Source organism: Passer domesticus, chromosome 1 (assembly GCF_036417665.1).
Source record: "Passer domesticus isolate bPasDom1 chromosome 1, bPasDom1.hap1, whole genome shotgun sequence".
Taxonomy (NCBI): Eukaryota; Metazoa; Chordata; class Aves; order Passeriformes; family Passeridae; genus Passer; species Passer domesticus.
Window position 1 is genome coordinate 34,830,133 of NC_087474.1, and position 288,358 is coordinate 35,118,490.

Genomic DNA, 288,358 nt, shown 5'->3' on the forward strand with positions numbered 1-288,358 from the left:
CACTTCCTGGCATCCCATGCCTTCTGATGGCTTTGACTTTGGCAAAGATTTTTTTTTTCAGTATCCATGCCATGTCAGTCATATCTTCACCTCAAAGTTCTGTCTTCCTCCTTGATTTTTTTCCCCTGCTTTTGCAGCATCTTTGAGGTTAGTTTTAGCATGCTTTGGTCCTTTGCACTGCACTTCATGCAATCTTAGTCCATTTTCTTGTAGTCACTAAATATCCCAGTTTTCTTTTTTTTTTTTTTCTTCAATTGCATTTCCTTTGATCCTATCTCCATTCCAGAGTAAGTCCTTCTGTTCTGTTTGCAGGATTTCAATGGGGATCAATTTAGGCAAACTTTGGTCCACATCCCTGCACTTGATGGCATTACATGCCTTTTGATGGCTTTGACTTTGGCAAAGTTTGTTTGGTTTATTTTTTTCAGTATCCATGCCATGGCTCTCATATCTTCACCTCAAAGTTCTGTCTTCCTCCTTGATTTTTTCCCCTGCTTTTGCAGCGTCTGTTAGGTTACTTTTGGCATGTTTTGGTCCTTTGCACTGCACCTGATTTCCTCCCAGACCATTTTCCTGTAGTCCTTAAATGTCTCCATTTTCTGGTTTTTTGGGTTTTTTTCCAGTCACATTTCATTTGATGGCATCTCCTTTCCAGAGCGTTTCTTTCTTTTCTGGGTCACAAGATTTTGTTTCCTTTCCCGAAACAAAATCTTGCGATTTCAGTGGGGAGCAATTGGGCAATCTTTGGTCCATGTCCCTGCACGTCCCAGCATCCCACGCCTTTTGATGACCTTAACTTTGGCAAAGATTTTTTGGTTTTTTTTTAATTTTCCCAGCATCCATGCCATGTCAGTCATATCTTCCTCTCAAAGTTCTATCTTGCTCCTTGATTTTTTTCTCCTGCTTTTGCAACATCTGTGAGGTTAGTTTTAGCACGCTTTGGCCCTTCGCACTGCACCTCATGTAATCCAGGTCCATTTTCTTGTAGTCCCTAAATGTCCCAATTTTCTGGGTTATTTGGGTTTTATTCAGTTGCATTTCATTTGACTGTGTCTCCTTTCCAGAACGTTTGTACGTCTTTCTTTTCTGTTTCGCAAGATTTTGTTTTCGAAAGTTGGTCAAGGGGGGATCTTTCTTACAACAATCGGCTGAGGGAGCTGGGCCTGTTCAGCCTCAAGAAGAGGCAACTGAGAGGGGACCTCATTCATGTGTATAAAGTATCTAAAGGGTGGCTGTGAAGAGGCTGGAGCCAGGCTCTTCTTTGTGATGCCAACAACTAGGACAAGAGGCAATGGAGAGAAGCTGATGCACAGCAAGTTCCACCTGAATATGAGGAACAACTTCTTTACTGTGCAAGTGATCACACACTGGAACAGGTTGCTCAGAGAGGTTGTGGAGTCTCCCTCACTGCAGATATTCAAAAACCATCTGGATTCAATCCTGTGCCATTTGCTCTGGGATGACCCTGCTTGAACAGGGAGGTTGGACCAGAAGACCCAGTGTTGTTCCTTCCAACCAATTCCAGGTCAACTGAGTTCAGCTCCCTCACCCTCTCCTTGTAGGACACATACTCCATCCCTGGCCTTGTTGGCTGACCACTGAGCTTGTCCCAGCTTGTCAACAACTTTCTTGGCACTGGATTCTGGGACGGGAATGACAATACTGGACACAGTATGTGGTCTACAAGAGCCCTAGTGAGGGCCAATACCTACCTGTGGATCATGACTTTTTCCAAGCTGCTGCCATGCTGTTGCTATCTTTGTTGGCTGTGGTCATGCTGCCTACTAGCAAGCCTGCAGCCTTTGCAACAGAGCTGCTACCCAGACAGGCTACCCAAGTCTGAATCTCTGCAAGGTACCCTCCCTTCCCAGAGGCTGAGTGTTTGTCCTTGTTAAATTTCAAAAGTTCATGCTGGCTTGTTCTTGAGCCTGCCCAGTTCCTTTTGGACAGCTGCCCAGCCCTGAAGCTGCTTGATCACACCTTAGTATGCAGCCATGTGCAAACATGGCAACAGTGGATCCTGTCATCTGCTCCAAGTCCTTGAAAGACATGTTAAAATAAAAGAGGATCCCACTTGCTTCTGCCCTCCAGGCAAAGTGCAACCCATTAAACTGCAGCTTTCTCACCCCAGCTATGCAATGAGCTTTTTACCCACCCAGACTACAGAGTCCTAAGCACATACAAAAATAGCACAGGAGCCAGTGCCTAGCACCTTACTAAAGTTGCCATGGCATCAACTACCATCTCCATGCCTGAAAATGCCTACATTTTGTCAAAGATGGCAAACATTTGATACAGCTTGATTGCACAGAGAGCATCTGCTTTCAAGGCATCAGCCAGATCTTCTCAGCACCCTTAGACACAGCCCAGAAGCCAAGCCCAGCCCAGCCCGACTTGTCCAGGTCAAGTTCTCAGAAGAATCCTTCTGTTGATGCTCATCCACTGCTGGTAGCTCTTTGCTTGCTCCAGTCGTGCCTCCAAGCACACAGTTTGGGCAAAGGCAGCTCTGAGTACATCAGCCTTACCTGTGCTCACATTCAACAGCTCTTCATGGTCCTTGTCCAGCCCCTTACTGTTAACAGAGCTTTTTGAAAGCAACATCAGATTCCACAAGCCCTTGTGTATGTCTACACTCTTCCCTACATGCTTTGATATTTCTGTAACTCCTTCACTATAACCTGTTCCACCATGATATTTTTGCCATGAAGTTCAGTCAGGTGTTCCCCACTTAGTGTAGCTGGTATCCCAATTCATCAACATCATTTCCTTCTACTTGGATGTGCCACTCTTGCATCAGGAAAAGGCTCCATTAAAATCTGCCTGCCTTCCTAGGCTCCCTTCACTTTTCAAAACTGCCTCCCATTTACCAGTTCCTCAAATAAGCCAAAATTTGCGCTCTGAATTCCAGAGACTTGATATCCTCACTCCCTTCAGGATCTTGATCTCCATTGTATGACCATGACTACAGCCAGACTTGCCATTTTCACATTCCTAGACAATTTTTCATTGTTACTGGACATCCATTAGTGCAACACCCAGGATATGTACCAAGAAAGCTCCCTGAAGTTTGCTGGTTTGTTTCCATCCCACCATGTTACTCATCCGACTGGCAGGAAGCTTCACTCCTCCCCAAGAATCAGGATCTGTGACCCATAGATGTCACAGAGTTGCTATTTTAATTACCTTTCATTGAGAGTAGCTGGCCTGTAATCCACCACTGTCACCCTCTGATCTTTAGCGTTCTCAGCCGGTCTGATTGTCAGTCCAAGAGCTCCATACACTCCAGCTGCTTGTTTTACAGAGAGTTGTCTCTCCAGAAAAACATGTATCCATCCCAAATGTAATGCCTATGGACCAAGTCTGGGACTTCGTGCACCACCTTCACTGTACTTTCCCTTATTAGGCCAGAAACCTGTTCAGCATCTCCTAAAACACCCTTGACTAGTATGGAAACTACTTGAAGTCCTTGGGCACAGCAGGTACAAATACATTTGCTACACCTGGTCCACTTGAGAATCTCTCCCTACTGTGTAGGTGCATAAACTAAATTAAATTATGTAAAAATATATAAATAAATCACTACATTGGCACATTAAATCCTTCCTAAATGCAGAATATTTCTCTATTAAATGCTGGTATTGTGATGGATGACATCTATTTGAAAGTATTCCCCCCACTTTTCCCTCAAGTGCCATCAGGGAACAAAAAAATTTCTTCAGTGGCCTCAAGTCCTCTTAAAGCACAACCAGCACCATTAGCAAGTAGTCAGAAGCCAGAAGTGTAGCATAACACACTGGAAATGAAGAAATCAAATTAGTTTACCAGCACTAAACTATGAAACAAACACTAGCAATTCATTTTGTCTGGGAACTTTACTCATCTCCTTTTTCTATTTCCTTCTGTGTGTTTTGGTTTTATCCTCTTCATTTCTTTTAATTATACACAGAGATTTTCCTCTTTCCTTGCCCTCTATCATTTTTCCTCCACTTATTAGTTTCTCTGGCTTTCCAGCCACGTGAGAAAGCAGCATGCAGTCACATCAGGGTGCCACGTAATTGAGCTGTTTTTCTAATACTACTGTTAAAGCATATGGGGAAGGATTGCTAAGTGTGTAGGGAGAAGTGAGAGTGCAGCTTTCCCTGTATTGTAAACACATCAGGTCAGAGATGGCTCCAGAAGGAACATCCTAGGCACCAGACCATGCCAACACCATTGCAGATCGTACACCTTGGGGATTGAATTGAAAGAATGTCCAACAACACTGAAGACTTTTGCTGGTGCAGAATCTCTTGGATACATAAAGGAAACTAGAAAACCAACATTCCTGGATGTCTGTAGATTGTTATGAAGTAGCAGTCCTGTACAGATGGAAAGTGTTTCAAATTAGTGTTTATAACAGGTCACAAAGCACAAACCCAGACACTACCAATCATTTTTTCCACTGCCCACTTCATAGTCATGCATCAGACATGACTGTGAACTTACAGCCATCACATATGAGGTGTTTTGATGCACCATTTCAACCTGGAATTCCTCTACTGCAGCCTTATATACATGGCCCATTAGGGCAGTTCTGCACTTTTCAGTAGAGAAAAATTGGAATTGAAAGTTGGTTCAGAAAGTTGGATGCTAACATGCTCTGACTACAAAAGCATATTAGAGAAGCAGCAGACTGATTACCTGAACAGGATACCTCTATTATCACCTATTTAGGTGTCCCAATATTGAAATTATGTAATTCATGCAAGCTGAAACAGCATAAAATCTAAAAAGATGATGTACATCTAAACTATTCTTTTTAGATTACCACTGTGAGAATTTCAGAATTCAATTCTGACTTGCTAGTGTTTAAATATTTTTTAAAAGTATGCACTTCTGACATATTTTGGGGTTATTTGCCCCTTTACAAGCCATTTTGATTAAGACTTGTTAAGATACAATCTAGAACTTAATCTGCAATAGATATTTCATGTGGTACTCCAAAAACAGCCAATAGTCTTTCCATGAGAAATCTGATCAACTTGAAAAAATCCTGAACAAGCATCCTAGATATTTCAGAGTTGTGGTGAAAAAAATAAATAAATAAACAAACAAATATATATATATATATATGTACACACATACACACATCTCCCTGCAGAGCACTAAACTACTGCAAAACAGTAGCAATCTAATTACTTAATTAAGTATAAAATACTACTCTAACAACCATTTAACTATAAACATTTGAAGGACCTTATTGCTTTAATCAACAGTAAGACGTTGCCCCTAGACACTCCATTAGGGAATATTAGTTTGCCCTGGGAGTTAAGAAGAGCTTTAAAATGTTTTATTTCTGTGTCTAGTCAGTGTAATCTCTCTGGTAAATCCACACATTTAGCAGCGCAGAGCTCTACAACCTCCTGTACCACAAGCAGGAGTGATCACGTTTTCTATTTGCACTTTGTAGTCCTGGGTGCAGCTGAGTAAAGCAAGTTCAGCATAGGTGTAAATTGCTACTGGTGGGGTATTTAAGAATTCTGCTTGCCCAAATGTCTGTGTGTATTTTGGCCTAGGCAGAGAAGACTACATATAGTGAAAAGTGGCATGAAAACACATGCACAGCATTTCTGTCTTGTGCAAGGTGTTTCTCGTTATGCCACCACTTACTTCACTATTCCAAGCACTATTTGAGCAACTAATTGGGAAAGACCCACACTACTCTAAGTCAATTTTTTTTTACATGACACTCAATGCAATGCCAGTTGCTGTTATTTTTACTACAACCTTAGACTCCAGCATTCAAAGTAACCACATCCCATTTTTCTAGTTTTCACACTTGTATAAAAAAGACTTAAAGCTCATTTAGAATAAAATTTGTTCCCTCTGTCAAAAAGCAACAGACACCTGCATCATCACATTGAACAGGATTTGGCAAAACTTAATTACTTCTGACTGACTTCTGTTAATCAGAAAGAGATACCAAAATATCAATAAAATTAGTTTTACATCTACCACTCTGCAAAATCAAGTTTGGGATCTACTGAATTTTTTATTAACAAGACAAAATAAGAAAGAAAATGCAAAATCAGAAAAACTAGGCTCCATTTGAGGTAGACAAGACATTTAACGTATTTTCCTCATTTATTGTTACTGTTAGTTTCAGATCACCAGTGCAAGCTGCTCTGAAACATCTTAATTACTCAACGATCAGACTTTTTTCCTTATTTGATGAAAAAAACGTTTTTGATTTCTAGTTTGTATTTGGGTCCTAGTAGTAGAAAGTACCTCTGTCTTACCAATGCTAAATATATCATTCCCTTATACTCATTTGCATTTCCTCCTCAATTGGTACAAATTGGTGTGATTGCATTCCTTCAGCATTGCACAATTCCTCAGTGCCAAGCAAGCTGCCACCTGGTAGCTCCAGGAGAGGCTCTGTAACTGTCTGGCCTGTATCTGGTTCCAGTTTGTTTTTCCAAGATTCTTGCACTTGCAAGATCTTGAATGTCTTGTAGCTTTCAATGTTTGAGTCTTCCACAGACTGAAGCACTCCAGACACAGAGGTGATGATAATCAAAAACTGAAATTTTAAAATTTAAATGTAAAAGTTTAACTCTTTCCTAACAGCAGAAGAAGTAATGCCATTGGTGTTACTCAGAACTAAGCCACAACTTCTCAGAAATACCAGGAAAACTGCTTCCCGGTCTTCCCAGAAGAAGTGGGACAGATTAGAAAATTCTGGAGAAGTCATATCTATACTGCTGCTGAAGAGAGAATCAGACCAGCCCCCAGCTGCTAATGCTGATGGTGGTGTAACCCCTTCTGTCCCAGCAGCAGCACACAATCTGACCCTTGCTCAGAAGCAGCAGCTATTATTGACTTTCCAGGATTCCAGAGCAAGGAGGCAGTTTACAACTCAGACTGAATCACAATTTTAGCTCAATTAATTATCAATTAGTTATTGAAAATAGCTCACATTTTATTTCCCAAGGAGACCAACTTGAACATGAGTTCTACCACTACAGTATTTTACTGGCACAGGGCAATTTTTTTTAAATGTATTACTATTAAAGTGCTTCTATTGTTCATTTGAAAGCAACTATTAGGGAGCTGCAGAGGCTAGATTTAATTAATAATCAGTTTTCTGCTTGGAAGCTCTTTCTGAAAGCTGCTTTCCATAGTCTTGAAACCTAAAATGCATTTATGGACATAAATGCATAGTTGTATATGCATAGTTTTATATGTATAGTTGTATAACATTGTGTGGATGTAATTTTTCACATGATCATTACTGACAAGATATGCCTCTATAGGAGCAAGAGGAAAATAGTGGCTACATTTAAGAACTTCTGACAATTTATTTAATTCATCTCTATTTATTCTGCTTTTCTTGAATGTTTTAGTACACATCTGACAGATAACACAGATTTCACATTCTCATGTAATTAATAATTTTGATTAAATCCAGGCATTCAGAAAGAGGAGAGATATGCCCCCAAATGGCTGCATATAGAAGACTATTGTCCAGAGAGAGAAAAGAGATTTATTGCTCTATCAAGTTGGCACTAAAGCTGCCCCTGCTCAATGCAGTGAGAACAGTGGCCAAATCTTCCTTGTCAGAAGGGCCACTCTGAGAAGCATGAGAGAAGCTATGACCCGTTCAGATTGCAGAACACAAGCTGGTTCTCTTGCATAGGCACTCCAAAACCTGCAAGTGAAACCCTTTTATAAAAGGACAGCTAGATACAAGCCAGTGCAGAAGGCTAAAACTTGTGCTAACAAGAAGCGCTAAACTACTGAAGGAGCTGGAGTATGTGCCTTGTCCTTTCCATGGATATCCAGATTAAGCACTACTTAGTACCATCACTAAGGAGTTCGATACATACTCATACATATTTCTGTTTCTGAACATTCCAGTAGTTTAAGAGGGCACTATGAACAAATCACTGCATTTTCCCTTCTTCCATTGCATTAAGCTAAATCACATATAAAGAAAGTAATTCTTAGAATTTCCCAAGCTGCAAATTTCCACCTACCCGATACCTGGTGCCCAACTGTATTAATGAGGTCAGCTGGGATTCTCATTTGAGAGATTTCACTAATATGAAAAAGGCCTAGACAACCAGACACTTTAAATAATGCAAAAATTCATGCAATTTTTACTAAGTGTAAAATAGTCTATTACCTTTCTAGTAAATGGATAGGTAAGATATGCCCCAGAAAAGTAGTATTCCATTAATTTCATAGAATCATAGAATATCCTGAGTTGGAAGGAACCCTCTAGGGTCATCAAAGTCCAACTCCTGGCCCTGCATAGGACAGGCCCAACAATCAAACCATGTGCCTGAGGGTGTTGTCCAAACTTCTTGAACTCAGACAAGGCTTGGTGCTGTCACCACTTCTCTGGGAAGCCTGTTTCAGTGCCTGTCCTGGATTTGGGCAAATCTGGGAGAAGACCTCCAAAAGGGGTCCCCCAGAAAGCAAACCCACATGGCCCCTCCCTGTCAGAACCCCCCCACCAGTTCGGGAAGGATTCCTCAGAGAGAAGTGGAAAGAACCTGTTTATTTAACAGGCAAAATACCCCCAGCACACAAAATGAACAATACTGGATGACAACAATTTCACCGATCTGAAAAGGATGACAGATTCAGAAAGTCTTTCCTGGGAGTGGTTGCTCTGTTGTTGCTCTCTCCGGCGCTGGGGATGGCTGCTGCAGCCACAAGATGCAAACTCTCGGTGTTTCCCAGGTCCCAGTCAAGATCAGGTTTGAATGGTTCCAAAAAGGGAAAGGAAAAACAGTCCAGGGAAAAATTTTGGACTGCTTAGCTAAACTAACTAACAAGCAGAAGCAAAAAGCAAAAGCAAAGCAGGAGCACAGCAGAAGCAAGAGTAAAGCAAGCAGCAAAAATCAAAGCCAAAAAGCAAAAGCCACACTATGTAGTGCCCTGTCTCTCTGTCCCGCCAGCCGTGGGGGAGCAGGCTGATAGCAAACCAAAACAAACCTTGCTCTTCAGAGCCAGTCTCAAAGGCACAGAACATAATATCCAGCATTAACAGAACACACAACTGGGGATACAAGCATCATAACCTCACCCTAGGACAGTGCCTAATCATTCTTTTCCATCCTAAACCTCCTCTGACTCAGCCTCATGCCATTCCCTCAGGTCCTGTCACCGTCATCAGAGAAATGAGATCAGTGCCCACATCTCCACTTCCCTTCCTGAGGAAGTTGTAGATGGGAATCTGCAGCAGCCCAGCTGTTCCAGTGGCACACACAGTGACTAAACAAGGCAAAACACAAGAGTGGGTCACTATCTTATGGTTCTGAACACTTGATTCTAGCCTGATTGGTAATAACTTGTGGGAAGAGTTTGCTTCATTACCATCTGAATAAACTCTGCAGAGATACATTCATTATTACTTAATGAAACAATCTGAAAAATTAATGAAAAATTAAGTTATCATGAATTAATCCCTTCTGAAAACTTAGGATCTCACAGAAGTTGCACATGAACAGTGTATTCTGAGTGCATTGTTTTATACACCAGAAGTATCACTGTGGCCTCAACTACCTTACCTTTAAGTTCTCTTTAAACTTCTCAGACCAAAAGTTATTTGAACAGTGCTTCACCCCCCACAGTAAAATCTTTGTGTAATAAGTTATATCTAATAAGATAAAGTTTGCCAAGACAGAATATGAACAAAGACCACGATCTATCCCAGATTCCTAAGAAGCAGTGTAATAACAAGTACCCAAGAGGACTTTCTATTCTAAATCCAACTAGAAGTAACAGTGCAGACAGAAAAGCCTGCTCTAAAGAGACTAAATTATCAAGAGAAAATCATAAGCAGGGTACCTATGGATTACTTTCAGATTTTGAAAACTGTAAAATCATATCAATCTAGGCAGTTCCACTAAGAAAGTGATTTCAGCATGCAGAACTTTCTGTCACCAAAGACAGAAAGCCAGTGGTGATGAAAGGAAGTTGCTTGAGCACATGATGAATTAACAAAGTGAGTAGCACTCAAACAAGACAAATGTGGACTCTATTTATTAGCATTTACATACAGACACAAAACAAACCTGTGCACTTGTACTAATAAACAAATATTTTAGTTGACTAACTTTCCATAACTGCAAAGGTTGGTATTTCTGGCACTATTTTAATTTTCTGGAATGGTAATGTGAAAAAATTTGCTGCAAGTCTTCAGAAACCTTACTTTGCCACACAGTGGACTTGGGGAACACTGAAAAACAAACCCATTAAGTTTCATCCTCAACTTCACATTTATAAGTATATATGGTATAGGTATAACTTTGTTGTGACAGGTGAAAAATACAGGAAGAAAACACTAGTGGCATTTGTGACTGGTCACAGCAATGCACTTTCCCCACCAGCTCCACCTTCTCTTTGTCACTAGGTATGAAGTGCAGCACAAAGGTCGAAAGAGTAGTTAATAAGATTTCTTAAATGTAATATCAAAAAATCAAGTTAGGAAACTTCAATTTTCTAACAGGTCAAAGAAATGGAAGTTTAATTCTCTAGGTTACTTAATTCAGACAAAAGTAAAATAAACCTTGCTGTTGTATGAGGACAGATTCTGTCTTTTTCCCCACACAGCCTTGCCAGGGGCATTTAACTGACCAATTTCCTTAACTGGCCTTGTCCTTACCCTAAGATAGAATTCTGTTTCCAATTAAGCATGAGACATCTGCTTTGCAACTGAAAAACATTCTTTCCAGAATAACTAACAGTACTGCAACACAATTCTGTTTCATCCTTAGCTTATACATATGTGAGGGAACAAACACAGAAACATGAATTTCATAGTTTCTGAAGCTGCACATCAAAAGCCAAGCAGGCTAGTTTGAGGTAATGCATCACCTCCTACCAAAACACAGACCCCTGCCACTTGGACTGAGAACCACTCTGGTAGCTTGTAACAGGATCTGTCACCAATACTCAAAGCTTCAGGACACAATCAGAGTCATCATTAGCTACAAATGTCTCCTGTATTTGTTAAAAACCTTATTCAGGCAATACTTCATGAGATACACTAGAATTTTCCTGACTTAACTTGTCCTGGTTGTGGGTGCTTAGGCAGCATGTACACGGAATTTGAAACTACCATATTCACAACAAACAAAGAGTACTTCTGGAGACCTGCATATATAAATACATAATATTACTAGCGACTACCTTTTATTTAGGCAGTTCCATCACAGGATTGGGTTTTTCTGTACAGAATTCAATTTTCAGAACGCTGAGTATGACAAAAAATCTGTTAAAGAATACTAACAGTCTATGAAAGAACTTGGCTTCATCTTTTGAAATTTTTTTAAGTAACAGGCTTGTTACAATTTAATGGATTGTTATTTAGGTTAAAACATTACTAAGTCTTAAAGGCAAGGATGAAAGCACATTGCTCTCATGCAGCAAATATTATTATTTTTATTTATAACTACATTTTATGACATTGTGGCAAAATACTTTAGTACAACCTGCCTTGCTACTCTCTTCAATATACACCAAAAGGAAGAATAAAAGACATGACAAAAACCTCAGACACAACATACTAGAAGCTGAGCCATGTTCTCAAGGATCTATTTTTTTTTTCCTTTTTACTCTTCCATTTACAGACAGGTTTCCAATAATGACAATGACATACAATACTGAATTAGAAAAACATTGATCTGGCCACACACAGTGGTTCTTAACTAAGACTATTTAAGAGTCTCTATCAAATGTAGGAACTCAGCAAAATAATATTTTATCATTTTCTCACTTCTTTAGTGGTGTTTCTGTAATAAGGTAAGCAAATATGTTAGTAAACCTTAACTCTTTTTTTCTTACTCTGTTCACTATTGGCTTCATAATACCCTATCATAAAGTGTCATTTATATTGGAAAATGTCATCCAAGAAAGCAAACATTTCATAGAGCTCATAGTTCCCTAGGGGAAGCAGACATAGCAACTGAAAATTAAGTTACCCACAATTTCTGCCAGATAACCGCTTCCCTTTTTCCAGCCAACCTAGAGGGATCTGGTCCTAGGAAATACTGAAAACAACAGGTAACACCAAGCACTGGTAGAAAGGGATCTGAGTTCCCACCCACTGGCAGTTACTCTGTTCCATTTACAAGAACAGAGAGATTAAGAATGAGTATCCAGTGGTCTGTGTTCTTACTCATTTCAACACCACCTTTGTAAAAAAGGGAACAATGAAGGTGGGTAAATAAGTAGATTCAAAATAAATTGAGTTTGGGTATCTCTACAGGCTTTTCTTTTTGTTATGTTCTATTTATCAGGTTGTTGAGATTTTAGTATAAACTAAACTTACCTGAAAGCTGAAAGGAAAACCAAAACCTTTTCTGACTTATAATCCTTTGAAATACTGCTGAGTTCATTTAAGGATTTGATTTGCAAGCACTGTACAATAAAGAGAGGAAGTGAAAAGTTATGAATAAGCTGATGGATTTTTTCAGCTAAGAAATGCATCAGTGCTTCAAACTTCCCCATGGAATACCCAGCTCTGTCCTGATGATATACTTGGAACTAGTGTCAAACCTGCTCACAAACCCCACCTTTCTTCTAAGCTCACTATAGAACTCATAACACAGTTTTTGGCAATCTACAAAGCCTTCTCACTGCATTTCTTGGGGCTATTTTTTTTAACAAAAGATGAATTAGCCCACAATAAGAATCACTACATTCTGCAATAGACAACTTTTATTGTAAAAAGGACAAACTGCAGTGTTCCCCAAGAGAAAGGTTTTATAAATTACAGTATTTGGCAGGTTTCTGTTAGCTTAATGCCCCACCTGCTGGCTGACGACTAAATGACATGGTGACACTTCCCAAAGAAGTCACATACCTATTATTCTGCCACCAGTAGGTAGCTATATGCTGTCATGGCAACTGCTACCATTCTGCGTACAAGATGGACTGCACAGCTGGGTCCACCACAGTGTGAAGATTAACAGGCAGAAATAGAACCGAGATGGTTATAAACCAGACGTAAGCCAGACAGATCACACTGAAGTATTACAAAGCAGAATGTGAACAAGAAATAATACAAAAACAGTGAACTCCTCATGTATCTCTAGCCTGTAAGAATTCCTACACCTTCATCTGCACTCAGCTCAGTCACCATACTGATCTATATTGATGCATAGTTTCTCAAAAATGGATCAAATAGTCAAGGACCAATGGCTGAAGTAAATTCTTAAAATGTAAAAATATTTCAGTCTCATTTATTTGAGAATGCTCTTTGAAAGAGCAGCTTTAAAGCTTATTTTAAAGAATGAGTACAGTCTACTGCTCACTATTTTAACCAAAACTCACTTGCCTGGAGGAGCTCTTGCTTGCAGTTAGTGCCAGCCTGACTTTAAGGCCTGCTTATGAGTTTGAAAAAGCATGAGCCCTTTCAGAACTTGATGTGCTTCAATCCCCCACCAAGCTAAGGGAAATGGAAATGAACACGAAATGTTTCTTCAGTGGCCCTGAATTTCCACAGGAGCACAGATGTTCTTTTCCCTGGACACCGAAGGACTTGCTAAAGTGTCAGTTCCAGGATTTTTTATTTCAATCTACTGACTCACCAGGAGCTCAAGGCTCCTGAACCTCTTATGGTTATTTCTTCATGGAATCAACTGCCTAAAAGACTGTTTTTAAAAGCTGAAGAAATACAATCAAGTAACGTATAGCATGGGAGTAAAAAAAATCCCTTTCCAGGCTTCCTTCAGCCCAGCATCCACATTTAGTACTGTTGCAGCGCAAAAAACAGGCTTTGGTGTGAACTGTCACACAGCACAGCAGCTGCCCATCTTCTAGAGCCTGGCATTCTGAGGTTTGCTGCGCACTCTTCTGAGTTCAGGAAACCACAGCAGAACAAAGCCCATCGACCCAGACTGCACAATCTACTAATGGGCAACACGGCACTAAAATACTGTTTTGGAAGCTTCAGCACTATTGATCATTTTTATTTCACTTTGAAAAATCTACATTTAAAACCTGTTAACACAATTGCACTTTTAATTAATTAAACTATCACAGATTCCCTAAGAAAACAAGTAATTTCAGAGTCTGTCTTTCTCTAAGTCAGGGACTAACTAATGCAACACCGAGATAAGCAGAACTGGCAATTTCAGTTTTATGAATGCCATAACAAAGACCACACACTTACTTCACATGGAATCCAGCATTTACAGGAAGTGCCTTACCAATAAAGACCTGTGTGTAGTTACTTTTCTGCACAATGGCTAGCATGAGGATGTTTTGGTTTTGTGCTGAACAGTGTGTTGGTAATACAGGGATGTTATTGCTGAGCAGAGCTTACACTGAGCCAAGGCCTTATCTGCTTCTTGTACTGCCATGCTAGCAAAGAGACTGAGTGTACATGGGAAACTGGAAGGAGACAGTGGGGACATGTGACTCCAACTGACCAAAGGGATAGTCCAGACCACAGGACTTCATGCTGTGTTTATAAAGTGGAGTGAAGGAAAAGTGGGGGACACTTGGAGTGATGGCATTTGTATTCCCTAGTTGCTGTTACATATGATGTGCCCCTATCGGCCTGGAAATAGCTGAACACCTCCCTGCTCATGGGAAGAAGTGAATTAATTCCTTGTTCTGCTTTGCTTTTGCTTTCCCTATTACAAAGGCCTTCACCTCAACCCACGATTTTTCTAGCTACCATTCTAAAAATTATCTCCCTGATCTGACTGGAGAGCAAGCAGCAGTGTGGTACTTGGTTGCTAGCTGGGGTTAAACCACAACCCATCATTGCAACACTTTTCTCTAGCACAGATTCAGTACATAGGTCGCTTAATTATGTATAAAGATCTCTACTCTAGTGAAAGTAAGGAGTACCAAGTTTTTTCTCTAGTAAAATCAGGAGTACCAGGCTCAGTTAACATTTCTAACATTTAGTGCTATATTGGTATTTTTATCTGCACAATTGAAACATCTAACAGAAAGGAAAATACCTACTTTGGGAAAGGCCCTGTCTTTCAACACCCTCGCCCCCAAATTCTAGGCAAATCAATTCCGCACAAATGTTCAAAATAAATTTAATAAACAACATTAAAGGAAATCTTATTCACACTGTAAGCTTTTTGTCTATCTGCTGTAAGCACATATTTTGATCAGTTTTCAGTGCAATTGCTCTTTGGCATTTCATAGCTACAGCCCCAGTCTGTTACGTAGGCCTGGATGCGAGAGCCCTCTGATGGCTGTAATGAAAACAACACCTTGAAAACAGCAGACTTGAAAACCTACCTGAAAATCACATGTGAGCTGCTCAGTTCCATGAGGCACTGTAAAACAAACTGTTTTTTCCCCCAGTAAGTTAAGAGGCTACCTTCAGATTTCCACTAGTTGTTCTTGGGGTACCCAGCCCCCTGACTTTAGTAAACTTTAGCAGAGCTTTTGATAGTTCTCCCCTGTATTCTCCTGGGCAAACCAGCTGCTCCTGGGTTGGAGAAGTGGATGCTTTGCTAGGTAAAAATCTTCAAGAATACTGGCAAATAGGAGCTGAATCTAGATGGTTACTAATAGGGCTCCCAAGTACTCAGTATTCAGACCAATCCTGTTTAGTGTCTTTATCAATGATTTGGACAAGATCAAGTGTACACTCCCAGGGTTGTGGAACACATGAATTTGGGCAGGAGTGTTAATCTGCAGGAGGGCAGGAAGGAGGTCTGCACAGGGACCTGAACAGGCTGGATTGATCAGCCAATTTTATAAGATTCAACAAGACCAAGTGCCAGGTCCTGCACTTGAGTCACAACTGCATAAAACACTACAGGCTTGGTGAAGAGTGTCTGGAAAACTGTGCTGGCAGAAAAGAACCACCTGGGCAAGGCCTGGTGCTGGTCACCTCTAGCCCAAGATGGCCCTGGGGTTCAGAGCCACAGAGGCTACAGCTGCATGGACACCACACTGAACAAGACAAGCCAACAGGAACAGTGCAGTTACCTGTAAGGACATCAGGTGGGACCACAGGGAGCTGCAACCTCTGCTGCTGAGCCCCATTAGCAATCACAGTCTCTTCTTAAGAGTATCCTAAATCACTCCCACCATCTACTGCACTTCATTGAATTTCTTCACTTTGACATTTGGGGCACTATGCAGAAATCACATTGCATCAACACCCGCCACAGACCTTCTTAATGCTTTGTTTCAATTAGTCAGACTCCCCTGGTGCACAGCAGTCCCAAAACAGCTGCTAAGCCCTGAGTGAGACTGCTCACATTCAGGTCTGCCTGAACATGAGCCTGCAGTGTTCCCAGGTGGCCAGCTGCATCCTGGCTTGTATCAATATGACAGCCAGATCCAGGAAGCAATTGTCTCCCTGTAGTGGACTCTGGCAAGGCCACGTCTTGAATACAGTGTTCTTTTGGACCCCCCACTAGAAGAAAAATGAAGCATCATAGCATGTCCAGAGAAAGGCAAGGAAGCTGGTAAGGAGTCTGAAGCCCAGGTCTGATGAAGAACAGCTGAGGAAACTGGGGCTGTTTAGCCTTGAGAAAAGGAAGCTTGGAGAAAACCTTGTCACTCAGCACTCAGGAGGTTGGGGGTCTGCCTCTTCTCCCAAGTAACAAGCTACAGGACAAGAAGAAATGGGCCTCATCTCATATTTTGCCAAGGGAGGTTCACCTTTGACATTCAGTAGAAATTTCTTCACATAGAAGAACTGTCAAGTGTTGAAGCACGCTGCCCAGAAAAGCGGGGCAGTCACTATTCCTAGAGGTATTGAGGTGTGGCACTTGGGGAAACTGTTGTTGGACTCAGCAGTGTTAGGTTAACAGACTGAACTCAATGATCTCAAACATCCCCTCCAACCTAAATGATTCTCACTTAGTGTATGGCCTCTGACAAATTCATATTCTAACTGCCTGGCTCACTGTCCTCATAAAACCAAGAAATTGAAGTGTGTGTGCTCAGAACACATTTCTACATGATTACTTCACCATATGCATGTAGGATCCTCTTTACATGTTTTATAAAAGGAATCATTTATCTAGTTTGTGATATACAGGAGCCACTAATCCCATTTTAATAACTGCTTCCTTACACTCAGGAATAGTAAAATCAACTTATGCTAAGAACTGGATGGTTGCACAACTCAGCAGCACATGACCCTATTAACTGCTACAGGTCAAAACACTGGATTGTTTGTCCCCTGTCCTCCCAAGGAAGTAATTCTGCTACTCTGGTGAAACTCCACCTAGAGTACTGAGCACAGGACCTGTTGGAGCAGGTCCAGAGAAAGGCCATAAAGATGATCAGAGGGCTGGAGCAGCTCTCCTGTGAAGACAGGCAGAGCATGCTAGGATTGCTCACCCCAGAAAGCTGGAGCCTTCCACCACTAAAGGGAACGTGTAAGAAAGACTGTGACATGTTAGTTTAATACCATAACTCCTTAACTTACTAAGACAGCAGATTTATACCAGACAGAATGAAGACATCTTCTGTGAAGTCTATGAGACACCCGAATAGGTTGTCCAGGAGTGGTGATGTCCCATCCCTGGGAACATTTATGGTGAGAGTGGAGAGGGCTCTGAATTTCTTGACCTAGTTGGATATATCACTGCTCATTGCAGGGGAGTTCACTAGATGACCTTTAGAGGTCCCTTCCAACCCAAGCCATCCCATTAAATGATCCACGAATTTACAGTTCTAAGCACAAATTCTTTCCCAGGAAAAGAAGACCACCTCTATTTACATTGGTGGGTTTAATTCTAAATTGTTCTAGGAAGACTTTACAAGAAGTTTAAAAGTTCATTGAAGAGTCTTTCATAGAGGAGCACAAAATAATAGGGGAAAAGAGATTTGGTTACGTTTGTTCTAGACAAAAAGAGCACACAGCAAACCATTATTCTTTTAAGACAGCCTAAAAAGACTAAATCCAGAGTGATCCTGGATGGGCTAGGGGAAAGCAGACTCCTTAGAGAATCATAAAACATTTTGGGTTTAAAAGGATCTTTTAAGGTCATCTCATATAAACACCAAGTAGTTTAAACAATATCCTGAAATTTGGACACCTACTTACAGAAAAAGGCGAACAGAAGCTTAAAGGGCATGATACACACATCCAAAGAGGATTACTTCTAATATCCCACCACATCAGCAATATATTAACTATAGCATGCACCTTTGAGTACATGTTTAGAATTTTTGAGATAATTAAAAGCAAAAAAACTATCCATACAGTAATTGCTTCTGGACTAGCAGCATCAATATTCTACAGCAACATGTTTTTAAATATAAATCCTGCCCTCATTTCTATACTTTCTACAGTCTCACAACCTCAAGGTTTGTCTTGAGCACCCACTACACAAATTCATACAAAAACAAACCTCCACCAAATACAAAATCTCCACCAACAAACAAACCCTTTTAGTTGATGCTTGAACAGTCACTGGGACAATACAAATGTCTTTTTAAACTCAGCTGGGGCCTTTTTCTCTAAAAACTTACAATATGAATTTTTCACCCAAGCTTCAGCTCAAATTTTAGAGCAGAAACAAAGTAGGAAGTAAGAATCCATCTGGGTTGTAAAGCTACTTAAGGATTTTTGAGATGCATATTCTACCTGAAGAAACCTCAATTTTCTTAATAGCTTGGAATAATTTTTTTTAAACTTTTTCAGCAACATTAAAAGTGGCAGACATTAAAGCTCTTAAATTTTACACCTCTTTTAAAATACTGGTCTAGAAAGTAATTCCTGCAAGGAATATAGTGTAGATCTGTTAGAAGACTTGAAAAATCTCTTTCAGTAAGGCATACAAAAGAAAGCCCTGTGAAATACAGAACGGCTTTCTCTCTTGTTTCTCTGTAGCAATAAAGGATCCCATCACCTTCAGATTAAGATAGTTTAGCACACAAATACCTAGAAGGAAAAAATATTTCCATTTTGACAAGGAATTAGCATCTGTGCCAGACAATCATTCTAATGGAGATCCAAGAATACCATCTGTCTGGCTGTCTCATTCCAAGAATAATTCTGTCAGGTGGCAGTATTTAAAAAGATGTGAAAAGGCCATCAAACAGCAAACTGGGGTACTTCAGGCAAGAAGTAAAACAAACCAAGTGGCAGAGCTCTAGAACACCAATTAAATGCAAGCATTGTATTTTTCTATCTTGTCTAAGCAATTGTTTCTTTTGACAAAGAGCTGTCTTAATATTTAAGTACACCCAAAGCTTTTGAGTCTCTCACAGAATGTACTGTGTGCAAGCACATGCAGATGCAAAAGGACTGATTACTGCCTGCTAACTCACAGTTAACATGGTCCACTTGATTTGAGAATACAAGGGGTACAAATTTGCAAAACGCTCCAACCATGCACTAATTTTGGAAATGCCTTCAATCACAGCAATGTTAAACAGATGTTTCAACTTTCTGAATGCAACAGGAAAGAGATGTACTTATTGGTTTTGTGTTGTACCATACGTTATGTACTATAGGGTACTTCAACAGAACATTAAAAATGCATGGGGTGCTCTACAGGTAAGCAGCTAGCAGAACCAGCACAACATGATCTAATAGAAGAAAAAAATCAATTATATTTGTAAAGTCTTGGCTATTCCTCTGTGATAAAACCTCTCAGCATGCCTGCAAGAACCTAGTACCATTTCAAGTGCACCCTACAATCAACTTGCTCACCAGATGATCCTGTGCATAACACACAAACAGAAAACGTGTACTTTATGTAGGCATCTTCTAGCTTAAGCTCTTCTTTTGGTGGTGGGACTCTTCAATGAGACAGCTATGCATAGGGGCCTCTGTATTTTCTAAGGGCTACAGCAGAAAGCCTCAGTTAAGGTCTGGGGCAACCAAGCCAACCTAAATCAAGTCAAAAAGAAATCTGCATTTGCAAAGAAACAACCTTTTATCAATAAACTGACATCACAGCTTTGAAACAACATGCAGGCTTGTTGAGATACTGAAAGCTGGAAAGGACTCCCTAATTCATAATTCAATAGTAGAAAAACCCTTGCAAAAAAGCTGCTACCACAGAAGTTAAGCACAATCAAGCCATAACCTTTAAAACAGAGGAGTCTGAAAAAACCATGGCAAATCAGTATCATGGGAACACTCAGTATTATCTTCAGTAACATGAAACAGTGAGCAGAGAAACTGGTATGGGCTTTGCTTTTTCCAGGTTAATTTATGCTATCAGAACATCAGTACAAAGCTGCATAAAGTGGCTCAAAAAAAATTTATCATTCTTCCCCACCCTCTTTATTAAGTTTTATCCACAACACTCCTGAGAAGCAGTCCTTGGACATTTGCTCTAGCCATATTATCTTACATATCCAGTTCCCTTCTCTGTATTCACAAACATGTATTTCTGGCTAAGTCTTTGCCTAGCTATTTCTATCTCTAAGTCTTCTGGAAATTTGAAGCTGAACATGCAGTCCTAAACAGCCTCACATATATACATATCCTTAACAAGAGAGGCATAGTTTTTCTTTTATTGTCTGGAGAGACTGAGGTGTTTGAGTAGGAGGAAAAAAGCAAGCTAGGACCTGACACAAAGAGACTGTTCTCTTTTCTCAATTCTATTCTTTTGAAGCTTCAGCATCTACACAAAATGAAGGTTTATTTCTAGAGATTTATAGCAACTGGAAATTTCACATAGAGTAGTAAGTTTTTAACAGCTTTAACAAGCTGTTATTTAGATTTGTCACACCAGAAATTTAGGAAACCAATGCAAAGTAAAAATTTATTTCACTGTTTCACAATACACATCTAAAATCTACATGATTATTAAAACAGTCATACACATTCTTTGATTAACAGTTTGCATCACATAACAAAGGTTTATATAAGTGCAGTATTTTCTCAGAAGTTTAAAATACAGGTATTGCTAAGATTTTTCAAGTAAAAAACCTTGTATTGGCTGACTGAGTATCCAATACAGATAACATTCTTCCATTTTAAGTTACATACAGGAATTTTAGGATTCTCTTCATTACTTACCCAAAAATAATAGTGATGCTCAAGACTGCAGGTACATAGACTGTCATCAATGAACATAATCACATTGATTATGTTATCTAAAGGCGAGCAGGACTTACAGGGGTTCAGTTCAGTTACAACTGCTCATCTTCTTTTGCACTGATTTAAAAGCTCAGTCTTAAAACACATTCTCTTGGGCAAATAACTACTTCCATTTTTGAACTGCAGGAGTTAACTGGTCAATGCGAGTCAAATGGTAGTTAACAAAAAACCGTGTGTTAACAGAAAACAATATGCAAACTGTGTAATATGCAAACTGTACCTTAAAGCTCAGAGAAAAATCCACATAAAGGAAACATATAAACTCTCTAACATTCCAGTCAGCTATCAGGGGAAACACACAAACAGTAACACTGAAGTTTATCAACTCTTACAACTTTGAACTTCAAAATACTCAAGCAACAACAGTATCAGAACAGGTAGAACATGAGCACAAACATAACTCGAAGTAACTTTGAGAATGTAACTTTGTTACATTCTGTATTGCTAAATTGAACTGTAGTACCATTTAGTTCATTAATTTAGATACTCTGAAGTCTTTGTTGATCAAATAGCTTTGTGGACTGTCTTTCCTTTTCTGAAGTGGTATGTCTTACCCTCCTGGGATGGGACAGAAGAGAGGACAAGAAAAAAAAACTCAATCAGAATAAAGAAACCAAAGTTTCATGAAAGCTATCTCCAGACACCCTGTACTCTATTCACCCCTCTCCAAAACTGAGGAAACACAGATTCTACATTCCCATTTCAGAGTACACCTGTCTAGTTCACATGTGTTGTTTTAGAAAAAGGAAGCAGAGTCTTAGAAATTAATTACCTGAAATTACACGACTTGGAATGTAATCAGAGATTGCAAATCTACAAAGATGGAACACATACAGCAAAAAAATTACAACCAGCTACCAACCTGGACTACAATTTATTCGTTAAAGCAGAGATAAAGCATAACTAGCCACCATCCACAGTAGCTATTTCATTGTACAGACTATCAAGGTTTAAATTCAACATCCTCCGTCCAAACTAGGGAGCAATCCACTGTTTTCAGCCATGTCACTGAGAAATGACTAGCCAGACTTATGCTCTATTTGTTCATTAGTTGACTGTTCAGCAATTTTTATGCTGTCCTGATTAAACCCACTGAATCCAATTTCATCACTTCTTTCCATCATTAAGCAACAACTGAGAGCTAAACATCTCAGAGCATGTACAAGGAAGAAAAAATTCAAGTGGCATTCACAGATATTAATTGGTTCATTTTATGGAACCCTGTAGGTAAACACACTGACAGTCAGCTATGTTTCAGGGATATAATTTTACTTTCACTACATACCTTTACACTGCTGTCTTGTGATACAAACTCATTTGTCAGCTGGTTTTCAGGACTAGACAGACAGGATAGTACTGTTTGCATGCCCCTCTCCACGAACTTCTGAAATACAGTTATTGATGTATTTTGGTGTAACATTTTTCTTAGTTGGAGCATTACTAGCTAGCAATGCCAGTGTGTCACAGGGTTTACTTGGAAATCAGGATTCCTCAACTGCCTTGTGAGATACTTGTAATTTTTTTGTCCACCCCCCCAAATCTTTTAAAATTACTAACTCATCATCTCCCTTCAGTGTTACATCATAACAATTCTAATCAGTCACATGTCAGTTCTCTTGTGGATGAGGCTGGCAGCAGAGAAATGAAATTTCTCCTTTAGAAAACTGAATTCAGAGCCAACTGTTCACTAAATTAGGGCTACCTTCCACAAAACAGTGAGAAAGGGAGAAAGTTACCAACTCAGATATTTGAAGCTTAAAATAAATTTACCTAAGACAGCAGGCAGTGCTATCGAACCTTTTTTAGTACCTGCAATTTTCCCTGGAATTTCCACAGATTAGGCAAAGTCTTGTCAGTAGACTTAATCAGGTAGAACACAGACTTTTTTTCCCAGCCCTCAGCACTGCAAACAAGCACTAACAGTTTCAAGGAAATGTGAGACTTCTGAAGCTGTACAGATACATGGGACTTAACAATGGGCTGAACACAGCAACTATAACCCTGATTTGTAGGATATCTGTCCAAGGCCCTTGACAAAGCCACATAACCCTCATGTGCAAATTTCTGTGAATGTTATTTATGATAATGAATAGTAAAGTTTTGAGAAAGCACTTACCTTTTGTGGGCTACTAGGCAACTGCATGAGCTCTGGAACAGCACATTCCATCTGTATAAATACTGGATCCTCAGAGCCATGATAGTTCACTGAAGGATACACCTATAGTTTTTAAGTATTACAATGTTTCAGTAACACTGGAAAAACATGCACAGTTATGGTGCCACTGATCCTCATCTATCCGTAAACTGTGCCAACTTTACCTTCACAGTTTTGCTAAGTTTCATGAGTAAGGAAAACACTGTGTCACTACCCATTTTACTAAGACAGTTAAGAATGATACTTAAAGTAGCATAACTGAGATAGTTCTAGAACAGTTGTCTGCTCCTACAGTCAAGCCTGTAACATTTAACAATTAAACCCCATGCACACCTACTTCAAAAAAATTTTGGCCTGCTACCATTGAATTGTAAAGTGATACATTATGGCTGTATCACATTTATGGATGTTATTAAAAAACTATTTCAAGCCAATAGTGTAATCAATATTTCAATTATTTGTGACAGCTTCCAGGAGAAGAACACCATTCAAGAGAAAATTATTTATTACAGCTTTTAAACACTTAATCAAAACTGTAGTCAATAAATATACCTAAATATACAAAGACACCCAGAAGGCAAGTTTAAATTCTGACATTGTAAACAAACAGAGTATTTCTTCCCCTTTCTCAGAGGCACTACTCGCGTTAAGTCACAGAAAGCAAGGAATTTTTTCAGAGGCCAGCAGCACCATCTACAGTTTGTAGCAGCCTGGAAAAACTTCTAAAACCTATTGGAAGGGGCCAAAAAATTCATCAGTATTTGCGAAGAACATGGAGACTTTTTAAGCTTAAAAAAATGTGCATCAGGTCAACTTATCTTTCCTTCAATTTCTCCTGAAAAACCAACTCCATTTTATTTAGAATTCCAGAGTTCTGTGACTAGAACACATAGCTCTAGTGCCAAAACAGGCAAATCTGTTCCACCAGGTAACTCAAAAAAAGCACTACATCAGTAGAAATTCTGAACAATTACATACAATCTTATCAGCAATTACACATTTTTGTAGACCAGATTACACAGATCCAAACAACAAAAAGACTTTTAAAAGTATCAAGCTGTAAAAACAATGTGCTAATTAAGAAGACAGTTTCAGAAGTCTAACTTTGTAGACTTACCGGAGTTTGAGGTATTACATAATTTCTTGGCTCCCCAGCAAGCCACTGTGGTTGAGTCTTAAACAAAAATTGGACAAGAACCATCTTTTATTCATTCATTTCCACACAGACAAGTAACTGCTCTGTAGGAGCCACTGCTTATAGCATTTCATGTTTGGATTTTTCACAAAACAATTTAGTTAATACATACTCTTACATGCAGCAAGATACCTTATTTTATTCAACTATCACCTTCTGACTCCAAGTTAAAGAAAATTAGAAAATATTTCTAAATATTAGGAGAATAAGGGAAACCAAATACCTACATTGAAAACAGATCTCAAGCCTCTAGCTGCTTCCAGTTATTCCTAGCTTAGCATCAGTAACAGGACTTAGCCACCCACTATCAGCTAAGCACGTTCTCTAACATTTTATAGTGCAAGAGCCCTTATATACATCAAACAGAATCTGGTAAGATTCTGAATCCAAGTACCTAACATCCCACACTACAGCATGTACAAATGCAAAGCTCCCTCCCACAAGTACTACTAATTCACATACTTTTTTCTGATTTCAAAGTTGTTTTATCACAGTATATTTAAAAAAAAAAAATAATGAAATTATAAAAAGAAAATAATAGGCTAAGTTGTTCAATGGTTTTCATCACTATTTTATTTTTGCTTTGGTAGCTTTGAAGAACTGAAGGAAACCATTTCAAAGAATAAGAAGCACAGAGATTAGACTCCAGTTAACACTTCATTCCAGCTCAGTCAGGTATCCAACAGCCTTTCTCCTTCTACTAAAACTTTACATACCTGATAGTTGTAAGCCGGTTGATATCCTATGGGAACTTGCTGCTTTAGCACTACAGCTGGTGAGGAACTGTATGGATAGGGCTGCAAAGAAAGCTTTTTTTAAAAAAAAAAACCACAAGTTTGAAGCAAGATACAAGTATGATATTTGTACAGGTATTAGCCAGGAGCACATTTTTAGAAGCTACACTGTTATTTCAATTGCTGTGCAGACTAGACTCACTATTTAAAAGCAACTCTTAGATTTCCCACAGGGCTTGCTTCAGCACTTCAGGCACTAATAACATCTATAAAGTCAGATTCCAAGTCTTATAGATCTAAAAATCCCATCTCTCCTTGTAACTGATCCTTCAAGTAATTTCAGAAGTGCAAGTCATGCCATAAACTCTGAGAAGTAGATCTGAAGCAGACTGACTACTATGAAATAATGGAGTACAATCTGAAGGATCAGTTTCTAGAAGGCAAAGGAAGCCAAGTACTGAAATTAAGACAATTTCCAGTATTTCTTTCCTGAAAGTATTCTGACACTGTTAACATGGAATCTTCTCGGATTCTTCAGGGAACAGTTAAAGGCACATTCCAGCCTTTAAGAGAATTAATGCTCTTAAATTAATAAACTAAAGAGAATCAGCAAGAATACTATTATCAAGCTCTCTGCCTTGCAAGAAAGTATTTCTGCAAGTTTGTTCTTCCTCTTTGCTTAAGACACACAAAACAGCATCAGACTAAGTCAGTTCTGCCCCATCATACAGGCTAATGCAGTAAGAGCCTGATCTGGTTCAGGACTCATATCCAGGCCAGAAGCACTGTACTCACACCTCAGAAGGAATGCTCATCTGAAGTACCAGTACAGTGATGTCCTGCAGGCAATACTGTGCTGGGCACAGCTGTTAACAGCAGATGCTGGAACACAGTGCTCTTATAACACAACAGCAGTTGAAAACCAAGGATATGTTTGGCCAGAAGAAGAGAAAGGTACCTGAGATAACTTCTGATCCCAGTCTTAGTTTACAAAAATACATTTTAAATTTCGTAGTTTATCCTGAAGCAGGACAGCAACACATTAAATATCTAGATACATTTCATTTGTGAACTGCATCTGTGACAGCCAGTAATAACTCAATCTTCCCTCCACTTTCAACAGCTCTCATTCTTAAAGGGTATCTCCCTCTCGTTTTAAAATGAGTTAACAGCACTGAAACAGTTTTTCAAGGTTGCTGGCATTCCTTTGAAGTGGTTTGAAGTTGGCTGCTTCTTACTGGGGAAGGCAATACGAAAATAGGCAGGTAAAATCAGACTGGACTCTCAATACATACTCCAAAATTTGTACATGCTTGCACCTTCAAAAAATATTTCATTATGATTCAAAACCAGTGTCAGGAGCAGTCTTACCTGAACATATGGTGTTACTGGGTTCATGACAGGTGGAGGCTGCACATATGTCTCCATATTCTGATTACCCCATACACTCTGGAACTGTGTTGGAGGAGGACCAAGAACTATTTGCCTGGGATGCACGCAGGAATCTTCTTTTGAAAGAGATAAATAGTATTAAGACATTACATGTATTTCATTAGGAATCTGAATTCAAGCTGGAAAAACCTTAAGGGTTTTAAGTCTCAAATTTAATTCAATATTAATTATATTGTACTGTGATACCAACCTCACTCTTATTAAAACATCATAGAAGTGAGGTCACAGAAGTCAGAACCCAGGTTTAACTGAAATATACATACTGCATCAGATAAAAAGTATTTTCAAGGCTAATGATGTATAATTAAGGAAAAAACCTGTTATAGTACCTGCAATATAAACAAATTTACTTAGATATACTTACTCGAGTTTTGTTGTTTTCTGATTGCTGGCCCCAGTTTCAGCTTTTTACCATGGAAGTTGATTTGTGACTGAAAGACAAATTATTCTCTGTAAGCTGGGAATCAGCAAGGGGAGAGGTTTGCAGGATTTTAAAGAGACTGGACTCTGCTTCTACACCACAGTACATAACTCTCACAAGGGCTCAACAGCCTCCAGTCTCCTCTCTCAACACCATATGCCTTTTACCTCAGATGTCCTGCAGTGCCCTCAGGTCAGCTGCCTACTCGCCAGCTCTCCAAAATCATGTATCACTTGCCCTAATAGTAACATGCCCTACTTGAATTTGCAACTATGTATCAGTGACAGCCAGCCCTGCCGCTTTACACACACAGGTCTCAACCATTCCTGTCTCAGTGAGAGCAATATTGGCAAGCAACCACAGTCTTAGGTTTCTAGTGAAAGGTTTTTGGTTTAGCCCCATTAGCACAATTTTAGTACCAAGCATTAAAGTCAGTATTGGATGCAGACAATCTGTCTAGATTCTCTATCACATGCAACTCTACAGAAGTGCCTGCTTCAGGAGAAAATGTGGTTTTTCAGCTTTCTCCCATTTCTGCTAAAGGAAGTGCTTTGAACAGGCAACAGCAGTTGTGTTGTTGCCTGTAAAATAAGAATAAATATAATGATTTAAAACATCTTGCTCATTCTAATTTCTATCAGTATGAAAAGATGATTCAACAGATATATGGGGGTGAAAAAAGGTGCAATAACCTGACTAGTTTGACAGGTGGACTTTTTTGATTCATGGCAAAGTGTCCCGGTTGATTCTGGGCATTTTTTAATTAATTCTGGAATCCTCTTGCACCCAAAACTATGCAACTAACTTTTCCACCTCAACAATGAGAAGCCCTAGGAGACAGACCTCCCCTCTAAATGAAAGACAACTTTCCATTCTGAACTGCCAACAGATTCATGCTGGACCAGAGTGCAGTCAAAGACCTAAAGCAGAAGAAAAACACCGTCAGGCTGAATGAGGCTACAAGGCCTTGCTGAACAGGCAAATGAACACAGGCACCAAGAGCAATTTTAGTTTATCATGTAAATTTACAGAAAACACTGTGACCACTCAGTGCAGATAAGGCCTGAAGTGATTTAGCACAGTAACCTAAAATTTGAGCTCTACAACATCCATGTTAGTTCATTTCTTCCTTTCTTCAATCCCCTCCAAAAGCCAACAGGTTCTATCTGAACTTGCTTCTTCCTGAGATGGCAGGTTATATTTGTACTGCCTGCAGACCTGAAATGTGCACTGAAAAGAAAATTCACAATATGCCTCTGGGTTTTCCAAGACCTCTAGTATACAAACTCAGATCAGTAAGTACTGTATTAATAGAGGAACACTGCAGGCTCCAGTTTTGAAGAAGCTCACACAGAAAAACAGTGGCTCAAATGTCAATGCTACTCAAGAGCGCTCCACAGAAATTGTTACCTGAAAGCAAGCATTCCACACTGATGCAGAATAAATGTAATACATAGTAAAAAGGTATTCTCAGATGAAGTCTGTTGCTCAGTACAGCAGCCACTGTATTTTTTATCATACAACATGAAGTAACAGCAAGCTTTTAAAGTCTTCTGGTGAGAATCAAGGCTCTCCTGCTGGAGTTTCATTACTCTCCACTTTATTCAAACATGTTCTCTTCCCACTTACAGAACTGGATGGCCAGTAAACACACCTGCACATCACAGAACACTGCATTTGTGCCTGGCACATCTATTTGTCTTTCTGATCTACTTCCCCTATCTAAGAGATTCAGAAGCAAATGAGAGACTGTTCATCCTCCAGAGACACAGGAGTTTTCTGAGGTAAAGACTTCAAAGAGGCAAGTATTTCAATACATGTTATTTTCACAGTTACTGTATTCAGGCTGGGGAGAAAGAGGGAAAATAAAAAGCTTTGTCAGTGGCCAAGCCTATCAGAACAAAGTACCTGATCTGATTATAAGCGCTGAGATTTAAAATTTCTCTGATCTGAAACTCCCAAGATCAGACGGTCTGCAACAGTTCTACCCCTTCACGTCCTGTGTTTGCTGGAGGAAAACTATATGGTGGCAGTGTCGTGGTTTAACACAGTTTGGTTTTTAGTTAAGGAAAAAATCCACCAGTTACCTAAGTGATTCCCTGTAAAGATCTTGGCAGCTTTCTTTAGACCTGATAAAACCAATCAGCTGGCTAGTTTTCAATACTGACACCCTGTCAAACCAATTAAAAAAAGCTGAACACACCTCTGTGAAACTACATTTAAAAATGAACAAAGCCCAGGAAAAACTTTCTTGCGGCCTTTGAACGCTGGCTGGGCCAGGCCCCGCTCCACCACACAGCCAGGCTGGCAGAGATGCTGCAGCCGCAGAGTTCCAACCACAGTCTGGCCCTGCTCTGGCTGTGAGCCGCCGGCACGGCAGAAAAATCACCCGGCTAAGAAGAGAGGCAGCCCTGCAGCTGGAATTAATGCGGCAGGGGCCGAAAGCAGCCACGCAGCCAGAGTGGAGATCACACGACCATCCACAGGCCCGGTCCCCATTCCATGGCAAGAGAGGCTCCTCGCCCTAAATGAACTGAAGATTAGATTTTAAAAGTGGTAAACTGACTGAAAATATCAAATTTGTCTCTTTACGTTGTCAGTAGGAACAGAAAGAAGACTTTTTGGTAGGAAAAGTGTTCTGAAAATTTATTTTGATTTCTTATTATTTTTCTTTTAGTCCTGTTAATAGTTTTCTTTATACCCTTTAAAATTTTGAGCCTGCTTTGCTTTCCTCCTTATCTTGCAGCAGAAAATGAGTAAATTGTTCTAGTGGGTGCACTGGTGTTTGTCCAGCACTAGACACACTACACACAGGAGCAGCCACAACACAATCTAGGAAGCTTAACAAATACTTGTGCATCCAAACGCAAATACTGCTAGAGAAACACATTTCAACTACTGAGATGTAAGTAAAAAATTAATACTGTCTTCCATGATACTGTTACTCCCATGCCCTAGGTAACTCAAAATGTTATTATATTTCATCTATCTGTGCCCAAAATTGTTACTGTCTCTTAATACCCGGGAGCCAGAAAACAACTATGGGACAGAGTGGGGCAAGTGCCCCAGCCTTATAGAAGTTCGAGGCAGAGAGCACTGCCTCTTGCCTCATGGTCTTTGCTCAATGCAGAAGCTCTGCTCTGGGTTTTTTCCACCCTCTCTTTCTCTTGCATGTTGGACTGGCTCAAGGTGAATTCCACGACTGCCTGTCTGCAGCCACCATGGAGCAGCCCTGCAGAAGTGAAGGCAGAGCCACCCCAGCCCAGCTGCCTGGCCTTGCCTGGCATCTGCTGCCAAGGAAGGCAAATCCCTCCGTGAGTCCCAACCCTTGACCAAGTACCAGCTCCCGAAGAGTGCCAGCTGCATTCACCAATGAAGAGCTAAGGAAGGTGAGGGCTGTCACCATTTCCCCTTTGTCTTTGGACTACACAGTTGGTCAGCTGCACAGCCTACTACTTGGGGAAGCTGTCACCCCACCAATTCAAGTGTCTCTTTGTTTCCTGGGAGTCCAGGAGATTTCAGCAACTTTGTAACTAGTGACTATTACTGTTATTTTTTTGCCTGTTGCTATTTTCTTCATCATTAGAAAACTGTTATTTTTTTACTTATATCTATCCATATTTGTTTCTCCTTATTGGTGGAAAGGGATTGGTTAATCTAAAGGAGAGACTACTTATTTTAGAGTGTCCCGCTTTAATTATATTAAACCAAGCCATCCCAACAACAAAATGTCTACACTTTTGCCATAAGCAAAAGGGTTTTATGACAGTCATCCACTACCAAAAGCAAGCAGCCAACCGCCTCAAGGCTTTCAAGCACATAAATAAAGGAGAGCAATCAGAAACAAAATGACATGAGATGTTTGGCCACACCAGGCTAAAAACTAATCAGCTGAAAACTAATTTTACTTCTTATTTAAACAAAAATGTAAAGATTTTAACCACCAGTACACATTTTAGAGAGTTCACCTTTTGGGCAGCCCTATACTTTTTGTGTCCTAACTTACTCTACAGGGTCTGTAACTTGACTTCCACAAACTTGTCTCCAGCCTTCATACCTCTACTTCTCAGAGTAATTTGGACAAAGAACTTACCTCAACTATCTTTTGAACATCCACATTGTCCACGAAAGACACAAATCCATACCTAAAAAGGAAGAACAGACTACTCAGTAATCAGCTTCATTTGATTAGCCAAATTCTTTGAAACAAGACCAGTTAACAACGTGACAGGTACATTATATTGCACATCAAAATTATCAACTACGACATTAATTTAAGATTCAGCCTAAAAATGTATTTACTGCTAACTAGCATTATCTATAACAGGACCAGATGAAAGAAACTAAATGCCAGATTTTAGAGTAACATGAAATAGAAATAAGGGCTAATTTTCCATTTTAACTGCTCAAAATGAGTACTGCTATTAGTATTAGCAACTCAGAAAGTTAAAAATTTAAGTAAGATCTGATTTCTCTTTAAATTTTGTATTTACTACTGAGGTCTGGATGAAAGCAGGCATTATAGGAACACCAGTGAGAGGGAAGCAATTCTTGAAGAGGTTTTGCAATTTATTTCACTGCATCCCTAATTTATCTGGCCTACACGATCAAGATAATTTCAGAGCATTATAGTAACAATTGTGTCCCATTAATGGAATAAGTCAAATGATTATCAATACTTATAACATACACCAGCTAACTGCACAGCAGGGTTCACTTTGCAGACTAGCAAGGGATAAGAGAAAATATACTTTATTTCCAGCTCTTCCATTGCTACATATACTGAAGAAAAAGATGTGACACTCTAGGATCTAAGCATAGAATCTAAGAAAATCTGGGCTGGGAGGAACTTCAAGATGGTACTGTCTCCTTCTCAAAACTGGGATGGCTTCCCTAGAACTCAACAGGGTGAGGTCCTTCATCTTCTTATTTAAGGGTTTCACCACGGTAAACCAGAGCTCCTCTATATATTCAAAGGGAATTTCCCTTGTTTCAACTTTGTTCACATACTTAAGTCTTCACCCAAACAAGTTTGGGCTGTTTTACTCTAGAACTTATTCACAAGTGTCAGGAGAGGGCAGTCACTGCCCTGAATAAGCCATCTTAATTGTCTTAATCATCCTGAACTGTCTCCAGATTTTTAAATACTCTAGCCAGCAGAAGAGTCCTACAAAAGAATTGGCTGTGGAAGCATCACACAAGTTAGGCTTTGTTTCCAAAGGTAGAGTGACTGTGAGCTTCTTTTTCCTGAACAGAAAGACTGAAATCAGAAAATTAATGCTATTCTTTTTAAGATTATACAGATTTAGTTGGGAGCAGTATAGATTTACTGGTTTCACAGCCTTAACTCACCACAACAGAAAACTGCAGCTAGTATTAAGGCTTAAGTGTGTCAAGCGTGTAGCTAAGCATCTGCTCATATCACCTATTACAGAATGCTGGTCACATAAGCAGCAACTTACAACAACTACTCATATTCTACCCACCCCTTCGAAACACCACTTCTGTCAGTGATGACCTTCACCTCCTTCACAGTACCATATTGTTCAAAGACACTCCGAATTTCTGCTTCATTCATCTAAAAGGAAACAAGGTTTTCAACATCTTCAAAAACATACAACTGCTTAGAAGTGATTTAAAGCAGACAGTACCATTTTTAAAACTGATTTTCCACTACCATAAAAACAAAAGGTTAGCTCTGGAAGACATGTTCCAGAATTCTCCCATGTCTAGAAGGTCAATACCTTCTAGACTGGCAAATGCACACACAAAAAAATAAAGAACCCCACCACCACAAACAAAGTAAAAAAACCCACACTAAAACAGGAGCAAAATTTCCACTTATTCTCCCCTGATGTACCCTATATCCATTTTAAACAATTAAAAAAGTGTATACATACCCTTAAGTCAATTCCACCCACAAAGACTGTGTTGGGCATGATTTTTCCTTCTGGTAAAACATAGCCCTGACTGACTGTTGCTGGATAGGCACTGCTCTCTGTAGTGCTTGAACACTGGGTCTCCACATGTGCTGCCTAAAAAATTTATACAGAAACACTTATTTTAGTCAACTAGATTACATTTTAAGATATCAGAATGCCTGCACTTTCCTGCAGATACAGCAGTGGACAAGGAATTTCAATAGCACAGATGGACCATTCATTGGTTCTAACACTTCTCAGTTCAAATTAAACTGACTACAAAATCTGGCAGGAAGATTAGCATGAAATGAGCAGTTTTTCACCCACCTGGTATTCTGCTTTTGTTTGGCTGCATACCCAGCTAAAGGGCATTTGAACTGAAATCTGAGATGGCAACTCCTCAAGCTGACCTAACTGTTGCTTCTACTTCTTTCTTTCTTTCTGGATGTGTCAGTGAACCAAGCTAGAAGTGGTGCTCGCTTTGCTGTGCAAGTTCTCTGGCAGCCCTAAAACAGGAAGCAGCTCTCAGTAGAGGTGCCCAGCAAGAGCCAGAACCAGCTGAAGGAAACTGGTAACCACAGACACTGCTGGTAACCACAGATGCTGCTGGTACACCTGTCACACGCAGCCTTGGCCACCATGGAAGTGCAGTGTTTGTGTCTCACACTAATGATGCAGAATTTTCAAAGAAAATTAGCTTATTTAACACTCTCACACATTATGTACCTGAAAGAAAGAATAAACAGACTACTTAGGCATTCTGGCATGCTGGGCAACATCAAAAATAAAATTTATTAATACACGTATTTCCTAGAACTTGAAAAGGAGATGAAAAATGTACAGTGGTAAAATTCTCCTGGAACAAAAAGAAAGAAAATCTCCCGCCAAAGCCACTTTTCAAGTCCTCAGTTCTATGATGGAAATTGTTTGCAAATTCAAAAAAATTACTGTCTTATCTAAACCCGAATAATTTTGCCAACATAGCACTACACAAATGACTGTTCGACATACACCTCACACTGCTCCTGCATCAGTGTCCAAAGACTAAACCACCTCAAGTTTTGAAGTGGGAAATTCTGCCTATGATGGATTGTCTATACTGGAACTACAGCATCAGCTGAAGTGACTCACCCCTTTAAAATTACTCTAAAAGAAGTCTAATTTGTCTTGTCTCATGAAGTAGCTCTGAAACCAGATTTTCAGATGTCACGAATATTGGGGTTTATTCAGTTTTTCAGCTTATCAGAATTTACAGGGTTTTTTTCCTTCTCTCGTCAAAATATAAAACTAATCTGTTTGCTCTCTTTTATTCCTTCAAGCATGAAGTTGAAACTGATGGGGGGAAATTGGTATAAAGGTCCTCCTTACAGTAGTCGGGAGACTAGTTAATAGTTTTGGCAAAAGAAAAGGTGGAAAAGGACGATTGTTTGGCCACGTGGAGGAAATGCCTACCTACCCACTGACCTGTGTTACAAATATCAGTTTTATGCTTATCCAGGAGACAAAAACGTTCACTTTTTTTTTTTGGCCACACAAGCCCGTGATTTCTCAGGCTTCTCCCTTGGCCTCAGCACATTCTCTGTTTAAAATAAGCATTAGTCCTTTTTTTTTGTTTGTTTGTTTTAATTGAACCATTTAAACCCCGGACACTGAGCGCAGTCTCCATGACAGCGCCGGCGCCTGAGGGAAGAACACGGCAGCCGCCGCAGCCCTCCCGCTGGGCGCTAAGCGGAGCCCTCAGCCCAGCACGGCACGCTAAGCACAACTTCGCCTGTATATACGTAAAAAAAAAAAAAAAAAAAAAAAAAAAAAAAAAAAAAAAATTTAAAAATAAAATTTAAAAAAAAGCCCCACCACCTTACTCCTAGAGTGTCTGAAGCGTCAGCGCCACAGCCGCAAATCACGTTTCTCAAAGAGAAAGGACAAACAGCAAGCAGCATGCTGGTGCGAGCCGAGGAGCCCGCGGCACTCCGGGCGACGCCGGGCCTTTGCTCCGGCAGGGGGGGACGTAGGACCTCGGGCAGGCGAGGCGCCGCTCGTGGTGCCGCCGCCATTTTACCTCACACCTCGGCTGCCCAGCGCCGACGGGGCGTGGACAGGAAGGTTTGGCGCTCAGGACAACGAAAGCCATTCGCAAGCCCCAGACAAAGGGTTCTGCCGGACCCTACGCGCAGCGGCTACACCGCCACAGGCAGGCGGAGGGGCGCCCGCCCAGCCGTGCGGGACGGTGCTATTTTACCACCATCACAAAATGGCCGCTCGAGGGTGCGAAGTGCGTTCCGAGGCCAAGCCCCCCCTGCCCCAACACCGTAACGCCGAGAGCTACGAGCCAGAGGCTCCCCTGAACAAGCCCCCGGCCTTTCAATTGCGGTACTCCCTCCTTCACCTTAACCGCTCACCTCGTAAGGTGCTAAAACGCTCAAGGCAGTTAAAATGCTAGTAGCCCTCAGGGGTTCAGCCCCGTCACCGCGCTACACTGGGACACTGCTCCAGCTGAGGGCACTCCCGTTTCCCACCCCAAGAACAACCCGAAGAATTTACTACTCCACTCTCCGCTCCGCTGCCTGCTAGGGGTCCCCAGTGCTCAAGGCACTACATCAGCCAGCAGAAGCGAAGCCCGCCCAGCGGCTCGGCGTTCAAACTCCCCTACGCCACTGCCCCAGCGTGGCTCCCCTTCGGCGTTCACTCACCATCACTCACTGGAGCCGAGGCTGCGCTCACACACTTAAAATATAAGGATTTTCAAGCTAAACCCGTGCGAACTTTTTTAAGAAGACCAAGCGCAGACGACCGCTTTTCCTTGACGGCGAAGCTGAATTCCCGACGTCGATAAAAGCCCACCGAAGAGCATCCCGTTCTCCTTAAATAGCCCCACTGGGGGATGGGACAGAAGAGGCCACACCCTCCTCTCTTCGCACTTGGCGTGTCTTCCCACTCCTTTAGCGTGCCTTCCCACTCCTTTGGCGTATGAGTTTTGGAAGACAAAGGATCGAGAATAGTATGGCTTTTCCGGTTTTTTCGTTGGTTTTTTTGTTTGTTTGTTTGTTTGTTTGTTGGTTTGGGTTTTTTGGTTTTTTTTTTTGTTTTGGGTTTTTTTTTTTGTTTGTTTTTGAGGGAGAGAATTAGGTTGTGACTACCATTTGTGGCATTTTTTGCACAGGGAGTTGATGGTGAATGCATGTCATAGCAGCAGCAGCTCCTGCCGTTTTGATGAGAGCTTGTACTTCGCTTGTGCAAATGTTGAGAATGGCGTGTTAATGAAGAGGCTTTCACACGCTTTGAGGCGAAAGCTCCGTCTCCATCCTGTAGCCACGTGTTCTAAATTCCAGCTTTCTGTCTGATCACCAGTGGCCCAAGGCCTCTCTGGAAGGCCTCTTGATTCTACAGGAATAAGATGGGATTTGGAAATTAGTTTTAAATAGCTGTTTGCCACTGGTATCAAATGTTTAGAACAGATGATGATTTTAGAAAGTTCCAGGGAGAGTGGAATCCTATGGACATCTCATCAAAATTAACCCAACCTCTGACTGGGCTAGGTTAATATGATGTTTAATTTATAGTTTGGGTTTTTTTGGGGTTTGTTTGTTTGTTTGGGTTTTTTGTTTTGTGGTTTTTAATTTGTTTTGGTTTTGTTAGTTTGGTTGTTTTTATAGCAAAGACATACAAGGGATCCTTGTTAAGGATGAAAAAGTGAAGTAGAAAACAGAACTGATGGAGTGTATTTAACATGTAAAATGGTTTTTCCAATCAAATTTTATGTCTTCTAATAATTAGGTTATTTAAATCAATTTACCAAGTGTTTACCTTTTCCAGATGTTAATGTTAGAATCCAAAGTAGACTGCTGCACTGGATTTACATGGTACCCAGAGCTGGTTTAGGTAATAGCAATAACAAAGCCCTGATCACATAGATGTGTTTATGTTACCTATAGAAGAGATTTTGTTAAATCTGGTGGGGTTGCAATATTATCTAAAGGTAAGTGCATGCCTGGGCTTTCATGCAGCTAATACCCAATACCAATACTTAAATAAAAGCTGTACAATACTTTATAAGATCTTATTTGAAATGGCTGCGACTTTGAAAATGGACCCAACAATGAGGGGGAAATAATACATAGTATTTACTTTAGTAGAATGGATTAATAATTGACCTTAAGAGTGGCAACAAGTGAGGCTGTTCTGAGCTTTTTGTACTGGGTTTGGGTCAGGCTTCTGTCTTGTTTTCCTTAACTTGGTGTTAGCTTCTGAAATTGGAGAAGATTTGTTGATTAAAACAAAGGAGAAAGTAATTTATTTTCTGCTGCCAATATACAGATTTCAAAAGGAGTGGAGGAAGTGGAGCAGGAAATTGTTTTAGCTTGTTTCTTTCAATACAGCTGTTAGAATTGTTATTGCTCAATAGGTTTATTTGTTAAATGCACTAAGTAGCAGAAGAAGAAACAAATTTTATATTCTGCTACACCATGTAGTACTTACCACTTTAATACACAATTTTTTTTGTTTCATTTTTTGTCTTTAATTAGGACACTGGTAAATCAATTAATTTAGTAAATCAGAGTAATTCAGGGAGAGCCTCTGGCTTGGGATCTGCTAGGTTGCAGTGGGTGAGAATTCTACAAAAAATGTGATGAAAAATTATCAGTCTGATTACAGATAGTAGAGGTTGCATCTTCAAATTTAATATTATTTAATTTAATTTTAGGGAATATTATTTTCAACATTAATTAATTTCTTTAAATGTCACTAGTGGAATTTGGGAGCTTATTTTTTCTAGAAACTACAATATTTTAGAACACTTTAATTAGTCTGGTAATAAATTTAACTCATAGAGTCAATAACTAAGTGAAAACTTAAGAGCTAAACCATACATAACTTGAGTTATCTGTAACCTAAGTCAGGACATTGTTGAAATCATTGTATGAGGTTGTCAAGGCTATGTCTAGCACTATCAATAATTGTGATTTGCTTTTAGGCATTTAAATTTGGACAAGTTCTTTAAATTTAACCTGAATAACTTTAACTACTGTAGCAAAGCTGGTTCACACTTCAGTTTGTACTTTAGCATGACAAAAATTTCAGTGTATTGCACACGTATGTAATACTCTCATCCAAACATTCTACATGAATGAGTCATACAAGTACACAGGAATATGTAAAAACAGCTGTGCATGATTCAGATCAAAAGTGCCTCCAGTTCAGTGTCTTCCTTCAGAGTAGCCAGGAGTGCCTAGAGAAAGGATGTGAAGACAGGGCAGGTGTGAAGTGATTTTTCTTACTTTTAGCTTCTCCCTGTGCTTGCCAGACTCCAAAGCGTGTCCTGAGCCCCTTTCATGACTGTATTTGATGATACTCAGTGATTTTTCCTATAAAGTTCTCTGGTCTCTTTTTGAACTTGGGCTTAACCCATGCACAAGAGCACTTAACACTGGGGGGCCACAGGGCAAAAAGGTACTGTATGGAAACAAAGTACTCGGTTGCTTAAGCTTTTCTCCTTATAATTAGAGCCATGTCATTCATTCAACACTAGGACAGAATAAAAGTAAAATATGTTTATGAACAATTGCTCCTTGCTATCCAATGCTTCCAGGACTGCTCTGAATTAAAACAAATTGTACACATCTCTGGTTTCTAGAAAGAGTTTCTTCCCTGCACTGGGAGTTTGAATGTCTCTTGGCTTTAAAGTTAGTTTGTTAGAAGTTCTTCTACCTTTTCTCTAAACTTACAGACCCTGAAAACTTTTCTTCCCTCACCACGCTACAAGTTCAAATTACTTGCAATGACAGGAGCCATGTCCCTTCCTTCAGGGTGTTTCACCTGTGTCTTGTGTTTAAAGAATGGACTAGAAGCTGGAACAAATAGAACAAACACTGACTGATGTTGGTCACTTGCTTGCAGAGCATTACTGTTAAAAACGGGACCACACTCCCGGTACTAAAAGTGATTTCAGCATTTAGTATTTAAAAAAAAAAGGCCTAAAGCATGGGGGCCTGCGGGCCGAGCAGGAGCGCCGAGGATGCTGCAGCGCCGGCGCTGGGCTGTTGTGGGCAGTGTTCCAGCTGGAGAGGCACTGAGTCAGAAGCTGGCCCGGTTTTAATCCCGGTTTTTGTCCGTTTGGATTGCTTTCCTTTTGGATCCTTCATTTGCATGAAGGTTTACGGCGCTTGATTTGCCCATTACAGTTCTGTCCAGGCTGGCTCGTTTCACTAGGGGGTGGCGCATTTCACTTAGTGTGTGATCTCGTACGTTGAGTACCGTATTTCTCACAACTACCCTTTTAACCCCTTCTACCATAGCCAGACTAACAGTACATGCTTAACAATTATCAACTATTTTACAGCAGTTTCTAACCTATTTTTGACAATTACCCTTCCATATGCTATAGCTGATTTAGCCCATCTTTCACTCAGTTGTTTCCTTCTGGAAAAGTAACAACTTTTCACAGTCTTCATTTTATATTTGATTAAATAAACCCCAGCTATCTGTTTTTTCTCATTTTCCATTTTTATAAAAATTATTCTCTGAAAAGGATAGAACTGAGAGATAAAGGTATTTAAAAACTTTTTATTATCCTAAAGATAAATCCTAAATCAAAATTATATATAACAATCCTAAATCAAAATTATATTTACAGTATATATTATAAATGGTCTGATCTTTTTAAGATTATTCCTGACCACAGATAAAAAATCGCATAGGCATTTAATATGATTGAAATAGTGACCTGCAATCCTATATCCAGACTTCTAACAATACTGTATAAAACTGGGAAATCCTAAAAAGAAAACATATAGTCTGCAGATGTCTGCTTGTTTTTTGAACCTTGGACTAATCCTTGTCATTTTTTGGCTGTTTTCATATATGGCTAAAGGTCACAGGCTTCTTCTCTATTTTTTATTGCTTGATCTATACTATGTGCTGACACCATGAAGAAAGAAAACCAGCAGTGGGTATTTGCCATCTTTGTTCCTCTGAGGAGAACTACTGCTCCATAAAACTCCCCAGCCATCAGCGCCTCACATCAATGCTAAGTGCTGCATTTGCATCTCACTGCAGCAAGTGTGCTCCGACAGTTCTGGTGCAGTTCTGGAGTACGTTTTGTCCGTTGCAGCGTTTGTTCTCACTATGCTAGAAGTAACTGCCTGCTTAATGCAGGCACTTGATTTGAGAGTAATTTTCCAAATCCTTCTCAATCTTCCCTCTGCCAGGTGAAAATAATATATTTAAATAATGTAAGAAATACATAAGGAATTTACTTCATTGAGTTTATCATTCTGAGGTATTTCTCACAAAGCTAATGGGTAAGGGGTTATAAAAATAAAAGTGCAATTCCTTCCTTTTTTATCCTCCACAGAATTACAGTATCATTTGGTGGTTGGTCATTTGAAAAGGCAGCCAAAAAAACCTCAAGCATTCAAAAATGTTTGAATCAAAGGAAACAAAGAGGACGAATGCTAAACATCTGTGTCTCCTTCTCTGATAGTCTTAGCCACGCAACTGTTGTGGACTGTGAATCAGTTCTGACCCTCAAGGAGGATCAAATCGTTTATGAAGTGAGAGGAAGGATACATTTACAAGGCCTGAAACCTAAAAGCCGTTCTTCAGAAATTTAAGGCTTGTGTGTCTTTGCACAAGTATGTATTTTCTTTGGTTTTTTTTTTTTAATGTGTCTATTTTTAAAAGTACAAATATTATTATTTTTTTTATCAGATTCTTAATTTCAGCTTAAAAGGAGATCCATACAGATAGACCTCTAACTTGGGGAATTAAAGCCTACTGATTGGGGCTTTTTTTCATCCCATCTGGTCACAAGTAATTAAAACCGTGTAGGAATTATTCTTATTTATGGCATTTATGAGTGACTAATTTCTGAACAAACCAGTTTGTTTTAACCAAAATGGAATGAGGCACTTCTGTATTAGGAATGGCCTATGTGGAATTATTCAGGAACAGTTCCATGTGTATAAAAGCCTTAATTAACTTTTGAGTGAGTTTCATTTGCAGTGTCTTTGCTGGAATGTATATTTGGATCTAGATGTATATATAGGATACTAAACTACTTATAAAACCGGTCATCTTTAATTTAGAGTTTTTGCCAGAAGTCTTAATTATGATTTTTTTTTTTCTTTCAAAAATCTTATTATATATTGGTGGGAAAACAAAATTAGAACAAGGTTTTTTTTTAAAGTTTAGTTGGTATGTTGTGCTTTCTGATTTTACATTACATGAGTAGCCCTTCCCTAAGATTAGGTTCTTGATTTTATTTTAAAAATAAATAGCAGCTTAAACCTCCTACATGCTTTACTTAACAAAGTTGCTGTAGGTAATATTGAATGTTGTGAAGTAAATTTTCTCACTGTCAACTTTCATTGCTACAATGAAATTTCTTTAGTAAGGTAATTTGATAGATTAGTATGTTAATAGGTGTTTATAGATACATTGTTGGAGTTGTATGACTGTCAGAGAACAAAGCAGGTTTCCAATACTCCTGAGTGCCTTTGAATATAAAATGTGCCCACAATTTAATTATGTTTCTCTAAAGAAAGAAAGTCTATTTTATTGCCTGCTTTTGATATTTTCTTTCCTTCCTGAATAGGACTGATGTCAAGGATACTTATGTCACGCTTTGTGATTGGTGTCCCCTGTTGGTGTGGCGGTGGACTTAGCAAATGGTAAGAAATGCTTTTTGTCAGGACGGAAAAGAAACAAAGCTCTTATAATCTTGTTTCCAAAATGAATTGTTTGTGTCCTTATTTGTGGAAGCATCAGTTACCAGCTCAGAAAACTCTTATTTGTCTAAAACTTTTGAATCATCTGAATTAAAGTTTACACCATTTCTTTTGTGTTCTCCACTGCACAGGCAATCCTTGACTTCTTAATTGGAATTATGTGAGCGATCTGCTTGAAAATAGGAACTTTCTGTAAGAATCTGAGTGTTCTTAGTTTTGTTGTGCTTACAGTTTTTAGAAGCATGGATCCCCTCATAACTGCCACAGTAGACTGAACAGAACTATACAGATAAGTGGAGGTTAGGACAGCCACAGGTGCTGAGAAATAAAACCACCTTGGGCAATGCGCATAAGTACTCGGGTGGTACCAGGTTGAACTAACTCAAGTGTTTAGGCCTGACACCAACCAATCAGTATAACTAAACAGATTGTACTGTGCTTGACACCTTTTTCTTAAATAGCTCCTTGTAACATTGGAGCTGAACATAAAATGAAGATTGAGCTGCAAAAAGCATACACTGAAAACTGTCCAGGCTGGTGAAAATAGCATACTTCAACCCAAGAAGTGGTGAAAAGCCACTGAATTGTGGATTTGACATTAAATCAAGTAAGAATGTCAGAATTTTACTTAGGGCTAGCTACAAAAGGTCATGAAACGTGAGATGTCTTAGACACTTTTGATTTGTTCAAGGAAATCTTTGCTACATGTTCAAACTTACTATGAAATTATTTTAAAAAGGGGGGGATGGGAGAGGGATTTAAAGAACTTGATACAGGTGGAATTGTCATCTGTCATGTGTATTCCTTCCTCACCTTTGAAAGAAGAAAAATAATGAAAAGCAATTAAATTTTAACAGCCATTTAACTTGCCTTTTTTGCAGTAGAGCTGATAGACAGAAAAGTATGTGAATATGAGCAATATAATCATCTCATCACACTTTGGAAAACTCCAGTTCTTTGCATACCTGAATAGCAGATTTTCAGAATTGACTTAGTAGTGGCTGAAAAATGTTGTTTACATAATTAGGTATTGTAATAAATGTTGTTTATCATTCGATATTTGTTGATTTAAATATAATTACTCCAGATTCACACCTCAGCAGAGTAATGACAAAATTATCTATTCTGAGAGAAAATATGCTCTGGATTGTGTTATTGTTAACACCACTGGAATCTTCCCTTGTTTGCCCACTGTCTTAGTTTAAAACAATTTATGGCGTGGAGTCTCCAAGATAAACTACCTCCCTGGAGTTTTAACCTGTCCCCTGTACCAATAAGGAGAGACAAATATGCAGAGATGTAAGTGAAAGAATAACAGTTTATTAAGAAAACAGCAATAACCAAAAAATACAAAGGCAGGCAGTTCAACTCCCACCCACGATGCCAGAGGAGATCCTGGAGGTCCTGCTAATTGTGCCGGGGAACATGGACACAGTGTGGGACCGTCCTTGCTCTGGGCAATGAGGCTGAGAGAGTGAACAAATGAAACAACACGACAACAACCCGGTTCCAAGAAAACAAACTCCCTCCCCTGAGAACAGACAAAACAGTGGAGAGCAGCAATAAAACAAAACCTGGGAAAAACTGGTTTTGTCCAAAGGGACTCAGTGGTGCCGGGGCATTGGAGCAGCTCAGCAGGCTTTCTCTCCAGAGTGCACCCATGGAACAGCAGTGCACGCCTCCCCGGAATGGCGGGTGGCAGCAGTGAAGGGATTGGCCTGTCTGTTCTGTGTTTGAAGGGATCTGGCACGCCTGCCCTGCCATGAGCTGGGGTAAAACACTGAAGTTCTGATCCTGACTCCGTGCCTTGAAGAAACACTAAACTAACTTCCCTGCGTTGATATAGAGAAGATACGGAATACATGATTTTGGGTCATCCCTAAAGCTAAACACCTCTTACTTCTGTAACTAGGAGACATGCTGTTGTCCATCCTCACAAATTTTCTGTTTATTTCTTTGAAAACAAGGCTGACATGCTTTAATTTTCTTATTAATGAGGTAGTTTTTCAGTCTTGGTTAAAGGAAGATGGGAAGGGAAATAACGGTAAATTGTGGAGGAAATATTTTGGGAAATTTGCCTTTTCTTTCCTCTTTTCATTCACTTAGTCTCTGTGGAATCTTTTCTATCAATTTTTAATTACTCTTCTATGTCTTTTATGGAAACTCATAACAGTTCTAAAGACCCCTGTTGAATGATCCCTGAATCATGGATCTAAATTAGTTTCATTCTGCATCCCTACATAACACAGCTGTATAGAGATGGCTGAGTTAGTTTGAATCACATTATTGGCAGAAGGAGAAATGATCTAACCAAGTGGATGCAGAGTTTTAAATCATTACTGCTGCACTTGAGAGGGAAATGGTGAAGTTAAGGACTATGATTTGCAGTTCAAAGGAGACTTTTCAAAAGAGGCCAAACTCTATAAAATTCAAGGGTAAAGTTGAGTGATTTAGCAATGCTCACAGCTGTCTGGTATTTCCCACTGCTTGGTAAGGTTACACATGAGCCTGTAGACTCTGCCATTCCATCAGTCATGGCTCTGACAGCCACAGTAAACATTTCTGCATGCATATGGTTTCCATACATCTAAATAGTTATTTGTTGCTGAATCTAAATTACCTCTAGTTCCAAACCAAGCTGCTTACAGTTAGCTTGGTAACTTCTGCCCTACTATGGGATCTGCAGTAAATATCTTGAGAGATGTCACATGCATTTACTGCTGCATACTGCCTTCTTGTCATCCAGTTCTGTCACTTTGATTTTTGCATGTGACTGGGTGTTAGAAGCAATTCCTGATATCTTAGTATCTGTGTCACATTTTTCATAATATTTTCATCTCAAGCATTCCAAATCATAGTTTAGGTAAAAAAAATATAATTGTATGATTTAAAAATTGGACACTTGAGAAAGATACACATTCCTAGTTGGTGTAGTCTGCTTTATTGTCTTCCAGTGCTTCAGATTTGCATTTTTAGGCTTTTTTTAGCAACCAAAAATTAGAAAAGTTTTCTGTGAAAACCAAGTGTTCTAAATTAAGCATCCAAAAATAATTGATTTTAAAAGTATGACATTTAATAAAAATACTTTGGCATAGATTTCTGGGTGGGTGTCAAACTTTTACTGTGCATGTACTTTATATTTTGGGGACCTAAATGGCTAATAATCAAACTGGAAAGTTGAATCAATAAATTTAGCATTCACATGGCTCAACTTGAATAACAATAAATGTACCACTTGTGTTAAAACCTGCATCTGTTACTTACTTTACTGCATTGCCTTGGTGTGTCTACTTAATATCTAGATTATGCACCCTACAGTAGAGCAAGGGAATCTGCAAATATCCATATAAAAACCTAGAGAGATGAAATTAGCTTTAGAGAATAAAAATAATGTTTGCACAGTGAATTATGTCCTTTTTGTATGTTAAAATACTATTTCTGTGGCAGAAACTAGTATCTATTGACATGTACTTTCTATGATGATAAATGATGAATATTCTAGAGCTGTCTATAATAAACAGTTACACTTGATTTTAATGTCAAATGGAAAGCAAAGGAATAGCTGGCAGATGCTCAGCATTAAGTATTGTTGACCCTTGTATGGTAGGTATGTAGTCCATGGAAAAATTAATTTTCTTTGCTTTTAATTAAAGTAGAACTACAAGAATTTAACCTACCCTTAGTTCTTTAGTCAACAGCTTATCTCTGTTTGTGATTTACTGAAACACAAGAAATTTTTATTTCTGTTATCATCTAGACATATTGAGCTGATTTTAAACCGATAGACGTTTTACCACTGTTTTTAAATGATTAAGCTGAAGCACCTCATTTTTATAACAGGTGTCTACTCTGGAGATTTCTGTCATAACCTCTGTTCTTCTCATAAAAAAACCCCAAAAAAACAACAAAACAAAAAACCTGTTCTTATTATTACATTCCTTCATTCCTTATGGGAATGATATTTTTTATTGGAGTGGTACAAACCCAGCATGTCTGTGCTGGGACTACTTTGATTTCATTGACTGATATTCTAATACTGATTAACTGTAAATAGAATAGTAATTCCACTTTGAATTAATTTTCTGTCTAGAGTAGTTCATATTTAAACCATTAGGCTGAGTAAATTTCTTCATCTTTATTAAATTAAAAGTATATTTTAGCCTGCATTATCTAAGTAGAGGAAGAATGATTTTTCAGAGCTCCAGTCTAACTGGCTAACAAGTTGAAAACTGGCAGGGAATCTAATTTCTACTTTGCTCACTTTATGAGCAAAGTAATTTATTTTTAATTTCAAATTTTTCATATTTCACTTCATGAAAAAAGTGATTTTTATATTTTCAGTAGAACTTGAGCCCATCTTAATTACGATGCCAGTTCTAGATTACTAAAACTTGCTGTCACAATGTTTTGACAACCCCTAAATATGGTAGTCTGTCAGTGTTGTTTATGCAGGTGGTGTCCAGAAAGAAAGTGTTAGTGTCCTGCGTTGTCATAAGGACTGCAGCTATGCCAAATTACTGGAGTGGTGGAATTCTTATATTACAGGATAGCTCTTAGCCAAGTTAATATAAGACTGTGAGGAAAATACAAATGCCGTGTTGTATTTGGAGCAACTCTTGCAGTTCCAATGAAACCCATACTATTTCAGTTTATTTGATTCTGAAATATGCAAATCGGCAACATAGATGGTTTATCAATTTCAACACCTATTAAAACACCAGAAAAATGGTGCTAATTACAAAATTTAGACTTTTCTTTAACTAGCACTTGTAGTTTTTTTACTTTAAAAGGAGGCTTGCTAAAATATATGCGCTACTATAAGTTCTGGTACTGATATGGGCGTAGACTGAAATAGAAGTTCTATGTCAACATGAGGAAAAACGTCTTTGCTTTGAGGGTGACAGAGCACTGGAAAAGGCTGCCCAGAGAGGTTGTGGAGTCTCCTTCTCTGGAGATATTCAAAACCCACCTGGATGCTTTCCTGTAATCTCTAGGTGACTCTGCCTTGACTAAGGAGTTGGACTGATGATCCCTGAAATTCCCTTCCAACATAACAATGCCGTGATTCTGTGGTATTACCTGAATAATCACAGCTTTCCTCAAATAAGAGGAAATAGATTTTTGTCTCAATTTTATATTCATCTTTGTTGAGTATTTTCCCTGGTGGGTTCTGTGAAACTGAAACTTTACATAAAGAATCTGAGTTGGACTACAACAATTCTCTCTTGCACAGATGCCATGACTGTTTTTGTTCTTCATAATTAAGGAAGATTAAAAAAAAGTGACAGTGGTTTTCTCTTTGTGTTTTCAGACATGATTTATTTGTTAGATGTAGTTTTTGTCAGCTTTTCCAAATGTATTGAAGCTGTCTTTCCACACATTTCCAACTGACTTAAATTCACTCCTGTAACACTGTATATGAGCTAGTTTTCTAACTGTAAATTAAATCTGTGACAAATGAGTGTTCTCAAATCAGATGCTGTTTTCTGAAAGTATTCAGGAAGAAAATTGCTGGTCAAGGTCTAATTTTAAAGTAGCTGCATTTAGCACATGGAAGACAAGCTCAGGGATTATTTACAATGTAGTATCTGCTAAGAATACAGGAATAGACTGTGTGTGAGTGAAAATAATGTTAAGATCTGATTATTACAGTTACTAGAGAGATTTGGAGTAAAGGCACAAATAAGACAATATGCTGAAGTCAAGATAGTATAGATTTTTATTTCACAGTAAATGTAAGGTAGAGAAAGAGGAGAAAAGAAAGAGTGAGGGGGAGAGAAAGAGAATGACAGAGAAACAGATTTAATAGAAAAAAATATCACCACTACAGAGATTTCAGTGACATCCTATTGGTTTTCTTTTTCTGGCCTTCTCAGTGGTTGGAGTCTTCTCAAAGTGGTGGTTGCTGATGGTATCCCTCGAGTAGGGGGGGGGAAAAATCCAGGAAACACCTGGTCCACAGGATTTGTGTTATGCTGAGCTAGGTAGAAACACCTTCTGTACCTCCCCTGGCTGATGAAATAGTGGATCATGGGACATTTCATGAATCTTTGACACCTTCTAAGGTGTTGTAGCTGTCTTTCACATCAGTGTAAGAAACTAATTATGGTCCATCATGGTATTAAAGCATTTATCCTTCATATAAGGTTATTTCATAGCACAAACTTTAACATTTTCTCTGGCATCATGACTAAGTGCCTGATTTTCTACACTTTATCTAGGCTATTTCCCTTAACTTAATGGGAGAATTACCCGAGTTAGAAGTTGGGCAACTGGGTACTGGAATTACTCCTGTCAGTATTTCAACACTTAAACAATTATAATTTCACCAACTTCAGTGAAAGTACATTGCTTTGACCAGTAATAGTGTAGCTGAGAAAAGGATCTGCGTCTGTCTGGCTTTTACCATGTGATCCTACAGGAATCAAACCAAAAGAACATTGAACAAACAAGTCCCTCTTTTTGTGTTTTTTCGATTTTTTAACAAAATGCATGAGCATGAAGAGTTGCAGAGAGAAGTATTATGCAGTATAATAATAGAAACATTTATATTTTTTCTAGCTCATGTGTACCTCAAGGGTGAGATGAAGATTTTTAATACATTGTACCACTTACTCAATATTTGTGCTCTTTCAGCTGTTAGAGTGTTAAGTGGTATTTTCATTTGCAATCAAAGTGTGCTTTAGCTAATTTGTCTTCTTTGTTCTGTCTCATGAAATTCAAATAATTAGAAGTCATTGGATAGTTTTATGTGGGACTTTGCCTATATAGGAGGGTTTTATTCATATGGTTGTCAATGTCTTTACATTGTAATGACCTTTTCAACTTGGGGATTATAAAAATATTTTAAAAGTTCTGGTGATGAAATATTTCAATAATAGTATTTTTAGGCTTTTGCTAGACATCAAAGGAGTTCTGAACCATGTCATTATGCTGTGATCTCAGCCAGTGCCTTGTGACAGGTCAATAGTAAGGGTATGAAATGCTTTTACAAGAAAAAATAATAATCTAATTGTGATTCCAATTTCTTTTTAATTGAGGAGCTGCCCATATCTTTGTCATAAGCTGTCACTTTGGGTAAGCTGATGACTTGAAGATCAGTAAGGCTTTTGATACAGTAACTTGTTAAAAGCCAAGAGCTCTTCTCAAGAAAAAAAGACTATCTGGATTCGAAAGCTCAGTAAATCATGGACTTGAAATAAGCACTCAGCCTTACAATTCCTGTCTTCAGTTGACTTCCTAGTACTGAAAATCCTCAACATATTAACCTTGCAGTAGACTTCACAATTGGTAAATATTTTTTTAAATTGTATTTGACTTAATTGTGATTAATCATTTTGCATACTTACACCTACAGTTGAGTTGCTTTTGTCAGGCTCATCTTGTCTATTTTAACAGTCAAGTCATGCAACTATCTTGCATGGATGTGAGTCAATAATTCCTTTGAATATAATTCCTGCATGAGAAAAATAAGGACTGTTAGAGGCCCAGTTTTGAATTTTTCACAATATCAACAAATTAATCGTTTACCTCACTGATCCCAATTCTTGTAACAGTCTGATTCCACTTCCTGCTGTGACACTTGACACACCTGATTTTAAAAGTTCCCACAGAAAACTATTTACAAAATGCCTTGCAAGTCAAGAGCTAACCAGTACATGAAGTAAATGTCAAAGTGTCATCATAGAAAATATTAAAACATTAATCAAATACAAACCAAATTTTCCAGCTAGAAAGTAGCATATTTTCAATGCTACAATATTTAAGGTGGTATCTTTGCAAACCTGTGAAAGTGTATAAAGCAGACACAAATTTATAATCCTGAACATACTGACAAATCATTGCAAGATTTCATTTTATTTTCCTGTATTTCGCATCCCCTCAGCTCTCTAAGGGATTAAAATGTGATGTTATGTGCACAAATTATTTAAAGTCTCTCTCAGACTGTTGTAATTGTCCAAGTCAGTGATGCTTTATCATTTGTTTTCAAAAGAAATAGCTATCACATTTCAGTTATTCAGACTCTCAGGTGAGCAACTTCAAGCATGTTTCTGTATTTCTCTCAGCTTCCTTGTAAAGAACCTCCCCAACCTTTGTTCCTAGAAGTCGGCATTTTCCAGTGTAGAAGTATTTGTATGTGTTCTGAGTAACCAAAATCAAGTGTATTGTATTCCATATTTTTTTCTATGCCAACCTGCTTAAAATTATCACTTTAAGACCTGGGAACCTGGAGCAGAACCAGGATGTTTTATCTCGGGTTCATGGAGTAGCTTGGCCCTGGGTGCTGGTAAGGGACAGGCAACAGAAACATGAAGTTCTTTGTAGGGGTTCCTTTGAGGGGGCTCCCTGGGGAGTCCCTGGGGGACCCTCTAAGCTGTGTGTTCGCTGGTAGCAGCCAGCAGGCAAGGAGACTCCACACGGCTTCTGAGGGTGCTGATTAGGTGAGGGTTTATTGGGGGGTCCCACCCCTTGGAGCAGCGTGGTTTCTGACGGAGAAGGAGGGAGGGGGAGAGAGGGAGAAGTCTCCAAGAAACTGCATTCCACAATCCTAAACTGTTTTGGAGCAAATTTGGCAACAACTTTTTGGCCTCAGTTGCAAGGACCAACCCCATCTCTGGATGCAGAGCTGTGAGGCCAGGCCTGTGAGTTTCAGTGCCCAGCAAATCCATTTTTATTTCCGCTGCAACGCAGAAGCAACCCAGAACTGCAGCACTGACACCAACTGGGTCCAGCTGGCCCAAAAGAAACAACGGGACTGACTGCAGGTTCAGAGCTGCCCCAGATGGAGCTGGCACGCCTCACCTGCTACTAGAACTGCTTTGTAGCTCCTAACTTGCAGGGCAAAGGTTCAGCCATGTGGGGCTTCTCTGCCATATTGTCTCTATCTTTTGATCCATGGTCTGCTATGGAGGCCACCATACTGAGGAGGGCCTTCTCCACCTTCTTGTCTTAATTTGCTCCCGGGAGTCCATGGGATTCGGCAATATTGTGCTGATTGATATTATATTGATTGTTGATGTTTTGTTTTTAGCAAACTGGTATTTTTTCACCTGTATCATCTGGCATTCTCCTTATTGGTGAAAAGGGAGTGGTTAAAAGGGAGCTAACTAATTTTGGACTGTCCACCCCATATAATTGTCTTAAACCAAGACAGTATATTTGCAAATGTTGCTACTGTTCACAAAATTAATGACTTTATGTTTTAGTGACTTTGTGAAATATAAGCTCTGTTGCAACATCCCTGGCAAAAGATGAGAATGCAGTTATCTCTTATATCTCTAAAAGCTCCAACAATGACTACCAGGATGCACAGTAGTTGACTGAACTGCTTGTGGGCTTCCAAAGTCAGACAAGTATCCAGGAAATGGAGCAAGCAGTAGGCATAGAACTAAATGTAGTAAACCATCAATCTGCTTTGACTGTTGAAAGCTCTTGTAGAAATTAATTTCTTATCTCTGTGATAATAATAATGTCATGTGATAACAATAATGTCATGGCTATTAATGCCAAAATTTAGTGTTGTTTGCCCATAACAAAGTACTTGAAGGCAATCCACCCACTCAAATTCCACTGACACAGAATGTTTCTGAGCATCCCTGTTGTTTAAATGCTGGCAGCAAAAGATCTAAAACACACAACCTTAAGTAATTCTGAAGGGACATGAATGAAAACTGGCAGTCTGTGTGGATCACTATGCCTCAAGTAGCAAATAATCTTTGATTATGTTATGGTAGGGACAGGAAAAAATTAAAGAAGTTTTTTTAAAGTCTACTCTCTGATTCAGTTTTCTGGTGGAGCAAAGAGTTTGTCATTGAAGGAGTGAATGCAACTGTATGGTTGTCAAGAACACATGGAAGGGGTCAAAAACAGTAATAAAAATATAAGCAATGCTTTATGATTTCCTAATGATGTAATAAACTATAGCCATTATTATATAATTTTCAAGTTGGGTTAAGGATTAGGAATAATCTATCTTAGGTAGTAGCATAGAAAGAAAAAGTGGTACAGATAAAAGGTATTTAGAAAAAAAAATTGAAGATTAAACATGAAATATTTATCATATCAGTGAGATGCTGTAATAATTAATTTTATTTCCTGCTTGTTTTATTTTCCCCCCACAGTTATTATAGTTGATATTTGTATACATTATTTAGTTGCATTAGTTAACAAAATGAATAAGAAAGATCAAATTATGAAAACCAACAGGATGCCCACAGAGGTATTTAAAACCAAGAGATTGTGCTCAGGAGATGAATACTGGTCCACACCTGGAATTGCATCTTTCAAATTAGAAAAGCTGAATGATGTTATAATGGTTAATATGTGTCCAAGTACTTTCAACAGGAAAGGTCACAGAATTAGGGAACATGTTACCAGAAAGCAAAAAGGTAATGTAGAGCAGTGGAGCAAATTGGAGTGAGATCTTCATCTTGTCTATTTGAACAGTCAACAGGCTATGTCTGCTATGAGAGAATATTAAAATAGTTTTCTTTTCTAAAAAGTATCATAGAATTGATAATTTTCAAAAGCAATGTGTATCTGGCATTGTCCTGGATCCTGTCCTCTGTTGTTAAAATTTGTGTCAACATTTATTCTGAACAGAGACTCTTCTCACTCTGCACCATCTGCTACTGCAATTGTCAGTTTGGGGATAACATGAACCATTACCTGGACACAGAAAGGCATTTCTTGACCTCCTAATTACTAAATCCAGCAGAATGATGGGGGATCCTTTCCTGGGCTTAACAACAAGGGTGGGGGGAGAGAACAGTAACACAAGATGGGTCAACTTCTGTCCTGGACATCTAATTTACATCACTTTAGACAGAAGATGAGATCAGACCTTCACTGCCTCTACAGCACTGCTCATTTGAGTTTGAATGAAGTTAAAGGCATCTGATGTCTGCCAAAAGAAAGGGAAAATATTATGACCATACATTGGAACAACTTTAGTGTTTTTACCCAGCACTATAGAGGCAAACACAGTGAACATCTGTTATATTTAAAGATTTGTTTTAACCAAAATTTCACACAAACTCATACCATATACATGCATATAAGTGTAAACTTCAAGGCTTATAACTGAAAGGAATTCACAAGGGATTATAACCCATATAGCAAATTTAAACCAAGAGCTTTGGTGAATTTTGGATTTTGAATATTTCCTTCTGTATATCAGAAGGAAAAGATGGGTCAAACACATGTTCTTTATCTCCTATCTTTGAGAAGTCCTTTGGAACCTAGGAATTACACAACATACTTTTTTTCATAGGGGCCAGGAGTATGCAGAATGCTTTTTTACTTGGCCCTGAGTAAAACATTATTTAAGAAATCCCTGAAGGAAAATATTATAGACTTCTTTCTGTTCTTTTGTATTATTCTTGAGAGAGTAAGTGTTGTTTTAAAAGTAAACATTCCATTCACCCAAAAAATGTGTTTTATAATTTTGTAGTGTATGGCTTTTGGGATTTTTTTAAAAAGAAATTCTATTATTGTGTTGGTTGCAGAATCACCTTTAATGCAGTAATTCAGACATCAAAATCTTTGTTTAAAAAGTATTGTTTGCACCAATGGGCCCAAATTATTTTTAACATTCAGCTCTGAGAGTGCTAGCTGATGTCAGTGTTGATATGGCAGTTGTTATGCAAATCTCACCCCATTTAGCTCTGCTACTTCATGAAACCTCACCATTTCTTACCAGCTCCAATCCTGGAAAAAAACCTTTTTTTTTCCCCTGGAATACCTTTAAATATCAAACTTTTGTAAATACCCCAAATCTACCATATAATTTAGGAACAAGGAAGAAAAGGAGAAGGAAAGTAAACCAGGATTTTCAGTATCTTGACAAACATTTAATGTTCAAACCTGGATGCTGTAGGTTATTACTTTTTCTCATCTCTGCTACTTGAACCTCTCTTTGTGTTCATCTGAAAGAGAGAAAAATAGGCAATAGACATAATTGACTAATTTGATTTTTCTTGCTATTGAGATTGACATTAAACTATTAACATTTCCTGCAATACGTTATTGATGTATTTGTAAACAATTTATATTGCATTTTAGGGACTAAACAATGTCATTTTGATATAAGCATATGGATTTTTAAAACAAATTTTAAAAGCTGCTCTTGCTGTTTTCTTTTTTTTTTCCCTCTATTTTAAAATTTATCCCAAAGGGAGGCAGAACAGATTAAGAGAAATTTAGAGTGGGACATGTTCAAAATTGGAGAATATAACCCAATTTTCCTAGACTGGTTCCCAGCCATTATAGGCAGGTTTTGTTTGCAATGTCCCCCCATCTGCAATGCATTCTCTCTTCTCTAGACATCTTCCATGCTGAAGATCTGGGTAATGGGACAGGGAAGAGGCAGAAGTGTAGGGTTATAGAGCAGAGTTTCTCCCCCAAGCTCTCTAGGCACACTTTACTACTCTCTGGAGGAGAAAAGCAGAGCTGAGGGCCTCAGTGATGGGTAAGAAGAGTCAGAGATCCAGCACTGCCTTCGTGTCCTCAGCCTATGAACCTCCTGGATATTTTCATTAGGAGAAGAGACTAAAAGAGGCATCAAGAGCTGTGCTGTAAAGAAATAATTGACTTCATGGCCAAAGGGGTTGTTGACGATCTTACTCCTAGAAATGTGTTTGACATTGTTCTATACTGCAAGGAAACAGTGGAGTAGAGTGTAGAGACAGAGTGAAAAATGGCTCTTAAAGTTGAGTTACCAGTGTTCTTCAAACTGAGAGGGAATTTTAAGTTAGATTCCAGCAGAGAATGTCCTAAGGTCATTTCTATTTCATATTATAATTAAACACTTGTATAGTGGAGAGAAGAATGTGCTTACAAAATTTATGAGTGAGAGCAATCTGAGAGAGAGGGCAAGTACTGTGAAGGACAGGACTATCTTAACAAATTGGAATAATGGTCCACAATCAGCAGGATAAATTCACATAATAAATCTGAAAAATCAAGGCTTAAGAAATCAGAGCTCACATACACAGAAACAAAACAAGGAATAACCATATGTCAGTTATACAGCAGAGGGAATCCAGAGCTTATGCTGGATAGCAAGGTAAATTAAGACAGTGATACAGTAGTGGCACAACAAAATGAAATAATGTAGTTTAGGAAAATACTTGCAGGAAGGTCAGGAATGAGATAATGAAACAAATTATTCTGCTATGCTCAACACTGGTGAGACCTCAGCTGGAATGCTATGTTTGCACTTTGCATGACTCTAAAACACATAGACAAATATGAGGTACAAAACAAATGGACAGGTTCACTGTGGGTGCTTTCCCAAGGCCTCATCTACCCCTACATTTCTGTGAAATAATAGCTGAAAGTTTTATCTTCTGTCTGCCACATGTACTTTGCATATTGTACTTTTATAACTTTACCATTTTCACCAAGATTGCATGATTTAAGAGCCCATTTGCCCATTGCAGGCACATGAAACCAGAAGTCCTGATTTAGTAGAAGTCTGTGTTAAGTTTTAATAATGAATTCACTAGACCAGGATTTAGCCTGAAATATTTATCAAAATATAACACCTACTTTTCAGTTTTGTTTTATCTTGTATTTTTAATATTACGTTTATGGTAAATATTAGCTGTGCATAAACAATATTATTGTTATCAGCATGAATGAGTAATTGGGTCTTGGTAAATAAATGTAGGGCAGAAATTTAGACAATTCTTTGTTTATAGTTTCAGTATGATTGCCTTTTTGCCCTAGCCATATTCTCTGAGCCCTAAATTTCATCTATTTAAGAAACAATGATTCATAGTTACTTTTTGAGGATTAATCCTGGTTTGTATGTATTTGAAGGAGAATTATGCTAAGCATTTTTATGTTGCATTTTTTTATAACCATTATTTATTTTTTTCAAATGCTTTAGAAGTTGTAGTAAACTTGTGAGATTAGCTATGCACTCAGCTGTTCAACAGCATCTGGTAGATTACAGCTATCAAGGAATTCTAATGTGGTGATTTATATGACTGAAGAAATGGGCTGCTAGAAGCCTCATGAAGTTCAGTGAGGGTAACTGCAAAGTTCTGGACCTGGAGAGACACAACTCCAGGCACCTGCATGGTGGATTGATGCTGGCTGGATGTCAGGCACCACCAAAGCCTCTCATCACTCCCCTCCACAAGTGGACATGGAACAGAAAATATAATGAAAGTTCATGAGTTATGGATGGGGAGAGATCACTCAGTAAGTACCATCACAGGCGAAACAGATTCAACTTAGGGTTATTAGTTTAATTTATTACTAACAAAATCTCTAAAAAAGAACAGGAGAAGGAGGAGTAAAACAAATCTTAAAAATACCTTGTCTCCCTCTCCCTCCTTCCCAGCCCTACGTGCTCCCCATCAGCATTACAAGGAGACAGGGGATGGGGATTATGGTCAGTTCATCACATGTTACTCCTGCTGCTGCTTGGGGAGAAAAGTCTTTTCTTTCTGAATATCAGGAAGCACTTTTTACTGTGTGGGTGACTGAGTGCTGGCACAGGCTGCCCAGAGACATTGTGGAGTCTTCATTCTTGGAGATACATATTCAAAAGCTGTCTGGACATGGCCCAGGGCAACTTCTTGTAGGTGGCCCTGTTTGAGCATGGAGGACTAAGCCATCCTTTCCAACCTCAACCATTCTGTGAGTCTGTGTTTATGTGAATACATTGGAAATAGAAGTAAACTTCATCTAAACACTGGTTGAAAGAATAGGACATTGCAGAGCCAAACTGTGTAAAATAGCAAGACCCATATAACTAAAAGAAAAACAAGTTAGTTTTTGTACTTCTGTGAGCAAAGAATCCTGAGTGAAATTATTACCTCATAAGAATATTCATCTTATCAGTAATTTGTTGGGACATGTCTAGGAATGTTTTCATCTCCTGGATGACATTACTGTCCTTGCTTCTTTTACATAACATCATGTTGAATAATTTGTCTTTTTTTTCCTGAGCTTTACTCTGAAATTTATACTGTTCCTTTCCAAATATAATACCTTTCTTTTATATTTAAATTTAAAGAAAGGAACTAATTGTGTCCTTTTCATAATAAGTCTTCATGCTGTACTATATTTGGAAAGATGCAATACTTAGTTATTTCTCTCTATTTTCTTTGCCAAACCCCTTTAAAAAAGGTTTTTATTTAATTTGATAATACTCTCCTAAAAATAAGTGTGTGTGTCCACCTTTGTTGCTGGTCTAACATGGAATAACGTTGGTTATAGATTTGTTTGTCATATGTAGTGTTGACTATAAGACAGACTATTCATTCCATTAGACTGCCCTCTTGTAATGGTTCATTTAACATGTGCCATAAGATTTCTTAAAATTATTATTAATTGTGAACAATTTAACCAATATCAATTTTTTTATTAGGGAGGTGTCTAAACTACTTCATCCTCCTATGATTTGAGTTGTTTCTATGTCTTTGTAAGGTTTTCTACTTGGAAATTCAAAGGTAGACAATTCTTCAAGGCTTAAAACTGTTTTACTGTGTGTTCTTCTGAATAGAAGTCCTAGTCCATAAACACAGTTGTCCTGGAGATTTTATTTTCCCTCTTCTGCCACTTGAAGTTAACATTGTACACCAGGCTACATAGTGAGTTTGTATTTTTAGCTCAGAGTAAATTTATCCTGTTTCTTTACAGACTCTTCTTTTCAAAGTTATCCTTGAGGGATCACTTAGCAGAGCTTTAATGTTACAAGCTTTGCTCCAAGCAGAATTTACACACCTGAAAAGCAAACTGTAAATGTAAAAGTTCTGTTAAGTCTGATGGGTAACGTCAGAGGCCAGAATAAGTGGAGCATTTACAACATGAACTAAAAATTAGCCTTTTATCATTCTCACTCATGCCAACTCACAAGTTCTTCTGGGTTTTCTCGGGTACCTCCCTCAGAGACCCTTGGGTTTTTTGAAGGCATATCTAGAGATCATAGAAACTTGTGAGTACAGCAGATGTCAGCATCCTAGATTAGTTGCCCACTGCTCTCCAGTACAGAGCTGTATTTTGGATTTAGGATGATAATAATGTTGAAAACAATTGATGTTGTTATGTTAAGCAGTGCTGAGTCCAAGAAAAAAGACTTTCCAATGTCTCATGCTCTGTCAGTGTGGAGATGCACAAGAAGCTGGAAGGTAGCACAGTCAGAACAGCTGATCCAAACTGGCCAAAGGGATATTCCATAACACAGAACATCATGGCCAGTGTATAAACTGGGGGGATTTGGCTGTGAGAGGCTGACTGCTGCTTAGGGACAGGCTGGGCATCAGTCAACAGGTGGTGAGCAATTGAATTGTGTATCACTTGTCTGTCTTGGGTTTTATTCCTCTCTTTTTTTCATTTCCCTTTTAATGATTATCATCACCATCCTCATCCTCAGTATATTTAATTTCAATTATTAAACTCAACTCACAATTTTGTCTTTTTCTTCTGATTCTCCACTCTGTCACAGCAGGGGAGGGAAGCAGGAAGCGAGCAACCACTGCAATGTACTTAGGTGCAGGATAGGGTCAAACCAGGGCAATAGATGTCTTCTGCTCCGTGAGGGAGAAGCCTGTGCTGCTGCAACTGCACTGCCATGGGTAATTCAAAGCCCAGGCTGTTGGTAAACATGACAGTCACATTCCTTAGCTGCTGTGCAGACCTGTCTTTTGTGCATATGTAGTTAACCAAACTGTAAATCAAATCTCTCCATCTAAAAAAGAGGCGCTTAAAATAATTATATGTTTGGAATATCTGGCTATTTGGTATTTTCCATTTGCTAAATAACTGCCCACAGTTGGGCATGTCCATGATCTGAAGGATTTGTCTGTTAACTGGGATATCATAAAATGAGGAAGCAGTAGAATGAAGTTCGTTTATATATGATATAAAAATAGTATTAAAGTATGCATTTTAATGTGCAGCATGATAATTTTTTTCCATAGCTGAGGGAGATATATTAGTGAAATACATAGAAATTTAATGTTGAATTTGCAGTTTACTTCTTCAGATAAATGTAAAGTCTTCATATGGAGATTTCTCTTTGCTTATCCTTTATGTGTGCAATTTGCTGCATTTTGAAACTCATATTTATCATAGAACTGAATGCATACTAAAATAGACCAGAATGTATCTGCATTCATTCATCACTGCAATATTTTCTTGTGCAGCTCCACACATCCCTTTCTACCTCCAGTGCCATAGGACCTTGCTTTACTATTTGTTCACCCTTAGTATCTGGTCTTTGTCTCATAAATCATTTTGACCATGAGCTAAATCCATAAATGGTCTGTATTAATATGGAATTATGTTTTGCCTCTTGGGTGCTATTAAAAAGTTGTCCACGACAAAAGTACATAAGAAAACACAGATTTTAATTTTGTCATTTTAATTTCTTTCTTTCCTGTGACCTTTCTCACAGTGGCTCTTACTTATTTTCCTAAATAGCTTATTATCATACCATTTGATTCCCAGTTTTATTTCTCTTGACTTTATCTAGCCAGCTTCTCTTCCACATCTGTGCTTATTTTTTTTTGCTCCTTTGTTCTTTCAGCCCTTCCAATAATTTTCCTTGCTATTCATACTGACACTCATGCTTTGACTTCCTTAAATTTATGAATGTTAGCAAGTCACTTAATTTGAAGGAATTATATATATTTCTTCATTGGCTGATGTATTCAAAACTAAAATGCTTCTCTTCACTCTTGGCACCAACTCATATGTGGTTTGCTTAACAATTTGTTCCAAAGGGAAAAAAAAAAAAAAAAAAAAGCTTCACGAACCAAAGTTTTAAGCATGGTGTGTGAATAATTATAGTTCTGAACAACTGTTAATACAATGTTTTTCAAACCCTAGGAGTGAGTCCTCTTTCAAGCAATTTCCTTGACATAAATTAAAACAGAAATTTAATTCTTATTACAGTAATGATTTACTGCAAGGATTCAAACTGAGATTAAAAATGATTCTGATGTTCTGAATGAATATAGATAATATACTCCTACATAGAGCAGAACGTTCATATATATATATATATATCTCCATGCCTGCATTTTGCATATCCTTTGCAGCAGCTGAGCTTCTGATGTAGAATTTGTTTGATTGCTGGGGCAAATTGCTTGCTCTTTCTCTCTTCACTTGTAAAATATAGATATGATTTCTAATTGCAACACTATTTATGTTAGTAAACCAAGGATAAATGTTTATGTATTGGCCTGATGATCATCTAATTTATACCAATAGAATTCCATTGAAAATTACTAGTCCCAATACTTGATAATTTTTAATTCCTTGAAAAAACCCCACTTCTGTAACCCTTAGAAAATCCAACAGATTAAATTATGTTTTAGTAAGTGATTAAGAGTAATAGTGATTTACTGCATTTTACCTTTTCTGGTGGTATCTATTAGTTTACTTAATATTACTGTAGTATCAGGAAAGCACCACTGTTTCATAGTACAAATACATAGTAAAACTATGGTCTTTTGCAAAAAAGAGATCAAAATCTCAGTATCAGTTCAGAGTTCCAGCTATGGCTCTCAAAGCATAAAAATTTTAAAATGCAGTATGAGAATAAATTGGTAGCATCTGGCTTAAAGCATATGGTAATATCAGACAATATAGCCAAACTGCAGCACACCTGAAAATGTAAATAATTCTTATCAATCCCCTATAGTACTGAAAATTCCTAATGTTAGTCATACCACAAATAGATATTTTTTCACTATATCCCAACTGAGCTGTTGCTCTCTTTTGCTTGAGCAAAGATTGATCTCTGCTTTGTTCAGGGAAATGTAATTTGTATAACTATAACCCTTGCCATAACTGGATAACCTAAAACTTTATAATCTATTTCTCATCCTAATGGATATGTCCTGAAAGAGATTGAATTGTGTTGCTGTGTACTTCAGCCTAATGTTATAACACTATTTTGTGATTCTTTAATACCTTTCATTGTCTTAAGCTTATAAAGCCTGCAAGTATTGTTGAAAGAACATTACAAGTATTGCAAAGTTGAGCACAAAAAAATTACACAAAGCTTTGCTCATGTTGTAACAGAGCAATTGCCTTTAGCCATGTGTGTGCACTATGATAGAATTTGTAACATTTTGGTTGTTAATTCAGCCCTCCATTTTTACCGAGTGTACATCAATCTGTCAGTCAGTTTGCTTTTGAGGATCAGTTTGTAATCTAACTATGAGCACATCTTACCCCTTTCAGAAACCTGAGCTGGGTCACCTCGGGTTTGCAGGTAGAAACCTTCCAGATGCCAAGTGTCAAAGAACAACCAGCCATGATGTTGACTGATACACAAATTAACAGTGAAAAGGATACACACAACAAGTGGAAATAAGGCATCACAGACAGTCCTTATTCTTGTATTTTAAATATTGTACAATACCTTTTTTTTTTTTTTGTATTGAAGACATTTTAGGGTTTTTTAAATGTTCCATTGTCTGTGGTTTTATCCATTCATATTGAATGTCATTGCTGACATCTACAGAGGCCATCAGCAAAGCAGTAACTTCTATGCTAATTGTAGAAACTTCTGCCAAGTCAAGCTGGCAATCCTGAACTCAATCTCCTTGTCAGCAGAATACTGGTCATCCACTAGATTGGCCATTCTAGCCTTATTTCAAAGAGAGTTGATAACCACAGGGCAACAGAGACCTCAGCAGTTTTGACTTGCCTTAAAATCCCCCGGATTTTCCCTATGTTTTCTGCCTCAGTACCAGACCCCATTGCCTGTCCTCCTGCAAGGATGGTGCAGGATGGAAAGCTTCCCTTCTGTTCTTCAACTGTTGTGCTAAGTCAGCATCCCAGCTGCTTGCCTGAAATCCAATGAGTCATTTTCAGCATCGCCATCTACTCCTTTTCTTCTCCCAAATCTGCAGATATATTTATGCTGCACACCGCAGTGCAGTGGTTTCATAAATCACCTACTTATATGTAGGTGTATATGCACAGGTATTGCAAATATCCCAGTGGCAGCAGCATGGAGCTCAGACAGCTTAATTTTTCTTACCAAGCTGGTCTGCTTCTGCTGCCTGGTTATACATTTGGCTGCCCCTGTTTAAAGTATCCTGAAAGAATATGTGTATCCACTACTGTGATGACAACCACCCTCAATGATTCTGTAGCTCACAGAGACTCTTTGATGTAGAAAACAGTATATTTGTAGCTGGCAGCCAATACATTCTTTAAAACCAAATGCTTGTTTAATGAAGGGAAACACACTGTGTGTGTCTTTTGATATTCTGTATCTGAAGTCATCACAGTACATGGCAGGTTTTGAAAAACAAAGCTGCTATGGCTTTTCTTTCTGTGCTATTGCCTACTGGGACTGCAGATATTATAAAGTTGTCCTTGGAGCAATTAGAGCACTAAAGGAAAAACCTTTGAATCTCTGCTTTATAATTCTGCACAAATATAGTCCATAATTTTACACAGAAGGGACTATATGACTCCACTAAACCACACTGACAGTGACAAATATGAAAAGCTTTGAGGAAATATTCTGCAAATTTCTGAAGTAAAAAAAAAAAAAAAATCTGGAGGTAAAATAAGATCCCAGAGAAACACTGCCCTTTCACAGGAATACTTAAAACTGAAGATGGCATGTCTAGAAACTAAGTAAATGAAAATTTTAAAAATGCAAGACAGGATGAGAGTTAAGAAAATAGGAACTTTGATAGCTTGGAGGTAACTCAGACTTTCGGTTTGGAAGTAAATACATCACTGTGACATAGAACTGTCTTGTCCAGAGATTTCGACTAGAATTAGCAGTAGTATAATAATTAATACTTTGTGGTGATATCTGGATTTCCAAAAACGTTTCAGAGCTTTTTACAGCACTCTTGTACCAGCCACAGCTCCTGGTTTTCTGAGGATGCTGATATTGATAGGCAAGATGGGTGCTAATGTCTTTACTAATGACTAAAGGTCTTTAGGAGAAAAGGATGCTAATGCCTTAGAAATGGGTGTTAATTGTCTCTACCAACCTCAAGCCACACAAACTTGTTACAGAGCCCAGCCAGTTTGACTCCTGAACTTTAGGGTAATAGTCAGCACGTTTGCCAGCATTGCTGACAAATGGGTCAGCACAAAGTCTATTACAGGGCCCACATAGCCTGAATTCTCAAATTTTGGAGGAAAATGACATCTTCAAAGGGACAATATGTGGCAGGCTGTTCTCAGCCAATAGAGAAAGGAAAGGGCAACATGTGAGCAGGAGTTCAGGACACAATGAGGCTGCTGGGTCCTCCAGAACCTGGAGAAAGAATCCCCATGTGGGTATGCCCCAGTGGACACTTCCTTTATTCGAATAAAGTTGCAGGGCTCCCGTCTCCTTTGCAGACACTGGCTCTTCATAGAGTGATTTTCCACACTATATGTACATAGACCTCACATTGGTCTATGCCTAATGCAGGTCACACCACATATATTATCCCGTGATTTGCAGTTTTGTTATACTTATCTTAAAATTATTGAGGTTTTTTTTGTTGCCATTACTCCCAATGAAAAGCTGTTCAGAGCCTCCAAGGATTAAAAGTATTTTTCTGATTGCTATGTTAAATTTGTTCATAATCCATTTGTACCATCTTACATTTCATATGAAAACCACTGTCCTTTAGGTTTGGTCTCTTTCTCCAAAATGTCATTTACCAGCTGATCTCCATATGGAAAAAATAATTTCCCCTTATTTTTGCAGACTAAGGTAAACAGCACATTTTCACTCACATGTCAGAGAGGGGTTCTGTGCTCTCTTTTGTCATCCAAGTAGTTGTGGTCCAATGTGAATTCATCTCTTCCAAAGAGTGCACTGAGGGTATACAGCATTTGAAATGAGAATTCATCATTTTTAAAATGGAACTATTCAGGTATTTACCAGAAACATTCTCGTTTACATTCTTTGTGATACTTGCCTTTTTCACAGCCATGCACATTTTGCCTCATAGTTCGAGTGGCTGACAGTTTCCTGTGACTGTATTTTTTTTTTTTTTTGGTATTTCTAGCTCAGTTCATTGTGAAGATTCTTCTTATTGCTTCCCAGCAGCATGACAGAGCATTTGCACTGCAACATTTCATTCCATTTTTTCCATTTTATTATTCTATTCATTAACAGCATCCAATTTTTCCTAGTCTGTCTCCTGGTGTGCTTCTGGGTTCAGTACCCCGTGTATGCAGAAGCACAAACAAAGGAACATTCACCCCTCAGGTGCTAAACACACAGTTTAAGTTCATCCAAGGCTAGTTGGTGTGTATAAGCTCTGGCAGCAAGGAGACTTTATCCTTGCTACTTCTTTAGCTGTAATACACATTTTTACCAATTCCTGTCTTAAAATTTAGAAAGAACATTTCCGCATTCTGTAAATTTTCTTTATAACCATAAGGGTAGAATTACTGATTCTGAAATTACTTTAAATATTTATTTTTAACTACTAGTCTGAAGAAAACAATTCCTGTAATTGTGGAAAATATAGGGAACTTTTCTTTATTGTCCCAAGAAAACTGAATTTAACCATATGATTAGGTGTCTGTAATAAAATAAAAAATTGCAGGATCAAAAGAGATATGCCCTGTTTCATACCCCATCAAAGATGTAGGATATTTTAGACCTGATCTAAAATAACAAAGCAATGTAGCAATTTTTAAAAACGGGACCACATCCTGGTACTGAAAGTGATTTCAGCATTGATTATAATAAAAAGTCTTAAAGCACTGGGGCCTGCGGGCCGAGCAGGAGCCGTCCCGCCCAGGATGCTGCAGCGCCGGCGCTGGGCACTTTCGTGAGCAGCGATGTCCCCGATGTTCCAGGAGCAGCAGCATGGATTCACTGGGTCACATGCCCCTTTTTTCCTCGTTTTTTGTCCGTTTGGATCCTTCATTTGCATGACGGTTTAAGGGGCTTGATTGTCCCATTACAGTGCTGTCCAGGCTGGCTCGTTTCGCTTGAGGGATGGTGCACTTAGGTGTGATCTGGTACGTTGAGTACCGTATTTCTTACAACTACCCTTTTAACCCCTTCTACCATAGCCAGACTAACAGTACATGCTTAACAATTATCAACTATTTTACAGCAGTTTCTAACCTGTATTTAACAGCAATGAAGTTTGATAAAAATTCAGTCAGGTCAGTGCTTGGTTATGCATTTGCATGTCAGTGCATCTCTTTTTAATGCAGACATCTTGTTTCTTATTATCTAGAGATATGTTATGAAATCTTGAAATTAGAAATCTTGACAACAGTCTGTAAATTTTTTTTTCTATGACCATGGCTGCCATGGTGCATTATATGTGACATGAAGGTAAAGGTCACCTTGTTTTCCAAGAAAAAATTTGAAACTGGCATTACCTGATCAGTGAAAAATATTTAACTAATGCTTACTAGGTTTATTTTCTCATAAAGCTGAAAAATACCAAAGTTGATAAAACCAAAATATTTTTTTCTCCTAGCAGCTGTTATACAGCACTCAAGCAATTCATAAAACCCCTATGTTTAGAAGAGCCATCTCTTAATTCACTAAGCATTACCAAACACATCATTTTAGCTTTATTTCCCCCCTTCACATTGTCAAAGATCTGTATGCCCTGGTAGTTATTGCCATGTTTATTGACAAAAAAAATCTCTAAATAACAGCTAAACATGATATAAACAACACAGAGGGGAAGAAATTACAGTAATTGACACAACAGATGGACAGACAGCATTTTGATCTTCTAGTTACCTGCTGCCAAAGTCAATCCAAACAACATTACTCTAAACCACTATGAGGCATAAGGGAGTGAGAAAATAAGTTCATCTGTTAGCTGACCTAATGGAATCTCCTTTCCTGGTGATTTGTATTTCACATCCGTGTGGTCATGCACCTTCATGCTCCTCCACATCTCCTCTCCCCTCCATTCTCTCTCCTCTTCCTTTGCAGTCCCTGGGGACAAGGGATGACACATGGCTTGGCTGAGTGTGATCTAACCAGACTCTGGACTCATGTTCAGTTGGATCACTAATTAAAGTGCTCCTTTTTATTAGGCTCTTCTATCCAGCTGCTGATTATCAGAAAATTTGCCAGAATACTATGTCCAAGATCTCTGTCCATCTGCCAGATTGGTCTGAAATGGACCAATGGTTTCCATCACTATCAGGAGTCAGTGGAGATACAGGGTGGCCATAGAAGATTGTTTCCTTAGGATAGCCGCTTAAAATCACCTGAAAATAAAGTAACTTAAATGAAACATTTTGTTTCAATTAAATAAATACAGGAATGGGTGTGGCAGACTGGGACAGTCTGTGGGACAGACAATTCTTCTCTATAATTTTGACAAAACCAAGCAAAATAACCTGTTTTGGAAGTAGACATGGCAATTCCTACTCTTGGACTTCTCTACTGAAACCTTGGAGTATGAAACACACCCCTCCCCCTGCTCCCTGCAAAACCCAGTACACTTCTTGTATTTAGTCTACAAGGACAGTTCATTAGCAATAATATTCATTGTAGTCCTTATGATTCAGCTGTCTGTATTTCCACTGGAAAATTAGTTCTATCCATCAATCCTACCTTTTGTAATTTTTCCTGCTTTCCTTGTAATATTTTCATTTTCTTTTACACCTGTTGTCTTCATTAACATATGCAGAACAGTCTTCCATCCATAATCGAGCAGACTGGGTCATGGCATTTACTAATCTTTGCAGAAAAACCTCAGTACTGCAATTCCCCTTCGTAGAATCAAGAAACATCTGGGGAAATCACTGTGCTGCTGCAGTTTGGGTGCTGGACAGAAGAGGGTGCCCTTCAGACAGCCTGAGACAAAAAAAGACCTTGGCTGGCTGTGGGCACTGGAAACAGCCGGAGGGCGGCAAATTCCCAATGCAAGAGAAGTTTCCAGGGCAGCGAGGCTGTGGAAGCGCAGGCAGCCTGCTCTGTACGGCCTCGCTCGCACCCTCCTAAAGCTGCTTGGACACTTTAATTAAGGCTGCATGAAGAGCAGAAATGGGAAGTTAGTTACATGAACCTGGACTGAGTACAGTTTGTTGGGAACAAGTGATGCTGGTTTTACTTCTGCTGCGTTCAGAAAGTGGCTGTTTATAGAGTTTATAGACTTAATGTTGGGAGATGTGCGCCGGAGTCTGCGTTCTGTTCAAATCAATCCTTTTGGAGGTTGTCACTTTATCGACCTGAATCTTATAAACCACCAGAAGAAACAAATCCTGGGCTTGGCTGCCTGTATGCAAATGTGATTTTTGACTCATCCCTGACCTGCTACACTGAATAAGCAGAAAAGCTTCCACAATGTAAAACACTCCCATAACAGTGATTCAGGTTTAATCAATTACGTGAGGTAGTTCAGAGAGCAGTTACAGCTGTGCAAAGCATTATTCAGAGTTAGAATTTGACTTCATGTGATAACCAGGCAATAAACTCTTAGTCAGCTGTCAGTTTCTGCCGGAATGAGGCATTGTCAGCACTTAAAGATCTGTTATGAACATTTCTATCAAATAAATAATATCTTCTTAGTGGGTATTTTCACCATTTCTTACAAGGAATCAAGAAAATGTTGTCCTTGGTTAGCTCTAGAGAGGCTAAATAAAGTTGTGATGATTCCAAGACAACCATGTCTACACAGGCTTAATGCAAGTGTTCAAGGTACAAAGTTGTTTTAAAATCTTGTTTTGCACTGTTTTTCAAATTAACAGAGCCCTCACAGCTCTGAAATTATGCTCATTGGATCATTTTAGTGTTTAAAACATATGCCATATATTTGAATGTTTTAAAATTAAGTAACGATTAGTGGTTTTAGTAAGCAGTCTGATATCCAGTGTTAGCTGATGAGTCATGAAACAAGGAGAACATTTACAGGACATTGCAATATATCAGCTTAGTAGAATTGAAATTTCACTTTTTCAAATGCCACTTCAGATAAAATTGGCCTTTCAGGTGAGCATACTTTCTCCACTAGAACTGGACAAGGTTCAGCATAGACTGCTATAATTATGCAAGCCCCACCGCTAAGCCTTATGAAATACTTACATTATAAGTATTTCAATCTTCCTTAATTCTTCTATCACAATATGAAAACTTCATTCCAAACAATGTTCTATCTGTAAAGCTGTTGAAAGCATGAAATATAAAATGTCCTGAACAAACGTAGTGCAGCTTCATTTTGCATTGGTGAAAATCATGGTTTTAAGTGACCAGAGTTTAAATGATGTGCTACTTTACCTTTCCTGAATGAGGTAGAAATAGCTGGAGATAGTGTTTTGTAGTCAAATACTTGAGGTCAGCCATTATGCGTTCTTCAAGAACAATTATAGAAGCCAAAGAAAAAGTGTTCCATCCATGGAGAGGAAATACTGACTTGCACGGGAATAATGGAAGAGTGACACCCCATCTTTTGGCCATAAATTCAGATTCCATTGGATCATATTCCTTTGCTTGTTATTGTACAGTTAACATTGAAAAGACTTAGAGAAGTGTGAAGTAGTTTTATTTTCTTTATATGTATCATAGAAGACAAATAAGGTGATTAAAAATGGGATGTTTCACTTCTTGTTTTGCTAATTTTTATCTTCCCTGAATAGTCTAAACATACAGAAGTACTGTTTTCTACTATGGAAGCATTTGAACAAGTTGGGTAAGTCTTTGCTGCAGTTTCAGAAGAGTAATATAAAGGTGCTTATTTAGTCTGTGCTTTTGAGCAGAAATTACATGGCATCCTGACAGCAAAACAGACTAAAAATCATAACAAATTTAATTAATCTCTGCTATGCTTTGAGCTGGACTGAAGTTTCTCTGCAAGACAAAAAAACCCTCATAAATGTATAATTCTGGAGGAATTAGAGACAAAATCAATACACTTTGCTTATGATGCACATGAGTGAGTTGTCATAACACTGATTATAAATTCTCCATCAGTAGCGAGGTCTGGATGTTCAAGCTGCTCCAATAGTTTTTCTTGCTCGACAAAACAAGCATGAGTTGGTACCAGCTGATGCCAGCTAGATTCTTACTTGAGAGGCTGACTTTGTTGCTCATTTACCATCGACAAAAGTTATGTTAATGGATTTCTTCAGTAAATGTCCAGAGTTAAATGGCCTCTATCACAGGTCCATCTACTTTGGTCATGACTTTCCATCTACTCATTTCAGCAGAGATAGAAGCTCAGAAAACTACACACCATCAGAGATTTGGAGGCATGGTGGTGGTGGGGGAGTAATGTGTGTTGGGAGCTCAGGCTTTTACAAGTGAGCTCTTGTAGACACAAAAAGGGCAGCTCTGCTCCTTCCTGAGTGAAGGATGGACTGGGTGGAGAAGAGTAATTGTAGCATATGAGGATCCATAATAGACCAGGATTCACTGATTCCACTGCTTGTTGAATGACAAAGTACCAAATTACACAGAAGCAGTCGTGATGGGGAGACAGGTCTGAGGCCAAGCCGCAAATTCAAATCAGAAAGCAATCACAGGATTAGCAAAAAGAATAGGCAGGCACAGCCGTATTCATAATGCAACACAGGCAAGCACTGATAGCAGGGGCTTGAGCTCAAATGCAGCCTCTGAGCCAAGGGCAAAGGCCCCAGATAACATATCTTACAGGTCTTTCTCACACTACACTTTTAGAAGCAGTCTGATTCCAACTCTGCTGTATCGAAGCTGACATCAAAGAGTGGTAGCCAAACTCCTGGGTAGGGGATGAATGGGAAAGAGATTGTAGTGCGGATGTGCACTTGGAGCCTGACATTACACAGTGGAGTAGCTTTAAAGACACAGGTTTTTTTGGTTTGGGATTTTTTTTTTTTATTTTTTTTTTTAGCATTGGAGTCGCACTCCTAAATCTGATGTTTCTGAGAAAAGATTTGCAACAGGCTGAATTCTCTTATTCAAGCAACGAGTGATCCGTCTGTGATTCCTCACCTGCAGATAAAGCTGGCTCATATCCTAGTAAGACTTCCAGGATGTTCAGCAATCACCGCCACACCTAGCTTAGAGTCTGTAGCTCCCGGATTGATGGCCCGCTCTTTGCAAGACAAAGACCAGCTGGTTATCAGTCAATCTAGCTAAAGCCACACCAGAAAAAACAGAATGGGCTGCTTCACTAAAAGCAAGCTATTGTGGGGAGATTTTTGGAGTAAATGTGGTACCTGGTGAAGGTGCTTGGACAGAAGTAGGGGTGTATGAGTACCCTTGAGCAGAAAAGCTGCAAGTTCACCATTCCTGGGGAGAAGGGTCATTACTCAGAAAATGGAGTTGTAATACACGTAGGTTTCAAGCATTTTAATTTGAAAGAGAACTAGTTTACTGCCCGAATATTTTCCTCCCGAGCTTTATGCTTTATGCATTGCTGGAGGGAAGGAACATCTTGGCAACAGGGGACGCTTGTTGCATTCCATCCTTGATAAGAGGCTATTACTGCTCAAGTGAGGACTACAAGACCCACAAGGAGGTGTCGTCTGAACAATTATTTTAATTGTTCTGGAAAAGGATTAGATATTTGAAAGATATTACAAAATTTTCGTCTTTCCTGACCTCTACTAATCCCACCTAATTGAAAATTTGTTTGAAGGTTGGAAAAAAGCATTATTTTTACAAAAAAACCCCATTATCTGCAACTTCACATCAGCTCAGCAACCATAAACTGTAACACACATTTTTATTTATTATTCTCAATATATTCAAGCTGCTGAAAGAAATTAAGAAAGTGCTGGATAGTTATATTAAAGTCAATAGGAATCTTCAGTTTCATTGTCTTTGTGATTTAAACTGTCAGTAAAATGGAGCAGTTATATTGAATGTGAAGCCACATTTATGAGAATGCATGTCTGTGCCTTGTGTTATGCTCCCTGGTTTCTCTCACTGTATTAGGTTACTCCACCCTCTCACCTCTTGTGTATCAGCAATAATATGATTAGCATATCAGCAGAGGGAATTTTCAGAGAAAAACAGCATGTCCTTGTTTTGAATAGTGATAGATTAGAAGTTTTCTCAGACTGTGGAGGCATTCTTAGCTTATTTAGTGTCATACATAGCTGATAATATTTTATAGAAGACAGATGCAAACCTGTATAGTTAGGTATTTGGTTTCCAGGACTGCTTCAGTGGTGGTGTTTGTCTTCATTCTGTCACAAACTGTTGTCCTGTGCCCATCACTCCACATTACCCTTAGAAGGAGCTCAATAATGTAAAACCAGATACAGTTACAATGAATATATAATTTTGCATGAGTAACTAATTCTGCCTTTACCTTGTTTATCTTGCTTTGGTTTGAGTTTTTCCAGTTACATTTTCCGTTAGTTTACTGTCTACTTCTGTGAGATAACAGATGGGATAGGATGATACCAAGATTGTCCCTGCACTGTTGATTTGTGGGGGGCTACAGTAGGGTGTATCTTCTGTAGTTTTGTGCTTCATTCCTGGGTCTATGTCAGTTGTGCACAGTGCTCACACGTTAGTTCACACCCAGCTATTCCTTTGGATCAAAGCAGTTGTTGGTTCCCTGTGGGGGAAAACTTGGGTGTGCCCCTAGGCTCCACCTCAGTTACTGTTCTAGGTGGCAGTAGAGACTGCACTAAATTTGGCTGTTTGGTCTCTCCTCAGCCCTGCACTGCTGTCCCATCTCAACCCCTACATGCCCTCATGGTGAGCAGCACATGCCCTCAGCATCATGTTACAACAACACTGTCCTCACTTTTTTTTTTTGTCACTTGGAATGGAAAAAGACAGGGGTTAAAAAAATGTTTTAGGATGGCAAGGACAACAGGGGAGGCCTGAAATGGGATCTGTGTGCATGAGCACAGCCAACTCTGATTCTTAGAGCCTGTATGTGAGTGGCTGGGAGGCTGCCACACGTTTGGAGGAGTACATGTTGCCTTTGAGACAAATTCCCTTCTGTAACAACCAAACATTTCTACTGACGTGAATGGTCTGCTTTAAATGCATTTGGAGATTGATGTGGCCACAGTGTAGTCAGAGGAGGAAAGGGATTTTTGCAGTTATGCTGTCACAGTGAGCTGGGACATGCACAGGGCAATGAGGGCTGTGCAGGTGAAGATAGATCTCGCCCTGACGACCTCTCCAGCTGCCTTTTTATAATGCTGTTTGGATCAGCAAAAATGAAGTTTTACACTCTATCTTTCACTTAGTTGTGGTTAGCAGAACAAAGAGTTCTTTTAAAATAGGTAATTGCATTTTCCTGCCTGTAATTCCTTCTCCCTGTTGAGTGAACAGAAGTGTGACAGGGACATACCTTGAGTGACAAACATTGATCTCTGGAGGCAGGATGGGCAGTTCTCTATTTCTGATTAATGACGTTCTTCTTCTTCTGGCAATCTTTGAAAAGTAAGTCTTTGGCAAAATGAATTTTTTCAATTATGTTTAAATTTGTGAATAATGTCACCACTATTGAAAAACTATGGCTATGCTCATAATCTGTAAGGCTGTTTAACCAGAAAAGCATGTTCTATCAGGTGGAGATGAATACCATTATTACTTTTATAAGATAATAGAGCCCTGAGTTTTTCTAGCTCCGTGCATTAGCCTGAAATGAACTTTCTTGCTCAGTGGTTTCATTTGTATCATCATTTTCAGTCACTAAACCATAAAAAATACACACTCCAATTCCCCAATCAGTTCTGAGCACTTTCTGAATTAGAAAAAGACTTCATGTTTAATTTCTCAACTATTATCTTCCTTCACTTAAACTATTGGCTTATTTTATGTATTAGCTATTAAGACTTTAGTCAGGTTTGATGTTTTTTGATATATTTTCAGTTTTTTCTCTCATGAGTGTTTTGCCTTTCTCTGATATCCACAGGGACACTCTCAGCCCTGGCAAATTGCTGCCTCTGTTAAAGCTTGATCAACATGTAGTTATATCAACATGAGAAGAATGTGAGGTGGTTGGGTTGCAATTTCTTTTCCAGTGGAGGTACGTTATCAGTTCCCACATACACCCTTTATAGACAGACTGACTGCTGCAGCTTATCCTGCTGTTCTGTAAGGGAATTAACTCTTAGAAGGTGAGGACCAGAAATGGCTCAAGCTACTCATGCTTTCCTGACTTCTGTAGAGTAGTATAATGTAGTTTTGGTGTGTAAACATGTTCCCCTAAGCCAAAAGCTTGAAAGCTGATCTTGCCTCATTGTGTTTCTCCTCTGCTTCCCTTCACCCCTCTTTCAGGCCACGTGTACGAAGTGCGTGGATCACAGCATGCCGCGCATCGGGTGTCTCTGACAGCTGGCGACGCACTTGCAATGCTTGCATAGCACCAATATTTCCAAATGCGAGAGAGAGCCCAAAGATTTCAAAGGTTTCATAAGGTTTGCTCATAAATTCTGTTTTACTCCAGGTGGTGTTTCCATGTGTATAAAAGTCTGAAAAATGTAATTCTTATTTTCAAAGTGAATAGATGATCAACCCTGAAAAGCAGACACTGCACTGACCACATACCAGTGCTTTTTGAAGAGTATTCTGGGAACTACTGCCTTTTTTTTTCCCAACACATATAGTATAGTTTCTCTTTTAATTTTATATAAAATTTGTTGTGCTATTTATGAAGAAGTTATTGGGTTTTTTTTTTTTTTTTTTTAATTGGAAAATTTCTGTGATAAGAATTAACTGCAATGAAAGCAAGTAAACCCAACATGATAAATTCTGAAAACTATACTTCCCATTCCTCTTTTTATTGAAAATAATGCCTGTTCTTTCTTGTATTTCACCTCTGTATAGTAATGTGTTTCTTCATATTGCAAGTTATTTTTTCAGTATTTTCAACTATTGTTATATGTATATTTTAAAAATATAATTTATATGTTGATTTCTCTGATGGCAGCAAATGGAAATCCCAGCTGAGTTTCTGCCTTCAATATGCTGATTACTAGTAAAGTAAAGTAAAATCAGATGTTTTTTTTCTTGCAGTGCACTATCTACTTTAACTATTTAATATATTTCCTTTAAAAGTGTTTACAACTTATTGAACAAATTCTGCCTTGATTTGGGGGAGTTGTTGCAACACACAAATAACATATTTTTTTCCCTAAGTATTCAATATTTAATATTTCCTGTAATTTCAAAGTCTTTTGCTTTAACTATAGCAATCTGAAGTTCAAACCATTGAAAAATAAAATTTAGATTAAGTGAGATAGATTGTTTTGGATAATAATTAAGTGTTTAGTTTTGTTATTCAATCAGGGCATGACAGACACATGCATTTATTGATGTAATACTGCTGACTAGAAGAATCAATGCATACAGAAAGACCACTGCAAGCAGCAGTTGCACTGTCAACAGATTAAAATCAAGGAACAATTTTTAGTATGTTTCTATTAATTGACTAAATAATAATTTTGCTTAGAAGGATTTTAATTACACTTAGTGTCCTTATTATGCACTTACACAGACTAAATGTTCATGATCTGCCAGTAAAATATGGTTAGAGACAAAAGAAAATGGGAGAATAGCAGAAAAGGCATTCAAAAAGAGTAGTAAGTAACCCAAAGACATGATGCTTGTGTAATTCTCACAGTAAAATTTTGAATGTGATGTATGACTAACTAGATTTTCACTACAGAATTTCTGGGAGGTTTGTTGAGGTTTTTTGTACAAAATAATATCAGCCAATATATATACACAGAGGTTATCTTGATTTTAGTCAAGTATGCAGCACCCAAAAGATCAAGCTAAAGCTGTGTGTCCAAAATCAGCTCTGTTGCTTTATGGAACATCTTCTGCTCTGAGCAAGGAAGTATTTGACTACGCCAAGGTTATACAGTCAATTACCAGGCTGCCAAGGCTTACATCCTGGTGCTTGTCTTTTACTGAAAGCTATAGTATTTCCATAGATCATGCTCCTTGAAAAAGTTGTTTTAATAATTTGTTTCAGAAAAAAAAAACAGGCAAAAATCAATTAAAAAGTCACATGCTGAGTGAAATATATTTCTATTTATTCCATGCTTTTAACTGAACTCTGGGACAGAAGAAAAACACACATTAAGAAATGATGCTAATGAATGAATATAAATCAGTATGAGAGAGAGCAATTCTTGTGACTGATCTAAGGCAGAAGACTCATTTTGCAACTGGGGATGGGGGGACAGAGATCCTATTAAAAAGCCCAGATTGTGACTGGGACACCACAGGGAGAGACATCTCCATCAGACAAGAAAATGAATCTTGTACGCAGTTCCAAACCATGCACAGTCCGGATGATACAGCAGAGAATAACCCTTCCCAGAATTCTTGGAGAGCAGGGCAGCATAACCCAAGCAGACTGTCATTCTCCAAGCAAATAGAAAGTGCTTTGTTAATTTTAAGTAGGAGTCGAGTGCAGCTGCAACAGCCGCCTTATCTTGGAAAGAAAAGTCAGGATCGGCAGAGGGTAAATGGGGAAACTTGAGCCTTATTTTTGAAGGTGAGACTAGGCAAAGGTGAAGAGGGCATGTGTTTGCCTTATCTCCCAGCTGCCGTGGAAGGAGCTGTCTTGCTGCAGAAGTGTGAAATTTGGAGTGCAGCACTTGCAAATAGTAGTCGATACTGAAAAGGGAAAGTCTGTAGGCACAGCAGGGTCGCAGGCTTTGGCAGACATCTGTAGGCAGAAAAGGCCTTTGGTTTTTCTGTATGAGTTGTTAGCATTGGGCAGAGCTGGTCATAAGCTGCTTGTGCCAAAAAGGTATTGCCAAAAACCTCCCTAAGGACACAGCGGGTATTTTCATCCACAAGTAAACATTTACAAGCAGACTGCACCTCCAGAATTAATTTCAGTGGTGGCAAACGTGCTGTCTTCAGCACTGCATAGCAGATCAATGTAATAAACTGCTTTATACATATATTAACCTGCAAAGAAAAAACAACCAAGTAAACCTGGCTGGACATAGATGAAATGTGGAGTTTGATTAAATTATTTGAGAAGTCCTAAAGATATTATCACAGAATGACCAGGAGACTGCTACCCAGCTCCAACTTGACAATGAAAGAGTCAAGTTGCAATTTTATCTGCATTTTGAAAGTAAAAGGACAGAGATTCATAAGGTGGCACATTAAAGTACAGGAAAGTAAATACATGAAGCAGAGACAAGCAAATGAGTCCAAGCTGGTAGCAAGGAAATTGCTGTGCTCCTAAAGCAAAACAGGTATGGATTTGTTAAGACAGGCTGCAAAAATAATCCAACTCCATTTGTTGCATACCAGCAGCAGACTGCTGCTGTACAGCAATCTGTCTAGAAAATTAAAGGAAGATTTTCAGTCCACCCACCAGCTGGTTTTTAAAAGGAAGACGGCAAGGGAATCTCTTGTGAAGCTTGATACAGATACTCCTTCATAAGGATGAATAGCAGTTCCACCTTGCTGCACCACTTGAAAGCAAAAACAGGGATGGAGTGACTTACTGTGTCACCTGAGTTGCAAACTGATTGTCAGCAGCTCAAGGGTACATCAAATTAACTGCTTACTTCAGATTAGAACACTGTGGGTAAGTGAGATTTGATCAGACCCTTATTATTCTTCTTATGCATCTGGATTCTTTGGTTCTTTGCATCCTGTCAGCACTGTCTAGATTCTATTAGGGCCAGGACCTTCTTTTCCATTTTCTCTTCTCCATTTCAAACCTGTCAGTCATTCTTCACACCTGTTGGGGAAGGCTGTTCCTTGGGGATTGAAGCACCAGGAGTGGGGCCCTGGTCTGCTTGTGGAGCCAGCAGTACAGGCAGCGGGGCAGCTACAGTCAGCCTGCAGCCCCCATCACCAGCCATACCTTTACTGGGACACAGGGACAGCCTCAATCCACAGGATCAGGAATGTGGCCCACATAAATGGTCCATGGCCAGGCACAGATCAAGGCAATAGGCACTTTTTTGGCTACAAGGCCAGCTTTTCCCTAGTTCTCTGCTTGCCAGCTTATGTGGGCAGGTGGGTCTTTGAGTTTCCAGTACTACATGAATAACAATGCTTTCTGCTGAAATTATAATGTGTATTTAGAGCTTAAATTGCTGATAGCTCTTTGAGGAAATTCTGGCTACAAATTAAGCACATTCTGGTTTGCCACAGGCTATACTTTATTGGACATGAATTTAAGTAGTTTGCAGAGGAGTACACTTGAGCTGTACAAATATTGGATACCCTGACTGTCAATCTTACAGATTACTGGGATTTTCAAAATAAAAAGCAAACTATTAACCATTTGTAAACTTAAACTCTGAATCATATTTAGGGTTGCCAAGTTAAAGACTAGAACATGTGAAACCAGCATTTTCTGTACTTATAATTCATTCAACCTTTGGATTCATAAGCCAAATATGATCATATTATTTGAAACTGATGTCAGAAATGCAGGTGAATCACAGAAAGATGAAGCAAACCACTAAAGTGATTACATGGGTAGATACAGCAAACCACTAGATTTGGCTTTTGGAGCATCCCATTTCCTTGTGAAAATGATACTGTCCATAACTACTGTAGAAAATGATGCTTGAAAAAGCTGTACTACTACAAGAATTAGTCAATTAGACATGATTATTTTTTCTTTTTACATCAGAAGGATGCAGATTGTGGAGGAATAGTGCTTTATTTGAATACCAGGAAGGAGGGAGATAAGGGCTTTGATTCAAGTATTTTGAATGAGAAATTCTCAGGCATCGAGCACAGAATTGAGCAGCCTTAACAGTGAGATAACTACTCTTGAATGCAGCAGCAGTGGAATTATTGCCACCTGACAAAGCTGGTGTTGATGCTTCAAGGCAGCATCTGTAGGCTCAGGCTGCATTTCAAAGCAACTCAAACACCATCAGCTAATAAATCCACCAAGATGTGAAATTTTGAATTATGTTAATGTTGTCGGCTAGCATGATGTGTTTGGGAAAGGAACTTAGAAGTAATTGCCTCCCAAAGGGGTTTTCCTGTAAACCCCTGGGGTTTGCTATAACCCCTTTTCTGTAAACCCCTTGGGAGCACATTTTATTCTGAATTTCACATGGAGGACTGTAACTTAAACTATGAAAGAACAGATTTCTTTCATTTGCTCTTTCTTTAAAGCATCGTAACAGATCCTGTACGAAGAAAGGTCAGGCAAAATGGGATTTAGAATCTTATACACCCTATGTAATTTAAGTGCTTTTGAAAAGCCTGCTTATTTTAAAATTTATTTATTAATGGGTATCAGAAAACTTCATAAAACTAACAGACCTTAAAATAACAGCTTTGGGGAATATCTCAGTAACTTGTGTTTTGCACAGCAGGAGGTATCTGTTGAGTCAGAGAGAACAACTTTCCTGAGGTGACAGCCTGCACAGCAGTGGAAGGTCACATTTTTGCATCCATTCTCTTCCACTATAGAGATACACGAATCTTGGTAGAAGACTGACACCTGTCTGCAGGATGAGACCAGGTACCAATTTCCGACTTCTTTCAGTGGTTTTTAAAGGCTTTCCTCCAGATAACTAGGCTACTGTATTTACTATGCCATGAAAGAATTTTTACCAGTACAGTTTATAATGCAGTTGGAGATACTGGATTACTTGGCATTTCAGTGCTGTGCATGATGAGAGATTAGAGGTATAGGGGGTAGATGATGCAGTTCTTTATTGTGTTAAAGATGATTTCCATGCAATGTATTTTGCACTATAAAAATACTAATGGGTGCAGGTAAAACATGATTAGCAATTATAAATAACATTTTCAAAATCAAATAAAACCCTCATCTATTAAATCAATAAGCAGTGACTTGAATTATCTGATTCTGAGGATTAGTTCTGTAAGCCAGCTTACTGTTCTGATCTGTAGAGAAAAAGGAAACTCAAATGCTGTATTAAGATATGTTCCTCTCTGAGCAATAAACTTGAGTGCGTCAGAAAATCAAGTCTGACCTGAGGTTTTTGAAGCTTTTGATCTGTTAGGTTCTGATGGCAAAAAAATCCCTTATTTAATTTAGGAAGCAAATTCTACATGTTCCAATAATTCTTTAATTGAAATACAACTGAGTACAAAATGTGAATTTATTTCAGTAGCAGGAAAATTAACCAGAAAACCTTCTTGGCATATGAATATGAGCAACCTTTTCCAGTAAAGATATTTCCTTTAAATCATGGGATAACATGCAATTATTATAAGAGTTTGGCCAGATGTTTGTTTTGAAAAGGGCTATTTGTTCTTAAACTGAGACATGAGACCAGCTCTGTTGTTAGAAAATAACCTCCGAGTGAATGAGGTGAGTTATTTCAGCAGACAGAGAGCAGATGCACCGCAGATGAAATCATTGCCCTGCACAAAAACTAAGCAATGTTATATGATATGCAACACATTGTCCTGGGACTCGTACAGTATGAGGGGGCTCTTGCATTACTTGTAACTTCTCAGGTCCACTCTGGATGTAGACACTGATGAATAGTTTCCTACTAAAAAGACTTAGATGCAAAAAAATTGAGGTGACTGAATATCTAACTTTAGATAAGCATGAATATTACTGAAAGCAAACATGTAAATATGCATTTGTGTATTCCAAAGTACATTTGCATATTGTTTTGGTTATGTTTAAAGGAAAAATAAAATGCAAATATAACGCAAATTCTATATTTCTTTCAAATGCCTATAGAGTCCTTAGCAGTGAAGTATTGTATTCTAGCTGTGACCTCTGCTCAGTAAAATCTGTTTCCTGTTGTCTTTCTGCGCTGTGATGGCTCTTCTACATGATGCTGAGGCTTTGTGTTCAGTCAAGGTATCAGAGTCTTGAAAAATGTCTTGATATTTTCTGTTCAAAAAATAACTGTAGGTAAGTCAATAATAGGTTGATTAGCCTTCTCTGGGGATGTACCTTTTTAGTGTCTATTGATTTCTTCTTCTAGCTGCAGCACAAAAAAAATAAAATTACAGAAACAATATGCCTAATTTGTTGATTCTCACTTAAGCAGCCTACAAAACTGGAAATGAATATTCCTCTGGTTCAAGAGGGATGATTAAATTTTAGAATTAACCCTTTTACCTGTCCTGAAGTCTTTCACTTTCATTTTGTTGTGTATTCATTTTATCTCTGGGCAATACGGTGGCAGGGGGGCGGAATATCAATCCACTTAAAAACTTTTTTTCATACAGTCCCATTATTTCAGCTTTATCTTGCTGATCAGGTCTGCGCTGTTGTGTACAGACTCTCTGTTTCTCCCATTATATTGTCATCACATTAAAAGTGAAGAAAACCAAACCCCAAAAGGGAAACTCAGACAAAAAGAGGTGCCTTGCATTTCTTTGAGGTCTTTACTTAGTCCACCAAGTAACTTCTTTCCCTGTAGCAGCTGAAAGATATTTTTGTGGCTTGTGTGGCTCTGTACAACCCTAAGAAATAGCAACATAGTCCAGAGAAGAGCTTTTCCTGCAGTCAATCACTCACTCACACTGACAATCCCAGTTCCTGGCTGTAGGGGACACCTATAAGAAATTGTGTTTTTCCTGTCCTCTCCTGGGAAGGTGTTTGAGGACAAGAGCTGCTGACTGAGCACTGGCTGCCGGGGAAGAGGGGATGTGAGGCCCTTGCTTGGCTTACCCTCCCATGTGTCCTTCAGCACCTTTCAGGTCTCTCCAGCAGCAGGCAGACCTGTGGGAAGGCTTGCTGGGGAGCACCACGTAGGAAGTGTGGGGAGGAAAATGGGGAGGACTCTAACCCTGCTGAGCTGTGTCTTTAGTGGCCCACCATCATAATTTCTGTTGTATGCTGTTGTACTTAATATATTTGTTTTCCCCTTTTTGTCCCAGCCTGAAGCACTGTCAACATGCTGCTTTTCCACCAAATTAATTGTTTTCCAATGGTTTTGCTTATATGAAGTCCCTTCTGGGCTCATCCAGGTTCACTTCAGAACAAGGGCATTGGTATGCTATAAATGCTGTCAAACGCTTCCTGACAAGTGGCAACATCTTATTTCTCAACCCTGTGTTATTTTTAAACTTCTCTTTTTCTCTGTTTATGATGAAAAATACATTTGTGACTTTTCCTAAACTGGTTTAGGACTTCTGGCTGAAGTCAACCCTCTCCAGATTTATTCTAGCATAAGCAACATCAAAGTCAGACCTCGCTCTCATTTGCTGTGTGATTGTTATACTTCTGTTCATTATTTTCTCTTCCTCACCTTTTTTTCTTTAATATTATTATCTATAACCAAGAGTAGATTCAAGTTCTTTGAAGAAAAAAGTATTTTCTTAGATGAATTTGTACAATCTCCAACATAAATTTTGGCTGTCTTATTATCTTTGTTAATGCCTACATTACTATGTAATATGATGTAAAAACAATAAAAATACAATAAAAAAATAGAATACAACTGGTAGTGAATGCAATTGACTGCCCTAGAGAGGGAAAGTTTTCATTAAATTTCTGAACCAGGTTTTGGGAATCTTGTTTTGATCTTCCTTCTCTCACTTAGGTAAGGATATATATTCATCTTTAGAACATGGTCAGAAGACCTTGTACATAGGCAGCCAGGGAAGCTCCAGTTTTACCTGTCACACCTACCTCATCTCATCCCTTCTGGCACTGTTTCAGTGTCATCTGCCCTCTATTTCTGCTCTATATATGTGTGTGTATGTATATATATATCTGCCCAGAAAACATTCCTCAACTATTGTTTGCCCTCTTCTCTTGGAGCATTTAATGTAAAAGCTTGCCTAAAATACCTAATAAAAAACAAACAGTAGGAAGGTAGAGAAATATAAATCATAGATGCAGTTATCTTGCTTATTTACTGACTGAAATGAGTTGAGGGAAATTCTGCAGTAGGTCAGGTTGGGATTTGACAGTAGGGGTTGTAACTTCTCTTACACTGCTCAGAGGTTTACTTGGAGCTGTGGGTTTCGATTTGTCCCATGAAGAGTTTCAAAACTGTTCAAAAATTATTATTGTCTTCTGCCTTCCTCAGCCCGAGTTTAGCTTAGTTCTTTCATAGCATTATTCCTCCTTACAGTTTTGTGGTTGTTGTTTGGGTTATTTTGTTCTTTTTTAAAGCAAACAGAAAGCTGGGTATAGACTTTTTCATATAGTAAGTGAAACTGACTTTTTTCCCCTCTCAGACAGTTTCTACCTATGCTAAATCAGATTTTCATCAAAACCAGAATGTTAACCTGTTTATGTTTTTTCAAAGACTTTTCATTTCTAGGGATAAAAGATCATGTCACACCTGGCATGTCAAACAAGCCATGTCCTTCTGTTTTAAAAGGATTAAATCTTTTCTTCTTTTGTCTGTGCCTGTGACTTTTAGTGAGCACAGCATTCTGTGCATAGATCCACTCTGAAAACAGCGACCTTCAAGATGCATCGTCCGCATGCACTTTCATAATTTACTCTCCTTCCTCTCTTCCAGGGTCTCTTTAATCTCTTGGGGTTGTGTAAGCGAGCAGGCATAATGCCATATACCTGTGCTCAGTGTGGGAGGAGGGAGGATATGTGTGTACATCCATCCTAAAGCTCTTGCTAACTGAGAAGTGTTTGAACTTGAATATCTATGGCAATGTGCTCAAGGATGGCACGTCTGGAAGAATTCCAGCTACCTTTTTTCTCTTGAATCACACCACACAAACTTTGCTCCTCAAAGTTTGCACCAGCCATATATTGTGAAATATCAAATTTCTGCAATATTTTATCTTTTTTAGCAGACGCACAGATGCAACACAATAGAATGAGAAGGATTTCAGAAATACCAAACAACCACAAAACCATAATCTTCCCACTTATGCAGACATTTCTCAGGCATTGAGAATAATTATAGATTAAATTAGTTCAAGTATTTACCAAGAGCCATTTAAACATGGAATGTGCTTCATCTTCAGCTGCTGGAAGAACCAGTGGTATTCTGTCCCTTGTAGTTTCAGATTACCATATTCCTAAAATTAGAACCATAAAAATCAAACCGTAACCAGAGAACCATGCAAGCTAGTAAAAAAGATTTTTAATTGAAAGGGCACTTTGAAATCCCTGTGCTGAAAAGAACTGAAATAATTTACGTGAGTCTTGGAGGAGAGGGAAGGAGGAACTATTTCCAAGAAGAGTTGTTCTTCCAATAACAAAATATAATCAAAACTACTGTTTCACATCTAGAATTTACAATCTGGCAGCAGCCTGCTATGAGCCATATAGACAGTAATGAAAATAATTGGTTACGCTCTTTAATGCTGTACAGCCACTTTCTGCTCTAAAATAGCAGCAGTAGCTGCCCCCCTGACCGAGTAAGTGGCAAATAAATGGGGAGGATTGCTTTATTTTGTGTGCTGTAGAGACCATCTAGCAACATTCTTACTTCCCTCTCCTGGTGGTTGGTATATCAAAGAAAAGAAAAGAGCTGAAGGACAGGAATTCTCTGACAGGGATTATTTAAAGAGTTTTCCAGTTTCTGTAACCTACAAGAAGCTTCTTCTGGTTAAAGGGGGCAATCCTGAGCAACCAGCAGCTGTGGCAGTCATGAGTACAGGTGGTGGGCAGCTTTCATCTTCAGGGTCCATCCTAACTGAAGAATTAGAAACACTGAAAAATGGCAGAGGATTCATCCCTGGTTACTCTTACAGACATATTCCTAAGAAGCTGAGCTTAATATCTCTCCAAAATGAAGGCAGTTTGAATAAGACTCCTTCAGCAATTCTTAGGAAAATAACGCAGAATTTACTTCCACTGAGAATTAACAACTTGAACCTTAATATGATATGACTGGACTCTATAACCACTGTTTTTCTTTTTGATTTTTTTTTAAATTTGGTTTTAGCCTGCTTACTGATCATGAATCATAACTTTGTTCCAAGAGGAAGACAAGATCCCACACTTTTTTGCTTTTCAGAGACTTTTTCAGTGACTTTCAGACTAAGAGCCCTCAGGACTTACTGAATCTCATAAATACAGTCTCACTTTGAAGTCAAGACTAGAGGAGTTAACTGTAAGCCCAAGTGAAATGCTCACTTTTTTTTCCTTGAATATGAAACTTTATATTATATCTAGGGATCCTGCTACTTTATTGGAGAATTGAAGCAAGCACTGCTGTAATTAATTCTTTCAAAGAAGCAGCAGAGAGCTAGGCCACATATGACTTCTGTCATCTCAGAAAAATCTAGCAGAGAATTAAGCTTCTAAGCCAAAGGTCAAATATGTCACCTGTAAAGTGGGCATTCTTAGGAGGAAAAAAGCAAAGCTTGACCTTGGGGTTTAGAGACCTGGGACACTGGAAATAAATTATGATCAAAAATATGTACAAATTTCTAAGCAGAACTGACCAAAAGAGCACTCATCACCTAAAAGGTCTTTGATATTTACAGAAACAAGAATTGACAGACAAATGAGGAAAACCAAAATATTCAAAGAAAGTAACTTCTAGTTCTCTTAGGCTTTTAATCTGGCCCACACACGAATTAAAATCTCTATTGTGACTTAAATTCAAAACACTGTAGAACATGAAGCTATACTGAACAGGATTTTCAGGTGTACCTTTGAGAGGCAGTGATTTCTAGGCAGGAGGCATTGTCATTCCTTATTTTTCAATGAAAGTGGACCCATAAATGTTTTCTCTAGAAAGAGAAAACAACTATCAACAACTGTGAGTACACAATTCAACCTGGAGGAGGTTGATTATCTATATTTGACATTGGATTAGTTACAAATAAATGAGGCAGAGACACATTGAGGATAAACAATATAGCGATACTTGAACTTCTAAATGGCAGAAAGCAAGACAGAAATTTAAGATCTGCTAGGACTGGGGAGAAAGAGAGATTGAATATAAAGGACAGAGACATTTGATGGTGAAACAGTATCTAGGAAGTGAGATAGGAAATGGAGATTGTTTCCTTGCCCAGAAATATGAGAACTAAACCATTTTCTGGCAGCAAAAAGAGCCAGAGTACAGAGCAGAAACTGGATGGGCTTCAAGAGCTTGAATGAATAGCGGGAGGGATAATAGAAGAAGATTGCAGGGTATGCAGCATGTGCAGAAAGCATTCCGAGGCACAGGGGACAGGGAGAGGCTCTGAGAAGGGAGCAGAGATGCAGGCAGACATTTATGGTATTTCAGATACTGTATGCAGGCAAGGGAATAATGAACAGTACAGAAGGAATTATTTAATAGATCCTGGATGGGCTGTCCAAAGAAAGAATGAAGAAAACAAAAATACTGCAAGAAGGTGGAAAAGATGGAAGTGGGAGGGAGGGGGAACATGAGGGCCAGGAAATGTGGGAGGTATTTAAAAATAAGTGAAGGAATGGGAGAGGCAAATAAGGACAGTAAGAAGAGAGGGAAGGAGAAGTTTTACTATAATCTGTAAATATGAACCCACTGAAAAAAGTGATTTATCTAAAATAAACCCAAAACAAATACAGTATCAATACACAATATTATATACAGTTTATTACATCTTTTATCACCTAGCCCCTAAGCTCTTTGCAAAGCTGGAATAAATAGCATTTGAATTCTCTGCATAATTTGTCTCAGAAAGGCAGTCAATAAATTGACTATTTAAACAATATTCCTAATCTATTAAGTCAAATCCCAGTTTATGGATTTTGTTAGGTACAGTATTTTGTTGCAACATCTGTGCAGATAGACTCCAGTCTGACAAAATGAACCACATCTCTTTGTGGCCTGTGGTAAATTTCAAAGTTATGCTACAATTTATTACTATATTTTAAAATTATATAATACAGAAAAAGAAATCAAACACAATCTCTCAGCTGATGTACCCCACAGGCGAGGAAATGCGTCACACGGCTCCTATGTCTCCGGTGGTATGAATTATTTCAGCCTGCTGGAGAAGAAGAAAAGAGTAGGCAAAGAGCAGTAAAACTAAAGAGTGAAAACCAGGCATCTTTGTTGGCCACAGCCCAAGCAGACTCTATGGGTCTGGTGCATAGATGGTTGCGTTGTGTTCTCTGGCCTGTCATGCATGTGGTCAGACCAGACAGTCTCTACCAATACATTTGGTAGAAGATAACACGGAAGATAAGAAGTTATCAATGAGAACTGGTATACAAGAAAGAGAGTAACAAACATGAAAACTAATGTTAGTACTTATCTGTTAAAAACCTGATTTTTATTAATAGATTTAAAGTAACTTTTCCAGTAAACTAGTGAAAAGTTTCATTATTCCCTTTACAAATGGGAAAACTATGCTTAATATTTCAATATGTTATAAATTACTGGCTAATACCATAGCCAATCGTATCAAGGACATTCTTCAGCAAGTTACAGAAGCACAAGGTGTCACTTGATTACCATCAGGGTAGCTTTTGATTGCTTGATTCTTTCCAGTCTTTAATGGTGACATCTCCAGCCATATTTTTGTTGGCCTGTTTATGTATGGTTACATCCATTGAGGATTAAAGAATTATTAACATATTTTCTTGAACAGATTATATTTGTTCTTGGCATCTGTTTGAATACTGGCTGGAATGGTTTCCTGGTTGGCTTTGGAACACAAACTGCTTGGGCAGATAGGGGGTAGATTTCTCATGACTGTTTTGTCCTCAGAATGCCTCACAAAGCAAGAATTTCCAAACCATCAGACATAAATCTCTCTCTCTTCCTTTACCAGCAATATTAATACATTTTGAAATAATAGAGGTTCAAAAGTTCACTAGGAAAAAATTGGTTTCATTACTCATTGAAAAATCTTTTATTCGTATGTAGCTGTAATTTAACATCATGTTAACATCAGCAGTGTACGTAACACAGTAAATGGTCACGTGTTTTTACTAAAACTCCAGCTAATTCTAATCTAATTAGTAAAACACGTTGATGATTTCTACAGCTTTCTGCATCACGTTCTTGTTGGTTTGCTCAGGCTTCTCCAAGCCATTTTTGTTTGAATTGGGATGCTGGTAGTTTTCCTTGAAATACAGATGTCCTGAGTGACTGCACTAGCTGACTGTGACAGAAAAGATTGTCAGGTTCTTGGCAGCATAATTTCAGAAAATGCACCTGGAAATTTTCATAGTCTTATAATCAAATAAAGAAGAGTTTAAATAGGTTATTTTTAAAAAGGTTTGGGACTTGCTGCTGGAGTTTAGGCTTCTGATTTTAAAGCTGAGAGGGAGAATAATAACCTGCTATAGTAAGAGAAGGATCTGGCATATGTGTTTGTAAAAATCATATTAGATTTCCCGACTAAAATGCAAATTCTGAGCAGGCTTCCTTCCCAAAGGGACACTATCCCTTGCAAGAGCCTTCCGCTAAGCTGTGATTTTGCTCTCTGACTGGAAATAATCCTTCCCTTGTTTTTATACTCAAGCCTGGATTCTTTCTGTGTCTGCTGTGCTGTTCCACTCTCTGCTTCTTTTCTTGTCACAAGGAGGCCAGCAGTTGTGACATTTAGGGGGAAACAGCTCTTGTATAGAGTATATTGCTCCATTTCTCTACCTCCGGTCCTGCTGCTCGCTACAGTGCGGCAGTGCATGGTGCCAGGCTCTCTAACAGATGTAACACATCCAGTTTAAACCTCTTGCTGCAGCTGCAGGGAACAGAAACATCTCCTGAGATAGCAGGATAGGCTTTGCTATCCTTGGGGTGGTCTGGCTGTGACTGGGCCAGCCTTACCGTGGCTGTGCCTGAAATGCACAGGCAGAGCTCCAGCCGTGCTGGGCTCCTGGGAGTGTGCTCACCATGAAGAGGGAGCTTTTGAGAGGGTGGCAGGGGTCTACTTTCTAAAAATCCTAAAAAGGGGATGAGGTGAACAGAGGAAGGACACTGTACTTAGCTAGAAAGAGGCTGGTTTTTTTCTTTGCCTTCACCTCATCATTTCCTTTCTCGCAGTGCAATGCTCGGCAGCCCTCCTGCTGCTGCAGCCTTCCCGAGACCTCTCTCTGTTTCCCTGCTGTTTTGCCTCCGGTGCTGCGGCTTCCCTGCTCGGCACTAGCATCCCGTAGCTGGGAAGAAGCCTTTGGGGAAAGCAGCGGGGCCTCCAGGGCGTTTGCTGGCAGAAATCATCCCCGCGGGCTGTGCCAGCCTCCAGCTGGCAGCTGTGTGCTCCCGGGAGCGTTTGGTGAAACTGCCAAAATACAGATGCTGCAGAGCCATCGGGCTGGAAATTTCCCACAGGAGCTGACCACACTGTTGCTCTTTTACCCAACTAAGCAAGCCTGCCCTGGATGTCTAAATTAGTCCCTTTTGGAAACTTTGCATTTTCCTCCATATAGCAGAAATATAGATTGTAACCAGCAGCCGAAAAATTACCAATCTTTGTAAGAGTACAGTGCTCAAACCAACTTCTGTATTAATCCACTAGGAAAAGATATTAATCTATAACAAGAGCTCTCAATATTTTTAAGCTTTCTCTATGTCCAGTTTCTGCTAAAATACCCTGTTTGTCCTGCCTTGTGTTCAGGGCTGTGGACAGGGGTGAATGATATCGGAAGTTTTCTCACAGAGCAGTGGAGAACCTAGGTAAGTGCAGAAGGAGCAGTGATGGGCAGCGCACAAGATAGGATGGTGAAGCTGATAGATACATTATAGGCTACATAGCACTAAAGCTGGGAGAGACCAGTATGAACTGCAGGACTGGTAGGTATGGTTGGAGCTATCACCAGAAGAGACAGTTCGACTCCAAGATAAAGTGTGTCAGTGTGAATTGTGAGGCACTGTAATTAATGTCAGGCTGAAAGGGCCAGAATAATTTATGAGACTGGGAAGATATAGGGTTGAGAAGCATACTATTAATTAATGTTGAGATGGTAGGCATGCAGGATTGAGGATAAGGCATCCAGATTTAGCCACTTGGAACAGAGGGAAAAAAAAATGAGTCTTTTGTGTGACCAAACAGGTCTGTGCAAGTGTATGTAATTTATGTGAGTTATAGGCTATTTGTCACATTGCAAAACATTGCCTATTTTGAAATGCTAATGACATCTTGCATCACTGGGCCAAATTCTGTTTCAGATATACCGGTGTACTGACAAATTCACCAGGACTGCTCAGACAAGACAGTAAAATGAAAGCAATTGACTTTTTAATTTTCGGAGTCTTATTGCATAGCAATCAGCAATTGACAGCATGTTAGAAACATCTACATTGCAGTTATTAAATCAGATTTTTTTTCTAAGCAACAGAAAACTTCTGAAAAATCCTAATGTCTGCCTGAAATCACTTACATCCATTTTCACTGACGAAGAACCACAGACACCCATGAAATTACTGCAGAATTATATTGATAAAGGGGAACTATTTTCTCGAGAACCATATAGTGCAAAATCAAATCCAAAGGAGATTTAGGCTCCATTTAGTAACCACAGGTAAATCAGAAGGACATTTGAATCCCTTCTACATGAAGGCAAATGGAAAGAGGCACTGTACAAGGCTGAAAAGAGATGCATGCATACTTTCCCCAGCAGTGCCTGCTGTCTCTAGGACCCATCTTGCAGGGGCTGTTGCAGAAAGAGGAAATGCAGTGGTGCTGCAGGGATTGGGCAATGGCTACTGGCTGCTGCTCCCAGAGATCAGCAAAGATCTGTCTAGGATCTGTCTTCTAGGGCAGCATATGGTTTGCTAAACGGTTTTGCAACTGGGGGATGGCACACATCCAGGTGGCTTTCAGTCCCTGCCAGAATTTTAAAGAGATGTTAACAATGTTTACACTTTTCAGTTTTGACAGTCTCTAAAAATTACCTATTTAAACCTTCTCGCCCTCTCTGACAACACAAAATGCAGCTCCTCTTTCAGATGCAAAGTGCCCCAGTGCTTTCTGAGTTCTCATTGCAGGACTCAGAGAAGAGAAATCTGGTTGGCAGTGCCACCACTGCCCCTCTGCCCCACCACTGGAGCCTTAGTCAGCCCTGCAGCTCTCTGCCCTGTACCCATGCCACCCACAACTAAGAGGTGGGAACATTTCAACAAATTCAGTGCCTCAAAGCTGTTTGGGGGAGTAGCAGTGGGATTCTAACAGCTGCTTTTTTCTATTGTTCAGTCTTTCATTAGAAAAAAAAAAAGAGTTTTTTTAGGAGATTCATTAATAAAACAGGTGCAAATGAGAATTTTACTTAATTGTCCAATGTGTTAGTCTTGATAGTCAGCCATCTCCAAAGATAAGGAATTCCCCTTCATTACTAGATCAGGCATTTTCCTCTCATCTTTTCCAAATATACGTAACTCTGCTGTCAAAATGATGAAGACTGATTTGTACAACATTACCAAGAGAGTAGTAATGAAAACCATGGAAAGTAACTCTCTCACTAAGTTTGGAAAAGGAAGATAATAAGGCTTCTGGGAGATGTTGTTGGTGGAATACTGCAGCACACCAGGAGATGTTAAAATTAAATGTAAGGACCAGTGCTTTTTGCAAGGTTAAGGACAGACACCATAGCCAAAAGGTTTAGTTTATAAATGGACATCTGGCAAATATTGATCTACAATAGTATTTAGTGTGTAATGGAAAGTACAGGTTGTTACATGAGCAATCAATAGTTTTTTAGATTATTGATCCTTACAGTGGCTATTGACTGGTTTTTAGGAGATAGCACAGTCTAGTTTTTCATTTAGCTTAGCTTAAAATAATTGGATTGCAAGTGGTGTGCCTTTATATGTGGAAAGGGACTCAATATGCAAATATTGTTTCTCATCATTGACAACATATGAAAAATAAATACTCACTTTTAAGTGTTTTTTCTTCCCTGTTGTGTAGTAGGACTACTCAAATATAATTTTAATAAGATGAAAAATGAAGTTGGCTTCAGAAGAGTGCAGAGGCCACCATTTCCCCTTTGCTGCGTGACTAGAACATTTTTATCAAAAAAATTCTATGAATAAAGTCAGCTGTTAGAGTGAACGCATAAGGGATCTAACTGATTTCTCTAGACATGTCATGTTATTGCTCACTCTCATCCCGACTGATATAATTGTTTGCTTTCTTCTGCAGAGAAAACATGCTGTTGCCTACTGCTTGGGGACTTTATAGAAGTCTCACCAAGTACTCTTGAGTGTACAGGATTTTATGAACTGTAAAATAAGCTGATAATATTTTTTGCTCAGTTAAGCTCTGTGTTGGGAAGGACTGGCATACAAGAAATGTCAGTAAACTACGAGCCAGGTCATGCCTTGAGGTGTTAGTTCTTGTGATTGCTATTTATATTTCAGTGCAGACTGGAGTCTTTCTTTTGACCAAGGCATAATATTCCCACTACAGGCAATTGCCAGCTAATGCTCGAGCCATCCTGTAAATAAGTTAATCCTATGTTTGCATTTGGTTCCTCCTGCAGGAGCTAGAAACAGAACTGAGGTGTTTATAGTACAGACTCAATGCTCATCTCTGCTGACTTTCAGAGTAAATAGTAGTCAAATGTATGCATAGAGCAATGCTATTTATGTTATCTAGACAAGCTGAGAATGCATCATTTTGCTGTACTGTGTATTCCCAGATCCAAGAAAGCAAACCACAAATCTTTCTGCTGTTATCTAGCAAGTAACTCTATACCACTACTAAATCAACAACAGCAGGGAATGGAACTATTTTTCAGGTGTCATATATATCCCAGTGCTCTGTCTGTCCTGAAGGTCATGTGTCAAATCATTCTGGGAACAGATTTTTATCTAGTCTAAAAACATTTATCACTTATAATTTAACTTCCAAGCCAAGCAAACAAAACCCAGTCTAACAGAAGTGTAACAACAATAAAAGTTTTCCATATAAATTTAAATACTGTCATAGAAAATGATGTAATTTGAACACTGCAGAATCAAAAAAATAGTCCAATGAGTATTCTGAGATTTCAGTCTTGATGTTTTAAAATATATTTGTGTAACACACCAGTGGGGGCTATTCTCTGGTACCAGTGCATGCTTTTGTATTTAAGAATTAGGGATTAACATTTCAGATTCAGGTAGGATTACATGGGATATTTGTTTATAATTAAAGATTTCCCCCTTGTTTTGGAGTGAAAAAACTGCAGAAGCCTTCAGTTTCTTATCTTAGTGTTACATAAAGGTGAATTTGACCTACAATGTGAAATATGAAACTGAATCAAAACTACATAAAACTATCTAAAGTTACTTTGGTCGGGATCTAGAGTTAGACCTTTCTTAAATGCATTTTGATTGCAGATGAAGGGCTGCAAACCATTCCTCCCTCTTGGTGATTATTTAGGTGTGGGGTTTGATTTGATCTGGGCCCATCTTTAGTAACTGCTATCAAAACCAAAGATTTTTTTGGAAAAATTGCTGAACTTTCTTGAGTTTTATTGACATCAAACCATCAAACAAAACAGGAAAAAAGAGCTTTGTCATACAGGCAGCATTTTAGTGTTTAGGACACTGAAAGTACTTTAACTTGATGTTTCTTGCTGCTTCATTAGTCTTGCCTTGATTGTAAGATAAAGGTTTATGCAAGTGCCTGTAGAACCTAAAAGGCTGTTAATTGTTTGAAATGTCAACTGAAGCAGCTTTCTTTTAGACTGTGGTCTATTTTAGCATTATAAATTCATTTTGGATGGGAGCTCCTCTATTAGAGAAGTGGTTTGGTTTTTTTCAATCTCTGCCTTCTATGAAGAAAAACCCCTGCATTTTAAGCATTTAAATGACTTCTGGGCAGTAGCTATTTATCTCACAAGACAGTATTTTAGGACATCTTTATTTTCTTTGAGAAACTCTGCAAAAATACAGTATAATGTCATTTATTGCTGGATGTGCATGCAGAGCAATATTGTTCTGTTGCCTGGTAACCAGTGAGAGGGAGGCACTTTGGAAACACTGATAGAAAAAGAGAAAGAGAAAGCTCAACTGCACACACTTGAGTAGAAGACTTATAAAACTGGTATTTCTTCCAGGTAGATTTCAAGAGGAGTTTGGGTCAAGGTTCTCATAGGGTTTGTAAATTTTTTTGACATCAAAAAGCCCAGCAGGACAGTTTCTTGTGCCAGAATTTAATGACCAGGCTTATTTTTTCAAGCCATGTTTACAAGTTGCATACTGTAGAAAGAGAAACGTTCCTTTTTTCCTTCACATGCATTCTTGAATACTTTTTGAAGGTGTGTTCTCCTTAGAATAGTGCACTGATAGTGTTGCAACAAAACAAACATGCAGAAGTGTTTTGAACTGATATTCTTATGAACTGTGATTGATCATGGACATGTTTTCAAAGCCAGAATGCTCTGACAGTTTCTGAATTAGGGAGCTCCTAGGTATCATAATACAAACAACTAACAGATAGTAGATTTGCTGAGTCAAACAAATAATCACAAAACACACCCAGAAAATATATTCACTGGAGTTCAGTCTGGCCATTGCTTCCTGTTTTCAAGAAATACAAAGTCAGCATAAAATCAAGGCAGAAGAGATGAGCTTACAGGAGCCAATTTAACCTTTGTTCAAGCTCAGACAACGTGCTGGAGAGGATTGCAGGAGTCTGGGTTATTGTGCTGTTCTTTGATGCCTCTCTGGCTTCCTGCTTCTGACCAGTGTCAGACGGTCTTTCCATGGCCCTTCCTCGCTGCAGGGCGAGCAGGAAGCGCTGCAAGGCCTTTTATTGCTGCAAGATTTAAAATACAGTTTTGTGTGTAGCCCAAGAGTGATTAGGGATAGTCTTCAAATTTGAAGGTGTTAATTTGAATAGAACTGAATGTAATTTTTTTTTTTCTGGCAGCTAGTTAAACTATGAAGCTTTGTAAACCTTGTTGGCTTTACCTGTGGAGTAGTGATTTACTTCACATGAACATCAGAATTCTAAGAAGGACGGAGTTGCACACTCTGGATGTTGATCACTTTACTGATTACTAGCTACTGGAAAAATTAAGGCCGGAGATGAACTCCTCCATTACAACCTTCTATGACATTCTGCTGGAGGCAGAGAGCTCATGGACCGGATGATAACAGCATAAAGAAGATACCCTTCATACTGATGTGTTAGTTTTTCACATTTCCTCTTCTAGAACAATTTGAAGGTCATAAAAATACAAGTAGACAAGCGCTAGAAAATTCTAATTAGGACCTCACCAATTATTATTTCCTGTTTACTTATATAGGTATTGCATACATATGAGGACCAGGAAGAAATTTAGCTCTAATAGAAAGCCTTGGATTTTTTTCTAAAATTAATCAAAATTATTTGACAGATGTCTGGAGGAAGCTAAAAGATAAACCCTGTTGTTGTGACTCTGTGATCATGCCTCTTTAAAAAAATTATTTTCTCCTAGCAGAGTGGTTCACTGAGATCTCAAAGCCTTGCACTCAGTATGTCCCAGCAGAAACAATTTACAGAGGCCTCCCTATTTTGGAGAGGTCTGTAAGTGCCACACAGAGCTGAACTTTTCTGTGAAACATCATAAAAGGTGTATTCTCTTTCTTTTCTGTGCTTTCTACCTCCAAGAAAGAACCTGTAAATGAGGACAAAATCTCATATTTTGTGAATTTTTGTTAATGACTCTACTTAAGAAATGTAATAAGGGCAGACAGCCATTCAGTCTCTACAGAGGAAGAATAAAAACAAAGTCTGAATTATACCTTACATCATTAAAAAATGGACTTGCTGGATTATAGGGCAAAAAGCAGCATTCAGCTTCCATGCTGGTATCTTGATGTTATTTTTCCTTCAAAAGTGCTAGCAAGTTTGTGGTCTGGTCATTTGCTCTGTTTTACAAAACCCACTGCTGCAAGTGTTTGCCAGAGAGCAAATGAAGGGTGACAGAGACTTAGCCACGCTCTGTGGGGCAGGTTTGGGGCCACACACAGACCCTAGTATGACCTATCCTTGCAATCTCAACAGACGAAAACACTGCATGAAAACACAATATCAATCAGAAAACAAATCAAATTAGAAACACCTTATATTTACTGGAAATAATTGTGTACCTTTTATATGGGATTGGATTGAAATTTGAGACATAAATTATTCACAGAATATAAAATTACATATTTCAAATAATCTGGAAGGCAATTATTATCACATAAAATATTTGTATAATAATAGTAATTGCATATGATCTTGCAAAGCGTTCAATCATTCAAAGTGTTGAATAGTATGCGTCCATCGAACAAAATATTTCAGGACAGGTTTAGCTTTACACAAGTAAGCAGTCCAATTGACCTCACTAAGGCCACTCATCTACTTAAATGTCAATATGTATCTAAGTGCTTTCCTGGATTAGGGCCAGAACGTTTTGTCTTTTGTAAGACAAGGTCCTGAGAAGACCTGTTGCAAATGGCTGTAGTCTGCAGTGTCCCGGAAGGGCGAAGCAAAATAAAAAAGGGCAGTATCACATTATAACTTAGCTGCTCATTTATTTAAGGAATGTAGTTTATCATTAATGATTGGCATTATTGCAGACAGGATTATTGCTATTTAAAGGCAGCAATAGTAGGAAATATGACCAGGTATTTGAAACATGGAATAGGCCTGAAAAGCAAGGGACTGTGACAGATAGTGGCTATCTTATCAGTGACTCAGAGTTATGGGGCTCTCTGGACAACTTTCTGCATCATCATTTCCATCAATAGTAGGGGACTAATTTGTGCATGACTGGTTCTGCAGTCCCAGCAATGGAGCTTCAAAACCAGCTTGCCTGAGGGTGGAGTACACTCCCTCTGGATCCTTATCTCTCGGGAAAGTCTGAAGTCCATGAATTGTTGTCCATGAAGGTCCATTGTAGAGGATTGCTCTTAATCCCATTAAAAAATGAAAAAAATCGGTGATTGTCTTTTCCTAGATGAAAGTGAATGTAAGGTAAGCTCAAGCATGTCACTGAATGAAATAGAATTCCCTTCAGGGTAGCTAATGTAGTTGTGGTTTTGCTGGTCATACTCTCAGTTGGTGTGGCCAACCTAACTTCATGCTCACATTAATAATTGAGAGTGTGGCAAGTTTCTCAACTGCTGCCTTTGTACAAGAAAAAAATGTCCTGTATGTAATTCTTCTTATTTTCAAAGCAAAATACAGATACTCAGATAATCTTGGTAGTTTTAATTAAGTCACTGTTCACAAGATGTAAAATATGTAATGTCAAGCTCCTGCCCAGCACTTTTTGCCTCTCTGGGAATAACTGTCCTGTTTGTATTATAACAGCTTTTTGCCAATGTGAGAACCAAGAAATGAGTATACCAGCTATGCCTGACTATATGTACTTCCACACACAGCTAGCATGACTCTTTATGCTCAGGTAGAGCAGAGGGGAGCCTTTAGCTAATTACAGTCTGCATTTGAAAGGAAAGCAGCTCTCTATGTAGAATGGTATGTTTTAATACTTGGTGGATTTGTAATGGTCAAACTGTTGTTTTGAAATGTACAACCAAGATGAAGCTTTGCTTTGCCTGCCAGGTATTTCAAGGAAATTTGTGCTAGGGAACTGAAACGTCAGTCTTCAGCTACAAAGAAAAAGAAGAATTACTATGGAGTATTTCTGTATATCTTACACTAGCCCAATCTAAATTTAAAAATATCCTAGACAATTTCAGGAAAACTAGTTCACATATAATAAAACAATTTTAATGCCTTAGGGTAAAGATTTTTCTTTCACTGAATCAATTTTAGACTCCCAATGGATTTATAAGTCATTCACATATCAAAAATCTTAAGCTGATTTCAAAACTCAGAAATTCAAACAAAGTACGTATTTAAAGTACCCACTGTTTTTCTGGCCAATTTTTCTCTTTTCCTTGGACAACTCATGTTTACATTTACAACCAATATTCGTGAGGTGTTTTCCATACTTGGTACTGGGGAACAGGGCGGTACATTGTTCTTTAGCTTCATCCTTTCACATAGTTTGTCTGTCTGAAAACATCTATTTCATCTGCTTCACGTAACTTCACCTAGTTTTGTTTTTTTTTTCCCTAAGAGCACAGCTTTGTATTTTATTGGGAAAACCAAAAATACTCAGAATGTGCAAAGAAAGAAAATAGTTGTGAACATGTGTGTGTGTGTGCTGTGTGGGCATAGTCATAATCCAGAAATCCTGCTGATAAACAACGTGAAACAAAGCATTATTAATAATTCAAGAAGCTAAGCAGCAGGAAAAAAAGTCAAAGAAATTGGTTTTTTCTCCCAGACGAACAATATTTAAGGAATTTAGGTGGTGCCTCTTCAGTCAGAAGAAATTACTGAAATCAGCAGAATTGAGAGTTTTGAGATAATTGGTCAGAAAAAGAGCTGAACATAGTTTTGAGGAGTTGGGTTAAACACACCTGCACTTCTAAATGCCCAGGAAACCTTTGTGAGGCTTTAAAAGATAGGAAGTAACTTGTTACTTAAGTAATTCAGTGTCTGCATTTCATTGCCTATCTTATATTAAAATGCTGTACTTAACAAAGATTAATCAAGATAATTTTCCTTTATTTGACACTATCTCCCTTTGCACCCTTATTATAGTGCCTTTTAGTTTAGACTTCAAATAAGATTTAAGTGCATGAGGTGCCTTAAAATAATTTAAACAAATGAAAAAATAAAGATGTAGACTGGTAGAAATCAGTGGGTATACACTGGGAAATCCTTTTGGCATACACGGTGCCTCAGTTCTTAACTGCTTTTTATCCTAAATTCCTTCTAGCTACACACATATGATGCAGAAAACATTCTTCTAGAGAAAAATGACCAAGTGGTCAGGACGATGGCCAGAAATTTTGGAGGTCCTGATTTCTAAATTCCCCAGAGAATTTCTGTGTGGTGTTTTGGGAGGAGATGCAAGATCACACAGTTTGTGTTCCAAACTGGATGACTACATGCCAGCTCTGAACTGGATCCACACATTTATATGGTGTCAACAGCAGTAAGCAGCAAGCTGGGGATTTTATGCTTCTCTGTAGCACAGGTACAAATATAAACATTTAAAAAATGTTAAAATCAGTAACTTGATCTTATTTTTCATCTACAGTCAAATTAATGTCTTGTTTCTTGCTTAGGAAGAACTTAGGGACTTAAAGGGAAAAAGAAAGAATTTTAAATAGAGCAAAAACACAGCATCTCTTTCCACAGAAAGTGACTTTATTAAGTACTGAAATGAGCAATGTCAAATAGCCAAGCATGCATTTAGACCTCAGCTGCTTCTGCTGGACAAAACACATATGGAACATATCGGTGTTGGCAATGTAATCTGCAAGAGAAAATCCTTTCTTCAGCTTGTGTCTGTTGCTTCCTTGTTGCATCCGAATGTGAGGAGCTCTTGCATTCATAATCATTCCATGTGATCAGTCTAGTTTCCTTCTTCCCCTGTACAGTCATAACCCTTGGCAGCTAAGTTATTTGAATTTTATTTTAATATTATATTTTAAGACTTTCTCTGCAATAAAATATTTTTCTTCCATCTTATCAATCTTATTTAATTTCCTTCTGTCTTCTTCTGTCTTCAAATTTGTTTTTCAATTCTAACGACTAACAGTTCTTACTCTCTTTCTGCCACCATGGTTCCATGGCTTTATCTCCCTCTCTAATTTTGATTTGCTCTTTCACTCAGTGTTCACTCTTTTTTTTTTTCCTGTGTCTATATCAGTGCTATGAAATATGATAACAGCAATCCTGAAACTTATTATAAGTAAAGGTTAATGCTTTTACCATTATGTCCTATTGTCCTTCTCTGCTGTCCCTTTTCATAAATTTTCTTCATTCCTGCTCTTCCCCTACTATTTTCCTAACTTTTCTGGAGTTTCTCCTGTCCTTGAGCAGTGACTTAGGAATGCTCAGAAGCTGGAACTTCATTGCACCTTCTTATCTTAGATGGAGGGGGAAAAAGCAATTTGTACAATGAATTCAAGAAAAATATATAGATCCCTACAGAAAGTGGAAGTCAGATGAGAAAAGGAAGGATGGAAGGGCTTTTTCTGTACAAAAAGGAATTAGAGGAGTGCCAGCTGCAACAACTTTGTTTTTGCAGCCTCCTGATACATGAAGTCAAAATGTGAGACAACTAGAAAATCTTCAAATACTGCTTCGTTTTACTGTTATCCCAACAGAGATTCTCACTCCTGGTGACTCTTCTTCCAGGAGTAGGTTGCCATAGCAAAGAACAGAACAGAAGCTGGGAATTTCCTTCTGGTTTTTGGCAGAAATAAAAGTGGTACTTTCCCTTTACTTCAGCTGCTGTTTACTCAGAAAGTGAGTATATTAACTGCATGAAGGCTGTACATTAACAATTAACATTGTGCATAAATATGTTTTTCTGAAAATTCAGAGAGTATAGGAAAAGTTACATTAGTGGTCAGGACCCTGAATTTCATGTCTGGTTTATGCAAAATATAAATGTTTCAAAGAAATTAGGAAGTCTATAACCTCTACTGACTCTTGTCAGTTTGTGAGAGTTGTACAATAGATATTTTGTTAAGGTCTTCTGACCTGAAGTTTCAACCATAAGCCTATTTCTAGTAAAAGAGGTTTGAATATGCATGTGAAACCATCTATAAATACTGCAGTTTTTTAGCATTTTTAGAACTAAAAATAAAGAAAACAAATATGACTGTTGACTTATGCTTCAGAAGTTGGAATACTGGATAAAAAATTAAATGGTGGAATTGACTTCTGTTAAGAACTGTGCTGGTTAGTGCAACATACCCAAATCTACCATCTCTAAGGGACAGTAACTGATGTTAATTGCTAATGTGAGCAATACAAAAATTAGTGAGATTAAGAAACTCCATTACAAGCTTTAAGACAGGATACAATCTCACTGGCTGTTGTCTTGCAGTCCACCAGCATCCATGTCAAACAGCATGAAAAACTATGTTCTCCATGTGCTACCAGACATTTTTAAACCTGCTTCAAATAATTTGTGTTGTGTGATTTTTCTCACATGACTGAAAAGAAATGCATTTATGTCTTGGAGTATAACAAGTTTAATCAACTCCTCTCTCAACCCCTGTTGTGGGCATATACTAAGAATAAATATGAATTCTTGTAATTCAGAAAAGTTGCTAGGCTAAAGTAAATAATGTGGATTTTGACTGCCATTCAATAAAAGCACTTAATTCCTCTTTTATACATATATATTCCTCTTTCTGTGGTATTGTGTTGCAATATTTCTAACAAGACAAGCTGACACCAGCACACAGCCAATTGGTTATCAGCAAAAGTGTGTATGTGTTAACTCTCCCATTAAACCCACAAAGGTGAAGACACAACACACTGCAACTCCTACTTAGCACATGCAGACCCAGTGTCTACCCTCATGGACATGATAAAATGAAGACAAATATAGGAGGAACTCAGGCTGTCAAAAAAATCCTACTGATTTTATTTGCCTACTCACCAATGATGGAAAAGATGCAGTTTTTCTCAAAGGAGTGAAAGTGTTTCATATTCTGCTGTGATGAGAATTCACAAAGCATATAATGCTGAAATTACAAATTAAAAGTTTCATGTCTTTTTCTTTGTGCAAATTTAATGAAGCTTTTGATCACTATTAACATTTTTGTTCGTTTAAAAAAGTTTGGGTTTGAATAAGTTATAAAAGCTCATTGTGGGCTATTTTATTGGCACGCTCCTGTAAAAATAGAGTCAGATGCTTCAAATGACAAAAATAGATGACTTATGAAATGTCTTATGTCTCACAAGTCAAATGCTTCTGTATATACCCAGTACTTACTAACAAACGGGAGGAGGGAAAAAATGAAATCCAATCCTTTGCAGAGTCCTGGCTCTTGTCTGGTTTTTGTAACTGTAACTTCTCCTTGGAGGGCAGAGTACAATGCCAGGAGATGGGAAACACTGTATGTATGTTCTTTTTAATGATGCATCAGAAACACTTCAAGAACAGGTTTGTTGTCCTGGTCTCTCTGATAAAATGCATGTGCCTCTGCTGCGATGGGCACTATACAAGTCTTTTCCAGGGTGCCTGCCTTTCCTAGTAGAAGAAAATGCAAATTTTGCTCCACTGAAACTTTATCCAAAAATACCTCAAATAGTATTGCTACAAAATAAGTTTTCCAAATGGTGATATTAAAGACAAACAAAGATTTGATTTTCAGTCTTGTCAAGAATGGCGAACTAACAACATGATATTAGAATGAGATAAGCTGTAATTTCCTGTTAAGATAACTCCAGAATTCCCAAAAGAGTTACTCAGATTTAGTGCCTAGGTCAAGACTGTTTAAAAATACTTAATTTCTAGTTTGCAAACTGAGGCCTTAAGGGAGGCCTCTGATATCCAGAAAGTCCTTCCTGTCCGCTCTTTAACTTTCCCTTAAAGACTTCTCTTTTAATGGTCAGGAAGGGAATACTCTCTTTCAGTTTTTAAAAACCTTGACCTTTTTTAAAACATATATATACAAAGAGTCTCATTTTCATGGCAATGTGATTTAAAGCTATGCTGCAACCAACTAACCACTGCAGCATGATAGTCTTAAAAACAGACAGTTTGGAGAAGAACTGTTGCATTATCTTGATTTAGAAAAGCACTCCTCCTGGATTCAAGAGCCTGTAGGGGAATAGTAGATTTACTGTTAAGCTCTTTTTAATTCTGAACCATCACATTGAGTAGGCTGATCGCCAAACTGAAAGGCATTATAGGTAGGATAGAGAGCAAGCATTCCTTAAGCTGTATTTAATAGGCTAAAATGGTTGAGCTGCTTGATTAAAAAAATCCTCATACTTAGGGTTACTGAATCACACCATATCCTAAGTTGGAAAGGGCCAACAAGGATCATCAAAGTCCAACTCCTATAGTCACTGTTAGTATAATGAACTTTCTAAAATTGAAAAAAAATTCATGTACACAATGCTAATAAATGCTCTGCAGTAGGCAAATTATCAATTTGTTTTTCTACCTCCTTTTGCCACCTTTAGTGCACATTGTACTGTCTGTAGATTTTATGTGCATATAACACACCTGCACTTTACAGATGTTGTATACAATAATGCATTATTTATAGATAATCTTTGCTTTGGATTAATTATGAATCAGATTCTGACTGTAATGGGACTGCTTAAACATGTATACTTAATTATAAACAAGTAAAACAAACAAGTATGTGCTAGACTGTGACCTGAACAATCAAGTCAAGCAATTTAAATGATCAGAATTGTAGAGATACTTACAATAATGAAAAAACATATTTCAAGCAGAGGCATCAGAAAAGCAACATTTAGACAAGATAATTGCTAATTAAAGTTTTTCATGTTTGGAATAAAGAGTATTTAGTGTATTAGCAATAATCTGGTATTTGGCTCCTTTAAACACTAGTCATTTAGTCACTGTTTAGGGGTTTAAACATATCCTGTTTCTTGGCATGTTTCTACTGCCACACTATTTGAGTTAGAAAAGTTCAATGGGTAATGTTAGCTTAGCTGTAGAACTCTGATATTTAATAGGATTTTATGAAAATAGCTAATATGTGCACATGGCAGCAAGTTCTCAGAGTTAAATATTGTCATAGAAGGGTCTTTTGATTCCATTATAATCCTTATTTCATTTAACAATTAAACAAATAGAGCCTGCTGAGGCCACTATTGAATAATGAAAATGAAAAAGTTTCTTCACCCCTTGATCTTCAAAAAGTTCTGGCAAAGAAAGTATATAGTTCACATTAGTATCACATGAACTACTTTGGAAACCTGAGCTCACAGGGATAAACAAAGTCTCCATGAGTAGCTCAGTCTTGGTGATTTTCCCATTTCTGGGATTTGGTTTATCAGAAACGCCTCCTTTTGTATATGGAAATATTTTTCAACTTCAAGCATTCAAAATGCATCTGCATAAACTGGGTTAATTTAAAGAAGTCCTGTAAAACAGTATGGCATAATAAGAAAAATCAGTGAATGTCATCAAAGAAATCTCATATTTGGGGAATTCGCTACCTCCATCTTGCTAGCACAACCTTTCTCATTTGGTGTCTGAGACAATGTTAATTGTAATTAAATTTCAATATTTAGCATAAGCATAATACAGATACTATTGTATTGATTCGTGTGCATGTATCCTTAAGACCAGATCCAGAAGTTTTACTATTTCCTTTGTATTGAATCATCACCTTCACAGTCAAAAGTCTGGCAATGTCTGCAGATCATGATATCATTCATTACAGAACTGCCAAGGCTAAAGTTAATGATTTCTTTTTCAGTGTTGTTATCTTGTTTCTTTACAAGTTGGACTGATAAGCAGAGTTGAAAAGGGTTTTTTTAATCCTTTTTTCTCTGAGACAGGCCTGATCAAATTTTGCTAAAGGCCTTAAAAGTGGTATTCTACTATGTGCATCTTAAGCAGCAAGATGACAGAAAGCACACATCTTCCTCACCAGTTTACTGGCAACGCTCTGTGACAAATGATTCTAATAAGATTTTGTACCTGTTGCGTATAAATTTCATCCTTCAGAAGAAACAGTGACGCTCCTAATGACAAAGTGTCTCCCGTAGGGATGGTTTGTGATGTCCACATCTGTAGATACAATACTGAATGATCTTTAATATTCAAGGCTGACTTTTCCTAGTTAAATGGCAAGGCAAGATGTTCAGGGAAGAGATGTTCGCATAAGGGCAAATGGTAAAATCACTGTATTACCAGCTAATGAAAACCACAAACTTTGGCTATTTCAGATCTATAGTTTAATATTAATGTCTCTAGTGTTTACAGTCTAAATCCTGCAAATGTGCACGTTTTCATTTAACCTTAAGCTTTGTTAATAGTTTGATAAAATTGGGACCATATATGAGTCACGTAGCAGTGTCAGGTTCTGAACTTCCTTGACCCACTAGAAATGATACTGAATAAGTAATATTTTCCAAAGAACTTCATACTTTCCTCCAATCTGCATCACACCTTATGGTTTCTTTTCTGCTGCAGTGACAAGCACCATTGCAGACAGAATATTGAAGAAAACGCTCCCACCAGCACCAGTCTGTAAATTGGTGGCTGTTTAATGACCATGGGGACACAGATGTCAATCTCTTCAGGAAGAGGAGATTGAAATGAGGGCTCTCATGCTCCAAGTGATCTAAACAGTAAAAGCAAACAGAAAACATCATCCCTGTGGCTCTATATTTTGGAGAAGTAAGCTCTCCCTTGGTGTTCTGAAGGAAAAGATGGAGGTGCCTGGAGACAGCTCAGGGCAATGGGCCACAAAGGTATGGTGGCATTGCTCTGCAGTAAAGCCCTGGGGCTGGGGAACAGGACTGAAAATGTACCCTTCAATCCAGTGTTTTCACCACCAGTATGCTGAAGGGGGATATTTTTGCTGCCTTATTCAAACTATTTAGGATAGGTATCTGATCTCTGTGCCAGTGGTTCCAGGCACAGTCAGTGATCTCCCGAGGGCAACTGAGGGAACCTAAATTAAAAGTGTAGTGCTTTCATTCGACTATAATCTGAGTCAAGCTCCGGCATTAAGCACTTCAGCCAAATGCTGAAGGTCAGATGTGGGCCGTCTTAAGTGTCTCTTTGCTCAGTGTGACTCTTTGCACTCTTATTTCTGCGATTTCTTATTTTGCTCGTGTTCTCAATGTATTGTCCCCCGAACTGACTCAATTTCTGAATTTCAGGCCAAGTGCCTCAACTATGGCATTTCATTTCCCTTTATTCAACTTAATCGTGAAATATCAAGCTCTTGCAACATGCAGCTGTGTTAAGAGGCAAAAATAAATATGGGGCTCTCTGAATTACTGCTCTTTCACTAAGTCCCTCCTGTTTGTCTCATAGCAAACCTAAACGACTGTGTATGGGGTATGTGAGGGCACGCCGGCCGAGCGCGCTGGGTTGTGGACACGCTTGAAGGAAACCATCAAGTTGCAGTTTCCGTTAAGCTTTTAATATTCCAGCTCTCCATCACACTCGCTCCTTTAATAATTAAAGGTTCTAATTAGACTAATTGGGCTCTCATTGGGCTGTCAGCGCCCGGTAGAGCGCGGGAACAGCCGTTCCACCGCCGCCCCCCGCCCTTCCTGCGCCCGGGCGGCCGCAGCCCCTCACTCGTGTGGGCAGGGCGGGTGAAGGGCCCGGCGCCCCGACGGGAGGGGCGGGAGGAGCCACCGTGCGGGCCGGAGGGGAGCAGAGGATGCGGCCGGGCGCGGGGGGCCGGGGAGCGGGCTCTTTTGTGGCGGCGCGGAGCCCGGCCGAGAGGCGCGGGGCGGGAGCGTGCGGAGGAATGCTCCGGTGAGCGCGGGGCGCGGGAAGGGGCGGGCGCGGGTCCTGCCCTCGGGCGGAGCGCCCCCGAGCTGCCGGAGGGGGTGCTGGCGGCGGGGCCGCCCATCCGCGCGGGGCCGGCCCTGTGACTGGCGGCGCGGGAGGGGGGGCGAGCCCGGATCGCTCGCTCAGCCTTCCCCGAAGAGTTTCCTCGCGGGGGCGGCCGGGGCTGCCTCTCCCCTCGGCGCTGCCGGCGTTTCCCCCCACGGGACTGCTGCCGAGCATTGGGCCGGGGAAGGCGGCGGCGGCGGCGGTAGCAGCAGCAGCAGCAGCGGAGAGCGAGGGAAGCAGCCACATGAATCAGTTTCTCTCTGTATCCGGCTCCGGGCAGAGGCGGCGACCATAGCGGGGAGGAGGGGAAAAGGGGAAAGCGGCTCCTGCAGCGGCGGCAGCCGGGGCTCCGCTCGCCGCCGAGGTGGGTAGCGGGGCCGCAGCGTGCGGGCGGGGGGCGGCTGCGGGCGAGGGTGCCGCGGGGGCCGGGGCTGCCGCTGCCCCGGCCGGGCTGTCTCCGCTCTAGAGCGGCTGGATGTCGGCAGGCAGCGGGAAGGGAGAAAAGTTGCCGAGGGCGCCCGGGGGCTGCCCCGCGGGGCGGCGGCGGCGCCCCTGCCCTTGTTCCGCCGCTCCTCGCCGCCGCTCGTGGCCGGAGAGGGGCTGCGGCGGATCGTCCCCGCCGTGCGTGGGACGGGCGTCCCCCCGGGCCGGGGCCGGAGGCTTTGGGGCGTGTTGTTCTGCAAGTTCTCTTTTCGCTCCCGCTTCGTTGCTTCAGCGATTGTGGGTGTCGCTGTGTCTGGGTGAGAAAATACCGCCATCAACGCCTCTCGTTTTTCCCGGCTGAGCAGCCCCAGAATCGCAGTTCCTCCGGTCCCCTCCAGCCTCCCCCGGCCCGTGGCGGGCCGGTCCCTGTCCCCGCGGCGGGGCTGCGCTCTGTCCGCTCGGTGCCCCGGGCGGGGACCCGGGCAGCCCCTCTCCTGCCACGCGTGTCCGTGTGTGCGCGCCGCGGTGCGACGCTCCCCGCCTCGTGTGAGGACCGGTTGTCACGTTTCGTCTCCTTTTCCCTCCCCAGGTGCTGCGGGACTGGTGCTCGCCGAGCCGCCGCCGACACGTTTCGTCCGTCCCCCCTCCCCTCCTGGAGCTGCGCGGCCTCGGCTGCCAAATGCGCGGGGGGGAGAGACTTAGGCTCAAAATCCCCCGATCGTAAATAGAGAGAAAGCGGAAGGAGAGCCACCGCCGAGCGGCCGCGGGAGGAGGGGAGGGGGGCAGCGGTGGTGCTTCTGCCGTAGCCAGGGAGGCTGATGGCGGAGTTTGGCAGCGGTGGCGGCACCGGCGGCGGGGGGCTGCCCTCCTCCCCCGGGCCGGTCCAAGGCAAGGTGGCGTTCAAGGCAGGAGATGGGGAAGGAGGAGGAGGAGGAGGCGGCGGCGGGAGATCCCGCTTTGACAGTGCGGGCAGCCGGGTCTCCAACGGGGACTGTGCCCAGCCGGGAGCCGGTGAGGAGCCGGGATCAGCTCCTCCTGCAAGCCCGGAGAGCAGCAGCAAAGAAAGAGGATTTTCCACCAGTCAACAACGAGAAGGCAAACCCGGCATCCCCCGGAGGAGCAGCATAATTAAGGTAAGAGCTCTTGCTCCTCCCCATCGGGGTCTTTTCCTCTGTGACAGAGGCAGGGAGATGCAGGCGATCCATTGGGTTCACAGAGCCTTGGCTCTAGATGAAAGGACAGGCAGCTTTTTTCTTTCTCTTTTTTTCCTCCCCCCTGTGGCGAGGGGACTTGATTTTTCCTTTGTCAGAAGTGGACAACAGTGAGAGGATGGCTTTGTATACATCCACGCTTGGGGGTAGCAGGGCCTCATGTTTTGAGGTTTATTAAAGTAGAAGGATCTAACTCCTGTTAGGGAAGGTGAGAGAAACTAGCTGGCTTATGACAAGACAACATGGGCACCAGCCTGGCAGGGAAAGACATGAATTGCACAGTATGCTTGTTATTTGGGATGCACCTGTGCCGAGCAATTTAGTGGCTCCATTGGCTTGTGTGTGTGACAGGCACACAGCAGGTGATGAGAGATTCAGGATCTCATTGGGCTGGGGGTGGGAGAATGTATATAATAGGGAGCATTCTTCTTGTTAAAAATGACAGCTCGTTTAGCAGTAGGCTGAGTTGTACTTCACCTATAGAAACATCTTTATATGTAGCTCTGCACATTCTGAACGCTTATGTTTCAGCTTGAAAAGTAGGGGGAGCATCAGTGGTAGAATATAGCTTGGGCAAAAAGGAATGGGATTTAAAAAAAAATGCAGTTGTTTCTACAAATACGCTTGTTTTGGTTTCTTAAATCCATGGTTCCTGAGATATATGTTGGGTTAGCTTTCTCAATTCCAATGAAAATGTTGAAACAACACAGAGATATTGCTCCAATGGTATAACAGCTGGGAAATGAGGCACAACTTCAAGTAATAAGATCTGAGTTTAATCAAGATCAGCTAGGTCTAAATTAAGCTAGATGTGTTGTCTTCTTAGATATTTATATGCTTCCAAAATCAGCTGTGGTAGGCTGACCTTGGCTGGATTCCAGACACCCACCAAAGCCACTCTATGACTCCCCTCCTCAGCTGGACAGGGAAGAGGAGATGGAATGAAAGGCTCATAGGTTATGATAAGGACAGGGAGAGATCTCTCAGAAATTACTGTCAAGGTCAAAATGTGACAGTAATTTGTTAATTACAGTTAATTTGGGGAGATTAATTTATTACTAATCAAATCAGTATAGGATAATAAAAAATAAACCCAAATCTTAAAAGCACCTTCCCTTCATTCTGCCCCTCTCCTGTGCTGCAGGGGGATGTGGAATGGGGGTTGTGGTCAGTTCATCGCATGTTTCTGCTGTTCCTTCCTCCTCAGGGGAGGACTCCTCACACTTTTACCCTGCTCCAGCAGTGGGTCTCCTCCCATGGGAGGGACCATGAACATCTATAGCCTGAGTCTTACCCACAGAGTGTAGTTCTTCGTGAGCTGCTCCAGTGTGGCTCCCACACAGGGTCACAAATCCTGCCAGGAGCCCTCTCCAGCGTGGGTTTCCCACAGGGTTGCAGCCTTCTTCATGCATCCACCTCCTCTGCCATGGACTCCTCCACAGCCTGTCTCACCATGGTCTTCTCTGGGGGCTGCAGGGAAATGTCAGCTGCAAGTGCCTGGAGCACCTCCTCCCACCCCTTCACTGACCTTGGTGTCTGCAGTGTTGTTTCACTTGTCTATTGTCCCCCCCTTTCTGTGGCTGCAGTTGCTTCTGGTCAGTTTTTTTCCCTACCCTGTTAAGTCTGTTATCCCAGGGGCACTACCACAGTCACTGTGGGGCTGGCTTGGCCATCTTGGAGCTGGCTAGCATTGGCTATGTTGATCATAGGTGAAACTATTGGCAGCTTCTTACGGAAGGCTCCCTTGTAGCCCCCCTGCTACCAAAATCTTGTCATGCAAACCCAAGGGACATTCCACCCCTTATCATTAAAATCCACATCCATCGTATGATCTTCACAAATTTCAGTTGCATCAACAAAATGAATTCCCCACGCCAAAATCAAAAACAACACCATCACAACACCAAACAAAACACATGCAATTCACCACAGTTAGAACGTAAATTTCACACAATCAGTCTGTGTTTTACCCATTATCTCTGTTGTTCTGTTGCTTGGATAGAAAAAATGTGTAGAATATCAAGAATATCAATACACAATAGTGTATTGAAAGTTGTGTTACCATCTCCTGGGCCTTGCTGTAAAACCAAGGGGAGAGCAAGGGCAGTGAGCAGTGGAACACATTTGACAGGCTGTACCCACCCTTCCTGTTTGAGCAGTGATGCTGGGTGTGTGTGTGTGTGTGTGCTAAAGAAATCATAACAATGGACAGGGGGCAGCTGAGCTTGGTAGTGGAATAATTTCATGTTTGCTGGATTTGTCAGTGATTATTTTTTCAGAGATCTGATACTTCTTAACAGTTTCTTCTTTCTTCTGTGGTAGCCCAGGAAAGACAGTAGTGTTTGCAGTGTGCACCATGCTGTTCTACTACTTTGCAGTGTATGATTTAATTATGCTGCAACCTTCTGCCTCTCTGGGGACCAAGCAAGGTCACAGTACCTAGGGATTTTTGATATATTAAGATCAAGAAGCATGAGATAAGGAAATAGGTTTTGAATTGCATTTCATGGATACCCGAGTCAAGGTTCTTAGTTTCTACAGCAATGATAGCACTTCAGAATACAAAATTATTCACCTTTCTGCTATTATTGCTGCTGAATACCGTTTTGCAGATGTGAACAGTAATCTGTGCATCAGCCAAGAACTGATTACTAAAACTTTCTGTTGTTATTTGAATAATTATCTTGGGTGGAAAAATGTGACAACACTGCATTTAAAGTTATGTGGTCCATATTTATTTTAGATATGACTGTTTTAATACTTCTGGGAAAAATCACTTGTCTAAATATATTCTGAATATTGTTCTGCTTGCTTAGTTCAGCAGTTCAGGTGGTTTGAGTCCAGGTGTGTTGGTGCCTGGTTTTCACTATGAAACCTTCTGGAACATCTGGCATGGGTAGTAAACCTGAAAATGTTTCTTTCATGCTCTTGCAGAGCAGAACTCTGTAGAGTGGAGAAAGTAAGATGTAATATGCTTTTGGAAAGTGTTCCTGGAGTTTTAATAGCTTATAATTGCTCTTAAGAAAGATACAAAGTAACCTTAAGGAACAGGTCTGTTCCATGCAGAGGTAAATTTCATACATTCACTCAAAACATGACTTAAAATGCACCTTTATGGAATATCTAATACTTAAATGTTGTGTCTGCCCATTACCGTGTAGGTGCTTGGGTCACAAACGGAAAATTGACATTTGAATAATAGTTCTAGTTCAGATTAAATTCTTTAGAACCACATGTTTGTGCATGAAAATCAAGAGCACAGATCCGTGTTTTATTTTGGTTTCAGTCTGTGCTTCCATTGGCTGTCTATTTTCATAACTCTGAGAAGAGCAGTTGCTGCCTTTTTTCCTTTCCTTTCTTACTTGCAGTATCTGTTCCCTTTTTCCGGTGGCTCCATATTTTTTCCATCTTATCTATTTTGTGCACCTGCTAATTTTGACTTTTTCTTTCTCATTTGGTATAAGATGATGTACTCTTCAGGGCTGAGGTGTCACCTAGGATGATGACAGGTGCTGCAGCTGCTATTACTGGAAAAAGTAACGCAGTCTTTATACATAGTAGTTTACTTGGCCTTTCACTCTCATTTATCAGCTGTGTTTAGGCTGAAAGGATTAAAGATTGTACTCTTCATTTGTAGCAATTTTTATGGAATCACCTATGTTATTGATTGCCTTTGTTGAACCAAATTTGAGGGCCAGGCACTATATACTTGTGTTTATAGAGAGTTTTTCACTTTCTATTTCTTATTCTCTGTATTTATGAGATTCTGATTTTTCAAAAGGCAATAGTGGTGATACATTGTGCATCCATGGGATTAAGGGTCTTGGATACCTGATTTGTGAACTAATTTATATGTCACTTGTTCGTATGCAGTGGGTTTTGGGGTGACTCTTTTGTTTTTCCATAATATTTTCCTTGGTGCAGCTAGCTGTGGTTTCCTATTATGTAATTTCCTACAACATTTCCTATAATATTCTGTGAAATTAATTTACATCTTGCAGTTCAAAGTGGGTTTAAGCATCCTGTGAACTTTTCTTAGCTGCTCTGACAGTTGGCAGTGAGCTTGCTTTATTTTTGTGTGAGGTTCCTCCACGCCTTTCTTAAAGAGACTTGGAGGTGGTAGGCGTTTGAGAATCTTTCAGGCAGCAAGTGACTTGTGGTGTATGGGTATGTTTCCTCAGGGCTGCCTGCTTCCAGGGGTGTCCAATAAATGCTTACAGAGCCTCATGGTTTCCCAAAGCTATAGACCTAGACAGAAAGAGATCCATGGGGATAAATATGTCTTTATTAGGAGACAGGTTGCAGTAATAAAATGAGAAGAGATATACTTAGGAGAGATTGCAGTTATTTAGGAAGGCAGCAGTGAGAAACATGTGACGAAAGGTGGCTTTAGCATTCTGTGAGCAGGAGTGTTTTTTGTCAACGTGTGTGGAAACAAAGTTCAGGGTGGTTTTTTTTGCATATACCAATACTGATCTCAGTGTCGATAAATTTCTTGGCTGATAACTTAAACAAATTTGCATCTTTCTTTTTTGCTTATGTGTCTAAACTCAAGCTTTCATTCTGTAAAGTCATGTACTTGCTGAGCATTGTAAACTTCTATCTTTCAAAGCCGGTAAGAAGAGAGGAACCAAATTTAGCAGGTAGATACTCTGGGGTAAGATACTCTAGGGTATAATTTTCAGCAGAGCTTTGCTTTGAAACTAAACATATCCATGTCTTTCTATGACAGGGGATTTAGACAGCATGTACATCAAGATCTTCTTTCTTGTTAGAATGCCAGTGTATGTTGCTAACTTGTTCAGTCTTCTGTGATCTCTAGTTCATACTGTAAACTCATAGGTATCAGGTGTAAAAAATATGAAATATGGAAAATGTTGGACAGTGTTTTCTACAACTGGGATTGTTTTAAAGGCTTTAATAGAAATCCTTTTGCATTCATGGTAAACTCCAATGTAACATTTTCAGTGGACTTAGGTTCTCTGCAGTCCAAAATTATCTTACCCACAATGTTTGCAAGTCTTCATGGAGGCCCAGGAATAGGTCATACATATTTGCCTTCCATCTGAAAGAATATCAAGGAATTAGGTTGCTGGGCACAGTTTAAAGTATATAAAATTACCTGATTTTCAATAATTTTTCATATTGCAAAGAAACCTGTGTAATGATGCAGGTAAACTTGATTTGGCCCAAAGATGCAAAGGTTCATTAAGTTCACAGAAAACAGCCATGGAGAGGAAAGAAGGAAACAACATATTTGGTTTACTTATGCCCTTCCCCTTGGAAACAAAATGCAACAGTATCAGCTGAATTCCTTCTGGTTACAGAAGATCTTTGGAAGAAGGACGTGGATGTACCAGCAGTAAAAGATATTTTGCTTAGAGCACATGTGCTAATTGATGCCAAAAATGACAGCACAAAAAAAGCATATATTTAGGAAAGAAGGCTGTGATAGTTGAGCTCCCCCTCCATCTTACCCTGGACAGCCATTCAACTACGCAGCCAAAGTGTAGGCTTTTCTGAGAGGCAGTTTCAGGATTTGTTTTTGTTTGTTTCTTAGCTTTTTCTTTTTGTTTTAGTGCCGATCTGTCTTACCTCTCTGGCTTGGCAGTATGAGAGATATGAATAGCTAATTGTACTCCATGAATCCTGGAGCTGTGTTTTAGAGGAGGCTGTCTGTGTGATTTGCTGGACTCTCAGCTAGATTACAGAAGGTTACCAGCACCTATTCGTTTTTGTATTCCTTCTTCATCCTCTGCTATTGATTATACACGGGCTTCCTATTTTTAAAAAAGTATAATATTTTTAAAAGAATATTTAACTCCATAAAGAGTATATCCTCTGGGATACAAAAGCTTAAGAATTTGCATAGTGTATCATATATATATACATTAGACCTATGTATCAGGCACTTTCCTACTTGTTAACCATGGCACTTTGTCACAGCCATGGAATGGGTATGTTGTGCAATGTATTTTATTTGCATGTGTAGTTTCTGTAGACCACAGTAATCAAAATTTTATTTGAAGATATGCAACATAAAAAAAAAGTTGTTTGTAGAAATGTATACATGACGATACTGCCTTTATGTGATTTTCTTAGCTTATGTACTATAGTCCATGAAGAGAAGTACTTTTTCCAAAAGCTGACTTGGAGTGGGAGCTAAATTTGGATGAATTTAGCTTCTCTGACTTCTCTTCTGGAAGAGCTTATCTGCCTATTTCTCTTGATTGAGTAAAGAGTTTGGCTAGTGTGAATAATAGCAACTCCTTCACCCCCTCTGCCCACAAAACTATCCACAAAACATGTTCATTCTGTTCAGTGGTGAAAAATTAATTAATGGAATTAAAAATCATTATGAATACCTGATGAGATTTTTTACTTATGCCTATTATCAGGCTTGATCAGTGACTCGACTAGTTTAGCCTATTTTTAAACCAGGAATTAGAGCAGTGGTGTCCTGTCCACGGCTCACAAATAATACACTGTGCTCCCATGATTTGATTGCATTCATGGAAGATTAAAAGAATTTAAACAGAGACTGACAGGACAAGTTAATAGTGTAGTTTCCCAGCTTGTGCTGGTCCATGGGTGTTATTACCATCAATCCTTGTATTACTTGCACTGATTCCATTGGGAAAAACTCTTATATAAAATTCACCAATTATCAATCTCTAAGGGGCACATTAATTTGGAATACATAATATTAATACATGGATTCTAAATTATTTATCTTTTCACATAAATGTGGGATTGTGTTCAAAATGTATAAGTGCAAATATAAACTAGCAGGTCAGTTTTGGGGGAGGAAAGGTGCATAATAATTTATGTGTAATATACATGGAGAGGAGGAAAGTATAAAAATGTGATAAAAATCAGCAATGTATATGTATTGAAGAAGGTTTAAAAATAGAGCTGGAAGAGACCTCAAGAGGTCAGTCTACTCTGCTCCACTGCTCTGCTACAGGATCAAATGTTAATAAATTTCAGTATGATGCTTTTGTCTTTTAATCACCTTTTCATTATGATCCTTCTATGCAGGCTGTTGCCTGATTGTTCCTCTTTGTAATGGGCAAAAGCAATCATCTGCAAAAACCTTGTATTTGTCCTACTAACTGCATTCTAATTATTTCAGATTATGCCTTCAGTTTGCCAGGTTCTTTCTGGTTTTAGCTTACCTTCTAAAATACATGCAGCTCTTCCACCTTCAGGTAAACATCCTGTTTTTGTGATACTCTCATTTTATCATACATGGTATGTGATTTTCTTTTTGCTGCTGTTGTTAAGTGATTGTAGACTTTGGTACAAGATCAAATTATACATTCCATGGTTAAAATAAAAATTGGTTTAAATTTAAATAGAACAATATGATGTTGCAGAATCTAGTTCAAAAATACCATTTATGAGAAAATATTGTTCCTTCTAAATATATTAAAATAATTGTTGGTAAATACAAATTGATATTATTATTATTACTGGATTGCAGCATTGGCACAAAAAGGGCCCTTTGGAAGGGGCTGGTTCGTTTGTCTTTAAGGAGAGTAAGGAGCAAGTGGCCTCTTTGCCTGTTTTGCAGCTGTGTTTACAAAAGTATTGCTACTGTTTTACAGTTGATCTTCACATCTGGTGTGCCTTTGAAACAAGGGGCAGTGCCATCACTGCACTTACTTTTCCCTGTTGTGGAAGACTGTGCATGAAGCAGTTCTTTGAAAGGATTGTTGCCCATCCTCTTGGCTGCAGTACATCTCTTAATATCTACTTAAATGGCTTCTTTTCCAGAGCTGTCTGTACGGACTCATCTGTCCCTTGTTTCTGAAGAGGAACATCCCTGTTTCATTCACCTGTTCCCTCCTAGACCACAAAATATGAATGGTCAAAGCAGTGAAGGGTGCATTGTAGTGAGTGACTGGAAATTGGCAATACTGAGGCTCACAGTGTTACCTGGTGCAGCCTTGGGAAAGTAAAATAGATGTGATTCATTTCTGCCTCTCTTGGGATTCCTTTTAATGTCATTTGGCCTTTTGGAATCAGTAATAAAATATCCCTGAGTACTTCAGATTGTATACCATGCTCAGGGATCTTTTCAGATACCAAATTCAGATACATTCTGGAAATAAGTGCAGGCAGACAGGAAGTATCTTTAAACAAACAAACCAACTCCTTTTCAGAATAGCAGCTGACAGTTTTATCAAATGAACAATAAAAAATAGCAAGATATTAAACAGGATTTCAAAATTAACTCTAAAAATCTTTAACAAAAGAAACTTATTTAGGTGTTTCATTTTGGTATAAGAAATGGGTACCTTACAAGTATATAGCAGGTAATTGGTATTATGCCTAATAGTGTAATTCTAGAATTGATTAAAATGGTTTGCTATTTCTTTCCTTTAAATAATGAGATAATCAGTATTGCAGAATATTTTTTTTTGTAAAGAACACATCCACAGAATTATCAAGACCATTTTATGGCTGAGTTTCTGTGATTATAGCTTCCCCCCCTATTTTCTTATATTTGTTTTTTTCTTCTTACCAGCATTATTATTTTGCTTACACTAAAAAAAGGCAGAGCATTCTACAACTCTGTGTGTGCTTTGATGTTTTAGCATCTGTGGACATATCCCCATCCTTTACTACCCTTTTTACTGTAGGATAGGAGAGGAAGAATGATTGTGAAATTCTGCAGCAGCAGAATGGTCTGCATGGGTTTTGTTTTGTGAGGTACCTCTTGTGGTGGAAAATCCAGGATGCTTTATATATTTAATTACCTAGTTCCTTGTGATAAAAGAGATTGATGTTGCCAAGTGTTTGCTCTAGCTGCTTTCCATAGAATAGAATGTAACTGACTGCTTATTTAGAAAAATATAATTTCATTGCTTTGTATTACCAAAGTGTAGTTTGGACTAAAAGGACAGGAATTCAGCTTGTGTTGAAGCATTTGTTAAGAATGTTTTCTTTCCTATTGTTGGGGGTTTTAGGTTAGGCAGTTATTTATTGATTTTAAGTAACTCCTGTGAACAGTACATAAACACACACAAAAAAAGTCATGACAGTTGACTTTGTATACTCTACCATACTTCTTTGTTTAGTAAATTTAAAGCAGAATGAATCTCTTTCATGTACGTATTGTAACAAATATTAGTTTCTAGGCTGCTGAAATAATGCTTACATCATTGCAATATTCACTTTACAATATAAATACATACATTTTTGCTACATAAGGCAGGAAAAACTCAGTAATAGTTGGAAATAAATCACTTCAGGAAATGGCTTGAATCAACTGAAATGTATTTTGTTGTTTACAGAGAATGGTCCCTAAATCATGGGGTTTTTTTTTTTTGAGATATGTTGATGGCAGTTTGTTCCAAAAAGCCAGTGTTAATTCTAGAGTTCAAGACTAATATTTGTGTGAAATGAGAATGTATTTAGGCATGGCACATTACTACCACATAGTGGAGAAAGGTAGATCAGACATGAATAGTTTGAATCCCTACAGTAATAGGTTTCCTTGGTTTTGAAGAACCCCCCAAGGACTTTCTTTACATGGCTTAATTGGATGTACTAAATTTGTTAAACCCAAGTGTCCTTTAACTTCTCGTTGTTCTTCCCAGTTGTAGTTGCAGACACGTGTTTCACAAGCATTGTTTGAGGTTAGCACTTCTCAGCTTAAATAACGTGTTCCATGTGCCTCATGCGTGGTCCCTCTTCAGGGAGCAGCCAGCCAGAGTGGTGGTGTGAAGGCACCAAATGCTTTCAGTTATGAGAATTGTCTTGTGGTATTTTGTAGATTTAGAAAGATGCTGTGGAATTGATAATGTTGGTCTTTCACTAGCCGCCTTGGCCTGGATCTGGTTTGTGTCTGTCACCTCATCTGTTGTGTCACCCTGCCTGCTTGTCCCTCCTTTTCTTGGCTCTCTCTGCATCCTTCATACATCTTGGCCTTCCTGCTTCAGCAGTGACAGCCTGGCCACACTCTGCTTTTTGTCTGGAACAGCTGGTGGAGAACCTTTTATTCCCAGCAAAGGGCTGGAGCAGAGCAGAACTCCGTGTGCTCTGTGCAGTACTTGGTGTCTGCCTGTGAATCCCCAGAAAAGGAGTGATGAAAAGGGAGTGCAGAGCCCAGTGCGAGGCACTCAGCCTTCACAGTGGGTTGGAGTCCCACGGGCTTGGGGCTTGAACCTGTCTGTGATGAAGGCTGACTGCACAGCTTGGGGTAAATGTATCTGTTTCCCGCAGCCTCCAAAAGCTCCCAGCTCTTTGGATTTTAAGGTCAGGCGGAAAAGTCCATTTGGCTCATGACGTTGCCTCCAACAGGAAGAATGGAAAAGCCTCCTTTCCTGACATCTGCTTCCAGCCTTAAGTGATCTGGAGCTAAGGTGCATTTAATCCTTAGAGGTGGTTTTCCCTCCCCCATTTAATTGTCAAAGGCAAATTTGACTTTTGGAAGCTTTTAACATCCTATGGCAATTTCTTAACTAAATGTTGGGTGAAGAAGTCCGCTTTTTCCCTCTTTTTTTTTTTTCTTTGCATGGTTTTTCTAGGCAGCTATTTACCTGTTTACCTGTATCCCCTGGTTCTTATGTTAGAACAACACTTTCTCTTTTCCACAAAGGAGCTGAGAGGTGTTCCTTACATTAGTTTTATGTAATTTCTTTTTCTGGACTAAAAAAATCTTAATGTTTTAGTTGTTCCACCTATTGAAGCTTTTCTGTGCTTTTTTTTTAAAATATTTTATTCTGGTGCTCTTTTATATGTACTTTTCCTTCCATTTTATAAATTTTTTGCAGTGCAGGACTCAAATGGTATTCCAAATGTGTGCCAGTCAAATATGTAGATCCACTATAACATAATGAAGGTTTAGCAATATTGTGATGCTAAATTGGGCTTTAAGTTATTTATTTTTAGTGTTGTAATCATGAAATATTTAAATGGTATCACTGCTGCTAATTGGCAGTGGGAGAGTGCTGCTAAAACCTTTTGCTAAATATTTAAAATCTTCTTTTTAAAGAACTGGGTAAGAAGGGCAGTGCTGCTGATACTTGTGTTGGAAGGGGCTGCCATGAACTTCTTTGCAGGAGACAGTTGTTCTGTTAGAAGTCTTTTAAAGTGTTACAAAGTCTTTTCATGGTGCTGGTGACACCAATGCTGCCTAGCACATCGAGCTTCTAGCTGTGGTTGACTTTCAAGGTTCTTGTCCAGCACTCATGTTAATGGATTTTTTTACTCAAGCTTTTATTTCTTTTACTTTATAAGGTCCGAGGCTCTTCAGAATGCCTGTGTCAGAGTCCAGAAGAGTCAAGAAGGCTTTAAAAAACCCACGCAAAGTATAACAATGAGATCTGATAGCTTCCTGAAAATAGAACATCTGAAGTTTCACTTCAGAGAATTATTCAACCAAGGATTAAAAAGATTATTAAATATAATAAGCAACGAAGGACAAAGATAACTAGATGTTTCTGTGTCCCACAAGGTTGATACAACAACATTATCTTAGAAGGAAATCCCAACACTGTTGCTTGTCTGTCTTTTTCCTTTGAGTAAGGAAACTAGTTTTTCTTTCCATTCTTCTTTACTTTCATACTACTGAGAGGGAAAGTAATCCCTATTAGCCTGCTTCTTCTCTGTTGGGCTGCTCTGTTGACACCTGCCTTGGTTATTCCTGAATTCCTGAGGATTTTTGAATCCTTATGCTTTTGTGTGGCCATATTGTGACAAGAGTCCAATGTCTGACTCATAATTTCTGAGCATCCCTGTCAGCAGCATTATCTTTATGCAATTAAGTTTCAAAGCTTCGGGTAACTCTCCTGCTTGTTCTAAAATGTCTAAATATGTGCTATTTTTCTTCTGTGTGTAAGTGATATACACTCAGTTGAAGTAGCAAGAATAGAACCTGGATTTTCATTGTTTTACCTGTGAAATTAATATTTGTTTCCATAAATATTGAACTTGAACTCCTAAACTGCTATTTTTGGAGGTTTTGCCTTGCTGGGAGAAATTTCACAATTTTTTGTCCTGAGAATTGCTGATGAATTTTCATATTAGTTGGAAGTCATAGCTCAAGTATATACTTTCAGTGGGTTCAGCTGCAGAAAATATATTTTTTTCTTCTACATCTAATGCCAAATTCAACTCAGTCCTTAGTGGATATATAAAGTTCACTATAATAATTTGAGTGCCTTGTGATTATAGCTTTGGCCAGTAAGAATGATTTACAAGATTAACCACTTGCCATATACCAAAGAATCTTGAATTAATCTCATTACAAAAAACCAAAAATATTCTAATGTTTATATTTATAATATGATCTACAAACCATTTCTTCATGTATTGGAAGTATTCGGAAGTGAATTTATTGAATTACTGAATTCATTTCAGGACTTCCTCACTTTCTCTGGTGAATTTAGTAAAATTACATTAAGGGATGCCATCAAGTAAATGCATCTTTTGCTGGGAAAAACCTGTCACCTTGTGATTTAACCTAGTGACTGGTGATTTAACCTGATTATCCACCATCACATAGGCTTTATGTAAATCTGCTCAGTGCACTTTATCAAATGGTACCTTTGGCTGAAGTGATGGAGAAAGATGATTTTTCTGATGCATTCTGTTAAAATACAAGGTAGCTGATAAATGTTTAAGAAGTTTTTGTGTGAAATAAATGCAAATAATTTTTTTTTAGTATAAAAGACAAATGAAGAGCACTATTATGGTTTTTCCTGTTTGGTTCAGAGCCCTACTTCTAGCTGCCATGTCACTGCATTTTGAAAGAATCAAAAAGAATTGTGGTAAGAGCTACTCCCTACTTTTTTTTTCATTGCTATTTAAAATATTTAAAATACAGGTCTGTATTCTAGAAATGTACACTTCATAACCCTTTCTTATTTTAAATGTCTCATCTGCACTGCTTACAATAGTTAATGGGAATAAATAATGGGTTTCTGCTGAAAACTTCTGGTGGCTGTGGTGGCTGCTTTTCTCATAAGCCAGGTGGGCATTTGTGTTTGCTTCTTTATTCCAGGATTTTTCAAAAATATATTACAGACTGAACTCTAGGTCCAAGAAATCTTATGTAATTGTTAACAGTGTAGTTGCATAAACTTTGCTCTTTTTACTTGCTGATGAGTCTTTGGTAACGAGCTTCTGGGAGTCCTTGCAGGACAATGTAAATTATTGGTCTTGTACTGATCAGGTGCTTATACAGTTAAAGATCCTTAAAATGCTGTTGTTGACAGACAAAACAGAAAAAAGAGCAAGGCCTCAATTCAAAGCTCTCAATTTGTTATACTAGAAAGGATGAAAAAAAGCTCTGTATTATTTAAGGCCAACAGCTTGGCAGCAATTGAAATGAGTTCAAGGTTCCTGAAACCAGAGGCATGAGAATGCAAGCAGGTTGCAGGGGAAATACAATGATTTCACAGACAGCTGAGATATCAATCATAGTCACAATGTTTAAAGGAGTTACTTGGAAAATGTAATATTCCTTATGATAACAAACAGAAAGAGGCACATTAGGTGTGGAATATGTTCCTTGTTGCTAAGTAGTAGGGCAGTTTTTGGATGCTGGTGAAAAAAAGAATAGATTTTTGATTGTAGGTCAGGATGAGTTTTATGCAAAGAATAACATGACTGAATGAGGCAAATATTTTTGAGTCCTTTTCCTACAACTTTAGTAGTTTTCACAGATTTCAGCACTGTACAGCCTTGTGGAAAACTTGCATTTTCTAGTATTTTGCAGGTTTTTTGCTTGTTTGTTTGTTTTTCCTTTGTGGAATATCAGTTAATTTCTTGCTGGAAAATGTTTTGGGAGATCTTACTGTGAAAGGTACTGTTGAGCAGCAGCAAAATCCCTCTGTGGCTTGTCAAATCATGTTGCAGCACTACAGTGTATGAAATGAATGTGGCATTTCTTAACCCTCTTTCTGGAAATATGGTTATATTAATGACAGTTCTTGGTTTATAAGATTTCTTTTTTAATATAGACAGAATAAAATTTGTGTCTTAATATTTTTGTTTTGTTACTGCCCTGTTTTTTAATAAAAGTTATGGTCATCTCAGGGAGCAGGCTTCTTCCAGTGGGAAAACAAAACAAGACTGCCATTTTTGCACCTGCTATGTTGAGGAAAGGGAGAGAGGCAACACTTCAGAGAAAATAAAAAATGTTTGAACTTGTGTCTTGCATTATACTACTGCTAAGAAATGTTCTCATCCAGCTGTGTTCAGATCATACAGGAGAACTCTCTTCACTATGTCTGTGGTCATTCTGTGCCTTACATTAGCTGCTGCTCTGTGAGGCAGAAATTGTGCTGCTTAAAACTTCGTTTCCATCTCTGTTGTCTTTGTAGCTTGCCAAACTCATTACTTGTTTTAAATAAGCAATGAAAAGCCATTTCTTCTTGCCTCCAGGAAATCTTTGTTTTAATGTAATTTGTTACTGTAAAACACAATAACAAATGTACTAAAACTCTAGGAGACTTTGAACCAAACTGTTACTGAAAAATGTACTTAGTTCACATGCCTTTTCTTTCAGTATTCACAATAGATGACTGGGAGAAGGTGACACCTGCTAGAATTTTATAACACTGTCTTGCTTACATGTAAACATTTAAAACCACCCCATCCCTCCTCCCCAAAGCATAAACCCCACATTTTAAGCTGTAACTTGAAAAAGCTTTCAGAGGTTATGGGTACTTTTTCTCCAGTTCATTGCCCAAATTTTTTGGAATTCTTTACTGAAGATACTTGTTATACTTAGCTCTCATAACCTGTTTTCCTTCAGTTATTGCAAAGCTTCTCAGGTCTGAGACATTTGTTTTTCACTTACATATCATAGAAAAACAAGATGTCAGAAATCTATGTAAGGGTCAGAAGCGTCATTAAGAAAATCTTTCCTAACAAATGCTTTGGAAAGAAATGTGGCAGTTTTCCAAATAGAGGAAATAAGAAAATTATGCAGAAAGCTGACTTTTAAGGTGGCATAATGTAAATCTTCACTTCTAATTCTGTCCATGTTACCCTTTTCTTTTTTTTTTTTGTGATTTTAGGGTTTTATGTTTTTGGGGTTTTTTGTGTGTGAGACTGGGAGGTCTCTTGTCTGGCCTGAGTATTATGTGAGTTCTAATAGTTAACCTGTGTTGGTAGCAAAGAACCACAAAAATAATAATTTTATTTATCTCTACTATAGCATTATTTTATTATATGTGGTTCTTGATTCTGTAGCATGTATATTCACTGTGTATCACCCCATGTTTTTGAAACATCTTTTTTCTTTAAAGGTAGTTGTATAAGGTGGTGTTATTTTCTTGGGTCAAACTTGTAAGCTAATCCTATTTAGCTTGATGTGCAGCATTAATTGAATAGACTGGTTTTAGTTTGGTGGATATATAGATCTATAAAGGGGAAGGTGAATTTACCAGGAAGCCAAAATACTCAGTTTAGTATGAGTGAACCAGAACTATAGTTTTCATTATATTTTTCCTGATTCATGGGAATGTTCCCGCTTCATAGGGTTTGTTGGAAGAGCCAGATGTAGGAATAAAACAGCATTCCCTTGCATTTAAAATTGTCAATATAAGCTTAAAAGCAGAGATATTTAAACTATTTCTTACTTAATTTGAGACTAATTAAAGCCATTATTTCATGTCTTGGAGGTTATTAAGTACACAGGAAGAGAATATTGTATTGCTGTGGTGTTCCTAATGGGCCAAGCAGCATCTGGTTCATTGTGATACCAGTTTGCTGTTCCAGTGAGTTTGTATTGTTAAAAAAACATGTAACAAAGCAGGTCACAGCCTTAAGGGAGAGTGCTTATTTAAAGAAAAGAGAGAAAGTTAGAGCACTGAAATTTCACATGTTTTGTGCTCAACTTCTTTAACATTTCATTTTCCTTTACACTTTCAAACAGCCAAGGATAAAGGAAATGGAAAATATCTCAAAACTACCCTTGAGTTACAAGGGTGAGTGGTTTTAAACTAAAAGAGAAGAGATGTAGATAAGATGCTAGGAAGAAATTCTTTATTCTGAGGGTGATGAGGCACTGGAATGGGCTGCCCAGAGAAGGATGCCCCATCTCCAGAAGTGTTCAAGGCCAGTCTGGATGGCTCTTTGAGCAACCTGGTCTAGTGGGTGGCATCCCTGCTCGTGATGGGGAAAGGGAGGATTGGAACTAGGTGATCTTTAGGGTCCCTTCCACTGGCAGCCATTCTGTGATTATATATTCCTCCTGGGGCCATCCACAAAGGTGGTAGTAGGATTGTTGCCATGATTTGCTGCAAAGGCTCTCTATGCAAGTTCCTCAGTAAAACACTTCCATCTAGCTTTTGCTACTCCTGGAGAACAAAAGGTGGATTTTGGAAGCTCCTAATCTGGTAGTCATGAGCTGCTCTGTTCATTGTTGTGCTGTAAAGCAGGCATGGTGGTGCACAATCTCCACAGCCTGAAATGGATCAGAGACTTAAAAACTGGAATAAAAATTAAAGTCAAACACACAAATAAACAAATTCCTAAATACACATATTTTCATAAGCTGTATGGAGTCTTCTCTTAAGAATGGCCTTTTTATATCTAGCCCATCATCCTATCTCCACTGGGCCTGCAGAAGAGTGCTTGAATGCAGGCTCGGAGAAGCATGCAAGGAGGGCAAAGCTGAAGGTTGTCTAGGCTTCTAAGCAAGAAGACAGAATCAATTGATGTGTATGCCCACTAAATAGATACTAGATGCCCACTAATAGATACTAGAAACTCTGCTCAGAGGAGTACAGGGAATGCAGTTGCATGGTTTGGTAAAGGCTGAACTCCCAATAACTGAGAAAGAGAACTCAGTGCTGAATGTCCAGGCTTCACTGTCCCTGATCCACAAGCACTGGCTAGAGTCTAGCACTGGGAAGGACAAGGTAACAGAGTATCACACTGGAGCCCCTCTGCCACCCCAGGTGCTTCCCAGTGGGGTCACCTGGAGGATATCACCACACTGGGACCAGTGCAGCCATCCCTCACTGCTGCCTTTGCCTCCTGGGCTGCTTGGTCCTGGAGCTGTTGACTGCAGCCAAGGGATGCTGGTGAGAGCTGCCCCATCCAGCTGTGCAGCCTCCTCACCTGTGTGGAGGGCGAGAGGCCCCAGGGAGGTGCCCAGGTGCTGTAACAGCCTCTCAAGCTCAGCCATGTGTGGAAGCAAGGACAGCAGCCCCTGTTGTCTCAGAAGCCTCAGAGTGCAAAAAAGAGGAGACAGCCAGTGAAGTGCTTTGACTTTTCATTACTAAAGTTTATTGCTTCCCCCTGCCCTGCTTTTTGCAGGGAGAAATGCAACTAACCTGTGTCATTATCCCTCAATATTGACCTAGTAGTTTCCAGTGACCTATTGCTCAAGGGTTTTCGGAGTCAGCGGTGGTATTCTCATAATTAGTATCTACATTTAAAGGATAGATTTTGCTCCCATTTATTTTCCCAGTTTCTTTTTCGTCCCTGTACACTTTGATGTCTGTAGCACAACCTGTGGCTCAGAGTTTTGTATGTTGGATGTGCTGGTGAGGAAAAGGTACCCACTCTTCTCTATTTTTAATCTGCCACCTGCTAATTTCATTTGATGTGTCTTTATTCCCTTGATATGGTGAGAAATGGTGATACTAGAGAGATAGTGAGAAATCATTCCTTATTGTTCTTTGTTTTACTTTGTATTCTGAAGCCATGTTTGTTCTCTTATAGTCAGGTATGATGTATAGATTGAAAGATTTCTTAAGACTTTGGCATCTCATTTGAAACATAACAGCTGTCGCATCTACTTTGAAAGAATTGAAATCTTTTATTAATAATGTGCTGTGTCCCTCAGCCTCTTTTTCCTCAATAATATGTGAAGGTAGATTGGTCACACTTGAAATCTCAGTGCATATGGATCTTGTGATATGTTTTGATAGAATTAGTTTATCTGATTTAACTGTAAGTCACCTTCCAACCCTCTACACTAACAACTTGTTTTGACTTGATGAACTTCTGTGCTGGCAATGATTTCCCAGTGAAAGTCTTCATTACCTGGAGTTTCTGAAACATCTGTCACATCAACATCCTCATTTAAGGTTTGGCATTCCTGTTTCTCCATCTTGTTTGTCTGCATTATTTAAATGTCTCTGTTCTGTTTTATCCTCTGTCTCTATTGAAGTGTAGTCACTTTCTATCCTCTCTCTTATTTGAGTATATAGTGTTAGTGTGGTTATTCCACAAAGGATTCATAAACTGTGAGCTATTGAATCCTTCACAGCTTTTCTCAGGTATTAAAATTTAAAAGGTCACAGGAAAGTATTGAATTAAATCACTGGCACCGTTCTTTTTTGCTTTAGAGGAAGCCTTCTTGTAGCATGTGCTCACTCTCTTTTTTTCCAATTTCTGCAAATCTACTTGGAATTATTCTTCCCAGAATTGGCCTCTCTCAGGAGATAGTATATTACTTATTCTCCTCCCCTTCCATTCACCTCTTTCACCCATATAAGAAAAAAGCCCTTAGCTCTGAAAATGATTGGAGCAATTTGATGACTTCTGTGTGTGGGAGAGAGGAAAGTTATTTTCTTCATTCTTGATGCCTTTTTCTCTTTTTGAGGAGTTCAGGCTGGTCTTTTGTTAACAGAAATTGCTTGCTGCTTGAATCTATTAGCAAAGTTCTTGCATTGAACTTAAGATACCTGTGGCAGTCTCATGGTGGTACTGAAATTATTCTTTCACACTCAGAGAAGTGGGAAATGTGGTGTGTATGAGAGAGGAAAATGAGCAGAAAATCTTCAGTGGCTGTCCATAGTGTTTAACAATATACTGATGGGAATTGATAAAATCTGGTTGATCTAAAGGGTCCTTAGCAGGTCAGTCTGAATTATTTGGAACTGAAGAATATTTTCCAGAGGTGACAGTTCTCAGTGTTCATCCCTAAAAACTGAGGATGCAGGAGAAGTTTTCTTCCGGAGCTCATGATTCAGGCTTTGTTGCTGATGTATATTTATTGTTGATTGAACAAAAGAAGAGATGAAAACTATTTTTAGTATTTTTGTGCTTTTTTAAACCAGTATTTTTTACTTTTGATTGTAAATCTAAGTTAAAACACAGAATTAAATACAAACCCCAGAACTGTAAGATGACCTTGTAAATCTGGTTGCTTATAATGACAGCTTCTGCCTGGAGGATTCTTAGGAGTTACAGTTTTGTTTTCAAGTGAGAATTTCTTTGTTACTTTGTTATTAGTTGGATGCTTTGAACTCCAGTCTATGTCAAGAACTTTGAGAGAAGCCTCCTTTTCTCCCAAGGGAAATACAGAAAATGGATAGTTCCTCAGAAGATTGTTGGACACATTTTCTGTCTAGAGTACTGGAAACCAGGAATAATTTGGAAGTAGGATCTAGAAAAAACAATCTGGACTGTGACTGGTTAGATTAAACAAATGGTAGTTTCTGTGATACTGAGAAAAAAAAATGGAAATGCTTTGGCAACACAGCTGCTGAACGATGTGGTAAAATGACTCCTTCTAACTTGAGGATCTAAAATTATTTTCCTGACTTGTAGAAATATATAGAGGTTTAGTATCAAAGTAATGAGAAGAAATTGAGTTGGTAAGTTTTCTTAGTCAGATACCCATTTTGTTATTTCTCTGCAGCATTTTTCTTGGCTGTTTTTCTCCATGTTTTTTCCCTCTATATATTGGTATTTTAAATACAAGAGAAGAGTGTTATTAATCCCAAGAAGATGTCAGTGTTGATCCTTTTAGCAGAAGACAGGGTTGGAAAGGATCTTAAACTTACAATGTGTAGTGGGTTGGTTGACCTTGGAGGGCAGCCAAGCACCCACGCAGTTGCTCACTTGCCTGCCTGTCCCATGGCTACAAAGGCAAAAAACCTGCTGATTTAAGGTAAAGACAGTGTAACAAGTGAAAAAAAGAGGAAGGAAAGACAAGTGATGCAAAGGAAATTACTTTTTACCTCCCACAAGCATCTTGGTGGCTCTCAGCAGTCAGACCTTTCCCTTCTGCTACCTGAATTTTGTGGCTGAGCATGAGGTTATACATTGTGTAATATCCCTTTGACCAGCTCAGGTAATTTCTTCTGGCTCTTTTCCCTCGCAGTTTCTTGTCCACCCCTAGCCCAATTTGCTGGAATGGGGCCAGAGTGAGGGGGTGAAAAAGGAGCCCTACCACTGTGTAAGCACTATCCAGCAGCAGCTAAAGCATTGCTCTTATCCACACCCTTTTAAACACAGCTTCAGAACACGGCTCCATACAGGCTGTGCAGAAAATCAACACTGTCAGCCAGACCATGGGTTTCACATGTGCCAGGGTGGAATCATCAGGGTAAAACAAGTCCTTAAAATACATACATGATTGTATGGTGTGGAGTTTTTCTCTGCATATTTCAATTTGGTACACTGATGTCTTTTAAATAAATCTCTTCTGGTGGTTTGATGCTGATGAGTGTGAGGAGTATGATAGATTTGTGATCAGAAACCTTTGTACAGCTACTATGGCTTGGAAAAGTGGTTGCATGTAAATGCTCAACAGCTCCTCAGAGTACTTAATTTTTTAAGAATTACATACATTAATTACAGTTTTTAATTCAATCTGTCATAGCGATTGAATCATTGCAAAGCTGGCACAGTGTGCAGGCCATCAAGCCTGGCTTTAAAACTGCTCTGTCTTCAAACTTCCCTGGCTGCTGCTAATACAATTTTCTGTCTCTTGTACAGTCATAGATGCATCTTCCTGTCATTTTGCCAGTTGAGGAGAGTGGCATTCATAAAAAAATCTTGAGTCTGTAATGTAGTTTCAGCCTTAACAAGAAATAAAAGACAGATGTTGGTCCTTTGGAAAGGGGTAGTTTCATTCCTCTCAGTGCCAGAGAGTGAAAATCTTCATGAATTTTCAAAGTACTAATTTTAATAATAGTCAAAAGGGAAGACTTTGATCAGTTCTACATTTTATTTCACAATCTATCCAGTTCATCAAACTTCCTTATAACTTCAGAAATCATATGTCAGTTTTTAGGAATGTAGGTCAAAAAGTCTGATAAGATATTTTAATAACATTGTAAAACAATTGTTTCTGAACTATAAAAAATTGTCTTGAATTCTAAGAGGAAGTGCTGTGCCTTGTAATCTAAAGTACTTATATTTGGGAAAAGTAAGCTTATATTTTACATAAAAACTGTTCTACAGAAACTGTAGAGAAATTATCATAGTTTTTGTTCCATTGTTCAGGCTAATTTGTATCCTCTATTATTATTATTATACAGCTTAGCAGGAGTTAGAGAAATAGGTCCTGAATTTTGCATCTCCTCTTCTTCTTTTTCTGTGTATAGATATTTACAGCAGAACCTTATTTTGACTGGTACTCAATGCCTTTGTGTATTTTAGTTTGCATAAAAGTTTGGTTTAGATAGCTGACTTAATATAACCTATAGTTAAAACTGTAACTTACTATCTTTATGTAAAAACAGCTAATGATTTCTGATTCTCTTAGTTATTCTTCAGCCTATATGGGTTTTTGTAAAAGTATGATATGCTTAGAAAAAATGCAATACTTGACTTGAAGTCTTTTCCTGTAACTTAACTACATTGGCACAAATAGGTGCAATTTTATACGTGAATGGTTTTGAATTAAATGAGAGATACACCAAGTCCTAAATTAGCATTAATTGAATTGGCATACATCTATTCTACTTTCTGTAGCCATCAGAATATTGCCAGCTAAAGTGCTCTTTGGTTGACATGTGAATGCATATTGTACACTCTCTGCTTAATGTTTCTTTGAATATTTTACAAAACAAGGCAGTGCTAATTTTACCTCTGTTTTGTTACAGAGCTCAGTGTGTGAGTGCCCTTAGCATCTCAGGCTCTTCTTGTGGTTTTGTGTAACACAAATGGAGGAATGGGAAAACCCTTTTGCCTGGTCTTGCACTTTGGTTTGCTGTGCAGAGCTCTGGCTTTGCTGAACAGGCGAGCAAAGAGCTCATTGGGAGCTTGAAGCAGAGGGCTGGGAAGGCAGCTGGACACTGAGCTGTTACCGATGGAAAAGTACATTCCCGAGCCTGTCACAGCCAAAAATATCTGTGAATGCTCTGTCTGAAACATTAGGGAGGAAAGGTTAAAAAGAAGCACAGTAATAATACTCGAAGCTGGAGAAAGCAGCACCAGGACAGTGTTGGATTTATCCTCTGGCCTGTTTTCTTTCTCGCTGCAGTAGTGGTGGAAGGACAGAGTGTGAGATGCAGACTGTGTTTCATTCACACCACGCAGAGGCTGCAGAGAGGAGTGCTGAGCTATCAAACAAGTTTTGATCAGCTGTTGCTAAAATGATAGATGGGTTTTTTGTTTGTCTTTGTTAGGAAAAGTTCATTAGTCCTGCTAAGCCATGTGGGTTCTTGGTATCTTTTAACTGGAAAAGAGAAACTGCTCTTGTTTTAAGATTTGGGAACAGAACGGTATTGTTAATACTGGAACCAAAGACATTACCCTATTAAAAACAATGCTTTGAAGTTGGTATTTTTATAATGTATTTCCCTGGCATTTTTACACTCACTCCTTAGTTGTTGTAGTTTAACACATAAAACTTGCCAAAGTTAAAGACAATGTGGGAAGAGCATGGTTCTTAATTAGCATCCATTTAAAAGTTAGGAAACAGCTGTGGGGGGAAAAATTCACTTTGCAGAATCTAATATTTCTTCTGTTATATGTGTTACTATGTTCTTAGTCTTTGAAGTATGAGCTAATGTTGGACTTTTTTAAAATGCTTGGAAGCTTAAAAATAGAAAAAAGATTACATTTAATAGATGAAGGTAGAAAGGATTTGTGAGATGTTGTTGCATGTTACACAGCCAGCTGCATTTTTTTTTTTTTGGTGGGGTGCTGAAATGAAGGCAAACCTTACTTATCTTGCACTTTGCACTCACTAAAGCAACAGTAAGCAGCTGTTATATGGCCCAGTGTTAAACATATTAGTGCAAGGGTCATACCAGTAAAAGCAAAAAAAATTAACTTCTGGTGTGGTGTATGAGAATTTTTGCTTGTGCTGTTCTGAAAATAAGATCTGACCTGAAAGGTAGTGTTTGCTAATTTTAAACAATGAGATAATCATCACACTTTTCTGCATTACCTCCAAAGGGGTGACTGTGAGTGGCTGGCTCTCCCCACTTCATTAAGCTTACCCGCGGAAGGAACCTTTTCTCTAGATTCTGAGGTCAGCTGAACAGCACTGCTTTTTTGACTTGTAGTCAGAAACAATAAAAAAACTGCAGATAAGCTTCAGTACTTTGTTTCAAAAAAATTGCATGACCAAAACCATTTCTCTGAGTTGCAGGAGTATATAGTTTGAAGATACCTGAAATTAAACATACAACTTTTCCATTTCTTTTCAACTTTTATCAGACTGCTTGTAGTATTTCGACAAGCAGCAGTTTGTTAAAACACAGTAAAATAATAACAAAATCATGAAAAGTTGAAAATAATTGATTAATAGGTTGGAATCCTTTCCAACTGACATAGTTGGAGCTGTACTCAGAATGCAAATGTTTAAAACAGCAGATTATTAATGATAACGTTTTTTAATGCTATGTATGATAGTTCATATATAATAGTTCATATCCTTATTCCAAGGAGTAAGAATGAAAATAGTTCTGTGTTGTCATGTCTAAATGTGCCTGCACACCATTCTGAGGCTAGTGCATTTACCTTGCAAGGGACTTGTGTGCTGGGGAAAGAGTTATCTCTGTCCTGAGGACATCGTTTCTTGTGATTGAGTTTCTTTCCACTGCTGTGGTATTTTTCAATGGAAAGTGGCCTGAAGGTGATAGGTTAGTTACCATGTGAAACGGTGCTCACAAGTCACCACTTCCTTTCCTCCTTACCCTCTTTTCCTTGTGAGGCTTCTTCAGGTTGCCTTTGTCTTTTCTTTGAGTTCTGTGATCTTGTGGATCAAGCAGAACTTTCCAGTCTGTATCAACTGGCACAAAATCCAGTCTTAATTTCTTAAAACCAATCAAACAAAAACTATACAGAAGTAATGTGGCTTTTGCCTTCTCCACCAGTGCTGATTGTTTTCCTCTGGTTGCCCTCATTGTGCTGCTTTCTATAGTGATACAATAACTTGTTGTTTCTCTATGCATCATTTTCCTTTTATTTGTGCTTTCCTTATGTTCTAGCCGGTTTTGTCCTAGTTCCCTAGGTTTTATCCAGTGGGACACCCTCAAGGACTCTTGCCTTGCTGATTGCAAATGCTGTCTTATTCCCTCTGCGCTGTTCATTCTGTGTGCCCTGTCAGCAGTGAAAGGCAATATACCTGTGCATGAGTTAATACTGAAGGATGTGGTAGCTCAGTGTATGAAAAAAATCCTGATCTTTTAATGACATATTCAGCCTTATTGTTTAGCAGTTTATAGACTGCAGAGCAAAACCTATGGACTCTTGATTTATTTCTGTAAACTCTGAAACTGGCAATGTCTAATAACTATATTCAGGTGCATTTCCTAACTGTGCCTCTGGGCATTATCACAACATACTGTAGTAATTGTTTAACTGACATAGTTTTGCATCCACTTCTGTTCAAACTTTGGAGGTCAGTGTAGAGGTTAATGTCTCTTCCTACTTCTGGCCTTCAGGAATTAGTGAAATGTGTGCAAACATTTGTAATCTCTCACCCAAGAGCAGAATAAATTTCCTGGGATAAGTCTGTAGTTAGTATGCTTGCAGTAGCTGTGAGTGTTTGCTTAGATTTTATGGCATGGCAGCTCGAAATGTGAGTATGTAACTAACAGAAATTAGTTAATTACAAAGCAGCAGCTTCTACCAGTTGTAAATAATGATAGGTGTAGAGTGCAGCACTGACATTAGCAGCCTTTTTTTGTGACATGTATCCATAAGTACGCTATCCAGACTTTATAATTTAGTAAAGCTTAAAAATATTTATATTGGCCCTACTGACATCACAGTTTCCTGGTATTTATTTCAGTGTATATGTGGTTTATACAGAAGTTCAAGTGAGATAATGGACAAGACTGTTTTGAAAGTTATTCCTGCTACTCATATAGAATATGAATATATAATATAGTCCTTTCACTGAGGACTTTGTGGGTAGAGAATCCTAGTGTTGTAATCACAAGGTAATAGTAATAAGAGCTTGAATTTGGCAAGGTTATATACAGTGTGATGACAGAAAAATGGGTAAGGTATTGACCTTCAAGTTTCCAGGTATAATGGACAAAGGTAAATCAATGTTGCCCATTGTTATTAAGGCCTGTGATAGTAAACTTCCATATCAATACAGGTGTTTAAATAGCTTCATTAGAAATCAGAACTTGAAAATTATTTTGTGACTGGTGTTGACATTTTAAGGTATACTGGGGTACACCTAGCCATTTATATAATCCTGTAACATACACTTAGTAAATGCAGAGTTCAGGCACATTCCTCACTGCTTTATGGAGAAGAAAGAGGATATTTTTGTGTGTGTGTTTGGTTGTCAGTGGTCACAGGAAGTAATTTCTTCCCCTCCCAACCAAAGCAATTCCTCATTTGTTGTTGAAAGTTGCCTGAATTGCCCCAGTATGAAAGACTTTTTTGATACAGAATAATTTTTTATCAGATCATTATGATCTATATTATTAGAAAAAACATGTAATTGTTTTCATGCATTGATTGTGTGTACAACCCTTGTATCACTGTAAATAGGAGATGTAGTACTGAAAGTGAAGTGTGTGAAGTACTGATTGCTTAATAAACATTATTACTTCAATTACTTATATTTATTTGGGTACTTGACTGTGCTGCTGATGTAATCAGAACTTTCATAATAGCTTAATCTGTTGACATTCTGTATAGACAAATATGTTTTGGGAGAAGATATCTCTGAGGAACATGATATAAATTAATTGCTAATGCAGATGTTATTAAAATTGCCATAAAATGCGTGGAAATTAAAGGTCTCATATTAGGGTTCACTGGGTTCTAAAGTCTTTCAGAGATATTCTGAAGTATTTCACATGATTGTCCTGGTAGGGATTACGTTCTGCTGCAGTGTTGAAATTTTGTTGCGCAGGGTTGCCTGAGGAAATTTTTTGCGAATATAAACATATACCAAAAGATGAGTCTGAATTTCTTTTACATTTCAAGTAATAAGGTTCCTGGCTAAAAAGAAATCTTGATGCTTATGTGGCTCTTAATTGGTGAACTTTTATAACCTCGTGTAAGAGTAGATGAAAAGAAAGTTTCATTTTGACCATACAGCCAAGGAAAACCCAGACCTTGCAACTTATTGCAAGAAGAGGTAACAACAACGGTTGACTTTGCCACATTCAAGAAGTAATTGAAAGTTACTGTTTTGCTACATTTTCAGAACATGATGGTCTCATTGGCAAATGACATTTAAAGGGAAGAAATAAATATTACTTTTTGATTTTTGGAAAGTAAAGTTGAAAGAGCATTTCAAAGTGGTGTGATATTTGGTTCGGGTTCTATTTTTTAGAAGCACTGGATACGTATAAGATTTCTATACATTTATATGTGCATGGGAAGTCATAGAAATTAATAGAAAACATGTAAAAGCTATAGTCAGTGTAATGACTGTTTTTATGTTTGGAGTCAGCTTATACCCACCCCCTACTCCTTATTCCCCTGACTGAGATTAAAGTCAGGATTCTTTAAGGGACTCATGCTGAAATGTTCTTGGAGATGTCTTGTTTTTAATATATCTCATTACCTACCAACAGTGATCAAACCTCAGATGTACCATTTTCTGCTTTGAATAAGTAGCACTAGCTTTTAAAAGCATAGAGCTAATTTATTCTAAAAACCAAATTAGGTCATCAGTTTTCATTATTTTTATTCTTAGCTGACTGCAATTCTGTAAAACTCAAAATACGCCCATAATAGCAGTAGTAAGACAAAAGATACTTCAAAAACTGCATTAGTAAATTGAGAAATTCTAGTTTAAAATTGTGACTGCATAAGCTACAAATGAATCAGACATTTTTCTAAACTACATTAACCTTGTCATAAAAATACTTCACTCCAAAAATATGAGATATAAGCTTTGGCAGCATCGTATCTCTCTGAGCATTCTATAATCCAGAGAAACTTCCGATGTTCCATAATCAGTTGTACAGCCCAGGGGAAAGGGGTATGCCTTATTTATAGGAGATATACCATGAGGATATTCTGGGGCTGATGAGAGATTTCTGATTACCATCTGCTGCAACGACTCCAGTTTCAGAGTGGATTAACTGTGTATACCAAGACCTTAAGATCTTAAATCCAGCTGTAGGCTGTTTATCAGTAGTGGTAGACTATGTAAAATCTCCTTGAGTAGAGTGTCTGAGCCCTTGTCTACAGCAAAAGAGGCTTGGCTGTTGGAACTCAGTGTTAGCGAAACAGTTTTTCAGTCAAAATTGTGATTTTTATTTCTTGAATGCCACTTTTCCTTTTTGGAGAAGATGAAACTGGAAATGTAATCAATATAGGTGAGACACTGGCCAAAATGACGTTGTAAGAGTTTGCCAAATCAGCAGCTACAGTTTTGCTGTCTAAAGAAGCTGAAGATGAGTGCAGGATATGCCTTTGTCTGAAATTCTAAGACATCTGATTCAGTGCACGTCTTGAGATTCTTGAACACTTGTGCACATTTCTGTTTAGGAACACAAGGTGTTTTACAGTTAGTTGAAGAAATGAGGCTTTACAAAAATAATTGTGAAGTTTGGTAGATATCTTCAGGACATTAAGAACTTTATGAACACAATGTAAAGCCCCATTCTTGAAGAGGCAGATGTATAGGTAGATATAGATTGGCCAGTTGGGTGATGGATTTTCATGGGCATCTTTATTTTGCCCATCTTTTCTCCCTCTTTCTCACATCAATTTTTAGGAAAACCACTGCAATAAAATAATGTTGAGATACCTCTTTCTATTTTCAGATTTCTTTAACATAGGCTAATACATTTAATAGCTCTAGGTAGGGGACCCCAAGAGGAGGAGACAGACAGCTAGGTGAACATTTAAAGTATTTACAGGTGATCTGTTTGTTCTTAGAGAAAGTTAGTTTAAAATATAGACTTACCTGTGTCGGAAGGATGACACTTAATTGCATCAATAAGGATAAAAACCCTTTGTTTGGAAGAACACCAAGACCTTATGTGACTTCTCTTGTGCTTCACTTGTCAGTCTGTCATAAATTTCCTGCCTGACATTCTTCTGCAGGAACTGGCTTGCTTTTTAGGGGAGCTTTTTGCTATTGATATGTGATTGCAATATGACTCTGTTACTTCTCATGCTATGTAATTTTTTCATGTACTGTAGTTTGTAACTGTAGCCTGGCTGAAGAAGCTTCCTATTGAATACATTTTGCATTCCTCCAATCTGCTGCATCCTTTCTAACTCCTGATGCCAGGTTACTCTGTCACTTGAACCCTACAGCCTGAAAGGGGGGCAGGGGAGCTTTTTAATTATTCCTAAAACAGCTGCAGCAGGAAAGAGAATAAACTGTACTTAAACTGTTTTTGGCCCAGTGCTTTACCAAGCTAATTTTAGTAAACATGTTTTGTAAAGCCTATAAAATTAAAATATGTGTTCCAAGAGCTTTTTTCTTCATTTTTATTTTATTTTTTTGGTATGTATGTGAGTTGATTTTTTTCTTTCTTTCATTGCAGTGGTTGATTAATTAATGTTTGTGGTACAGTCAGTGGCCTTATGAGCGGCAGTTAGAGGATCTTGTGGTTGGCGACTTGGCAAACAATTCTAAATGAAAAACACTTGCTAGATTTTGCAAAATGGGTGGTAATCTTTCTGGCAATCTAAAGTAGCATTATCAGATGAAAAAAACACATTTTTTGCTGTTAACTAAAGAATTTGCTTTCTAACTTTGTTATCACTGGGTTAATACAAAATTGGTTTCACCCTTTCTTGTCTTTTTAGCTGCCTAAGAACAATTGGTTTACAATACTGAAAAGTACAGAATTGTGGCATTTCACAAAACACACAGTACCATGTTTAGGAAATGATGAGTAATTTTGACTTTCTCTATCATGATTATTGTTGTTGGAAGGCAGGCTATGAACATTTTTGTAGTGTCTGCAAGGGAAAAAACCCACATATGAACTGAAACTTGTGCATACTAGAATAAATTTCCTACAAGGTTATATAAGGAAGTCGGTGGTGTCTGTGAACAATAGGATCACCAGTTATGTTCTAAAAATGTCCAGAACAAGCTAGTTCTGGTGTAATTTTAAGGCTGTTAAGTCAAATTCTGCTTATTTGCGCTGCACTGTAAAACCAGAATAGTTGATTTTAACATTTGGTTTAAAAGCATGTCAATAAGAGGAAATATGTTTGCTATTCTGCAGGTAGTAGTTAGAGAGTGCCTGAGCTGAGAAAGTTTCTCTTGGGGAAATTAGAGACAGGGTCATCAATTTTGGAACACAAAATTCTTATTTAAAATAGCATTACAATTTTTTTTTTCTCTTGTTTTCTAATTTCTATTTATTTTTTTCAGTTTTTGCCTGAAATTTTTTATAACATTCTTTCCTGTGCTTTTCAGTAACTCCTGAAAGACCTCAGACATGTTTTCATTTTGCAAATTGCTTGCACTTACTGAAGAAATTCAGTTGAAGGCAAATAATACATATAGTAAAAAGAGGGGAAGAGATAATTGTTTGATTCATATAAAAATGTGATAGTATATTTGATTAAAAGTTGAACTTTTGTTTTTTGCCTTATAAGAAGTAATTTTTGTCACATGTAGTCATTCTTATAAAAAGGAATGTTTCTTATTCCACTGTATTTTCTGCTAATTTGTGGATGTTGAATTTATGGGTTTAGAATCAGTTGCAAGGATGGGTTGCAGAGCAGACATGATCTTCATTCACTGGCATTGTCTGCTTTGTCTGAACTGGATAAACTTATTTTTAGTCATCTCTGAGTTTTCAGTTTTGCCTGTTTTTACACACAAAGTTGATTCAGGTTAAACCTATGGAGTCATGTGTTACCCAAGCAGACATAAAGAATTCAGAAATTATCTGTATCACAGAAGTTCCAGTTCAGTCCCTTATGTATGTGTTTGTGTATATGCTATGGCTTTCTAAATGCAGGTGTTTCTAGACGAGATTAGAAAGCAATTGTGATTCAGAAATACATGGATCAGAAGATTCTTCCCTCTTTCCAATCAGAATAAGTAGCTAATATCCTTCAAAACATTTGTTCTGAAAGTACAGGACATTCCTTTGGGAGTAATTTGCTACTTGCTTGATAGTAATTGAATATGTCTTAAAATATTTGCATTCAAATGTGAAGGGCTAGCACTCTCTGGGGGGAATTTCAAAACTTAGAGAATGTTGAGAATGTCACTTTTTGCGACAGTAAAAGAGCTTCTGCTTCTTCTTTTATAGGTATGCTCACTTGACTCTGTATTTAGATGTAAGGAAATGCCTGGAAAAGTTTTCTGACTCTTATTCCTGAGAACGATATTGCATACTTTCAATGTTATAAAATGTGGAGAATGTACTGTACCAATGGAAAGACATAGAGAGTATGTTTGGGTAATAGTTGGAGACCAATCTAAATAAACATTTATCATTCTGTTTTCATTTTCATTCCTTTTTGGTACATTTCACTGAGCTTTCAGAATGAATACCAGCTATTGTTTTCTCTTTCCCACTTATATGCGTGCAATATTTTATACATCATTTGGGCCTCAGATGTTGTGGGTGAACCTTGTAATTCAAATAGCATTTTTCATTGGAAGGAAAGCAGATTGTTTCTAGAAATTCTTGTAAACAGTTTTTTCCAATGCTTATCTATATAATTTATTGAATGCACTCCCCCATAATTTATGGATCTGAATAATTCTTAGTAATTGTAAAGCACTGAAAAATCAGGTTCAAGTGTGTTGTTTAAGTTTTGAAAGCTTGTTTCTCTGAAATTGGGGCACTTCTGCCTATGACAAATGGTATAGAAACATTCTGATTCAATCAAAGCATACAGTCCTACACATAGGACAGAATATGTGTAATAGAGGTAGCAAAATTAGATGGAATGCAGGGCCTTGTGCTTCTTTTCAAAGTAGTAACTATACGAGACTGGAAGATGGCTGTTTCCCCATTCTGACTTTTTGTGTTTACATATATTTATATCTACATACCCAGTATTCCCTAAATTTCTCTCCCCTCTCAGGTAGAATCATTGCTGTTTCAGTACACTTGTATATTCATTTATTAGAGCACATGATGTGCAATGCTTCGGAGTCATGGCTTGGTTCCACTGAAAAAACAGAAAAATGGGTCCTTTTTCAGAAATTTGAACTTTACTGTGAAGTGTTCTTAACTCTAGAAAACAAGATGTATATAAGACATTATTTCAATATTGTAAATAAAAAATTAAAATGCATAAGAAAGCCAAAGTATAAGAATGTAGTTTGTCTTTTTTTTTTTTTTTAACTTCGGAAAAGCATATTACTTTGTCTTTTTGGAATGAATGAAAAAAATTCTGAGAATCTTCAAAATTTTTATATTGGTTTATAATATATTGTGGAGTTTGGTCGTTGTTTTTTATTTTTTGTTTTTAGTATCAGGCTTGGAGAGTGTGATGATCTGTTTTTCCTCTGTTACCACTGTGCTGAAGAGGAATAGGGACAGCTGTTTTGAAAGTGGTTCAGAGCTGTGCTTTATTCTGTCTGGAGTCCTGAGTTTGGAGGATGATGCCAAAACTCTTACTGATCATCTGAATGTGTTTTGTTGAAAGACTATAGATAATGGAAGTCTGCTGGCTTTTTTACTAACTGATGGCGTCTTCTACAAATGAACTTTTTTTTAATACTACAGGCTGGCTTGTCTAGTCTCCTTCCAAGAACAGGACATAATAAAGAACAGATACTCTTCTATATTGCTGATTAAAAATGGTACCAAAAGGTTTTTAAACTAAACTAAATAGAAAGCTGTGATTTTTTTTCAAAGAATAGTGTAAAATAGTTTCAAATGTAAGAGTGACTATAGTAAAGTAAACAGATGACAAAGTTCTGTGTGGCAGCATGACTTACTGTATGTGAATGGAAGCATTTTTGATAAATGAGAAAACACCCAGGTTTTACTGTGTTTTCTCCAAGTCTGTAGTCTTTTCTCTTCTATAAAAGATATGTGGTTTTTGTAAAGCCAGAAGGAGACAGATCTTTTGTATGTGCTTCCTGTCTGAAGTGCTCAGACAATATGTTTGCCATATAATGTGTTTTCCCTTTAATGATCCAGAGATTCAGACAGATCTCCTTACTTAGCTGAGGGGGAAAAAAAAAAGCCAAAAGAGGCAGTGTTTCTTTTTCATGGCAGTAACTTGGGGGAAGTGCAGTCACTATCTGTTCTTTTAGCACTGACTTACTGAGCAGGTGCCAGGTCTGCATTGCCAGTCCTTCCAGCCCAGGTGCTGTTCCAAATGAGCTGCAACACTCTTGGCTGTACTGCAAGCCGTGGCAACAAAGGAAAGCATCAGGATTTGCATGAGCTTGGTTAGGAGCATTGCTGGAGTTGGGAGGGGACCATACAAGATGGGAAGAGGTTAGTGGAGACGAGTGAGCATGCTTGGGGAAATCAGGAATGTGATCGAACAGAGGGCTTAGGGTGACATGAAAGTGTTGTGGAATCTGGAGATGTGAGAAGGCGTGGCTCAGGCAGTGGTGAGTTGTGTTGAGGCTGGGAGTTGCTGTTTTCCTCCCTGTGTTCCCCTCTGTCACTTTTGTTGACAGGAATTCTCCCTGAAGCACCCTTTTGGACTTGGGCTGTCTTGTAGGGCTGCAGCAGCTGCAAGGGTTCGATGCGGTGCAGTGGGTTGCAGTCATGCATGGTACATACAATTTTAACATAAATTGGAGTCTCTTGAAACTTCTGTAATTTACAGTAGCTCGTGTGACCTCAGAGGTTGCCCTGGTAACTGGTGTCCCAGGAGCCTCTGGAAACACACTTGAAAAATGTCTCAAAGTCTACATGCCAATGTAATGTCTAAAAATACAGAGTAATTATGTTTATATTTAAAACTGGTTATCAAGGTGTCTTTGGTAGCAGACTTCCCCAAATATAAAATAAGAAAGATTGCATGCATTTTGAAATTATGTGGTTTAAAAATTCCTAAAAAGGCATCATGAGCACTCTCCTAAATGATGAACCATTATTTGATGGTGCCCTCTACTTTAATAACATAACTAAAAAATTGAATTCATGTAGTATTCATTAGAAGAATGAATTCTGCCTTCATATGACATAAAAAGGAGAAGTGTGGATTAAAGTACTTTAGTACTGTTGGTCTCTAAAAGCAGGAAGCCAAGAGGATACAATTTTTTAACTGGGAGAGAAAAATAATGCTGCCTTAAGCGCTTCTTTTATAAAAGCTTCAGTAGAAAACAGTTATGCAATGGTGGAATGTTCAACATCTCTTCATCTTAAGGAGTAGTTCTCATATTTTAAACATTTCTTCCCTTTCTTTACCTCCCACTCTCTTAGTTGCAGACCTGGAGCATAAAGTGACTTAGCAGTGCTGGCACCTTGCATTTGTTTATGCAGTTCAGAGGAAGATTGAGCTGTGTTAGTACCAGCTTTTAGTCGGAAGGTGCACAGTATTGCCTAAGATAGAGTGTCTGCTCTCTCATAGTTACCTTGGCTTCTAAAATGCTCTTTTTTTTTTTCTTTTTTTTTTTTTTTTTTGTGGCTTTTCATGATGAGCTATAAATAAGAATGGTAGAAAGAAGTCTAGTTTGTTCCATGTAAGAAAAAGTGGGACTTCTGAATCCTTACTTAAATCTTGACATGTGGTGAGGATTTAAATTTAGTCACTGTACAGCTTGGTTTCAAAACATACCTCAATGGAATTTCCTTAGTAAAACAAGAATTTAGACTAGTTCTGCTGTAATCTCAATATAAAAAGAAAACCAGAAAAGTATACATCCCTGACAATTATTGGATGGTGAATAAAATAATTGAACAGCAATGTTAAAATATCAAATAGTGTAACAGTGTATGCAACTGATATGTGTTTGCATTTTGCATTGAAGTGAGAGTGGTCCACTCCTCAAGGAAATGCTGATTTATTTTTCAAAGGGAATCAAAGTGATATTCTTTAAATCAGTTTGTGGTTACAGAAGTAATTTATGCTAAATACTGTCTCTAAATAAATAAAAAAGCTTACCAGGTGAATGTTATGACTGTATCAAAGAAGCTTCACAATGTTACTCGTTCTATAAATACCGGCCTGCTGGGATAACATGGAAATAAACTAAAGAAAAACAAAAGTACAAAAGTAGTATTCATCTCTGTTGCTGTATGTTGGGGAGATGACTGTGAGGTAAAGAATATATGATCAAACCCCGTGTCTTTCATGTTCCTGAATATTTGTCTTTATATTTTTCATCTTCTTTGTCATTCTTCATTTGCTGACAGTAAGTGACCCTGTCCATTTTCCTCAGACTTTGGCTACATTTGTAACATCTAAAGTTAATCAAAACAAGCCAATCTTACACAGTGAGGCAGAGTTGCAGTCTGGATTTGGAACGTTTTCCTGAAACTGGTTAAAGTCTTAGGATGAGAAGCATCCAAAAGATTTGCTGTTGTTTAGCCTTCGGGTTCAGCTGTTCAGTTTGTTTCTGGAACCAGGCAGCGGATGTGTGTGCAGTCTCACCAGCAGCACTTGGTGCCTTCCAGTCACACATTTTTCTGAGTTTTCCACACACTGCTGGATCCAGAGCCGTGACAAGTCTGCCAGTTTTTCTTGAGGAGTCTTGCATTGCTAATGTGTATGTTGTTCAGTTATGTCCGTGACAAAATGATATGTATGTCAGCTGTGACTTGCTGTTCATAAAGTTATGTTTATACCTGGAGTGTGGTTTTGGATACAGTAATTTACTTCTAATCTCAGGCAGAATTGCAGTCCTATTACCATACAACATAGAATTTTAGGAAGGTTGCCTGTGTAAACATTTCTTGTTAGCCACCAGTGTCTTATAAATCAGTGAATAATATACTTGCATACATCCAGAAAATGTATCTATTTTCTCTGCTTAACATTTGTTCAATCTGGCATATGGGAACAAAACTAGAATTATGATTCTGTAGCTGTGATACATTCACACAAAGTGCAGTGAACAGCTAAATGGAGGAGAAAATTTTTGGCTATGTTTTCATGCATCTTGAAACATAATACTGTTGGTATGATGTTACTTCACCAACTATTAGTTAGTTAGGAACTGAAAAAGGATTAGAGTCCTGTAAGATTTGTTTGAAGTTGAACATGCATTAATGAGGAACTGATGATGATGTTGGACTGTTCACTTTGGGGTTCCTTAAAAGAATGGCTGATTGTTGCTAGGGGTCAGGAAAATGGATCATTTAAAAAGGTTTGCTGGAAGAGCTGAAAGTTGAACTCCAAAAATAAATAGCTGTTCCAGAAAGTTTGGGTCTATGTAATAACAATAACATTTTGGAATTTTCTCATGGGCTTTAAAGTGTATTTTAGTCTTGACTAGTTTATAGACATCCAGACATACTAGGGAAAGTTTCTAACATTGTGCTTGCTTTGTGTTTTCTGTATTGTTTAGAAATTAACCAGAAACTCTGGGAAAAGCATAGAGTGTAAGTCATAAGTCTTGAAGAGCGTCGAAGATATTCTCTTGAAATTTTCAGAATGTTTATAATCATCATTAACAAGCTAATCAGTAAACTGTGGTATGTATAATACGGCTTTTAAAGATTTTTCAACACTGCGTCTTTTGGTGTTTTCTAATTAACCAATGGGAAGGCTATGTGCTCAAAGGGTATCTTTTGTCTCTAATATACAGAATATAGACAAATATGTGAGTTAACTGATCATTGGACAGGTCTGAAGGGTGGTGATGAATGGGATTATATCCATCTGGTGGCTGGTATTAAATGGCATTGCCCAGGGCTGAGTATTGGGCCAGCCCTGTTTAATATCTTTGTCAATGATCTGGATGGGAGATGGAGTGCACCCTCAGTAAGTTTGCAGGTGATGCCAAGTTGGGCAGGAGTGTTGATCCTCTGGAAGGTGGGAAGGCTCTGCAGAGGGATCTGGACAGGCTGGATCAATGGGCTGAGGCCAGTCATGAGAGACTCAACAAGGCCAAGTGGTGGGTCCTGCACTTGGGTCACATCATCCCCAGCAGTGCTACAGGCTGGGGCAGAGTGCCTGGAAAACTGCCTGGAGGAAAAGGACCTGGGGATGCTGCTGGTTTACAGCAGCTGAACATGAGCCAGGAGCAATCCCAGGTAGCCAAATGGGCCAATGGCAGCCTGGCCTGTATCAGCAGGAGTGTGGCCAGCAGGACCAGGGCAGTGAGTGTCCCCCTGCACACAGCACTGGTGAGGCTGATAATGATTAGTGAAGCAAGTTATTAAATAATAAGCAAAGACGTTCCTAACAATGGATAAAGAAACTGTGGCCAACATTGCTCCTTTGCTGAGAACACAAGCAACTGCTAAATTATACTGAAATTATAATAGGTTGCAGCCAATATGAACCCTCTGCATAATGGATTTTCATTCACTTTATCTCACTGAGCACACTATCTGTAGGACCAAACCTCCTAAAATGGACTGTGTTTAAAACAAACAAATTACATAGAAATTATTCTAAGTTGTGATAAAAATTATCAGTAGTACATGTATCACTACCATATTTTACTTTTCTTTTTCCTATTGACAGTCCTTTAGCCATTTTTAAGAATGAAAATTGTTCATATTTTACTGAGGAGGACCTTGGGGCCCTGCTGGATGAGAATCTGACACTTGGTCAATAATTTATCCTTGCAGCAAAGAAGGGACAACAGTATCCTGTATGTGTTGAGTAGAGTGCTGTCAGCAGGTCAGGGGTGATGTCAGCTTAATTTATCAATTACTAAGTGTTCTTGGTATATTTGAGGCAAAAATTACACAGTATTATCTATCCACATGTAAAGAGCTCTTCAGTTACTGTTATCCTTTGAACAGATGTGCACTAAATTGTCTTAACAATCAATTATCAGTAAATGTAATTCTGAGTATCCTGAGGTTGCTGACCAGTGTGTGGGAAGCTCAGAGCCCCCTGCCCCTGAGGAGCAATGTCTGCAGAAGGCTGCTCCAGTCACCCTCATACAAAACTCTGATCTCCCTGAAGATAATAAATCATTTGAGATTAGGGTAATCTGAGGAGGAGTAATTTCTGAAATTTTTACAGTTTAATTCAGGTGTTCCAACACAGATGACAATGTGTTCATACAAGGAAGTCTCATGACTTTCTTGTGTGTATGTGTCACCTGTCAGTATCTGCTAAGGGCACTGGGATGGCTGGTTTTGGTCAGATGCAGTTTGCAACTCTCTTGGTAGAAAAAGAAGGTGAAGAGTACAGTGCTGGTTTTAAGCACTACAGGCAATACATGAATTTCCTACAGTGAAAAAACCAGTTTACTACAGTGGGGATTTTGACACAGGTTAAGATTTCTTCTGAAACCTTTCCTGTTTTCTTTCAAAATTACTGGGAACTTCTGTGGGAAGACAGCAGGTCGTGCTCTTATGAGATAAGGCTCTCTGGTGTCTTGCCTAGAAGAGATAAGGAATCTTAGTCTGTGTAGTAGCAGAGAATGTTGTCTTTAAAGAGGCAGGTGCTCTACACCTGCCCTTCTTGGAGCAGGGTTTGATTGATAATGTTAAACAACAAGCTTTTGTTTTTGCTATCCAGCCCTTGGGAGTTCTCGGCTGTGCCGTAATGTCTGCTGAGGAAATCTCAGTGAGAGGCAGTAAAGAGTTCAGATGTTTAGATCTCAGGATTTATATCTGTTCCATTTAAGTGAAGCCAGAATGAAAAAATGAAGGGAAAAAATTGTTCTTTGGGCTAAAATTTTACATCGTGGAAAGTATCAGGTGACACACCAGCTCCAGTGGGATTGTGTCTTGTAGGTGGACTTGGGGGTCAAAGGAGGTGTGAACTTTTGATCTATGCTTTTTTAAATAATCTGAATTTTGCTGAATCCTTTTTTATTCCCAAATGCCTGGTTTTGGAAAGTCTATGGACTTTGGATCATCTTTAGATCTCCTCTTTTATCAGATTTATTTAAAAAAAAAGAAATGCAATTTAAAGTTAGGAGAATTTGTGTCTCTTATGCATTCTTAGATGATGTGATCCCTAGGATTATTTTCCTAGGAAACCATCTAAAACATAATATATGGTTCATTGGTAGCCCTGGAAACAGCCTGCTTCTGTCTCAATCACTTTTGTCATCACGAAGCTTGCTCTGCCACGATTTCCTTCCTTCTCATAAATCTTTTAAGAAATAGTTTTCATTGTAACTAAATGCCATTATGAGAAGTGTGCAAATACTGTGGTAGGGAAAAGATTCTGTATAAACTGGGACATTTCTGCAGTATTTGAGAACAGACCATTTAACAGAGGTATCTGAAGGTTCAGCTCCTTAACCTTCATAATATTGTGCTGGATGAGACTGGCAGAAGATGATGGGTATTTAAAAGGAGGGTATTTATAATAAATTACAGAGGCCAAAATGTATTCTTTATTATGGCATGTGTGCAGCTAGAATTGTTCTTAAAAAATGTTAAACAATCCAGTGCAACAGGCTGGGACCAAATTGTTGTTGATTTTCCAAATTTGTAAAATTTGTGTCATATTTCTACAGGTTTAAATAGCTAATTTACACTTGGTTGGAAGATTGAGGTAGAGTTGCATCATAAAACAAGGTGCTGAAATAAGCATTCAACATATATCAGATGAGACATTATCAAATGTCAATGTGAAATAGTTATACCACTTATTGTTTGTTCTTTTCTACTGCACTATACTGACAGTTAAAATCCAGTGATAAGGAAAAATTGGCTAGCAACAAGTTGCTCTAAACATGAATAGACAGTACTGTTAATATTGCCAGAATATTTTTGCTGTATTCAGTTCACTTTGTGTCTCAGAGAATTGGTTGATTTATAGCATTTTCAATGATAACGTGACTATTTTTAGTTCAGGATTCAAAGTGGGAAATAGATACTGAATTCTATATTTACTTGTGTATGTGTATACAAAATGTAGTATTCAAATAATTAATATTTTGGTTAACTTTTCAATTAGCCCTTGCATCAAGTTAGTTCAGCAAATTATTTTCCTTTGGAGGTATTCTTTCTGCTCTTAGTACAAAAATCTAAATCTTCCAAAGCAGCATTCGTTTAATGGCACATCTGCTTCCTCTCACTTCTCATGTTTCCCTTTAGCTCCTCTGTCATTTTAAACTTCAGTTCTGTTGAGTCTAACATGGCAAGTACGAATTTACAGGAACATGTGGAAATTTGTTGAAGACATGCTTTTAAAATGTTTTATATACAATCTATTTCTAAAGAAAAAAATTAAACGCCAAAAGTTTTGAATGTTAGTGTCAATGCTTTTAATAGCTTTTTTAAAAATCTAATAATCTCTGTGGTTTTGTAAGAAGTTCAGGATTTACTATTTTAATCTTTGTATCCATTAAACTATTCTGAGAGTTTTTAGATATATAAAATGTTGTTCCTTCAGATGTCATTATGGCATTTGAATGCTTACCTTTATTTTCAGGTTTCAAGAGTAAGTATTAATACCAAAGACTTGTCTGATTTTGGCTAGATTTATTGGTGTAGGTGACATGAGGGCCAGTTCCATTTTTAGCGACCACACAAATTCTAACAGCAGACTTTTTTTCTTGGCAAAATTCAGCTACTGGGAGGAGTAAGGCAGTAACCAAAAGACACATTTGCAGATACAACTGTGTCCGCTCTAGTACTTTTCCTGGTACACTGGTGTCATTTACAGCTGGGATTTTCTTTTCATTGCTGTCCACCGTACAGGCAAACTTTCAAGTACAATCTAAGTATACTCTCCACCACATCTTGATTAAAATATAAGCATGCTTTAGGTACACAAATGGCTCCTGTGATAAATTTTCAGTTCTGACTAACAGTTTTAGGAAAAGAAAACATTTTTTCGCAACAACTTCCATGTTGAAGATGAATGTTCCAATAATTTTAAAACAAGAAAATATGAAGTATTAAAATTATAGGTTTGGAAAGTGTTGTTTAACCAGTAGTTATAACAAAAGAGGGGTTGGAATGGGAAGCTGGGAGAGTGAGGGTGTTGACTGCAAGGGAACAGTTCTAGTTTCTGTCTCTCTGATTCTGTTGCATCGAACAAGAATAAAACTTCTCCCCATGAAATAATTTAATCACTGTGAGTTTTCATGATGGGTGGCTATAATGTTGAGATAAGGAAAATTAATGTAGTTTCTAAGGATTATCTAAACTTTCCTTCTTCAGCCTTTTCTTGCCCACCCCACGCATGCACATTTTTTCCTGTTGGTTTAGGCAGGGGAGCTTCATGGTGGGACCCTGAGCTGATTTCAGAGGACAGGGATAGCTGTGAGCAGAGTCAGTGGAGGTCTTTGGTTTCAGAGTGAGCAGAAGGTAATTCAGTTTGAAGAAAACAGATGAGAGCATTATTTTGCTTCTGTGATTGGTTTTAGTTTTGGCTGTCATGGGAGTTAATTTTTGTGCTCTACTCTGTGACTTTTTGAGTATTTCTGGCAGGTAAAACATTTAGAAAGCTGCATACAGGGTACTGAGATAGGGTATGTGAACATAGTAATGAAAGATTAATGATATTTCCCTTGTATGACTTAGTGGTTTTAAAAAAAGGAGTCTTATTTTCCTAGAATTTTTTTTTTCCTTCACAGAAGACAATTATAGTATTAACATATTTTCATTATTGCACGTACCAAATATTAAATACAATGAGTTCTGAAAATTAAAAGTTGGAATTTTTTTGCCTGCCATATTATACTGAAGTTTGAGTGCACACTGTATCCTTAGCCTTCCTCCACAACTAGGATTATAAACTATATTTGACAATATTTTTAAGTTTTCATACTTTTTTACCACCCCAAGTGCTATAATTCTAATTTATATTGAGAATTTCTCAGCAGCTACTTGCTAAGATACTGCTGTTGTAGATAAGAATTAAAAAATTGTCTTCAGTATTTGCTATTGACTCTTGCGTCCTTTAACATCTTGGAACTTTAATGTCCTATAGTGATACTTCTTCAGCATTCCTCACAAGGGAACTTATAGCAAGTGATCAAAATAGATCCCTTTAAAATACTGAAAATCTGAAGAAAACTGGTATACCTGCCAATTCTTATTTGTTTTGTTGTAATTATTTGGTAAAGCATGCTGACAACTTATTAGGTTTGCTTTGTCAAAGCTATGAACATTTATATAAATAAAAAGATTGCCTGCCTTGATTTTTATTTTGCTTAGGATAAACAAATACTTTATTTGATTTTTGTAGTCTCTCTCATGTCTTTCTGTTACAGGCATCTCGTATTAAATATTTATAGTTCACTGTTCTTTCCTAAGTGCCTGTAACTGCTATGAATAATTAAAGAACTGAGTTAAGGGGGGGAGGAGGGCATTGATGTAGCATTCAGCCTGAGAATCTCCTGTAATTTTTTGACAACTCTAAATTTCATACACCTGAAAATCAACGAGGTAAACAAGTCAGAAACAGGCTTATGTGGTTAGCAAAGGTACTTGGGTACTCATGTCTTGTCTGTCTGTGATAACCTAGTAAGTATTTTCTATCTATATCATAAGTATTGTCCTTAAAAATCAACAGCTAGTTATCACTGTTTAATTATTGTTGCCACCTAAGTAAGGGCTGAAGTAGCAATTCAAGAATTTGCAAGATAGTGTGTTTAGCAAGCTGTAAGTTTCTAACAGTTCCAACTTTTGTATTTAATACTGAATTTTTTGAATGAACTCTTTGTAGCATTGAAGAGTTAATATTGGTAATAGTCACTTTCCTAATTGACAAAAAGGAACTTGTCTCAAACCACACAAGGAGAACAACTCAGTCTGTGAAGTTCCATTTCTTTCTTTAAAGTTATCTTGTGAAATTTGCTAGTCCAATTAAAATTAGTCCAGAAGCAAATCTTTAGACACCATTCATCAATCACTAAAGTGAAGAAAATCAGTTGATGAATTGAAAGCTGCAGGGCAGTGGTAATGATAGCTTTTAGAACGAAAAAAATTTTACATTTTATTACTCTGTAGCCTGAATGTCTGACTTGGAATAAATAATCTGTATGTGATAGTTTTACTTCTGTGTTGCTCCTTGGAAAACACTCAGCAACAGCAAAGGACACAAAAACACCAGGAGCTTTCCAAGAGAGCAGATGTCATTTGGGTTGAAATTTGGACAAAATACACAAATTGACAACACAGGTGGAAGTGAACATTTTGCCACATCAGGGAAAGTAAAAATGCATGATTTAGTCATAACACTGACCTGTAAGGATGTGTGAAAAAGCCATTCCTGTCAATCAGATTAACACATTTGTGGTCAATCTGCTGTATATTTTTTGTGAGCAAGAGATGCTGCCAGTTAAGGGAATATCATGTAGACTTCCTCTTACAGCAAAGGAAAGAGATGAGGTACTTTCTGACTAAATTTGTCAGTCATAACAAACACAATTATTTTCATTTTTTGGCTGCATATGCAGCATTGAAAATAAGAATCTTGTCTGCATGGGGTAAGTCATTGTTTTCCATATTAGTGTTTTTCTTAGTATTTAAATTTATGTAATTTCATGGAGTACATACCTGTAGTGGCATCTTAAGATGCACACTCTACAAGCTTGTTTGTCAGGTGGTTTTGTCCTGGTTTGTTTTGAATCAGGTAGGATAGAGTCTCAGCCTGCTATGCAGGAAAGTTGGAAAAAAAAAGCCAACACTTATGTCTGTGGGAAGATCTGGAAAAGCTGCTGAGAAGGCTTTCCCAAGAGTGGAAAAGGGTTGGGAGTCTTGAGCCAGTGCTCAGTCTCACCTCTTGCTGGTGATGCTGCTGGCTTCTCTTCCCCTATAACACTGAAGAGCAGCAGCAGAGGGAGAGGTGAAGCAGCTTTCTACAGAGCCTGCATCTGAAATTGCAGAAATCTTAAACATAGTTACTCTGTTATTTTTCAAAGTCACCCACATGCTGTACTTTCTCTTTAAAGGCTGACAGCTGTGCTATGTATTTTGCCAATTCGGTCAAATTGCTGTTTATGACTGAAACAAGAAATGGAAAAAAGCCGTGCTTTCTACCAGTGGAACTAACATGCAGCTATGAATTCTTGAAGGGAATCTGATACTCAACTTCAGACTGCTGCTTATTAAATCTTGTTGATAAGTCTTGATTAGAATGCTCCTGAAAGTGTATCTTAGCTATAATGTTTGGGTATTTAAAATGTTATTGAAGACCCGAAAAGGCTTAGAGTTTAAATAGATGTGCATGTGTGCAGAAAGAGCATCTTGCTGGTTTTAGGGGTAACTGTGAAAATGTAGAGCCTTCTTCCCTCCTGATCTGTGCTGAAACCTGTTGAAACTTTTTGTTGAGCCAGTTTCACATCCTTTAGGACCTTTACATGCAGCATCAGTTTTGACACCTTCAGTTATTATTCAAGCTAAAAGCATCTGTACCTTCTATTACATTTTCTGATAATTGATGGCAGAAAAAATAAATGTTTATAATAAACGTAAGTTTCTCTGTAGTAGTTAAAATGACCTGTTTGTCATAGTCTAGATGTGTTTTCTTAGTATGTGAGAAATTAGAAATCTAAAAAACTCTATTTACTTACCTAGGGTTAAAACTCTTCATGCCATCAAGCATTTTTAAACAGCTTTCTGTCAGTGAAGTTTCCTCAGTTTAAGACTAAGGACTTAGCAACTGTGGTTTTTCATAAATAATTATTGCCATTTATTTGGATTTGGTTAAGATGTTGTTTGTTTGGATCTGAAATAAGCATGTTTTGCTTTTATCGAGTTTGTGAAAATGGGATACCTCTTTTGCTCCCTTGGAAATGCTCCCCAGAAGGCTGAACTGCAACCGACTCAGTAACACTGAGAACTGAGACATTCATGCCAAGCATAACTCAGGCTTTGGCTCTCTCAGTGCTCATAGCAGTCTGGCGAGTTTCCTTAAATGCTTCTTATTTATTTTCTTTTTGGGTCAGACTTTTTTCCCCCTTTGCCTTGCTAATCTGTATTGGAAATTAACCCCTGAAACCAAATGACCCCTCATTTTAATTTCATAGATATGCAGATGAACTGATACAAGGAAGAATGCCTCAATGGTGTTTGAAGTTCAGTTTTGCTACTGTGTTTTAATGTTCTGATATAATATTGTTTATATAGTAGATCAGTGTATTATAGAATTATAATGTAATACATAGTATAATATAATTAAATTATAAAATTATGTTATAAAATGACAGAATCCTGGAATGGTGTAGCCTAGCAATTGCTGCTAGAATGCAAACATAAATGGCATCATGGAACTGCAGAATGTGGAAGTCTTAGTTGCCACAGACTTTTTAAAATTTAGGTCAAAGTCAAATATGTAAAAGTAGCTCCAAGTCCTTTATTTTCAGCAGAGTAGGCAATATCAGATTGTTTAGTTTCTCTTCAAAAGAATATGGAGTGGATTTATGTTAGAGCCAAGTGAGAAGGGAGCAACAGCATCATGCCTGTGGATGTCTTTGAAATATTTGTGGAGGAAGTGTTTGCCTTGGACTTGATGGTCCTTGTGGGTCCCTTCCAATTCAGAATATTCTGTGAATCTGTATCTGTGCCATGGAGCACAGGGAAAGCTCCCCTGTGACATCCTGTGAGAGCACTTGAATAATGAAAAACCTGAGGATACTTTAGACAGCAACATAAAAAACATATTAAAAGATGGTTTCTTTACTCTTGGTAAGCTGATCAAATGACTAAATAAGCTCTTCTGTAGGAAGTTTTGCAAAGAAAGCCTTTAGTCTAGACTGTATTTGCAAAACCATATCCTGTTATTTCCTGGCTCGTCAGAGTCACAGTCTTTTGAGTTAAATTGCTGCTATAACAGCAACAAGGCCAACAAAGGCTACTATTTTTCTCTGCTCTTTCTAATAGGTAGTGTGAAAGTGATCTCTCTCATTTCATTGAATCATAAATTTTCTTGTGTCCTATTTTCTTGAAATGAGGCAGAACAAAATGAGCCCAAGAGCCTGAGAGCCTCAATTCTATTATTTTATGATGTTGGCAGTTCTTTCTTATAGCTTGTCTTTATGTTTTATATATTTGTGAAATTGTGGCTGTACTCTGTGAGGTGGATCAAGATGAGAGATTTTGTTTTCCCTAATAGAATTATGTTGGAAAAGACCTTTAAGGTTATCAAGTCCACCACAGAACCTAATGACATAAAACTCTACTGACAGTTCACGAAGGATCAGATTTCAACGGAAGAGTTTCAACTACATTGATTTTAATTGAATCAATTTCTTGATAAAAGTGGGTGATTCTGTTCTTTCCTTCCATTTTTAATCGGTTCCTTGCTTCTAGTGGTGAGCCAGCTCTGATACTTAGCTGGTCACACGGACAATTGTTTCAGCTCACTAAAATTGCAGAAAACTAATTTGGAAGAAAATAGATTTTTTGTTTCCTGAGGTAGTGAGGTAAATTAACTTACTGTGTGTTAGACAGCTGCTAATGAGGGCCTGAGGAGCTAAACTGGGAAGAAGGGAGATGCAACTGGGGCAGGAGGAGGAAGAGACAGGACAGAAAATTAATATTTTGAAGAGGGGTTGAAGAGAGAATTTGTTTAACTGTGTCATGAACTATGCAGCTTGCTCATCTGAAATAATATAGGTAATTTTTATTTGAATATTGAGCACCTGTGTTCACATTCCTTTAATCACAGATTTCCTTTACTTAAAAAAAAACAAACCCAAAACCAAAAAACAAAACAAACAACAAAAAAACCCCACGACAGCAACAAAAAAACCAGCCTGGAATTGTTACTTATTCAGCTAATGCTATTTTTTGTCCTCCTCATTGTTATTTATAACATGGTGTAACTGGGTCTGACTGGGGTCAACCCGCCACACGTTCGAAAAACATGTTCCTCTTCAAAGATTTCTGCAGACAACAGATATGTCATGAGTACAGGTTTTTGAGGAAATATTTAAATGCTGAGCACAAATACAGTGATTCACAACAAGTGGGAGGACTTGTGTTCTCCAAATAGCTGATGTTTTTGTCTCTCCTCAGATAGTTGTTGTTTCAGTCGAGGACTCTGCTTTGTTTTATACGACTGCTGGGAGCTGTGTGCAGTTAAACAGTGGCTGCTGAATCTGTTGGAGACAGTCTGATTTAACAGATGCCATTTCTGAAGTGTTTGGGATCCTGTCAGCTGAGCAGCTCATTGCTTGGAGAGTTTTTTCTTGCTCTGGAAGCTTTGGGCAGCTGTGGAACAGCGTTAGAAAGGATGTGCCTTTTACTGAATCAGGGTCACTGTGTTAGTAAGAATCTCCTGGTAATGGCAAATGGAAAGGTGCTGACTAGGAAGAGAGGATGCTTGGCTGGAAGAGAGGGGCTGAGTGGTGGCTGTCAGCAGATTCTTCTGCTGAGTAGTTGATTCCAGGAGAATTAGGCTGAGAGAGGGGGCATCGAGGACAAGGATGGTGAAGTGCCTTTTCTGCACCACCACCTCTCTCCTTCCTCCTCCCAGCTCTTTTCTCTCCTTTTCCCTGCACTCTTCCAAAGAGGATTCTCACTCTGCCTTAAACTGCATATAACTTTTGAAATCAGTGCTAAATTCAGTTACCTGATATTTCTCTTCCTTTTTTCTTACTGCCTCTTTTACACAAAAACTTGCTTAGCTTCTTTTATAATGCTGCATTCTGTGTTGTAGAATGAGTTGGCAGCTGTGCATAGGTAAACTATACATAATGTGATTTTTTTTTTTTGTACATGCTGGCAAAAACAAGTGGTCTTGTTCATCATTGCTGTTTCAGTTACAGGTGTTTTTTTTCAAAGAAACCCCTATGTATTTTTGTGCTAAAAATATTTGTAAAGATGATATGATATTGGCATTGCTTTTGTAGCTCACTTACTCATGTACACCAGCATTTGTGTCTCTAAAACCACAGGCGGAACCTTGGAAAAGGACAAGTTACTGATATTATAATATTTTTAATAAAATGCATTAAAAATTAATATTTTAAAGTACTGACTTAAAGATGTGCTTTTCTTCCTTTGAGTAGACTTAATTATGTATAGACATGCTTCCTTAAGTATGAGGAAAATCTATAAATTTCAAGGTTTTTGTTTTGATTAAAAATGCTTAAGAATCTTAATTAAATAAAGCATCAATTGTATTTTTTTTAGCTTACCACTTCCTGAAATAGGCTTGTTATACATCTCATGTCTTCAAGCTAGTTGATTGTGCAATTACTGCTGAATTGCATTGATGAAAACAGCAGGTTTTGTACTCAAATGTGCTACATAAGTATCACATCTAGTATAAAAAAAAAGTCATCAGTGAGTTGCATAGTGTCAGAAGAGTAGCGCACTCTGTGTTCATTATGTAGATCATCAGGCTGCCTGTTCTCGTCATAAAGTATTGAATTTTACTGAAACTGTTGGCTGCAGATGTACATTAAATTGCATCTAAAATAGCTTTCACGCTGTATTTTATGAAATAATGGTGGAATTTGATAAAAGTTAAAATTACCAAACTTAGGTCTGGCATTTCTTCTCACCTACTCACCTGTAATTGCTCAGAGTATTGGCACACCACTGGCCTTCAGGTTCACAAGCATGCCACTCGATTCAGAACTTAGATGCAAAAGAAAAATACATTTGAAAGGTCTTGAGATGCTGTATATGATAAGAGTCTTATTACTACACCTCTGTACAGACCTTGCTAGGCTGAATGGCTCACATTTATCTTGTTTCTAAGCCTCTTTGGGATGAACTAAGTGGGCATTCTTGGGACTGTGGCTCCATCATTGCCTCAAGGTGTGAGTTTTCTCTGAGGTTGTCAAAGCTCAGCCCTTGGCAATCAAAAATCCTGCAGTGAGTTGCTGCACTTGGGGGGTGTGTTTTGTGTTCTTGTTTCTTCTGTACTCGCTTGGCTGGCAGAGCACTCAGCTCCTCGTGGAGTGGCTGGGCTCTGTCCCCTCTGCCTGGGCACCTTGGAGTGCTCAGCCATGTGCTCTCAAGATGAGCATGGAGCTGCCTTCCATGCTTTGGTGAACCTCTGGTATGTAAAAATGAACGGAAATTCTTTATGGTTAGAGCACAAACAAGTAGTAGCAGGACCTGTCGCCTGGGGAGGTGCGTATTGAGAGGAAAAAATTCAGTGTTCAGGTCCTTGCTCCATGGACTGAGTTTTGCATTCAGGGTCACCAAGTGAAATGTTTGTGTTTTGTGACATCAGGGACTTTCACTTCCCAGACAAGCGCTCTAAAATCAGTCATTGTGTCACTTCCTCTTCTTACTGTTGTCTTTTCCTTTTGAAGTCCTCTGTTCTGAAAAGAGCAGGTATCTTTAGTCATGGAGGGAAGCAGGATCACAGGCACCCATCCCAAAGTTTGCATGGGGCAGTGTGAGGAGCGTTCTGTATTGGCAGGTGGAAGGAGTGTCCTGCACTGTGCTCCTGCTGCAGCCCCACACTTGACACTTTGAGGGGGTTGGCCAGCTCCTGCCTTGGGCTGTGTTCTTAATTCCACTCAACCAAGTGGTACTTAAACATCTTGGCAACTTGATGTTTAAATATTTTTTAAGTACTGCTTCTGGGGCATGATTCATTTGGGCATTTACAGGTCATAAAATTCTCGCTCTGCTTCCTTTCCTCTGGGAGATATTTACAAACCATACACTATTTATCATTTCCTCTATCATCCCAATCTGTTACATTATCAAATCTCTGTTTGAACTCTGCCCCTGTCAGTACCAGTGGTTATTGGAACTGCCTTTTAAGTAATTTTATAATAAAGTTGCATAAATTAAAAGCATTGCTGTTCAGGAATGAGGTGCCTCTTTCTCAATGTCTGATTCAAGATTCTCTGTTGTCTCCAGAATTCTCTTTTGTAGACAGTGCTGTTTTAGTCACATAGCTATTTCTTTGTTGGTACCTTGAGAGGAATAAAAAAAAGTTATCATGGATATATTCTTCCCTCCTTGTGCTTTTAATCCATTTTCTCCAGCTGTCTCTGTCTCTTAAGTGCCACAGGTGACAGCTGGGATTATTTCTGTTTTTTAAACTGCTAGATGCTTTGCTTTCTGTTGCTAGGAACTTCTGGATAAACTAAACTCTTTGTGCAGTCGCTTGTAGTGGTTATGAGTAATGTTTCAAAGCAGTTTTATCTGTGGTCCCGTCTATTCCTCCAAACATTTTGCTGGTGACCTTGGCTGGGGCTTGAATAGTATTAGGAAATGTCTTGATGAGGTGGTTGTTCTGGTTTCAGTGATTAAGTCTTACGAAGCACAGACATCTTTAGGGGGAATCCTGTAATGATGACAGGACATGCTATAAACTGTAGGTAGACATGGTTCTTCATTGTGTGAGAGATCCTAGAAGGACTGAAGGTTGTTTCAGCACAAAAATTGTAGCTGCTGCCTCGGACTGAATTATGCATCTGCACTCTAGAGTCTGTCACTTTGAGCATGTTGAACAGCAAGAACCCTGTAAGTCTTATGAATGCCAAGAAATCACTCCTGTCTTTGTTCAGATGCAGTTTTCTGATGTGCCATTCTTTTTGATTCAGACCTAAGGCCGTGTGAGGCTTGACCCAGTTCATGAATGCCACCTCATTTTTGGGGTGAAATCCTCCACATCTTATAGCACAATAAATCTGTCTCCTCCATGCTAGACTATATTGCCAAGTCTCAGAAGTGAGTTTCACACAGTTTGTACATGCAATTGCACGCTCAGCTTGTAGAGTGAGAGTTTCTTTTTTCTGTCTTTTCAGACAGGTGGGTAATTCAGACAGGTGAATTAACAGTGTCTTTGCTAAAATATCCTTGAAGGTAATCTGATCACACAAAGATTGATCATGGCTTCTGTATCTGTCAGGATGGGGACTTGCACAGGCAGTCTGGTAGTTCAGGATTATTGATCTCTGGAGAAGCAAAAACTTACAAAGGGTGTTCTGGAGCTCACAATGTTTTCACAGTAATTCACACTGTGGTGCTGGCTTTATATAAATAATCTGAGTGGCTGGACTCCTTTACCCTGCAAAAATAAAGAGTACTGCTGAACTGGCTGTGAATTCATCTGGTAGGCAGGCAAAATAATTTTGCAGGTGATATATTGAATTGCTCCTCTGGTCCACATGCATGAACACCAATTTAAACTTTCAGTAACCAGAGCTGGCAATGGAGCTGCCTTAAGATGGGCTTGTTTACATCAGATGGCGTCAAGATATAGAAATTCTTTTTTTTCCTTCGTGGTTCAGTGACTTGGATCAGATGCAGTCCTGATCATAGAGAAAGGTGTAGACCTTTCTTCTGATCATGGTCAGGTAAGGTAATACTTGCCAGGCCTTGGTGGTTTTGGTGTCTCAGTCAACAGTATTCCTCTCCCAGGTCTGTGACTGAGAAATCTGGAGCATTAAGGAGTTTCAAAATGCTTAATTCCAAGCCCTGAAGTATCAGGCAGGAATGTCGTTGCTCATTTATCTGGGACTGTCCTTTGCCACTTTTTCAGGTTAGGATGTAAATAGATAAACAAAAAAGCTGGGCTTAAAATAGAATGAAAAAAACTCTGTAAACAAAAATCACGTTTGATTTTTTTTTTTTAAGTTAAGAAAATTTGCTGTTGTTTGAAAACAGTCCTTATGCCTAAACTATATGTAATGAGATTCTGAGAATCAACCTTGTGCAGTATCCATTGCAGGTGTTTGATCTGCAGTTTGAAATGAAACAGTCCTCTGCAGGGTTATTCACTTTTACTGGTCTCTTCAGAACTTGAACAAAGCAGATTCTGCTGTCATTAAAGGTGCAAGAATAGTATGGTTGATTAATTTTCTCAAACACAGAACATCAAATATGAAGGCCGCTCACTTTACTAATCATTGTTTTCAGTGAAAGACTTTTCAGATGCTTATAAATTAAATTACAAAACCAAGACTCTGCATTTTTAATTTAATGAAATTAAACATACAGCACGTGTGTACTGAGCTGGAAATGCATTTTGTAATGGATGGTTTTTATTTGAACATCTGTTCAGCATAGCAGTTGTTAAAAGTTTTCTTTCACTTTCCTTTCTGCCATTTAAGCAATGTTGATTTGCACTGGAACATACTTCAAATGGAAAACTGTTTCAGGGAATATAAATTTTGGTTTTTTAATAAAGCTGGAAAAGTAATTTTTGCGCTGTGCTGGTTTATAAGAAGAACACTTTTAATTAAGATATCTAATATAAAAATATTTTAATGCAAGTGTTATTTCAGACTAAAAGTTAGCTCCTCAAGATACATTGCTTTCAGAAGAAAAATCCTGGCATTTTTCAGTCTCAGAAAATGCAGATAATGAAAGCACACAAGTTTCTTAAATTCAGTTCTTACAAAATTGAGTGTACTTAAGTCATGTGTTGTGATTTATTTGCACTTGTTTTAATTAATAGGTACAATAGGTACAATAAATAGGTACAATAAATAGGTACAATAAAGGTACCTAAATTACCTTTCTCCCTTTTTTATGCTTATATATCCTTATATACCCAAGCTTTCTGTAAGGAAGTAAGACCTCTGGGTTATCTCATTGCTTTAAGAGCAATGGTGAATCACTTTTGCTCCCCTTCCTGACCAGGTCTCCTATTCAAGTTCTTTCTAATGACATGGAAGTTCTTTGAAAACAGTTAAACTTTACCTGTCTCAGAAGTTCCCTTCTGAGTCACTGCTGTATTTTCTCAAGCTCAGAACTTGCAGAGCTACATCTGCTCCAGTCCAGTTCCTTGTGTTTCAGTGCAGCTTCTTTAGACTGTTGGGAGTATTTTCCTGCTAAGGGGAGGGATGTGTGAGTACTGGGGGCAGCCTGTGGGAAAAACATGGATGGGTGCTCTAGTGAAGGGAGCTTTGCATAAAGAAATGCTTGCTAAGTCTTGTATGCTTAGATTAGGGGCATGTCCTGTGGATTTTATGTAGTGAGGACTGTGTCCTATGGATTTTATGTAGTTAATTGTGTATTAATGTTTCTGTGGTCCAAGGACCCTGTCAGCATGGTACTAAAGCATTATATTCTGTACTGACAAGTTTGGCAAGTATCTGTAGGACTGTATAAGGACTTGCTTCCTGCTGCCTTGACTCTAGAAACTGTTCTCTCTCCAAACAGGGTACAACTCATAAAATAAAACGCACATACATGTATGCAATAATTCAGCATTATTATTTTGTTAGCATTCAAAACTCTTTTTTTTTCAGTTTTGTGTCCATGAAAAGTACTAAAAATAAACTCTGGAAGATTACTTAAAGAAGCAAGAGCAAATATGAAGGCATTATTAGTATTTTCACTGTGATGATGTCAGTAAGAATTTCCATCTTACTGGTCATCACACACACTTTATTGAACTGCTTGATGAACTTTCAGCTTCAAGTTGAAACCTATTTCAATGTTGAGCAAAATCACACTGATACATTATTTTTTTCTCCCCCTACCCCCTTTTTTACCAGGATGGCACGAAACAGAAACGAGAAAGGAAGAAGACTGTGTCATTCAGCAGCATGCCCACAGAGAAGAAGATCAGCAGCGCAAGCGACTGTATCAACGCCATGGTGGAAGGCTCCGAGCTCAAAAAGGTCCGGTCCAACTCCAGGGTGTATCATCGATACTTCCTTTTGGATGCTGATATGCAGTCTCTGCGCTGGGAGCCTTCCAAAAAGGATTCTGAGAAAGCAAAGATTGACATCAAGTCGATCAAAGAAGTAAGAACGGGAAAAAATACGGATATCTTTCGCAGCAATGGAATATATGACCAGATATCAGAAGATTGTGCGTTTTCAATTATATATGGAGAAAATTATGAGTCACTAGATCTGGTTGCTAATTCAGCAGACGTTGCAAATATTTGGGTTACTGGCTTAAGATACCTGATTTCTTATGGAAAACATACTCTAGATATGTTAGGAACTACTCAAGATAATATGCGGACTTCGTGGCTTTCACAAATGTTCAGTGAATCAGATGTAGATAATTTGGGACATATACCCCTATGTAATGCTGTACAATTTATAAAAGACTTAAACCCTGGTTTAAAAACTAATAAAATTGAATTAAAATTCAAGGAGTTACATAGATCAAGGGAAAAAGCTGGTACTGAAGTAACAAAGGAAGAATTTATTGAAGTTTTTCATGAGCTTTGTACCAGACCTGAAATCTATTTCCTGTTAGTTCAGTTTTCAAGCAATAAAGAATTTCTAGATACCAAGGACCTCATGATGTTTTTGGAAGCAGAGCAGGGTATGGCACAGGTCACAGAAGAAATAAGCCTCGAAATTATTCAGAAATATGAGCCAGCCAAAGAGGGCCAGGAAAAGGGTTGTCTTTCTATAGATGGGTTTACGAATTACCTTACTTCACCAGACTGCCACATATTTGATCCAGAGCATAAAAAAGTTTGTCAAGATATGAAACAACCTTTATCTCATTATTTTATAAATTCATCTCACAATACATACTTGATAGAGGATCAGTTTCGAGGGCCTTCTGACATCACGGGTTACATTCGTGCTCTAAAAATGGGTTGTCGAAGTGTTGAACTGGACGTATGGGATGGTCCAGATAATGAGCCCGTGATTTACACAGGGCATACAATGACATCACAAATTGTCTTCCGTAGTGTGATTGACATTATTAACAAGTATGCCTTTTTTGCTTCAGAATACCCTCTTATTCTGTGTTTAGAAAATCATTGTTCTATTAAGCAGCAGAAAGTGATGGTACAACACATGAAGAAAATTTTGGGGGACAAACTGCATACGCAGTCTCCAAACATTGAAGAGTCTTATCTGCCATCACCGGAATCGCTTAAAGGGAAAATACTAATTAAAGCAAAGAAGCTTTCTGCTAATTGTTCTGGACTAGAGGGAGATGTTACAGATGAAGATGAAGGAGCAGAAATGTCACAGAGAGTGGCAAAAGAGGGGGTGGAACAGCAAAACTCAATGACAGGGAAACGATTCCAGCTCTGCAAAGATCTCTCTGAGCTGGTAAGCATATGTAAATCAGTTCAGTTCAAAGAGTTTCAAGTTTCATTTCAGCTCCAGAAGTACTGGGAAGTGTGCTCTTTTAACGAAGTGCTTGCTAGCAAATATGCCAACGAAAACCCAGGAGACTTTGTAAATTATAACAAACGTTTTCTCGCAAGGGTTTTTCCCAGTCCTATGAGGATTGACTCTAGTAATATGAATCCCCAGGACTTTTGGAAATGTGGTTGTCAGATAGTAGCAATGAACTTTCAAACACCTGGCTTAATGATGGACCTTAACATTGGTTGGTTTCGACAAAATGGAAACTGTGGCTATGTCCTTCGTCCTGCTATCATGAGGGAAGAAGTTTCCTTTTTTAGCGCGAATACAAAAGACACTGTGCCTGGAGTTTCACCTCAGCTGCTTCATATTAAAATCATTAGTGGGCAAAACTTCCCTAAGCCCAAAGGATCAGGTGCCAAAGGTGATGTTGTGGATCCTTATGTCTATGTTGAAATACATGGAATCCCTGCTGACTGTGCTGAGCAAAGGACGAAAACTATGCATCAGAACGGGGATAATCCCATTTTTGATGAAAGCTTTGAATTTCAAATAAATTTACCAGAGCTAGCTATGGTGCGTTTTGTAGTACTGGATGATGATTACATTGGGGACGAGTTTATTGGGCAGTACACTATTCCCTTTGAGTGTCTCCAGACTGGGTATCGGCACGTTCCTCTGCAGTCGTTGACTGGTGAAAGTTTAGCTCATGCTTCCTTGTTTGTGCATGTGGCCATTACAAATCGAAGGGGTGGTGGGAAACCTCATAAGAGGGGCCTCTCTGTGAGGAAGGGCAAGAAATCGAGGGAATATGCTTCTATGAGAACATTATGGATTAAAACAGTAGATGAAGTATTCAAGAATGCCCTCCAACCTATTCGGGATGCTACGGATTTGAGAGAAAATATGCAGGTACAGTTTTATAATCAGTTTATTGGTTCATGTGTGTACCTTTGTATTATGATGCATATGGAATACCTGCTTTTTAAAGTGTCTTGTGTGTTGAACTATTTGAGTCTAATTCTGAACAGCTCTAAGAATGGATCATGTCAGAGGAGCCTTTTAGGTGAACTCTCTACTGATGCAACCTTGAATGCACACATGTATTTTGTTGAATGTGAAGTGGAAATATGAGTCCAGTGTTAGAACTCAACCCTCATCCTATGTTGTTGAAGTACTACTAGAAATACACTAAAAGAAAGTATGGCAATATTTTAGTTTTAAAAAATTAAGTAGAAATGTGGGAAGAATATACAACAGGTAGAAAAGGGAGACTTTAATGCTTATCAGAGACCTTATTTGTACATCTAAGAATGTTTAGCATAGTTTCACCAAAGTTATGTTTTTCCTTTAGTCCCAAACAGAAGGCAGCACTTTCAAGAAAGATCCATTTGCTTTCCATGATTCATCCCAGTTATGTTAGAAATATATGGCATTAGCACTAAGGTGTTAGAAGACATCTTCTAGAAGAAGTTGTCCTACTTTAGATGTCATATTAGTAAACACATTGAATTTAGGGAAAAAGTGCAGTCTGAGGTGCTTTGTTTTGTGGAATCCAAGAGATGTCACTTAAAAATGTGTGTTACTTGGCGATTCCAGGTACATAACCCCTTTTAGAAATGTATTAAAATTGAGTTTTAAAGTTACATTTCATTTAATAAACCTTTAAACTGTTTATTAACTTCTGATGGAATACTAGTGTTGATCAACAAAATTAAGAATTGTCATTTCAAATGGACTGACCTATCAAATCCTTTTGGTTTTATACAGTGTTAAAGGAAAAGAGATTGAAGGAAATATCTGAGACTTGATTCTGGATTTTAAAGGCACATCAGTGTATATAAATTTCCTTAATGAATAATCTTATATTAAAAATATTCTGATAGTAATACAATTTTAAAGCTAATTTTATATGAAAGAAGAAATTAGTATATCATTATGCAGCTCTCCCATTCCACTTGGTATATAAATTTGCTCTTTTAAAAGATAATTTTAAAAATACAGGGATGATACTTTGACTCATGATTGTTTCAAATTACAGGCTGTATGTAAAATGAACTTTACCAGTAGTTAACCTACTGAAGGCTAGAATTCTGTTATGTGAAGAGTACTGTATTTTAAGATACTTTTCAAGGAAGAACTGAGTTGAGGAAGCAGTGAAAACTGAATTTTGTGTAGCTACATTAAACTCTTGAATGTGCATGCTGCAGTATGCACAGTATAATGATATAATTGAAAACAGACTCTACAGTGGGATTTCTTTGAACATGAGATATTAAAAGGTATTTTATGTATTTTATTCTGTCAGTTTGAAAGATGTGCTATCAACTAAATTTATCATTATCTCAGAATGCTATCAAGAAGATATTTTAAGCACATGAGGGAAGATTAGTTTTTCTTAACTTTGCTAACAGATTATATAATGTGCACCATTTAAACTTTGTGTAACTAAGTTTTTACAGCTAATAAAAGAAAATCAGCCACTCAATTAAAATAAGTATTAATTTATGCCAGGGAATGTGAGATTTATTTAATTTTTGTATTACTGAAATTTTGTGTTATAAATTGTAATGGTTTTTATGACCAATATATCCTCAGAAGCCAGATTATAAAGGGCAAAGTTGGTTAGTTTGATTTTTTAAAATACAAGATGGAATAAGAGGAAAAAAGAAAATGTGCAGCAGTGAGTTTAATCGTTTCTCTAAATCTGTATAAGAATAGCCTTTTTTCTTTCTTTTGTTCCTATATTACCTGACAAAAACTGATGTCAAACTTGTTGCATATTAATCACTGATAAAAGTCAAATATGGGTGATTGAACTGGATGTGATGTTTAAGTTACTTAACAGTATGAGGAATAGTCTCTGGATATGGAATTGGAAGTCCAAAGGCTGGAGTTACAGTAGTAGTACATATCAGTCCTGTCCTGCCTGTCCTTAATGAACAGATACAATCCCTGGACCCTCGTTAACCTCTCTGTAAAATGGTTGTTCATAATGGCTTATCTCAAGCCAAAAAGCCATGTACTTATCTCAAGCAAAATCTGTTTGAATGAATTTCCCAATGTCTGTCTCTTGAGCTGTGTCATTATTGTGTCATTGAAGTGTACATCAGTTGATAAAAGAAGTTTCTGTTTCCTGGACATTTACTAAAAGTACACTCTAAGTGATTGGGTAGGTGCAATTTAGTGTTCGCATAATTTTGCATGAATATGCTGTACATACATATTTGGAAGTCTGCTTTGGTATGTTGTCTGATACAGGAACAGCAAAATATTTCACATTTGATATCTGCTGGCATTATGTCTTTCTCGGAGACATGTCCACAAATGAGTCTTACCATGCCAGCAAGATGGAAAGTAGTTTGGATTAAAGTGAAAATTTGTACCAGATACTCTGCCTGGGTGCAACATGAGAGAAAGGAGCATTGAGCACATTTGTGACTTAAATATACCATATTTTCATTTTTCAGTTTGTGTTCCTACAGGAACACAAACTCCAGACCTGCCATAGATCACCAGTTCTCATTTGGTACAAAATCCTAAATTCTGGACATTGCTGACAATATTCCCATCATGGCATGTCAGTGGCTACTTGGAGTCACACTGTAGTTTAAATGCTGTGAACTTCCTTCAACTTTAAATTTATGGCTTTATATTCTACCATACTGGATATAAAATATGACTAAAAAAATGTAAGGGAAAGGTGCAGAATTAGTATTTAAGTTAAGGTACCTTAAGAAATTCACTCAAGTGTGACTCTGTGATAGGAATGCTTCAATAGTGGAGTGCTGGGTTTGTGAATCACACCAAATGGGAGCCCACAGATCCACAGCATGTCTGGACTATAGTTCAGGTATGTTTAAAGTTACAAATGTGCTGAATTCCTCTTTCTGCTTCACTTTGCTTAATTAGGACATTCAGCATCTAATTTTTTTTCTCTTGGTGGCATTTAAAATTAGTCTTGAAAATTTTCAAAATATATAACCACTATGTTTTAGAATCTGTTTATTTCTATAGCTAATGTTAGCCATGATAGAGAGGAGACATACTTGTCTAAAGAGATGTTTTTTTCTGTGGCATGTACTGCATTCCTTGAATTTTTAAGATTTTTGTAAAATGTATGTGTAATATTGGTTGGTTTTGAAAATGCCAGTTCTTCAGGGAAAAGCTGTGGTAACTGTAGCACAACCATTGTAGCTCAAGTATAACAGTGAAGTATTTTATCCTGAAATAACAAGACTTTAAATTTCATATTTAACTGTAAAGGAAACTCTTTCTTTCCTTTTTGCAGAATGCAGTAGTTTCATTCAAAGAATTATGTGGCCTCTCTCCTGTAGCAAATCTTATGCAGTGCATTTTGGCAGTGTCTATGCACTTGGTTGGGCCTGATAATACACCCTTGGTAGTAGTGAATCTCAGTGATCAGTATCCAACTATGGAGCTCCAAGGGATTGTTCCAGAGGTCTTGAAAAAGATTGTAACAGCATATGAAATGGTGAGTAGTTTTTGTGGTTGTCTTATATTGTCTGTTTGAAAGGCTTTTAAAATATATATGTAATATACTGTACCATGCCTGTTTTAAAAGTAATTTTAACCTGTGACTTCCTATTTCATGTTTCATTACTTGTGCTTGAGTTATTCCTATGAATGTACAGCAATAGTAGTGTTTTCCTACAGAGTAAGACATAGAGATTATTGATACATTGCATGCAAACACGTGCTTCTACACTTCAGAAGGTAAAGTGGTTATAATCAAGAGGATTTAACATGAAGAGGATGTATTGATTTACCTGTTTTTCAGTAGTTTGAAACTTACTGTATATCTATAAACCTCTTACTACTTTACATTTTCCACTTTGGGGACCTTGGTTTATTTTAGCTTTGACTCCACATCGAATACAAAAACGTCAGGCACTGCTTTTAGGCATTGTAGTTGTGTAAGCACCTTGGCGTGTAAAATTCTACACATGCTCTTTTATTTTCCTTTTCTCTGTCATTCTTACAGATGTCATTTGATTAGCCATTTTTACACATGTAAGCAGCTGTAGTATTAACTTCAGACATTATGTTTCAGTAAATACATAAATTGTGTTCTTTAGAGGCTGGAATTAAACATCTTGCAGGAAAAAAGAAGGAAGAACTAATATGCCAATAAATACTGATTTACCTCTTTGCATTAATTTGAAATGTGGAAAAAAGCTCAAGAAGAGTGTGATTTGAAATGTCCTCCTTACTTCCACTGAAATAATCTGGCAGATTGTAATTGATTATTTATTAATTTATTTCATGCTTTCCTTCACATAATGATAATTTTACAATAATTTTGTGTGCTAAAATGAGAAACCTTACCTGGCAGCATCAGGTCACTTGTCTGAAAAAAAATGGACAAAAATTAACCAGTATCCCAGTTTCATATATATCTTGTAAACTGCTTTCTAAAGAAAAGATAGCTTTAGACTTATGCTACACCAAAGTAAAAAAAAACATTCATTGATAATTAGCAATGTAGGCAGAGTTTGTGTAGTTCAGTGGTGCCACAAATACGACAAAATCTGGTTGGAATGATAGCAGAGCTACAAGAAGATAGTGTATATCCTCTTAGTGGTGGCTTACAGGATATCGCTGTAATTAGGATGTAAACAAGCTTGGCTGTTGGGATTACAGCTGCAACACGTAAAGAAGTTCTGTTTCCTTGCTGGAGATGTCTCTACCTGCAGTTTGTTCTGATGTGGCGATGCTGCTTGTTAGTGAGTAAGCTATTCTAGCTACTTAAAAATGTTAGTTCTAAATCTGGAATACATTTTTTGTTTGAATATCACTTAGACAAAGGTGACTTGTGACTCCAGAAATCTTTACAATCTAAGTTTGGTTTGCTCTTTGGCTCTCACATAAGTTTTTTCCCACACACATCTTATACTCTATACATGATTTGAATATTTCTGTACTTGAGAAATCTCTACTTATATACATAAAAGTAATTGAACATTTTTTTACTGGCAAAAAAACCCCGTTTTTCCATCTTCTTGTCCCTAAAATATAAATACTCAATTTCAGACAAAAAGTATGAAAGTGCTTCTAGCTCTAAATGGTATTGAAGACAAGTAAATTTAAGATTATTTTAATCAAATAGAAGTTGTAATTTGAAATAATGAGATGCATTTAAATTTCAGTTTGACAAAAGATTTTAGGCAATTAAAATCTGTAGGGTATGCTGGAAAATGAAGTCAGCCATGGGAGACGTATTCCTGTGCTCTTATTTCTGAAAGCACATTGTGAAAGAGTGGGAGACATTTGTATCATCCTTTCCTCACAGAGAGAAGAAGAAATGTGAGTGTTTAGTTCATATATGGGTATTTGCTGTAATGGCAGGTGTTTAGAGTCTGACAGTTTTATGGATTGGGGAGGGGGGGTTGTAGGATTTTGGTGTGCATTTATATAATGAGCCCTCAAAAGGACAAATCTTATCTCATTAGTTTTGACTTGGGATATTTTTGTCACGATTAATTAATATGTGGGTCTAAAATTCTGCTTAATAATGAGAGTTCTTCATGCCGAATTGAGAAAGGGTAGATTTACTGACAAAGTAATGATTACCTACTTGTCTTACTTTCTGCTGGCTTAGGCCTTAGTACAGATCAGAATGATGTAACTGTGTAGCTCCAGGGTGTCAATCCAGGTGTATGGAATCATGTGGATAACAAAGATAGAGTTTAATGTTTATGAAACAAACCTAGATTGGTATATCATAAATGCATGCATAGGCTGTCACTACCTTGTGTGTCCTCTCATTGTGGCATGTGTAATGGCATTCTCCAAGTGTGATTGTTTCAGGTTTATGATTTTTTTAGCTAATGAAGGATCAGAAGTACTCTCTTTTTTATAAAATGATAATAAACATAGAAAGTAGTATTAAAGATTTTAATTATTCAGAATTTGTTTACATTGGGAGTGCTTGAAGGACTCATTGCTCTGTCAAGTGAGAAAGGATGCAAAACCTTAACAACAGGACAGTCAGTCCACCTTGAAATAATTGCAGATAAGTGCAATACTGCAGGAGCACATGGAAAGGAAAGAGTATCTTCAGTGTAACGTAGGTTTTTTAAAAGAAACAATGATAATAAAATAGTGAGTGTGTCAGTAGATATTTAGGGTTTTTATCTTTAAACAAATAGCACATGGTGCTTTCTTAAATTATCTGCATTCACTTAATGGAGGAGCTGTCAAGTGATCAAGGCTAGTACTAGTCATGGGTCAAAAACCCCATATTATAGGAACTGGAGTATCATTAATGGATAATCAAATATATCTAGAAATTTTTGAGAAAAGCAAAAATTTCAGGTCTATATTTTGCTTTAACTTCTCCATGCTCCTGAGTATTTTTCACCCTACCATCTTTTCACTGTTTAATAATGTTTTATTTTTCCCTCTTGTTCATGAACTTCAGCTTCCTTTATGTGATACTTCAGCATGCACTCTGTTGGTGTCATCACACCCATCACTGATCAGTGCTGCAGACTGAAGCTTGGAGTTAAGGCAAGTGCCTCTTCCACACCATTGCATGTTTTTAAAAATGTCTTATAACCTTTAAGATAAGCAGTAAATAAAACTTAAAAGTTAGACTATGGCAAGAGAAAAAATAAATTATCTCGCCCTCAGTCTGCAGCATTATTCAGTGATGAGTGTAAGAGCACTTTAGAGATATGCTACTGTACCATACAAATAAAGCCAGATACTGTTGAGAACTTGACTGTCTCTGTTTGCCCTTAGTGAAGGATGAGGTATCCCATTTGCTGAGGATAAGGTTTTCTGAACTTTGTAAGCAGGCATTTATTTCTAAGAGAAAAACTAACACAGAATAGGCAGATAACTACCTGCGTGAAAAATCAGTAGCGCTGCTACAGTAATTAAGATTAGATGTTATTAAATCCTAATTAGATAATGCTGCTAGTTCAAAATCTTTTTCTTTCAGTTTTTGGGGTGGTTTTTAAATTTTTTTTTTTTAAATTTTGAGCTGATTTTGTAATTCAGAATGTCTACAGAATGCGGTATAGGTCTGTATTTGATTTAAATGAAATCAAACAAGATGAATAGATTTTGTATATACACCCTAGGGAAGGACTTGAAAGCAGGTTGTGTTTATTGGTGGTGGGGGTTGTGAGATAATGAAAATGAGAGATATTAAAAAAGAGTGACACTATTAAATTGGAAAACACCATATCACTGGGGATGAGCAGTGCTGTAGTAAGCTTAAATCCGGTTACCTTATTTTTGGCTCTTTCCAGCTACTGACTTAATACAGAAGATTGCTGGTGCAATCATGCAGAAGTTAACTTCATGTTACAGAGCTGGAAATTTCAGCAATGACATAAATAAGATAGGCTATATTTTGAACTTGAACTGGAAAGCAAATAATTTGACACTATACCTGGTAGAGTTGCAGACTGGACTGATAATGATAGGGCTTATTAAAAGCCTATCTGAAAAGGACTGATTGCCAAGGTTTTGGTAAAATGTTAGTAGTCCTCTCAAACTTCAGCTGCTGCTCGAAATTTTAAATATTCTTCACTTTTAAAACTCATCTTGATATTAATATAGATTAATTGAGCAGAGCACTTCTTTATTGCGCATGGTGGATTGAACTCCATAATTCTGAAGGAAGCAAAGGTTATATCCATTGCCTCTTTTACAGGGCCTAAGAAAGAGTGATTAGCAGATCTGTTTAGATTTACATTTGTCTTGTAAAATCTGTATTAGTTTCCTGTTGTTGATGTGGGTCCTTGGTTATGGTTACTGTGCAAATAAGGTAAAGAGGATTACAGTCATACTGTGATTATAGATTTGTATCTTGAGAAACAAATAGAGCAAGACTTTTCTATTTCGGCTCAGCCTACTAATGTGTCAGGGTTATTCAGCTGAGAAGCCTTCGTTCTCCAAATTACCCTTTGTGGTTACATACTTCTGGGCCAACCAAAAAATCCTGGATCCAGTGCTCATAGTTCTGTCCTAAAACTGAGTGAATATGTTGCTTCAACTCACGCACAGGCCTAAATATTCAATTTCTGATTGTGTCAGGGGAGGCTGAGTTCAGTGTCACCAATCTCCTGTAGCAGAACCCAGTCTTTTGATATTACATGATTTTAAATCACATGATAACATCTGCTCATCACTTGCATTGTGCACTTGAAGAAAATTCTGATTTGTCTGTATAGTACTTTTCTGAGGAATATATGACTGGCATAGACAATGGTAGCTGTGTTCTGAGCCCAGCTGGTTCAGAATGTTGTCCTTGAGCCCATGACTTTGAAGTCGAGCCCCATGAGTTTTCCATGTTACAATTTACCTGTTAGCATTATCTGGCTTATGAAGAAGAGAATTTAATGTTTTGCACAGAAGGTTGAAAAGCTATTATTCCTTGCTTTTATACTTGAGAGGATAACTACATAAAACAAAACAAAAAGATAAAAGAAGTAGTCAAAAGAACAGACATCACAGACACTAAAGATACCGCCTGGGGAGTGTGAAGTAAATATGTATCACTTATCAAAAATCACTTGGGGAATGAAACAAAATGGAGGAGGTTTTCATGAAAAGAAGGCATCTTCCAAATAGCTGAAGTAATGTGCAAATGGGGAAGACAGGATCCATATTTAATCCTGCCATGGTTAAATAAGAAATAAAAGAGAACTGACAGTGAAGAATTCAAAAAAATGATCTGCACAGACTTAAAAATAACAGTAACCTCTTTTCTGAAAAAGCAGAAACAGAAGTCAGTCAAAGATTATATAAGTTCACTAGCTGATCAATGTTTAAAAGAAAGCCCCAGCTAAAGAGGCAAAGCCACAACACTTAATTAGTTTTTGCATCCATATACCTGTAGAGATCAAGGTTTCACATTAAATGCTTCTTTATGAAACACTAATTGCAGAATTCATCTGTAAGTGAAATGCTGATGGAAGATACTACATAGGAGCGGCAAAAGACTGGGGAAATAATATACCAGAAAGAGGAGACATTAATTTAAAAGTTCTGAAAGATCTCAAGAGTTGATGTATCAAAACTGCTAATTGTTGTGTGTATTCTCTCACTTGAAACTGACTATCAAAGTTGTTAGTGTGGTACCAGTGTTTTCAGAGGTTTCAGGGAAGACGATGAAATTACACATCAGACAGGCTGACATCTGTACTGTGAAAATGGGTGGAAACAGTTTTGAAGAAGAAAATTAGAGGAAACATGGAGAAATGTGTCATGTTGGGGAAGAGTCAATACAGCTTTTATAAAATGAAGGGCTCATTAATCCCTTGGAGTTCTTTGATGTCAAAAAGCATGTAGACACAGCAGATCAGTCTGGTTAGATTTTCCAAAGCATTTGACAAAGTTTCCTTTCAAATGCTCATATTAAAATAAAGTTACCACTAAAGTTTTAGACTTTTGAAGTTATTAGATCTTTTCTGATAGCTAAAGTGAATGTTGGACTCAACCTGGTGCTTCAGCAGGAAAAGAACTGTTAAAGACAGTTGCTTGTGTTGATTTTTTTGCATTAAGGGTGTGTTTTCCAAATAAGTGGACTAGAGATCGTAGGTATAGCACCTGCAACTTTGATCTAGCTAAAGTAGCTAAGCACTCTGGAAGCTGAATTGATTAATGCTGACCCCAGATTTGCAAAGATCATCAAGGTGTGAAGTATGTGGCTGCTTAGACTTTCAACTTTCTCAGTCTTAGTGGTAGATTGTTATAACGTGTGTTAAAACAGTAAATTTCAGAGCTGGGAACACAAATGCAGTATTTAAATTGTGATAACACACAGTGTCTCACTGTTTCCATTATTGTCTATGGCTTTCTGCAGTATTGCTTACTTTGATTATCAGTCTCTTCAAAATAGAACTGTCTTTATTTAAGTAATAAGTGGATATAGTTTGGTGGTGAAGAGATCTAAGGGAAAGCATACATCATTCATTGCAATTTAATATTGCAAATAGCCCAGGTAATGGTTTTAGCCATGTTTAATAAATTATAATAATTGTAGATCCTGGTTTTTGAGATGAATTGAAATTGTTGCTGATTGTGTAGCTGTTAGTCTGTCATAAAAACTGAAAACAAAGCATTCATGGAAAATGTAGTGAATAGCTTGGACAGTTTCTTCAGAAAGAGTTGTGCTGCTTATTATCAGTTTTTATTTTCCTGTTTTATAACAACATGAAGGTTGTAATTATGCCTCCAAAAACAGAGCTGCAGATGATAACCTTAGCTTATGCTGGGCTTTTCAGTCCACAAAGCAAATGTCTAATTTTGGATACTCGAGACTCCAGTGCCAAATGTTGTAAAGTATGAGCTGTTTTGCATTGATTGAAAAGCTCTGATAATAACAATTTAATGCTTCTGTGAAGTCAAGATTTCTGCATTTCTTGTTGAGAGCATGGACAGTGAAGCTTTTTGTATCCTCTCACTAATCCTATTATGTCTAATGGCTGACTCACAGTATTCATAAGAGCATAAAATAATACGGCTACTTAGGAAGAGGAGTGCATGTAGCCTTCTGTCCTGTTTTAATGTAGCCCAATGAAATGTTTATGGAGGAGCATAAAAATAGGTCAGATGCATAGCAACTTCTCATATGTATTACATATTTCCAATAGGAGGTCTCTTTCTCAATAAATTTTAACTTTGGTGTTTGTCTTTTTGGTTCCATCTGTGTGGAAAAAAATTGTGGCTATTAGAGCTGCTACTGATGGTTCTCATTTCAGAAATAACTTATTAATTTTTTCACATAGATTATAGATTTTTGCTTCTTATACAGAGGGTATTTTAATTTCATGTATATGTCCTTCCTTATTGTCCACTTTTCACATGATTTTTCATTCTATCAGCTTTAGTTTTAAAATTATGACAATAATTTTGCTACAACAACCAGATTATCAGGAAAGTGAAAAGCTTTGACTATTGGATTTTAGAAGGGTTTATTGTCCTTGGATACCTAGGTTGGAAGAGAGCTGCTGATTATTATATTTACTCTGTCTTCAACCTAGTCTTTCTCACATATTTGACTCATGAGGAATTAAGAACAGATAGTTCTCTTTAATGGAGGACTTGTGGACTGTTTGCTCCTTTGGTAAATTTTCTTAAACTGGGGGAAATGAATTCATTTTGGGACTCTGCAGAATTAAGAACAGATTATGTCCTATTTTTTTCTCAGGCCTACAAGAATTAGTTTTGGTAAGTGGATTTCATATCTTTTGATCCTGCAAAGTATTATGGTATAATCTTGTCTTGCTTCTTTCTGAAGAAAAAAAAGAGTTTTCCATGTATGCATTTTTGGAATATAAAACATTTCAAAAATAAGTGAGAGAGGAAAGGTAGGCTGAAAAAGTGAAACCATGAGTCTGTTCCTATGTTTTTTCCACTTAAATGGATAAACTGCCACTGTCAGGTACAGCATTGCATTTTTACCATAATATGCCAGTGAATTCAGTAAGCATAAAGGAAATTTCATCTGCCTTTATTTATTTTTTTTTTGGAAGAGGGCAGTGGTTTAAAATCTAAAAGAAACATAATACTTGATTATATCACAACATTAGTTATGCTTGAGGGGAGATGATCCTTCCCCTCTATGCAGTGCTGCTGAGGCCACGCCTGCAGTGCTGTGTCCTGTCCTGGGCTCCCCAGTGCCAGGGAGGCATGGATGTGCTGAAGAGTCAAACAGAGGGCCACTAAGGCGATGGAGTATCTCTCCTACACAGAAAGGCTGGGAGAGTGGGACTGTTTAGTCTGGAGAAAAGAAGGCTGAGGAGGATCTTATCAATGTGTGTAAATGCCTGAGGAGAGGGTGCAAAGAGGCCAGAGATGGGCTGTTTCCATTGGTGCCCAGTAACAGGAGAAAAGGCATGAAATGAAAACCAGGAGGCTCTGTCAGAACATCAGGTAACACTTTTTGACTGTTAGGGTGACTGAACATTGGAACAGGTTGCCCAGAGAGATTGTGGAGTCTCCAGCTTTGGAGATACTCAAAAGCCATCTGGACATGGCCCTGGGCAGCCAGCCATGGTAAGTGGCCCTGCATGAGCAAGGGGATTTGGACTAGATGACCTCTGGAGGTCCTTTCTAACTTCAATAACTCTGTGCTTCTGTGCTAAATTTATTTTTTCGTATAGTTGAAGAAATATTTTCTAACTTAGACAATACATTTGCTAAAAACCTTACTGCTTTGAAGGAAGTTTGATTGGATGTGATGAGTCCTCTGTGTAGAGAGGTAGCAGTTAGCAGCTTGATTTTCTTGCCTTGGTACTTTGGACTGTATTTCGATAGGAGAGAGATCAGCTTTTGTTTATAGCGCTTTGAACTTTCTGTGCAAAACCACACCTGACGTTTATCTATAAAGAGGTTATTATTGATTGTTGTCTTGAGCCAGAAAACTCAGTTATTTTGACTGGAGATGTCGACTTTACTATCATTCTTTTTTACACAGAGTCATTTAGGTTGGAAACCACCTCTGGAGATCATCTAACCCCAACCCCTTGCTCAAAGCAGAATCAGATAGAGCAGGTTGTCCAGAACTGTGTCTAGTTGGCTGTTGAGTATCACCAAGGATGGAGACTCCACAGTCAATCTGAGAAACCTCTTACAATGTTTTACCACCCAATATTCCCCCTAAGCTTTCTCTGCTCCAGGCTGACCAGTCCCAGCCCTCTCAGCCTTTCTTCATGTAAAAGATTCTTCATTTCCTTAAATCTCTGTGGCTCTGTGCTGGACAGTAGTCCATATATTTCTTGCTCTAAAAACCCCCAAACTGGGATGAATGCTCCAGCTGTGGCCTCACAAGTAAGAGATTGGAAAAACTCAGCGTGGGTTTACAAAAGGGAAATCAGAGGCTTAGCCAGTGTGTAGCCTTCTACAACGTGGTGACAGTTTTGGCAGAGCAGAGGAAAACTGTGAGTGGTTTTTTGTTGGTAGAAGTCAACTTCTGTTGTTTATAGTGGTCCTGTTCGAAGTTGGATGTTTCAGAATTCTTTTAGTGTGGTGTCCACACTGTTAGAACAATTCATTTGAGCTGTGACATTTGCAATCTGATTTTATAGTAATTTCCTTTCTTATTTGGTATAATACCATTCTTCTCCAGTGGTAAATAAAAGGCAGCACATACAGTTTAAAACAACTCGTTATGCAGCTGCAGAGCAAGCTGACCATGGCAGTTGTCACTGAAAGGACTAAGAACTGTTCATCTGCTTGTTCCTGTGCCATAACAAAGATGCCTTTTGGTGCATTGACCTTGAATACTGGACTTCTTGGGTACAGTTTATACAGACATTCAATTAGAGCTGACCATGTTTTGTTTGAGGTCCTGGTACCTATAGTGGTTCTTGAGGGCAAAGAGTTTATAAGGAGTCCATACCAGAGTTCCTTTCCTTGCTGTTACTGCTTGGGGCAATGGTAGCAGCTTCTGATCCTTACTGTGTAACACATCTTTTGAAGTGGTGCAGATGTTATTAGCAGTTTGGGATGCCCTGTGTTTGGTTTCCTATTTTTGTGAAGTGCTGTTTGATATTGGTGCTATTTGTACCATCCTGGGCTTAATAAGATGTCTGGAAATTACATGGTTTTTACTGCTGTTAAGAGCTCCAGTTTGGCCTTTGAATACTAAAGATAGATACATTTATTAGAAATGTTGTCGTTTGTAATTTCAGAAATATATCTGATGTGCAGAGGTTTGGATGAAAGTAGAATGTGAGTGCTATTTAAATGAAGATTTGATTTATACCTACTTTAAGTATGCTTTCACGTTTGCTATTGGAATGTAGGTCTAGCACTATTGGCAACACATTTACAGATGTTGGAATTTAAATGTGTGGTGTGCTTTTCTTGCTAAAAATAATGTTCATCCTTGATGTTGCAGTTGTGTCAGTGAAGGTGTTTTCTTTCACTGAGTTTCATCAGCCAGGCACAGTTTATAATTGGTTGAGTTTTCCATTTTAAAATACAGCTGATGTCTTCTTGTGTGCTACCAACCAGTTCCAAATGCAGAGGATTGGATAAATCCTGGGGTTTTTGAAAGATTTCTTTCCCAAGGCCTGTGTTAAATGTGATATTTAAAATATTTATGGTTGAGTTCAGTTACATATTTTCCACAAGCTGAGAGCATAAACAGAATGTTTTATCTTTTACCAGAAGACCTGTGTGTGTGAGCCTAGTAGAAATAGATCTTGTTCAAATTCAGCTGAAATTAAAGAAGTGGTTTCAAATACATTCATGTGTACATACATGTGAGCACTTGCATTGATCTACATGGTGTTAGTTCATAGCACTTAACTCTTTCATAAAACAACAAATCAGACAACAAACATTGAAACATTAAAAAACTATCCTAAAGGGTAGTCTAGACTTTTATCTGTATAATATTAAGTAAGTATCTTAATGAGAGAGTTCTGTTTTGTTGAGAAAGAGGATTGATTTTTTTCAGTATATGAGTTTTTCATTTGGTTTGTGATGAACTGTTAACAATGCAGTTCCCTCTGTTTGAAGCAAAAATTAGGATTTCTAACCATCATCATTGGCTTTTTAAGGTAGGAACAATGTATATAATAATACAGGTCTCCAATCCTCATTGAGAATTCTGGAGTAATCATTTAGTGTTTATTTCTGAATAACAATAACAACAACAACAATAATAATAATAATGAAAAATATATTTCTTGACATTTATCCATTTGTTAGAATAACTAGGTAAAATGCTTGCATGATTTATCCAATAGAGTTTGAAGAATACAACAAATAGATCAAACTATTAACCTGGCCTATGCAAAAAAATGTGATGAGTTCAAGGCACATAAAGCATATCATTCTGCATTTCCCATTTTCCACTGACCAACAAAAAAAAGTAGGACAGTCCAGTCTGTAATGAGTACCTGAGAAGTTCTCTGGTCATGCTGAGGTTGGGGTGTGGTGTGGGAATTGACAGGAGAGTTGAAGCAATTTCAGCATTATGTCTTGCAAGTTCTATATTTAAAATACATTTTTTTGATATTCTGAATCTTTGCTTCCAGAAAGAAAGCAACATAGGTTAGAAATGTGAATCAGTATTGTAAGAGGCTTGCTAGAAAATATAGCTTACTAAACTTCATGTAGCATGTGTACTTTTCTTGAATATGCATGGGTAATTTGCAATGCATTTTTAATGATCGGGTGGCAACTGGTTGTTCCCTACTACATTTGTTTCCATTTCTCTTTCCAGATTTGTCACTGATAATATTGTAGAAATTGGATGTGGTTACAAAATACCTGCTAATTGATTGGCTTGTTTCAATATAGACTAGTTGAGTGTAGAGCAGATTCTATCTGGTCTTTCTCCTCAATTTTCACAACTAATTTGCCTTGAGATTTCATGTCTTACTCTGCTGCAGACATAGTGTTTTTCATACTGAAGTTCCTGCTTACTCATCATTTTCTATTTCACTTTTATATCAATCACACATATACATACCAGTATCATTTGGATTAGGCTAATTTTCTCTTTAAATATAGGCATTTATACATAGTTGTTCCATATGCTGTTTCTACGAAGTCTTTCAGTCTCTGTGAATGTCTATATAAGTGTTTTCATGAGGTTAAAACTTTGGCTTGAACATTGGAAAGAATTCATATGTTCAAACACTCCATAAGAGTAATTTAACAAATAGCTGAATCCATACTAAAAGATGACTGTGGGGTGAAGAGCAATGTAAGAATAAAATTATCATGAACTAATACTATTACTTTATTAATCAAGCACAACTAGAAGGTGATGCCTACTCATGCACACAGCATACTGCTCCATTATTTTCTTAGAGAAGTACACTTGAAAATTGGGGTGTTCCATAATAGTGATTGAATGGTAGTGGCAGTCAAGCCCCGAATTATTGCTAGCTGAGCCAGTTTTGCTCTGCAGTGCTGTTAATCTTAAATACAGCCTTGTATGTATTTTAGAGACCAAAGATAATGAAAGTAACTGTTACTGGTCTTGATAATATCAAAGTGGATATTAGAATAATTTCTGCCACATGAAATGCATTGCCATTTTTCTTCAGAAGTTGCAAAGAGGGTATTCCTTTTGATCTGTGGGTATTTAGCAACTTTCCATTCTGGAACTGTGAAATATGAATTCGTCATGTTATAAATTCTTCAGTGTTAGCCTGACCAAGATGAAAGAACACTAATAGAGTGATTAGTTTCTTTTGCTTTCATCTGCAGAACTAGTAAAACTTTTCTGTTTTGTCAATACAGAAAGTAAACAAAAAAGCAGTAATGTAAGCATTTTTATTCATCTTAGAATTCTCTTATTTCTGAAAATCAGTGCAGTGTCTCAGAGTAGATTTTCTAATCAGCTGAGACTTGTTCTCCACTGCTTCTAAATTATCTGATGTTCATGTAGGGCATACAAAGGAAGCAGAGCAGATAGATGTGTTCTGAGTCTGGAATTGGACCTAACTAAGGTGACTTAGAAATTATGTTGTTAAACACATGGGGTCAGGAAAACAGAGTAGGGCAGTTGTAATATTTCTTACAATTCCTTCAAAACAAATACCTTGAACAGGCAGCACAGTTTTTCTCCTTTTTTTTTTTTGTGAACTCCAGTCAAAAGAATGCTCAGGTGAAGGGACTCATATTGATAGGGAATCCCTCTCTAGTCCTTATTATTGTGTATTAGCATCCCAGAAAAGCCCAAGAGCCATAGGTGCTCAATATTTCATTTTTTCAAGGTGATTTTCAATTCAGAAAAAGCTGCTTTACAGTTTCCTTACAGCTAGTTAGCAAAAAAATAATATCAGCTATTGGAAGTATGCAGCTGACATCAGCTGTGTTTTGGTTCTCTCCATTTAAATTCATTGCAGAAGCAAATGTGTTATGTGACATACATATTGCAACAGGTAAATCCTTGCCTGTCAAGCAAATTTAGAGTGATCTTATTTCAATTTGTGAATTCTGTTTTAGAGATTGAATAGTAATGAAACACAGTGAAATGGGGCTTTCTCCTTGACTGATTAGAAATAGTCAGTTTGCAGTGCTCCCTATGTGGGTGAAATATAGTATTCTCTTACTTACATTGTCTTCAAATTGCTACACTTAAATACTAATCAGCATAATTGTATTTATAGGTTGTCTTTGCTTGAGTGAAAATTGATATTTATTTCAAAGAACAGTCCAGTTTAAACTGGGATAAGCTAAAGTTTTTCATTTGCAGCTTAACAACCTGACCAAGTTATTTTTACTTCCTGTATTATAATTTACATTTATTTAAAGCAACCCTGACAACTGACATAATCTAAATCAGACTAAGTAGATATTTTAGATAAAGATTAATTGGGAAGTGAGGATTAAATTAAATTATCCAGTCTGATGACCTCCACGTACTCTAAAGTTGCTTTTTCACATGCTGTTTGTGGGTAGCATGAAGTAAAAATTCAGGGTTTGCATAATTTTCTTTATTGGCTCAAATCGAAATAATAGAAATAGAACTAGAATTATTTTTAAATGCTTTGTCATTTGTTTAAACCAGATTTTTTGCAGCTGACAGTTACAGAAGCCTGTAGAGTAGTTTGTCTGTGCAGGTGTTTTCCCTCCTCACTTGCTTGCACACTTGTCATGATCAAAAATCTGCAACTTGCTTGCCTGCTTCTCAAAATTGATTTATGCCTTACTTGGAGCAATGTTCAGAAAAACAGCCTCAATGTCATTCAGCTGGAGAAGGCTCCTTCTAATATGTGTGAGGAAGTCGTGCCTCTTACAGTAATTTTTCTCTGAGGGAGAGTGTTAGAGAGGTTTGGGCTTTTTTTCCCCCGTAACATTCCTTTTTCCCTGTAACATGCTTTTATGAGGAGGAATGTTCCTCCTCATAAAAGCAAATTGTGGTCTCCTAAGGAAAAGCAAGTTCCACATGAACACCCACATAAGTAACATGTCAAAAATTTAGTCATTGTTTTAGGGGAGAGAAAATTGTCTGCTTGAGTGGAAACCAGAGATGTCAGTGGGGAAGGTGTGAAGCAGAGTTGTTACTTCTCAGTACATACCCTAGGCTGAAAATTCTGCACAGTTCCATCTTAGTGCATTCAGCTGGGATTCCCTGAAAGGCTTTTTGTTTAGAAAGTTCTGCTAAAGGAATAATTTATTTTTCCTATCCTCCACCAGCAGCCTCAAGTGATTTGTTTTCTTCCATAAAGCATTGTCTCATACATAAGTGCAGGTCTAGCCACAAAAGGGAAAATGTAGAGGAAAAAATCTGGATAAGCAATGGAATGATGCCTGGGAAAAAGGATGCACTGGGTCATGAGTGATCATCATCCTGAATGTTGGAGTGAATGAGGAAGAGGAAAATTGCATCCAGGTTATCTCAGCCAAGCCACCAAAAGTGAATTGCCTGGTTCTGTCATTTCCAGTTGCTTTCATAGGCAGTGAAATATGAAGTAGACATTTTGCTTCAGTATTCACAGGTCCCAGCCCAAAATCATTGTATTTTTTATGTATTTTTGCTATGTTTAGGGCACTTCTCTGCCTCATGACCAGGTAAAGGAGTGTATTCATTATGTTAACGATAAATATTAGTTTATCAATTTGAGTTCAATTTTAAGCATGATTTACAGATTAAAAATTTTAAGTAAAAATTTAATTTTACTGATATTCTGTATATTTCAATTTATTTTTTCTACAGATGATTCACACCATCAAGACTCTGGTTGAAAATACAGATAGCTTATATGAGAAGATAGTGCAGTGTCAGAAAGCAGGTAAGTACAAGCTTCTTTTAAAAAATATTATACAGAACTTACTGCATTTTTTGATCAGTATTTAACTGTAGCAAAAAAAAAAAACAACAAAAAAAAACAACAAAAAAAAAAAAAAAAACAAAAAAACCAAAACAAAACAACCAAACAACAAAAAACCAAAAATACAAAAAAAGATTACTGTAATTTAGGCACATCCAGTAGAGTGAAAAGACATTTCAAATCATAGAAAGCAAAGATTATAGAATTACGTCTTGAATTTGGAAGTTGCAAGTATTTTATACCTGGTCAGTAGCTTGTCAGTTATAGTCATTTCTATAAATGAAAACACAAGGTTACAGGAAGCAAAGAGAATGATCTTTCTTCACACTGAAGTTTTTAAACTCCTCTTTCTCTATGTGAGAACTTTTCTTCTTTTGTTGTGGTAGCCCAGTGTCTTCAGGAGCCTTGGTGAAACTTGAATTATCAGAAGAACATTGCCTTCTGATGATTATGTGGCAGTAGTTCAGATGTTTGGTTCCTGTATTTCTTTAGATCTGTCGGGTGGATGCCCTCTGGTTCTGTGTTGCTCCCACAAGTTCTCTGTAAGGTTTCCTGGGTCTGATGTAGATTTGAAATAGATGGTATAAGTACTTCTTGACCCCTTCAAAAACTGACCCTTTTTTAACATGATGTTTTGTTACAGTTTTCTCATTTGGACACAACTGCGTTTTGAAGGTTTCCTGCTTGTTTTGATAGCATGTCTGACCTTGTTGTTTAAACATACTTGTTTTCCTTTGAACTTTTAACTGTTTTATAAATAATGTTACAAATATGCTCAAAGTGATGCATTATATTTTGCATCAGAAACAGGAATGCTGCCAAAGACTCAGCCAAAGCATTTACAGACATGGTTTACATGACTCAATTGGAACAAAAGCTTTTTATATACAAATACATCTTTATCTGCCTCATATTTAGCATCCTGTAGCTCCCGTTATCTTCCGTGATTTTGTTCCATTCTTTGATTTGGTTCTCTGCTCTCCTACAAATTCCAGTCTCTTTGTTTTGTTTCTTGTCCCCAAAAAGAAAAAAAAAATTATGCTCTTACAACCTTAGCCTTCCTTTACAAACTCTCTCCTATTAACAGTGGCTTTCAGATCAGCAGCAAGGAAGGCTTACCCATTTGGAATTTCCACATCTCTCCTTGATTCACAGCATATACTCCTCAGACACTGTGAACTTTAGTCAAACCATAGGACTGTCAAAATACCTGAAAATTTTCAGTTGCCCTATTTACTTGAAGTTGTCAAACATAAATACCATGAGTGACAAAATATTACTTCAGATACCTTAATGATAAATGCAGAGATTTATCTAAAATACTGTGGTCGTTTTGGCTGGGATAGTTATTTTTCTTCTTGGCAGGTAGCAGGTATGGGACTGTGTTACAGAGTGCTTTAAAATGGTGCTGATAATGCAGAGATGTTTTTTGTTGCTGCTGAGCAGTGCTTACACAGGATGATGTTTTTCTTTGCTTGTGTGCACAGCTTTTGCTTTACCCATTAAAGTGTCTTTATCTCAACCCACAGCTTTTCTCACTTCTACTCTTCTGATTCTCTCCCCCATCCCAACCAGCAGGAGTAAGCAAATGTGCAGCACTTGGTTGCTGGCTGGGGTTAAACCACAGCAGCACCAAACACAAAATGTATTGTGCTGTTGTAAGGACATTGCCTGGTGGATGAGTGTGCTTGCTTCTTAAATAATCTCCCAGTTATGTGGTGAATAGTGTGCCTTAATTTTTTAGTGTCACCAGTGTCTTAAGCCATTTAGATCCTTGGTTAGAGGTAAGGCAAAAGCTAGTTGTCCATTTTTTTTTAATTTTAGGATTGTTGCTCTTTAGAAGAGATTGCTTTCTACTAGCTTATATGGATTCCTGTAAACTTTCATATATATGACTTTCTTAAGTCTTTCCACGTGAGAGACAGTTGGGTCCAGGAGTCCTTTGCTTAAGAATGCTAAAGACTTAAAGCCTGTGCTAAATAGCGGAGATTTTGATCTTCAAATGAGGACCCTCCAGCATGGTGACATAAGCCTAAGTATGGATTATGTAATAGATCCTGCTATTTAGGACAGCTCTAGCCCTGCAGGGTCAAGGCATTTTTTAAAGATGAATGAGCTGAACTGAATTACCTTTTAGTATCAATGGGTTGGAAGATTATCTTAATTGATCTCATGATCTCAGTGGATGCTACTTGAATTATGAGTAAAAGATTATACATTTTCCTATGTAGTTTCTGGATAAGGAGAAAACAAAATCATGCCTTTGTCTGGCCTTTTTTCTTCTGTGGCTCAAAGACTGAAAAAGCTGCTAAAATAAGAAGTACACAATCTGCCAATAAGCAGTAAATTTTTGTTGTCATAACCAGCCTTATAAGAGAATTTTGTTAAATAGGCAAAGTAGATTCACTCTATTGAACTGTTTTCTATTTTAAGTTTAATAATAAGACTTCTGGCCTCCTATAGAATTCAGACCTAATTTGGAAATAAATGCAGTATTATTTCCTTGGTTGATAGCCTCTTGGATAAGTAAAGATACAATTACTGAGATGGCTATTTTCAGAATTCAGGTTTTTTGCTATTAATAGTCTCTGAGCGCATTTAACTATAAACATCTCTCCTGATTTTGGTTCTTTAAAATTAATTCATATTAAAAACCTCTCTGTTTTCTTCATATCAGCATATTAATTTCAGCTCACCACATTGTTATTAGTTAAGTAGTTATTGAAAGTATTTTAGATTCATGAATAATGAAAAGATACGGGAACATGTTATTTCTTTGCTTCCCAGTGTACTTTTCTTCTTTTCAGAATTAAAAAAAAAAATCCACATTACTTCAAGATGACTGCAGTGCCATTAATTTTGTTGCTATTAAGCCAGTTAAAGATGCTGCAAGAAAATAGAATCTGGGTGCTAAAGTGAATTCGAAGATAATCTGGTCCATTCCCTGAATCTCTTAGAGTCCTAAAATGCTCCTGTATCTTTGTTAGAATAAAGAATTTGAATGTCCAGGTCACCTTACCCCACTTATAGCCTCCTTTGTACTCAACATAATTCCTGAACTCCTCTTTTGAATCTTCTGTTGCATTTTTTGCTTTATAATTCAAATACTGTCTGAGCTCATCCCTGGTTAAAAGCGAGAACCATGACTTAGGAATTCATTTGGCTGTTCAGCAGTGGAAGCTCAGAAGAATATTCCAAATATTCATTAAATTATGGGAAGCGATAATTACTAAACACAGTTTGCTGGTGATGAAGAACTACTGAACTTAATCAAATGTAGATATGACTGGAATATTTTTGAGTAACCTGGTGTGGTGGAAGGTGTTCCTTCACCTGGCAGAGGGTTTGGATCTGGATGATCTTTAAGGTCCCTTCAAACCTCAAACCATTCTATGATTCTGTAATCTTGGGAAATATAAAATCAGTAAGGGTAAATTTATGAGTGTCGGGGAAGAGATAGCCCTGATAGTACCTGCAAGGAATGGTCTCTGAGGTTTCTGTTCAAATTCAGAAAATGAAGTTATTGTAGAGGGTTCTAGCAGCAGTGTCAGTTTAATGTTAATTTGATGCATAAATATGTATTTCAGCACAGTTTACTCAAACTAAGAATGAATAAATTTTTAAGAATTCAGATTCATAAAAAACTATACTTTTTTAAAAAGTATAAATAGTATAAACTATATATAGTTTAAAAAACTATACATATTACTTTCCCTATGTTTTTTTTTTTTTTTTAATAGGCATAGCCTTCCCTAGGCATCTGTGCAGCCAGAATTCTTTTTTAGATTCTTGTTTTCTGGGCTCTCAGCTTCACTATTCTTTCTCTCCATTTGATCATCCTAGTTTTGTCTTATGCACGTCATTTTCCTGGCTGTTGTTTTGATGATGTCTGTCCCTGGATGGATTTTGGTATTTTTTTCCTCAGTGTGCGTCAGAACTGAGCTGCTTTCACTTTTCTTGTGTTTGCTCATTTGGTAGCAAGAGTTTCCAGTGCCTGCTGGATTTTCAGTCCTTGTCATGTTGTCCCACAGGCTCTCTGTAAACATCTACCAGGCTACTTCCTTTGAATTTGTTTTTAAAATTATCCCACAGATATAGCTAGATTGACACATGTCCTCCTACCACCTTAACCAAAATAGTTTTCATTGTACTCCCCACTCTTCCTGTATCCATCTGTTCTCTTTCTTCCTCATACTTTGATTCTGAGTTGTTGGAGCAGTCTGTCTTATATATCCCATCCGTACAGTGACTGACTTTATTTAATAATGCAAGTAATGAATGACAGAGAAGGAGTGTATTTTCTAACATGTGCTTCAAAGCAGCCCTTCAGCAGCATCAGTAACAGGATATGGTTTCAGGAAAGGAAGTATCCAGCCATTCTGGATGCCATTAAAGAAAAACACAATACTCAGTATCTGTTGGAAAAAGGATAATCTGAGCTGCATGCAGAAAAATACTGAGATGATGGCCATACAAACACTTCAAATGCTTCTGGTAGTGAAAATTAAAGGAATAAAATTAATTTTGTTTGAATAGTTGGAACTCTTACTTCCTCGCTGTTACTACTTAAGCTTTCCAGCAAAATGATATTTCTACTGAGCTGTTGAGCTTTTTTCCCTTACTGTTTGTTCAGGTTATTTGCATTCTAAGTTGTTTTTTGACTCAGGTTCACCAAAATAAAACATGTAAGAAAAAGTAATATTCTGGCAGATTGGATGATCCACTAACAGAGCAAAAGAAATTGATATACTTAACTATTGAGGAGCACTTTTGACTTGGTATATAGGTGGGAAATTAAGTTTTTATTTAAGGTGTGAAAGGCAATGACTAGGCTCCCAATATTTCTGCAGTTATCCCTGATTTAAAAGAGAATTTATGGTTTTTATGGTTTGAGTACTGTGGAGTTCAGCAGAACATGTTAATCCATGTCTTCTGAAATACTGCCTCTCATCAGCAGGTCTTGACTCTTGGTTAGAAGCTATTGCATATTGCATTTGAACTACTGTTCTGTAACTAGGGAGTGAACGAATGCTGCTCTATTTGTTATCATTGGACTTTGCACCTGAGAATATTTCATTTTTTTGACTGCCATCAGTAGGATGTGCTGATCTTCAAGTTACATCTTTGATTTGGATCCATTGCTATATTTTTCATGAGATTCACTGTCAAAAGAAAGGAATCTGTAATATGTATCACCATCACATCCAACATCACCTGCTATGGCTAAAACAGTACTTGGAGACCCCTCTCAGCCAGTCTTCATGCTTTTGAAATATCTGCTCTTCCTTGTTTTCTCTATGTTTTCATTTTTTAATAAGCCAGTTATCGAATTGTTTAACTCGTTTCTCTACACTTGTCACAACATAATTTTCAATCTTTATTAGCACAATAGGCTTTCACTGATAGTTAAGGAATAAAAGGGTGCATTCAAGTTATTAGCTTTATTTAAATTTTTAAATTTTCTGTATTCTGTCCATCATTTTTACCTGTTTTTTTTTTTTTTTCTTGTTTGCTCTTCATCCTGTCTAATCCTTTTTTTCTGTATTTTTTCTTCCTATTTGTCCTTCCTCCTCAAATAACTCCACTCGGCCTCTCCAGGTACAGCTCACAGCAGCTCAGATTATACTGTCATTACATGTACTCCCTGGCTCTGTAAACCTGTTGTCCTGTGCCTTGAATATTCTTCAAACCACATTCTACTGGGGAGGAGGGGAAGTGAAGAATTGCACTTAGATCAACTTAAATAGTATTAGTGAATAGGTGATGAGTAATTTTTCTTTATGCTCACATGTTTTTCACCATAGTTATTCACAGCAGTCATACACCACGTTTTTCCTGTATTACTTCTCATATATAGCTCCCTGTAATACCTTGGATGGTATTGTTTTTTTTTTCTGAATCGGATATATTTTGCACATGGATGGATGATTCCTTAGAGACATCTCATATACTTAATGATCTCACTCACTGGTAGAAGGGCAAATACTTGACCAGCACAGACTTTTGCATTCCTCTCTTGAGTTGCCCCTTCACGTGAAGCCTTTTTTTCCCCCTCCTGTTAATGTAATGCTAGAAAAGAAAGAAGTTAGATTTCTGTGGAAGTGTAAGAGATTCATTACTATTGCCAGTGAAATAATGTGGGCTCAGCCAGATCTGAACACTGGGAAAAATTACAATGTGCTAGAAATCAATATATTTATTAAGTCTGCATACCAACATTCAATGAAATCAGAAACTTTTCAATAAAATCTCATTGGTCTCTCTTGAGTTTCAAGACTGATGAACAAAAGATGGAAACAGCAGTCTGTAGAAAAAAAAAAATCCTCTCCTTTGTATCTCTTGGGTTTATGCCCTTTATTGACAATCTTAATTCATTCTCATACATGTAGTGGCTGAACTTGTCTCCCATTCAGAAATCTAGTCTATCTTCACAGAGGGGTGTATTTGTGGAATAAAGTTTTGTGTACGTTGGGGGTGGAATACCATGAGTCAGTTTTCCAGAGCAACTGTTTTATTATGTGAAGGTCTGTGTCTCTGTGAATTTTGTAGAAGCGTTGTTTTGGTGTGGGTTTTATGAGTTTTAAAAGTTGATATTCTTTTTGTTGACTTCGGTATGTGGAAGGGTAATTTTATATAGGATTGTTCTTGAAAGCGTTTGGAAGAGTGGAGCTGGTTACTTAACCCTTGGAAGTTGTAGCATAGATGTTAAGTTTCCTCTTTTCAGCTTCTTACCAGTGTAAGATTGGTACTGCAGCTGCTATGAATCTCTTCTGATGGTGTTTCTTAAACAATTTGGTGAGCATCTTAAGTCCTCAGTGGCTCCCCAGCATTAAAGAAAGTCTCTTCTATGGAGAACTGAATTACTGTGATTGCACATGGGACTGCATGAGTCTGGACTGGGAGACTAAATACCAATTTAAAGGGAAGGATAGTGCTCAGCAGGCTGTGATGCCATTGTTGTTTGGGATGTTGGAATAAGAAGGTTCTCTGAAGTATGCAGTTTGACTTTACTGTTTTTAAGAACAATAGGACACTGGGCACCAAAACAGTTTTAAACCACCTAACTAGAGGCAGTACCTACATGTCTGTCTGTGTCTGAGAAATATTTCCACTTACTACAGAGGTAGTGCGCAGTGCCAAAGAGGTCAAAGTAATTAAAAAATACTGAACAACTAATTAAGGTACTGTATTCTTTTGTCAAGTAATTATATTGAATGCAAATATTTCATGCCTTGAGCATCTTAAATCTGCAGCAAAATATTCTTTGAATCTGCCAAGAAATTCTGATTCTCTCGTTATGGCATAACATTTTTTCAGTATCTTCAGTGGAAACTAAGTGTTTGGAGGTACTTCAGCATGTAATCTTTGTTCCTGCTAAGACTCTGTTTTTTGCAGTTAGTAATGACTTTTAAAAAATATAGAGGTACACTAAGCATTGGTTTATGAAGGTTCATTTTAAATCTTTGTGTGAAGAGTGTTTTGTAACCAAAACATATGAGAATTTACAAGTATAGTGATTTCTACTGCTTCTCTAACATGATGGATTTGATTTATTGTTGATATGGTCTGGTAGCCAGACTCATTTCCCAATCTCTTTCTCAGATAAAATTAATTTTAAGAGGAAATTATTTGCGAGGCTGAAATAGCTGACTGTTTAAGGAATGTAATCTAAAATAAAAATATTAAGAAACATATTTACTGTTGTAAAAAATTAAAGCTGTCACTTTCAAAGATGTGGCCAAGAGTAGAAGCTGTATAAGCAAATTAAATATTTATATGTGGAAATGAATACTTACAGCCTAAATACTTTCCTAGAATTTTTTGTTTATTACCATTTAACCTACACAGTGGAGGAAGAAATACTTGAATATATAAACTGATTTCTTAGATTTTTTTTCTTGTAAAGAACAAATCTGTGTATGCAAATTATTCACAGCATCTTTGTAAGTGTTTGAGTTGAATCTGCATAGTGGTAGACCTGCAAGGTGTGATAACCTAATCAAAAGCTGTGAGGTGTTTTCTTTACATTAATTTTTTTTAATGTTTATTTAATTTTATTTTGTATTTATAACTATTTTGAAAAGTATTTAATTTAATTTTAAATCAAAGAGCTCTACCAGAAATGAAATAAACTATATTTGGCTTGACTGAATTTAAGTGCTTCATACCTGGAGTATTACCAGTGTTTACTTCATATAGACATAGACAAATTTTGTTTGTTACTCATTTCACGTTAGGCGTACCCAGTATATGAATTTATTGCCAGAGTTTCATCACTGTGCTTTTTCACTGATAAAGTTCTTTGTTAAGAGAAAAAACATAGCAGGAGCAGCCCACCTGCTGTGTAGTTATGTCTCAGCTAGGTTGTAAATCATCTCTTGGCAAAGCTTTCATCAAAGAAAACAAATGAGCATGTCAAGGAAAGATCTGGCTTTAGAAATACAGCTAAGTAAGTGTTGTGCTGGCTGTTTTGCTAAAGATTCCTTGAAAATTAGTATCTTGGTTCTCAGTTAAAGAAAAGGTGTGAATTTTTTTGCTATAAACTGAGATTTTATGCCAGGGCTTTGTGATATGCCAGGAGTTTGTGATAGAAGCTCTTACAAAAGCAAACAAGAGTTCCAGATGTTCCTGTACTTGTACCATACAAACTCCAGTTTTCCACGTTTCAGTTTATTTTCACATCTTTATTTTAATAAATGTGTAATTATCATTAGACAGCTCAAACAAATATACATATATATATAGACAGTTCAAACAAATATACATATATTGTATGTAAAACCATAATTACATGCAGCTCAGTGACCTAAGGCCACTTTCCTTTTTAATATATGCTTCTTAACTAGTTTAAAAATAGCAAAATCACTTATCCTGCTTTATATGGCACATTTTAATGAATATCTTAAATATGGTGCTTTGGAACTATTGTGAGAGCCCATTGTGGGAGGAATTGCTAACCAGCTTCCAACAGGTGTTGTTTCTAGTTAGTAATTAAAGACAATAAATTTCATATTGAAGTAGCTTCATTTTGAAGAAAGGAAGAAATTATTTTTTCGAGCTAAATACAATTGAAGATGAGTGTCTTTTATTAGTATCAAAAATGTTGCTTTTGAGGTATATCACCAATAATATTTTTCGATGCAAATACAATGTTGGGATTACAACAATATGCAGGGCATCTTTGTTCTAGCATTTCAAGCATCACTAGAACAATAACACATATTTTAAGCTCATATGAATGTTGTAAGTTCTGAATGGTTTTGTATTTACTGAACATATTTGTGAAAAATTAAACACTAAGAATCCAGGACATAAAGCAAAGCTGAAGTCCAGTCTGGAAGCTATTCTGACAGAGTATGACTCAAAATTATCATCCTGTCAAGACAATTATATTGCCTTGTATGCTTTATTTAGGAAAACTTCTTGTTATTAAAGCATGTCATAGCAATAAGACACATTGCTCTCTATAATGTCATTTAGTCCTTGTTGAGATTATAAACATAAATGTTCCATCAGAATATGGCAAGCATAAGTTAATACAGGTTTGACATCCTGTGCATGTAACACTGTAGGTCATTCTGCAGCTGGTTGAGGAAACACAGGACTGTAGGGTCCTTAAGTCTGTTTCTCAGAACAGCTCTTGAAAATGGATCATGTCAAGCTGTATTTTAAATTGAATATGAGTTTTTGATCTGAGTAATTTTCTCATTTTAAAGCTGATCACAGACCCACATCTACAATGGTAATAGATTTTACATAAATTCTGATTTTGCTGGGGGACATCCATCCTAAGATTGTCCTTTAGCTGCAGGGATCCTTTGAGATCCGAGGTCTTACCTGACTGGTCTAGAGTATCTAGAGAGCAATTGCTCCTATTTTGATTTTCTTTTTGCAGGACTAACTAAGCAAATTTTTGTTAGTCTCAATGATGCATAGTTCCTACTGCATCGAGTAGCCTTACAGTGCTTCTCTTTTCTTCATGCTATTTGAGGTTATTGGAAATGGGAGAAAAGGATTGTGTGTAAAATTTCTGAGTAACATCTTGAATGTGAATGTAAGGTATTCCCAGAGGAATGAAGAAGTGTTAAAGCCATCTAATGCATTCCAGGGCTGTGGGAATGGGTCTGAGAGAGAGGGAAAAGCTGAGACAGTCATGAAATTCAAACTAACCAGCAGTCACTGGGGAACCAGAAAGAGATTCAGCACTGATGGGGAAAATATTATTTGGAAATACTGAAGGATTGCTTATGAGAATGCTTTAGAATAAACAAGTGTACTGCAGAGGAGAAGAACATGCTGTGAAATCTCTGGTTATGATTAGGAAAATTTGTCAGCAGTATTTTGTTCACTGTACAAACCTGCTGTCGAATCATGCTATTGCTGTTTTGTTACATATATTACAATGTATTTACATGCCTTGCAATACTTGGTGGGGGTGAATGTTTCAGTGGAAAGCTGCTCTTTTTAATGTGGAAAACTTGAATCAGCTTTCGTTTTGCAAATGCTTAGGAAATTGTATGGCCTCTGTCAGCTCACCCTTACTTATGCAATGATGACCAGACTTCTTAATGCAGGTTATGCAAACTACGAGCCCTTCGTACCCCCTAGCAGAAACTCAGAAGGGGACCAAATAATGATATTTGAAACCCCATCACACTGTCATAGGCAGCAGAGTGAGCACAGACAAACAAGTTAAAGAAAGCTAGAAAGTAGGACCAAGCCAGTCAGCCTCACTTCAATCCCACAAAAGGTTGGATAATCCACCCTTGGTGATATTGAACAGCCACCTCAACACTGTCCTGGGCCACCTGTTCTCTCTGATGCTGGAATTGAGCAATGGGGTGGGTCCTGCCTTTCAACCTCAGTGATTTTATGCAAATAAGGATTTTCGTTAAGAGTTTCCAGTCAAAAGAGCTTTTTAGATCTGAGCTTTCTGGCTCAAGGCAACAATCAGTAATAATTTCATTGTAGGCAAATACATTTGTGCAGTGGCCAAAAACTAAAACACAGAAAATACCATCCAAACAGAAGAGCATACAGCCTCTATATTCTTCGTGGTCACTCAGAAAGTTGTAAATTATATCTTCCTTAACATCTGCCACAATAAATGGAAAATATGACTAACTTGTGCTTTCTTTGATTGAGGTGGTATATGCAAAAATATAATGGGTGATACATCAGGTTAATAGCATGCTTGTTATCATTCAAGAGCTCTCAGGCAGTTCAAAATTACTAATTGACTAATAAATCTAGAAGTAATTAAGCCTCATAAAAGTGCCTTGTTTACTATATCTTAATGAGAATGAGAGCTGAATTTTTATTTGCAAGGAGACAGAAAACTGTGTATATAAAAAAGTAATTTAACATTGAGTTTTCTTTGTAAGCCTATCCTAAAGGCGTGTTTACATGGGTTTATATGGACACATAAATTATTTTATTAATTTAGCTGTAAATTAGAATGTCTTTCCTCTTTCTTTCCTTTTTCTGTTATCTTGTAATAAGTTTAATTTTGGAATTTAACACTTGTGTTATTCCTTTGTCGTAGTTAAAGCATGAAATAATTCCAAGGCAAAGTGCAAGAAAACCAAGTGAGAACATACAAGATGAATGCCAAGAGAGACATAGTCAACAGTTAAATGTTGTGCTGCATTCATGCTCTAAAATTTAATTGTTTGTGTAGCAAATACAATTCATTCCTTTCAGCAGATGGAAACACTGAGACAAAGAGATTAAATAATTCGTTTCAATGAATCAGGCAAGAGCTAGTAATGGAAGTGGAAATAAAATTCAAGTCTACTTGTCCCTGCTTGTGTGTTTAGGTTTAGTGTAGCATGATGATGAGGAGTTGGCCAGTCTGTGAGAGATGTTGAGGATGCCACTATCAGTATCATTGCTGTTTAAGCAGGAGGCACCTTTTAGCTTAGATGACCTTCTATGTGTGACACATGTGACACGTGTGTGCCCTGGTAGGATGATCTGACTGCTTCATTTTCTGAAGAAGGGTGATGAGGTGTTCCTGCCAACTTCCAAGGGTACTTAGCTGGGGTGGAATGGCTTTGGAAGGACAGAAATGTATCATAGCATGAGTGTAGACTGGGCTGAGCATCACCACAGAAGGCTGTCAGTGAACATAAAGGAGCTTTTTCTGGCTGGCAGAATACACGGTCACCATTGTGTCCATCTGATATCTGTGATATCGGGAACTTCATATACATCAAAATAACCTGAAATCTACAAAGCACCAATTCCACTTTTAACATGCAGGCAGTCAGCATTATTCTTAATGTCTTTCTGTGTGGCTTTAGTTAAAATTATTATCAATTGCTGACAAGCAATAATTGTTAAGATGGAAATGAGGTGCAGAACTTCAAATGTTTGCCAGTATGTCTCAGAATTCATCGTGCAGACCAGAAAATCTGTACTGTTGTGATGGCTCTAGAAGTGTAATATTGTAAATAGAGATCTGTGTGTAATCTTTCCATAATCATATTGGGAGTTTATTATTTTGGTTTATAGGAATGGAAAATGGATACTTAAAACAATGATGGGTTTATGAACTTTAATTTCTCACCTGTTTAGAAATCTGTTTTGGGGAAATATAAGATGAACATTATGTTTGAGAAGGCAGAGGCAGAGTTACAGAGAAGTGATTGAAATAAAAATGATACAGTATGTTAATTCAGGGAAAATATTTGCCATTTATTTTTCTTGTAGCAAAATTTAAAATAGCAAGAAAAGATAGAAAGAACAATTTTGCCTTTTAAATGAATCTATGAATACCTTTTAAAATGTGTGTGTGCGTATGTGGGAGTAAGGTAAGGGAGTGTACAGTGAAAACATTCAGTCATCCCTCTTTCTTTTAACGAGACATGAGTGTAGGATAAAGAGATTATGGAGAAGAGATAATGTCCTTAAAAGTCACTCTTCTCTCAGATTGACAGCCAACCCCAGTTTATGTGCTTATTCATGGTAATAAAGTACATGTAGATTTTGAAGTACATACACTCACTGGGCAAATAGATGATCACAACCAACATAGTTCAAAGTATAATATGTGCTTTAACTATTACATTCATAGGTATATGTCACAACCACTTGCCAACTCTTGACATCAAAATACCCTGTACATTATTAGAGATGGAGATCCTGGGAGCACAACTGAACTATGGCTTTCATAATCCATGAAATCCTTGTTAGGTAGTCCATGTTAGGTTGCCCTGTGTACTCATGGAAGGACATTTGACTTCTCCTGTGTGAAGGAAACTTTTTAAAGTTTATTTTTATATGGCTTGTAACAGCAGCATGGAAAGCAAATTATGTTTCTGCTATCTGTGCAGTGTAAAAAACTTTGGTTGGTCTGCTCAGTGCTTAGATCAAGCTAATCTGAATTTTACCAATAATTTTTGATTTGGAGTTTGTCAGATACAGTTTGTGGACACAATAGTTTACATGGTATGGTAAAATGTCCTTGGCATTCCTTGGCAAGTTCACTTGGCATTCCTCTTTCACAGTTACTCCTTTATTCTCAGAGATAAGGTAAAGCGTTTATTTTCTGGGCAGACTCCACCATATAAACTGTAAGCTGGACAACTGTGATGTAAATGCATAAAAGAGCAAGGCACAAAATAAATTTATTGGGCTAGAGTAATTAATGAAATTACTGTTTCCATCTTGTAAAAACCTTTTTATAGTTGCTACATGTGGTACAACACATTCAGTTGTGCTTAGAGATTATTTTTCTTTAGGAAATAATTGCTGGGCTCCATCTTTGTATAGCAATGAAGCACTAACAGGTGCTTCAGTGGATTTAGACTTAGAGAGATTTGTATATATTGGCATGTTGTATAACATTGCATCTTACTACATCAGATAGATTTGTGCTTGAAGAATGAAATTTCTGAAGCTTTTTCACTGTCTTTTTGCCTTATTAATTTCAAGTTGCTATTTCTGTGATCACAAAAATGCACTAAAATAGATACTATATTTGTACCTCTTTTATTCTCTACAGCAATGGAGTTTCATGAAAACCTGCACAATATAGGAGCAAGAGAAGGCCTAAAAGAAAGAAAACTGCAAAAATCAGTAGAAAGTTTTACATGGAACATTACAATTTTAAAGGTAATGTGTCTTCCTTTGTTTAGTTACTGTATTTTTCTGTTCAAAACTGTCATTCTAATAGTGTAACTGGTCATTACTCTGTGTCACAGTTCAACTAGATTTATTCACTTCTATAATCATGGTCCATTTGGTTTATATAACCTGAAACACAGCAGAGTCTCAATGGGACTTGTTATTCTCATGTAGTGTTATGGAAGCTTATTTCATTTAGTTTGTCTGACATTTTCTTCTTGCAATCTTTTAACATTGGCAGGATCCTTGCTAATCTTTAATACCTGGCTGAAACAATGAGTCTTGGCTTCTGCAAAGTGGCTCAGGCTGGAAGGCAGCTATGCCATTGTTTAAACCCTGTTTTGTGATTTGAAGGGGAATAAGTGTTAAGGTTAATGCAGTTACTGAAAAACAAAAGGGAAGCTGTTACTGCTGCAGTCGATGATGAATGGTGATTAATGGTGGAAGCAAATTGTGTTCATAATCCAGGCCGGGATAAATTGAGTGTATGAGCTAGAGACTCTTTACATTTTGTCAAGCACATTTGCTTACATTTTGACAAAAGAGTAAATGGTGAAGTATAGGAAAAGCTTTCAGCCAGAGACCCTCAGGAAACTAGAACATGGAACAGTTCAGGTTTCCTATCGGTGATCTTTGATCTCAGCAGACTATATCAAAATTTGTAGAGATAGCAAATCTGCCTCCTTTAATTTATTCCCTCGACTCTAGCTCAAATTATTCAAGTTTGGTGTTTACATCCACTAATGAGTTCTTCTCTCCCACTCAATCAAACACTTCTTCACTACATTAAACTATAAAGTCTGTTTTAATTATAAAGAAAATTATTTTCTCCCACCTATTTTTTATTTTTAGTTCTTCTTGAAAATACAGTTTCATACCGCCTCTTCTTACAGTGAACTATGACAGAAAAGCAGTAATGCATATGTATTTCTCCAGCTTTCCATGCTGGTTTGAACTGTTAAGCTTTTCATGAGGTCGCTTGGTGCTCCAATCCCTCTTGTCTTATACTGTACAAATCCAGTGCGGAGGAGAATCAAAAACTGGTGAAATTTGCTACAGCGTGTACAGTTAATACATTCTAAAAATATGCATGCAGGTTTTGCTTATAGGTAAAGGACCAGAATATCACATTTCCTGTATCAGAACAGTTTCCTGAAGACAGTGTATGGGATGTGTCATGTATCAGTCCTGTGCTTCCGAGAGGATAGAGTTAGTTCAGTGGCTTTGGGTGAATGTCAAAGAAATAAATTCCTATCCCTTTTTTTCTGTCAAAGGTGTCAGATACCAGCTTGGATAGGCAAATCTATTTTAATGCTTCCTGAAACAGCAGTACCTTTGCTTCGTCTCTGCTTTACATTCTGAACATAAGGGTTGGTGGGGGGGAGGTTTGCAGTTGGTGAGCGACTGAAATGTGAAGTCGTGATTTCTGCGTTCGCCAGGAACTGGAGAAGCCACATGGTAGGTCTGGCTCCAAGGAGCACTGAAGGGCTTGTGTACATGTCCTTAGGATTAGTGTAATTATGAAGTTAGAAGGCCTTCCTTTTGAAGAGATTATTGAGAAAATCTCTTCAACACTGATCGGTTGGTATTTTTCTACTCAGAGATTAAGATCCTTTATTTTGGAATGTACAATTTGTCCCATATTTAATACTTCAGTTAAAAAAAAAATTGGTGAGATTTTACTCAGCCTGTTGTTGAAACTTTAATAGGAGGCATTGCAGAACATCTTTAAAGTTACTTTACAGGTATTGCAGTTCAGATAGGTATCTGCTAAGTGCTATTGCTCACATTTAGATGTACAGAAAGTTAAAGGGTGAAATTTATTTGAAGTGACAAACTGAGGTTTTCCACTCCAAACTCTTTAACTGTGGGCTGTAACCATACTTCTGTGTCATGTAGTTAAACAGAAGTTAAACAGTTTCTAAGACACTACATTTCCTCTCTGGAGAAAAAGATCTGCAATCATAATTTCAATCTCACTGTCTTTCCATTGCCATGTTCCCAGTGCTCAAAAAACCATGAGAGAATAAGGATGAAAAGTGAGCATCCACATTTGAGTAGAAATTGAGCAGAAGAGCAACAGTCTGAACCACTTTAAGCATTTCTTTTATGTGTTGAATTCCCTGCCTTCTTCAAATTAACTTCCTTCTCAAATAATACAAAAATGAACATGACAATATACAATAAATACATGGACTCTTAACTATGATGTAGGAATTATTTTTGGGCTCTGAACAGCCGTACTGAATCATGAGTGCCATCCTCAGCTCCTGCACAGAGGATTCATGGCACGCTCACATGGTGTGCCTAATGTATTTTCCAAACTGATCAAGCTGCATTTTACCCTCAAGATACATATTGATTGTTCTCTTTCAGTTGGGACATTTTGACTGCAGTTGATGCAATGGAAAGTTCTATAAAATAGCAAAATTGACAGCTTAATTCTAGGGAAACTTTGTTCAGAACATCTGATGCAGTTATTAAGTATATCCATGTGTTTTGCATGCACATGCATTACAGTTACTGCTTTAAAGGATTTAATTTTTCTTAATTTGAAACCATGTGGCCAAATTTATTAGTAGTATAGTATGTTTGAATTCAGCTGAAGTATTTCCATCCAATTTGTCTATGTGTATATGCACACATGTCCATTCTTATTCATCCTGTATATGTACACAGAGGTATTTAACTTCACAACATCACTTGGAGTAAATTTGGTCTGTTGCCTGATTCAGAGATTGTAAACTGCTAGAATATTCGTCTCTTTCAAATAGACAGTTATTTGCTAGTAATTTATTTATAATTGATAGAATTCATATTTTCTAAACATAGGTAATCACATTTTCTGCCAAAAGTACACTGTTAAAGAAGGAAAACCACTCTTAAGCACTGTTACAGCAGAGTCCTACAACCTATTGTAAAAATTTATAGACTTGTCTGGCATAGAAAAATTTTGAGAAAAACCCTCTATAAGGCTCAGAATTTGAGATGCCCATAGGAAGAACAAAACAGCATCTGTAAATTAGTCTTAGCAATGAAGAGCTTTCTAAACACAAAGGGAGAGGTCAATGGAGATATTTGGAATGAAGGTGGGACTCCTAACTTTGGATGTTTCTTGTTGGCTATGAAGTTTTAGGTATATCACGTTATATGATGTGAATTACTTTCTCTCACAAGGCATACAGTCCATGGCATCAGTTATCTCTGTAATAGCATTGGCTCTGCACCTACAGTATTTAAAAAAATGTTTTTATAAATGGAATATTCAAGGCACTTAGAGGACTGCAGCTTATTTTTTTTAAATAATCAGAACTTTTTCAACCAAATCTCCAAGTAAATTCTGGCAGCCACAGAGCACATTCATAAAGCCTCTGATAGTTGCTGTCTGGTCCTGCAGGTTCTCAGAACATATCCCAGTTCAATTTAAATATCTAAAGCTACTAGTCTCTTGAGGTTACTAGACTGATGGGATTTTGTGTCCTAATTAACCCCTTATTTAGAAGTTAGGAAGTTAAGGCCTTTTGTCCTGATAACAAAACTGCACTCGGAGCACTTCAGCTGGGCATGGAACATTGTAGTATGTCATAGAATAATTGGATGGCTGGTGTTGGAAAGAACCTTAAAGGTCATCAGTTTCAACTCTTCTGCCATTGGCAGGGACACCTCCCCCTCAACCAGGTTGCTCAAAGCAATGCTCTGTTGTACTCTGAGGAGCACTTTGAGACGGGGATAGTGGCTTCTTACATTTCCCGATAGGAACTTTGGGTTCCAGATCCTGAGCTGAAGAACAGTCATTAACAATAGGGTTTCTTGGGATTTTTGGGGGAAAGGGCGCTCATGCAGTTATTTTAAATGTCCTCTGTACTATTTTACTTTCAGTATGAACTTTCAGGTTCACATATCTAGTGAAGAACCAGTTAAGCAAAAATCATAAGTGAATACATGACAGCTTATGAAGGTAGCTGTACTGGGACATTCTAGTTGATTCTATATCCAATTGACTCTGAAATGGTACCTCATTTTGGATGTACAAGAGCTGACAGGAACCATTTTGGGTTTTTTTTCAGTTACTGTTATGGAGCTATGATATAAAAACACTGCCTCTTAGCCAAAAGTTTCAAAACAAACAGAATGTTTTTAACATTGATTTAACAAAAATTAAACCAGACTAGATGACACAGGCATTTTGAAACAGAGAGGTTTAAAGGGTGCTGAATTGGGCTTCCAATTTTTTTATTGCTGGAGTTTACTTTTGAGTGAATATAAGTTTTGTTCTTTGACTTCTTTAAGGTCTTTTTTCACGTCTGCCTAGAAAACAACTTTTCCTGAAGCCTGTAAACATGAAATATTTAAGTTACACAGTGCTCGGTTCTGTAAGTGAATTTTAACCAAGGTGAAGGAAAGGGAGCAGTGGTTGCTGTGTGCTGCTGTGAGGGGAGCGCTCTCCCAGTGCTCTGCAAGGCCTGATCCATCCTGCTCCCAGTTGGGAATTACCACAAGCTGCCTGTTAACCACAGTGCTGGTAGTCAATTCAAGTTTTTTGGTGTGCTTGCCAGACAACACTGAGGACTAAATTAATTTACATTTTGACTTAATCTGAGGTGAAAGCCTGGTGAAGACAGCCCTTCCACGTAGCAAGAAACATGCTGGTTTACTTCTACAACTGCTTCAGATCCCAGCATCGAGTTCTCTGCACAAACCAGTTTATTTCTTGGAATATGGGTTTTTTGGGACTTCCGTAAGATAAATCTGCTTGCCTAAAGTTTGAGCTCTTTGTAGGTTTCATGTATTGACTTTACAATACGCATTTTATCAGAGCAAGCTGCTACAGTCATTTGGGTCTGCTAAGAAGGTGAAGGACCCCTGAGTAGTCCACAGATTTGAGAGGTTCCCATGTTCCAGCTTGCAATCAACTGACTTTGCTATTAAGTCAACAGCAGCTACTGTGAAAATCAGGATGCATAAAATAAAAAGAATTGAAACCGAACCTTGAGAGCCCTTGGAGAAGAGACATTTGATACCTAACTAGACAGAAAGTATTTGCAATTGTTTAATTGAGAATGTGATGGCAGTTTTTTTCCAGATCTGGACGACTTTTAAAATTTTCTGCCTTTCTGATCCATTTTATTACTTTTCAGTGGTGTTCACTGTGACTACAGCTTGAATATTTGAGGTGCATGCTGTTTCATTTCCCCAGCATATGTCTTCATGATGGTACATCAACAGAACTAGGCACTTCACATGAATTGTGCAGAGCTCTCTCACTTGAGCTCATGGCATTTTTGGGTAGTAGTGGTTGGCTCTTGTTGTATCTTGAGATCAAGACATACCAGCAGATAATGGCAACACAGCTGGTTTCACAAACATTTTTCTGAGTTAAATGGCATTCAGAAATAAATTCTGAGCATTGGAGAAGACAGTAATGAGCACTGATGCATTTTTCTATTTCACCCTGGTCTGAATGTGATACTGCTTGGACAACTGTGTTTAGTCTGAACACCTTGTTTGCAATAATCCAGCCCTTTATCTTAGATCCTCTTTTGTTTTCAAAGTTTATCTTCCCTGATTGGAATTGTCCAGACACTCATAGTTCCTTGCTGCAAACCAGCCATTTTGCTAGCCCCTAATTCCTCCTTCTTGGCATTCCTACATCCACTATTCTGTTCCCATTTGATGCCTAATATTTTCTGCTTCCTCCTTGCCAAATTCAGAGATCCTTCCCAATGGGTGTTAATTTTCATTTCTCATCACCTTACCCAATTTATTGCATTCAGCAGCCTTCTCCCTGCTCAGTGTTTTTGTTTTTCTTTCCACTAGCTTTTATTCTCATTACCAATATCTCACTCTTTTTGGGTTGTTAGTCCTTCTACTTATATATAATTTTCAGGCTACTTTCAAAGTGGTGAATTTTGTCAATTTGTTTTCTTTTTGTATTCCAATCCCAAATGTTGCCTCAGTCTTTCTCTTTCTCTGCTCACCTGTCAGATCCAAATTTAGTGTTGTTGCACCGTGTTTGTGTTTCACCATCTCCTTTTGCAGTAAGATGTAACCATCTGCCTTGTATACTGCAGTCCAGCTTCCCTTTCAGCAGCCCTAGGCCTCTTGCCAAGTCCTTCCCAGAGATCGTTCTTACACTGTCCTCCTCCCCATCCACCTCTTCTCCAGAGTCTGTCTCAGGCTCTTCTTTCCTCCCCTCTAGTCTGGCTTTTGGCCTGCTTGCATTGGCAACCCAGTGTTGGTGGCTTGGAGAAGCCATCCAGGAAAAAACCCAACTTTTTTCCTAATGCACATTCATTATTCTGTGGGAATGGAATACACATTGTCTTACCACATTGCTGGAGCTGTCAAGAGATGAAGGATGATCAAGAGTGGAATCCTCAGTGATTGTACTAACCACATTCAAAATCTGATTTTTGTTTATTAAAAGCTCATAACTTGGTTCTACTGCCCTGTAGTCATTCAAATTACAAGTCCCTACCCCAAATGAGAGTAGGGAAGGAAGTATAGAAGATTGTTAACAAACTTCTATATCTTTATTCTCAGAACTGAATGAACCATATGGATGACGTTAACAATATTAAACAGAAATAATAATAAAATCTGCCAAGCAAGAATCCTTCATAGAAAGTATCAGCTTAAGTAGTTAAAGTTTGGCAAGCATAGAAGTAACTGAAAGCAGGGGTGTTTTTTAACTAAGTTTTGGGCAACCTTATTAATAGACTGTTTGAGAGCAGCTGCTCTGCCTATAATAAACAACTTGATTAAAATTCCAGAACTATATTCTACTAATCCATGTAAAACAGAACTTGGGCTAGAAACAGATGCACTCCAGATATGACTCATTTAGTGTGCTGGAGTGTTTTAAATTAGCTTTTAGTTGTTTGTTAGTTTGGAAAAAAGTATGTGACTTTTATAAAAAGTAGCCCTTTAGAAGAAATTATTACTGAAGCTTATGCTATGATTGATGACATTCTAGATTTTTCCTCTCTGGTGATCAGAAAAACAGACTTTGGCTATTATTGTCTTGGGTGAGGGATGGGGGGACATTTTTTCTTTGAAGAAAGTAAAATTTGTTTTCAATTTGTGGGTCTCAAAGACGTAAGTCTACTCACTTCATTGGATAGTATTTTTGTTCTAAGTTGCTAAAGAAGCATTAGAAGTATGAGGGAACACATTTTTGTCTGACTGCTATTCTATCTCTACTCCTGTATTTTCAAAATCAAGAGGTAAAGGTGCATTTCAACATTATTTGGCAGAGGAAAGGTGGAGGAAAGTATCTTGGGAAGAAATACTAGCATGTCTTCAAGAGAAATGTCTGTCAGGAGACAGACTTTACCCAGGATGGACAGACATTACTGGAGAAAGTGCAGTCAGTTTTCATACCTTTTTGGACACTGGTACTGGCAGTCTCAAGGAACTACAGTACCTGGACTTTGTGTGTGTGTGTATTTCCCCCCTTCAGGTATGAATTTCTCTCCTTCAGGTATTTTCCTGTGAACTGTGGAGCAGTTCTCCCTCAGGAACACAAGCACAGCACAATCACTTTGGCCCTTGCAGACTTGCTACTCTTGTTTTCGAACTTCTCTGTGCACACCAGTAAGACAGACAGGGTCACCATGTGCTGCAGCCTTGCTCATTTGCTGCAGGTGGGCAGGGTAGGCAGATACCAGCTGCAGGGAAGGCTGGCCATGCTCTCCCAGTGTGGGCTGTTACTGTTAGAGGGCTTTAATCAATACAGAGAGATGGAGGACTGTAGAACAAGAGCCAAATGACCTAAGCCTGGGACAATTTCTCTTACAGCTTTGCTTATAACTTAATTGCTGTGAAGAGGAAGATTGATGTGGCTCTTAAGGATGTAGTTTAGTGGTGGACTTGGCAGTGTTAGGTTAATGGTTGGACCTGGTGGTCTTAAAGGGCTTTTTCAACCTAAACGATTCTATAATTCTGAAGAGGGATAGAGATAGTGCTGAGCTGCAGACAGCCCTGTGAAGTCTTTGTCATCACTGTCCTTTTTATGTGTTGCTCGCCAGTCTGTGTTTTCATATTTCATGCATTGACAAGCACTGGTCCTTTACCATCCTGCTATTGAGTGAATCACATTGCTAAGGAAAAAAAAAGTCCCTAGGAACCAAAAAACCAGGAAGATTTTAAATGGCTCCCTGAGGTATTAAAATCAATCATCACAGTTTTTGTTATGCAGAAACATTTATAGTCCCCATGGATTAAAAATACAGCACAGATTACTTTTCTTGAAAACTGTTAGGCAGAAATTACCCCTACCCATTTGCTGATGCCACTGATTGGCTTCAGAGAAAGAAAAGAGCTTGATTCTTTCTAACACTAAATAATCCGTATTTGAGTTTTGTTTTGGTTTTTGAGGAGGATTTTTTTGTTTCATTGGTTGGTTTGGTTTTTGGTCTTTCTTTCATTTTTTTATTTTTTTATTTTTTCTTTTTTAGCAGGACAATTATACTTTTAATCCAAAACAAGCAGAAGGGTAAAAAAGAAGAGAACGCTGTTATCAAATGTGTATTCTAACTGCATTTTTTTTCCTTACAGGGACAAGCTGATCTTCTCAAATATGCTAAAAATGAAGCACTGGAGAATCTGAAGCAAATCCATTATGCCACTCTTTCATGTGGACTTAATAAGCCAGGCACTGAAAATACAGAAATCTCAAAGCCTCGTCGAAGTCTGGAGGTCATACCTGAAAAAGCAGGTGATGAAAACGGAGAATGAGAGAAGGCTCTTCTCGTAATTTTGGAGTTTATAACTCTGTGACCAATTGTAGCTGCATAGGACATTTGCTTTGCACTTACTGTTGGAAAATATTCGGAATTTTTAAAGCACAACTGGAGAAGCTAATTACAATCTATTGAAACTGTGAATGTATGTAGCAACTCTGCTTGTGAAGGCAATGATTTTGTGTAACACGGAAATTACATTATTGGCCTAAATATAGCATATATATGTAAAAGATACTGTAATTCAGTAATCGCGTGCTGAAAAGTTCATTGTAGTGCCATCAGGAAATGAACATTTTTTAAATGAGATGTAACTAGCAGGAAATCAGTTGACAGAATTTGGCAAGATGCCTTGATTTTCAAACCAGTTTGATGCAAAGGTTGTTTCTTTGCACAGTTTGTTAATTGTGCTAGTGAGATATATAATTCTTTTGAAAATCAGGTCTAAAAAAGTGGAATGCACATGTTTCACACTATATGTAGTTCAGCCGCTTGGATATTTGGGTTTGAAGTGGTATTGATTTTATTGTTGAGCCATAAATTAAAATGAGAATGTAATTAGACAGTGATCACTGACTTCAGTGCACTATAGGAGAGCCATTATGTAAAAGGAAAATGTGCAATCAATCTGATAGCCTATGTCAGAAGAAGATACATACCTATTTTGCCTAAGATCTTCTGCAAATGTGTGTAGATAATGTGACCAAACCGCAAGCAAAACGATGTAAATAGTTTTTCATTTTGTGAAGTGAAGTGCTCATATTAAAAAGAGTTTTATGAGATTGCTCCCAAACAAGTAAAGCTTTTAACTAAATTTTAACTTTTTTATTTTTTGAGTATTTTCTTCCTTACAGAATAGGTGATATCTCAATAAGCAGGTTTGTCAAAAAAACAAATCAATTGCTGTTCTGATCTTTTTTGGTTTTCTGACAACGTTAGGTAAAGGTATTGTAGCTGATATGCTCATTGTAAAATGACTATACCAACCTAGAGTGTTCTCTTACTGTTTCTGATTTAACAATAAAATGGACTATATAATTACAGAAGCTAATAAATTTGAAGAAAAACAAGTGAAATCCTCTGGAGATCAAAATGCACTTTTTGTTTAGTTGCGGGGGAAAAGGGAAGATGGTGATGTTTGTTGAAAAGCATTGTTTTAAGTAGAAGTCTTCAAGACATGCATTCTACATGGATTTTTGTTTTAACCAGTTCAAGATGCTCTTTCTGCTCTGAGGGTAATGAAATCTACCTACGTATAACGTCCTGTAAAAGTCAATAGAGCTCTGAACAAGAACGCCGTTGCACTTGCACTTCATTGAATTATTAGGGACTTAATTTATTTTCTAGTCATTATAAAATTGAAGTGGGGATGGGGTGGGATGAAAACAGTTTGCATAGTAAATGTCACATTTTGAGCCTTTTAAATGTCAAACTCTATGGGTTAGGAGCAGTTTTAGAAGGTCCTAAGTTCTTTCAGTGTCTAGTTACAGACTGTATGCCTTAATGTTAGGATCTTGCTAGGAATGAGTTCTATTCTGTGTAGTACAAAATGAAGCATTTAACCTGTAGTAAACATCTGTGAGTGTTGCTTTTTTTCTGTGTTGGCAGCTGAAAGTCTTCTGATGGAATCTGAAGCTGATGGAAAACAACTTGAAATTCACGTTGTTAACTGTGTTCTGAGCCACTGTGAAGTTAGTCTTCCAGGCCCAAATCTATCACATCTAAATCTGATTTAGAGTTAGATTTAAATTTATCTGCAGCAAAACAACTGTGTTAGATCAAGATCCATCTGCATCATAAATATGCAAGGTCAGTTTCACTTTATCAGAAATCCCAAAACCTAGGCTACTGGAATTTTATTTCTAACTTTTAGTCCTAATTGAAACATGTAGGCTGTGGGAAAGTGCTATCACTGTTTGCATCATGCTTCAGAGAGATGTAAAAATCAATAAGGCTGCTTTTCAGTCCTGCCCCAGCACTGTTTGCATGGCATTTACAGAACAACATAATTTACATCACAAATGAAGCATTTCTGTAGAGTCTCTTCCTCCAACCGGGTTATCAGAACTGATGTCTTGGGCATTCTTAGCATTTACGTATTTCTGTTTAGCGCATCACAACCTGAACAGAGGTGAGGAAACATTGAAAGGGTTCAACACAGTTTGATGGTTTTTCCTTTGTTTTAGGGCAAAAAAAAAAGTGAACGCAAAAAGTAAAAATTGATTATGACATAGACAAGGCCTGAGAGATTTTGCATGTTCCACTCTTACAATACAGGTAATTGTTGATTACAGAACTGATCCTGTTCTACTTTGTTAAAAAGGAAGATAATATTTTTTGAGTAATATAGATACATATCTTTTTTAAGAAGTTAAAATATGTGCATATAGCTGACACTTTAAATATGTTAGCATCTGATTTTAGTGCTGATTCCTTAAAATGGAACTCACTTTTGTGCATTATTCATGCTCAGTCCAAAACTGTATGTACCATAAAGTCTTAAAATGAGCTGAGTCATCATCTTTCACTCCAAGAGATGATGTGTAGCTAAAAGTGCTTCAGGAAGTTTACATGTTACATGTTAAAAGAGTTGAGGATAACCACTTGCAAGCAAAGTATCTGGCTCTATTGTTAGCCCAGTGATGATGATTTCAACACCAAATGTATTAGTCTGTTTTTTCAGTTGTGTTTTCTTAAAGCATTCTTTGCATCCATATTATTAGTCAATTTTTTTACAATGTTTATTTTAGGTTATGTAGAAAGATGCAACCAAGACCCAGCAAAGTATTCAAAATAAAATTAATCCCAGGTTGACTGCACTTTTTTGGGACCTTTATTTCCTTAAATGTGCTGTAATGCAGTTCAACTGTTTACGTAGTCTTTAACTGTGGAAGATTGATCCAAAATCTGAGTGACTATTTATCTGACTGCCTTTTTAGCTTTTGTTTGTCTCCAATAATCATTGAGTGAGTACAGGTATATGTCAATATATTGCTCAATTTAAAATTAAAGGGTAATTGTTAAAGGAAAAGTTCACATACAGATTAACCATATAGACACTAACAGTTAATTCTTTTTTTGAAGACAAGAAAAAGTTTAAACAGTGCGTGTTTGAAAAAGGAGCGCCTCTAAACCTCATCTGCATTCTTCCTCCCTTCTTCATTGGTTTTGCTTGGTGTGGTACATAGCAGCCATTGGATATTTAACCACAGAGCCAGGACCATGCCTTCCATCCTCTGTACACACCAGCCAGCAATAATAGACAGCTCTGTTCTCCAGGAATTCCCCCAGCAGCAGTTACCAAGGAGCACTTCTTAGCCTAGTGAAGCCACCAAAACAGCAAAAGCTTTTAGAGCAGAGGTGAGGGCCAGTTGAACTGTACTGTTGAAGCTGTGGCCTTTCTGATGTCAATGGTAGTCTTCTACTCAAGTCATTAGGACTGGGATTTAAGTGCACTGTTGCAAAACTCCCCTTTTTTCTCTGGTCCTTTCTTTCATACTTTCATGTTGTTCTGTTACTGCAGCAAAGAATGGTGCCCTGCACAATTTCACAAGCTGACCCATGCAGGCATGGTGAAGATGCTGTATGAGTCAACCATTTTTCCAGCTACTTTGTACAGCACAAGAATAATTTATAAGACTCCATGGCCGGTTACTGTATTCATTTTTTCCTGTTTTGAAGTTGAAACAGCAGAGAGAGATGATTCAGAGTTGCCGGTGTAAAAAGTGAAAGTGGATTCCAAAAATTTTAACACTGGTCTACTAATCAAATAAACTAATCTGAAAGGACCCAATCCTTTGCTCTTTCAGTGCTTGAGTATCCCTTCCATTTATATGATTTCCAGATACAGTCTTCTCTGGCATGGATTTTAAAAGTAGTGCTGATTTCTTCTTGCTATATTCGTTTGCTGCGCAGATCAAGGAAGCTCCTGAGTGTCCTGTGCATGGTGTAATAATCTTCGAATAAGCTTTAGCCTAGCCAGGTTTGCATTTGTGTTAACTGAAGGTTAAAAACCAGTACAAAGAGTGATATTTGCAAGAAGGGTAATCATACAGCTATAATCATGGCACAGTGTGCCCTTGCAAAGGCATGTTCTTCAATGTGAAATCATTTTATGCTTATATAGCTAGAAGTTGGAGTGAGTGCTGCTGCTGAAGGATGATGAGCCCACGGGGTTTTGATACCATGAGCAGAATTCTGAAACTGGTGATGTCCACAGAGAGCATCTTTTGACTGCAATGGGTGTACGGCTTTACCACATTTTTTTTCTCTCTATTCACACCTACTCATTCTGACCAATTAAACTTTCTAAATGGAGTATCTAACAACTTGGTTTAAAGATTAATAGATCTGCATGTATCCTGTTAGGGCCTTCAGTCTTTTGAGCTCCTGTAAATATTTCAATCAAACCCTCCACTGTTCTCAACACTCCCTGATTCCTATTGCTCTCAGTATTATGAAAGCAGCTGTGGGACAGATCAGTCTGATAGTTTTGAAAACTAATTTGTGTGATGTTCTTTAGTCATTGCAACTTGTTTGGTCTCGATAAGAAAAAGGCAGTAAACTACCTAAGTAAAACTCCTGAGGTTTTCTTGTTATTTCTGTTTTAGGACCCTATTAAACTTCCCTTTCTGACTCATCACCTCTTCTGTGGGTGACTGAGGAAACACAGGGTAGCAAAAAGGAGCACAGCAGAAAGATTAGAAACAGGACTTAGTATACAAGAGAACAAGTCCTCACAGGCTTGGGGGAACATCCGTTGTAGTCAACCGAGCTGAACCACACTTAAGAATTGAAAGGCAGCATTGAGGTTGAGAAAGACAAGCAGAATTGAATGTTAAAAAAAAAATTAGCCCAGAAGTGTGGGTGCATGATCCCAGTGCCATCCTGATGGATCCCTAATATTTCCCATTTGTTACTGGTACTTTGAGACCAAAGATAGTGTTTCTTACCTTTACAATATCATCTAGTGTGGAAAAGAGAGCAGTGATGCTGGGACAGTGGTCAGGTAGAAACACCAAACTGTTAATTTCTCTTTTTTGGACCTAGATGCATGCACTGCTTTGAGGTTCATACTTTTGCCACTTGAGCTCATAGGACTTCCCACTGAGTGCCACTTTGGCACAGCAGAGTTGAGAGGAAGGAGGATGTGTGTGTCTGTGATCAGGAGAGTGTTCAAGAGGTGGCGTGGGAGGCTGGTATGAAAGGAGGCAGCTTGAGCTGGAGTGGGAGTAGCACGACCAAACAGTGATTCAGCTGTCATGAACCTCTCCTGTTTGTCAAGAGCAATCCGGCCTCGTTAAGCCATCTGCAGTCTGTGGAAGAGCTTTCCGAGTAAGTTTGGGTGTTTAATTAGTTACCCCTTTTCCGTGGAGATAAATGTGGGGGAGCAGAGGCTCTTCTTGGCTGGCTGCAGCATTGGCCTGTGCGTTGGGGACTGTTTGGGGGAGGGAAGCAGCGCGGCCAGGAAACGGTGCGGGAACTTGGCCTGCGCTTTGTTCTCCGGCCCTCAGCTTCCTCCATCGATAAATTGGAGGAAATGACATCTACCACTTTTTAAAGTAGCAGGAGAAACATACCGTGTAATGGCAGAAAAACACCAACCCCCTCAGGAGGTGGCTGGGAGCTAAATAAACTGACATGTAAATCAGTGCTTTGCAGGAAGGCAGCGCTGTGTTTGAATGCATCAGGTTTGGCTAGATCCCGGTTCACAGAGCACACTAATGCCTGCATGGCTGTTCCTGGCATGTACTTAGCAGGCATTCTTAAACGTGCCACTGATTGGTGAAAAGGGTTTTGAAATACAAATCCTATCAGTTGATTACAAGCCAAGCATGTCTGTGTGGGGTCCCAGGTCCTGGAGAGTTGCAATATTTTTCCTGTTTAGTAAGAAACTAAAAAAGAATTTGTTATAATCTTGTAATACAGACTTTATGCCGTGGCTCACGGCATGAGCACTTCTTTTATTCTCAGATGTGTTATTCTCCAGATTAAAAAACCAAAACCTCATAAAAATCTTAGAAAAAGCCTTAGGATGCAGCGGTCTCTGTTCTGAATTTGAGAACTACTGATAACTGCTGTGATTTGGGTATGTTCTCAGTCAAATAATGATTAAATTAGTCAGCTATTAATATTTAACAAAATACTCAAATATTTTTTATATTACTGATGCTGTTACTTGTGCCAGGATTACTGAAAAAAGGCAGTTTTGTTGGATGGAGAAATAAAGATCTCATCTTAGGAATCTGTAATTGTGGAGGTGAGTAGCATATTTCCCAGGAGAGTGATGGCTGCTGCTGCAGTTCAGAGCCCTGTGGCTCTGTCAGGGAGCAGTCAGCAAGCAGGACTGGAAACAGTATTTCACAAACATCATTCTTGAGATAGAGTACAATATTTTTTCCTTACATTTATTGGCACACAGTTGTACAGAAGCATACACATCACTCTTTTTTTTTGAGCCTCGATTAATAATCAGTATTCAAAGTTTATTTGTGTGGAGAATGTTGGATTTATTTGCTAACTGAGTATTTTTACACCACTATTTCCAACATGCTTTTAACAGCTAATAGCTTGCAAATAGTAAGAGCCAGAGTGCATGAAGAGCACTGGTGATGTCAATATTGTGACAACACATAGTTCTGGACTGAAAATCTGGTCACTGATAATGTGAGCACAGTCAAATGCTCAGGGAGGCTGCACTGGAGGTAGCATTAACTGAGACGACCTGTTAGCCCATGAAGGGGAGGTGGCAGCTGTTATGAGACTAAGGAGAGAACTGGGTATGTGAGATAGGGTATGAGAACTGGGTATGAGAGATATGTTCAGTCCTGGAAGAGGAATCAGCTACTAAAGTCAGCTCCTTCCGCTACTCCATGTCACAGCCAAGGCTTCTCAGACACGACAGTTCAAGATAAAAACTCAATTTTGTATTGGAGATAATTCTCTGTAAGTGATGATCTGTCACATGTGATGGAGCACTCTGACAGCATCTCCCCAGAAGAATTCTAGCAAAAGAAAAATGGCATTTTCTACCTACACAAAAGATCTTCCACAGCTCAAAGCCCAGAGGAAAACTACAAGAACAATGATTAAATATGAACAGAGTGTTTTAAGCTAATCAGTGATGTACTTTTCCTACCATAGCTACATTACCAAAAGTAGAATGATCCAAGAGTAGGACCCTGCAAAAGCAACTTGCACCTATAATGGTGGAGATGCACATGATGGGTGAGAGCACTATATGGTCTAAAATCCATCATGTCCACAGTTTCCAGCAGTGCAATATTTGCCATGTACTTACTTCCTTGTACAGACAAACAAGAAAATAGTTAACACTGTAATAAGAAAGCTAGAATTGCAGCTTTTGTAAGTTGCCTAAGCATATAACATGCAAATGACATGGTGCAATTCCCCCAGGTGCTGAATCTCTGAAAATTAGACCCTCACATTTAAGATTCTGTTCACAGACTATTCACTAGGGGAGCCAGATTAAAATTATCTTATGATCTGTGTTGCAAGTAATAGTATCTATAATGCTGTAAGAATTGCTGTGTTTGATATTCAATCTTGCTGTTTCATAGGTTCTACTGAGCTGTTTCAGATACAGATAAAGTAAGTAAATGGTGAAAAACATTAATGAACTAAAAGGCTGCAAAATACTGAAATCCATAAAGGATTTCTCGATAGTAGCTAGTAGTCACAAGCCACAGGATTTCATTGAGATTTAGAAAGCTCAACAAGGATACCACGCAATTTATACAGAATAACAGTGTTGCACTAAATAAAGAATGGTTAGATGTCATGCAGCTGGGCCATAAATAATCTCTATTTCATCATATTTGAGAGAACTTTAGGCTATCTACTGAAATGACTGGTACGAGTCAAGGGCCATGCCAGCCAGATCTCCTGCTGCAGGAGATCTTCTGTTTTCTGTATAGGTATTTCTGTGTCACATTTAGTGCACATAACTTGCAATTAGAGTTATTGTACCATAAACACGTTGCAAACAAGGCTTCCTCCTCCAGCATTAGTGGCAGTAGGTGGGACTTCCCACAGATTTCAGATCTTTTCAGAAGCACATGATCACACTGAGTCCCACGAGCCCTGCCTGTACACTGGAATTCGGAGACCAGGTTGTGTATCAAAGCATCCATGAAGCACCTGACATGAAGAGATGTCTTTAGCTAAGTAGGGCTGCTGATGGCTGCTGTGTGCTTTACAGACTCTTAGGGAACTCAGAAACACAATTTGGTCACATTCTTTTTTTCCCCAGTGCCAGCAGCTTCCAAAACTGCCGTTTCCATTGTGGTTACTGTTCTTTCCTCCAACTACCACTGACCTGCCGTGGGCTGCAGCAGGGCTCAAAACACCCTGCAGAGAAGTTTTGAGGCAGGATAGAGCAACAGTTTTTGAGTTGCAGAGATGATCTACAGTTTTCATGAGCTGCTGCTGAACTGCAGGGTCCAGCAAGAGCAGCTTTATCCCAAGGCCCTGGAAGCAAGAGAGAAAGTCTGGAGAAAGGAAGACTTTTCCTTGGTTGAGGAGGATTGGGTTAGAGATCATTTAAGCAAACTTGATCTCACAAATCCATGGGGCCCTGATGAGATGCACACATGAGTGCTAAGGAAGATAGATGTTATTGTTAAAGCCCTGTCCGTCACCTTTGAGGGGTCATGGAGAGCTGGAGAAATGCCTGAGGGCTGGAGGAAAAGCAGTGTCAGCCCAGTCTTCAAGTAGAGTAAGAAGGACCCAGGAAACTACAGGCCAGTCACCTCACCTCAATCCCTGGAAAGGTGATGGAACCGCCCGGCCTGGATGTCATCTCTTTGGAGTTGTTCCTGTGATAGGACAAGGCACAGTGGGCACAAACTGGAATACAGGAAGTTCCACCTGAACATAAGGAAGGATTTATTTCTTGTGAAGGTGCAATGGGACAGATTGCCTGTAGAGGCTGTGGAATCTCCTTCTCTGAAGATATTCAAAAGCCATCTCAACATGATCCTGTCCAAGCTGCTCTAGGTGAACCTGCTTTAGCAGGGGTGTTGGACTAGATGACCTCCTGAGGTCCCATTCAACCCCAAAGATTCTGTGGTCAGCTGCAGGATGGACTGTTCTGCTAGATCTGAGAAGGAAAAGGGCTGGGGACTGACAGTGAAAGCATTGCTGAGACAGGAATGAGGGAACCCTGCAGTATTAGGCAGCAGAGGGTCAGAGAGAAAGGCACATGAAATCTAGTGCTCTTCAGATGCCCTTCTGAACATTTCTTCTCAGTGTCAGTCCACAATATGTATCAAGTAGCTTGTAATATCTTTGTTTAGTCTGGAGGGAAGAGTAATAATTTTTGAATAATCAGTCCAGAAGAAAAACAAGTGATGTTTGGCAATGCAAAGAACAAGATAAAAATACTTTTATATATAATCATATTTATATTTATGATGTTCCTATTAAGGATATAATAAAAAAACCAGAAAGAGATGAGAGTGATCCTGATCTTATATTTGCAGTGTGATGTGTCACATTCATAGCTTGGACTTAACTATGGTTTAGGGAGAGACAGACCCTAAAGACAACTTTATCACCCTCTGTCTTTCCAGGCAAAATCAACAGCTAGAAACAGATAAGCATGTTTTGTGAAAATCAGGCAACAACTTTGGCCTGGGTAATTTCTAGCTGTTTGAGACTGAGCATGGAGAAAATAACGAATCCTTTTGCAGTAATTGGTTCTGCTACTGTACTTATCCCCAATTTTCTGAACTGCCAAGCCTCATTTCTTCTGTTATGTAGATTGACAGCCCTCTCCATAGTAATTCTCATTATGGTTTGAAGGACACCATGGCCTACTTTTCTGGGGTAAGCACTGACCAAGGGAAATGTAGCCTGCCATTTCATTGTCCATGGTGTTCTGTAATGCTGGTAGTGATATTTGGTTCCTTCTCATATGCTGGCAATTTTCTAGACAGGACGATTCACAGAGCTGTAATTCATCAGCCAAAGGCTTGGGTGTAATAGGCTGTGGCAAGGTGGCAAGTGTCCCAGTGCAGATAATTCAAGCTGAAAAAAACAGGGAGATTTCAAAGGTGCAGCTGCTGTTTTAATGTATTTTGATGCAGCCATTTTGAATAATAATTCCCTCAGGATTACAAAGGGAGAGAGGATGGGCTGCTGAAGAGAGAGGAGGAGCTTCCACTAAACCATGTGGTGGAAAGCAGGGTTTTCTCTGTGCTTGTCAGTGTCCTCTGAAATAATATCCTTCATAGAGTTCTATGAATTCATTACCAATTTGATATGAAAAAGGTTATGTTTTCAGCAAGCCTTTTATTCTTTAATTACATTTTTCTGTTATTGATGCTCTCATAATAAAGGTTATATTTGAATGGAATTTATACACTTACATGACATTTAAAACTTCATAGAAACAGTGTGTGAAGTCATTGCATGCAAAAGTGCTATTAACTGCATGTCAGCATCCAATAAACTCTCTTTTAATCCTTTTTTAAGATCTTGAAGTTTATCTGATGTAGTGACATTTTATGGCATTTAAATGTCTCATCAGTAGGACTTTGCTCTTCTCATGCACACAGCTTTTCTAGGACTGAAAGAGCACAAGACATTGCAGACGAAGCAGGGAAGATGACAAAATAGGATGGATTGCCAACTGTTTATTATGTAAATTGTTGTAGTCAGCTGAACTGCAAACATAAGCTGAAAGCTCAGGCTTCTCCAGAGGTTTGAAGCATGCTGAGGTGATCTGGAGTTGGAAGGATGCTTACACTGAAAACTAAGTTAAATTTACATTCAGCTGGAAGGCCTAAAGGGCAGAAATACAAAACACTAGTCTTGGTACTATAAAGCCTATGTGATCCATTGTGAAACTGCTCTCAAAAGTTTCAAACTGCCAACTGGTTTCAGACTCAACATGAGAGGTTTGTGAAATGAAACCTGGCACATGTGAAAATAGTTTAAATGACTGAGAAACAGAGTGAACTGATTTTATTAACTGTTTTCCCTGCAGTGCATCAAACCCTCATGTCACAGCAGTGGGCAGGTGAGTGAGGAGCCCAAACCCCAGCGCCAGCACAACAGCTGCCTCTGCATCCAGCACACACATGGAGTGAGTGGAAAGCAGGGCAGGAGTGGTCAGGTCTTTCCCCTTTGGTAGGGGAAGGGGATTGGGCATTTGCAAGTCACTGTTCTCTCACTGGCTCCACACATTAGGTGTGAACACACTCCCCACCAACACCACAGTTTTTGGCTCAGTGCTGTCAGCAGCTCACACGTGTGGCTTGTCTTCCACCAGGCCTTGTATGTTCTCAGGTGGAAGGACTGTGACCAACCACCTCATCCACGCTGTGCTGCACCTCCACCTCGCAGCCATGCAGAGAGGACTCGGTAAAGGAGGAGCTGTTAACAGAAAGTGCAATAAATTAAAAAGAGTCACAGCAATGGTTGTCTTTGTTATTTGGGTGCTTTCCTTGGGTTTGCTCTGGCAAGCTGGATGCAAGCATGTAGCACTGATGAAGGAGAGGATGTTGAGTCTTGCTGGAGCATTAGAGAGGTCTGCCTGTAATTAAAGAAGCTTCTAACATATAAATATGTGAAAATACATAAGAACATGAGATGGGTATTGCTGGTTCTCAGATTCTTTTTCTTGCTTCTGTCAGGGTCAGGATTGAAGGCACTTGAGATGGTTATTTCACGTTCAGGCTTACATGTTTATTATTTCTTATCTATATTACAAGTCGTGAGTTCTACAGCATTCTACCAACAAGCTACAAAATGGCTAACTATCTTTCTCTTCAAGGTCTTTTAAGGCTTCCAATTAAGAAATTGATCAAATTAAGAAATGACACCTAAATTGTTTTCCCTTTTAACCCAATAACTAATCCCTCAAAGTCCACAATGCGGACTTTTCTCTCCAATGACAAAATACCTCCCAAACCCATGAAGGAGAAGGTGAAGAAGAACAACCAGCCACCACCCTAAAACCTCCAACTTGCCCCATATGTATTGCTTTATTCTAAAACCTTAAACTCTAAGTTTTCCACCCTGTGATATTATACACTCCTAATCAAATTATACACCCGTAATCCCTGTGCTATCAATCAATTTTGGAAGCCTTTTCCACAGCCTCAGGTCAAATGAAGTGCTCTCCTGGGAATCAGAGTCTGTCAGCACAGAAAGTCTAAAATTCTCAGCATCTGGAACTCCCAACAGGGTATGAGCAGACCTTGTTCATGGGTCTTGCACATATAGTGTGCATCAAAGGTGAGCTGAAATGGGCTTTTCCTAGTTTCCATGTCTGCCAGCTCATTGCAGAGCTGTCTGTCTCCAGAGACCTTCAAATGCTTGCACTGGTTTATTGCTTGTCCTGTTACTGAGCCAGAAAAACTGAAATCAAATGGCTTTGTCTCATAAAGAGTGGCCAACACCCTTCTAAGAAACAGAATTTCATCTTTTTCCAAGTATTGTAAATTTTGTGCTTGCCGAGCTCAGCCTCCAAATTGCTTCCCTGAGGAAGCCAGTCGCATGTAGAGAAAGAGTTGTTTAGTGCCTGTAATTGAGAGGAGAAATGAGATCTCAGGGGTGTTTGGAGACTGAGCTGAGGCTGGTCTGGCCTGGAATATTTTGAGAAAGAAATATATTTTTGTAGACCTCAAACCATACTGTGTTGTTGAGCCCGGCTGAACACATGACTGAGTGTCTGTGGACTGAATATAGGTGTGCTGGCATCCTGGGATGTGGCAGGAAGGCTCTGTGTGATTTATGTGTAACATGTTACTTGGGGTACACCACAATCTATTTATGGTTACCCTGTGAGCAGAGCTGTGGATTGTCTCCCTGAGAATACTTAACAAAACTAAACAACTTCCTCACTCACTGAGAGACCTCATGAGCTGTTTAGAAGGAATTCAGCTCTAGGTGAGCAAAAGCTGGGCCAGATGGATGTCATCACTGCTGTTGGGAATGGCTATGCACAGACGAAAAATTCTCAAAATAGAGAAGCACCACTGAAAATGAGGGTTTGTGGGGCGACACTTCTGGGACCCCATCTTTGAAACTGTCAAGTCATGATGCAAATAGCCATCAGATGTCTTCCCTGGGGTGCTTCACTCATGTAAAACATCCTGACTTTAGCCACTGACAGCTATTTATATTCCAATTTTACCACATATTTTGTGTAAATATTAGTCTGTGGTCCAGGCTGAGGTTGTTTCTAACTTTATCTCAGTTGGTTGGCCTGTCCCTATTTATAACACTCTTGTCTCCTTTCCTGAAAGTTGCCACACAGCTAAATTTATGAACTGACCAGCCACTGTTTACTCTGCACCTCTGCAGGAAAGGAAAGAAAACATCACAGCTCCATCTCCTCAGCATGAGGGATGCCACTGTGCAGGCTTAAGTTGGTCTCAGATACACTTTACTGAAAATTTCTGGCAAATATCCTTTCAATACATGAGAAAAAGAGGTATTCAGAAACTTGGGTTGAAACACTTCAGGTAATTTAGTCTGCCTAATACCACACGTAAACGCCAGTTCATCTAGTTCTCCTGCTTAGATTCTTCACCTGCAGCAGTTTTTAAAATCTACATCCCTTCCTTCCTCGGAACCCTGAAATGATGAAAATTAAAAACTAAAGAATTTTTGTAGGTTATGTTTTTCAAAGGCTGTTTTTTTCTCATGGTAGAACTTGCACTTTGAGATTGAGTTTACCTCGAGCTTTCACTCATCCACCAAGATCACAGTTCCCTCTATAATCCAAAATCTTTTCTGTAGTCTAACCATGATGGAATATGTATTATGTAACAGATTGAAGTATGTCACTGAAGTGCATTGTCAATGCCTCACGTCACTCTTCTGCTCTCATTATTTATCCTTTTTGATGTCTCAGCATAAATTTTGGCATTGACACTATGAAATGTTTTTGGGAATGTCAGAGACATTAAGACATGATCCCTGATAGTGATATATCACATGAGCTTCCATTACTGGTCACAAGGTTTTTCCTTTTGTGGATGCGTTTAATGATGTCAGGTAGTCAAGTGATGCAAATCCATCTGTACAAATGATTTCACCTCACTTTCATTTACACTTATTTACACAATTATATGCGTTCTCTGTAAATTGGATATTTAATTATCGTGTTTTTCAGATCAGTACAAAGAAACTGAAAGCAACCATCAGGCACTACATGGCACTCATACAGAAACACTCCTGGGTGATGTCTAGCCATTTGAAGTGAACTACATATCAGTACCATTAAACTAATTTCAGACAGCTTGAATTATTTTAAAATTGAAGATATCAGGCATGGCATGGAGCAGAGTACAAAATTACTAAGTTAAAATTTTATCAAAGAAGAAGGAAAACTTACTTGACATTTTGCTTGGTAAAATAACTTCAATTGAAATCAAGTAAGTTGTCACTCTTTGATTGTCCCTCTCTCCCCCTACCCAGCTGTCCAACGTAAATAACACGCTATGGTTTTTTCCATGGAGGCCCAGATAATGAAAATTTCGATGTCTGTTCCTATTGAGTACTGCAGGACTTCTGGCTTTTCTGTCCTGGGAAATTTTTTTTTTTTTTCAGCTTACCACACTTAGTCAGAAACAAAGTCAAATGTCCAGAAAATTTCTGAACAATTCTTTTAATATTTCTACATGAAGAAAAAGATCCAAATCCATCCTTCTTACTTAAAGGGTGCCACTTCTTTAGTAATAAACATTTGGTTGAAGTAATATTGTACAACTCAGAAACATCGATTGACACAGTAAGAGCAGATGGCATCTTCAGTGTGAAACAGAAGTTTATGCTCAATAAACAGAGCACAGACCAGGGCTTGGGTTTTGCTGCAGAACATCATGTGAGTGTTGATGCTCCCCAGCAGGAAATATGAAACATAACATTGACTCACTTTGGTGTATACTGCAAACCCACAAAACATTATTCTTTGAGTCTCGCACGTCTCAGGCTTGGCAAAGACCACCAATTTATGCACTTCTTTCATTTTTTTGAAGTATTTTTTTCTGAAGAAATTGATAAAGCTTCTGCTGGCACAGGGCTATGATGCTGAGAAACCTGTCAGGGCCACTTCATTGCCTCATGCCACCTCCCTTTATAGCACCTCTCTTCTTGTTTAAGGATGGAGTCATTGCTCTGAAACACTATCCTTTGGAAGGACAGCAACGAGCAATCCTAAGTTGCATTCATTGCAAGTATCCATTAAAAATGAGAAGTTTTTAAAGCTCATTTTTCTTATTTCAGAATAGAAATGAAAACAAATTTTCAACAATCAAACCACTGCAATTACCAATTAGTATTTAATGAGTGACAGGTTTCATTCAGACTAATGCATGCACTTTTTTTTTTCCTTTTCTCCCCTCCTTCCTTTCTGGCACTGAAATACAGAGCTAGACTCTTTATGATAACTCTATTTTGCTAATTAATCTAATTAAGTGCTGTATGTAATTTTGCAGAGTAGAGCAAGCTATTCAAGATTGTCATCATTAGGTTAAAGAGCTGACAATTGATGGAGATAATTTTTTCTTAACAGGCTGTAACCTTTCTGCAGGCAACCCCCTCCCCCAAGGGAGTTCTTCAATTAAATCAATAATGCTTCTGGGGAGAAAGAAGAACTTTGCTTTTTAAGAATCATGTAAACAGATTTTCAGCAGCTTCTTATTGCTTTCCTTGAGAAGAAAAGCAGCAGCTGTTTATTAATACCTGCTGTGCTTTGACGAGTTTGCCTTGAAGAATAGCAGCTACTATCTAGGTATGGTGCAAGCTGAGAAGAAAAGGTTTTGAATGTGTTGTGTGGGGTCCGGAGAAACCTTGGCAAAATAAAACAGCTTCTGGATCGGGTAAATGTCAGGACTTGGAGTGGTTCCTAGGCAGGCTGGGGAAATGAGCTTGAAACTGCTGGCATATTTGTTATTGTTTGGATACAAGAAGGCCTGACAAGAAGATAAATGTCACTGGAGGAAGAGGTGGGGAAAGCTCATTGTGATGACTTTTGCCAGCCTTAAGGCTTTAATAAGCAGGATGTGGTTGAAGCTTTTTTGGTTTTTTAAACACAATTCCCAAATGGCATTGTTTATCCTGCAGAATTACCCAGTGGGCTCAGCAGTCCTGGAGGACCGAGCGTTCCTCTGTCCCTACAGGAAGGAGCCCCTCAGTCCTCAGTGGTGAGGAAATGCAGATATCCCTGGTCTAAGCAAGCTCTAGGCAAGTTCAGTGGTGACTTCATGCAGCCAGGACAGAGCTGTGCCCATGGAGTGACCAAACCTATGTGTCCTTCTGATGGCTCTGGGGACCTTTGTAAATGGAGGCATCTCCAGCAGCCAGAAGGAGATTTTCCTGTGCTTGGTCTAGTTAAGATGCCTGGTTATCTTCTCTGAGAAAAGAAGACAACCACAGCTTGGTGTGTCTGGGTTTCACCTCTTTTCCTTGGCTCAGCTCCTTTCCTCTACTGGCTCAGGGTGTCCTGAGGATGTGGCCACAGAGATGCCTCTGTCTCCCTCTCTGCACAGCCTAACCTCACTGGTAAAAAGCTTATCTTTGTTAGTTCATGATTTTGTGGGAAATATCCTCTTGCTTGTAGCAAGGATGGCTGCTTTCTCTGTTTTACTTCCCAGCCTGATCCTTTAACCACAGCAGTTCTCAGGCTGTCAGGCACTGGGGCAGTGTCTGCTGCAGAGCCTGTTCTCCTTGGTGGATGGGTGCCAGCTCTGTTGCACAAGGATTTCACCAGTTTGGAGAAGTACTCAGGGAAAAAAAACCTCACATGAGGTAACAACAAAACTTGGGCTACAGCAAGAAGCAAGTCTGGAATATCACAGTAGCTTTGGGTTTTGGTGAATTTTGCACCATGTTACAGATCACCCTTAGCTTGTTTGAGGCAGGTATCTGTGATGTCCACTTAAAACTGTTCATTAGAAACTCCATCACTATAATGTGGGGTACACCATGCTCTATAAAGGTCTCTGAGCATGGGCTGCTAATACTGAAAAAGGGAAGTTAAATGAAAGTCCAGGTCAGTGCTAAACTGGTGTTCAGGGATCCCATTGCACAGGGAATATTTGGATGAAATTAATTTGGAGAATTTTCACTATGAATTCAGAGAGTGTTTCCATTTGAATCCTTGTACCTGGATCTATTGAACCAATTTCTAGCAGGTGCCTTGACTCAAAAGATTGGGCTTTATTTTTTTTTTTTTTTTTTTGCTATGTCTGCAAGCCTGAACACTACAATAGGTTATACACCAAAGCATACCACTGTTTCTTGTTCATTTGTTAAATGGGAATTTGACACTGTTAAGGGCATTAAAAGTATTCCATTCCCTGTATCATACCATTAAAGTGGTTTTTATTTAATTTGGTTTCTGTCCTTGGCTGTTAGAGCTAGAAAGTTACTTCATGTAATAAGGGAAAAGAATTACAGCTTTTATTAAAATGAGAAACCAGTTTTATAAGGATTTTATTCAAGTCCTTACTTTCATCACCTTCACAGTATTCAGCTAAATTTCTCCTACAGATGCACACAGCAGATTGCTCACAGAGGTGGTGTCTCAGCAAAGCTGGCTGTGCCACCAAGAGGGGCAATGGCACAATGTGACTTCTATGTGCCTTCTATGCCATGGCCCCAACGGAAAGCTTTTTGTTTGCAGCAAAAAGAAAGTCTGGTCATAAAAATCAGGGGAAAACTCCCCATCTACTTATTTTTCTGTTGCTGTTGTGTGTTCAGTGTGGTTTTAGGGACACAAGAACTATTGACAAGACTCAGAAGTGATATCACGAGAGGTTCTTCATGTAGGAAATATGGTGCCATTAGCCAAAAGAATTATACTGAACTTAAAAGTTTTTGGGACTGAAAAATGGGACTGCAAGTTGTGCACTGGACACTATTTCTCCTATAGGACAGTTCCACTAACTACAACTGTGACTATGCTCAGCATTGCTTTCTTCTGAGGGATTGAATCATGTGCTTGTCAGAGCACGAGCGCTGCTGCAGGGCTATTTGTGTAGCTCCTTGTCTGTGACAGATGCACCAAAGGAAAGGGGCTGCTTTGATCTCAGGCAGCGAGAGCAGAGTGGTGCACACACGAGACCTGAGCTCTCTTCCTGGCGCTGTCATTCACCGCATCAAATGACGCCGGGCAAATCAGCTTCCTTAGCTCTCTGCCTCAAAAGTGAAACAGATGGGCTGTATCAGCTTCCTCCCTCTGTTAGGAGGAAGAGAATGAAGCACATACTGATGAAAACTCCCCTTGGGCAGATAACTTTGAGAGCTACAGGCTCCAAGGAGCACAAAAGGGTTAACCTTACAGAAGGGTGATTTTTTTTCCGTGTTGTGGTTTTAGTGAGAAGGGGTGTTTATTTTAAATAATTTTCCATTTAGATTTTGTCTTAGATTAGTTTTTGAGGGTGGATCTACACTGAGAGAATATTCATCATGCTCATTGCACATGGTCACACAGATAATTTTGCCTTTAGGAGGAGGCAGCACATAAATGGCAGCACACGCTGGACATTTCTTCTGTTGTACTGGTGTTATAAAAGCCCATGCCTCTGCAGATGCTGTTCATGATTTAAGGGGAACTAGATGGACACCAGTTTTTAAAATCCAGTTCTTTGTAAAACATAATTTTAGTAAGAAAATAGCATCCAATACAGTCAGAAACCAATACAAGTCAAAATTAATCTAGAGGTCATAAATCCATACTACACAGTGATGTTCAAATAGACAAAGCAGCAGTGTAGATTTATACATTCATGTATCTTGCTTAACACTGTTTACTTCCTCTAATGACTTCAGTTTACTCAATCAATTTTCCTCCAGCATGGCTTATGGCTGGAGGGTATCTTGGACTTATTCAAGCATCTCAGAGTACTTTACAAATAAAACAGAGGCAACTGACCGTAAAGCACATGATATTACCAGTGGTATTATTAACATTTTCTCAACAGAAGTGGTGGAGGAGAGAAAAGCCCACTCCCCCTTTGGGGGGAATCTAAGAAGGAAACTGGACCTGTCAATACTTGCCCTGCATGTTCATTACATTGACATTGTTTCTCAGGCCAGGACTGTGTTTGGTGAAGTTACTGCAAGACCAGTGTGATTCTTCTCTGCATTCCCTGGAAATCACGCAGGGATTAGATGTGTATGTTGTTTGTGATCACCTTGCCCACAGAGTGTTGTGCTAAGGGTGACCCAAAGAAGTTGCTTGCAGTGGAAACAGGATGGATTTCCTGTGCAGATAAATCTAGGACAGGGGATGGCTCTATTCAGTGTTGAATTGGCAAGGCAAAATAAGGAAAACAAAAAAAGGCAAACGCATTACATGAGCGAAAGAGGGAACTTATTCAAAGCAAGAACTAAGATTGCTGGAATCTTGTCTGTTTTTAAAAATAAAATCTCTGTCAGAGTAAGGGAAAAGAGTATATTTAGAGCCTGAGAAACAACTTGGTTTTCCTGGCTCTATTTATGCACAATTTTGCCAGGCTCCAGTTAAAACTACCCAGTTTTTCCCCGCAGAAACAAACAACCCTGTTTGCTCCCAAAACTCAAAGAAAACTTAATTCGCTTTAAGCTGCTAAAAAAGCTTCCTGCATCTTGGGTTGGCATTGTGTGCCAGGCTTCAGCATGCTGAGAAACGAAAAATGCTTTGTAATGGAAAAGCTAGCTCACCCCTCTCTATGTGGTGCCACAGCAATAGAAAAGAAGGTTGCAAACCTTTTGCAAAAGGTTTTTTTTTACTTTGGTAAAGAGGTCAGAAGGAACAGGGGATTAATTTAAAAAGTTCAGACTCAAGATCACTGTGATCAAAACTATCGTTTCTGTCTATTCCCAGAATGCTGGTTTTCTTGCATATTTGGTAATTCAATGAATTGCATGATAGAAAAAGGAAGCTGCACAAAGCTATGCACTGTTATAGAGTGGGAGGTTAATGAAGTTCATTTAACAGACCAGTGGTGCAAACCTGTTATCAGATGGCTTGTGCAGATCCCAGATGGCTTAAGTAAAGCTGAGAGCTTGAAACAGGTACTTCACATTTTTTCTTTGGATTACTAAAGCATCAAGATACAGCTCTTCCGCAGCAAGGTTAATGACTTTCCATAATTATGTGTTTTCATCAAGAAGGAACCCATTTCAGCACCTCTAAGTCATATTTTTGTCAGATAATTGAATTATTTTTCTTATGGCAGAACAGTACTGGAAAACCTCAGGTCTTGTACTCAATTGCTATTTTGTGCACGAAGCAGGCATCATGCTGAGCATGAGCTACTCTTCATCCTTCCCTACCAGCTGGGGAGCCACATCTAGCCACTGGAGGGAGAAACCAAGAAGGACCACAGCCACTGCATCACTGGCTGTGGTAACTGCAGAGCTGGACAGGACAAGATACTCCACCCTAGCAGGGAGTAGGTGAGATGCAGAACTAGCTCAGTTGCCAGAAGTCTCTTTGTGTCTGTGACTAAACTCCTCAGACTGCCATATATTCATATATCACTACTGCCCTGCCAGTTCAGTCTCTGCACCACCTAATGCTTGTAACACCAGCCTTCATAATTGAATATATGCCATGTATTATTATTGTTTGTTTGTAAAGCAAACTGTATTAATTAATTCTGCTGTTGCTCAGCTGGCCACACCATTCAGGTAAACCAGCAAGTTTTCTTGGCAGTCTTGGATCCCTCCATCACAGCAGATATGCAGTGAACTACCATCACTGGCTGTCCTTTTGCATATAGCTTTCCCCATTCTCTTCTCCAGATCTGTAGGCAGTGTTTTGATAATGCAGTTCTTCTAAGAGCTGAAAGGAAGGAGATAAAATGTTTTATTGCCCATCTAGAAAAAAAAAAAAATTCAAGGCAAGGTCCTGCAAGAGCAGGTGTGGTTCTAGGTTCTGGCACGTGGTTGCTGTGGGACTGTGAAAAGTTTGGTGGGGTGTAGACTGTGTGTATATATGTACACACATGAATACATATCATCTTCATGGATATCTTCTTCATCCCCAGGGCTATGTTTACTATAAACAACTACAAAACCCTGTTGGCTCCATGTTAGCCACCCAAATGCTTTGCTGTTTCAGGGCTGAGCACCTTGAACCACTACACCTGCACATGTGCTGCTTGATGAGATGCATGCTGTGGGCAGGTGCCCCAGGAGCAACCTTCAGGTGGGACACCCACCTCCAGCTCCTTTGACCGCCCAGCAAGAGCTCTCCTGCACAGACCCATGTCCTGCCCTTACCTGGACACACTCCCTGGAAGTGGCCAGCACTGCTGCAGAGGAGACTGGCTTGGGAAGGCAAGAGCCCTGTGACAACAGTGTGTTCCCTGCATCTCTGTGCAGGTTTTATTGGAAGCCAATGGAGGACAGAATGGCAGGCATCTACCCCATGGGCTGTGACTATGCAGTTTAAATGTTTGCAGATGTCTCTCTTCCTCCACACTCACCCCAACAGGTCACATCTTCCCTCTGGCCAGAATAAGGCCCTGTGCCTGCCTCTCCCTTGGGATCAGCACACCCCTAAGGACAGAGATGCAGGCACTGGAGTGAGAACAGGAAGATTGCTGGTGCTTTAGTTCTTCTTCAGGGCATCAAACAGCAAGACTTGATTTCTGGAGACATCAAGACACATTCCCTCTGAGCCCACCCCAAGAGCAAAGCACACATGGGGGTCTCAGCAGCACCCTTTCCTGGCACTAGACCAGCAGCTTCTGGGTGTGAGAGCAGCCCCTGGCACAGCCAGGGAGACAAGGAGGATAATAAAATCACACAACATATCACATAATAAATATAGGTAACCATAGCACTAACTTTAATAATCTATTGCTTTCACGGGCCAAAACACAGCATTTTAGTTAAGACATTGCATTTCACTTGCATCTGGTGTTTACACAAGCCAGTGATTCAATGCCAGACAAATTGTGCATAATCTGTTTGGTAAAGAGCTGTTGAAATAGCTGCCCGCAGCATTTCTTCTCTGTCATCTCACTAGAGGCAGTGCCTGGTTCTTTGGGCAAGAAAAAGCCAGAGACAGTTCCATTTAATCAGTTCATTCACCCTTTCAGGAGAAATTCCCAAAAACCAACAACCATTTTACGTGTCTCGAAAATTGGATGACTCGGTAAAGTCGTGTCTTCAAGGTGGCTCTCTAATCAGCTCTCTTATGGGTATCAAGGATGATAACATATGGCATCTATGAAAGAGGAGATTTAAAGCTGTGAAAGTTAGCTTTAATCTTCTAGAGGAGTATAAAAGGATGCCTCAGCAAAGCTTTGTGGAGGTCACTCAAAGGACTTCTGCCAATATTGCTTAAATAAGAATAAATTCAGTTATTAATTTATTTTTTAGTCCCTGTTTGCTTCAAGTTCCGTGTCAAAGATACCTTGATCTTTCTTCTTTTCTCTGTGCCTCATGGCTGAGCAAAATTAGTAATTTGGGGTTTGGGAATGTGGTGGGATAAGCTATGTTATAAAAGCAGCTTCAGATTGCATTTCTATGGATCCCTTTTATTTCCTTTTCAAAAGAAGTGTATTCCATGAAGAGACAGCCAGGTTAACTAGGTGCATCCCTGCTCTTCTGAAAATAAAATGTGGATGTCAAAATGAAGGGGAGAAACAAAGACTCAAAATTAATTCCTATGCACTCATTCATTAATCCTCCTGGAAGTAAAGTCCTCTTTGGAGATAAAACTACTCTTTTTCTGTGCCAATTTGTAAATGTAACTCAGCATCCTTGCTGAGACACCCAAAGTTTGCTATTCAAGTGAAGCAAATGTGTTGGTGAGGACAAGATTGGTGAATTAGGGTTAATACAGCCAATCATGTAAGAAAATGACTTAATGTAAACCATCATATATATCCAAAGATAATTAATGAGTGGAATGCAAGTGTTCAACAGAGGCACTCTCGAGGATAAGCTGCCACCTTACTGCATTCCTGTGCAGGACCCACAATATACTGAGGGTCCTGAACAGCACAGCCAAGAACATGGTTTGAATTGCTCCTTGTTACTGCACAACTGCTAGGACTGTGCTGCTTCCTGGTGCTCAGAAGGCAGTCTCAGGGATATTTTTGGGAGAGAGAAGAAGCTAGCCCTTGGTAATCATGTTCTGCTTCCAGCCATGGACATCATCTGTTTGGTGCAAGACTGGAAGGTCTCTGCACTGTGCTGTGTTCTCCAGATGCACCCTCACCTCACAGCTTGAGTGGAAGCTCAAGAAATAAAACTGTCTTTTATAGACAATCAACTCAGGCAGGGCAAAAGGGAGATGAAAGCTAAAGCAACCACAGAGAACTTATAATGAGTAATTCTGCCCGGTTTCATGTGGAAAGGCTTCTGTGCAGAAAACAAAAGGCATGAAAAAAGTGATCTAGCTGGTCATGGCAGCAATTGTTGTAGGTGATTGAAGGAGAAAGATACAATGTCCTTGCTTTCCCCACAGATGCCACAAAGGGCTGGGAACAGACTGCAGCAGCACCTACCTCTTCTGCCTAGCTGGGCATCTGAACAGTGCTTTTCCTTCTTAGGGCAAAGATCAGTACCAGCCCTCTGCCCATGGACTCCGAAGGGCATCCTTTGGTGGAGACAAGGGATCTCTCTTGTCCTCTCTCTGCTGCAATGGGAAGTGCCAGCCATGCTGGCAGCTCCTTGCTTCTCTGTTCCAGCCATAACTATTTGGAAAGCAGCTCCTAAATTCTTTGTGGGATTCATCCCAGCCTCTCTAGAAGTGCAGATTATGTGAATCACGATGCAGTAATTCCTGTTAGCAATACCTTTGTAGATTGGCATACATGAGATCAAAATTAAATACCCTGAAGAGGCACATCTTGCAGAGCTTTCTCAGCAAGCAGCACTATTCAGAAGCATCAATATACAGCAGATAAAAACCCTTTAAAGGATCATGGTGAAACAACGTAGCAGAATAAAAGAACAGGGGAAGAAAAAGTATCTCTCCAGCTTAACATTAACCTACCCCCAACGCCTTCATCATGTTAATGTTGTATTTTACACGTGTTAGATCGACAGGGAGCACAGATGGCTGCACTCACGTGTGAGACTGCAGCCACCCACTGGGCCACCAGCAGCACCTCTGTCACTTCCCTGTAATGTGGGGAGGGGGCTCCTGCCAGTGGAGCAACAGGAGTAGGTCACTGAATGTTAACAAGAGGAGTCGGCACATAATTATCACTCCCTGTTAGCCTCAGCCTCTCAGGAATAAATCAGAGGGACAAAGTAAGGAGGAGCAGTGAGAACATGAGAGTGGGCTGCACTTCTTCGCGTTACAGGCCACCAATCTGGATGCCCCTGCTGCAATTCACAGGGGTATTTCAGAGGCAGCTCCATCTATCTGAGGGGAACTATTAGCATTTGAACATTTTAGGTAGCTACATTAATTTTCTTTAAACATTTAATAGCTCTAAATATAAATCCAGAGAAGGCAAGTTTTCCTTCCTCCTTAATCCAGTGGCCATAGGCACATCTGTCACATGCATTGTTTTCACACATCTCTCCCCCAGTTCCTTAATCAATCTACATCACTCCAGGCTTGCAGTAAAAAGGACACTTTAAGATGATTAATAGTTCTCTTGAGACTACAGCTCCAGAATGCTGGTCTCGTTTGCAACAAAGATGACAACAGCTCAATTAGCCATCTCTTCGCACACTTGTAAGCAATGAAGATGAGACACTCTCTGTATCAAGTTAAAGAAGCAGATGAATTCCCAAGGTAGAGTGCTCGCAAGGCAGAGCTTGCAAGAGTCATGTTTTGCAATTAACTTACTGCTAGCTGTTTCTTCTCTATGCTGTCAAATAATGTGTGAAATAGCTTGGGCTAATGCACAGTCAGGAAACACTGGTCACAGCCCTAAAAGGTCACAAGTCACTATTCTGACTGACAGCAGAGCAAAACAAACTAAGGGACAATAAAGCATTCACTTTTTAGGTGGAAGGCAGAATGAAGCGACAAAAATACAGCATAGAACAGAGGTATTCTGCTTATTGTGGGAGCCTTGAAAGTAATAAAAATACCACTCCTGGTGTCACTTCTGCACTTTCATTATTAAACACTGTTCACCCTGTAGTTGTTTTCCCTTACACTGGTAACACATACAAACTCCTGAACAGCATCAGCATCAGAAACACTGAGGTGTTGCAGAACCTTTTGTATGTATGCCTATCCTGCTGTGGCACAGCTAACACCTGATGTCTGGGAAAGGAAACCTGGCCTCCTTGGAGCAGAACAGAGCTGGCCAAGCCCTTCTAGGGCTGCAGCTTCTCAGACTTCTCAAGGTAATGGGCATCTGGCCACAGGGACTGTCCAAGTATGGCCTGGGTTTATTAGGCACCCTCTTCTTTTCTCAAAAATAGATTTGTCTTGGTGCCAGATACTAGTTCAAGTTGTCACTATCCTTGGATGTTTATAGCTATTTTCCACTGGAACAAAGCTATAGATTGAAAGTCAGGAACTGTTTATTGAATAAATAATTGAATTAGTGTCATGCTTTGCCTGTGTGGCTGAACGATTTTGTCAACTCTCCCTGCAACATTGTAGGGGGAGGAAAAGAAGTCATAGGATGACTTTGAGTAATTTGTTCAGTGTTAAGAAGATACTGTGTCTGCAGAACGCCCTAAGACCCAAAAGACTGAATGTGATGCCTCCAGTCTAGTTTGCCAGTTCAGTTCCTTACACTGGAATTTATTTGTATTTATCTGTCTGGGGGATGCTTACTCCCTAATGCCATTACCTAGGTTAAACATACAATGAAGGCATCTCTTTGAAGGAAACTTCTGTGGGGTTCATAACCCCACCATCTGCATGCACCAGACCTCAGGGCTCCTGCTGCCCAGCTTCTGCCAGACCTGCTGCCTTTCCTGTATTGCATACAGAGGACATTTCCCTCATGAAAATTCCATGATCTTTCCATAGAAGTAACATGCAGACTATACAGTAATATATCAGCAATCTTATGTACCTCCCATGTGTGCCTCCATGTATTAAGACACTCAAAAGGTTTCTAAAGTCTACTCAAAACATCCCAAAGATCCAAAAAACTCAGTCAGTGAAATCATACCAGACAGTAACCTCTTCAGCAGGCAGATATCAAAACATATGTACAGATATGGGATAACTCTTCTCTGATATTCAATATTCCACAAGTCATCGGAGCCATTTCCTCAAGCCTCACGTGTTACCTCTAGTTTGTCTGTATTTCCCCCCAACATTCTTGGCTTCCTCTCCTTAGGGTATTTTCTGGCAATAGAAAATTAGTAATTTCTGCTAAACAAACCAAGGCTTTAAGAATTTTACCTTTGTGTTGTCTTGCTAATAACAAAAAGAAAATGACAGGCACACAGTTAAACAAAGAAGGGAATGGGTTGAAGAGATCCCTCTGTGGCTGCAAATTCCCAGACCCTGATCCATAGACTCAACAAAAAGGCACCTTTATAACATCAGTGGAACAAAACCATTTCTGCCTTTGCACATCACCCTTTAAAATAACCTCTAAATCTCAGAATGACACAGCAACAAACATAATCTATAAAGTCATTGCCAGAAACTTTACAGGTCTCTCGCTGTGGTGAATACAAATTCCTGTGTCACGTGTTCTCAACACTGAATATAAGATGTTCAAAAGTTGTGCATTCAGGACTTACTGCAAAAGCTGTTCCCTTATATAAGAAGCAATCACTTATCTGCAGGAATGTGCTTCTGCATGAGTCTGCCAATCATTTCTGTTAGAGACAATTCTGCCCAAAGAGATTTTTCTTTTCCCTTGAGAAAGCACTAAGAGAACATATTCTTCTGCACAGAACAATGAAAAAACCCCACAAGCCCTTGTGCAGAGTATTCCTGCCTCTTTTCCTTGCTGCTTTTCCACATTTTCTGTAGTGAGCCGGTGTGTGGCCTTGTAAAGCTGAACACTGTTGACTCACCCCAATTTTGCCACCTGAACAATGACTGACTTTGGCAGTGTAGCTTTTGTACAAAGAGACTCAGCTGAGGCCTTACACTGCCTGGCATCTGGCCTTTGCTGTGTTGCATGTTAGCGAGGAAAGTAATTAAAACTCCACCACGAGAACAAAAACTCTACAGCATCCCCCTGTAACACAGCTTTGTGGAGTGGTGGGATAATCTTGGCTTGTATTGCCTGGCCAATTGACAAGATTTTGTTTGGGAAAGACACAAAAACCAATAAACGCCTCAAGGACTACAGGGAAGTCTACACTGGAAGTTAACTCACAGCAAAACAGCAGTTTCATAGTGTTAAATTTGTTTCACTTATGGATTAACTAAAGCATTGAGATTTCAGGGAACTTAGGTGAACATTTTTTACCACCGCAAAAGCATCCATCCCTCCCCTTCCTCTCTATTAAACAACCTAAAAATATCTCAGCAAGCACAGTTGTACAGCAAGGTGACATTTTTACTGGCAGCTTCTTTCCTCTGATTACTCTTCCCTGTAGCTGCCCTACTTCACAATAACTTCCCATGGCTCGTGCTCTGTGATGAGGGCCTGGTTTGCTGGAAAGGCTATATGAAGTAAGGCAGGATCAGTCTGGCACAGAGCTGCCTCCAGCCACTCCTGTTACCCTATTTTCATCAAGATGTGCAAGGCTGAAGTGAAACACGCCCCTTTTCAAGTTGTGCAGCTGCCTGCTGTGAAGATGCACTGATGTCAGTGCTGAATAATTAAGTGATAATATAATAACTGTGAGTTTGAGCTCCATTAAGTGAGCTCCTGCTGACTGTTTAATGAGCAAACAAACACCCAAACCCCATTAATATTATTCCTTTTACATTAAATGTAAGAAAGAAGACTCAAGTCTTTAACAGTAATCAGCTGTGAGGCTTCTGAAAACACAGATCAAGATGGAGATCATGAACTATCACATTGCCGAATTTTTGAAAAGAACCAAAAGTTCTTTTTCTTTTCGAAGGGTGGAGAATTAGGTAACAAAACTGATAGAATTGCTTTTTCCTCTGCATGACATCTAAATCCTTTGTGGCAATAAGAGCCTTGATGGGTCTCTTCTTTCTGTGACAATGCAGCAATGACTGTATGGCAGAGGCTGGGAATGCAGCTCCTTGGCTGCTGGCTGTTAGTAATTTAAGGAGAGTCCAGATGAACTATCCCTACTTGTCAATAAAACATGCAAGATCTACAAAGGATCTAAAAAAACCCAGTGGTATAGACCTTGCTGCAATGTTTGGGAAGGAGAAAATCTAGAGTCAGTTTTCCACCTCTGTTTCTCCTGGCAGGCCAGTGAGTTGGTGTAACACCTCTTAGTGAGGAGTTGGATGAGATATGGCCATTGTAAGGAGACCTAGAGACCAGGCAGCCAGAACCTCACGTCACATAGAGCTTTTAAGTTAAGCTTGCTGCTTTGAAAATAAAGCCATCATGGCTCATAGATTAATCTGGGGTTTAGGCTTCACATGAATGGTGACAGTCTCAACACAACAAAGCAAGCGATAGCCTTTTTGCTTGTGTATGATGTGTGGAAAAACAGTAAAGCCTAGATTCCATTATTTTCCCCAGATGGTATTAAGGAAAAAACAGGATGTGAAGTTTGCAGCTCAGTGCCCTAATTTCTGGAGGTCTGCTAGCTGAAATGGAGCTTCTAACAAAATATTTATATGCTCTTAGAAGTTTTCTCATAAAAAGGAAGAAGCATTATTTGCATTTTCACTGGTTTTATTTGAGAATCCTGGTTAACATAAATTATTCAATGTACAGAATTTATAATCAAAGCCTAGAGAAACAGACATTCTTCCCACGTACCACAGAAATGTGTAAACCTAGTTTCAAGATTTGCTGTGCTATTAAGGAACTGAAACTCTGTACACAAATAACGTGAGCTACCTGCTCTTTCAACCCATAACAACCTGCAGCACTCATCTGGGTGTTCCCTTGTTTACTCCAACCAACATGCTGAGCCTTACAGGAAATACAGTAAGATAACACGCAAGAACGACATCTCCCCGCTTCCTGAAGGACACTGTCAGCAGGTGATTTTTTCTCCACTAAAAGTACCCTGATCTATGTTATTTATCGTACGATCTGCAAGGCAAGGGCTTCATACCCTTAGTAATCACATTGGGTGTTTCGTAAGAGACAGTAGAAAACAATAAAAACAATGAAAAAAAGAGAAAATAATTGAAGGAAACAGCATGTTAATTGTTAACTGTCATTCCATTTTTATAGGTCAGAGCTTCAAAACAGATACCTAAGGGTGAGGTAAACTCCAGCCCTGGTCTTCAAGGGATGTTTTCCAGTGATGCTCTTGGACAAAGCTCTCCTCTCTAAGAACTACAGTAATGAAATTCCTCTCCATCATAAAAGGTGATGGAGAGGAAATCCCATTCCTTCCACTCCACAAAAGGAGGGTAAATCAGTGCCAACAGAGTAATATTTGTGCCCAGTGCTGAGTTCTGTCTTTTACTGTAAGAAGACAGGTAAGAGGAGATTGGGAGGTCCATTAGGGATCTCACTCCCTAAGATGTTCAGATATGGAGGAAGTAAAAGACCAGTTGTAAATAATTGTAAAAGACCAATTTGGAAATGTCAGCATTTTACAGTAAATTCTTTGCTTCCTAAAACTTACTTTACCAAATACCCACTGAGGGATTTGCTTTTTAAAGCAAAAGTTAAGGAACAGTTCCTCTCTATGACCATGGTGACTGTCAAATACCACGATAGTAGTACCTTATTTAAGGACAGATAAACTTTGCAAGCTAGTTATTTATTGTTTTAATTATGGTTTTCATTACATACAAAGGGAACAAGTTAAAATTCAGCAACTGCCAAAATGTTTCAAACCAGTGTTTGGTTTTTGATCTTGGACAGGTCATCCTTGTTCAAAAGTCCTTCATCCTTCCATAAAGGCCTGCTTATTCTCCCCAAAGATACTAGCTCCTCTGTTAATATTAGAGATTCCCAGATGAAGAAAGATTATTTAAAGTCATCCCATGTGTGAGAGTTCATTGGTATTCTTTCTCACACTTTCTAAAAGGAGAAGTCTTGGTTTCCAGATTCAAACATGAAGCATACCATATTTGTTCTGCACAGACTTCTACACCTAATTTTTTTTTTCCAGAAACCTTCCTCTCCCACAAATTAAATGAACTAGTGAATTCATATAACGTTCAACAATTTCATGTAAAAATAATAAACAAACTGAAATAATAAACCATATAAACACAGAATTACTTATTCCTTTTTTCAGAATAGGTTAAATAGCAAAGATCTGGAAATGTACTTTGTGAAAGACTGAGGAAAAGAACCTGCTCTAAATTATTTCATTCTCTCATGCTGCAGAGAGATTGCACGACATGATATTGGCTAAATTGGCACGTAACAGTGCAGAGGCTGACGTACCCAACACCCTTTTTTGTCTGTGCTGGATTTAATCCTTAATGAAAGCATAAAGCTCGTCCAGCCTTTATTGTTGAAAACCACAAAGGTAACCTAGAGCATGAATTATTTTTCCAGTCATTGGCAAAGAATAGTCAGTGTCTCTATTTTCTACATTAGTACACATAGGCAAGTGATAATTCAGGAGAAGTCATGCATCTATCAGTCAATATTTCCATGCTCTGAGAGTTATTGAAGTCACAGAATGATTTTTTTGGGGCAGCAGCTTTCCTTCAGTGCAGCAAACACAGTCTCATCTGATTACTTCTGTTGCATGTACCTATTTGCTCTAAGCTATTCTTCAAACGTGGCCTTAATCTTGAATTCTGTAGAAAATCAAACCAGAGCAGACTCATGATGCTCTCAACATCCAGGCCATTGCAGTTTTTTTCCTTTGCATTAATACAAACAAGTATGTGACACTAGTGATAGATCTACAGTTCCTTTAGACTTAACCTCTGCAGCCAACTACTCTTCTTTCTTTTCTGAGTTTATAGTTCTCAGAAATGCTGTAATCAATAGACCTACTCCAATTATCAGTCTGAAGTAAAGCAGGGTCTTCCCATTACCTCAGCAGCAGAGGACACCATTTTTCATGTATTCCTTATGCAATATTAGGGAAGAACTATATTTATACCCTCCAGAGCTTGGAAAAGGGCATAGAGAACAGCTCAGACAAGACTTTAAAGCTGCTGGCAGTATTTTCAGAAGCAGCAAAGCACTTCAGCTATTAAATCCAAATATCCACTTCAGTGGTACTGAGGCAGCTAATTCATTCAAATGCTAACTCTGGTCCCACCTCAGCATCCTGTGCAGAGCCTGCTCTACCCTTGCAGATTACATGGGGTCATAATGACACCAAAACCAAAGACAAACCAGCTCCTGCTCCTGCTTGGTGTGGCTCTGCCACTGTCTGTGAATTCAGACACCTGGTTTGCTGATGAGCTGTCACATAGGTCTCCTCCAACAGCCAAGGAGAATCATTTGACTCCTCAGTTCTCTGCATGACCCTAGGGTAGCTGGTGGAACTTGATGCAGCCGTGGTGGGAGCACAGCCAGTTCCCTGTTTCCATAATGACCACAGAGATTATGGCAGAGATGGCAGCATTACAATCTCAGACTCCCTGGCCACAGGTCATCCACAAAAGAAAATCAGCATGGGCAAGTGTCCAAGGTGGGGCAGAAAAGGCAGTGCTTTGCCTTGCACAGAGGCAATTAAATGGTGATTGGCAGCCTCCTTTTGTTATGAACAGAATCTCTCTTCAACTCCCTATTTCTCACCCTGTTCCTACCAGGAGTTGTGTGAAAATCAGAGCTCGGTGTAGGTTCTACTCTTGATTTTAATGGTGTCTCTGAATTTACAACACATAAAGCTCAATCTGATAAAGTGCAGATACCCCCAGAGAATTTCTGACTTTCTCAAATTGATTGTTAATCCTGAAACAATGTTGGGTATCCTCTCCTTGTCTCCCTTCCTAACAGACCTAAACACTGGACAAATTAAATCCAGAACATGTTATCAGACCTATCTTAGTGAATTACTTCTGAAGGACAGTGCTACAAGGCTGCTTTTCATAAACACTTCATTAAGCCCTAATGCGACTAATGCACTTGTTATTCATGTGTACTTAAATTTATTCTTTGAGCTGTTTGTAAATCTGTTTTGAAGCAACTAGAAGTCAACAGCCTTCACACTGCTCTCACAGACTCTCCTCATTATTATCATGGCACAGTTAGTTGATTTTACTCTCCAACATCTTTCGTTTGAAAAAATCTTTAATCTTTAGCTGAGAAGGTAGGTCACAAAATCACAAGACACTATATAACATTTTTTAGAAAAAGAAGTTCTTTTAATGCAATGTTCTAGTTACCAAGCCTTCCTAAAATTATCCTCCTAATCAATATTGCACAAGCATTTTCAGCTCAATCTCTTAGTCACTTTCATTAAGCTATATGAGATGTAAAATAAGGGAATTCAGGAAAACTCTGAATGCAACAGTAATTATGGTGCTAAAACATGGACTCCATAACAAAAGTCTAACCAGATGTTAGCTGCTTCTTTACTGTTTAAGAAAATCTATTCAAATGCAAAAGTCAGCAGCAGCAATGAGCTCGTGCTTCGCCTTTCCGCTCTCCCCAGTCTTGTATCTCGGGATCTATTTTTAATGCAGTTTCAGGTCAGTGCAGATTCACTGTGCTGTGGGGCACTGGCAGTCCACAGGGCACTGCCTGGCCCACGCTCTGCGTGGCAGAGGACCCTTGGTGATGGGGTTCTTCACGCTCTGCTTATTGAAGAGCCTGGTTCACAGGGAAACTTGGAGGCTGTGCTGCACAGCTCCCTGCTGACACAGGCTGTGCATGGGACAGGCGAGGGCCATGGCTCTACCTGCTCAGATGCAAACTTTTCCCATCATCCCTGGTGATCCCTTGCTCCCTCTGGAACATGCTCAGTGGCCTGTTGGAGCCCTGTGATCACCACCCGTGGCACAGAGCAGCACTGGAGAGGCAGTGTGCTCATCCCCGGGAGGAAGGCCTATGCACAATTCAAAGAGAGAAAATAACCCCCAACACTTCCCTGACTCCAGAAAAGTGAAGAGCACCAACACCCCCGCTTCACCCCCGTGATGGGTTCAAGTCCCAAGAACAGCTCTGTGAAGATTTTCAGCAGGAAGCCAATTACAACCAAAAGAGAAATCTTTCTCCCCAGATGTAGCCACGGAGGACGCACGGATGTATGAAAACTAGACTACACCAGCCTGGATGAGGCTCAGTGCCCACTCACACCAAAAGCCTTTGCAAACTTGCCACTACCTCCACAGCAGCCCCAGAACAGCAACACGTGATGCTGAGGGGCTGGGGAGCAGAGCTTGGGGAGGATGTCTGACACAGAGTGCACTGCAGGATGGGTGCCAAGCGCCCCACAGAGCCCCCAAAATCAATGCAGCCCCAGAGGGAGTGGGCAAGGGCCAGGCACTGCTGTCCATATGCTGCCAGCGCTCAGTGCTGGGCTGCTGGCAAGTGTCCCATCCCCACCCCAGTGCAGAGGCACTGGCTGGCCTGTGATTCCTCTTTGAGACTTCCCCTGAACTGAGGCGAGGGCTTCCAAGAAGCGTGAGCTGCAGCCGCCCTCGCTGGGGTTTGCTACGTGATTGTGCACCACCAGCGGCTGCTGACGGAGGCTCTGTGGTGAGCTGCTCCCAGCAGAGCTGCAAGGACGCTTTCAGCTCAGATGTTCTGTGCACAACCAACCAGACCCACGAGTACAAGTGTGATCAGTGTCTGGTATCTCTGAAGACCAAGGGGTACTTAGGGGCTGTGTCTGCAGTGAGCATTTCCAGTGACCCTGCAAGCATCTGTCATTTCTTATGGGTGTTTTCAAAGGGCACACACCATCAGCAGAGATTAACAAGTGCTAGCACAGAACTATTTTGATGGAGCAGGAAGGGGAAAGGAGGCTCTCCCCAACACCCAGATTACCCAAGTTACCAGTGCAGCAATGTATCTGATAAACAAAATACTCTCAATAAGATTAGTCCTCTGTTATTCTCTCTAAGACTCTCAAATTTTAACAGATCCTCTTATCAAAAATAAATCAAAACTTCCCTGTGGTGCCTTTGCTTCTGGAGACCATTTGCATTCCCCTGACTTGTTGGCTTGCAGTGCCACCCCAAGCCCTGTGATGAACCATGGATGCACATGGCTATCTAGGCCAGCAGATGTTGGATAAAAAGAAGAACACCTTGATCTGAATAAGCTGCTGTGGCAGTGGGCATCAGTCAAAGTGTGCTGATTCACACTCAGGGTGATCTGATCCAAGCAGGCTGGGTCTGCACTGCAGGCTCTAGAAATGGGGATTTAGCTCTTGGTGGCCCGCAAGTGTGATAAGGTTAGAGAGAAGATTGCCCAGCACACTGCTAAAACCTTGGGTTAACCTACTGGTCTTTCATCCAAAATATGGTGAATGCCAATCACACAGCCAGTGGTTTTGATATTGTACAGGATCTACAGAGACAACAGACAGACGGACAGACAGCATAGACAGACAGCTCCATCTGCCTCAGTGTATGAGCTGTCCCTGACAGTGCTGCTTACCAGCCCTCCTAAGAGGAGTGAATTTTCCAGGTCAGCATCTACCTCCAGCAGCCAGCCCCATGAAATGCCAGTCCTACCTTTGAGTGTAAGCTGCAAAGCTCCACTTTCTGTTTTAAGTATCTCAGTTTTAAACTTGCCTGGCTCTGTTCCCAAGGATCATCCTGGAGCACAGGGCCACCTGCCTCATGTAGATTTTATTTCTTATTAAAGATAAGCTCCCCTCCATCCAGAAACCAGTGAATTGATGAAGGAATTTTAAAACACCATGACTGAAATATATTAGTTTTAAAAGTTTTGTATATATTTCACCTTTTGTACTTTCTGTAAAGGATTACATAAAGTTTCTAACTGAAATAATTTTGAACGAGAAGGTGACTTTCTCTTAGAGTATCAAAGTAGTATACTTGAAACTTTTACAGTTTCTTCCTGAAGGAAGAACTCGCCTTGCTTCTACCTGATGGTTCTATTTGGTCTCATCAGCATTTTGCAGCAGAAACTGGAGTTCATATTTTTATCACCAGCCCCCAGCGCGTGTCTTTATCTTGCCCACGGCAGCATCCACAGTGTGCATTGACAGATTTATGGAATGTGAGAATTTTGGGCTGCTTCTCTGTGCTTGAGGTCTTTGCTGTGCATTTTATAAACTTGCTGAAGGTTAGACTCATGTTTTCTGATTTTGAAGGTAAAGGATACAGTTATTCTCAAATAATGGTACAGTGCTCTATCATGCAGATTGCTTCCTACAAACGCTTCCCCTTCACAAGAGGCCAGACTCAACAGCCCGAGACCTTTGGTGTGCTCGAGGCTTTGCAGGGTCAGAGAACCAGTGAATGGTCGCTGGCAAGGTGTGACTTGCTCATTTGGGTGAGGCTGCAATTTCTATTGTACCCTCACATCTTTTGGTGCAGTTTTCCCCAAATGATTTGCAACTGGATCTCTCCTAAATCCCAACCTGGGGAAGGGAAGGCAGAGATGGGGAGATGAGATGGTTCTGCAGGTTGTGTACAGGCCAGGGTGCAGACAAAAGACAGAGGACGGTGAGGAAGAAAAATAAAATCTTGACATATCTTATAGAAGCACAACAAAAAGATATTTTCAGAGAATGAAGATTTAAGGAAATGATAAGAAATCTTACATGCAAAAGAAAGTACTAATTTTCTTTCTCAAAAAAAAAAAAATCTGCAGAAGGCATATTCATCATATAGCTTCCTCCAGTTAAGGCCAGATGCAACATAACAAGCACTGGCAAAACACAGTGCTCATATAGATGAAAAATTGTAGACACTTTTTTTCTCTCTCCAGCATGTTTTAATAGACATTGGTTTTCTACTCAATGCAGGCTACCAAGCGTGCTAATACCATCACACAAAAACTCAGCACATAGATTACAAGAATTTTAAAGATGCTCTGTCTCTCTCTCTTTTCTTTGGCTTACATCAGAATGTCGGATACATGGAGGAGAGAGAAGGAGGCAAGCTGCTGCAATCTCTATGTGGATAACAACATCTCTTTAAAAATACATAATATTCATGTACAGCAAAAATGTCAGAATATGAAAAAAGAGATTTTTATTAGCTCTTTATAAGCCCCTCTACAATGCAAAATTTGCATCCCACAGAAAGAAAACACTGAGGAAAGCACATTTTAGTGACTGCAATGCCAGCACAGTTAATGATGCTTGCAATTGCCTTCCTGTTCTTATTTCCTCTGAAGCTAAAAGATCCATGGAAGGTAAAATACATTAATTTTCATCTTCTGATCCTCCATCTGTCCAGCAACACTGCAGCCTGTGTTCCCTGCACAAGGGTGGGTCTTTCCATGCTCCAGACATGGGAAGACATGCCAGTGTGGCATGGCCTTGGGTGCCCCACATTTTCACCAAGCACAACCGTGGGCCACCTTCCCCTGTGCCCAGGAGCGCCCTGCCCCAAATAGAGTTCTCCCTCTCCATGTCTCACCAGGTGGAATAGGGAATTTAAATTTTTTTTAAAAAAAAGAAAATGGCATAGTTTGGTAGAGAGCATTCTTTGCCTCCAGTGTGTTTACTAAAAGATGTTGTCTTCTAGAAATTGAAAACAGACACTATTTGCGTTCATAGTATTTTTTAAAGTTTATGCTTAACTCAAGCCCCATTTATTATGAGAAAAAGTTTGGAAAAATCAGTGTTTTGTTTCAGCATTTTTAAAGGGAACATATATCAGAACTTTACCCCATAAGCAGTATAAATACACATAGGCTGTTTTACAAGAAACAGAACCAAAAATTCTCAGCAAAGAGATTTTAACAGTAAAGGCAGAAAAGAAAAAACCAAGTATTTCTGAGCAAAGCCAAGATTTTCTTCTATTTTTCTCTTGATTGTAAGAACTAGAACAGAAGTATGGCTAGAGAAAATATTAGGCAATAAAACTTACAATAAAGTTTACCACAGGGAAGTCATGAGGACTGAATATGGATACCACCTGCTGTAGAAGTATTGTGAGATTTTCATAAGATTTCAGATTTTACATGAGAACAAGAAGCACACTGGCTGGGCTGGTGGCCAGGCTGCAGGCACAGGGTATTAGAGTCCTGAGATGATTAACAGCTAACTTTGATCACAGTGACTGAGAATTCAGTTATTCAAGAAGATGAAACAGCTGAAGTTTTTATGGGTACCACAAAATTGTCAGATGGGCTTGACTAAGGGAAATAAGAACAAAAGAAGTTTGGAAAGAGGGTCTGCAGTGGAATTCCCCCATCATGACTTCTTTGCAACTTATAAAACATGTGCAATTCATTGCTTACATGCTGGAATTAATGTTCTCCAGAATTTGAAAGTTACAAGTCCAAAGCACCAGAAGTTCATTGCAGTCCCAACCCCCTATGGGTGCTCCTGTAAGTCGCCCTGTGCTATTACCTGGAGGCTGGAGTTCCACTGAACCTCTCTAAACTAAATGAAACTTTTTTGAGACCTGATAATCTTTGCAAGCCTAAATAAGATTTGTGCATATTTATTTTATATTTTAAAAATAGTTTTGATGTATTCTAATCCTTGAAGCTTAAAAATGTTTTTATGAACAGGCTCACGTTCAATTACATTTTCTGCCACGTGTCCCAGAATGTTGCAAGCCATTCCATTTGTGGACAGAAATGATGGATTTTCCTGACTATTGCAGAGAGATATATATTATGCAGAAAGCTATACAACACCACTGACAATCTGCCTTCTAGTATCTGTTTGCTTGATACACTCTTATTTGAAAGGGCAGTTTAATGATGCTCTGGGAATGCTGCTATATTCCCCATCTGCTGAATTCAATTAACACAGCAGGTGGGCAGTCAAGATATTTTGACAACTATTCTTCCATCTCAAAACTGTGTAGCATTTATATTTCAAAAGGTCTCAAATACTGACATGATAATTTGTAGTATCTTCAAATGTGTCTTTGCATGAGTTAAAAATGCAGACAAACCTGGTTTGCTACAGCTCCCAAAGCTCCCAGTCAAAGGCAAAGCTGTGAAAACTATCTCAGCTCAAAGCTCTGCAACTGCATGTGATGACTTCAGCAGTGGAGTTCCCATCAGGCCTCTGGAAATGATTACAGGGTTTTTCACGTTGTTACCACAGAAGACAGTGAAAGTGTTAAATCAGCAGGATTTGAAGGATCAAATTCTTACCATTCACAGAAAATGGAACCACAATGTCATCCCTCTGCAGCTGATGTATTTTAATACTTCCCACATCCTGGCATCAGCTAGGCTTTTACAAGTTAAAAACAAAGATAGGTTTGCACAAACCTACCTGTTGTAGTCAAACAAGTTACACAAATGCTACCTGAAGCACAGTTTAGAAAATACCTCTTTTAATTTGTAGATATCTGGAAAGAAATACAGTTTTTTTTTTCTATTTGGCAATACTATAGTCCTGTTTCTGGTGTGAGGTTTCTTTGGTTTTAATTAATTTATTTAAACGACTGTTCCTCATCTGTGCTTATTTCAGCAGTGTGGGACCAGATTCTGCTGCTCCCACACTACTGCTATCAGCTGAGTTACTGTTACTGGATTAAATCTAGCTTGCAGTTTGAAAGAGCAAAATGTGGGGAAATAATGAGCATATCATTATTATTGTTATCCTAATTTTGACAGTGTGTGTGTTGTACAACATCAGAGAAAAAGATGGTTCCTACCCTAAAGGACCCATAGTTTCAGAGTCTCAAGCTGCATCCCTTCCAGCTCATTGTCTGTTTTTAGGGTTATGCACTCTGCCTCTGGCAGGATTCCCCCACATACCTAAAACCTCCCTTACCATTTCAGTGGTTAAATAAGTCATGATAAGCAGGAAAGCAAGTTGCCTGTGTGCATGCTTCAAGTTGCTGTTACTCTAATGATCTTTTTCATGCTCTTTCATCTCTAAATTTAGCTACTAAAGCCAGAGTCTAGCAGATTGGGGGACATGGCAAACACTGATGCACAGACTGTATATAATCACTCTCAAAAGAACAGCACAGCTTACAAGACAGTGTAATTACTATTCTGTAGCCAAATGAAGTTTATTTTATGAATTTGCACCTTTTCAAGTCTAATAAATCATTAGAATCATTCATTCTAGACCAACACATGCAGCACAAATTGAAAAGTATTATTTAAGGACTGACACCAAGAATTTGAAAATCTGTTCATGTTAGGATGTATCTGAACAGATGACGTTGTAACTGCCAGGCACAAGTACACCTTAAATCTGAAATGTAATCTTTAAAATAGTTGCCTCTATGCCATTTAATTACAACATACTGGAGAATCATAGGAATGAGTTAAGAATGTGAACTTAAGTATAGAGATTCAGAAATGTACTGTACAGATACTGGCACTGTTGTTGAGACACAATGAAGACACTGCACTGAGCTTCATGAAATTACAGAAAAGTTATGTCATGGTAAATACTGATTCATTTTCAGATACAAGAAATTTCATAAAACAGGAAATATTCTATATTGTTTAGTTGAGATAAATGACAAGCAGTTTTATTCCCTGGATCCCATACATAAAATCTGATTAAAGTAATAATCAGTTTTTGTGCTTATATAGATTTAAAAGTTTTAATCATTCTAGTTCACAGAAATTATACTTCCAGTATTCTAGCCAAAAAGCTTTCCCTCTTTTTTGAGAAAACAGCACAAGCACAACCCAGAAAGTTTGTTAATTCTTTCTTTAATAAAGCGGGCTAAATGTTCTTCCAGAGTAAAGATACAAAGCTCCACAACTAAATCAATACCCAGTCAAAATATGATACTGCCTTTCTGCAGCACATACAACTGACATGCAAGAGACTTTAAAGTAATAAATTACAGATGTGAGATACAGTAAAACAGTCTCAGATCAGCAATCTTAATGCTGCATCAGTTTTTGTCAGCAATTTGAAATGCTAGTAATTTTTCTATCTGATTATTGTTATCCATGAACATTATGAGCAGGTCATTTCCAGAGAAAAAGAATAATCTTGTATTTTAAATGACAATTTCTCTTTCAGTATGTTCTTAACATAACACAAAACAGGGTGATGATGTTTTATCTAACTTACAAGTTTCTAACTTCATGAATATACTAAAATACTTTTAATTATCTCTGCACTATGATCAAATATCAGAGACAACATACTTGAGATGTGAAAGGACATGGTACAACCAAACCACATTAATTTACTGGAGTTACTCTGATCTTATTTGTATAATCATCTCTCTGCTTTTGGAGATTTTTATTATATCCCATGGCATGATACACATTCAGCTCATCGGTATTGACTGATTCTTCTTAGAAACTCCCCAAATCTTTATATACTTTCACCGCTGTTTTAAAATATGCAACATTAAAGATACAACTAATTTACAAAAATAAAAAACCTGTACAAATCGCACTCTTCCATTGGCAATGAGACTGTTCAAGAATATAGCAATGTGATCCCTGAAACAACCCACTAGAACAGAAATCAAAAGACTGATGCTTAAAAAAATAAAAAAAGAAGTAAAAACATTTTCTCCTGCCAAGCTACTGGAATCTTTGAAGGTTTATGTATCACAGAATATAAAAAATTTCTCTCTGTCCCCAGAATATTTCTTTCCTCTTTGCACAGGTACTTCTTCAAGAGCCACCCTTTGGTGATGACGCCACAAGCCTTGCTGTATAGCTTAAAGCTAGAAAAGCTTGAAAGACCTCAATAAATCAACCAGCCACCCAATCCCCTGGCATTCAGGCAAACTCAGGGCAGTAAAATAAACTGGAGACAGGCATGCATGCTTAATTCCAAAGTGATCTTTTATGAAGCTTAAAATGAAACCAAAATAAACACCTCTCCAAAATGTTACACATTTAAAATCTTTCATCTAAACAGTCGCCTGACCGCTGGCATCACTCTTTTGAAGAGAGGTGTGATGCTATGCCTGCTCATAACGTTCTAGTATTTTAACATTTTACAAGGCACAGATAATCTCTGAAGAACTACATGGTGGCTTTTGAACATGTAAGGATGGCAGCTACCATGTAATTACATGACAATTAACTCTTCAGTTCAGTCACTGACACAGACCTTGTAAAATCTAAGACCAGCAAATTACATGTCACCTCATCTTTGGGATACGGTACTTCATTACAATTACAGACTAAGCAGCAAATAACTACAATTTCATAACTTTGAACAAACACAAGCTTTGCCATGCAAATAGGAAGTTGTTGCATGGTATAAAATGTAAATGCATCTTAAAAGCAAACAATGCTTTTTTTTGCTGCTGTGACAGAGTGACATACTAACATTCCTTCTTCAAGCCAACTCTGTATGGGTCTTGCAAGAGGAGCGGTCTACACACCACCAGTTCTGTTTTGTGAATTCCAACAGAGGTTAAAGAGATCAGAGAGTATAGAAAGCCCTCCTTATCTACCTGAAGAAAGCTGTTCTTAAATGTACTATGAACTTGAAGGGAAAAAATATGCTTTTCCATAGAAGAACAAGTAACAGAGCTAATTAGAAACTTTCTGTTGGTTAACGCTGCTGCACCATTATATTTCTTGTGATTAGAAATATGGAAATCATGTAGGAATATATGTAAACAGAATCTATAGAAGATAATAGCAATGAGACATAAAGTGCTTTTAATTATGAACATTTCATTTCACTTTTGCAACCTTCCCTGGTAAGTTATCATACTCGGGCTAGCTTTAGTTCAACCAGCTCAGGTCTACATTATGAAATACTGTTATTTCCCTTGCACCTATTTTTTAACTGCAGTAATCTGAGTAAAATTAAAAAAAATCATGCCAGGGGAAGTAAAAGTAGACAAAGATAAAGAAGGAAAGAGGTGAACTGGGAACTCTCAAGGGGAAAAAGCAGAGAAAGGCAAATAAGGCTATGTTGTGTATGTCTCCATTCTCAAGGAGTTTGCCACATAAGTCTCCTGTAAGCACTGAGGAACAACTACACAAACCTCTGCCCTGAACACCCTTCAGGCTATTGCAGGATGAAAATGAAGAAACTAGGATTCCTCAAGGGAAAACAAACTTCCTACCAGGATGATGCTTTTAATCTTTTTGATACTCATTCCCTACTTCTCTAATCACAGTCTCTGAAGAAACAGTACCCTTTTCTACACAGAAAACCCAGTCAAGCATATTTTGTAAAAGGACAATATTAAATCTAGCCTGTCTTCTCTGCTTCAGATCTGATGCCAGGTGTCCACACATTTCCGTTATGGTACCTAGCATATACTATGCTATGTTTTGGGAAAGCAACAGTTCTATAGTAACAAAGCTCCTAAGTAGGGTAAGAGCATAATCAATAATAATTGTATATTAGAACTGGGTTTTACTGGGTCTTTATTTAAGGCAGTTATTAAAATGTATATATTACTTTTTGAAAGTAGCAAATTTATGTCTTTTTCTTTTGTTTTGTTTCTTTGCCTTTTTATTTTAATTTAGGCTTTTGGCAGCTGAAATGGGCTACCTTTATCTATTTTCTGTCCTTGTAATCCAAAGAATTTTCCAACCTGTGGAATCACACAAATTAGAGCTGAGTTGTAATGACAGATTTCCCAAACTCTCCCAAACTGTTTCTTTAGATGTCCAGCGGGCTTACAATAGCAAAGTCAGAATCTTTGCTGTTATTACTACTGTCATCATCAGGGCTGGAGCTCAGGTTGCTGGAGGAGGCTGAAATGGAACCCATCAGAGGGTCGGAAAATATCAAAGAAGAACGAGATGGAGCTTCTGGCTTCGCCGCTGCCTCCTTGTGTGCTTGAAGGGGCTGTGCTGGCTCTGGAACAGCACTTTTACTTCTCTCCTCTTCTTTGGAAACCATAATATAGTCATCAGCACTCTTGCTCTCACTAGTGCCCGGATCAGTTGTAGTCTGTGAAACAAGGGCACAGAAAGGACTTGAAGTGAGTACCAGTATCATCACATAACGAGGCTTATGAAGCATGTCAAGCATATGGGAATGGGACAAAGGAATAATTATTATCCAAAAGTGGCAATGACTAAATAAAGTGAAAAATAAAGTGGATATTAACTTTGGATGACATCATTTGATATTTCACAGAATCACAGAATATTCTGAGCTGGAAGGGACTCACACGGATCATCGAGCCCAGCTCTTAAGTGAATAGCCCATGCAGAGATCAAACCCACAACCTTGGCATATTAGCACCATGCTCTGACAATACTGAGCTAATTTAAAAAAGCATAAAATATAACATTCTAAAAATACTTTTTTTTGGTCTAACAGTCTTACATGTCTCATCATCATAGTGCATCCACATGGTGACCACAGCAGCAAAGCATCAAACACATACATTACAGCTGCAAGATTTTCAGTAAATACAGTGGGTTCCTGTAGTATTTAATGAAGTAATTTTGAGAAATTTTTTGCTGGTTTGCATGTACAATAGCATTTTGGAGAATGCTTTGATACAAAATTCCCTCATAAAACCCTGACTTGTAAAATCTGAACCACCCATACACCTGGTTTGGTGTGCACCAGTTTGGGTTCAAAAAATCAAGGCTGCCAGAGCTTTCGGGGTTAGTGCTGTTGACTATTTCCTAACTCTTCCAGAAAATGAGGGTCTGGGAATCCCAATTCTGTCTGGTTAGACCTTGGGAAATGTGTGTCCCTGAGCACTTAGGTAGTAGCTCAAGACCACGCATTGGTGCATCAGAAAACTCTATGAAGTCTCCGTCTTATAGTCCATTATACCAGCCACATTCAGAATCCCAGCTTTTCCAGTCAGAGTTATATGTAATTAGAAAGGGAGACTGCCATACACAATAGAATGGGATTTCTCATTTGTTGACAACTGGCAGCCTTTTAGCTTGGTTGCAACCCAAATGGACAACACTTTGTTTCCTGCTGTAAGAGCTGCATTCAGCTCCTGTCTACTGCTATGTTCCTCTGGCAAGAACATGACTGCTGTCTTGGTTGCTTCCACACAGATTTTTTTTCAGAGTAATAATGCAACCTGCCAAACAGCCTGTAGGTACAAGCATCCTGAAGTGGTGTGATGCTGAAACTAATATATTTGACTACATGAATCCAAGTCTGAGAAAAAGGAAAAGTAAAGGGAAATGTGTATGATCACATTTGTGGCAATACAAGCCCTCCATCTGTGACCCTTCCACAAAAAAAGCAAATTCATTCTGGGGTGAAAAGAGATTATAGGTATTACAAAAAGAAAACAATAAAACAAAACAAAACAAAACAAAACAAACCCAAAAAAACCCACAACCAAACAAACAACCAAAAAACCCCAACCAAACAAAAAAAAAGCAGTTAAAGAAAAGAAAAACCAGGAATAATCTGAATGAGATAAAGGTGAACCTACAGCATGGTATATAAAATTGGAGTACCACAAGCATCAGCAAGCACAACTGCAGTTACAAACCATGACCACCAGCAAAATTTATTTTGCAAAATTTATTATTACAGCTGAAAATAATATTCTTGTTTTGGGTAGTGATTATAGACCAGAATGTTCTTGTAGCTCAGGAAGCAAAACCCACCTGTGATTATGAATGACTGTAAGATGAAATGAGGGAGCTGGAAGTCTTTGGTTGTCATTTGCATAGTCATTACAAATTGTTAGATGTCACAATGAAGATAAATATCAGCTGAAGGGGAAATTATATTCAAATACAGAATTGTGCCCAAATTTATATTAATAGGGATTCAAATATCTCCCTTTCTAATAAATTCTGTAATATCCTGTTCTCATAATTTATAATTCTTGTGTGTTATCTACAAGTATGCAGGTATAATAATATTATATAATTAATATTACTATAGGTTTAATAACATATAATATTCTTTTTTGTAATTAACTGATTTTACTACTTTATAATTCAACTGGAAGTATCTTGAGTCCAAAATTTTTCCTGTCCCAATGCAAGACAGTCGTCACACTGATAGAAATTGGCATCTATTATTTTTGGTAGTAACTCTCTTTTCACAGAAGACTTAATAAAATTCATACAAAACCCAACAGATTGGTTTTAGAAAGATCAACAAGTAGTCTTTTCTAAGTGTTATCAAAATTGATCTCCAACACTCCTGATACGTACAGAACTAGAGTACTTCAAATGTCAAAAACTTCAAGCCGTTTCCATGAAGTTAAAACCACACAGTTCTATCCTACAAGGAGAGATACTTCACTGTTTAAACACTTCTGAGCTGAGGCATCATTTGTTAGTAATTAGCCTTTTGCTTTCATCTTGTCCGTTTGAAATGCTGTCTTCATGAGCTGTCAGTGAGTCAGCTGCCATCACCAGGGGGCTGAGGACACAGGCAGCACACAACCATGGCTCTGCTCCACCAACACGGAATCACAAATTAGTTGGGTTGGAAGGACCTTTAAAGGTCACATAGTCCAACTCCCACGGCAAGGCACAGGGACGTCTTTAACTAGGTTGTTGAGAGCCCTGTCCACCTGGACCACCAACGTTTCCAGGGATGGGGCATCTCTCTGGGAAACCTGTTCCAGTGTATCACAACATCCTCATCATAACAAAAATTTCTTCCTTAGATCTAATCTAAACCAACACTTTTAGTTCAAAACCATTGCCCCTTGTCCTATTGCAACAGGCCCTGCTAAGAAATTTGTCTCCACCTCTCTTTTAAGCCCCGCTTTCAGTACTGAACAGCCACAATTAGGTTTCCCTAGAGCCTTCTCTTCTCCAGGCTGAAAATCACCAATTCTCTCAGCCTGTCTTCATAGGAGAAGTGCTCCAGCCCTCTAGTCATCTTTGTCACACTGCTCTGGACTTGTTCCAACAGGCCCATGTCCTTTCTGTGCTGGGGACCCCAGGGCTGGATGCAGTGCTGCAGGTGGGGTCTCATGAGAGGGGAGCAGAGGGGCAGAACCACCACCCTTGATCTGCTGGCCACACTGCTTTGGATGCAGCCCAGGGTACAGTTGGATTTCTGGGCTTGAGTGCCCATTTGGGAAATGTCCAGCCTCTCATCCTCTAGTATTTCCCAGTCCTTCTCAAGCAGGGCTGTTCTCAATCCCTAATCTTCCAGCCTCTATTGATAGTTTTTTGGGAGCTCTAAATGCCATAGTCAAAATGCCAGAACTTTGTTCCCATCACCCCGCCCTGTACAACAGAAATATACATTCCTCTAAACAACCACTGCCACATAATTCACCTGGCCACTTTCCACACTTCTATTTAAAAGCTCTCAGGGAATGCAGTAGTGCCTCATTTTTCAAAATTATACACTTTATTATTCCAAGCTATCAAGAATAGTTTATTTCAGTCCACACAGCCCTCACACCTCCACCTTGTGTAGGGTGACACACGTCTTACTTAGTGAAACACTTGCACAGCAAGATCAGTATTCTTGTTTCTGGCACTCCCCAGTTTCCTAAATTCTGCTTTCATGAGTGTGCTTTAGTGCAGTTGAAAAAGCATCCTGCTCTTTAACAAAGGAAAGAAAATCACTCATCCCAATTTCTTGATACTGTTGAGCTTCCCTACAGTACTCTTCATGCCACCCACAGTTTTTGGTTTGGTTAAGGAGACTTATAGCTCACTGAAGTAATAGAGAAGGAGAAAAGCAGAGATATTGACCCCAAAATCCTATAAAAGGGCTGCCTGTAAATGTTTGCCTATCCCTAGCATACACTGGTATTTTGCAACTGATATTTCCAGAGGTAAAATACCTCCTTCCTTTTTCTTTCGCCTGTTTCTGTTTCAGGAAACTCATGCTGACGTGAAGCATGTTTTCTCCCATCTGCTGCCACTACTGAATAAATGAAAAATGACAGAATTATACTTCCAGTAGCTTTGAAAGTTAACAACCTTACGCCCGTTGCCATATGGCTTCTCCAAACAATTTTTCCTGATGAATATCAGCCACTAGGACCAGGCTTATTTCATTTGCCTTCACACTGTGAATGAGTTAAAACTAACTGCAAGGATACAAATCAAGAAAGCTTAGAAGAACAGCAGCTCATTTTGCCTCCTTCTTTGAACAGACATAAAGGCAAGATAATGTGTTAATTATCATTCATTATTTAGCAACAGAAGCCTTCTGTTTGTCAACTGCATGCTGCTACCAAAGCCAAACATTCCAAAAAATGCTTCATTCCTTTTAGCCTTTATCTTAATTTTTTTTGCATTTTTAATTTTGCAGCTTTCCTTCTAAAGAAGGGCTATATCCCTATCCTCATTTTGCAGAAAGTGATTTTGATACAAAAAAGAGGAAAAAACACTTTTAAAAAAAAGCTAAGATGATAAATAATTTATACTTATATAACAACCAGGCTCAAAAGAGCAGATTTTAATCTCATTTATAGAATAGCTACACCTGTACTGTTTCAGCTGTCCTAGAAAATAACCCTATAACTCCAGCAAAGAAAAATCTCTACAGTACAAATCACACCAAGTAGAATTACGGGCATTACTAAAGTCCCAGAAAATGCAAATAGGGTAGAAATTTATTTAGCAAGAAATGCATTAAAATGGCTAGAAGTGGTTGTTTTTTAATCCCTCTGCAGCTCTCGGTAAGTACTCTCAGCATGACCCAGGGCACCGGTGCAGTCCCTGTTCTTCAGCAGAGCTACAAACTTGGGCTGTGGCCTGGTGTGGGCCAGCAACTAAGCCCATCAATGTCTAATATCACAGTCCACTATTCCACAGTTTTACTGTCCTGTGTTTTATTAGAAGGGGTCCAAAGCTCTCCTCTTTTTGTTTGATTTTATGCATAGTGGTTAAAGACGAAGGACTTGGAAACAGCACAGGCTAACCAGGGGCTAGTTAGATAGACAAACTATCCCTAATTAGCTAACTAAGGATACCATCAGTCCTCCTGGAGTACCATTCCTAACACTAATCCTTTTCTTTCCATCAGAGGTGCTGTTGCTCATTATCATAATTGGAAGTTCCCGAAGATAAGAGGAGAGGAGGCTAATCCATATGAATGTGCTGCACCTCCAAACATAAACCATGCAGTGCTAATGCCTCATTAATGCTCTGCAGCAGCTCAGCTTGTACAACCTCTACTCACGTTGCTCATAGTTGACTTATGAGCAGCCTTGAAATTGTGGGAGCCATGGATGCCACTCAGTTCCTGGGGCTGGATGTATATACCCTGACTACACACTGGGATAAGCCCAGACCTCATTGTACATCGCCCTGAAAATCTGCACTGGAGAGAAATCTGTGCAGACCAGGCTTCACCTGCTCCAATCTCAATATCCAGAGAGTCCAGCATGTCCATGGTACATGGTTTAGACCAGCCTCTGGGTAAGGGCTTCTCCAGCATCAGCAGTCTGCTCTCTCACACACACACACTCCCACACAGCTTGCTGCCATGTTATATGGCATTCTACCTTCTAGTTTCTAGAAGTAAAAAATTATCAAAAAACATAATTTACCATTTTGGAAGGAAAACAAAAGGTACTTCACAGAAAATGCTAGGAGATCAAGGGCAAAAATAGGAGGCCATTATACAAACAGTCCAATATGTTGTACCAGTTTAAACTCTGCCTTTATTATAGCAGAAAGTAATGATTATAATGACAACAGCTAAGCAAGAAATTGAAACTCTCTAGCAAAGCTTTACTCTTCACCATTACTGCGTATAAAAAAAAAAATTTTGGTATTGCCTCTAATACCAAAATACAATTTAAATATATATATTTAACACAAAGTGATGTAACTCAGGGGCATCATGTGTAATAAATCAAAATGACACCGTGTCATTATTTGAAAAGGAATAAATATTTCCTGTAGTTCCTAAGTAAACTTGTCAAAAGTGAACTGACTGCAGACTCAGTTAAGACTTTGAGGTGATAATGCTGACACTGATTTATGAGTATCAGCAGCAGGGTGGCAGACTTAATAGAACTCTTAACATAGAAACGAGCAGGCACAAAAGTACTTATTTTTAAGATCACGTTTGGGTTGGACTGAGTCTTAGACAGAGAGGGCCCTTTGTCTATGAACTTGTCCTATGACTGTATGCTTTGTATGTGAAAACATTGTTTACAGATTCAAGGAGAAAGTCAATACAATGAAGTAGAAGGTAAAAGCAACCTCCTTGGTATTTCCTTTTTGGCACAGGCCATGAATACACTGCAATGCAGTTAATCAGCTCTTACATAATGGGATCCTGGAGGACAAGGACAATGAGAATTATCACGTGGGAACATTTGGTATGGGAACATTTACCTGCAATTTTCACTTTTTTTTGTAGGAAATTAATCTGTGATTCTGTGATTCAACAGTGTTAAAGAACTCCCCCCAAATGCCTAACACTTAGACTTAAATATGTGTGCAGAGCATAATGCTACAATAAAGATAACTAATCAGAGCAGGGCAGTAGCTAGAGAAACACTTTTAACCCACTCTCATATGGACCAGGAATGATGGTGTGTCCCACATAATGTCTGGACATGCTAGAGGAAGTCTCCAAAAAATGGAAGGCCATCAATGGCCTGCTTGAGATGTTTTTATTTTACCTGTTGTCCTGAGATGAACTGTTGCTTTGTCATGACAGGTCCCTTTAGGACATCACCTGCCCCCTTGTTCTGATTATTGGAACAGTAATGATCATCAGCAATAGTGATTTGCTCATTTTCTTCAGCTTCCAGCTGGCTCTGGTTGAAACGCAATGAACCTTTCAGGATATCCTTGATCTGTTGTTGAATAGGAAGGGAAAGGATATAAGTTAAAAACTGGGAGGAACTCTACATTTTCTAAAGCTCCATGCAGACTGCTTTCATACACCATTTCCCCAAAATATTTGCTTTGAAAACATAGGAAGCAAGTAAATACTCATACCTATATTGGCTAAAGATAGAAATAACAGTGAAATGTGGTTTCTGTTAGAGTCTGGAAAAAACTATCCAAGAAATCTAAAGAGAATAAAACTGTTAAGCTTACTCCCTGCCTCATTATATGTTTAACATATGTCACATTGCTCTTCATAAAATGTATTTTGAGGGAGGAGAGGGCAGTATAATCAGAGCTACAGATGCTCAACAGCATTCTCATTTTATGTATGTAGTATTTTTTCCTTTAATTCAATGATATTCAAGTGTTGTCACAATGAAATAATGGGGACATGGGCGTAGTTGTTGTCTAGCAAGTACATTTTGCATTAAGAAAAATGATAGCATGGCTTAAGTCCAGCACTTGGTGTTGCACTTTAGTTTTGATCTGAGGCCTCCAAAACTTCCACAGGAGCAAATACTGTGCAAATTGTTTGAACTCTTTATAGCTGAGTTTTATTGTTACAAATAAAAGTACATCACAAGGTTTGATGCACCAGTAAAACAGCTACAAGAAGACAAAACAGCAGTATACAAAAACAATAAAACAGGAGTAAAAAAAAAGAGAAAGGATTAATAGCTCTGAAGGGCACAAGAACGTTAAGCCAAGCAATAGTAATACCTGCTTCAAACCAGCCAAGGAAACCAGAATTTCATCTTCTTTTTCCAAGCGTTCTTGCAGAATGACTTCCTGAATATTTCCTGTAACATCAAAAGAAAGATAAAGAGGGAACACATCCTAAATAAACTCAAACGTGCTGTTACTTATTCCTGACTGATGCTTTCAAAACAAACTTCTGTGACCTGCAAACACAATTCTGTACCTAAACCTAGATACTGACAACCATATTATCTGCAGAGGTGAGGCCAGCCTGAGCCTGGCACTGCTGCCAGGAAGCCTCCAGCAATGCTCTGCTCCGGCAGGACTTCTGTTGTCCCTGTGTACCAAGGAACTCAGGCTACTACTGGCTCTTAGAAGACCACACCAGCCTCTGTGTTATGCACAGTTTTGAACTTAAAAATGCTTTGGAAAGCATTCAAAAACAGAGAAATCTGCTGCATCTCACAGAAAGGTCTAGGTAGAAGCACAGCAATCTTCATTGTGATCCCATGGCCACTGCAGATGCTGGAATACTCTTTATAGAAAGACTACAAAAAGTTTAATTCCCCTTCTATTATCTTCTTTTAGGTAAAAGACCCAGGGCCGAGAGAAACTTATTTGACAGAAGGAGCAGTGCAGTACCGATACTTCAGGAGACTCTTGCCTTCCATGGCCACAGCATGGTCCTTCAAGGATGCATTTCACTACCCTGGTATAGAGTGCTTGCAGGAAGAAAGCCCCAGGCAATTCCACACTCCAACACAGTCCAGAGAAACTACAACTCCAATAACTCTGCAGACTCAGTTCATTCTCTGGTCTCCCAGCTCCTGCTTTCCTACTCTTTAAGAAAACAGCAAAGATTCCTAGAGACAGGTTGGCAGAATGAGATGGTATCTGTCAACTAAAATGACAGACCTTTGTGCCACTCCTGTCTTACATACACAGACTGAGCCCAAATCCCTCAGTGACACTCACTGGGGAAGAATGCTTTGCTGCTCACAAGTATGTGTATCCCAGGTACTTCACAAGTAGAGCTCTGTACAATTAATCCACACCTGCATTGCATTTGTTTGTTTTTAACAACATCCTGCATGTTCAGGGCCCAAATCAGTGAACTGCTGTTAACAGATGATCCTGACAAGGACAAATATGATGATACTGCCAACTCTAACACAATATGAAGTTTCAAGTAAAAGCATTAAGTAATTTGGTATGAGTTTTGTGTTTACAGAATAAATAGCAATATAATGAGATGTGGGAGACAGGACAAGAAGAAAGATTAGAAGTGGAGAGGTAGATTTAAAACTTGTCTATAAACACAAGTTTGAAATTGAGTCGGGGCCAGAAATCAGTAATGGGTATAAAGGAGGAAGAGAAAGGGAGCAGAAGAGAAAGAAACCACACCTAAGTACTAAATGAACTGCTAAAAAGCAATCTGAGATGCAGAAGGAATGAAAGAGTCTAGAACCATGAAAGGCAACAGCTGTCAAAAGTCAAAGTGATGTGATCAAGGTCAAGAATACCAATGAAGGTACCACAACTCAGCTTTGCACGAGCATCCTCCCCGAACAAGGAGATCTATGCTCACATTATTTACTATACTACAGTGGCAATGTCCTGCAGCAATGTTGTACAATTGTCAAATTGTTGTACAATTGAACAATTTTACATGAGAAAGACACTGCATTATGAAGGGCAGAAATAATAAAAAACAGATCTTTCTGCAAATATGTAGCAGCTTGAACTGAGAAAATCCATAATTATTGCAACATTTTACTTGCTTTTTTATTTTATATCTAAATTGTCTATTTTCTCAATTTAGTAAGTAAAATATAGTAATATTTATTTATAAAAGAATAAATTACATTCTGTTTTCCACTGTTTCAAAGAATGTACGATTTCCTTATTTTAAAAGGTCCAGAATTTGAAACATCAGAAGTCCAAAGCCTTCATAGGCAGGACAGCCATGCTTGACCGCAGTCTGAATCACCAAATTCAACTGTCTTTCCATTTCTCAGCATTAGAAAGGAAAGTATTCCATAGTGTGTGACCCTCACATAAACGAAGCCATACATTAAAAAACTAGGACTTAGTTTGCACACAAACTAAGCAGATGGATCAAGAAAATAATTCAAAGCAAACCTCCAAGCTGTTGAAGACTAAATGAAGGAACCATAAAAAACTGGGACAACAAGAGCAAGAAAACAAAAGCTGAAAGGTATTCCACATTATATGGAATTACTCTAGTATTATTACTGACCTTTAGAGATGTTTTGTGAATCAGTATTTAACAAAATAAGGAAAATAATTTATCATCACTGTAAAACCCAGCTGAAACTGTGTTTGATGAGCCAGTACATTGATAAATTTCTAAAAACTTATGATAGTTACCCAGCCAGAAAAATTAATAGAAATGTTTGTATCATCACATATTTACTTTAGCAAGATTAATGCCAGATTTTAATATTAGTTTCAGAGGAAAAAAGATTAGGAGGAAAAAGGTAGGAAATTCAGCCAATAAGTAGCAACTGAGGCATAAAGGCATAAATTGGGATGTCCTTCTCTTGTGCAATGAAACAGAAGGAAGGTAGAATTCCTTGTGGAATTGGCAATGAATCCTTTTCTTAAATATGTCCTTGAACTGCTGCCCTCATCTCTTTTGAACGCAAAGTTTGTTAACTTTCAAATGAGTGGAACCCAAATTTACCAATGCTCATTCTTCTTCCTTGCCTAGTGAGTAGGGAGGAATTAAAAAAAAATAATCCTTAGATGCGTGAAGCACACAAGCAAAGTGATTTTGCATGAGTGCCACCTTGATCACATCCTTCTGCTGGGACCCTCCTTTGAAATCCACATGGACTGGAAAGAGAGCTGGGAAGAAGAGGAGGGATGGCACGAAAGTTGGTACGAGCTCTGCGCTGCTCTCCTGTGAATGGCTGCACCAGGGCACAGCATCCTCACTGGAGGACTCTCATCCAAGGTTCTCCCACTGCTGGGGCGACCTCATAGGGCAGTCAGTTGCTGAGATGAAGAGGGAAAACAAGATCTCCAGTGCAGACAAAAAGCTTATTTTACCTTTCTGTATCTCAAAAGGTACCCTTGCAACTGGAAATACTTCAAAAGATACTATTTCAAGAGTGCTATTTTGATATATATATTGATATAATATTACTCAGCTGAAGGACTTACACTTTAAGCTGAAATGTATAATTTAATAATTCTTCCTTCATAGGAGATGTTATTGTACTTGAGAGAAGTGCTTCATGTATATGAATGAATTGGCCACATATTGATTTTTTTTACTTATCTGCTGCATATCCACCTTTTTTTTTAATAAAAAAGCAAAATCTGAAAAACCCTGCTGATGTCAATTTGGAAGTGAAAACACCTTCTTACCTTTAAAAAAAACCCCACTGATACAATGAATCAAACAGACTATGTGATTTTATGTTATTCAAAACTGAGTCCAGTTTCATTCTGTGCTATAAATATCCATCTGTTGGGATAGCTGTTGTTATGCAAAATTTATCAGAATCCTATTGTACAGAGAAAACTAAGGTTAAGGTCAAATATTCCTGACTGCCTAGTTTGTTTTTTTTTCTTTCTTTCAAGATTTCATTTAGCTGATGCCAAATGTTTTCTGCAGAAAAAGACAATATTTCTTTATGCAATGAAGTTCTTAGTAGAGGAAAACAAAAAGTGAATTTTGCAACTTCTCACCTGGTGGTCAGATCACTGCTGTGAGATGTACAAGATACCAGACTGCCATTACAACAGTCTGGATTTGTTTCAAAACAGTGCTAACAAACGTCTGACTATCACAAAATGAACTGTCATACGCTGACAGTGAGCCTGACTAAGCCTCAGAAATACCAGAGCTGTTAAACCAGTTGTTCTCTTCAGAGAGTCAGCTACATTATCTACTTTGATGGATGCCCTCAAACCAGATTCACATCTCAAAGGATGACTTTTATATAATGAATTAGAATTAATTTGGGGTACTTATTCTTAAATGAGCAGACCTGTTTAAGTCTGATAGATACCAGACCAGTAAATCAATAATTACTTCCTGAGTAAGACTGTGATCAGCTGCCTTGATATACTTTAAATCCAACTACAACTACAGAGCAGGAACATGGAAATGATTGCATTCATGTTCTTTTTTAGAAAATGTGGAGAAACACTGTGGCAGGTAGTGAATTCATTAGCAACAGTTGAAACAGCTAAAAATTAAGATGAAGTATATTTTTTATTTCTTGCTCTGACATTATGGAAAATTGTGAATCACTTTACATGCACACTCAGTGTAGAAGTACTTTAAAAAATCACGATTTCTATTTCCTTCCCCTAAATTAATTGCTAAATTTTAAACTGAAGACATGCTATGTATAGCGATGAAAGAGGAAAAACAGCCACAGCAGCTTCTAGGAGGAAAATTAGATAAAGCTTATGCTTTCTGACGATTGAAATGCTTTATATTCCATGATGGTGTGAGCAGTCACTGCTGATTTCCCAGACCAAGGAAAGGGGCTATTCAAAACATTCCTCTCTGAATGTGGAAAAGCTGTTAAGCTTGGCATAATTATTTTAGAAACTTATTAAATAAAGTAACTTTCACTGAAAATTTTGCTTGCACTCAATACAGATTTTGCAAGAAACTCAACCACCCAACCAGAGCTGCACTAAATGAATGGGAAAGCTTGTCTGCTGTAGACAAGGTCCCCTCAGGCATCTCCTCATGCCCATCCATCCAGAAGACAAATCTGCACCTCTTCCCTTCCACCGAGGAGGTGGGAGACAAACACCCTGCCAGATGAAGGCACAAAGTACACTTGACATAAAATCAGATGGATGCGGACAAAACCAAACTTCTCTGAGGTTTTGTTTTTTTCTCACTGCTGCTTTTGCAGTGCATCTCCCTCCTAATGATTTCTATTTTAAGCTGCTCTCCGTGGGGCCTTTCCAGGAAGATGACTCCTGCTGAGAGGAGCTAACTCGAACTAGCTGCAAGCTGTATTACGAATGCTGCTTTCCTACTACTAGCTCCTGATCAATGACTTGTGAACAAGCAACAGTGCCAGAGTCATGTTAAATTGACTTTTTTCTCCCTTGTTTTCACTACTGAGAAGAGAGCTCAAACCCAGAATGCAAAAGTACCTTCTCACTTCCATCGTAGGCAGGAGCAAGGAGAGAACTGAGGGTATCAGTACATCTCTTAATTTTTCCAAAACAGAAAAGCCAAAAGCGTTCCCATATATGTCAAGGCACAGCCAACTCTCCAAACTCATATTCCAGTACTGTTGTCTGATTGTCTTTATGAAATCAGGGTTTACAGAAAATGTTTCCAATATTCCCTGCACAATATATTAGTGACAGCAAGACTGCCTTTTCAGGAACATTAAGCGGCTCGAAGGACAGACTGAGACTTTAGCTTCTGGTAATCAATCTTTCTCTCTTTTCACAACAAATACTACTTTCCTACCTGAACTTGGTGTGATGAGCATGAAAATGAACTCTAGAAAATGAACTCTAGACCTTAACACTGGTTTGTGGCCTTTCTAGAAAGACTATGCTCTATGATATAGTGATATTGCTGTTTAATAATGCAAGTCAGGATGTTTCCAAGTACTGCATTTTCCTTCCAGCATTAAAAATACAAATGAGAGGAATTTAATTCCCTTCCAAAACAACAGTGTTTGTGATCTAAGTGTTGATGAAGGCAACACTGCTAAGCAGTGTTTACCTCACTGTGAATGCCAACACTTCTAGTAACAATTACACATTGTATTAAAAGCGCCACTTAGCAGCGTTTGAATCTTAAAGAACTTAAAGATGCTAAAAATCTGAAATTATCTGTGAAACACTACATTCTTCAAACATTTATTTGAATACAAATTATTTATACAGCGTTGAATATAAGTGATGTATTTCTACCTCTGATTCATGTGTTGTGCAGAGCCCCAACACTACATCAGTATTTGAATTGTAGTGATGCTTGTGACATCAGAGAAACAGTAGTGAAACAGTAGTAAAAAGTTACCAATGATCAACTCATAGCAAGAATTGCAGATGTACAAAGAAGGAGATTGGAAAGGGTCATGAAGTAATTTTGTCCACCTCTTGCTCAAAGACACGATCAATTCTTAGCTGTCAACTCCAATTTACACACAGTAAGCAGATTATGCTTAACATATACCTTACATATGTATATTTATGGAAATAATGGGCAAACTAATAATTTAGTCCTACAACAATTTAGCTTCTGCTAAGGTTTTACTTCCTTAAAGCTAGAACTGGAAGAGAAGCCATTGCCTAAGAGATGCTGGGAAGGAAAGGGTGGATTGTCAGTGTACTTCAGTATAGGAGAGACGCTCACTGAGCAGCAGGGAGGAAGCAACGGGAATTCACTGAAAGTTGCAAGGAAAGCTGTTAATCAGGTAATGAGGGGCTGTGTAAGCTTCATTATTTTAATCTCCTTTTCAGTCAGACTACTGGGATGAAAGCATCTGTAGGTGCCTACCACAGCTGGATTTTCAGGACTGGCACAGTTGTTACAGAAAGAAAGGAGGCTTGCTCTGAGTTGAACCAGTTGTTTCTGACCTTAAGAGCTACTCTTAAGTAGCAAAAAGGTGGTTACAATTCATGGAACATGAAGAATTACACTTTTATTCTTCATAGAGATATATAAAATGTATGTATCTGTAAAATGACCAGAAGTGACAGTCTAAAAATAAGTTTGTACAAGTATTTGTTGTATACTATGCTATACAACAAATACTTGTTTCCCAGTAAACATTCCTACATTTGATTTAATAAATTTGCTGCTCTTTCTTTATATGCTCTTTGTATAGGTTATTTTACATTATTATTCCTAACCAAATACAGCAATCCCTTAGTCTCTTGGGCCTGTGTTTGATGTGGCCTTTTATACTGATAGCATTTCTAATCACACTGGTTTTATAAACCATGGATTATTTTATTTATGTCCCAAGCATAAGAGAACTCATTTAATGCATCTACTTCCTCAACAAATGCTGAAGTATTTCATTTCAGCACAGGGCAGCAACATAATTTCCATTTCATTTTATCCTTACAAAAATGTCATAACCTTTCATCTCACCACGACACATAAAACAAGAATTCAGTACTATCTTGCATACATTTAAGAAGCACTGTGTCCAGATCTATATTGGGCAGTATGTCAATCCCTAAATACTGAGCATTAAATCAACTTCCTTCTCTCCTTTCCCTGTTGTAAATGATCCTTAAAATAAAATGCATCCTTATAACAATTGCACTGACTGATAAAAGAAGGAATTAAATCAGTCTAATTAAGCCTCTAAAAGTGCTATTTCACACAACAACTAAAATGATACTAGCAACTATATCCTGTAAGTTTTTAAGTCTTTATTTTATTATTTTTTCTTCCTTGCTCATGGTGCTTGCAATAATCACAGTGAAAAGGTGGCTTTGAACAGTTTTTAATAAGTCTTCCAAAAAATATTCGTCTGGAAGATGTCAGGAACTGCTAGTGAATATACAAGTGCCAGCACTGCTTGATGTTTGTGGAAGGGATGTCCTGTGATCCCATCCAAAGAACTCTCAAAAGACTGGTTTTCATTTTTCTTGTTACCATGATGCTGTAATTTCTGGGCATTTTGTAAATACATGCAGTTTTTTACAGGCTACGTATGAAAGCTGAGAGCTGACACGCCATTCCAAAGGCAGGATGCTGGTGGTGTTTACAAGGATGGGAGATGAAAACTCCACTTTTCCACATCCCCTCCATAATCCACAATGGAGGGGCAGAGATGTACTGGAATACTGGTGAAGGACATAGCAACATATTACAGATAGCAGGAGTGAAATTGGAAAATGCACCACAAGCAAAAGCCAACAGCCCTGTATGGGAAGCTCAGAGAAGGATTTATTTGCTTTGGCTTAGTGAAGCCATGATGCTTTACTGCATGTGGGTCAGACCTAAGAGGTTTTCGTGATGTTGCCTCCAAGACAAGAAGTGATTTAAAGACCTGGATATTGAGCAACATATTTCTGAGACCCACCTGAATCTCCCTCTGGCAGCTGGTTCAAGTTAAGCAGTAGCAATATGAAGGTGAAATTAATAAAACCAGGCAGACTTATGTTTCCTCTGTATAATTGGGTACCTTTGCACATATTTCTAGGATGTTGTGCAGAACCCTGTGAGCTAACTGCAGAACTGGTATGAATCCTCAGGGGTTATTAGCTGAGGCTCTGTGCAGCAAGAAAGCAGCTAAATTGTTTCTGAATCTCAGCTAGCTGAGGAAGCAACCTTCTGCATTTACATAGTGCTGCCCTTAAGCAAAAGCAAGTGGGGAATGACCTTAGTTTCTCTACTTTTATAACCTGATAAATTGCCCATCAAAAAAAAAAAAGTTTTTATATAAATATCTCCATATCCAAGTTAATACTGAACCAATGTTCCTTTAAATTGCTTCTCATGAGAAGGACTTCCTGTGCTACGTGTGTAATTACTTGGTAAACCTTCCCACACTTGGAGGTCCAAAACCATGTTGGAAACAAATGGTAGGTTCTCCTGTCTGAGATAGTGGTGATGGATTGGCTCCTGTCCCATATAAAGAGACAAGACTTTGAAATTCAGCACTTTTCCTTCTGGAACAAAACTGGCAAGTTAACATAGAACATCCACAATCTCTCATTGGTACTTGCCTATGGAGGGGGAGGACTGATAATTCTCCAGGGCTTTAATTCACTTTTTTATTAAGAAGCTGCACTTTAATTGTGGGCCAGTGCGGACAGGGTCCAAACCCTAAAGATTAGAATAGCAGATGGTGTCAGATGACAGTGTCATTATCTGGGGTCACCTGAACTGCCATTTAACAGGCTTGACCCTGGGATGTAACAAAGCTTTGCTCTTGAGACACTCTAGACTGACTGTGTTGAACAAACTCCTCAAACTCATTCCCATGTCCAATGTGAAGGACCAGAGAGGAATCTTCCAGCAGATACTACAAGGCCCTCTGAGTGCTGCTTGTGTGCATGTCTCTTAGACATGTTTTTCATTATCTACACTAAGACATCATACAGATGTCACATTTACCAGATACCAGGAAAAATCTTTTTCTGAATGCACTTGCTAGCTTGATGCTTTTATTTTCACATAGTGCAAGAAAGGAGGAAACAATCAAAATTCTTCAAAATAGAAGTAACATTGTGACAGGTAATAATGTTGCAATACTTAAATGGTGTATTACAGCTTTCTGAATCATTGAGCCTTGAAGAATTTATGTGCACTAACAGTAGAGTATCTCCCAGAAAGAAAAATGCTTAAGAATATTACCATATTTCTGAAATCACCAGTGACAATATTATTTCCTGAAAAAGGCTAGTGCTTGTGAAAAAGTAACATCAAGAAAATATATCTGTGATGATGCTAGAGCAGTGATAGCTATGGCAACTATACTTTTCCACTATTAGCTGAGTAATATTCTGCATTTATTTTGTGAACAAAGCCACATGACAGGTTTACAAGTTTGGATTTGTCTTCATTTCAATAATGGAAAAATTGAATACAGGATTTTTTTTTGAAAGTTATGACAAGCTTGTGAAAACAGGTGGGAACAACAGCAAAATCTACTTCCCTGTATTGCCATTTTACATGCCTAAATTTTGACATTTGTCCTTGGAGGTGTTAAAAGGAATTTTCCCTGAGCAATACTCCAGTGGTTAAGGGAGAGAGGGAAGAAAAGTAAAGCTCTTTCTAAGGCAGTGCCCTAAGATGGAGAACACGATCACAAGATGACTTTCCTCCATTTTAATAATGAACCCTCTATTCCTACCCATAGCACTAAGTAGCAATATTTCAGAACCATCATTCATTGCCATGGTAACATGCCCAGAAATTCAAGCAGTTAATTCTGTTGTTGCCATGTTGTAGACTGTGGGATTTATTTACAGAAGGAGATAAACATTTAATGAAAGCATCTCTGAACATATGAACAAAATAAAAACTGCTATTCTATCCCTCATATTCAAAACAGCACAGATAATTTCATGGTTATTTTGATAATTTCTCAGCTACAACACATCACCTCTGTAATGAAGTAACTGCATCTGACTGTCATCTGGATTTCCCCTTGTAAGTGAAAGAACCTGAGAAAAGACAGCCAAAAATCCTCAGCTGTGTCATTATAAACCATGAAAAGGATATTCTGTAATTGTTTGATATTGTGATAATTTTGTGGCAAATGATCACTGGATATGTATTTTTAGAAGTATGAATTAATGTTTTGTTAAAATGTGACCTGCAAATGCAATGGATCCTACAAGAAAAAGAATATTGGTTGAGTAATAATGTCTGAAAAGACAGGTTTACAACATCAATCTAAAAAAAAAGGAGGTTTTTAAGAATAAGCACTTAAATTTAATCAAATTTAACAGGCAGGCCTGACTGCTTGACTGACATATTCGTAATTTACAGAAACGTTGTCTAACTCTTTGCTGAAAGAATTAGTTCTGTAAGACTCCCCAACTTTTATATATGTGCACATTTTCATCAACAATTTAGACAACATTAAATATATGATGGTTATGTCTGCAGTTAGAAGGGCAGAAGAAAACTGAGTACATCACAGAGTTACCTGAATTATTCAGCTAAAATGCCAAACAGCAAGAAGTGAATTTTAATATTGTCAAATACAAGGAACACATGCAGAAATAAACATTTCCTGATTTTACCCACAGGATAAATGCCTCTGTTTAGAAACCTGTGAATCACCAAATTTTAAAGGTCATAACATATTATCACCTCAAACTATCACTGTATCAAAGAGCACTAATGTGATGCTGCATTACAAATGTTTGAAAAGAGCAATGCCATATGAGAGTAGAGAGATGACCTTCCCTGTGCTAAGTAACCACTTTCCTGGGCCCAGGGCTGGTACAGCATGTCCTGATACAATTCACCTTCTTGAAAAGACATATGAAAATCCTGAAGAATTCAAAGGAAGACCACAAAAATGATCTGGTCTAAAAAGTAGCTCACATAAAATAAAATGTAGTGTTCTACTTAGCAAAGACAGTGCTGAGAGATTACTTTATCACTGCATATAGGTAAGTTAAATGAAGATTTTCAACTTTGTTATTAAAAATGCTACATGAGCTAATAGCTGGGTGATGAAGTCAGAAAAAGTCAGCCCCAGAGGAAGAAGTAATATCCTTGAAGTTAAGTGTTCTGACAGTTTACAAGAGCAGTGATATAACTCATCTGCTCTGCAGTTTCTGAAACAAAGCCATTTTCATGGGTAAACGGATACCTGGGAGAGAATCAGATGTAGCAGCCTCTGCTAACTTTTCCCTTTGGAAATAACCACATGTGCTCTTGGGTTTTATTCTGCTGCCCTTTTCTGAAGCCCTGAGCAGTGTATGGACTCTGGAGATAATCATCAGGGGGTGGTCTCTGATTCATCAGAGAATCCATTTTCTAGCACAGCCTGCTGGGATTTTCCACATCAGCAAGAATTGTAGCAAGCTTTTTTTCCTGCCTTCATGGAGATTATCTGCTAGCTGATTTGGGCATACCTAAACTCATCAATTTACTACAAATGTACAGGCTGTGAAGGTTGGTGGTGTCTCTGTGTCTCTTGTGCTTTTTACCACTCGTAACTGTTAATCTCTATAGGATATAAACACACTAGTGTAAGACAAATTTACAAAGCTAATAGTCCATGATGCTGACAAGACATGCAGGAATATTGTGAAGAAGTACAGGGAGTAGACATGGAAGAGACCAGGCTGGCAGGCTCTGAGAGTGTTGCAGGGGTGTCACAATACACCCAGGACACCCCAAAGCACTACAAGGGATGGCTTTCCTTATCTTGTGAGGGTAACAAACCACTCCATGGTGCTCCTGGGAGACTACTGGCCCTAAATGCTTTTGTTTCCAATATGTTTGGAAAAAGAATTTAACCCCTGGATATCATCACAGATCATATGCTTTCAGTTCATGAATCCAGTGCTGAAAGGCAGACTGCTTCAAGGAGCTTTGTCTGGGTTTATTATTTGGGTTTATTCTGATTCCTGGTGCAGCTATAGTTGCTGAAATGTTTATGCTTGGAACTGATACCCTTGCTAAACACTCCTCGTCTTCTTTCCCAGAGGAAAGAAACTTCAGTTTTTCTTCTTGACACAGCAATCTTTTCCCCATCATTTCAGTAGCTAATAATTTATCCCTTTGCTTGCTTCTAATCTCATCATTAGTCATGTGCCTTCACAAAAGCAATACAATACATCAGACTAAAGCTGTCGGGGTTAGAGGTTTAGACTTGGCTTTTCAAGGCTGTAATTCCCAACTTTCAAGCAATACAATATTTATATCTTTTCCTAGGTTTGTAACAGTGGCTAGTAAAACACCCACATGAAAGAAAATAGAATTACAATATGGTTTTCACATCTGAACCTTCTGGCCTGACAAATTTAGATATCACATGCTTAGTTCTACCTACTGAAATCTTCAACTTTATTTTGCTCAGATATTGCAGGCCATAAATAAATCTTAAAATTATGGTAGTTTTGCTCTGATTTCTCAACAATGGAGCTTTTTCACATAACTAAATATACTAACATTTAGAGCTCAGCTCAACATAGTTTAAAACCACCTCTTTTATCAAAACCTGGTTAAAAATATTTATGCTTGATCTGAGTGAAGCTTTTTGTTTACTTTCTCTTGTAAGATTTGTCTTGGCAATATGTAAGCAGAATTTTAGACAGGAGAATTTGCTGACTCTGTTCCCAATGTATTGACTTTTATCTTACTATATTTCTTCTGTTCTGAGACAAATATCAAACTAGCCAGCCTACAGTAACATTTTAGCATATCAAAGGTAATTGTAGATTATAAAAATGTTACATTTAATGAAAGTATATGAATATTATACAACTATCACTGAACACATCAAGTATCACTGTGGGACTGTTGAACCGCAAATGGACTTCAAGTCTGTAATTTCACATGGACTGAGCTCCAACAAGTCTCTTACAATACAAGAAATCAAAGGCATCTGTTCTAAAATGCCTTTACTTATTAGTATCATCAGTGGCTATCCCACTCCCAAGTTTAAAAGTGTGACAGAATAAAGATACAGAGGCTGGCAGCATCTGAAAGAACAACTGAGTACATCAATTCAATCTTCATCATGGCTTATAAAATAATATGCACTGTACTACATAAATATTGTTTTAGTTCTAATACAAACACTGGAAGAGCCTTTGCAAAGATTTACAGGTTAATTCAAGGTACTGCACTTACCAAGATGCGTGTTCATCATCTTTGCACAATATTTGCACATGGCTTCCAAATCATTTAGCTGTCCTTGTAGGAATGAAATCTGGGCCTCTAATTCCTCCTCCTACAATGAAAAGATTATTAGCATTAAAACCCCTAAAGTTTATATAATGCAGACTAAAAGTAGTAGGTTAATCCCTGACATGCTTAGACCTCTTTTAACTTTTTTTAAAGTTTAAAGTTTTTTTCCCTTGTTCTTGGAAAGTTTTGTTATTTCATGGAAATAGGGTTTGGTTTTAATATCTCAGTGTTTTTTAGTATTACTCTTTTTCCTTCTAAGGAATTAAATAAAAATCTATCTACATTGACCTCACAAATGGTTCAGGATTCTTTTATAGACCAGCTACCTGGTTTCACTTGTGCAAACACAGTACCACAGCACTGGCTGAAAAAACTCACCAAATGAAAAAATTCTAACTTCTTCTAGTATAATTTCCTCAGCTATTCCTTTGAAAACCTTTTTTTTTTTTTTGAATTTCAAGAGACATATTTCATGAGACCTAGCATTGCATCTCAAGGATGCATTACTGCCATGTATTTTGGCACACTTATTTTTGCAATCATACATCATGCTCTATCTGTATTTAATCCCTACCCTTCTGTTCACAGCCAACTTCACTTTCAGACACCATGATACATACTATTTAGGTGAAAACTATATAACACACACAGTATAAAGCAGTTACTCTAAATTACCAAGCTAAGGTTAGAAAAATATTGCATCAAGTATAATTTAAAATTGGAATTTAAAAAAATTGATTTTAAAGCCCAAGAGAAGTATTAGTACCCAGCCATGGATCCATGCCCTGTCTAAGCAATGGGAACTACCTCAGCTAACAATTCCTCTTTAAATGTCTTTGCTGGTTTACAAATCCATCCAATCTTGTCTTTGAAAACCATACTCCAGAGGAAGATCACCACTCCTTTAGAAAAATTCCTTCAAAGCTAAGTCACCAACAGTATTAAAGCAGGCTTTCGTTTAAGTATGCAATTGAATTAAAGATATTCAGAGAAAGCCAAAGTACTTTTTAGCCTCCTGTTTTATTTGGAGCTTTGCAGTTCTACCACAGTCTTGTTTGATGGAGATCACTGAGCATTAGAAAGCAAATTACTTTTCAAATGAAAAAAAAAAACCCCAAAACTGATCAGCAAGAATAAATAGAATGAGTCAGTCTTGATTTAAAGGTATAAGTGATCTTAATCTCCATCAGAAGCCAAGTTAGAACCAAGCAAAGCAGATTTTACACTAATATATCACAAATCCAAAAGCAACTGATGAATAAAGAGCATTGTAACTGCAGCATTATCACTTTTTCCCTACATGCTTTTTCCTTGCACCTAATAGATATGAAATGTTTTTTCCTTGTTATTTCTTTATATTACATACTCTCACCTTTTCCTTCTTATCCTCATACTTTGACCACTTAGACCTCAAAGGGATTTTTGCCAATTTAGAACTGCTGAGTGACCTCATTCAAAGTCTGCAGTTCTGTCACGGCCTGTACAAGCATATCTGCATTGACATTTCTATTCAAGTGACGTTCCTGCAGAAGACCTTTTTCTAGTACAAACAGCTATTGACTGCAAGGGATAATCTACCATAAATTTTAAACTACCATTGGCACTGCAACTGCAGCTGTAAGAGAGGGAAAAGTGAAAATATTTGAGTATTCTACTATAAAATAACACAATCAAATTCTAAAATAATTAGCCAGTAACTGAACCCCAGTATATCTCCTACAGGTGAAACAGAAAATTTAACTTCTTGTAATAAATGTTTCCATGTATCCTAGAGTATTTTTTTTTCTTATTCATAGGTGAGAACTGCAGTAAATTGATCTTGAAATGCTTTTGGACAGCTGAATCCATCCAAACAGAGACTGAAACTGACCTTTTCAATTTTACAACAGTACTTCTTCTCTTGGCAAGTGAGAGCAGTGCTGATTAAACTACACCCCCTGCTCTTTCCGCTCGCTGGGATCCAGCATGGGGAGGAGCAGTGCTCAGCAAACCCAGCAGGCACCAAGGAGGGAACTGTGGTCAGGGAGTCAGAGACAGTGCAAGGGGTCTCCTTTCCAAGTGGGAAATCTTGCACAAGGCTAAATGAACTTGTAGTTCCTGATTTTTCTGGCAACTGTGGGAAGGGCACCAAGGAGTGCTGGCAGTGGGATGGGCAAACAGGCAAGACAGTGAACTTGGCACACAAGAGACCCAGGGCTGTTTGCACAATTAGACAACACCCAAATGGTGATGACATGCTACAAGGTGTAACCTCCACCTCTGCTGTCACCAGCGGTGCTGTAACAACCTCTGGGCAGACTCTGAGAGCAAGCTCCCTGATGTGGGCTTTGCTCTGTTGTGGTTCTGCAGCAGCAGGTGAAGAGCTGTAAGAAGAGGCAGGTGTGTTTTATTGCATTGGGATGACTGACAGGGGATTGACAAGATCTTTCCAGGTGTAAAACTTCATGCAGCAGACAGGAAAGGTGCAACTGAGGCAAAATACAGTGGGAAGAAGGCATGCACTGATACAAGGGAGGGAACTGTAAACTTGGGACTTCTAGCAGCAGAAGGGTAAGAACAAGCTCCTTCAGAGGAAGAATTCAGGTTGGACACCTTATCAGAGCACTACCAAGGGAAAGTGATGAGTGACAGTGTGTGGCTGGTGACTCTTCAAGCCTGACTTGTCAACTAGGGAGGTTTCTTGCTCTTTTGGAGCCTCTGTTTGTGGTGCTGCAAAAGACTGTTTTGTCACCTAGTGTTCTGATGTTTTCCTGCTTATTCATGCATTCACCAAAGACAGGGTGATGTGAAACCATTTTAGTTCAAAAGTGACTGTAGGGCTTCTGAGCAAGGGTGAAGGGGACAGGAACCCTGGTGGTGTTTCTCTTCAATCCTATGGCAAAAGGGAAAAGCCTGGACAGCAGCAGGTGTATCAGGGAGCCCACATATGGTTACATACTTGCTGGCATTAGCTGGGCTCCAACTATTTTCCTTGTGGCTCCCAGTTTGATGAGGACAGACAACTTAGAGAACAGGTCTACCTGGCAAAGAGGGGGAAGAAATCTTTGTGAACAGACTTGCTAATCTAGGTGGGGAGGCTTTGCCACAGAACAGGGACCTAACCCAGGTACACATGAGGAATCGGCACATACAGACAAGGTAGGCAGAAGGTCCACTTGGCTGAGTAATGAGCTTCTTAATGAACTGAAATGGGAAAAGCACATATGGAGGTGGAAATGGTGGAAATGGAGAGCACATGTGTGGAAACAATGGCAGGAAACAAAGGACAAGCACACAATCATTGTTTGGGCACATGAACAAAACTAGGAAGGACAAAACCCCATCTGGAGCAAAAATTAATGGGGGACATTAAGGGGTAACAAGAAGTAATCTTATAAGTATGCAGAGCAGCAAAAGGAGACTCAAGGAAAATGGTCTATTGCTAACTAAGGGAGATAAGACAATGACACATGGTACAGAAAAGGCTGCAGCACTTGAATCCATTTTTGCATCTCACTTTTTAGGCCAACACTGTTCCCAGACCCCCGCATGAACTGTTTGGGAAGGAGAGGAATGGCTGTGGAGGGGGGAAGGGCATAAGCTGGGGAATACCCAAAGAACCAGTGTGTGTTCAAACACAAGGGACCACATGGGATATACTTATGGGTGCTGAAAAAACTGACAGAGTTATTGCAACACCACTGGCTACCACCTGTGAAAAATTACTGCTATTACAGAACATCCTTGATGACTGCAGAAAAGTTAATCTTACATACATACTAAACAAGAGTCAGGTGGGGTATCTAAGGAACTATACAGTGGTTGGCCTCACCTTAGTCCTTGGAAAAATCGTGGAGCATGTCCTCTTGAATCAATATCCAACATGTAAAGGACAAGACAATAATCAAGAAAAGTCAACAAAGATTTACCAAGAGCAAATCATGCTTGCCCAACCTGGTTGCCCACTACAATGAAATGACTGGGCATGCAGATGAAGGGAGGGAAGTGACTGCAATGGAGTTTTACTGCAGTTAGCCTTTTGACACATTTCCGAAAGTGCTGTCACTTATAATATGATTAAATATGGGCTGAATGAAAAGACTGTAGGTAGGCTGGATTGATCATAATCACAAGCTTAAAGAACAGAGTCAATAGCTTGATGTCCAGTTGATGTTTGGAAATGAGTACAGTAACAGATGGACTGTTATGAAGACACTGTTCAGTATCTTCATCAATAGCCCAGATAAGGAGACAGAATGTACATTCAGTAGATTTTCAGATGATACAAAACTGGGACATGGGGCTGCTGTGCTGACTGGTGGAACTTCAATTCACAAACACCACGAGACACGGGAAGCCTAGGCAAGAGAAGCCTTTTTGAAGTTTCTGTTTTAGAAATTTCCATAAGCACAAAATTCTGCACCTGAGAAGAAAAATCCCAATGCACCAATGCAGAAAGCGAAGGAACTTTTTGTTTCAGATCTGCTGAAAAGGATATGGAGGCTACAGTGGCTGTTGAGCCACTAAGAGGTAAGTTCTGTTATTATGAATAACGTAAACAGTGGCACTGAGCTACATTTTGAGCAATGTGGTCAGCAGATCCAGGAAAGTCATGACACCCCTTTCTACTCAGTGCTTGTGAGCCCTCACCTTTAATAACACTTTGGGCCTGCAGTTCAAAGACATTGAGAAACTGGAGAGGACCCAGTGCAGGGTTGCTTTGGAAGGCTACAAGTCTGGAGGAGAGGCTGAAGGAACAGTGCTTGCTTATTTTGGTGAAGAGGAGCTCAAGGGGGGATCTACTGGGAGCCTGTAACTACGTGAAGTGACAAAGATGATGGAATCAAACTCCTCACAGATGATACAGAAGGAACTATGGTGCAAAACTGCCCCTTGGAAAGTTCAGTTTCCATTAGGAAAATATTCTTCATAAGAGGAGCAGCACAGCACTGGAAGAGGTTACAGAAGGGGTAGTTTCTATTACAAAGTCACTGGCCTGACCCAATGCTACTGATTCCAAGCAGCTTAAGCAGAAGTCTCTTCTATGCAACATTTCTAAGACTAATCTTTTCACAGTACCTTTCAGAGATTGCACTGTACAGGTAAGCAGCTAAATCGTAAATCCCCTCAGGAAAAATGACATTTTTTCAGTATTCTAATGCCAAATTCTTTAGCAGTATTAGATGAAACAACTGATTTATGACCAGCATAGTGCAGATGCTCTCACATACACTGCACTTTCCTCTAAGTGCAACTTTTCATTGTGCTAGCAAAATGAGTAGCCTGGATACCATTTTTGTTTTGTGTACATATAGCAGTGCTAATTTGAGCTCTCTTATGCATGAACAGAGACTTATAAATTCTTTGAACAGGCCAAACCTAAGTCAGGAGAAATCCAGTATGGTCTGGACCAACCTTTCAGCTGAAACTGCCCTTTCAGCTGATCTGACACACACAGCACCAGAAACACGCAAACGATTCCAACTCATTCAATCAAAATACAGAATCAGTGTCAATTTACCAAATAACACATTCTATAAAGCTCAATATTTTCTAATATTGGGAGCTGCATTATGAGGAAGAGAAGCAAATCAAGCAGTAAATCAAACTAAGAAATCACTGCATCAGACACGGGAGACCAAGATCTGCAAACTTATGTATGCAATCTTGCAGAAAAACAACTTAATACTTTTGGAAAATTCAGCTCCAGAGTTCTCAAAAAACTATGACACACCTTCAACCTTGCAGATGATGTAGAACCTTGCAGATAACCATTAACATCTGGAATTTAACAGGAGAATGAAAAGGAAGTAATTTATTTGCGATACTACATTGATTTACATTTCACTAACAATATTAAGCAGGCTAGAATTTATGTATCCAGTCAAATCAAGATTCTATTTGAGTACCTTCATATACACATCTCTAAATATTTTCCTAGTTTTGGCAAGACTGAATCTGCAAAAAACTTGACTTACATTTATGTTTCTCATATTTGTCATTCTTCTTATCTACATACAGAACTTTGCTTATATTGTTACATCTCCTTTTTTTTTTTCTTTTGCCATGAGAACTAACTCCTTTCTGATTAATTTTTTTACATTTCTTTGCCATTTCCCCTCCAGTCTATACAGTTCTGGTACTCTCCATTTGTCCAAAGCTTATTCTTCTGTTTTTATTACCCTTCCTTTCATCTATCTTCCCACCTTTACAAAGTGAGCTATGGAAATAAATTTTTATATCATTCCTTTTCTCCTGAGCTCATAATGAGATCAGTGATACTTCCCCATGCCCCATTTTCCATAAAATTTTACTGCATCAGGAAAAAAAAATGGAAAGTGGTCAGTATAGTCAAGAACAGAAAATTTTACACTTTTGACATTGTAATCCTATCCTTTTACAGCTCATGGCTTTACATGCTGCAATATGGTTTGCAGACCTGGGTAGGAGCACTAGAATTTGCTAGCCTTTACAAGGTCTGATGACATACAGTTTTGGAAGGAAGCCACTCTTTCTTAAAATTGCTTCTATCAGTTTAAACAGATTTTCTCCCGAATATATGACATGTAGCTTAACACAGAATTCTGGAAAAGCGGGAAAACAAACAGAGAAAATTAGGGCTGTAATGCCTTTCTTTCACAATACCATTTAGTTTTCAGTCTTGCTATTCAGGAGATGAAAGAAAAATTGTACTTTTGTCTGTTTAACCCACGTAGGAAAGTCAAGGAAAAGCAAACTCTGTTGTCAAAGTTTACAACAATGTATGTCCAAGCATTTCATTCATGAATGCTCAGAATGGCAGAATTCCATTCATCTTAAATTTGAATCCTGAATAAGAATTAACTTGGCAGCACCACCAAGCGCTAAGTGCTGTGGAAAAGAAACTATCTTCAAAGAGAAGAGTATTTAAAGGTATTTCAGGTCTTTAGGCACTAATGCTGAAATTTAAAACATAAAATACCCCCAAACCAGCAACAGAACTGAGCTGGCTGAAGAGCCCAGTCTTTCTTGGGTCTGTTCTGATGCTGGTCAATGGTTGGGTTGGGTGAAGTGTGGAGAAGACAGAAGGTCATGACATAAACATGACATGCCCAGAATACTCTTCCAGATGATACAGATTTGCACAGCAGTGATGTCTTGAGCTTGAGGTGGTGTCAGGTTTTTTCGTTTGCTTGTTTGTTTTTTTCCTGTAGATAGTTATTTTTCTTATATTAATTTCTGATATTAATTTTCCAGTCACATTTTCAGTTTTTTCAGTATTCATAGTAAGAGCACTCAGGAAACATCCCATATCTCTTGGCAAACTGGCAGGGCAAATTAGAAAATAATTCTGATGAGGTATCAAAACATTTAGAGGAAGATAATGGGCAAAACGAGATTGATATATGGAAATCCTGAAGTCAGGTACTTGCTAAGAGTCTTACCAATACTTAAGTTCTTATTCATAAATTATACACAGAGTATACTTTTTAGATGTCAGTAGCAGTTTACAAGTCAAACAAGACTCAGATGCGAGGCATAAATTGCTTTCTCATTTAATTTAAAGCAAATTCCCCTGGAGTCAAAGCAGTGGTTACTCCTTCCATTTTGCAGAAGGAGTTTCATTGATTTAATTTTCTAATCCAAGAATTAAACACAAGAATTAACCTTATAATCTTGAATCTCTGACAATTGAATATTGGTTGACACCCCCATAATTTTTTTATATTCTGTGCCAGCCACAGAATAGTGTACAGCATATGGCGACATTTAAACCAGAAACCCCTCTTTCTGAGCACTGAATTACACACAGTGGAACATAACCCAAGCTTTTAATTGATTTTATTTACGAATTTAACTTGTTATTTAACTGTGTCCCTCACAGTCCCAAGGCCTTGCTCTGCTGGGTGCTGTACAAACATAAAGAAAAATCCTGCTTCTCTGAAGGACTTCACGGTGTAAGCCAAGAGACAACAGATGGCTGGAGACACACATATGGGGAGGACATGGAAACAATATGGCTATATTAGTCAGTCTTCTAGACATGGCTTCAGCATGGAGCCAAACTGTTGTTGATGAAAAAGTGGAATTTTTGAGAGAGTTTTCAAAAAGCACTTATTTTGAAGATGTTTAGAGAATGTTTATTCTATGTGGAAGGGGCTATGATTAGATGAAAGTGCACCAAGTACATCAGAGTCAGGGGTGAAATGTATATTGTTACTTTTACATTGAAAATTTTGGTACCTGTGAATTTTTTACATAAAATGAGATTTTATGAATATTAATATATTACCCAAGGAGGACACAGAGAAGTTCAGATACTGCCTTCATATACTGATTTCTGCAGAAGTAGAGTTATGTCTTGATTTCCTGTGCTGAACCATTATCTGACAGTATTTATCTGTCTATGTGCTAATTGAAATATCCCCACACTTACTATATTTCCAGTCAACTCATGTTTTATGTTCTTCACATCTTCACAACTGCCTAGTTTTTTGTTATTTTGAATATATTTTTATAAATGTTAAACATTTTAAGCATAGTACTTTCAGCTAAGTTCTACAAGCTTGTATTTTGTTCCTTTAGACTGTAGGCACAGCAAACATGAACAATGTTTTTATTTTATACCTGTAAGTCCTGCTTATGTTTTTTTTTACACCATTTTAACTCAGACTGCTATTTGAGTGTGCTATGAGATAGCTTAAGTAGGAATGTCTTTCTTCCTTTTTTTCTTATATATTCTTCAAAATTTCTCTTCATTTCACTAGTATAGTGTAGTGCTAGTAAGCATACTTGCTCAGACTTTATACTTTCTGATAGTTACATACTTATTTCAGTGCTTTTCTAGATCAGAACCCTTAAGGCACAAACAGGTTCTCTGTCAGATTAGAGAAACCTTTTTTTAAATCTCTTTTCTCCTCTGACTTATTATTTTGACCTGTTGCTTTCCAATTTTGCTTTCTGGTAGTACTGTATATCTCAAAATCTATCAGATGACATCTGAGTAGGCAAAAATGAATTAGGCAAACAGTAATCCTAGAAATCTAGGTTCCAAACATAGTGCTAAAACATTTCAGGGTACAATGCATCCTCTTCTGCTCAAAGGAATAAATTCTGAAGAGTAATCTGTCTTAAAACCTGGAACAGAACTGCCACTGCCAAAACTTTTGTGAACATATATCTGTAAAACCCTCTGAAAGGTGTGGGGGGAATGGGACTGAGAAAAAAAAAGAAAATAAAACAAAAAATGAAGGAAAGGTCAACAAAATATCCACTGTGGCTCCAAAGAGCCAAGCCTAAATCAGGTTATGTACCAACACAGCAACAATAAAAAATTATTTGGTTCAGAGAGATCAGATTGAAAACAAGTATCAAAGACAATAAAGGAATTTTACAATACAGATAAAAATGTTCAAGTAGAATGAGACCAAGACAAATTTGGCAATAAATTAAAATGCTAGCAGGCATTCACCTGCAAAGGCACATATTTTTGGGCATTAGTACAATCCTTATTTCCTGTGTATGCTCTCTATAACAACACAGTAAGGGATGGCATCTCATGAAACTTCTCCAAGCTATGCACACATAAACAGAAGCAAGAAATTATAATGAAGGAATAAAAGAATAAGAATTTCTGTACTTAACGTTCCCCTTCAAAATAGAGATCAAGCCCCAACAAAACTGAAAGGGGCTGCAGCTCGGACTCTGTATAACCAATAACCCAGGAAGTCTCTTCCAACATCCAAATTTCTAGCATTCTAGAGTTAGCATTTGTTGAGGAGACCCACACTTTCAAAATGCAAGAAAAAATATTATTTTACTGCATTATGTATCTGTAGCTTTCTTGAGATATAAGAAACAAGAATTTGTGGTCAATTATTTCTCTTCTTCCAAAGTGGAATAACTATCCTCTTCCTTGCCCCCTAGTTTTAGGAGTTTACATGTTTATTCATTATTCTTTACAAATAGACAGTATTTATTTACAATCCATATTTATTTAGAAAGTCTACTAAGATTGGTGAACTTGAGGCAAAATAGCTATTTTATTGCATTGATGTATGATTATCAATTTATTTGATTTATTGTCTCAAAAAAAAGCTAAAAATATAGAAATTGAAAGAAAATGAAAGGGTGTGCCTCAGACAATCTCCCTACAATCTGACAGATATATTTAATTTCAATTAAAGTCCTGAAAATAGCTGAAACTCTAGCTAACAGCTTCTAATCACCAGGTCCTGCTGTTGAATTTCCATCTTGAACAGTTCAAAGTCAATTTGCCAGCTTACATCTCGCCTTGCCTGGAGATGTTAGTGGCAGAGGACCATGGGCTTGGGAATTTTCCAAAGTGGCTCCCACTGTTGAACCTATTATTGGAACAAGTTCTAGAGGCAGCAGTCTCACTGTTCAGAGCTGGAAACCAGCAACTGTAGTACTGGAGCATGGGAAGGACTTGTTTTCATTTAACCTGGGTACATTTTCCTCTTTAAAATATTCTGCTTCTGTGGTCAGACAATTTTTCCTAGGCAGGAAGATGGGGAAGGATAAATACAACTGATGGAGAAAGCTCCTGCCTGGAGACAAAGAAAGCAGGGATAGAAAGAAATCTCTTCTGCAAGCAGACACAAGACATGGGAAACTTATCTACCTGCTGCCTGCACAAGTCCACCTGCTGGCACTGCGCTGTGGGACTGCCAAGAGACAGTTTAAAAATGAAACCCATAAAAATCTGCAAGATCCAGGGAAACGCAAAAAGCTGGGCATAACTCACTGTGGATGGGTAGGCACTGAACAGCTGAGTATGTAAGAATAGGTAGTATTCCACTTGGTAAGGGAATAGATAAGAAGAGAAAGAGCTGCAGGGTACTAGAAATTATCCCTTTGAACAGAATTGCTGATAAAAACCTTGTCTCAGTGCTGCTGTTGAGATTGTTGATTGAAGAATATTGGAAAATTTCTTAATAAATAATAAAACGGATACATCAATTTAGATGGTATGGCTGTAAGCATTTTAGAAATAGTTATAAATAAACACACAGGCAAATGAGAATCCCATATTTTCCATTACATTTCACTATGACATCTGAGGGACTTTCTGCCCATCTGTTACACACATTGCTGGCCTTTAAGACTGCATAAGTCCACTGTGGCAAATGTAAGAGAAATGAGAGCAGAGAAACACTAACATATTTACTTGAACCTTACTGAAAGAGTTGATTAGGTGTTATGTACTTACATAATTATGCTGCTTGATTTTACTGCCTGAATAAACTTTTTAATACACACAGTTCAACATAAACAGTCCTTTCTGAAGGCCTTCCAAAGCACACCCTTTGTTAAACTCATACTCATTTAGATTTTTTAAAAGCATCAGTTGCAAAATAGTTTCACTAAATCCCCCTCTGGTCAGGCCGGATGTATCTGATCTTTGCTATGATTCCCAACATGACTGAGGATGTAAACCAGAGGAGGATTATTTATTTAAGGGTTTTAGAATCTCTAATTTTTCAGAATTTAAGGAAGGCAAAACTTAATTATAGTGATTTTGCATATAAATACACACCATTTATACCACACTGTTAAAATAACAGAAGTGCAATCTTGTTGTTTTTATAGGGAATTGTTTGATTTAACAAAACACAGACAAAAATAAAGAATCAAGTTATTAAGTGCATAGTAGCCACAACCTATTCCAGTGGGGAAAAAAATCTTCCAAACACAGAAACCCTTTCCGCCCAAAAAACACCCAAATAAAACAACAGCCTGGTTTAGAGGCATGTGTCTCATCCACATCCATGTTTTTGTTGAGATTTCAGTGCAGGTCTCTCAGCTCTACACAGAAATGGACAGTAATTTCATGCTGCTATATTGAAAAAGCAGGATGAATAGATGAAATTCCCACTGAAAAGGAAAATGGGGCAGCTCAAGCTACCAACACAGGCCCTCTGATATGTTTTTCTTTGCCACTGGGATGCTGAAACATTCATGATTAATGTATGGAAAGAGGATGGACAGAGCAAGTTCTGTACCTCTGCTGATAGCATGATTGCTGTGAAGTGTCACACTTCTTGTGTCCTCAGTCACTTTGATCCTTTTGTCAGCATTGCTGATGGTCTCACCCATTCATGATTTTGGTAATTTTTAAATTCTTTCTGACAGTTACAAAGGGCTGCCCAATAATTTTTAATGTTCTTACTGCCTTTTTTCAAGTGGTATCATTCTGCTTCTCTGCAGAAGTTTCTGGAAAGTATTATTCACCGACATGTATCTTTTGTACCAGAGAAAGATAAGTTTACACTGACATTTAAAAAATATTCCAAATGGCCCCACAGGTCTGTTCTCTATACGTGTTTATTGCTCATAATATGACAGAAAAAGCACTGCAGAGCCTCCTGGGTTTTTTATTAATTTTTTTTTTCCTAAGCAATTAACTTCCTGTTTTTATCACAGTACAGTTTCTTTTCCCTGAAATGAATCACTCCAAAAGAGATAAGGAGCTCTAGGATTCAAAGCTGCTACTCATGCATACAGCTGTTGCTTTACTAAATTATAAGAAACTTGAAAGTATTTCTAATAGAAACTATAAAAGGCAACTTATTTTTTACTCTACTGTTTTCAGCTCTTTCATTTGAGTTACAGCATGTCATGTAAGCCAGAAGAAGGCAACCAAGAAAAGAACCATAGTTCCAAAATATCTCCGAGGTTTTTCTATGAACTCTGTTCATGTGACCTGTCAGCATCTGAAATTTAATATTGTTTTCATCAAACCCTAAAATTAGACAGGCACTGGAATATTAAATAAATTGCCTTTTTTTGTGTGTGTGTCTGAATTGGCCTGTCACATCAGAATAAGGAAGACATATGTCCTCCAGTATAAACTACAGTTAAACATTAAGGCATTATAGTATTTTAAACTTGATGGCATTGAGAATAATCAACATGTCTTTAACTTCAGGCCTAACAAATCCAATATACTGATCAAGAATTGGCTGATGTACACAGACAAACTAACTTATTCTGGGCACATTTTATGATGCTTAACGAAAAAAGGACATTTCATCATAGCATTTGTTCTTCCAAATAAATGTTTGGCATTGTAAGTCTAAACTGACAAGTATTTTGCTTAAAACATTCCAAAGAAATTTAAAAAGTAACAATCAGGGAAGAGATATATGGTAATAAAAACCATCTCCAAGATGTGTACCATGCACAAAAGGCATATTCTTCTTCAAAGGCATTTTTACGTACATGGTTTTCTTTGTGTGGTTGTCTAGTATTTATCTTATTATCTTGTTGGTTTCCATATACCACTTCCACTTGAGCAGAACTGACAAGTTTGTATGCTTAAACTCTTAAATCACTACAGCAGATGCCTATTTAATTGAAAATAATGGCATACATTAATTTTCTAACCTGTAGGGGTACCCATAACTAACTTCAAACCAGTCAGACTAGCTACATAAATCACAGACATGAACAGTTGTTTATACACGCTGGTGGGGACAATAGCATATGTTGTCAAATTTGATTTAATTAAAAAGTCTGTGCTATCAGAACCAGCATAATGCATGACACTTCTGTTCAGGATATTTTTGTGAAGAAATAAGGATTCTGACGGACCATATTTGTAAATTATTTTAGTGAAGAAAATAAACTGCTCCAGATTTTCCTTAGAAATGTTTCCCTCTTGGGAACTTTGTAACTAATGTATTTTCCAAATGGATAATTTGATTTTTCTTAAGATGAAACCTGTTATGTAGAAATTGACCTATTAAAACACAAAGTTTTTCCGAATCAAAACTTTATTTTCAGTCAAATCCACATTTTCCTAATTTTTTTTTCTTTTTAAAGAAAGTTTTTAAAATGTTGATATCGTTTGACTCAGAAATCTCCTCTCTGGCACATCCCTATGTCTGAAAGCAATTTACAGAATATTCTGCCAGAAACTGGGATCAGCCCTCCATATTTGCCAGAATCAACGTCTATGCAGCTTTGCTATTTGCTAAAGAGAGGGGTAGACTTTCTTTAATGATTTCTGGAGTCATAAATGAAACACAATGAGAAATAAATGGACCACAAATTCACCCTTTTTCACAACTCCACCGAAAAGCAGAGGGCAGTAAGCAGGCTGGGAGAGGAAATTTTGTAGGATTTTATTCCAGTGAGACTGAGCCATTCAGAAGATAGTGGGCACTAGAATGCATTACAGATTAAAAATTCCTGTATTTGTTTATGGGAAGACAGCTCCAGAAACTGCTGCTTAAGTTATTCCTGTCAGAAAGCCACAAAGGATACAAAGGAGCAGGGAACCTCTCAACACTGGGCACAAAACAGGCTTACAAATCCTTTTGGTGGACCTCACATTAACATACAGCTTTGTGCCACTCAACAGTAATGTCAAAAACATCAGCATGCCATGGGCTGCCAAAACATGAACTGATATTGTGCATTCAGCCCTGAGGCTGTAGATTCATTTCATTTCAAACAGGGGGACATCTGTTTCTGGTAAGAGAAATAAGTCACTCCACTGATCTTTGCATCTGAGGGGAAATAAATACGTAGAAGAATAAATAGAACCCAAATGTTACTATCCTTTAGAAGGCATTAGTATGAGAAATGGACACATTTTAGTCCTGGAGGCAATGAAACAAGTTAAGTATAAATTTTGATTGCAACTCTCACAGATAAAACCCAACTTGTTGGATTTGCTTTAGGAAAGAAAGAATTTAGACATGCCACATTCCTCTGTGAGAGTTTATGCTCTCACAGAATCCTAGAATGGCTGAGGTTGAAAGGGATCTCAGAAGCTCATCTTGCCTGACCCACGCTCAAGAAGGGCCACCAAGCGCAGCTGGCTGCCTAGGATTAGTGTCCAGATGGCTTCTGAATATCTCCAAGCACAACTCACAATCTGCCTGGGCAACCTATGCCAGTGCTCAGCTGCTCTCAAGAGCAAAAAAAAAAGTTTCCTTGATGATCAGACAGAGCCTCTTGTGTTGCAGCTGGTGCCCATTGCCTCTGGTCCTGTCACTGGGCACCACTGAAAAGAGCCTGTCTCTGTTCTCTTTATACCCTCCCTCCAGATACTGACACACACTGGAGAGATCCCCTCTGAGCCTTCTCTTTTCTAGGCTCATCATCCCAGCTCTCTCAGCCTTTCCTCACAGGAGAGATGCTCCAGTTCCTTCATCACCTTTCTGGCCCTTTCCTGGACTTCCTCCAGTATGCCCACATCTCTCTTGTACTGGGGAGCCCAGCGCTGGACACAGCATTCCAGGTGCAATCTGTGACAATGACATTCCTGCCCATCCCATGATACTATTACAGCAATGCCCTCTGGTCTGTGAAAATCACTTATTTTAACTGCATGTTAAAGGATATATTTTTATGTATGTATTCAATTTCCACTTTGCTTGGAAAGAGCTTTTATTAGAGATACTAGGATGAAAAGAAAATGGATTCTCTTTCATCTGCCACACCAAGAATAAATGATTTTAAAAACATCTTTTTATAAAGAAATTGGTGCATGGCAATGTTCCAACAAAGGTAATTTCCCTAATACTTAACAACATAATCTGTATAATTATAAGATTAAAAATATAAACCAGCTCAGTTTGATAAATAAAACAATGTGGATCCATTATACTTTCAAGCCTTCTGCTTCCAGAAAACAGCTGTAAATGAAGCAATTGTTCAACTCAAGACTACTGATGCAACTACTTTGGGACCTCAGAAAGAACTTTTTGCGCTCTTCTGCTCTATGTGGGAAATGAAGTACCATGAAATTTACAGGAAAACAAAAAACAACATTCTCTTGTGCAACAGAAAAAAGATTTAAACAAACCTTTTTCTCTTGGATCTGCTACACATTCCGTTTGCCTATATTAAGGGTTAATCAAGAACTGAACCCAAAGACGGATTTTGATAGCTAAAACCTTTTCTAGCTGTTTAATCATAAAATGCTAAAATATAAATTACAGATCACAGTTTAAAGAATTATTTTGAAAATTTATGCCCTGATTCATCATGATAACCAAACCACTAAAAATTATCATAAGGACAACACATCTGATATAATGCATAAATCTTTATCCAAAATTCTTCATGGAAGCATTAATATAATACCCCAAATTTGGGATATTATTTACCTGAAAAACATGTTAATAATAAATGGATTTTAATTGAGTATGAATATATAATGGCAAATTCTCCTGTCTCCTATTAGAGGACTATGGAGGAATTATTCTTCAACTCTACTGGTGCAAAACCCCCAAGTTCTGGCCTGGATAAAAGTTGCAAATGAAAGCTGTATTTAGATCTTGTAAAGCCACATAAAAAGTGAAGTTCAATACTGCTGTATTTATTTTTCTTCAACTCATGAGGACAAGCAGAAAGAAATTAAATTGTTGTTTTATCTTTAAATTAAATTCAACATGTTTTAAATGGTCACAAACCAAAATTATAGCTTCTTGTTGACTAACCACAAAACACAGCTTTTCTTTAGACAACAGTAAAACATTTGGAACAAGAATTAAACACTCTCATTCAGTGAACAAAAACTGAACAAAGTTGCACAAAGTTGTGCATTTCATTAGAACGTTTTGAATATCAAACTGAAAACATGATGTGACTATTAATAAAGATTCTGCTGTTTAGAGTAAAAACCACTGAGAATTGCAGATGAAGTTTCTGTGCAGTGTTAGTTCTGAATACCTGAAGAATGCTGTAACAGAAATTTGGCTATTACAATTCCTACATATTGAAATCAATAGGCAGTTATATGAGCCTACATTTCTGAAAAAAAAAAGAATGGAGAAAACCACTGTGCCTTCAACTTACAAAAAAATTACAACTTATTACATCTACTATGTAACTGTTTCCTAGCCAGCAGAGACACAAAGGGAAATGTGTATAGAGAATAAACAAGAATCCTCATGTGCCATGGCATACCTAGTTTATCAAAGTAGTACTCCTAAAATATCTTGGATGGGATGAGAATTTCTTTGGAACATACCCATGAAAAGAGATGATTTTCTTGGATGAAAACAATCTGTTTAAATACTAGCTTCTTGTGACCAAATAGAAGGTCAGAGCTGCACAAGAAATAGAACTGTGACTGCAGACTACAGATGCTACAGACACTGGGAAACCTCTGATGTATTAAGGAATTTCAGGGACAACAGATGGACATGTTTGGATCTGCTGAGCATTCAAGCTTCCCACTGAACTGTTTATTAACTTCAGGACTACAGTAAAAGTCTAAAAAAGCAAAAAATCTTACAGGACTTCTCTCGTCTTTCTCAGAGGCAACAGGCACTTGCACAGTTTCATTTCAGGCAGGATAATGGGATGGAAGCCATAATGGAGACGTCACTCAACACAAAATGTTGAAATAGCTTATTTCTCCTTTGGCCACTAATGCGTGCTTAGGGAAACATTTCCAAGTGCAAGTGCTCAATGTATGTAAGAAATGAGTGTCTTTAATGAGTAGGTTAAGTGTGACATTAAAACAGTTCAAAAGTTAAAAGAACCCACCGACTCTTTTCTGCTCATAGTTTTGCTTTGGGAACGTGAGCGGGAGATGGTGCTGAAAAAGGAATCCTTTTTTGATGCAGACAAAGGTGGAGATCCTGTAAATTCACGTCCTCCAGACAAGCTCTCTATGCTTGGAGATGAACTGACGTTTTTTGAACTTTGGCCTGTAAAGCAAGTTTAAAAAAAACAAAACAGTTAATCAATGGGCATTTCCTTTTTCCCACAAATACTTCCTTGTCTCAACTGACATCGACGGAGAGTCACAGACAGCCCAACAAAGAATGAAATGTTGAAGTGTGTCAGCATGCACTGAGAGATTGAAGGACTGTTCTCACATGGAACTTAACTTCTGTATGAGAGAAGAACAAAAAAATCTTTGTGTATATATAGATATATACACAAACACACACAATCAAGTACACACCTATGTCTATATATATGCTAAATGATGTGTGTGTATACACACACACTTATATATATATATATATATATACACGCAACACCCACAAACTGAGGAACTTCATGCCCTGTGTGGCAAAATGAGCAAAGTACCATCTCATAATAATAATAAAAAAATCTGATGTCATCAACACTACAATGGAAATTGTTTTTTCCAACTATAAAACTTGGCAAAGAATGCTAACAACAAGAATTTCAGATTCCAAAAGTGGGTTGGACACTGAAGATCTAGATCAGAATATTTAGACTTTAAGCAGGAAAAAAAAGTAACTTGAGTTTGGACAAGCACATAATCTCTCATGCTTCAAATTTTAAGGCCATTTCCACCTAACAGACACTTTGGTAAGTCTACTGAATAGTTACCTTTTGTCATTTCATGAAGCTTTTGAAATGAATTCAGCATTGTCCACTATCATAGTGAAGACAGCTAGGGAGAAGCCTGGGCTGGTTCACCATGGCAGTGTATGCATCAGGCAGCCTCTGATAAGACTAGTTTTCTTCTAGTTGAGGCTTACAAAGTGTTTTCAAATGTTTAAATCAAAACTTTGTTTTCATTAGTTCCAGGAGGAAAAAAAATCCAGTATGTCAGTTTTTATTAACTTTCACTACAAAAATGTTGCCTTAGGACGGACGCTAGTTTAAAAAAATCTTTTTATCATGTGTATGATGAAGTCAAGCTAGAATGACTCCATGAAATAGTAGAGTTTTCCATTCTGGAAAAACATTAAATAGCACATAAAGCTAATGCTCAAAAATGTCCCCTGTCTCTTATTTGATGGCTATTCTGATTAAAGGGTTTATGTTCTCCTTTTTCCTTTCTTTTGTGCTTTCGTTTTACCATCTATAGCATTAAGTATGATCCTCTACAATTAAATCATTCACATTTTCTTAAGGCAATAAATACAGATTTATTTATCTGTAAATAAAGAGAGGAGACTGTTAAATGCAAAAAGACTGAACTAGCAAAGAACAAAACATTACATGTGAATAAACAGACCTTAAATGACAAAACCCAAGAAAGGATCTGGGTTTAATATGCTGAACATTTTCTAGAAGAAAACTCATATAAATTGCTTCCCATCTTGTCCTTCATTCTCTGTTGCTTTATTCTGCTCACCTCCCCCATAACCCTCCTACATTTTATGCCCTGCTTCTGTGGACCTTCCTGTCTGCCACCATCTCTTCTTCAGATCCTTCCACACTGCCTCTTCTGCAACTTCTTATTCTAACTTTTTTCTTTACATATTCTTTACTTCCCACCAACTTCATTCAACTGGATTTTTCTGTTTCTTCACAGTCCTCCTCCAGACACTTACTACCTACCACCTAGTCAGAGGAGCTTCCTTAAAAGTGCATGAGACTGAGGTTCTTGTAGATTTCGCTTAACTTTTGCCTTCCCATTTTATAGAAAAATGGGATATGCATTAATCATGTACACTGTAAGTAATTCTGGAGATTAAAAAGGAGAAAACACTGCATGTAAAACACCAGAAATAATTTGGTTGCAAGGAAATTTTTAGAAAATTTCTACTTTTAGGATAAAATCGTGTCACTTGGCAACATTGTCATCCTTACAGTTGCCTTTATGTAAGAAAAACGACTTTTTATGCATTTCATAGTGGCAAATGGAAGTGTGCTTTTGAAGTAGGTAAACTTAAAAATAGTTTTGGAACAGATGGAATCACATATTTTACCAAATAAAGCTTTTATAAAAGCAGTTCACACAGCTAAGCAAGAGCAGCCAATATAAATGCTAAACGTAAAAAAAAAAAAAAAAAGGAAAAGGATTTGGTGGACAGAGTAAAGTGCAACAGAAAAATATTTGTTAGGTATATATCAGATTAAATAGTCTCTCTTTACCATCCTAGTAATAAGAAGATATGTTCCCTATAGGGTGAAGATTAAAAAAACAAACAAAAAAAGTTAAACAATGAGCAATTTGTATATTTCACATAGTCTTCACTGTATGACCTGGACTTAACACAATTCACCTGCAAATAAGCAGATAAAAATTCACAGATAATATTGAGAGAAGAACACTTTAAATATATCTGAGGAACCCACACACATGAAATAATACAGCTTGGTAAAACAATGGAAAAAATGATGTGGGAATATTTTTTTCTATATTCTCTTTCAGCTCTAAAGAAAAAAATGTCAAAAATATAGTAAGAAATTGAAAAGACAGAGAAGTGTCCTCATGGCCACTGCAAACAGCTACACTTCAAAAGATGGCTCACAGTTCAGAGGAACAGAATATGCAACCACTAGCATAACCAAACAAGATTTTGTGGACAGAATAATACAAGTGTCCTAAAAGGGAATTTGCTCAAGTAACACCAAGAGCTTTGAACAATCTGGTTCTGATGGCCTATAAATAATACAGAGAAAATAAAAAATAAGAGTAATACAGGGTTTAGTTAAACTAACATAGAGATACAGTAAACTAGAAGTGACAAAAATATTGTATCTGTATGTTTGATACCCAAGTAAGAAGAAAGGTTAGGATGCACCTGATCCTTCTGCATGAATAAGCAAATCTGGGGAAATTATCATTAGGAAACACTATTTTTTTATTCTGCATCCAACCCTATGAACAGTGCCATGATATGGATTATTTGGGGATATAACTGAGAATTAAGAGAGAAAGAACAGCACACTTATGAATAATTACAATGTGCTGCAACTCATAAAGTAGGATCCTTGGATTGTGATAGGCTTTTCTAATTTCCAGAGGAGTCATTGTTTTTACAACTGTAAATAAGAGAGCTGAAAGACAGGTCACAACAATCGTATGTGTTTTCCTTAATGTCACAAAAAAAGAAAAAAGAAAAAATACATTTATGATTTTTCCCAACACAGAAATATGAGAAAGTATAATGAATCACAGAATATTCTGACTTGGAGGGGACCCACAAGGATCATCGAGTCCAACTCTTAAGGAAGATGCTGCAACAACACTTAACCAAGTGACCACCATCTGAAGTCCTTCAGATGTACCACGTGTGCACTGAGGCATTAACAACCCTCATATAACTTTGGAAACAACACTGTAGACTAACACACAGATTTTGGGATCTTGGGACAATGACACAAATGTCATTTGTACCTTCACTGTTCTGCGTCTTACTGATTTTACATCTTTCTTAATGTGCAGCGTGGTACATTCTGCTCTGTCAATAGCTTGACAAGAAGGTAATGGGACAGAGTTTCTAATTTTGTATTATTCCTCAAAAAAAAAAAAAGGAAAAAGAAAAAAGAAGTCTTGCACTTCATGTAGAATCAAAATGCATAAAGATTGTAATAAAGTGCAGTTAATACTAAACTTGTGTCCTTCTTTAGCAGCTTAATCAGCAACCTGAGAACACTACTGAATCAAAACTCTCATTTTCGCCTGCTCATTCTGTCAGCATCAGACAAATCCATTATGGCTCCTTAAAAAACATTGGAGAAATCTAATCTCTGACCATCTAAGCATACACCAGAAGGTCCTATATAAAACAGGCTGAAGAAACCCCATAAAAATGGAAATAAAAAATACATGCTTATGAAGCACACAGAACA

General features: G+C 38.4%; 3 protein-coding genes and 2 long non-coding RNA genes across 22 annotated transcripts in view; 2 read left to right on the forward strand and 3 right to left on the reverse strand.

Moving 5' to 3' along the window:
- Window positions 1-20,703: 20,703 nt before the first annotated feature.
- DAZL (deleted in azoospermia like) lies at window positions 20,704-35,781 on the reverse strand. 7 transcript variants are annotated; one of them, XM_064414036.1, is made up of 13 exons: window positions 35,624-35,779; window positions 33,261-33,439; window positions 32,913-33,047; window positions 32,499-32,590; window positions 31,106-31,157; window positions 26,956-27,022; window positions 26,511-26,647; window positions 25,122-25,202; window positions 24,328-24,384; window positions 23,172-23,273; window positions 22,341-22,436; window positions 21,828-21,868; window positions 20,704-21,613 (listed from the first exon to the last, which is right to left on the reverse strand). In XM_064414036.1, the coding sequence occupies exons 2-12, from the start codon at window positions 33,303-33,305 to the stop codon at window positions 21,854-21,856; spliced, it is 879 nt and encodes a 292-aa protein (XP_064270106.1). In that variant the 5' UTR covers window positions 33,306-33,439; window positions 35,624-35,779; the 3' UTR covers window positions 20,704-21,613; window positions 21,828-21,853. The 7 variants fall into 7 exon arrangements, with proteins under 7 accessions (XP_064270106.1, XP_064270087.1, XP_064270077.1 ...); XM_064414017.1 differs by having other exon boundaries at window positions 22,341-22,439; window positions 35,624-35,778; XM_064414007.1 differs by lacking the exon at window positions 21,828-21,868 and having other exon boundaries at window positions 22,341-22,439; window positions 26,511-26,644.
- A 247-nt stretch (window positions 35,782-36,028) lies between these two features.
- Window positions 36,029-99,743, forward strand: LOC135296976 (uncharacterized). 3 transcript variants are annotated; one of them, XR_010358977.1, is made up of 7 exons: window positions 36,029-36,812; window positions 39,802-40,564; window positions 41,527-41,602; window positions 72,454-72,567; window positions 72,819-72,958; window positions 77,867-79,395; window positions 93,201-99,743. It is a non-coding gene; the product is annotated as an uncharacterized LOC135296976 (long non-coding RNA). The 3 variants fall into 3 exon arrangements; XR_010358975.1 differs by lacking the exons at window positions 72,454-72,567; window positions 72,819-72,958; window positions 77,867-79,395; window positions 93,201-99,743 and having other exon boundaries at window positions 41,527-46,464; XR_010358976.1 differs by lacking the exons at window positions 72,454-72,567; window positions 72,819-72,958; window positions 77,867-79,395; window positions 93,201-99,743 and having other exon boundaries at window positions 39,863-40,564; window positions 41,527-46,464.
- On the reverse strand, window positions 69,485-70,941 carry LOC135287598 (uncharacterized). The gene is made up of 3 exons (XR_010351192.1): window positions 70,885-70,941; window positions 70,702-70,801; window positions 69,485-69,660 (listed from the first exon to the last, which is right to left on the reverse strand). It is a non-coding gene; the product is annotated as an uncharacterized LOC135287598 (long non-coding RNA).
- Window positions 99,744-104,750: 5,007 nt separating the features above from the next.
- PLCL2 (phospholipase C like 2) lies at window positions 104,751-204,153 on the forward strand. 2 transcript variants are annotated; one of them, XM_064413878.1, is made up of 7 exons: window positions 104,751-105,061; window positions 105,710-106,253; window positions 158,845-161,331; window positions 164,711-164,914; window positions 180,089-180,164; window positions 194,212-194,321; window positions 202,893-204,153. In XM_064413878.1, the coding sequence occupies exons 2-7, from the start codon at window positions 105,939-105,941 to the stop codon at window positions 203,070-203,072; spliced, it is 3,372 nt and encodes a 1,123-aa protein (XP_064269948.1). In that variant the 5' UTR covers window positions 104,751-105,061; window positions 105,710-105,938; the 3' UTR covers window positions 203,073-204,153. The 2 variants fall into 2 exon arrangements, with proteins under 2 accessions (XP_064269948.1, XP_064269952.1); XM_064413882.1 differs by lacking the exons at window positions 104,751-105,061; window positions 105,710-106,253 and adding an exon at window positions 154,630-154,714.
- A 38,609-nt stretch (window positions 204,154-242,762) lies between these two features.
- TBC1D5 (TBC1 domain family member 5) overlaps window positions 242,763-288,358 on the reverse strand; it is a 311,934-nt gene continuing 266,338 nt past the window's right edge. For 7 of the 9 annotated variants that reach the window (XM_064413959.1, XM_064413895.1, XM_064413904.1 and 4 more), the window contains 6 exons: window positions 284,336-284,499; window positions 270,657-270,689; window positions 266,789-266,888; window positions 253,504-253,583; window positions 252,570-252,746; window positions 242,763-245,962 (listed from right to left, as the gene is read on the reverse strand). In XM_064413959.1, the coding sequence (XP_064270029.1) occupies window positions 245,669-245,962; window positions 252,570-252,746; window positions 253,504-253,583; window positions 266,789-266,888; window positions 270,657-270,689; window positions 284,336-284,499 (848 nt within the window). In that variant the 3' untranslated portion in view covers window positions 242,763-245,668. The remainder of the gene's footprint in view (window positions 245,963-252,569; window positions 252,747-253,503; window positions 253,584-266,788; window positions 266,889-270,656; window positions 270,690-284,335; window positions 284,500-288,358) is intronic. The other 2 variants (XM_064413964.1, XM_064413950.1) reach the window with 1 other exon arrangement.

Coding starts and splice junctions, on each gene's coding strand:
- DAZL (XM_064413979.1), bottom strand. CDS start 33,305: ATGCCCTTTAGCTGGGTATGCAGCCAAACAAAAGCAGAATACCAG. Junction 33,048..33,260: donor AAACAAAAGCAGAATACCAG/GTGGGTGAAAAA, acceptor TAAATTTTTTAG/GCAGCACATGTGGAGACCCA. Junction 32,591..32,912: donor TGGGTGGAATTGACTTAAGG/GTATGTATACAC, acceptor GTTTCCTTTTAG/ATGAATGAAGCAGAAATTCG.
- PLCL2 (XM_064413878.1), top strand. CDS start 105,939: ATGGCGGAGTTTGGCAGCGGTGGCGGCACCGGCGGCGGGGGGCTGCCC. Junction 164,915..180,088: donor TTGTAACAGCATATGAAATG/GTGAGTAGTTTT, acceptor TTTTTTCTACAG/ATGATTCACACCATCAAGAC. Junction 180,165..194,211: donor AGTGCAGTGTCAGAAAGCAG/GTAAGTACAAGC, acceptor TATTCTCTACAG/CAATGGAGTTTCATGAAAAC.